General features: G+C 45.4%; 2 protein-coding genes and 1 long non-coding RNA gene across 7 annotated transcripts; 2 read left to right on the top strand and 1 right to left on the bottom strand.

The window, feature by feature from the left end:
* Nucleotides 1-2098: 2098 nt before the first annotated feature.
* RPL31 (ribosomal protein L31) lies at nt 2099-6669 on the top strand. Of its 2 annotated transcripts, none has more exons than XM_010386756.2 (5): nt 2099-2185; nt 2561-2667; nt 4021-4146; nt 5880-5992; nt 6595-6669. In XM_010386756.2, the coding sequence occupies exons 2-5, from the start codon at nt 2561-2563 to the stop codon at nt 6624-6626; spliced, it is 378 nt and encodes a 125-aa protein (XP_010385058.2). In that variant the 5' UTR covers nt 2099-2185; the 3' UTR covers nt 6627-6669. The 2 variants fall into 2 exon arrangements, with proteins under 2 accessions (XP_010385058.2, XP_010385059.2); XM_010386757.2 differs by lacking the exon at nt 2099-2185 and adding an exon at nt 2363-2381.
* Nucleotides 6670-7491: 822 nt separating this feature from the next.
* TBC1D8 (TBC1 domain family member 8) lies at nt 7492-143472 on the bottom strand. 4 transcript variants are annotated; one of them, XM_030920744.1, is made up of 20 exons: nt 143128-143472; nt 81450-81605; nt 56389-56507; nt 51060-51288; nt 47027-47267; nt 36524-36731; nt 34793-34987; nt 33902-34078; nt 32433-32583; nt 29973-30187; nt 28717-28834; nt 25969-26254; nt 24774-24903; nt 24519-24617; nt 23854-23922; nt 18094-18334; nt 17497-17562; nt 10508-10597; nt 9994-10091; nt 7492-8518 (listed from the first exon to the last, which is right to left on the bottom strand). In XM_030920744.1, the coding sequence occupies exons 1-20, from the start codon at nt 143252-143254 to the stop codon at nt 8066-8068; spliced, it is 3468 nt and encodes a 1155-aa protein (XP_030776604.1). In that variant the 5' UTR covers nt 143255-143472; the 3' UTR covers nt 7492-8065. The 4 variants fall into 4 exon arrangements, with proteins under 4 accessions (XP_030776604.1, XP_030776605.1, XP_030776606.1 ...); XM_030920745.1 differs by having other exon boundaries at nt 81495-81605; XM_030920746.1 differs by lacking the exon at nt 33902-34078 and having other exon boundaries at nt 143128-143414.
* A 187-nt stretch (nt 143473-143659) lies between these two features.
* Nucleotides 143660-147391, top strand: LOC104680686. Its single transcript, XR_750490.2, has 3 exons — nt 143660-143756; nt 143946-144741; nt 146013-147391. It is a non-coding gene; the product is annotated as an uncharacterized LOC104680686 (long non-coding RNA).
* The last annotated feature ends 82606 nt before the right edge of the window (nt 147392-229997 follow it).

The following is a 229997-nucleotide window of genomic DNA, read 5'->3' as shown; positions in this document are numbered from 1 at the left end:
CAACAAGAGGTAGGATCTACTCACATTTTATCAGCTATACGGAAACTTGAGTCAGCTGGCACCAGACTTCTGATTTATTACAGTAACACTTTTATTAACTCTAATGGATGGTACCCTAGAAAGCTGCCCCTTAATCCCTCTCTAGGTGCTGGGATAGAAGGGGCAAGATCACATCTTCAGAGAGCAATTGCAGGGAGTCAGGATCAGAACAATGATCTGAAAAGGGCCCTGGGGTATGAAAGGCCTGAGGCAGGCTTTAGGGTGCCTGAGCAAGAGGAAGAGGAGGCGGAAAGGAGATGAGAGCAAGCATCATTGGGTTGAAATAAATTGTGCTAGCCCCTCTTCTTCCTTGTTAACAGAACCCCACTTCCGTGCATTAAAAGCAATGTGTCTAGCCTGTAATCCTAGCACTTTGGGAGGCTGAGGCGGGCAGATCACGAGGTCAGATCGAGACCATCCTGGCTAACATGGTGAAAACCTGTCTCCACTAAAAATACAAAAAATTAGCCAGGCATGGTGGCAGGTGCCTTGTAGTCCCAGCTACTTGGGAGGCTGAGGCAGAAGAATGGTGTGAACCCGGGAGGCGGAGCTTGTAGTGAGCCGAGATCACGCCACAGCACTCTAGCCTGGGTGACAGAGAGAGAGTCCGTCTCAAAAAACACACACACAAAAAAAAACAAACAAAAGCAATGTGTCTAGCCCAGCCCAAAAAATACACAACTCATCATTAGGCCAAGGTAATGATGACAATCCCATTTGCTTTTGGCAGGTATGTGCTCTCCCAGCCTAACTGAAATGGAGTCCCTAGTTCTAGCCAATGACAGGCAGAAAGCTACTGGAGGTTTCTGGAAAGGCCTTCGGAGTCTGATAAGAGGCATGGGGGGTGGGGGGAGGCTTGCTTGTCCAACACCATCTTTTGCCTTTGAGGACTGCTGGGAAACCTACAAGTGCAACATCTATCCTTGATACAGGATGCAAAGGTTCCTCATGAGATCAGAGTCCCTGTTCCAGCCCAGAAATTGCGTGCCTCCAGTCTTGTCTGTGAGGTCCTGAAACATGTCCATTGCTGAAAACTCTGTTAGTAGGTTAGGGGTGACTTGGTCCGGGCATTTTCCCGTTCAACAAAGTGCCAGGCATTAAGTGGACCCTTTCAGGTTGGGACATCAAGCTCTTTCGTCCTGAGAAATTTCCCTTAAATTCAAGGTACCATCATCATGAAGTTTCACAACTTTAAAGAGAAGATCCTAAAATCTTTCAGAGAGAAAAAAATAACGCATCACTTCTCAACCACACCGAAAAATGGAAGACAATGAAACCTGCCTTCAAAATGCTGGGGAGAAATTCTTTTCAATTTAGAATTCCATATAAGCCAGAATTTAAATTTGAGGGTTGAATAAATTCTCAGATATCGGAGGGCTCAGAAACTTTTTAGCTTGTGTACTCATCTTACGAAACCACTAAAAATGGTGCGTTCCTGTGAAAGAAGGGAGTTGGTCAAGAAAAAGGAAGACATGGGTCCACAGATCCAACTGACTGTCTCCGAACCTCTAGGCTGGTGACACGCAGTTCCCCGTTCTCTGGGGACCTCCTCAGATCTCCCTGTCATGTCATCTCACATCTGTCATTTCTCGGGTCATATCCAACCCACTCGGTCACCCATGCACCGGGACGACGCGACAGGCCTGTGGCTCCACCGCCCTTGACAGCAACGACTGGCAATCCCGTGCCGGCCCTGCTCGACGCAAGCACCTCCAAACGCCGGGCTGCGTCTTAGTGACTCTGGGACCGCCAGCCAGGTGCCTTGCTCAGTCAGTGTTGGTCGGATGCATGAATGAATGGGGAAAACAAACGAAAGTCTCTCTCCCTGGCCCTGCTCCCATACATCTGTAGGCCTGGGTTTTGGTTTTATCCGAAGACTTAGACACGGGACGCAAGTTCCTTCGCGGAGCCAGACGGAATCCGTCAGAGAGAAGCGGGATTCGAGCTCGCTGCCCAAAGGCGCGGCCCCGCCCCGACGCCCTTTCGCTGTCCCCACTTCGGCGCGCGCCGCTTACGTCACAGCCTCGTCTCTCCCCTTCCCTAGCCACACCCCCTTGCCTGGTGACCCGGAAGTTGTACTTGCAACTGCGGCTTTCTTTCTCCCACAATACCTCGCGCTCTTCCTTTCTAACTTGGACCCGGCAGAGTGAGTATGGGTGGCGGAGTCTGGGCTCTTGGAATCCGGCCCCATCCTCCTCTGGGATTGTGCTAACTGGGACCGCAAAATCTCTCCCGAGCCAGCCCGGGGCTCCGGTTATGGGAAATGGGAATACACGCTGCGTTTAAGGGCTCCCGAAGCCGGAGGAGGAAAGTGTCCAGGCTTAGGGGAGCCGGGGCGGCAGGTATTTCCAGGTCGGAGGCATCTGAGGGGCGCGGGTGCGTGGGCCACTGGGTGACCGACTCAGCCTGGCCAGACTCAGCACCTGGAAGCGCCCCGAGAGTGACCGCGTGAGGCTGGGAGGGAGCACTTGGCTTGCGCTTGTTCAACTCTGCTCTGAGCCTCCTTGTCGCCTGCATTTAGATGGCTCCCGCAAAGAAGGGTGGCGAGAAGAAAAAGGGCCGTTCTGCCATCAACGAGGTGGTGACCCGAGAATACACCATCAACATTCACAAGCGCATCCATGGAGTGTGAGTATCCCTGTAGCCGCCCTGGGGCTCGAACTCACGCGTCTGGTTGTCACTCTCGGAGATGGGCCGAATCGTCACCCCAATCTCTTTCTCCTGTGGCCTTCCCTATTTCATTCATTGGCAATTTAACAAATCCTGTGGGCTCTGCTTTCCGAATATATTTCACCGTCTGACCAGCTGCGTTGGTCTTGCTGACCGCCCCCATTCTTCCTCACCGGAATGCTGACAGTAGCAGCTCCCTGCTTCTGTTCCCTTCCCTACCCAGACATGCGTAGGGATCTATTCTCAGATCCTGCATCGGTGTATCTTAGGTTAGAAATCAAGAGTTCTTGCCATGATGCCACATTGGCTGACCCGCTTCATCATACCGGGCATGCTTCTGTTTCAAAGTAGCTGCTTTGTTGAATTTTTACTCTTTTTTTTTTTTTCCCCTATGCCTGAATGTTTTTTTCCAAAAATAAATGCTTCGTTGCCTTTAGACCTTGAGTCCAATATCGCCCTGTTCTTTTTTTTTTTTTTTTTTTTTTTTTTTAAAAAAGACGGAGTCTTGCTCCTCCCCAACCTGGAGTGCAGTGGCGCGATCTCGGCTCGCTGCAACCTCCGCCTCCGTGCCTTAGCCACTGGAGTAGCTGGGAGTACAGGAGCCCGCCACCACACCTGGTCCACCTTGGCCGTCTTATAGAAACCCGCAGCCCCTTTCCCTAATGCTTTCTCTTTCTTCTCCCTGGTTGGTTTTTCTCTGTAGTACTAGATACCGTCGGCTGTACCCAATAGGTTGCTTACATAAGCTGTGTGAAGAACAAGGGATTGTCAACTGCTGTTATTTCTACTACCTTTTACTTCTGGATGTTTTAAGTATTTAAGTGAAGTGAACTTGCTTGATGCGTTCATAGAGTTAACTATTACCCTCATCATACTCAAGAAGAAACCTGCCTGACATTTCAGGTCCCTGCTTTTTAAGCATAGATGAAGTTGATAGCATTGAATGATCTGTTCCAAAAACATGTCCTTTCTTAAGACATGACATTTAATCAAATTTAATATTTTGAGGATTTCAGAAAGTGGATTATGCATCTTCTTGTCCTAAGTATTATGCTAGTTGCTGAGTATTACACACTGGTGGGAAAAAAGGATTGTTACTGCCTAGTTGAAGGTTTGGTTTAGGCTGGTTTTAGGAGGACATACCATCTACAGTAAGTCCTCCCTGAGCTTGAAGCACACTGGCCTACTGTATGCTGTGAAAACTTGGTTTTGTTACATGGGACATCCAGGAGCCTATCAACGACATTGAGGACTTCTTACATGTACCTAATTTTGTGCTTTTAATTTGTTCACTTTACGTTTGAATCGTAGGGGCTTCAAGAAGCGTGCCCCTCGGGCACTCAAAGAGATTCGGAAATTTGCCATGAAGGAGATGGGAACTCCAGATGTGCGCATTGATACCAGGCTCAACAAAGCTGTCTGGGCCAAAGGAATAAGGTGCTAAGTTATCTGTATTTGAAGGTGAACTTTTGCAGTGACACCAGCTTCACTTCCACCCTGCAAGAGCCCGTATCAGTTCAGTAATTTGGTTAGTGCACATGGAAGTATAAAAAAAATACTGTGACTTAGGTTGGGTAATATCTGCAGGGAAGCCCTTAATTTAATGGCTTATGAACTGAGACCCAAGTGAAGGAGCCAGCAGTGTAGGGTGGGAAAGAGCATTGCACAGAGAGGAAGCTTGGCGGGATCTGGGAGCAGGGTGGTGAGTGCAGGTAGGGTGGAATAAATGACTGAGCCCAGTGGAGGAGGAGGGAGGGGTGAGGGCTGACCATGTAGGGTAGCTCTCGACAGCAAGGCAAGTCCACTATGAGAGAAGTGGTTCTTGGCCTGGGGCAGTTTTACCTATCCTTCTTGGGGTTGTGGCGGGCGGGGGGCAGTGTTTTTTGTTGTCACTACTGAGGGATACTATGGGCCAGGGACACTAAACACCCTACAATTCATGGGGCTGCTCCCTCAAAGAGTTGCCTAGCCCAGGTGTTAGTACTGGTGTTGGGGCACCCTGCTCTAAAGTGGAACCAGAAAGCAAGGGAGGCTTGTGCTTTAAAGGATGTCATGAGGTGCCAGAACAGAATTGAAGGGCAGTTAGAGGAATGATGACAGTGTGGACTACTTGATTCTGGAAATGAGTGCAGGGCGGACTGTCTGCAGCTGTGTGGTATTTAAAACTTAGGATTCAGTGAGATGAACAAGACATCCACGTGTGGGGAGGACTGTCTGCATCTGCATGGTATTTAAAACTTAGGATTAAGTGAGATGAACAAGACAGGGACCTGAGACCTAGCTCTTCTGTAGGTGGACATTTAAGGGTGCAGCAGGAGAGGTGTCCTCCGATGCCTGCCTTGGGATAAGAGGAATGGGATTACAGGAGCCAAGAGAGGTCCTGAGTTTATAGGAATCCGGGGCCTAGAACAATACCTGGCACATCCTAAGATCAATAGAGGAAAGAGAATCAGCTGTGATGCTAGAGAGAGGATGAGATGAGACAAGGGGATTGCATGCGGAGATAAACTGAGTATATGCCTGTGGCAGTGTTTTTAACAGTGTTTTTTGTTTTGAGATGGAGTTAATGTTGCCCAGGCTGAAGTGCAGTGGTGTAGTCTCAGCTCACTGCAACCTTCACCTCCTGGGTTCAAGCTGTTTTCCTGCCTCAGCCTCCCAAGTGTCTGGGATTTACAGGCAGCCACCACACCTGGCTGTTATTTATTGTATTTTTAGTGGAGATGGGGTTTTACCATGTTGGCCAGAGTGTTCTCGAACTCTTGACCTCAGATGATGCGCCCACCTCAGCCTCCCAAAGTGCTGGGATTACAGGCTTGAGCCTCCATGCCCGGCCTTCACAATTTAATGTAACAGAAAAATCACATAATTTTCTGGTGATAGACAAAAGACTAACACATTTGGACCCAGATATCGGCTTAGGATTAATTGGTTGAATATCAATGGTGGCTACCTTAACATATCTTCAAACAGGCATCCCTCCTGTGGTAACAGCATTTAATGTTCACGTGGGGGTTATGTTTCATTTTCCAGGGAACTGTTAAGTTCAAGGTTGGTCAGAGTAGAGCAAAGGACAGCATTAGAAGCAGGGATATGAGATATGTGAATACAGCTAGTGGCTGCTTGGTTGAAAAGAGGCATTGACTTTAGCAACACAATTATGTTTTTATTAGGAATGTCCCATACCGAATCCGTGTGCGGCTGTCCAGAAAACGTAATGAGGATGAAGATTCACCAAATAAGCTCTACACTTTGGTTACCTATGTACCTGTTACCACTTTCAAAAGTAAGTTCTCCATCCCATAAAGCCATTTAAGCTCATTAGAAAAATGTCCTTACCTCTGTTAAAATGTGAATTCATCTGTTAAGCTAGGGGTGACACACATCATTGTATCCTTTTTAAATTGTGTGTTGGTGTGGGAAGATGCTAAAGAACGCAAAACTGGTCCATATCTGGGATGTAAAAAGGTTGTGGAAAATAGAATGCTACATGCCTAGACCCATCTACAAAAGGTTTTTAGAATTGAAGTATGGGCCGGGCGCAGTGGCTCAAGCCTGTAATCCCAGCACTTTGGGAGGCCGAGACGGGCGGATCACGAGGTCAGGAGATCGAGACCATCCTGGCTAACACGGTGAAACCCCGTCTCTACTAAAAATAAAAAAAAACTAGCCGGGCGAAGTGGCGGGCGCCTGTAGTCCCAGCTACTTGGGAGGCTGAGGCAGGAGAATGGCTTAAACCCGGGAGGCGGAGCTTGCAGTGAGCTGAGATCTGGCCACTGCACTCCAGCCCGGGAGACAGAGCGAGACTCCGCCTCAAAAAAAAAAAAAAAAGAATTGAAGTATGAAATGTGATGTGGGTGTGGAAGTTGACTGTCATTTCCTTTACAGATCTACAGACAGTCAATGTGGATGAGAACTAATTGCTGATCATCAAATACATCAAATAAAGTTATAAAATTGACTTTGTTTTGGTTCTTTTTAGTTGCAATATAATGTGCTTGTATATCCTATTGTAATTATGGGATCATTTGAAGAGCTTTTCCCACATTGATGGCCTGTGTTGCTTTCTCCCCATCTTCTGGGGTTGGATTTGTGAACAGGGTCTAGGCAGGTTTTTAAAGGTGATTTCAAATTGCAACCTAGTTTTAGAACCACTGTTCTGGGTAGTTGGGATACTGAAGGCATATTGTTAATGATTCTACTTGTATGTTTTGCTAAATCAAAGATAAGCATTTTTCCAGAAACCAGGATGTAGAATCCATTTGCCATTGGCATCGTAACATTTTAGGAAACAACTTTAAAATGACGTATTATCTGTAGCATCTTAAATTTAATGAAATTAATGTGGCAGTATGTCTTTTAAGTTTCTGCCTACATCTATATTGAATATAGTTGTCTTCTAAAATAATTGGTTTTTGGTGAGATAACCAGATGCATATTTTAACTCATTTGTAATGGCCCTGTTGTACCTGGAGCCAAGGTTCAGAAGTAAAGTTCCTTAAGGTATCAATAACAAAAATTTGTACTAATAGTTCAGTCCTAAAGCAGTGTTGCTGGGATTATGTTTCACCAGCATTTACAAGCTGTATGTTAAATGCTGCCATAAAGAGGTCTCTGAAGCCCCACTGGTGATGTAGGGCACACCCAAGGCGGGGCTGAGAAGTACCTAGTGTTGCACCACCCAGAAACCATGGATGGGCAGGAGCAACGTCTCCTGCTTACCCATTCACTGCCACAATCTACAGCTTAAGACGCTTAACTACAAGGTAAAAGAAGAGGACCAAGTAAATACAAAAAGTTTCTTATTAAAAAACTTGGAGGCCAACATTGAAAGCATGGTTTGTACACATTTTTGGAAGGACATATAAAGTGAATACAACCAAATATATTAAAATGGTTTCAATTACCAGCATTGAAACAGTGCAAAAAAAAAGCCAAATACAATTGCACAGATAGATCTTGAAGGTGAACTTGATTCCTAACCGCTCCCATTGTCATTCCAAGTGAAAAATGAAAGTATGGGGCTTCTCTTGCTTCTTGGTTAGTATGACACATTGTGTTCATCTGAGCAAAATCACACTAGCATCACAGCAGAAGTGCCCATTTCAGCCAATCTGGTAAAAATTGCAAGTTGGCATCAAGTGAACCAATGGATACCCTAGGGCGCTGACAATTCTCAAAGAATACATAGAAATGCTTGAGGGTTGTGTCGGTTCCCCTGGCCAGTTTGTCAGGTTGTTTATCCAGATGCCCCATTTGTAAAGTAGACTGAAATCTCGGTTGAGGGCTGACCCCAAGAAATAGTCTGGTCCGTGCTTTGGTATGGCAGACTCCAGTGTGCATAGCAGCTGCTATCTTGCTACAAGTTACTCAGCTTAAGTTCAGACTGTGATTGGTGGCTCATTTCAGAAGTTTTCAGATTGTACTGATTGATCTTGGCATTTTCAAGTTTGGATTTCATGTCCAGTGGCTTTTCAAAAAAGTTTACTAATGATTGTTCAGTCAGAAGTGAAGCTAAAATATGTTCAAGGGAGACAGTCCAGTCCGCTTCTGCCTCCTCTGGAAATGCCTGAGGTTCCTGCGGTGTCTTTGCAGTGTCTGCAAAAACCGAGTCCTCAGGAGAAGGAGCTGAGGCCTGCAGCTCCTCCCCACACTCCTGGGAGCAGCTTCCAGAGCTGCTGCTTCGCTGCCCCACCTCTCCGATCTGCAGCAGCAGCGTGGTGACTGTTGCGATGGCTTGGTACAAATCGTTTTCTTCTGGATCTTCATGGAACATACTGTACAGAGTTTTACAGAACTGGATAAATTCTCTCTGAAATTGAAATAAGTCTTATGTAGCAGCAGAACCAGGGTGGAAGTGTCACCTTTTTTTTAACATGATACCTGTGACCTTTGAGAAAACGACACAGTACTTTTGAAGACACACAATATAAGAAAAGGTAGTCTCTGCCCTTCCACTCTGAAAACAAGGTGATGGTTCCTGGGAATTTCAGCACACACTTGGAAATGGGTAGACCTTCCTAGAGGATGTGCACACCCTTTAACAAAGCAATTCAAGAAACCATGGCAGGCCAGGCATGGTGGCTCATGCCTGTAATCCCAGCACTGTGGGAGGCTGAGGTGGGCGGATCACCTGAGATTGGGAGTCTGAGACCAGCCCAACCAACACAGAGAAACCCCATCTCTACTAAAAATACAAAATTAGCCGGGTGTGGTGGCACATGTGCCAGGAGAATCGCTTAAACCCAGGAGGCCGAGGTTGTGGTGAGCCAAGATTGCACCAGTGCACTCCAGCCTGGGCACCAAGAGCGAAACTTCATCTCAAAAAAAAAAAAACCAAACAAAAGAAACCACAGTAATGTAGATTTATCTGTAGGGATTTTTTTTTTTTTTTTTTTTTTTTTTTTTTCCCTCTCTGAGACGGAGTCTCGCTCTGTTGCCCAAACTGGAGTGCAGTGGCCGGATCTCAGCTCACTGCAAGCTCCGCCTTTGGGGTTCACGCCATTCTCCTGCCTCAGCCTCCCAAGTAGCTGGGACTACAGATGCCCGCCACCTCGCCCGGCTAGTTTTTTGTATTTTTTAGTAGAGACAGGGTTTCACCAGGTTAGCCAGGATGGTCTCAATCTCCTGACCTTGTGATCCGCCCGTCTCGGCCTCCCAAAGTGCTGGGATTACAGGCTTGAGTCACTGCGCCCGGCCTATCTGTAGGGATCTTTAAGCTAGGGTTTATAATAGGAAAATGCTGGTAACAGCTGAAACGCTATAGAGTTAGGGCATGTTCCTATGGTGGGAAGGCCATGCAGTATCTAAACGTAAAATGAAATGGAACAGTAATGCCTGTTTTCTCAGTGTAATCTGAGACACTGCTGCTGAAATTGAGAATATGTAATGTGAGGACAGGTGCTTCAGGTGGAATCTAGCTACACAATTACTCCAAGAATAGACAAATGGTTGGGTATGGCCATGCGCAGTGACTCACGCCTGTAACCCCAGCACTTTGGGAGGCCAAGGCAGGTGGATCACGACATCAGGAGATCGAGACTGTCCTGGCTAACACGACTAAACCCCGTCTACTAAAAAATACAAAAAAACTAGCTGGGCGAGGTGGCGGGGGCCTGTAGTCCCAGCCACTCGGGAGGCTGAGGCAGGAGAATGGCATGAACCCAGGAGGTGGAGCTTGCAGTGAGCGGAGATCAGGCCACTGCACTGCAGCCTGGGCGACAGAGCAAGACTCGTCTCAAAAAAATTTTAAAAAAGTTAATTCTCTGCACTGAAGAAAGTCCATACCTGGCTCATTTTGGGCAATTCTTTCTCGGTTTTATCTTTTTCTTTGGCTAAATCCTTAATCATTTGCTTCAGCTGTTTCTGATAATCAACTGCATCACCTTGAAACAAAGGAAAACAACATGTAGTTTAAATAAGTTCAGTGAAAGCAAAAAGGAAAGTATGTAAGAGGGAAGCAAGGGGGTGAGGAATTCCACTAAGCGAATTCCGTACAAAACTGGAAAGCAACAGATTCCCCTGGAGAGCCAGTTGGTGGTAATTGGGAGACTTCTGCTCTAAGAGGACGCGTGACACAGCAAACAGGAGGAAGGAACTTGGTGGTGGGGGCAAGGGGCAGCCACCCAGCAACACCCCCACTCAGAGCGCTTCTGGCCTCTAAAGGCCATGAGTTTGGTGATAATTCATTGGATGACGGGAAAAGACAGGGCTGCTACAAGAGGGGTGAGGGCAACCTCAGTGCCTCCTGCCACTGCAGTGGTATGCCCAGAGGAAAGCAACAATGAAAAGAGGTACGTGCCACTGGGTTTCCCGAAAACCAGGGGTCTCGACGTTGACAACAGAGGATTCTTCAATGGCGACTGGCTGTCTCGGTCATTTTCAGTAAGTGCTTAAAAAAAGATAAGAGGTTAAATTAAACAAATTTTCTCCCTTACCAAAAATGACAGTAAGGTAGCTTTTTAGGCAACTAAACGCTAAGCCAGCAGCTCCCAGCCTGTGGACTCTAGTTTTTGCAGCGTCCATGAACCCAAACTCACACCAAGCACTGTTCTGGATACCCAGAGAAAATAAAATGTCCCCCACACCAAGTGTGCCTTTTCCCAGAGGTATGTGAAGACTGTTGTAATTAACAACATACACATTCATAGGGCACTGCTATTACCAATTTGGTTGGAAAAAATGTATATAGTGAAATCCCATTTTGTAAAACTAAAATATATTCATGCACATATAAAGTACTCTAGAAATACTAAATCTCTGGATGGTGGAATAATTGGTAATGATTTTAAACTTCTCAGGATAGTATTTCTCTATAATGAACACATACTGCTGTATTTACACAATTTCTTTTAAAAGTTGAAGAAAAGCTTCAGTGAATTCAAATCTGCATCTTAGTATTAGGAGTGTTTTTAAGGATGTTAAAAATAAAACTCAGGACCCTCATATTGACGATGGGAATGTAAACTGGCTCAGCCACTTTAGGACAGTTTGGCAGTTTTTTAAAAAGTTAAAGTTAGCATTTGACTCAGAAATCTCACTTCTACATATACACCCAAGAGAACTGAAAGTGTTCACATGCAAACTTGTACACAGATTGTTCATAGTAGTATTGCTCATAGTAGCCAAAAAAAAAAAAAAAAACCAAACCCAAATGTTGAATAAATTGATGAACAAACAAATCGTGGCATACCCATACAATGGAATATTTGGTCATTAAAAGGAATGAAGCACTGACGCATGCTACAGCATAGATGTGTCTTGAAAACATCATGCTAGGTGAGAGAAGTTGAACATAATACAGCAGTTCCATTTATATGAAATGTCCAGGACAGGCAAATCTACAGAAAGCTGCCTAGGGCTGGGGAAAATGGATACACTGAGAGTGAGAGCTAAAGGTATGACATTTATTTTACGGTGATGGAATGGTCTAAAATTGATTGTGGTGATCGTTGCACAACTCTGAATATACCAAAAAAAACCATTGAATTGTACACTTTAAATGGGTGACTCTCATGGTGCATGAATATACCTCAATAAAGCTGCTACAAAATAACAATTATCAGGGGGATGACAGGGAAGGTTCCCCATATTTTAAAAGGTTTGGAACTTATTCGTAAACCATTTAACTGAAAATAAATGACAGAATTCAGCTGTGATTCAACAAGCTTCCACAAGATGGCAGCAAAGCTTTAGAAAGCTACCCTTACTTTTCCCAACTTTGCCCAAAACGAATTCTGTGCAGTGGCACATGTAAGAATCCACTCAAACTGAACAGGGGGAAAAGTGAAAACCCTGAATGGTACCTGGGGCAGTCAGGATGGAAATGGATTTCCCAGGGACCAGTGCTAGGATGCCAAAGAGCCTGGAGTACCACAAAGTAGAAATGTGTATACAAGTCACCAATAAAATGTGATGGGAGCCATAGAAAGGCAGCAATTAATCCAGGGGCTGGGCAAGTGTGTCCAGAAAGGAGGCTAGTAAAGTATTAACAGTGACAAGGAGCTGAGGGGCCAAAAAACTCCCAGAGCGGAGCCTCCCAACCTCTGCCGTCACAGCGTATGCAGAGAACATCACCTGGACATGGAACTCACTGAAAATACTCATTCCATGATCTTTTGATGATCAGAAGGATAGGATACTATGCATTATGGGAAACAGTAAATACTAAGAATACATGCAATCTTTAACGATCCTTTCAGTCTTTTCACATGAGAGATTAGGACTGTTTAAACATGACCTTATTTTTACATTCTTACATATATGTAACCTGTAATTCAAGAGTATAAATGGATTGAGAGGCAGTTTCTATTGTGTCTCACTTCAAGTACTACACCAGTTAAAATCAGATAAAGGGTTTACATTTGGTCCTCCGAAACCCCCATCTCAGACTTCTGTTTGAAGGTAGTAGGTAACTTCACTGCTCCAACAAGATACCACCAGCAGGAAGATCTCTCCTTTATGGCCTTAGGGACCTTCATTACACACTGTACATGTTTTCATTTTCTGTATCATTGTCATTGCCACTGCCATCTTTCCTCGCTTTCTAAATGGGATGCCTGTGGAGGTGACAAGCCAGTTCCACCATAAGCGTCTTCTCTCTAGTAGAAGAGTTCACATACGGCTTTGAACACAGTCTAACCTTCAGATGCAGCTGAGACATTACGGTAATCATCAAAATAATCCCATCTCCACCATGCCTATTTTGCAAAAGCAGTATAGGGCCTTCCTCTCATCCCTCCATAGTGGTTGAAAAGAGCCATCAAATTATAGCAGTGAGGCCTTGCATTTGGATTAATTAGAAATTCCAATACAGCCAAGTCATTGATAGGAAAACCAACTAAGGTACCTAACTTGTTTCTCAATGATCTACTGTAAGAAAAATCACTTGAGATACAACAGCTACTGGAGGCAGGGATCATACATCCAATTTCTTAGTGGCTTCTTGACGATTTGAATACCAGGAATCTTTATCACTTAGTTTTCTTTTGTTGAAAAGGGTCTGGGGCAGTCTTTTAATTTCACAGGTTTTTTTGTTTTTCAAGGAAGTTTATATTCTCTGTTGCCATATTTTTCAAAATCTTCCATGGCATTTTAACTCAGGACCCCAATCCAAAGCCAGAACAGATCTTTCATCTAGCCCAAGCTGCCCATCAAACATGTCTGGGATAATTTCTGATGTAGCTGATATCAGGACTGTCTGTTAAACTGGAATGTAAACTACCATTTTTTGTGCCCTATGAGATGCTGACCTTTGCAAATTTCCTCAACACATCATCCATTTTCGACATCATTATCTCTTCCAGCTAAGTCTTTAGAATGACTGTTTTTTCTCTGAGGGAGGCTCTTAATCCTGGCTGGATTCACCATTTAGCCAATCTGCTTCCATTTCACCTGGTGAGCCTTCTTCCCCTATGCCATTTGGGCTATTCTCATTATTATTTTAGCCCTCAGAACAGTGTAAGCATCCCTCAGTTTCTTGGGTTCCAGCAGATATCTTGACATATTCGCACATTCTTAAAAGCAAGAGCTTACAGAGTTATCTTCAGTATTGTTTCTTAGTGTAGCCATAAGAGAAGCCTGACCAAAAAGTGAAAAATCAAGATAGTGGGAAAGCTTGAGGATTTGAACGGCTCCGGTGTTCGCACCTCTACCTCAAGCACGTGTTCATTCTACGTATCAACCCCTTTTTCGCTGACAAATGTAATGTTGACTATTTTTTTGGCTAATGGGACTAGATCTGGAATCCAATCAACACTTTTTCATATAAAGTATTTCAGAACAACAAAGCTTTCCCTCATTCATACACCGATATTGCTGTACTAATCTATAATTATGTTTGAGAACTCAAATTATAACACTGACTAAACATCACTAAGGAAGCATTTGTGACCTCCTTTTTTTCGAAGTTGAATTTTTGCTTTGAATTCGTTTTGTCAGTATGTGTTAATATAACGTCATGTGCTCTTTCAGTTATCAATTAAGTTCATTCAGGTTTTCAACGTTTTAAGTGCTTTTTTTAAAGTCAGTAATTGCCCTTAACCAACTGCAAATTGGAATTATTCAAAAGATTTCTCCTTTTAACTCAACTTCTTGACAAAACTCATCCTTTAGACAGCAGATGTACTTGGTTATGTATAAGACCTCAGAAGGAAACCTCTATTCCTTCACATAAAGCTGAACACAAAGACTGGAGCAGCCCCAATTTTATTAGTCAACATTTTAAGGACATCCTTTAATGTGGATTCAGGTTTGCCTGCCAGCCTTTCAGCCTATCTGAATAAAAGAGCATATTCCCTGAATCTCAGAGTTCGCAGAAGGAACTCATAGGCCTGCTCAGTATACAAACTTACAGAAGAACCTCCAAATTGTCTCATTTGTGTGTGTCCATTTTGAATGTTAACCTTCTCAGAAGTTTGCTATGATGTTTCTTTCCAAGGAAAATAAAGTTCTCCCAGGAAGTTCTCCTCTGAAAGTCCAATTAGTATAATTAAGCAAAATGACCAATATCCATAGGCTTTTCGATCTGCAGTGAAAACTGTTGGATTTCATCATCTTCTGGAATACTCTTTATCTGTGTATTACCTGACATGGTACCAAATCATCTAATATTTCCTTCCTAGTTCCTGTGCTAAATAGTGTTACAATCGCCAAGAGCCCATAAAGTGAGCCCTCCTGGAAATGGATGAGGCCTTGGGCCTCGGCTCTTCATTGCTTCCTGAGCTGCAGCATTTGCCTTCACAACCAAGCTCACAGAAGACATCCGTCTCATGTTACCCTGGCAGAGGGCCGGGCCTGCTCTACACAGGCAGGTGTTTGAGCAAGGTACTGATGTTTTCTACCCTTGCCTCTTCCACAGGCAAATAATAAGACTTAGGTGAAGAGAATTCTTTAGGCACACAAATTCACATTTGATGTAATCTCATTATGCTTCCTGATCTGTGACTGTAAACTTTCATTTCGTAACTAGCATGTCTGTCCCACCTTTAAAAAGTTTTTCATTATGAAAGTAAGTATTTGTTAGAATTAAGTCTATTTAAATGAAAAGAACTTAGATACGAGTCTGCATGGCCTCAGGAAAATGATGTTTTAAAATAGAGATGTTAGGCTGTCTGCACTCTTAAGGCTTTTTTGTCGTTTTCTTAAGGCTTTTTTAACTGCATCAAAAATTCAGATACGAAACATACACTAAAAAATAATACATCATATCTTAATTTCCATTGAACTTGATTTAAATTCAGAGTCACACAGTATGAATATCACCATGAGATATGTTCAAAAAGGTTTGAACAATTGATTTTCTGAAACCATGAAGGTACAAATGCTTTTAATAAATCAATGTAATTAAAATGTCTTTTAGAAATAAACTTATTTAGAAACAAGTAGTAATTCATTAGAAAGTAAGATGAAGAGGCTGGGTGTGGTGGCTCACGCCTGTAATCCCAGCACTTTGGGAGGCCGAGGTGGGTGGATCACGAGGTCAGGAGACCGAGACCATCCTGGCTAACACGGTGAAACTCCGTCTCTACTAAAAAATACAAAAAATTAGCCGAGCGTAGCGGTGGCCACCTTTTAGTCCCAGCTACTCGGGAGGCTGAGGCAGGAGAATGGCATGAACCCGGGAGGCAGAGCTTGCAGTGAGCCGAGATCACGCCACTGCACTCCAGCCTGGGCAACAGAGTGAGACCCCGTCTCAAAAAAAAAAAAAGAAAAAAGAAAGTTAGATGAAGAATCAAAAATCAATCTTAGATGATAATTCAAAAGCCAATTATAAATTGTAAAACATATCAGGGTGAAATGTTATCTGTACTAATCTATGCAACTTCTCTATAAATCTAAAATTATTCCAAAATAATGTTTATTTCCAAACCAACATAAAATTAATAGAGTAAAATAAAAACAATCATATTCTATTTAAGAATGCCAGATATAGATAATGACAACTATGGAAAGATAATGATGATGATGATATGATGAAAATCAACAATTACGCATGCCTTCTGTGTTACTAGAAAAACATTTGTGAAAAATAAGGATAAATTAAAACTCAATGTATATTGGCATAAAGGGCAGAAAACGTCAGTGATGCCAAACAATTTGCATTTATGATCAGCTGACAGAGAAAGGGAAACAAAAAATAAATAAATAATAAAATAAACAATTTGCACTCAAGTCATAATAGTGCACATTGTCAATGGGGAGGTCAAGGAGGGACGGTGTGGCCAGCACAGAATGCTCACTGGGGACAGCGTGCGTGCCTAAGGTATCAGATGCCAGTTCAGTAAGGGCTGCATCCAGGAAGTAGACCCAGAAAGCCCACAACTAATGTCCAGGTGCATCTTCAGTGTTTGTACCATAGTCCCCCCTCATCCAAAGTGTTAAAGTGCACGCTGCTCTGAGTAACATTTTGAAAACTTGCGCTGTTCCACTCCATCCCAGGTCAGACACAAATCCTCCCTTTGTGCACTATCTCCACGAGGTCTACACTACCTGCCTGTTACTCATTAGTCATCTCGGTGATCAGATTGAAAAAATCTAGTGTATATAGGATTTGGTACTATCCACAGTTCCCGGCATCCACAGGGAGTTGGGGGGTGCTTGGGACATATGTCCAGTGGATAAAGGGGAATGTGTATGTGCATTAATAGCTGAAAAAGCCACCAGGGTATCATGGCCCTAGAAACCCCCTCAGCACCCACCAGCCTCCCCAGGCACCATCCAACACCAGAACCACAACCACAGCACTGCAGGGGCAGAGCCCTCTGGGATTTCTGATTCATCTCTTAGTTTTTAAGATCAAGGAACACCTTTTAGGTTTCTTTGGTCTTGTTCCTGTCAGTGTCAAGTCTGATCTCATAGATATCGAAATGGCTTCCTTTTCCTGGTTACTAGTGCTGAAATTTGTAGAAAACATGGTCTGATGCACTAGAAACATGAAATGTTCTTCAGATTCAGTAGCCTAAAATAACTATTAAGTTAGTAATGAGGGTCTGGCTCTCACACACATTCCACAGGCCAGTGGTTCTGAAGGTGTCCTCAGACCCAGCGCGGGAGCCCAGGAACTTCGTTTAAACAGGCCTTCCAGGGGATTCTGGTGCACACTCAAGTTTGGGAGCTCCTGCTAGAGCTGTGCAGCACAGAACTTCAAACCTGTGGCCTGAAACCCCAAGCTAGAAACACCTGTTGCCTCGAGCATAAGTGAACTTCAAAAAGAGAAGAGCTTCAAAGTCATGCACAAAGATGATACTGTAAGCAGAGCACAGTCTGATTTTGCTACTTGGATTTTCTTACCTGGAGGGATATGAAGCCTGTATAATAGTTTAATTTTCTCATTCATTTCTCCATTATACATAATATCTGCAAAAATTTTAAAGAGAGAGAGTGAGTTGATGCCAATGCTGAAAGTCCATTTGTCAGGACACAAACTCACTGTGGAGAGAACACTCGGGAAAGTCAATACCTGCCACCCCCAACTCCCCTACCCCAGACACACACCATGGTAGCAATGAAAGTGTTAAAGGCAGGGCTGGTGACTGTGTGAGCTCTAAGGAACTTTGTGAATGTTGTCTGGCCTCATACCTTCCAAAACATTTTAATTTTATGGACAAAAGTTAGGAACATGGCTCCCAACAAGCCACCACATCGTGGGTGCCAAGGAAAGCAAGGTAAACAGCCTCGTATGTAGAAAGCGTGGGCCCCTCTCCCATCCCTTCAGAAAGTAGATCCTGAGAGGAGCCTGAAGAGTGGTATTTCAAAATCATAAGTTCGTGTCAGGCCAGTCACAAAAGTGTTACACTGTGCATCTGCCTGCTCCGAAGATCCACTCTGTCTTCTGTTCACAGACCCACACCCCAAAGCACCTCACTGCGAAATCCCACAGAGGCATACCGAGGCAGCTCACAAATGCTTTGAACTCGATGAGCTGGTCCATGTTGTCATCCAAGAGCCTGAACGTCCTTTCAGCAAGGATCTCCGTGTGGGCCCCACAGGTCCAGGGCGAGACTAGCTGAAACAGGTGTGCAAACTGCCGGGCGTCTATGCGGTACTGCTCGGCATAGGGCCGGCTGGGGTCGTGGCGTGAGGCCATGGGCCTGGGCTGTTCCCAGTAACAGTTCATCATGTGTTCTCTCTTCAAACAAGAGGGGGAAAGGGAGCTCTTACCACTTATTGAACAAGCCACATTGTAACACAAACAAACAAAACAATGAATTACTACAATCTCATCACTCTAATTGGGTATGTAAAAGTGTTCCCTTGTTGCCCTGACATCCTTGCCCGCATGAACATGTAATTTTGACGTTGGTTTCTTTATTTTTCTTTTTTCTTTTTTTTTTTTTTTTTGTTTTTCTTTTTTGTTTATTTTTCTTTTTTCTAGTTTCTTTTTCTCATTGTGGTAGAATATACATAATGTAAAATGTACCAATTTAACTATTTTTAAATGTACAGTTCAGCTAACATAGTTTTCATTATAGAAGACACAAAATTTTATTCTGATATTTTCACTTAAAATCGTACTTTTTTGGCCGGGAGCAGTGGCTCACGCCTGTAATTCCAGCACTTTGGGAGGCCAAGGCGGGTGGATTGCCTGAGCTCAGGAGTTCGTGACCAGCCTGGGCAACATGGTAAAACCCTGTCTCTACTAAAAAATACAAAAAATTAGCTGGGTGTAGTGTAGTGGTGTGCACCTGTAATCCCAGCTACTCGGGAGGCTGAGACAGTAGAATTGCTTGAACCTGGGAGGCAGAGGTTGCAGTGAACCAAGATCATGCCACTGCACTCCAGCCTGGGCAACAGAGCACTTTTTTTTTCTTTTTTTGAGATGGAATCTCGCTTGGTCACCCAGGCTGGAGCGCAGTGGCAGTGGCACGATCTCAGCTCACTGCAACCTCCGCCTCCCAGGTTCAAACAATTCAGCCTCCCGAGTAGCTGGGATTACAGGTGCCTGCCACCACACCCAGCTAATTTTTTGTATTTTTAGTAGAGACGGGGTTTCACCGTGTTAGCCGGGCTGGTCTCGAACTCCTGGCCTCAGGTGATCCACTCGCCTTGGCCTCCCAAAGTGCTGGGATTACAGGCGTGAGCCACTGCAACTGGCCCAAAACCATATTATTTGAAAATCAAAAAGGACTAGCCAGATTTGCAGGATACAAAAGGAACTAATAAACCCTGGCTACCTGTGGAGAGGACCCCAAAGGTGGAAATGAGACTTTTTATTGCATATTTTTAATACTTTCTGAATTCTGAACCACATGAATACATTAACAATTTTTTAAAGTTTTTTTTTTTTGAGACGAAGTCTCGCTCTATCGCCCAGGCTAGAGTGCAGTGGCCGGATCTCAGCTCACTGCAACCTCCGCCTCCCGGGTTGACGCCATTCTCCTGCCTCAGCCTCCCAAGTAGCTGGGACTACAGGCGCCCGCCACCTCACCTGGCTAGTTTTTCTGTATTTTTTAGTAAAGACGGGGTTTCACCGTGTTAGCCAGGATGGTCTCGATCTCCTGACCTCATGATCCGCCCGTCTCGGCCTCCCAAAGTGCTGGGATTACAGGCTTAAGCCACCGCGCCCAGCCTAAAGTTTTTTTTTTTTTTTAAGGTGAGCTGAGGTCTTGGGAATAGACTGAAAACTAACAAAACCAGCCCTGTCACTGAGGACCAGGTGAGCCTCTTCAGAATGCATCATTTCCACCCATACTAAATGACTACATCATCTCTTTGGACATCCCAATTCACAAAAGTCTGAAGTAGTTCCCAATAACTGCAGGGTTCTTGACAATTTCAATGGCCTCTGTCCACAGGATGGGACAAAAACAAGGGCAGATGCCACAGTCTGCAAGCTCATATCCTCAAATAGAGACCAAAATGCCATTTATCGTTTTACTGCCATATTCACTGCAGCCATGTTATTTAAACTGTCATTACAGAATCATGAAAATAACCACAAGAACTTTTAAGTGTGAAATAAAGGTCTCATAAATTTCTGTTCCTTAAAACCCAAGGCACACTATGAATTTCTATGTAGAGTCGTGTAGACTGTCACATCAACATCCCATAAAATGCAGAAGAAACGGCTGTAATGCACAGGCCAAGGACAAATACTACTTTACACAGAATCCCACAGAAAAACAAATCACTATAAAAACAGGCAAAGGATATGAACAGGTGATTCAAATGAGTACACAACTAGCCAATAAACATGAACTGGCACTCTACCTCATTAATGAGAAAACAAGTTTAAATTAAAATGAAATGCAATTTTCCACTGGACTAGAAAATTTTTAAAAGATCCATGATATTAAATGCTGGGTGGGTGTGGAGTGTGGCGAAATGAGTCCTCTTAGACACCATCAGTGGGACTATAATTTTTTTTTTTTTTTTTTGAGACAGAGTCTCGCTCTTGTTGCCCAGGCTGGAGTGCAGTGGTGTGATCTTGGCTCACTGCAACCTCTGCCTCTCAGGTTCAAGCAATTCTCCTGCCTCAGCCTCCCAAGTAGCTGGGATTACAGGTGCACGCCACCACGCCTGGTTAATTTTTGTATTTTTAGTAGAGATGGGATTTCACCATGTTAGCCAGGCTGATCTCAAACTCCGGAACTCAAGTGATCCACCTGCGCTGGCCTCCCACAGTGCTGGGATTACAGCCATAAGCCACTGTGCCCAGCCAGAACTGTCATTTGAAAGAATTAAAAATGCTTTAGCAGTATTGACTAAAGTTGGACATATACGTCACCCATGAGCCAACAGTTCCACTTCAAGGAACATATTATACAGAATCAGCAGTACTGGGGTCCAGGAAATGCATAGGTGCTCAATGTCAAGCAGCAACAACCGGAAGCAACACAAATGTCACTCAAGAGATGAATGATTAAATATATCAGAGTTCAGTCCTATGAGGAAACGGCAATCACTAAAAAAGTATGAGAAAAGATCTATAGATTCTCATCTAGAACAAAGTTCATGATATATGGTCAACTGAAACAAACAAACAAAAAAAAAACCTGCAGGTCATTATATATACCATAATTTCACTTCTATGTGGGAAAGAAAAGTGAGTGTGTATATATGTATTGTAGGCATGTGTGTATTTATAGACAGACACAAGAGGGAAAATTCTGGAAAGATATGCAAATTGTTAACCGTAATTACCTGTACAGGGAGGTCCTTTCCTTTTTTTTTTTTTTAATTTTTATTTATTTATTTTGAGACGAAGTTTCACCGTTGTCTCCAGGGCTGGAGTGCAGTGGCTATGATCTTGGCTCACTGCAACCTCCACCTCCCAAGTTCAAGCAATTCTCCTGCCTCAGCTTCCCAAATCAGTGGGATTACAGGCGCGCAGTCACCACGCCCAGCTAATTTTTGTATTTTTAGTAGAGACAGGTTTTCATGATGTTAGCCAAGCTGCTCTTGAACTACTGAGCTCAAGTAATCCGTCCACCTTGGCCTCCCAAAGTGCCGGGACTACAGGTGTGAGCCACTGCACCCAGCCACTTTCTTGCTTAGAAGCTTTTTCTTTTTTCAATGGTAAGAGTAGGTGTAATTTTATTTAGCTTTGTGTCTTTCAAGTAAACTTCGAAAATAAGTCTTATGCAGAACATGAAAGGAAGCAAAATAACATTGAAGAGACCAAATGCTCTCTAGAGCACAATAACCCAGCAACAGTGGGTGAATTTCACTGCTTAGCAGTACGAATGCGTTTGTGGAATACACAAGGCACTGTTTCAGGCCCCATGCTTCCAGGAGTAGCTTATGCACCAAGTCTGTATTTATACTGTTCACATCCTACTTGCAGAGATAAAGTAATGAAGCTGTTCTCAATTTGAGAGAAAAGGAGATATCACAGACCTGAATTTATGTGATTTAAAGAATGGCTTTAAACTAACAATAAAAATAAATTTTCTCAAGTACCAACCAACACTGTTCATCCTTCACAGGAAGGACAGAAACAGGAAACAAGCATGGTTGGCTCTGAAGGCCTTCTTTAATCTTTCCTATGAAACATGAACGATGTGGCTGGTACTTAACAAAATTTGTTTTTATTGTGAATTTAAAGCCATCCTTTAAATTACATAAATTCCGGCGTGCGAAGGTTCCTACTCTCTCAACTTGAGAACAATTAGTCCTAAATAAGTAAAAGTCTTTTTAAGGTAAAAAAAACACACAAGCCAAAACTCACATAATTTGTTTGCCTACTTTTATGTTCCTAATATTCCCTGTTTTCCTTCCTTGACAAAAGCCAAAATAAGGCTGGGGGGTTGGGATACCAAGTAACCTGTGACTTCATATCTTGCCTTCACACAACAAAGGAAACAGTAAAACGTGCAAACATGATGTTTACAGGAGAAAGCGGCCTGCTAATTCTCACCACATATCCTGCTCATTAGGAATGAGGAGCGCAGGAACCTACCAACCAGCCCAACAATCCCGTCAGTGACTGCAGGGAAAGGCCTGCTCCATGGCTTCCGAAGCCCTGAACTGTGCTGACTCATTGCAGTTGTGCCGGGAACCTGAGCTCAGGAAGGAAAGGGGCACGGAGCCCCCACCAGGACGAGCTGGGGCAGCCGCACTCCGTTCCCTGCCAGGCTTGCTTTCTGCAACTGCACTTCCTCCCCTTCTCTGCCAGGGGAGCAAGAGTCCACCAATGTGCCTGCCTCTCTTCCTCACTTCCATTCACTGTTTTGAGCAAGGAAACTCTAGCAAACATGCCTGAAGATGTTCTTTGCAGGATGATTCCAGGTAAATATCCAAATATTAAAAATCTCGCCGGGCGCGGTGGCTCAAGCCTGTAATCCCAGCACTTTGGGAGGCCGAGACGGGCGGATCACAAGGTCAGGAGATCGAGACCATCCTGGCTAACATGGTGAAACCCCGTCTCTAGTAAAAAATACAAAAAAACTAGCCGGGCGAGGTGGCGGGCGCCTGTAGTCCCAGCTACTCGGGAGGCTGAGGCAGGCTGAGGCAGGAGAATGGCATGAAGGAGAATGGCATGAACCCGGGAGGCACGGCTTGCAGTGAGCTGAGATCCGGCCACTGCACTCTAGCCCGGGAGACAGAGCGAGACTCCGTCTCAAAAAAAAAAATCTCGTTAACTATATTAAATATTAGCTGTATGACAGATCATAGTTATTTAAAATGATTAAGACTATACGGCAACATGGAAGAATGTTAAGGAATAACAGAATATTAACTTGCATGCATACCTGCCACACAAATATGAAAATATGCACGCATGTACTGTGGGGTGGGGTCACAAGTAATTAAAAAGTGTATCGGGTGATGATTTCGATAAGGGTCACCATTTCATCTCCTGCGGACTAGGACCCAGAGCCCGCACTCAGAGCAGCGGCGAGCTGAGTAGATCACAGCAACGAAGCCCTCCCAGCAGAGTGCAGCTGCTTCAGTGCGAGGCCAGGCCTGCTGGGCTGTCCAAAGAGCACCCCAGCTCCCTCCTCCCACGTTCCAGGGCGGAGGGTGGGGAGAGAGGTTTCTGGGTAGAAGTGAGTAGGCAGGCTAAGACAGCTTCAAGGGGGGCAGCTCCAGCCTCTGTTCCACAGAGCCCTGCAGGCAGCTGCATGCTGGCCCCTGGGCAGGCTGGACACCACAGCTCGGGCCAGCTCAGGGCCTGGAACCCCTCGTCCTCCCAGAGCTGCATACCTTGAATAAGTCATAGAGCTCCTCCAGGTCTTCAGGAAGAATTGAGACTTCCGGGATAACGACTCGAAGCTTGAGGAAAGAATAAACAGCAATGGCATGACATCTAGGCCTGCACCCCCGGGGGTCAGGGCAGGAGGGGACTCTTCCTCCTGAAAGGGACCCCAGGGGCCCATGCACCAGCTTCCCTCCTGCAAAGGCTCTTTTCTGACATAAAGATCACTTCCAGGTATCTTTCCCAGGTGTTTCATCCTCAGTTTCTTTCCAGTTCACACATGAGTGCCTAAGAACAAACCTACTGAGCTCTAATGGAAGCCAGGAAGCTAGCAGAGAAACAGCACGAGCAGGAGGAGCCTTCTGAGCGCCAGCTAATGCCCCTGCAGGCCCCCTGTGCTAGGCACTATAGACCCCAACCTCATTTAACAGCGCAGCAGGCGCTGTTATCCCCATTTTACATGGAGGAAACAAGCTTACAGTGTTGAGTACACCACCTGGCTCCAAAGCCCACATTGTTTCTACACTACTTCACCCCTACATTGTTAATGTAATGCAAAGAACAAAATTCATTTTTCAAAGCTGGCATTCTTATGACATGACCAAAAAGGACACACACTTCCAGGTTGGCTCCCCAATACCGTGAGCACCAGCGTGAGGCGTCTGCTACCCACCACATTCTGCTTTGTGGTGTCCTCGTGGCCCTGGAGAACCCTGATCCTGTGCTTGTAACGCAGGTGTTCGATCTGCTCCACAGACTGGTCTCCAAATTTCTGCAGGGAAACAAGGGACCACTTGCTCAGTCCCATGCTCATCCAAAGTGTGGAGACAGGAAGTGGCCCAGGAACCTCCCTCCACATCCATCCCCCAGTCACGATTCCCAGGGGGTTGGGGGCTACAACGGGGCATGGGACGGGGTTTCCCGTTACCTCATAGGAATCCCGGATCAGGTCTGAAATGTCAGTCACGGGGTAGGGCTCCTGGTCGTCGGAGAAAAAGGCATGGTGGCTGCCAACTGGGGGCCCTGGGCTGTCCTCATTCTTAATGTGATCTAGAAACCTGAACACACCACCCCGTCAACACCCAAGTCCATCCTCATTCGGGTACCACACAACACGTGCTGCCTTCACGGTGTCAGACATGCCAGGGCACTTCAAACACCAACACCTGGGAGTAGGGCAAGGCTGCAGCTGCTCCCCTCATTTTAGAGAAGCGAGAAGCAGCCATGAAGCCCAGCTTGTGGATTGCGCTCCACAGGTGGCTTTCCAGGCCTGAAACTCTCCAGTGAAGTAAGCCCAACATTCTGTGCATACATGCAAGGTTAAGCTTCCATCATGCTCTGAAAAAGAACCCCCTCTTTCCATGTCATCTGACTTGCCCTCGGCTCCTAGGAAGCCCAGCTCTGGTGCTCATCCTAGTGGGCCTTTTCCCTCACTGCTGCTCACTAGCCTTATGCAGAAAATGTCTGCAACCTCTCGCTGGCTGCCTGACGCCCATGATGCCTGGTGTCCCCCAAGCCCTGTTCAAGGCCACTGTTGAGTCCATGTAAATGCAAGACATTTAATCTTCTTAAAGAAAAGCATTTACGGCCCTGCTCTTCCTGGACATGCTCACTGTGGAAAGGAGTGAGAGACGATGTCACCCTTCACCCCATGCCTGGGACAGTGCCACATGGCAAACTGGCTCGGGGAGGCCACAGAATGTCAGGAGGCAGAGTGGAACAGAAAACCTCCACAGGGGCCAGGCGGTGACTCACGCCTGTAATCCCAATACTCTGAGAGGCCGAGGTGGGTGGATCACTTGAGGCCAGGAGTTCGAGACCAGCCTGGCCAACATGATGAAACCCCATCTCTACCAAAATTACAAAAATTAGCCAAGTGTGGTGGTGGGTTCCTGTAGTCCCAGCTACTCGGGAGACTGAGGCAGGAGAATCATTTGAAGCTGGGAGGCAGAGGTTGTAGTGAGCAGATTGTGCCACTGCACTCCAGCCTGGGCGACAGAGTGAGACTCTGTCTCAATTAAAAAAAAAAAAAAAAAAAACAACTTCCCCATGGATAGCCCTACTGGGCACGTGCTGCTGCCTCCTCCATCTCTGGTTGGCCACAGAGGCGCAGCGGGGCCCACCTGCTGAGGATCATCAAGGCCTGGCCATCGTCCTTGCTGCTGCACAGGTCCTCAGCATTGGCCTCAAGCACAGCCAGTCCCAGTTGGAAGATGGCTTTGATGCCATCATAGAAGAAGCAATCTACCACATTCACCGCACTCTCTAGAGGCATGATGCTGAGGAACAGGGTCAGGAACCACGAGAGAGAGACGGATGCCAGGGCTGAGAGGTCGTTCATGTGCTCCGCCAGCTCCGGGAGGTGACCCTTGATGAGCTCCTCAAAGACAGACTGGTCCACTTGCGCCCCTGGAAAAGGAAGACCACAGGGCTCTAGCTGGGGTGAGACTCACTCTCTAAGATCAGTCTGAAATTAAAATCACTTTGAGGTAACCAAAACAAAGAGATGGAATTTGAGTCCAGAAAAGCACCCATGCTTAGTTCATTGATTCTGACATTGAGACCAAGGTAATTCAATGGGTAAAAGATAGCCTTAAAAAAAAAAAATACTGCTTGATCAGCTGGACACTGGCATGGGGGAAATAAAAAAGGAACACTAGCCCCTACCTCACACCATACAGAAAAACACATCTGAACTAGACCATAGACCTACATATAAAAGTTAATACTGTAAAATTTTTAGAATAAAATTTAAGAAAAATACATTTCTTATGACATAAAAAGTACTAACCATAGAAAAAACTGTAAACTGGACTTCGTCAAAATTAAAACTGCTATTCTACAAAAGACACCATTAATAAAATGAAAATGCAAGCTTCAAACTTGGAGAAAATATTTGCAATCCATATGCCTGACAGAGGTCTTATATTCAAAAGAAAGAACTCTTGCAACTTAGAAGGTAACAACCAACCTTTTTTAAAGAGGCTGAAGATTTGAACACTCAGAAGAGTCAATAAACAAATGGTCAGTAAGCAAAGAGACATCATTAATCATCAGAGAAATGCAAATTAAAACCACCATAATTATACTACTTCTTACCCACTAGATGCCTAAAATTAAAAAGATGGACAATACCAAGTGTTAGCAAGGATGTGGAGCAAGCTGAACTCTCCTACAATGCTGGTATGAGACAAATGAACATGTTACATCCACTCTGGAACACTGAGTTTCTTAGTAAGTCATACATCTAACATATGACCCCTCAATTCTTCTCCTAGGTAAATACCCAAGAAAAATGACAGTATATATTCATAAAAAGACTTATATGACTGCTCACTGCTACTTTATTTATCATAGTCCAAGACTGGAAACAACTAAAATGCACATCAGCATGTGACTGGACAAGCACACCAGTGAAATCCTACTCAGCAACAAAGAGGAGCAAGCTCTACAAACACACCAACAACATGGCAGCCTCTTACAGACACTCTGCTGTGTGATGGAAGCCAGACACAGAAGACCCCATCCTCCATGATTACATTTACACAAGGTTCAAGAGTAGGCCAAATTAATTCATACTGACAGAACTCAGTACCAGCTGTTGCCTATGGTACTGAAGGGGGCAGAAGAGAACTTGCTGGGGTGATGCATGTGTTCCAAAGGTCCCCTCCTGTCTTGGGGCAGTGTCCACACAGGCACGTGCACTCTCACAGCGGTCTAGTTGGCACTGTTGCATATGAGCTGTCACATAGCAACAATCATCAACAGTGGCTTTGACAGCATGTCTCTCAATGACGCCAAGGTTTTAATTACTCCTTGCTGCTTTGTTCCTTATGCTGCTTCCCACAACACAAAGTAAAAAGGGAAGCAAGCCAGCTAGCCACTCAGGCACACGGAGGAGCTGGTGTGCACGGCCGAAGGCTCAGGGAACGGCACACCTGGGCCAGAAGGCACAGAGCCATCACCGCCTTCCCAGCTGACCACACCACCCACCTGCCCCTCCTTATTCCTAGGGTTCACCCTTCAGTCCTGAGGGCAGAGTCTTTAAAGGCGCCTTCCTCCTGCCTTGCTCCTACATCCACTCAGTTGCTAAATTCTGTCTGAAGTTGGTTCTGTTCCCAGGGCTGCCACCCTAATTTTAGGCCAGCTCTATCTCTCATCTGAATTACTAGGAAGGGTCCTTAAGAGTATCACCAGCCCAAAGCCATTTTTGTATTGTTTACTAGGAGGTTGCCAGACCACAGAGACAACACACATTTAAATCTCAACCACATGAAAGTCAGGTACCCAGCGCAGGAGTTTTGCAAGGCCACAGATTACCCCGAGTCCAGACAGCAGCCAACGAGCTTTCTTAGGATGTCCTTATGGAAGTGGGGGACTTTTCCAAGTCTGCCCTTTAACTGACCACAAGGGCCTTGAGGGTCTCTAGTTCCGTCCCACCTACCTCCTGTCTGTAGGGGAACTGAGGGCCTTCTGTCTGAACAAGCTCCCTGGGCTACCGAGAGGCATCCCCCCACAACCCCACCCTCCCTTTCCAGGCCATGGCATCTGTGGAAAACCACCCTGGTTTTCACTTTCTGACTTGTTTCCTGGGCCTTGGATCTTTCTTCCCTTCTTGTAAGTTCAGCTATCCATCTAAAGTCATGTGTTTGTTTTAATCCCGACTCTGTAGGTCTTTATTCCACTACATTGTCAGAACTGTGCAGAGAACCTCCCGAGTTAGTTTTGCAAATTCAGGAGTCAAACTGTGTTTGCAAACAGACTAGCTGAGTGGTACTGACAGATTCTGTAAACAGGACTGATGAGAAACATCCTGCCCAGGCACTGTCACTCTTCCCCAGGTACACAGGAGGAGGAGGGGGTCTGCTTACCGATCACTCGGTGGTTGAAGTAATCGGGTAGCATCCGCTCACACACGGCAACCAGCAGCCAGAAGGCTTCCTCCTCCTTGGCATACAGCAGCAGCACGGAGGTCAGGATGTTCATGGACTGCTCGGGAGTCAAGGAGGGCAGTTACTGACCAGCCCACGTGATGCCACAGAGATGTTACAAGCATCCAAGCCCAAACAACCCACAAAAGTAAAGATTTCATAGGTGAGAGATCCAGTGTACACCAGCCACACTGACACTGTGCAGTGGAATGACCATGATATCAACATTGTCCTCACAGGACACACCCAGCTGAGCGATTAGCCACCACTCAGCTCCAGTCCCCATCTAGCAATGCGGAATCTAGCTGTGGTGCAAGTCTTAGGGTTGGTTTAAATCCAGCTCTTCTCTGTTTGTTCAGACACACACGCATGCACGTGCGCACACACACACAACTTAATTCGCTCATTGACTTTGCTTATTCACAGGAAAACAAAGTTTGAAATCTTAAATTTTTAAATGTCAGGAGCTTCACTAATCCCGGCTTGTGCTGGGTTTGGCTGCTGCTTTAATGGACTGCCTGCTGACCACACCCTCAGCTCGGAAAAGCTCAGCAGACATCTCACCTCCACTCATGTGTCCTAAAGGAAGGGGATCGGCCCTGATCATCTTCTTTCTCCCCAAATAGCGCTGCCATTTTAAATAATTCCTGTAATTTCTGTAGAGGTCTAGAAATTCTATTAATGCCCTCCTATGTCTGAGCTCAAGAGGGGCGTCAAACACTGAATCTGCTCTGCCACCAACAACCACTACACATGCACGCTCCTCTTTTCAGGAACTCGGTACATTTTTTTTTTTTGAGACAGACTCTCGCTCTGTTGCCAGGCTGGAGCGCAGTGGCGCGATCTCGGCTCACCGCAACCTCTGACTCCCTGGTTCAAGCAATTCTCCTGCCTCAGTCTCCTGAGCAGCTGGGATTACAGGCACGCGCCACCATGCCCAGCTAATTTTTGTACTTTTAGTAGACGGGGTTTCACCATGTTGGCCAGGACGGTCTCGATCTCCTGACCTCATGATTCGCTGATTATGAGTCCCTCTGGCCCTCATTTGATACTTTCTTTCCGGAAAGGGACCGAGTACAGTGCCTTCACGTGACAACACTCAGGACCGGATGACTGGGAATGGAAATGAAACCCTGGGAGGTCAATGTGAGACACCAACTAGAGACTCTCGGCGCCCCAGAGCACACCCCTTTCACCTGGCAGTATCCAATCTTGGGGTTCCGGTGGGCATAGGCTGTCAAGACTCTCCTCAAAGCAGCGATCCCCGTTTCGTTCTGGAAGGCGGGGTGCTCTGGCAGGGAGCGGTGCAGGTCTCGTTCTATCTCCTCAGTTACCAGGCAGCATTTCCCCAGGGACTCCTCCACCAGATTCCCGTAGTAACCAGGATGTGAGGCGAGGTCCGTCACAGCATCTGAGTTTTAAAAGCAATGTTTCAAGGGGGAATGATTACTAGGATGGTGTCATGATGAAGAGGACGCTGGTCCCATCAGGGGACCCCAGTGGGATCTCGTTACTTACTGAGGGACAAAATATTGGCTGGGCACAGTGGCTCACACCTGTAATCCCAGCAATCTGGGAGGCCGAGGCGGGTGGATCACTTGAGGTCAGGAGTTCAAGACCAGCCGGGCCAACATGGTGAAATCCCGTCTCTACTAAAAATATAAAAATCAGCCAGGCGTGGTGGCAGGTGCCTATAATCCTAGCTACTCAGGAGGCTGAGGCAGGAGAATCCCTTGAACCCAGGAGGCAGAGGCTGCAGTGAGCTGAGATCACACCACTGCACTCCAGCCTGGGCGACAGGGTAAGGACTTCATTTCTGCCATGTAGCCTAGTCCAAAAAACAAATTTTAAAAAATAGTATGGCTTTTCTAAGAATAACCTTATAGAGGAAAGGGGAGAAAGCTCATAACAGAAATAACTGTATTAATATGCTTTTACACATTGTATTCCCTAGTAACAGGAGTGTGCAAGCATGTGCACGCACACAGAAATTTCGTGCATTAATTCAACAAGAAATGACACTGAGCACCGATGCGAGGCACATGAGGGGGCGCAGCTATGATGGAGTGAAGGGGCCAGCAGCACAGCGCCCACATCAAATTCCGAAGTCAAATCTGAGATGCACAAACTGCAGCAGAACGACTGAGCCCAGAAAACTCCTGCGCCAGCCACCCACAGCCAGAGCTACAGCCCAGGCCTCACCGGGCGGGCAAGATGGAGGGATGAATGCGTCCCTTATGAAAAGTGTGTGCATATGCGTGTGTGCACACGTGTGTCTGTGCATGCATGGGTGTGCGCGCACATACGCGTTAAAGAGACCTAGAGGAGTGCAGGCCTTGGGCAGTGACAGGCCTCACCTTCAGGTGGTGGGATTCTGAGGAAGGAAGCACTGTCTTTGCTCGCTCCTCCATGCCTTTATTTTTCAACTGTGAATGGATGTTGTTATTTTTATATACAAAAATACAGAAGACATTTTTCACTTTTAAAAGGAGGTGTTTCAATGCTGCGCCTCTGGAAGTTAGCTACAGAAGCCCGGAGGCAGCAGGAGGGAGACGAGGGGCGCAGTGGTGCAGGCAGCATCGGTGACCACTGACCCAACACAGTGAGTGTGCCAGTCAGTATGAGGCCTGTGTCCGGGCATCTCAGGCAGGAGGTTGGGGGCTGGGAGGAGACAGGGAAGAGGAAAGTGAGGGACAAAGTTGGGGGGTAGATAAGGAACCAACAAGAGGCTGATGCTGAAGTAGGACAAGGGATGCTTCCAGTCCCAGGAAGAGTGACGGAGCAGGGCACAGGTACCCAGCCCAGCCTCCAGGCACCTCCATGCTGACAAGAGCACCATGAGGTCATCTGGGGAAGGGACCCTCTCACCTGGCCTCCCACAGCACCCTGAGGAGCAGCAAAGGCACACTCCAATGGCAGGGCCTTCCCTTCCTGCCCTCGGGCCCAAGCTCCTTTGCCCCAAGGAGCAAGTGGCTCACAGCTGATATGGAGGGACAGACAAATGCCTACCCAGTATGTCCCTGGGGAAGTTTGGTCCCAGGCTCAGCCCATCTATCATTAAATGTCCTGATGAGGGTTCCCAGGCGTTCTCCAATAGGTGCAGGGAGAGGCCCCAGGGTTCTGAGGCTAAAAGAGGCCCTCCCTGAACAGGTCCAGCAGAACAGAGGAAATGGAACAGAAGGGAAATCTGCACTTTTGCCTCTGGTGCCCGCCACGTGTCTTCACTGGAGGAGGGACCCATGGTAGCCACACTCTGAGGGATGTGCTTCAGCAGCCCAGCCAGTTGACAATGGATGAGGACTTTTTGTTTCATCTACTTCAGAGCTCACACACTACAGACACTTCACTTCCAGGGGGTTCTGAATAGAATTCTCAGCGCTATGTAGAAGGCATTTTTAAAGGAGTGGCCGTCCCTGTGCCCAGACCTCACATTTACCCAGTTGGATGCCACAGCCCAGAGGCCCAGGCAGCCTGACCCAGGTCCCACAGCTGACACAACAGTGGGTGGAAGTCCTCAGCTGGGAAATCACAGGAATGACCCAAGGACAGAACCATGTCATCTGCACATAAACACATGCGCTGCTCCGGGCCGGGTGGGCTGTTCCTGTGTCCATGACAAAAAGAACAAGTAGCTTAGAGACACCAAGAGCGCTTACCTGAGAAGAGAAGCCAAAGTCTCCCACGCAAAGATTCAGGGATGCCCATGGCTACGAGCTTCCGAATCTTCTCTGTGCGAAACATACACACGGTTCTGCCGTATTCCACAAAGTGGTCATTCCACAGGCTTATTTTTATCTGTTCTCTGGACTGGAAATGGGAATATTCCTAATGTACAAAGAAGTCCGTCCTCACCACCCCCCGCCCACCGAGGCACCACTGGTGATAGAGGAAGTACTGCCTCTGCTCACCGAGGGGCCAACAGCAACAGGCAAGGACACTTGTATTTAAGCCACAAATATTTCTGAACCTCTGCCGGAGGCACAGAGGACGGCCCTGCAGGAGCTCAGACCCCAGGGGGAGCATTTATACACATAAAATACAATTTCCTTAGCAAGGCTGATAACAAGGATAGGTAAATCCAAGTATTAAAGTAGCCCAAATCAGATGGGAGGGACAGGTGGGTAAGGGGGATGCAGGGGGAAGCTTTCTCAGGATGTTGCATCTGCCGAAAAGACACTGGTCAGCTCGGAGGGCAAAGGGGAGTGCAGGGGTATCACAACTTCTCCTGAGCTTCCTGACAGCCAGAGGGAAAACCAAAACCTGAAAGAAACTGCATTGTTCTCATTAACAGGAATGAGAAAGATACCATTTCCCTAGGCAACTGAAAATACCTGAAATTACCTCTAGGTGGCAGGAACGTTTAGTGCCTTTTAAACAAGGTATTCATATTTGCTTTTGATTATCTGTATTCTCCAGGAACGGCAGAAATAAATACATATATTTAACATTCTCATACATTTTGTCAACAGAAGTTAATTAAGGATCCAGGTGTAAAGCCTATGAGAAGGCTCAGTTTTGGATAAATAAAACCAACAACAGATTTTACAGGAGCCGTTAAGCGACCAAAAATCAGCTCGGGGTAACAGGTTCATGGCCACTGCAGGGTGCTCATGGTCCAATGCAGCACCCTGCCTGCCATGGCCCCACTTCAAAGCACAACTTGCAGTATCTTTACCAGACTATACGTGACATTTCCCTCAAGTTCTCCCTACAAAGAGGAAATATGTAAGTAAATATAGCAAAAATATTTCCAGTTTAGTAAAACTAGAAGACTGGTGACCCCTTCTCCCAGTAGACAAAAAAAAAGGAAAGCTGGAATGAGGAGCACACAGACAGCACTGGCTGGAAGGAGAAGGACCCCCAAGGGGCAGCGCGGGCAGCTCCCCAGGCCCCACAGCCGAGAGCTGCCCGAGGGTTACCGAAGGGTGGGTGGGAGAGCTGTCCCTCAGTCCTCTGACCACCTCAGTGGACCCCTCTCACTTTTCACCCATGAGAACAAGAGGGAGGAGGAGCGCTAGCTTCCCAAGGTCAGGTGTCGTGTTCCACGGTGACTTAAACAGCTGGGCAACCCCCTAAGCCCACGGCTCAGCTCTGTGGTCCAGCTTGGGCACCAGGCGTCACCCACCATTTGGGAGTCGGGGCTCTGGCTGCCTGACTGCTGGAGGGCAGTGACCAGGGCATCGGGGTGCAGCAGCGGCCTCTTCTCTTTTTCACTCTCCTCGCTACTTTGAGAAGACACCATTTCAAGATCCCCAAACCTGTGATCACCGCACATGCTTCTTGAATGAAACACGGGTGACGCCTGCACAGCAAGAGAGATAGAGAGACAGAGAAAAGAGGAGAAAATCATGGCTTTAGTCGAGGGGACAGTCTTTGTGTTGCCTTTGGAAGCATGAGCATAGCAGACTTCAGTGACTCAGGGGGAAGACAGACTGACGCCAGACCAGACAGGGTTCCTAGGAAGACACAGTCCCACCGCATGCTCCGGGGGAGGCTGTCCCTGTCCCCAGAGCCCAGGTCCGTATCTGGGTCCATATGCAGTTCCTAATGGGCAGCCCAGCCTCCCCGCAGCTTATGGACAGGAGGATGGCCATCCTGAGAAAGGAGCCCTGGGGTAGAGAGAGGCTGCACCTCCTTTTCTCCCCAGAAGATACATGAAGAAAGGAGACCAGGCCCCAGCCACCCCAGGGCCACCTGTGCAGCTACCCAACCTCAGGGCCGACGAAGCTCCTCTTTTAGCAGGTTACATGTGCCTCTAATCAGGCCATCCTTGAACCTCAGAAGCAGGAATAGCAACTCTTCTCACCTGTGAGTGGTGTTCCCGTCACCCCCTCCAAGCTGTGGGGCAATTCCCCACACCCTCTCAGGACACCCAGCACATCAGAAATGACAGCAGACCACACACGGGCCCCACACTCTTCTCGTCCCCACATGGGTCTCCTCATGTGTACTCCCCTTTGGAGACCACGGCCTGAGACATGAAGAAGGGGATCATCAGGGTCCGGAGAGACCATACCATGTCATCATCCGCAGAGGTGTCGTAGTGCACGGGGTGGTTGGCATGGACCTGCTTCAACCTCACAAGCAATGCCTCCACGAGGCTGTCTCGGTCCCGGAGCTCGATGAACTGGAAGGCCACCTTGCTTCTGATGCTGACGATGATGGGGTGCGGCAGCAGGCTCGTGTCCTCCATCTTCTCGATGCTCACCACCTGCGCGAGAGGCAACATGCAGGGACAGCAGGGAGGGAGGAAGGCAGGCATGTTATTACATGTGCAGAAGATGTCCCGAAACACAGGGCAAGGCACAATTACTGCAGAAAGGAGATGATGCAAAGGTGAGAAAGTGGCACTGCTCACCACCGCCACAAGGGGAGGCTGTGCAAGGCTGCATCAAGGGGCGACTGGATAACAAAGTGTGGTCTATCCATACAATGGATGAGCCTTGAAGAGGAGGGGGTTAAAGAGGAGGGGGATTCGGACAGAGGCTGTGGTATGGATGAGCCCCAAGGGCATTATGCTAAGTAAATAAGGCCAGTCACAAATCCTGTATGAATCCACTTGTATGAGGTACCCGGAGGAGTGAAATTCATAGAGATGGGAAGTAGAAGGATGGTTGTTAGGGTCTGAGGGAAGGGGAAGAGGGGAGTTGTTTTATGGGGACAGTGTTTCCATTGTCAGTGATGAAAGAGTTCTGGAGATGGATGGTGCTGATGGTTGCACAACAGTGTGAATGTACTTAATGCCACTGAGCCATACACTTAAAATGGTTAAAATGTCATTTCTGGTTAGGTACACATTACCAAAATAAATTTTTTAAGCATGTAAGTTGGCTTCTAGATTTCTTGCTCCATTAATAAGTAAAAATATTTGTAAAATGAAGACATCTACTACAGAATAATAACATGGAGGTAGGAGACCACAAGGAGTAATTCCAGCATTGTCAGAGGCCAAGTGGGAGGATCGATTGAGCCCAGGAGTTCGAGACCAGCCTGGACAAAACAGTGAGACCCTCCTCTCTAAAAAAGAGAAAAAAATTTAAGAGTTTTGAGTTTTTCCGAAGAATAATGCTCAGAATGTTTGTTATCAGAAAGAAGAATCTGGAGGTCCTGACATGTAAACAAAGTTGTGGGTACCATCTCACCAGAGTTGCTGCCCTGAAGCCAAAGGACTGAGCTGTTCAGTCTGGACATAATCTGAGCCCCCACTTCCGAAAAGAGAACTGCAGTATTTTATAGGAAGAAGGGACCTGATCCCTGTCAAAGGAAGCATTTTAGAATTTTTAACTGAAGTTCCAGGAGCATATGAAAGCCAGTCAATTTACCATTTATTTTTAAAAGGTGATTTTTTTGTAGGTTGCTTTTTTTTTCCTTTCTTTTTTTTTTTGGTGAGTGAAAAAGGGGAGGATTCATTCCTAGGAGCTGCTGGAAAAATCTTTAATTGCTAGGCATGTACTTTTTAATAACAGCTTTATCGATAATGTGGAGGTTAGAGTCCCCTGTACTCAGCAGTCACTTGTTAGCAAATTTCAGGATGCCATAGCAACAGCAGAAAAAGCAATGGCCGAATGGGTAATGGTCCAGTTCAGGCCATGCCTCCCTCAAGAAGCCCAGCCTTGTAGTCATCCATCTGCAGATGGCAAAGCCGTGCCGTCTGAACTTCCCCTCCCACACTCCATCTCACAGCGAGCCACCTTGGGTTCGAACAACAAAAGGCTGCTTCAGGAAGCAGACAGTAGGGCCGGTCTACCTCTCTGAGTGGCAGGACGATCTTACAGCAGCCGTCTTCTCTGCTGGCAAAGCAGATGTAGCTGTCAGAGGTGAACATCCGCCCCGCGGTGTGACAGCGACTGAACGGCGTCCAGAGCGAGCAGTCCACAACTGCGTGCAGCTTCTCCTTCCTCGGCAACCTGAAGAAAGCCCGGAAGAACTCATTCTGTGCTCTGGCTTCCAGGTCCCTAGGGAAGGACAGGGAGAGAAGAAGAAGAAGAGATAGGAAAGGTGAATGGACATCTAAGATTACCAAAGAAAATACTTTTACTTTTTTGTTTCATTTTATTTTTGAGACAGTCTCGCTCTGTCGCCCAGGATGGAGTGCAGTGGCACGATCTCGGCTCACTTCAACCTCTACCTCACTGGTACAAGTGATTGTCCTGCCTCAGCCTCCCAAGTAGCTGGGACTACAGGTGCGTGCCACCATGCCCAGCTAATTTTTGTATTTATAGTAAAGATGGGGTTTGCCATGTTGCTCAGACTGGTCTCAAACTCCTGAGCTCAGGTGATCCGCCCACCTCAGCCTCCCAAAGTGCTGGTATTACAGGCGTGAGCCACCGTGCCCAGCCAAGAAAATACTTCTAAAGCCACTGGCACAATTTGTATTTAAGTGAGTGCAAAAAAGGCACCATGCACGTCCTGTGCTGGTGCACGTGGGCATCCCACATTCTAACTGCACGGCCAACCTTCAGAACAAGGACACAGAGCAGACGTGCTGCCTCTGCACAGAAGTAATTTAATAAACTCACAGGCCAAATAAGCATTCCTTCCTGGTTTGAGTAACACAGAGAATTACCAGAAAAACAATTGCTTAAGAATCCAAGTTTCAAAAAGTTTGATAACAAGTGGTGAGGAGGATGTGGGGAAACTGGAATCCTACTGCACTGCTGATGGGAATTAACATGGTGCAGTCATGTTGGTAAACACTCTGGAAGCTCCTCAAAAGGCTGAAAACAGACTTAACACTTGACCAAGAAATTCCACTCCTAGGCAGATATGCCCAAGAGAATTGAAAATGTATGCCTGGCACACAAATGTTCTTAGCAGCACTGTTTATAACCAAAAGGTAGAAATAATCCAAATGTCCATTAACTGATAAATGGGTAATCACAATGTAGCATATCCATACAATCAAGTATTGTTTAGCCATAAAAAATGAAGTACTAATGTGTGCCACAACAGAGACGAACCTTAAGCATATCATACTGAGTGAAATAAACCAGACACAAAAAGACGACATACTGCCTGATTCCATTTAAATGAAATATCCAGAATAAGCAAATCTCTAGAGACAGAAAATAGATTAGTGATTGCTCAGGGCTTGGGGGAAGAGAGAGAAATGGGAAGTGACTGCTCATGGGTACATGGTTTCTTTTTGGGGTGATGAAATGTTCTAAAATTGATTGTGGTGATGGTTGCACAACTCTATGAATATCGTAAAAAACACTGAATGGTACACTTTCAAAGGATGTATAACAATTACATGGTATGTAAATTAAATCTCAAAAAAACAATTAAAAATTTTAATGCGGCCAGGCACGGTGGCTCATGTCTGTAATCTCAGCACTTTGGGAGGCCGTGGCAGGTGGATCACTTGAGCTTAGGAGTTTGAGACCAGCTGGGACAACATGGCAAAACCCCATCTCTACAAAAAATTACAAACATTAGCTGGGTGTGTTGGTTCACACCTGTAGTCCCAGCTACCCCAGTGGCCGAGATGAAAGGATCACTTGAGCCCAGGGGATAAGAGGTTGCAGTGAGCCGAGATCGCATCACTGCACTCTAGCCTGGGTGAAAGAGTGAGACCCCGACTGAAAAAAAAAAAAAGAAAAAAAGTTTAGATGCGTATCTGACACACAGTAAGTAATCAATAAACATGAGTTATTATATTTTTTAAAAATATATTTTAAGAATCCAGGTCGGGTGCAGTGGCTCATGCATCACATCAGTATTGACAAGAGATAATGCTGAGGAGGAGGAAAGCAGGATCCTAACCCCCAGGCAACTCCACATATCCTGATTTTTGGCTCTATAACCAGTAAAGAAAGCAGCCAAATCACAATGTTTGAAAATACTGATCAATTTATGTCATACTGCAAAATTCTAGTAATTAGGGGGAATTCCAACATACAGAGGGAAAGATTTTTCTCTTGCACTTTATAAAGTTCCTTATAAATATAAGGATGAAATTAGCACTCGCTCGAAGTCAGGAATATGAATTCTTGGCTTGCTTATGTACTCTGTAACCCCAAATGAGACTCTCTGTATCTCATTTTGATTGCTACAAAATGGGAATAATGTCTGAATTCTCTGCTTCAAGGGATCCCTGTGAATCTAAAATGATGCCCACAATATGGTAAAAGAAAAATTAGGCATAGTACCTACAGTATGATCCTAACTTTACATAAATTCCTTAAAATTTCCGGACAGGGATGTGTACAAGGACTTTAAGTGTTAATAGTGACTGTCTTTGCGTAGTGGGACTTCCACTTTCCAATTTTATTTTGCTTACATTTTCTACATGACTACCATATTAGCTTTAAAAAAAAAAAAAGCTTTAGTTATTTTCTTTAGGGAAAAGTACAACTTTTTAAAATGTTACATAAATGCCATAAATGCAAGATAGTAAACTCTCAACTCTGGAATCGGCTGCACACAGCTCAAGTGAGCTTTTCAGGCACGATCTGGTTGTGAGGCCCCAGAGATATGATCTCACCCCAACCATGGCCAGGCTGGGCTCCCGGACACATGCCTTTTCTGCAGCCCCTTCTAGGTCTCATGTCCACCATCACGCATCTAATTTACAAGCAGCAGCTGTCATACAGAGATGGCACAATCCCTGGAATTTACTATCAAGCCCTCAAAAAGAGAAGACACATACATGCCCAGAAAGTCCTCTGGACACACAGAGAAATTAAATTCTACAGACCACAATGGGTCCAGTTCCTGGGGGCCAAAGCTGCAGTTCCTTAAGTGCCTGATACAACATGGACTACTGTTCCCATGGGCGCCTGAGCTGCCTCCAGAGAGGAGCCGGGAGAACACAGGAAAGGCACTATGAACACTCTACCAGTTCACACACTGCAAGAATGGAAGGCAAGGCCCCTCAAGAGCACCCCAAGTTCCCCAAGCTGACTACGTCCGATGCATTTAAATTGGAAAACTTCCACCCTTGTCCTCAGAGCATGCTGGCCATGCTGGCTTTGATGAAAATAAAATCAACCCTTTCTCCCTGCAAGTATCTCACAAACGTGGTTCTAGTTGCCTGTGAGTTCACCTGTCAGCCTTCCTTCCTAGCTGGGCATCTCTTTCCCCTTAGGACATGGTTGAAGCCAAAGTGAACACATGGTGAGTATTCAAATCACAGAAGCTTGCACTGAGCCACCAGAAGTGTGGGAGGACTTATACTTACATTTACGTTGCACCGAATCCCTCAAATTAAGAATAAGGTGTTTCAGGCTGAGCATGGTGGTTCATACCTGTAATCCCAGCACTTCGGGAGGCCGAGCTGGGCAGATCACGAGGTCAGGAGTTTGACACCAGCCTGGCCAACATGGTGAAACCCTGCCTCTACTAAAAATACAAGAATTAGCTGGGCATGGTGGTGGGCGCCTGTAATCCCAGCCACTCGGGAGGCTGAGGCAGGAGAATCGCTTAAACCCAGGAGGCGGAGGTTGCAGTGAGCCAAGAACGCGCCTCTGCACTCCAGCCTGGGCAACAAGAGCGAAACTCTGTCTCAAAAAAAAAAAAAAAAAAGAAGGTGTTCCGGTACCTGAGGCAACTAAACCATTTTGTTCTACCCAGTGCACCTGCTGCCTCAGTTCAATCGGCTTCTCTCTCTGTGGCTTCGGAGTAGCCTGGGCATGCTGCACACAGTCTCCATTCCCCTTTCAGGGCTGTCCTAGCTTTCCCTGTAGACATCTGTCTTTTGCACATTTGGGTAGCCAGAGACCAGAAACCTCAAGTTACGAAAAAGTAAGTAGCAGGGGGGACTTTCCTAAGATCTGAGTTAGTTTCCTTCCTCCCTACTAGAAAGTTGTCTTCCAATTTCACCATTCATTAAATATGTATTATATACAAGATAGTTAAATTTCCAGCATAACTGAGATGAAGATACAGTGACTTTGAAAAGCTGAGAAATCAGGTCTTTATGAAGTTCAGAATAAGACCATCCTATCCTTTAGGTCTGTTTCAAAGCAGATGTTAGTTTTGATGCTAAATATATCAACTCCTTTTACTGAACACCATCAAAAACAAAGCCACTGGTCACAGCGTGCTTCTCAGACTTTCCAGTACTTCCTAAGTGCCTTCACTTTTCCTCCATAGAAAAGAACAGACAATGGTGACGACCTGACATTCGAAAGGTGGCCACACAAGCCTGCAGGTCACTGCAGAAGCACTCCTGTGAGGATGGAGACTATCCCAACTACCCCAGCTACATCTACCCTCCAGTGCCTGCACACACAGGCCACAGCAATCACTCTAAGAGAAAGCTACAGCTGAGACTAGCGGGAAGAAGTGCCACCAATCACCTTTTTCATTTTTGTTTTTGAGACACAGTTGCACTCTGTTGCCCAGGCTGGAGTGCTGTGGTGCAATCTCGGCTCACTGAAACCTCCGCATCCTGTGTTCATGGGATTCTCTTGCTCAGCCTCCAGGGTAGCTGGGATTACAGGTGCCCACCACCATGCCCAGCTAATTTTTGTATTTTTAGTAGAGATGGGGTTTCGCCATGTTGGCCAGGCTGGTCTCGAATTCCTGACCTCGTGATTCACCTGCCTCAGCCTCCCAAAGTGCTGGGATTAGAGGCGTGAGCCACCACGCCCGGCCCAACCACCCTATCTTAACACATGCCATCGATGAGACTGTAAATAAGTAGGGAATAAATAGGGGTCAACCCGACTCTGGAACAACAAACATCAGATTTGTTGTTGAAGCTGAAATTAATATGTGCAATAATGCATGACAACTATGCAGAAGATTCGAGACTAGTTACACCTTCTTTAAAAAATTCAGCTTAATCCCTAAGAGGACCGAAGAAGGTATGTACTTTTATTTCTCTGCAAATCCAGAATTATATTTGTCTCTCCTACTTTCGGTAAAGATGTAGCAAAATAGGTTTCCCCTTCTCTCTCTCTCTCCCCATCCACCCACTAGAATGCTTTGGGAAGAACCCTGTTTGAGTTACATGCCACCTCTCGCTCCCTCTGGTCATTCAGCCCGCATGTGAGAGCCTACTGTGTGTCAGCAGGCTTAATGTTGCTTCCAGACTTAACACTTCCCCAGACTCAGGCTGCGTGACAGGCCGGGGCAGCTTGGCTCTCCCATGCTCAGCATGCAGAGACTTCCCATGTGTGCACTAGACAGAAAGCCGGGAGCCGTGGCTCCTGCTGTCTTGGATAAGGGACGGCAAACTTGTCCTCTATGGTAAGTTTGCCTCATAAAGGAGCACACAAGGATTTCCAGTGGCTCTACGTGATGCACCCTCCCCCTGCCCAGAGACCCATGGCCGGGAGGTGGCTCCCGCCTGTAATCCCAGCACTTTGGGAGGCTGAGGCGAGAGGATCACTTGAAACCAGGAGTTCGAGACCAGCCTGGCCAACATGGCAAAACCCTATTTCTACTAAAAACACAAAAATTAGCCAGCGTGGTGGTGCGCACTTATAATCCCAGCTACAAAGGAGGCTGAGGCAGGAGAATCGCTTGAACCCGGGATGTGGAGGCTACAGTGAGCTGAAATCACGCCACTGTACTCCACATCCTGCCTCTAATTAATTAATTAATTAAATCAAATCAGGGAAATATCAAGCTTTCAAGATTCAAGAATTTCTTGAATCTAAAAATGAGGCCAGATCCATATGCTTTTTCTCAAAGCCCAAGTCACATTCTCAAATGTGTGTTCACTCAGAATATCTTTCTTCTGTGACCCCCTAAGAGTCCTAAGGAAATGTGGATGAAGCTGCCATGTGGCTGCTAAGGCACACGGCAGCCCACGGCCACTAGGCTCACCTGGCTGTCAGGCGCCAGCACAGGCAGATGGTACGAAGGGCCCCTCATTCCTTTGGAAATCTGTCTGCACTGAGTCCCTAGGAGACCAGGACCCTGACAACATAGAGCATCTGTAAGGCTCTGACCCTCAGAAAAAGGCTCCTCCCTCCGTCCTCTTCCTCCCATCCTGTTCTAGAGAGAAGCACCTAAGCCAGCCCACTGACAATCACAGAGCAGCTTGGGGACTGGGGTTGTAGACGGTGAGACGTGGGCCTTCTCTTGTAAGGTGGGGGCTGTCAGGCTGCGGGAGCCCCTGGGAAATGTCTTAAGTGGGCCAAGAGGACTCTGAGGCAGAGGAGGACTTAAGCTAGAATCGGAGGGATGAAAAGTCAAATAAATTACACAGAAGTGGTCCTAGTGGGAGCTGAGGAAGAAGAGCAGGAAAAGGGACAGTGGGGGGAGGGGGGAAAAGGGGAAGGCCAAAGAGGGTCTGCAAATCCAGCCAGACCAAGGAGTTCAGAACCAGACAGGCCACGGGGAACCAGGGTTCCCTGCTGAGGATACCTGCCTCTGGGCAGCCGCTATTCATCTTTATAAACCAGCAGAAAGAGCCCGCCTCGTGGGAAACAGTTTCCATTTACTATACTGCTTTAATTCAGCTCTCCTCCAGCACCTATCAGCCAGTCGAAACAGACTGTAATTCGATTTAATGAAGCCCATCACTCTCCAACCACCCTCCCTGACAAAAAATAGCCGAATACACCTTTTTTCATCCCACCATTTCCAACCTCGGGATGTACCTTTTCTGTTTTGAGATTTCAGGATCTATCACCTTTTTTCCTTTCCGCTTCCCTCCCTCTGTTCCCTCTGTGGGCAGCTCCTCAGTCACTCTGCCCTCTTGGACTCTGCGGCTATGATGTGGGGATCCCTGGCCCAGGGCCTCCCCTGCCCCCTGTGAGGGCTGAGCCGGGTGACTCCCACGCCTGGCAACTCGAACCAGCCCAATCAACCGGGGGCAACAATGCACTGTGACCCTTCCTGCTCCCAGGGGAGCTACGAGCAGCTCCGCACTGTGGTCCTAAGTCCTGCTGGAGTGGCCACACATGGCGATCCTGACTAACTGGCAACCTAAGGCTCACCCAGCTCGTGACCCCAAGGGCACCTTTCTGTAGCCATTATCAGGGGAGGGGGGAGGGGAGGGGAGGGAGGACCAACCAGAGAGAGCCAGGGAGCAAGCGTGAAGAGACTGTTTTCCTCAGCTTCCAAACCTGGGCTCTCCTGGCAGGGCTTCAAGAAGACTGAGTCATTACCTGTTTAAACCCGCAGGTCCACGTCTCCATGACAAACACTACAAACGTGAACTGGCCAGGAGTTGGGAGGCAAGGTACATACCTTTCACTTTTTGAGAAAGCTGCTGAACCTGCAGTCAACAGTTTGGCCCAGAAGCCTGCAGCCCCATCATAGCGCCAGCCCCACCACAGGGCCAGCCCCATGCACCTGCAGGAACCCTGGCAGCTCGGCGCTGGCCAACACCAGGCCCTTTTTAGCCTTTCCTCTCCCCTCTTCTTTCTGATAGTTCCCAGGACAGAAGACAGACGGGGAATGTCTTGGAGAATCTCCCTGAATTCTGGAATGTAAATGAAGGCTGCCAACTGATGGCTTTTCTCCAAAACCAATTCTCATACCACAAGGGATTTGGTGCTACAGACCTTCAATGTATTCTTTTTTTTTTTTTTTTTTTTTTTGAGATGGAGTCTCGCTCTGTTGCCTGGGCTGGAGTGCAGTGGCCGGATCTCAGCTCACTGCAAGCTCCGCCTCCCGGGTTTACGCCATTCTCCTGCCTCAGCCTCCCGAGTGGCTGGGACTACAGGTGCCCACCACCTCGCCCAGCTAGTTTTTTGTATTTTTTAGTCGAGACGGGGTTTCACCATGTTAGCCAGAATGGTTTCGATCTCCTGACCTCGTGATCCGTCCGTCTCGGCCTCCCAAAGTGCTGGGATTACAGGCTTGAGCCACCGCGCCCGGCCTTCAATGTATTCTTGCCTCCCTTCTACCCAAAACCAAAACCACCACACCAGGAAGTGGAGCTGCACTGAGATATCAGTAGATTTGTGAGGGATCACCCGAAATCCCAGCGCCGCGGGGCTGGCCAGAGGAGCTGCTGGCAGGCCTCCGACTCCTGCAACTACAGGGCTGCACTCACACGCCCACGCGCCCCGCACACACAGGGAGACCGGGAGGAGCTTTACCTGGCGCTCCTGTGAGCCCTCTAGCAACTCACGCAACCCAGGCTTGTTGCTTTGGGGCCTCCTGCAACTGTGACTTTTCCATTTTTAAGGTATCTTTGCAAGCTGCACTAAAAGAACTCAGATACCAACGACTGCAGAGGCATTTGAAGAAATACAGGAGGGCATGGCACCTACTGTACTGGACTGTCTTGCTTTTTAAAACAGATGCTCCTAAGATGGAGCCAGAGAGACCATCACGGGGCCTGGGGCTGAGAGGTGCAGAGTCCGAACCCCAAAGGACACTGCCCCAAGCGTGTCCTTTCACAGGGGGCAACGAGCACCCCTCACCCTCCATCTCAGATTATCAGAGGTGACACAAAACCATGTGAAATTCCTTGGAATCTTAACCTAAAAAATCAAGAGCGCTTGCGTTTGATTTTACCTCAACTCATGACTACACGTGATCTGTTTAAAACAAATGGACACGGCAGGAAGGGGCTTTGAATGCTTTCAGAACACATCAAACCCTCAGCATGCCGCCGTGACAGGCCATGAATGAAGGGACACTCTCTCCCCCATACGCTGAGAAAAGACAGAGGACAGTGTATGGATTTAAAGAATAATCAGTCTTTTTAAAAAAAAAACTTTCTTTATATTATTACTGAACACTAACTTTAGAGCTTTGAAGGAACTTAGTGGCATATCATCCAGGCCAAGTATGGAAGACTAAAGCTCAGAAAAATCACGTTTGAATATCAGTATTGGTCTTTTTGCAACTTATTTCACTCAACATAATGTCCTCAAGGTTCATCCATGTGGTAGCGTGTGTCAGGATTTCCTTCCTTTTCAAGGCTGAGTAATATTCCATTGTGCAGCTCACATTTTTCTGATGGCTTTCATCTCTTGCTGGACACTCAGGCTGCTTCTACCGTTTGTTGATTGTGAATAATGCTACTGCAAACATGGGCATACAAATAGCTCTGAGCCCCTGCTTTCAGTTCTTTAGTGCACATACCCAGAAGTGGAATTGCCAGACACTAAGATCATTCTACTTTTAATTACTTTTGCACCAAGATAATAAAAAATAACTAGTGGTTCTTTAAAAATTCAAAATAAAAACTTTGGATACTAAAGTTGAACTTCCTTAAAGCAACAAACAATTCAAACAACTACCTCACAAGTCTCTAGGATTAGTATCAATTTGTGGCAAATAAACCACGTAGCATACTGACTGACACTATTAGAGAGGCGTATTTCTGATGACAAAGTGGCACCAAAAATAGGTCCAGCTGCCCTGAAAATGTTTTCTACAAAGTAATTTCCTGTGAAAACACAAAATGTCAGCTGGGCACAGCGGCTCACACCTGTAATCCCGGCACTTTGGGAGGCCAAGGCAGACGGATCATGAGGTCAGGAGTTCGAGACAAGCCTGGCCAACATGTTTGAAACCCCGTCTCTACTAAAAATACAAAAATTAGCCGGGCGTGGTGATGGGCATCTGTAATCCCAGCTACTCGGGAGGCTGAGGCAGGACAATGATTTGAACCTGGGAGGCGGAGGTTGCAATGAGCCGAGATAAGAGAGAGACTCCATCTCAAAAAAACAAAAAAACAAAGAAAAAGAAAAGACAAAATGTCTTAATGTTTACTAGCAAAGCACAGTGCTCCACAGATTTCTATTAAGCAGTTACCCATACTACTTTTTTTTTTTTTTTTTTCAGACTGAGTCTGGCTCTGTCCCCCAGGCTGGAGTGCAGTGGCGCGATCTCGGCTCACTGCAAGCTCCACCTCCTGGGTTCACGTCATTTTCCTGCCTCAGCCTCCCAAGTAGCCATGACTATAGGCGCCCGCCACCACGCCAGGCCAATTTTTTGTATTTTTAGTAGAGATGGGGTTTCACTGTGTTAGCCAGGATGGTCTTGATCTCCTGACCTCGTGATCTACCATCTTGGCCTCCCAAAGTGCTGGGACTACAGGCGTGAACCGCCATGCCCAGCCCTACCCACACTACATTTCTAAAAGCATTCTTTATGAAAATCAATTTTGAAATAATATCTGAAAACTCAAAGTCCACTGCGTAAATGAGTAATCATCATTTCTGTCATGTCTCTGTCGAGATGAACGACACAGGAAAATCTGGATTAAGCCACAAGAGAAATTTAAATCTAACATAACCAAGGCTAACAAAAGCACGTGCACGTAAGGGCTGGGCACGGCTCGTGGGTCCCCTGGGCGGGTGGGAGACACTACAACGGACGCTCTCACCTCTTGGTGATCTGACTCGGCTCCTGCAGATCCGGGTCGAGGTCAAAGACCTCATTATCGAGCAGCCTTCGCAGCGTCACATCGGCCAGCTGCTCCATGACCTTAAACACCTCATCCAGGTTCAGAAACATGGAGAAGTCACGCTCCTTATTCTGCGTGGTGATTCGGATGGTATCCGTCAGAAAGACATTGGACGTTCTTTCTAGTTTCTGGATATCGACCCACGGAACTACAAGTTTAACTGTAAGAGAAAAGGGTGAAATACATATTATAGCACGAAATTTGAGCCAAACTTGAGTGTGTCAGCAAGCAACTATCCAAAGCTCTCCTTAGGCCAATGTGTAAATGCCTTTTAAAAATTTTTTTTAAGTTCAGGGATACAAGTGAAGGTTTGTAATATAGGTAAACTCACGTCATGGGGATTTGTTGTACAGATTATTTCATCACCCAGGTGTGAAGCCTGGTACCCATTAGTTATTTTTTCTGATCTTCTCCCTCCTCTCACCCTCCACCCTCAAGTAGGTGCCTGTGTCAGTTCTTCCCCTCTACGTGTCCATGGGTTCTCAACATTTAGCTCTTACTTATAAGTGGGAACATGCGATATGTGGTTTTCTGTTCCTGCGTTAGTTTGCTAAGCATAATGGCCTCCAGCTCCATCCCTGTTCCTGCAAAGGATGTGATCTCATTCTTTTTTATGGCTGCATAGTATTCCATGGTGTATATGTACCACATTTTCTTTATCCAGTCTACCAATGATGGGCATTTAGGTTGGTTCCATGTCTTTGCTATTGTGAATAGTGCTGCAATGAACATATGCATGCATGTGTCTTTGTGGTTGAGCAATTTATATTCCTTTGGATATATACCTAGTAACGGTAACGCTGGATTGAATGGTAGTTCTATTTTTAGTTCTTTGAAGAATTGCCACACTGCTTTCCACAATGGTTGAGCTAATTTACACCAGCAAACCATTCTGGACATGGGAACAGGCAAAGATTATATGATGAAGACGCCAAAAAGCAATTGCAACAGAAGCAGAAATTGACAAATGGGATCTAATTACGTGAAAGAGCTTCCGCACAGCAAAAGAAACTATCAACAGAGTAAACAGAGAACCTACAGAATAGGGGAAATATTTTGCAAACTATGCATCTCACAAGGTCTAATATCTAGCAACTATAAGGAACTTAAACAAATTTACAAGAAAAAAACAGACCACCCCGTTAAAAAGTGGGCAAAGGACACAGACACTTTTCAAAAGAAGACATACATGCGGCCAACAAGCATATGGGAAAAAAAGCTCAACGTCACTGATCAGCAGAGAAATGCAAATCAAAACCATAATGAGATGCTACCTCATACCAGCCAGAATAGCTATTATTAAAAAGTCAAAAAATAATAGATGCTGGGGAGGTTGTGGAGAAAAGGAAACACTTATACACTGTTGGTGTAAACACCTTTAAACCAGAGCAGGAAAGAAGAGCACAGACCACCTGCCAGCTGTTGGTCAAAACCCAACTCATGTTCTAATGGTTTTCTTAAAGATCTAAGTAAAACTTCCCAAGCTGCTGGCTGCCGCGTATTTCAAAGGAACACTATTCCGAAATACCAAGTTAACAACATACACCTTTCTCAAGAATATTTAAACTTCAACAGTTATGCAAAAGTTTCTGAATCTACATAAATTCTGGTTTCAAAAACAGCATTCACAGTGTAAGCTATGGGAAAAAGAGGTGTGTAAATGAGGATCATTCATGATCTCGTCGAGAGAAATGGACTTAACATTTTAGCCTGTTGTCAATAACAGTTGTTAGAGTCTTAGAAGACAGAGTATAAGTAGTTTTTATGAAACTTTAAAAAAGTAACATAGTACAAACAGTACATTTTAGAAACACCTGGTCTAGTCTCAGAAATGTTTCTAACAGTCTTAGCCAGGGCTGGCAATACAGTGTCAGCAAAGAGAACAGAAAGTCTAAACATCTGGCGGCCTGCTGTCATCAGAGAGGCATGCAGAACACCTGAAAATCAGAAATGTCTCCACATATTAGGGATCATTTATTTTTCCTAAATCTTTTTGTTTGTTTGTTTGAGGCGGAGTCTTGCTTTGTCACCCACGCTGGCATGCACTGGTGCGATCTCAGCTGACTGCAACCTCCACCTCCGGGGTTCAAGCGATTCTTGTGCCTCAGCCTCCCAAGTAACTGGGACCGTAGGCGTGCACCACCATGGCTGGCTAATTTTTGTATTTTTAGTAGAGGCGGGGTTTTCCACCGTGCCCCATTTTTTCCAAATAGTACCCTCCTAACACAATAAGGTTTAGTGACAATCACTAGTAAGTGTCAGAAAACAATTCATTTTCCTTTTCAAATAAGAGAATGACGTTTTTATTTTTACCATTTCTTTCCATTTATCTTGCAATACCACTTTCAGCGCTTTAACAATTTTAAAGGCCACATTTCTGCATCAGGCTTGACAATAAACTTCTCCAGCTACTTCTAGCTGCTTTCATAAAAACTCTTTTATACACAGGTACATATGCTCCACCTATGCCACCAACTTTCATTCATTAAGTATCTCCTTTGTGAAGAGCCCACCCTGCACTGAAGGAGCTTGTTCACAAAGAGAAAACAGACGTGCATATGAGTAAGCGACCACTGACTTGCTGGGACCGAGCATAAAAATGCAAATACAGTACAAATAATATGGGGACCAGGGAAGGCTTTCTGGAGGTGACAAAACCTGAACTGAATTTTGAAGGATGAAGGATGAATAGGAGTTTCCAACAGGCTAAGTACAGAGAAAGGAAAGAAAGCCAGGTGAACTCTGAAAAGCATTTCAAAAAGAAGGAAGACAGGGTGGCTAAGGTGAGGTCAGGGCACACCCCGAGGGTGCGGAAGGGCTGTGCAGATACGGTGTGTATCCTAGAGCATCAGAACCAAGGCTGGCGAGCTGGGAAAGGAAGGCCACGTGCCAGAAGCCAGCCACAGCTTCTCTTGGGGGTCCCAAGAGAAGCTCCTCTCACTGGTTCAACTTGAAATGTAAAGCAAGCAAGAAACCAAAATTACACACTCACATATGCAGCTTCCATATTACCCGACATGAGCACTTACAACAGTATTTGGTTCTGGAAGAAGTTTCTGTGGGAATGACTTTTTAAACATTCAATATACAACTGACACTTGTGGCTTCGCTTTTTCACCTGCGAATCCCATTGCCTAGGACAGTTCCTGCCACTGGATAAATACGTGAGCAGTCAATCAGTGCATGAATCTCAAGGAGATAGTGAAGAATTCCCCTTCTGCAAGCAACTGCATATCCAGCCAGTCTTCCAAGGGGCAGTCCTGACCTTCAGTGCCAGGAATTTTTTTAATGGCCTGCTTTGTTAAAAAGCAGGAATATGGCCAGGTGCGGTGCCTCACACCTGTAATCCCTGCACTTTGGGAGGCCGAGGCGGGCGGATCACGAGGTCAGGAGATCGAGACCATCCTGGCAAACACGGTGAAACCCCATCTCTACTAAAAATACAAACAATTAGCCGGGCACGGTGGTGGGCGCCTGTAGTCCCAGCTACTCGGGAGGCTGAGGCAGGAGAACGGTGTGAACCCGGGAGGCAGAGCTTGTGGTGAGCCGAGATGGCGCCACTGCACACTCCAGCCTGGGTGACAGAGTGAGACTCCACCTCAAAAACAAAAAAAAAAAGAAAAAAAAGCAGGAATATGTTCTACACTTTGAGAAATATTAAGCCATCAGTGATAACACTATGTTTTCTAAACAACTTACAGAAGTAAAAACCCCTTAGTGGCTATATAAAGTGAACTATACAGAATGTTTCTTAAGGCAGTAGAAAAAGTGCATTCTCCAGTTGTAATCCCCTGTTAGTAGTAGCATATATAAGTAATCAAGTGTCACCCGGTGTCATCTCCACCATTTATTTAAATCTGTCCAACTCTTCCTGTTAACGGCCCTTCCTGGGAGCAGCACTGAGTCCCGAGGGCCAACTTTATCTGGGAAGAGCCTGCCAGGCCTCACTTACGTTCCTTGCCCAGGAAGAAGGAGTAGAAGCAGAGGTGGTTGATGCTGAGGTACAGCCAGCCCTGGCGGGGCACCCTGCCCTTCCAACAGCAGCAGGAGTAGTAGGTGACCAGCTTCTCTGCCTCAGGGAAGTTGAACCTGGCCTCAAACTTCACCAGGGCTTCTCGAAATTTCTCGGGTTCCTCCTCCTGCTCGGCGAGCCTGCTGCTGGTCTCCTCGGCTATCAGAGCCTGACACACAGAGATGATAGTCCCTGCTCAGTGAGCCGGCAATGGGAAGGCAGGGGGTGCAAGGGATCTGAAGCAGGAGGGACTGAGACGCACAGGCCCCCGAGAAGCATGCACTGCTTCAATGACAGACACATCTGACGAGGAGAATGGCTCAGCCGTGTCATCCGTCAGCCACCCAGACACACGGCTGCAGCAGAAAAAAAAAGGAATTGCAGTCGGGGTCAGAAAACCCAAGAACCAGTCTCTCACTCGGCCACTTACCGATCACAAGGCTCTGGGTGAATCATTTGACTTCTAAGCCCAGTTCTCAAACAAATGATCAATTTCTTTTTTTTTTTTTTTTTTTTTTTGGAGATGGAGTTTTGCTCTTGTTGCCCAGGCTGGGGTGCAATGGCGCAATCTCAACTCACCACAACTTCCGCCTCCTGGGTTCAAGCGATTCTCCTGCCTCAGCCTCCCGAGTAGCTGGGATTACAGACATGTGCCACCACGCCTGGCTAATTTTGTATTTTTAGTAGAGACAGAGCTTCTCTCCATGTTGGTCAGGCTGGTCTCGAACTCTCGACCTCAAGTGATCCACCCACCTCAACCTCCCAAAGTGCTGGGATAATAGGTGTAAGCCACTGCACCCTGCCGCAAACATCATTTTCTAAATTTTCTCTACAGGCATGAGGATAAAAGGACTGCCTCAGGCCCGTGAACTGGGCATCAATCCCAAAGAACTACCCAACTTTGAGATAAAAGTCAGTCCTATGAGCATGCAGGTGTGGTGGTTCACACCTGTAATCCCAGCACTTTGGGGAACTGAGGTGAGCATATGACTTTAGGCCAGGAGCTTGAGACCAGCCTGGTCAACATGGTGAAACCCCATCTCTACTAAAAACACAAAACTTAGCCAGGTGTGGTGATGCGCACCTGTAATCCCAGCTACGTGGGAGGCTGAGGCACAAGAATCGCTTGAACCCCAGAGGCAGAGGTTGTAGTGAGCCGAGATTGTGCCATTGCACTCCAATCTGGATGACAGAGCGAGACCTTGCCTCAAAAAAGAAAAGAAAAAAAAAAGTCTTTTGAGAAAAACTCATGAAGATCTTCCTCATTAGGTTCAAAAATGTTGGTATTTAAGGCTACTACCGGCCTGACCGTGTGGCTCACTCTGCAGTCTTAAATGGATATTGGCCAAGGTTCCCAAGGTCATAAATAACCTCCAAGGCACTTGGGTTTATGGGAAAACAAGGCAACTAAATCTATAATTTTTTGCCAAAAATGAGTAACAATTAGTGTCCTTCATAATCTGGGGTGGTCATAGAAGGGCCTAGAATTCACGCTTATGGCCTATTTGTTCCTAATTGACAACTCATTGCTACCATCAGAAATCTGATTTCCCATCCCTGGGAGCTCGCTGCAAAACCCTTCCCTGAGAATATCTTCTTGTTACCTTCACATGAGCAGCTGTTTAGGAACTCCTGGGCCCCAAGCCTCACATATGCTACCTGATTGTAAAAATACATTTATGATTCAAATCCCAGCTACTCAGGAGGCTGAGGCAGGAGAATCATGTAAGCCCAAAAGTTTGAGGCTACAGTGCACTATGGCGGCACCTGTGAGCAGCCACTGCACTCCAGCCTGGGCAACACAGCAAGACCCCATCTCTAAAAATACATACATATACACACACACACACACACACACACACTTCTATCATTTATCTTTATTAACATTCCCCCCCCCCCCCTTTTTTTTTAGGTAGGTAGGTATGTCATGTCTCATGAAAAGCTATGTCCCTCAAGACAAGACCACTTTTTGGGTATTTCTGTCAAACCCTGCACTATTATATAAGCTATTCTCCAACTTAAACCTGAGCATTGACGTTAAAATAACAATGTAATTTAAAATTATTATTTTTATTTATTTATTTATTTGTTTTGAGATGGAGTCTCGCTTTGTCACCCAGGCTGGAGTGCAGTGTTGCAATCTTGGCTCACTGCAAGCTCCGCCTCCTGGGTTCATGCCATTCTCCTGCCTCAGCTTCCCACATAGCTGGGACTACAGGTGCCCGTCAGCACGCCCGGCTAATTGTTTTGTATTTTTAGTAGAGATGGGGTTTCACCGTATTAGCCCAGATGGTCTTGATCTCCTGCCCTCGTTGATCTGCCCCCCTCAGCCTCCCAAAGTGCTGGGATTACAGGCATGAGCCACCATGCCTGGCCTAAAATTATTTTTAAAAGAAATCTGGAGGCTGATGAAATTTCAAGTGATTTTCATTTTCTTCATTATGTTTTTCTCTATTTCCCACATTTTATTTAACAAGACATTATACATTAATGAAGTACTAGTTAAGAGAGATGAATATTTTTGAAAAGCATATCTGATATATAATGAGTGCTGAGCTCTCCCCTTGCCCTGGAAGTGAGGCGTGGAGGGGTCTTTATGAAGGCTCTGGAGCAGACAGGCAGCAGGCACGGCTGCAGGGTGGGACCCAGGGGCTCCCGGTGCAGGCGTCAGGGTGGCCGTGCTGACCCTTGCCTTCCTTGAAGTATGGCTTCTGGTTACAGGCACAGCTTGAAACAGGGATTTTTCAAAGTTTTATAGAGTCATCAAAGGTTCGGGCTATGAGTAGGAAGGCCTCAGTTCCCAGATCCTTAGGATTTGGCCAGAGGAAAGGGAGATCAAATGTCACGCTGTGCTCCCAGGCTCAGGCCGGGCAGGACCCTCACTCCCCAGCCCTGCCTCCTCAGGACTTACTTTTCAAAGCATTTTAGCTTCAAAGTGTCAGGTACTAGAATGTATCACCCCAAAATATGCCACTGTGGCATAAGGATTATTTGGAGCTGAAGAAAACTGAGAAACAGCAAACACCAAAAAGGCTGTCTTCCCCCGACATCTGCCTCAAAACAGGACCTGTTTTTAAAGGTCCATTAGTCAAGGTGTGTCCTGCTCCTGTACCAGAAAGAGGACTTTGACTCTCAGTCACCAGAAACAGCTCTCGACCCTCCGAAGTCCAGAAACAGCCCTGAGAGGAATCTACGTAACCTCACTAAACGAACCCTTAGCTTCCATGCGTTTTCCACACAGTACGCTGCCCCAAAAGCCTAAAGGCCTTTTTTCTAGTCTTGTCACCTTTCTACAAATACACTGTTCTTCGCTGAGATGCTATGTAAGCCCAAGTGCTAACCACCCCTGTGAGTTACTCATCACTGAGCTTCTGTTACACATATGCATGCTTTCGTGTTCAAATAAAGTCTGTTTGGCTGGGCGTGGTGGCTCACATCTATAATCCCAGCACTTTGGGGAGCCAAGGCAGGATTGCTTGAGCCCAGGAGCTCGATACCAGCTTGGGTAACATAATGAGAACTCGTCTCTACAAAAAATAAAAACATTAGCCAGGTGTGGTGGTGTGTGCTTGCAGCCGCAGCTACATAGGAGGCTGAGGCAGGAGGATCACTTGAGCCTGGGAGGTCAAGGCTGATGTGAGCCACGATTGCACCACTGCACTCCAGCCTGAGTGACAGAGCAAGACCCTGTCTCAAAAAAACAACCAACAAAAATAAACTCTGTTTTTCTCTTATTCATCTTTTGTCAGTGTAATTTCCAAGACCCCAGCCATGAAATCTAGGAGAGTCAAGGACAAGTTTTCTTATTCTACAGAAACTGTTTTAAAATCACTGTAGCAAAAGTTAATTTTCTTCCTCCAAATTAAGAAGAGCAATACCTAAATTAAAGAACCACTACAACTTGCATTAGACCAAGACAGGTGGGGGTAAGTGTGAAAAATAGCACTGAATGGGGCCTTTCTGTAGCTACCCAAGTGTGATATGACCCAGGGAAGTGAGCCACAGTTGGCTGGGCCAGGATGAGGGCCGACCCGAGGCCACCATGGCCCAGTCCACCCACTAACCCCACTGGCCAGGTATAACTCCAAGAAGACATTGTCAAGCTGGCTGGACTTGGGATGCCTTCCCTTTCACCAGATCCCATAAGTATCCCCCAGTCCCCGAAGGAAAAGATTTTGTTCCTCCAAAATCAAAAATCTGCTTTGACACCCTTTACGAAAAGCCATGGCACTTGAGGTATTAGAAAGCCAAGCTTTTTGCAGAAAACAAAATCGAAGGGCTAGGAGGTTTTACTCTAAGGAAGGAAAAGTGTATCACACGCTAATGTGTTAAAGTATTTAATGAGAGAGTTAAATTTAGAATGAGAAACTATCTCTCCCAGCCCAATGGGGCTTTGAAAGCACTGATTATCCATCATGTTATTGCAGGGAGGCCAGTTATATAAGACTGTAACTCACAGGAGGCATCACAGATACCTCCCAAAATATTCCTCTCTTGCCAACTCAAAACTTAATTGGCTTTCATTACATTTAATTTACATATTTTAAGAATAAACATCCACTTCTAGCAGGAGGAAAGTGGTAGATCCAACAGAATAGTGTGACAAGATGTCACAACTGCAAAAAAAAAAAAAAAGGTGATTTAAGAAGTCAAATAACGTGTTGCTCTGCAAAAACATAAATCTTAACATTATTTTTTTTTCCGGCGATAATAAAGGGCCTTCACTCCTGTAAAGAATAACAAAAACTAAGCCTGAGAATAAAGTCTTTTTTTTTTTTTTTTTGAGACGGAGTCTCGCTCTGTCGCCCAGGCTGCAGTGCAGTGGCACAATCTTGGCTCACTGCAAGCTCCGCCTCCCGGGTTCACGCCATTCTCTTGCCTCAGCCTCCCGAGTAGCTGGGACTACAGGCGCCTGCCACCACGCCCAGCTAATTTTTTTGGATTTTTTAGTAGAGACAGGGTTTCACCGTGTTAGCCAGGACGGCCTCGATCTCCTGACCTCGTGATCCACCCACCTTGGCCTCCCAAAGTGCTGGGATTACAAGAGTGAGCCACAGCGTCCGGCCAAGTCTTTTTTTAACATGTCAGGTGTATGTTGCTAGACTGACTACAAAGTTAAGACAGGTGATAAATGAAACTTATCTGGCTTTACGTACTAAGCCAAAAAGTTCAGTTAGCAGAAAAAACTGTTAGTATGCTCCAGTGTTCGAAATGTCTTAAGGAAAAAAGATGGAAAGATAGGGAGAAACGTTAAACTCAAGGGACCTACCTTTACCTTCCCTTTGACAAAACTGGCAATGTCATCTTTATTATCAAAGACGGACAAGGTGTGAAGGAGATTTTGTTCCAGCCAGTCCCAGTGCTGGTTGATTTCCTCTAATGTTGCACCTGGATTCGAACAGAAAAAGATACAGAGCTTTAAAAAATGCAATGAAAGTAATTCCTAGAACATGAACTCATTTTCTAAATACTGTGTATCCCCGTGTTGATGTTATTAAAACATCTGGGCTCTCATACCCTGGGCCACGGTTTGCCAGATGAAATGGAAGGCACCCCCATCAGGGCTGTGGTGCCCCTCCCCGCAGCAGTGGGATGTGCAAGCATCACTCCTACTGCCACACGGATGGGCCAGGTGGCCAAGTGAGTGACCGCTGGGACTGTTCTGTGACCATCCGACCCACCCTACTAACGCACAGAACTCCGACCATCTCCACTCAAACGACAGAAACATTTCTAATTATTCAGCTACTCCAGCATGGAACAAGCCCAGAACGGCAGACCAATCCTGAGCAGCCTTGCAAAGTTCTCCCATGAAAAGAAGAGTCCCTTCAAGAGGTGCCGAAGCCCAAGTCCATGGAGCAAAGAGCCTCTTGCCAGGGCTCTGCTGAAGGCCCCAGGGGCTGCCACTTGCACCCAACATTGCTGCAACACAACAAGCAATGGCCTAGGAAATTTACAGCTTACAAATGTATACTTCACAGCATTTACAGCAATGGCCGTTAAAAACATACATAAAAAGAGGTCTTACAGTACATGTTAAAACAGAAACACAAAGGCATTAAATCATAGGCAGTAAATTCATTTCTTTCAATGACAACATTTTTTAATCACCACATTATTAAAGCATTAAGCAAAAAGCTTAGTCATTTTAGTTGTATTTCCTCTCTATTCTCATCATCTCTACTGGACAACGGGCACTTTGACACAGGGACTGTTCCCAGTTCCTCATGAAGGGCCTGGCACGCAGCAGATGCTCAACAAGGTCCACTGACTAGAAGCACACACGGTCCTGGACAACAAAAACATGTGGGCATCAGGTGTTTCTAGTGTAGGCAGGTTTCCAAAATGGGAAGCAGGAGATATTCTAACCTCAAAGAAATGAGACGAACAACAGAGCTGAATCATTTAGCCAGTGTGAGAGGGATATGGTGCCCAGAGCCACCCACCACTTACCCAAAAGCCAGATATGGACCGGGCACAGTGGCTCACGCCTGTAATCCCAGCACTTTGGGAGGCCGAGGTGAGTGGATCACTTGAGGACAGGAGTTTGAGACCAGCCTGGCCAACATGATAAAACTCCATCTCTACTAAAAACACAAAAATTAACCAGGCGTGGTGGTAGGCCCCCCTAACCCCACCTACTTGGGAGGCTAGGTCAGGAGAATCACTCGAACCTGGGAGGAGGAGGCTGCAGTGAGCCGAGACCACGCCATTGCAATCCAGCCTGGGTGACAAGAGCGAGACTCTGTCTCAAAAGAAAAAAAAAAAAGCCACGCATGCATTTTGCTTAGTCATCTTTCTCTCCGCATGTTATATGCAGCCTTCCTCTCCCTTGAATGTAAATATAAACACCCCACACAAGAAGGTGCCAGGGGACTGGCTCTGGACTTGTGGCTGCTTTGGGGTCCATGAGAACGAAAAACATCTATCTGTAGTAGGACTGTTGTTCTGAGCAGACACTTAGGGAAGGAATAAAAAGAAGTATCTAATAGAATACTTCATAAGGAATAACAAAAGTTTAAAACAATGGTGCTTATTTTTGAATTTTCCCCCATTTTGGGGCAAGGCATTGGCCAAAGCAGTATCCTTCAGTCATCACTAAAGCCAGCGTTCCCATTAGAGCTGGGAGGGCCCAGGCTTCTCTCTGCCCGAGGTCTCTATTCACAGGCCATGACTCCCCCGTCCCTGCACCAAGAGCCCTTGGCCAGTGACCTTGCCCTACTGCCCCTCGGTCCCACCTCCTGTGTCCTGCTCTCCAAGGATCACAGAAGCCCAAGGAGCAGCCCACTCAGGTGCAGCAGAAGCTCCCTCTGCGGTGAGGGTCCCGGTCCTCTTGCTCTCCTCTTCCTGCCGTCTGGGAGGGTTCCCGCGGTATCACGAAACCCCTGGCCCTTCAGGCTCGCCATCCCTCTTACAACTGGGAAAGTGTGTTTTAAAACAAAATCAAACCCAGCTACTCCAGGCTTCCCAGCATGACTCTCTTGAAGCTTCTGACTTTCCCCACCTGCACTGAGGCTCAGAGCATCTGCTTCGTTCCTCAGCTGGTTGTAACACACGCCACGCTGACCCGACTTAGGGGTACATCTGGTTTACCTGCCACTGGCTTAAGTCTCCCTGCCCTGTTCAGTGTCCCCAGGTGGCAGGTGTGTAGGTGTCAGCCACAAGAACACCCTTCTCTAAATCCAGTGGGTCAACAATGGTGTCTATCACATCACTAAGTTGGGTTCCACCCAAGCTGCTAATCTTGCACAAACACCTGGGGTAGCCCAGGGCTCTGCTTTTCCTTGGCACTTTAAGACCTTTTCTTTCTAGGTCTTTATCCTTTATTATCCATTACAATAAAACCCATTACTCAGAATACTGAAGAAAAAAAAAAGTGAAGAATAAGCTGAAAAGGGAGCATTTTATGGGACCTCGATTTTTTGCTATTTGTTTTCATGGACCCTCTCACTGATCCAGAAGAAGAGAGAACCAAGAGTTGCAGGAACAAAGACGAACTAAAGCAGGGAGAAAACTCACCTTTGTGGTGCTGGTCTGTTCCAGATGCGATCTCACTGATGTGTGACCAAGACTGAGTGAGGAAATGGAGGCTCAAGTATTTGTCCAAAATCATGTCAAATGAAGGGCAAACCAGGGCATGAAATGACTCTCTACAACCTGGAAGTACTCTGGGGTCCTTCTATAAAAAGCTATATTTGAATTTTTTTTTTTTTTTTTTTTTTTTTTTGGGAGATAGAGTCTCTCTCTGTCGCCCAGGCTGCAGTGCAGTGGTGCAATCTCGGCTCACTGTAACTCTGTCTCCTGGGTTCAAGAGATTCTCCCATCTCAGCCTCCCAAATAGCTGGGACCACAGGTACACACCACCCCAGCCTGGCTAATTTTTGTATTTTTAGTAGAGATACGGTTTCACCATGTTGGTCAAGCTGGTCTTGAACTCCTGACCTCGTGATCTGTCTGCCTTGGCCCCACAGAGTGCTGGGATTACAGGCGTGAGCCACCGCGCCTGGCCCTGCTACATTTGAATTTTTTTTTTTTTTTTTTTTTTGAGACAGAGTCTCATTCTGTCACCCAGGCTGGAGTGCAGTGGTACAATCTTGGCTCACTGCAAGCTCCACCTCCCAGGTTCACGCCATTCTCTTGCCTCAGCCTCCCCAGCAGCTGGGACTACAGGTGCCCGCCACCACGCCCGCTAATTTTTATATTTTTAGTAGAGACGGGGTTTCACCGTGTTAGCCAGGATGGTCTCAGACTCCTGACCTTGTGATTTGCCTGCCTCGGCCTCCCAAAGTGCTGGAATTACAAGCGTGAGCCACCGCGCCCGGCCACATTTGAATTTTGAATTTTTAAGTATCGTTTACATCACCCTCAGACCCAGTTCTTGCTATGGCTGGGCATTAAAAGAGATACTCTGTGCTTCCACTTACAGCAAGCTCTCTCCCTCCACTCCCATCCTCCCAAATGCATCCTTTCGGGCGACCTGATACAGTTTTTCATTTATCCTGCTATTAAGTTCACAGAGGCTAACACCATTAACTGGTAACAGCTAACCCAGCTAACCGCATGCGTCTTCCTCAACTGATAACTTTAGATAACATGAATAAATTATCATCAAGCCCCAACATAACATATCCCTATGGAATTAAGATTTGGGACAACGTCATCAAAAAACTAGACTTTTATTCTTTAAAAAATTCATTCTACCTACTGGGAAGGAGCTAATCATAGAGAAAGATAATTCTAACACAAAAACCAACCCACACCTTAAAAAAGAAAATAAACCACACATAAAAAAAATCTATCACTGAGTCATAGTAAGGTTTTGTTCCAATCTACCCTGCTTCTGAATATAAGACATAATTGTATGCTTCTCCCAGCAAAGACAATCAATATGATGAAACTTTTCCACCCTACTGGCTTCTATTTCCTACAGAAGTTGCCAAATGGCAGGGAAATTTTCCAGACTATAATTTCCTCTACAGGAAAGTCTTACGATGGGTTCCACGAATTCCACAAATCAATGCAAGCCGACCACACATCCATGACCGCAAAAGATTAAAAGGGAAAGTCCTTCAATATATGTCACATACCACAGTTCTGAAACTACACTACAGCAGTGGTTTTCAAACTACATAAAGTAGCACATCTCAAAATACCTTTCTTCAAAAAAAAAAAATCATAATAATACAAAACAGAATATATGCCAACTCCTAAGAAGAGCTACTGATTTGTAAAATAATGTTTGAGTTATGCACACACACGTGAATATATTTCTGTCTGTAGGTCATGGTCAAAAAAAGATTGAAAGCCACTGCATTGTAGACATACAAGCAGTGCAAAGGGTAGAGAAGAGAAAACAAAGTGAGAATGTGTCATCCATTGAAGACGCAGGATGATAAAAAGCCTACAAATAAACCCAGTACCACAGCAATGTTCTCACTGCAGCTTCTGCTGACTTTCCAAAACCAAGACAGAGGAGAGCTGCTATTGTGGCCTGAATTTTGTCTCTCCAAAATTCATGTTGAAGCCCCAGCTCCCAATGGGAGGATGTTTGGAGATAGCACTTTTAAGGAGGTATAAGGTTAAATAAGGTCATTACTAGTTTGGCATGCCTGGTGTCCTTGTAAGGAGAGACACCAGGTTAGTGCATCCACAGAGAAAAGGCCACGTGAGGATACAGAGAGAAGGTTGCTGTCTGCAATCCAAGGAGAGAGGAGACCTCACCAGAGGCCAACCCTGCTGGCACCTTGAGCCCGGACTTCCCAGTCTCCACAACTGTGAGAAATAAATTCTTGTTTTTTAAGCCACTCAGTGTATGTGTGTAGTGGGCGGGAGGTAGAGGTAAGGAGCAGCACTAGCAAGCTAATGCAGCTGTCTAAAACCAAAATGTATAGGAAGATTGTGGACTGTCATGGAAGTCCAATTAGCAAAATTATGCCTGTCTTATTAAGACCTCCAATTTTTCAAAAAAAAATACTTTTTCATTATCTAAGACAATGAAAGTCCAGTGGATCTTAAATTTCACCCACATAAGAAGTCAAAAGTCAGAGTTATAAATACCTCTGCAAAACTAAAATTCAGTATGAGGAACCTCAGGTAAGGCCACAAAACAAACAACACTGATGACTTAGGAGTAACCAAATCCATGTTCTAAGAACAACCAGAGGAGGTCAACAGAGGACATTTTCTGGATGCCTGACGTGTGTCAGGAATTTTGTTCCATATACCATACACATAATGTCACTTATCTCCATAAAATATTACAAGGTAACTGCCAGTATTTTAATGTTCTAGGTGAGAAGAACAAAGTGAAGAAAATAACCAACCCAAAAGCCAGTTCATCTGACTCGGGCCTGGCTCTGCCTGTGACATCGTCATGGATGGAAGCTCCCAGTGGCTGAGTCACACTGAAACGTACACATAATGTTTATTCTCTTAGGTTTTTCCCAGAGGTATTTTCAGGAAATAAAACAAGCATCTCATTGTCTATGCCCACAGCTTCTGCATGCACACTGCCACAAAGAACTTGATCTAAGCTTGTTTTCAAAAGCAGCTGTTTCTCTCTGCACAGTCAATATCCAACTGAATTAAGTGCCTTCTCCAGCCACCTAAGTCTTAATCAACAATAAAACGGGCATTCTGTGTGCTTAGTTCAGATCTGTTCCTCTGAAATGACAGGACATTTCTCTACAGGCCAAACACTAACCATCTACTGTCTAAATGCCTGGGCTAAAAGCCATACAGACTACAAAGGAGCTAGTTAAAAGTCAACTGCCATGGCAGTTTCATTCCCAAATCTCACTCAACACTCACCCTGTGCAGGGTAACTCAGGATCAAAGAATTCAAGCAAAAATTACACTTTAAGGAAGGAAAGGGTTGGAACAAAAAGCCTTTGATTTTCAGAAAGCTGACATTCTTCCAGTGGATACGGTAACATCTAATCTGTAAGTCGAAAGCAGTATCTTTACAAGAACATATAAAAAGTTCAATGATCATCCCATCATCATGATTTACAAGATTTTTAGTCGGTTATATTTTTCACTATACAGTTTAAGAAAATAAGCTTTAAATGTTTCCTTTTACAAAATGTCCTCGGCTTTTTTTTGCCTTCAAGTGAAATTAAAGAGTCCTAAAAGTGAAAAACAGACAAACTTAATCTCTGACAGTAAAAGTAAAATAGCCTTTTAATTTATAACTGAAATGGTCATTAAAATGTCCTTGTATTAGTACCAGTAGACACACTTTCCAGAAATAAAAGCAGGAATAGAAGACACAGGAAAAACATGATCTATGATCAAACGAAAAATCAGTAAGTAGAAACAGAGTCAGAAATGACACAAAAAGTACAGTCAGTGGACCAAGACATAAAACAGCTATTATAATTATACTCTAAGGCCAGGCACAGTGGCTCACGCCTATAATCCCAACACTTTGTGAGGCAGAGGCAGGCAGATCACCTGAGGTCAGGAGTTTGAGACCAGCCTGGCCAACATGGTGAAACCCCATCTCTACTAAAAAATACAAAAATTAGTTAGGTGTGGTGGCGGGCGCTGGTAGACCCAGCTCCTCGGAGGCTGAGGCAAGAGAATTGCTTGAACCCGGGAGGTGGAGGTTGCAGTGAGACGAGATCACGGCACTGCACTCTAGCCTGGGCAAAAGAGCAAGACTACGTCTCAAAAATATAAAATAAAATAAAATAAAAATAAATATATTCCGTATGTTCAAATGGTAGAAGAAGGCACAAGCCTGTTAAGCCAAATCAAATGGAAGACATTTAAGAAGACCCAACTCAAATCTTTAGAAACGAAAAATATGGTATTTAAATTAAATTAAATCAATATGGGGGAAAAATCAATTCTTAAAAAATGTACAAAGTTAACTATTGGGTTATTAAAATAATTGCACAGAAAAAATAACCAATTAAACAGTGTTTTGATTACACATATGTACAGGAATACCTCAAAAATATTGTGGGTTCAGTTCCAGACCCATGAAATGAAGCAAATATCACAATAGACCAAGTCACACAAATTTTTTTGGCTTCCCAGTGCGTATACTGGCCTGGTGCAGTGGCTCATGCCTGTAACCTCAGCACACTGGGAGGCCAAGGTGGGCAGATCACAAGGTCAGGAGTTTGAGACCAGCCTGGCCAACATGGTGCAACCCCGTCTCTACTAAAAATACAAAAATTAGCCAGGTGTAGTGGCATGCACCTGTAATCTCAGCTACTTGGGAGGCTGAGGCAGAGAATTTCTTGAATCCAGGAGGCAGAAGTTGCAGAGAGCGGAGATCGAGTCCCGCTGCACTCCAGCCTGGGCGACAGAGCGAGACTATCTCAAAAAAAAAAAAAAAAACAAAGTTATATTGACACTATACTGTAGTCTATTAAGTGTGCAATCGCATAATTATGAATCCTCCATCTCCTCTCTCCTGCTGTTTCTGGTGGCCTCTGACCATGTATTTGTATGGTGTTGGAGATACAGCCAGTGGCTATGGGAGGAAGGTGCTTTCTGGCTGGCAGAGTGTTTACGACTTCAGTTCTTACACCAAACGCACCTTGCTAAATCTAAACAACCAGTTGGCTATTAAAATAATGAATCCTCCTCTCTTATAAGGTAGACATACAGCCATGACAATGTACTGTGCTGGCCTTTAAGGCATTTTGTTCCAAATACTGCATGGGAAGAGGAAAATGTTCTCTCTTCGAGAACAGTGGTGACAATCACAGAGGAACAAGCTTGAAGAACAGTTTTCACAGATTGTCATGGGGGACATTGAGATTAGGGAGAGGCATACTTTGGAGATATTGTGGGTTTGGTTCTAGACCACCACAATAAAGCAAATAAAAAAGTGAGTCACTCATAGGTTTTTAAATTTCCCAATGCATATAAAAATTATGTTCGCGGCATGCCGTAGTCTATTCAGTGTGCGAAAGCATTATGTCTTTTAAGAAGTACATGCCTTACCTAGAGAATACTTTATGGCTTAAAAAAAATGTTCATGATTATCTGAGCCTTTAGCAAGTCGTAATCTTTGTGCTGGTGGAGGGTCTTGCCTCAATGTTGATGGCTGCTGACTCATCAGTGTGCTGGTTGCTGAAAGTTGGGGTGGCTGTGACAATTTCTCAATATAAGACAACAATGAAGTTTCTTGCATGACTGACTCTCCTGTTCACGAAGATGCTGTTGATAGCATTTTGCCCACAGTAAAACTTCTTTCAAATTTGGAGTTAATTCTCTCAAACTGCTGCTTTATGAACTAAGGTTTATGAAATATTCTAAATCCTTTGTTGTTATTTCAGCAATGTCTGAAGCGTTCAACAATGTTTCAACAGCCTCTTCACCAGGAGAAGTTTCCCTCTCTAGAAGCCACTTTCTTTGCTTATCGATAAGGAGCAACTCCTCATTTATTCAAGTTTAATAAGAGTGCAGCAATTCAGTCCCATCTTCAGGCTCCACTTCTAATTCCAGTTCTCTTGCTGTTTCCATCACATCTGCAGTGACTCCCGCCACTGAAGCCTTGAATCCCTGAAGCCCTCAAAGTCATCCATGAGGATTAGAATCAACTTCTTCCAAACTCCTATTAATGTTGGTATTGGCCGGGCGCGGTGGCTCAAGCCTGTAATCTCAGCACTTTGGGAGGCCGAGACGGGCGGATCACGAGGTCAGGAGATCGAGACCATCCTGGCTAACACGGTGAAACCCTGTCTCTACTAAAAAAATACAAAAACTAGCCGGGCGAGGTGGCGGGCGCCTGTAGTCCCAGCTACTCGGGAGGCTGAGGCAGGAGAATGGCCTAAACTCGGGAGGCGGAGCTTGCAGTGAGCTGAGATCTGGCCACTGCACTCCAGCCTGGGTGACAGAGCAAGACTCCGTCTCAAAAAAAAAAAAAAAAAAAAAAAAAAAAAAGTTGGCATTTTGACCTCCTTCCAAGAATCACAAACGTGCCTCAGGCATCTAAGATGGCAAATCCTGACTATGACCTACAGCAGCAGCTGAGACACCTGCGAAGGGATGCATCTTTTCTCCTGTAGGCTTGAGTCGAGAACTCTCAGTCATCTTGGTAATACCAGTTTGGAAGTCCAAAGTTGCAGAAGAAAGACCAGAACGTTCAGGAAAAAAACTTAACTGTATCTAGCAATTCAGATATGGTGGAAGTGAAGTCAGTGTTCCAGGAAGATCTTTCAAAACAAAGGTAGTCATCTCTGGAAGATGTAACCACAGTGATGGTATGTAAACTCACACTTTTACCCTTAAAATCTCTGACTCTGGTAACACTAGAGAAAATGCACCAAGGCCAGGCGCAGTGGCTCAAGCCTGTAATCCCAGCACTTTGGGAGGCCAAGACGGGCGGATCACGAGGTCAGGAGATCGAGACCATCCTGGCTAACCCGGTGAAACCCCGTCTCTACTAAAAATACAAAAAACTAGCCGGGCGAGATGGCGGGCACCTGTAGTCCCAGCTACATGGGAGGCTGAGGCAGGAGAATGGCGTGAACCCGGGAGGCGGAGCTTGCAGTGAGCTGAGATCCAGCCACTGCACTCCAGCCCGGGCGACAGAGCAAGACTCCATCTCAAAAAAAAAAAAAAAGAAAGAAAGAAAAGAAAATGCACCAAGCAGCACAGGATACAATTTGCCAACAAGAAAAGGCAGAAAGGGAACAATGGCAAATAACCCACTGGATGATAACTTAGCACTTCAGGGAACAATCTACCTTATCTACTATTAAACAATAACTTGGCTGAGCGCGGTGGCTCGCGCCTGTAATCCCAGCACTTTGGGAGGCCAAGGCGGGCAGATCACCTGAGGTCAGGAGTTTGACACCAGCCTGGCCAACATGGTGAAACCCTGTCTCTACTAAAAATACAAAAATTAGTTGAGTGTGGTGATGGGTGCCTGTAATCCCAGCTACTCAGGAGGCTGAGGCAGGAGAATCGCTTGAACCTGGGAGGCAGAGGCTGCAGTAAGTGGAGATCGCACCATTACACTCCAGCCTGGGCGACAAGAGCAAGACTCCGTCCCAAAAAAACAGCAAGACTCCGTCCCCAAAAAAAAAAAAAAACAAATAATAACTAGAAAATAAGGTACATCTGTACACTGAAAGTAGTATTTGTTAATAATATCAATAAAATTGATAATATTCATACAAATAATATTAAAATGCCCAAGACTGATAGAACTTGTATTATGAATTTAAACACTCTGATTTGTATTAAACATAAGCAGTTAAACTTTGAACCAAGTTTTATGGGATTTTTTTCTCAAGTCATGTTTTTAGAATTGCAAATTAAATTATCATTCACTATTCTTATTGCTTTCCGTTTTATAGATAACATTCTTGGACACAAGGAACTAAATACAATATTTATATACAGAACATGTTTACTTTTTTTTTTTTTTTTTTTTTTTTTTTTTTTTTTTTTACAGAGTTTTGCCCGTTGCCCAGGCTGGAGTATAATGGCATGATCTCGGCTCACTGCAACCTCCACCTCCCGGTTCAAGAGATTCTCCTGCCTCAGTCTCCTGAGCAGCTGGGATTACAGGCACCCACCACGACGCCCAGCTAATTTTTAGTATTTTTAGTAGAGATGGGGTTTCACCATGTTGGCCAAGCTGGTCTTGAACTCCTGACCTCAGCTGATCTACCCGCCTCGGCCTCCCAAAGTGCTGGGATTACAGGCATGAGCCACTGCGCCTGGCCTACGATTTTATTAAAAGCCTGAATTTGAAGATATATTCCAATCCTGCATAAAGTTCATGTTGGCTTTTTACATTACCTAATTTTAAAAAACTTTTTTTAACCAATTTTCTATGCTAGGTTATGTTAAATACTATTAAATATCTTTATGACCAACCAATCCTACCAGTAATGAGAAAACTGTGTCTTAAAACAAATCTTTTTTTTTTTTTTTTTGAGATGGGAGTCTCGCTCTGTCACCCAGGCTGGAGTACAGTGGCGCCATCTCAGCTCACTGCAAACTCCGCCTCTCAGGTTCAAGCAATTCTGCCTCAGTCTCCCCAGGAGCTAGGATTACAGGTGCCCACTACCATGCCCTGCTAAGTTTTGCAGTTTTAGTAGAGATGGGGTTTCACAATGTTGGCCAGGCTAGTCTCGAACTCCTGACCTCAGGTGATCTGCCTGCATCAGCCTCCCAAAGTGTTGGGATTACAGGCGTGAGCCACCTCGCCCAGTCAACAAATCTGATTTTTAAGAAACCCTCACCTACTCTGCAGTCAGCTAAGCTTTTAATTACATTAATTTCAAGGACTTGAGAATTACATTTCTGCCTTTATCATCTGGGTATCAAACAATTACAAACCTAAAAATGGTTACCATAATTATCTATATAAGCCTAAATGATATGGACTTGAAAGACCCCAGGAGGTAAATATACATATTAAATTTGGATTTTTAATTATAAAAGACTGCACCTAAGCCTGTAATAGATCCATTGCTAAGAGTATTTTTGTAAATTCTGAATGTAATTCTTCAGGGTTTGTCTCAGTCAATAATAGGAAATTTAAATTATCACAGGCCTTAAGGCCTGGTTAAGTTATTAGGCCCTGTAAAGGAGGCTAGAAATGTGATCATTCTTTAGTTAATTGTTATTGATTGGTAGGTGATATTTTCTCAGATATTAAGTAAATGTAAAGCTTTGGGTACTTGGAGAATAACTTTCTGTAACACTAACCATTATTTGGTAATAGAATTTAAGAATGATGAAAGGTATTACATATTTTAGAAATTTAATTAAGGTCTAGATCAGAGCAGTAAATAATGGAGAAAAGCGTGCATGTGTTTTTCCCCAGTTTAATTTTAAGTACTTTACTATTGTACTCTCATTTTAAAAGTTTGCAGGGAAAAAAAGTTTTCAATGAACACAGATTAAATTCACTAAGTTCAAATATGCTTCCTTATATGATTTAAAATTTGCTGTGTGAAATTTAAAAGTGTTTTTAAAGACCTAAAATAAACGGACTATAAAAGAATCAAAAAATAAAATAAAATGGTGAATTCTTTCCAGAAGGTTTTCAATTTACTTTGTCCAGATGAATCAGAAGAATCACTATCTATGCAACTATAGCCTTATGAAATGTATTTCTTAAATAATAAGACTTGAAAGTCAAAATTACTCTTTGACCCATGGGCTACAGAATGGACGTTGTATTAGCAGGCATGAAAGCAACATTAATCTCCTTGTACCTCTCCATCAAGCTCTTGGGTAACCAGGTGCATTGCCAATGAGCATTAATACTTTGAAAGGAATCTTTTTTTTCTGAGCATTAGGTCTCAACAATACGTGTGTTCGTCTGTTTGCATTGCTATAAAGGAATACCTGAGGCTGGGTAATTTATAAAGGAAAGAGGTTTATTTGGCTCACAGTTCTGCAGGCTGTATGGAAAACAATTGCACCAGCATCTGCTCCTGGTGAGGCCTCAGGAAGCTTACAATCATGGCAGAAGGCAAAGGGGGAGCAGATGTGTCATAAGGAGTAGGGGAGAGAGGGAGAGACGGGGTGGGGGGGGGAGGGAGAGACAGAGAGAGAGAGGAGAGAGCGAGAGAGAGAGAGCGCGCGCACAAGAGAGAGCACAAGAGAGAGAAAGGAGAGGCCCCAAGCTCTCTTAGCCAACCAAATCTCTCGGGAACTGAGCAAGAACTCACTCACCACCAAGGGGATGGCACGAAGCCAGCAGTCCCCAAATTTTTGGCATCAGAGACCGATTTTGTGGAAGACAATGTTTCCACAGACCATGGGGGATGGTTTCGGGATGAAACTGTTCCACCTCAGATCCTCATCAGGCATTGGTCAGAGTCCCATAAGGAGCACTCAACCCAGATGCCTCACATGCACAGTTCACAAAAGGGGGTCACACTCCTATGACAGTCTAATGCCACCATTGATCTGACAGGAGGCAGAGCTCAGGCAGGAATGTGCGCTTGCCTGCCGCTCCCCTCCTCCCTTGCGGCCCAGTTCCTAACAAGCCACAAATTGGTACCAAACTGGTACTGATCTGCGGCCCGTGGGTTGGGGACCTACGCACTAAGCCATTCATGAGGGATCTGCCCCCACGACCCAAACACTTCCCAACTAGGCCCACCACCGACGTTGGAGGTCACATTTCAACATGAGATTCAGAGGGGACAAAGTACCCAAATCTTATCAGTAGGCTTCAGATATTCAGTAAACTATGCTATCAACAGATGTGCTGTCACGCAGGCTTTGTTGTTCCATTTATAAAGCACAGGCAGAATACATTTACCATAGTTCTCAAGGGCCCTAGGATTTTCAGAATGGTCAATGAGCACTGACTTCAACTTGAAGTCACCAGGCACGTTAGCCCCTATCAAGAAGAGCTTTGAAGCCAGGCACTAACTTTTCCTCTCCAGCTATAAAATTCTTAGATAGCATCGTCTTCCAACAGAAGGCTCTTTCATCTACATTGTTTTAAAATTGGTTGTCGGTTGCGTAGCATGGCCCACCTTCATCAATGAGCTCTGCTAGATCTTCTGGATATTATAACTCACTGCAGCTTCTCCATCAGTACTTGCTGCTTCACCTTGTACTTTTGTTATGGAGATGACTGCTTTCCTTAAACCTGATGAACCAACATCTGCTAGCTTCAAACTTTTCTTCTGCAGTTTCCTCACATCTCTCAACCTTCACAGAATGTAAGAAAGTCAGGGCTCTTGCATGGATTAGGCTTTGGCTAAAAGGGATGTTGTGGCTTGTTTGATCGTCTATACAGACCACAAAAACTTTCTCCATAGAAGCACTAACTCTGTTTTGCTTTCTTATCATTCACGTGTTCACTGCAGTAGCAGTTCTGATTTCTTTCAAGAACTTTACCTTTGCATTTACAACTTTAACTGTTTGGCCCAAGAGGCCTAGCTTTCAGCTTGTCTCAATTTTTGATATGCCTTTCTCATTAAGCTTCATCATTTCTAGCTTTTGATATAAAGTGAAAGACGTGCGACATTCTCTTTCACTTGAGCACTAGAGGCCATTGGAGAGTGATTAATTACTCTAATTTCAGTTTTTTTTGTTTTTTTTTGAGAAGGAGTTTCGCTCTTGTTGCCCAAGCTGGAGTGCAATGGCACCATCTCAGTTCACTGCAACGTCCGCCTCCCGGGTTCAAGCGATTCTCCTGCCTCAGCCTCCAGAGTAGCTGGGATTACAGGCGTGTGCCACCAGGCGCGGCTAATTTTGTATTTTTAATAGAGACAATGTTTCTCCATGATGGTCAGGCTGGTCTTGAACTCCTGACCTTAGGTGATCTGCCCACCTCAGCCTCCTGAAGTGCTGAGATTACAGGCGTGAGCCACTGCGCCCAGCTTAATTTCAGTACTTTTGTGTCTCAGGAAATAGGGATGCCCAAGAAGAGGGTGGGCCAGTGGGTGGAGCAGTCAGAACACACATTTATCAATTAAGTTCATCTTATATGGTTCATGGCACCCCAAAACAATTACAATAGTAACAACAAAGATCACTGATAACAGATCACCATTAATGGACGTAATAATAATGAGAAGTCTGAACGACTGAAATTATTACCAAACTGTGACAGAGATACAAAGTGAACACATGCTGTTGGAAAAATGGTGCTAACAGACTTCCTCAGTTTAGGGTTACCACAAACCTTCAATTTGTAAAACATGCAGTATCTTCCAAGTACACTAAAGTGAAACACAATAAAAAGAAGTAACCTATAGTTAAATGTTTTCTAACACCATACAGAGCTGCAAAACCTTAAAATCTCATTCAACCATTCTTAACAGCAGTATTGGTATTATTTAGAAATGGTGTGTGTGTACATATACTAGATACACAGACCAACGATTATGTGAACATTGTTAGAAATCAAGATTTTCAGTATAAGAGAAGAGAGAAACAAATACAAAATCAAAGTTATAGCTATGTAGTTTTACAATTGAACTGGAAAAGCAAATATGATGACAACCCAATAACAATGAAGAAATAACTCAAGAAGTGCAAAACTTCAGTTCTCATGCATGCACACTGAGGTTTCTGCAAGTTTCCTTACACTCTCCTCCCTACCTTGGGACATGTTTGAAAATCTTAACCAAAAAAAAAAAAAGGAAAGAAATGAAAAACAAACCTTTCTAAGAAAAGAAAAAGGAAGAAATATGGATAACTAACTCCTACCGATGAGGAAAATATACTCAGAAGTGAAAATGCGGGGCCAGAAAACAGGGCAGAAGTACTTACTCCCTGAATTTCCTTATTATTTTTTTGATCAGGATCACTCCCAGCCCCAGGCAATTCAGATATACAAGGCTCTAGCCTATGTCACAGAAGTCAGAGAAAGGCAACCCTGAAGTGGGCCCCCAGGGACCTCACAGAATGGGAGAGACCAGAGTAGGCAGGCAGGCACACCCACTGGGGTCAGACCGGCAAAACTGGCCGAGAAGGAGGGCTCCAGGCAGCACAGAGTCATGGTGCCTCCGTGCTCATTTCCTATGTTTTTTTTTTTTTTCATTAAGGAATCATCTAATAAAAAGTCATTTGCCAGAGTCATCTCCTTTTGAAACCCACAGCCTCAGTCAATGTCTTTTCATCTACTAAAAATGAAAGGGATGAAACTAGACGCCTGCTAAGATCCTCTCCAGACGGTTTCCTTGTTAATCAAGTCCTGCTTTATGCAGAAGTTAGCAACCAGTTCTGTAACCTATAAGATACTACAGAAAAGTCTGATTCCAGGCTTAAAAATCAGTTTTTTGTTTTGGGGGGTTTATTCATGTATTTATTTAAAGATACAGTCTCATCTGTCACTCAGGCTGGAGTGCCATCATAGCTCACTGCTGCCTTGAACTCCCAGGCCTCAGCAATCTTCCTGCCTTAGCCTCTTGAGTAGTTAGGACTACAGGTGCACTCCACCATGCCCGGCTACTTTTTTTTTTTTTTTTTTTACCTGTAGAAACAGGGTCTTGCTATGCCACCCAGGCCGGTCTGAAACTCTTGGCCTCAAGTGATCCTCCCACCTCAGCCTCCCAAAGTGCTGGAATTAAAGGACATTTGAGTCACCGGGTCCAGTCTGGTTTTTTTAGTTTTTTTGAGATGGAGTCTTGCTCTGTCGCCCAGGCTGGAGTGCAGTGGCACAATCTCGGCTCACTGCAAGCTCCGCCTCCCAGGTTCACGCCATTCTCCTGCCTCAGTCTCCCGAGTAGCTGGGACTACAGGCGCCCGCCACCATGCCCGGCTAATTTTATTTTTAGTAGAGATGAGGTTTCACTGTGTTAGCCAGGATGGTCTCAATCTCCTGACCTCGTGATCCACCTGCCTCGGCCTCCCAAAGTGCTGGTATTACAGGCGTGAGCCACCATGTCCAGCCCCAACCAGGTCCAGTCTTCAAAATAGTTTTTAACATCATTTTTCATGTCAGCATTTACTAGATCTACAAGTTAGACTCAGTATGTCCCTGCTTTTTAAATAACTATAAAGAACAACCCTCAGGGAAGAATGCCTTGGGTGAGTGCAATTATTTGAGCATAAGCAAAATGACTTCATTTAGAACAGTAAGAGCCTGGTGACAGTAACTCCATAATAGAAAACAAATGTGAGCCGCAGCACCCTGAGCGTGACCGAAAACAAGTGTGACAACTCGCACCGCCGGACCTCAGGGCGGGGACCCAGAGAAAAGCACTGTCTTCCCTCCCACTAGGTTGCTTCCAGGACTTTCCTTGAAGCATCCAGGGAGTTCTGTTCTTGAAAAAAAGATGGGGTTGGCACTTCCTTGGCTACCCTGGTACAAAGTTCACAGAGATGCTAATCTGATCCACCCTGGAACATTTCCTCCCTCAATAAAATTCTCTCTCCAAAGACAAAGCAAACAGTGATGCTGACTGCAAGAAAACCAAGATGCCAGCCATGGTCAAGGGCAGGGATAAGAGAGTGTGCGTCAGAAAGAACGCTCTGAAAGAACGTTCTGTCAGGGCCAGCACCTGACACACCCGTGGTGTCGCCGATGCCTGAAGCAGCCCTGGCAAGTCCCTGAGCTCCCTGCAGCTTGCTCCTTCCCTCTCCCAGAGTCAAAGCACCAATATAATGTTGAGAGGAACAAATGAATAAAGTATGGGAAAGGAAAGGATTGTTTAAACTGGAAAACCCAATTTTTTTTTTTTTTTTGAGACAGGGTCTTGCTCTGTTGCCCAGGCTGAAGTGCAGCAGTGTAATCCCAGTTCACTGCAGTCTCAACTTTCCAGGTCCTGTCCCATCTCAGCCTCCTGGGTAGCTGGGACCACAGGAGCACTAACAGGCCCCGCTAATTTTTTAAATTTGTTTGTAGAAATGGGGTCTCGCTATGTTGTCCAGGCTGGTCTTGAACTCCCGGCCTGAAGCAACCCTCCCACCTCACCTCCCAAAGTACTAGGATTATAGGAGCAAGCCACTGTGTCCAGCTATTCTCCATTTTTTAAAACGTATGCCACATTTTGATTTATGAAAATATCACAAATTGCTTTAATGATGTTCAACATTTCAAAAGGATGTTTTTTCCATTTTCCAAATCTAACCTATTAAGTAAGTTTTTCAAACTACACACATACTCCCTCCCAAGATGTGGCAGTGCCCCTGCCCACCAGGTAAGCTCCTGCTCTGCTGGAACCCTTGCCCCCCACGATGCCCAGGTAAGGTGGTCTCCTGACCCTCTCCTGCTACAATTTGGCACTTTCCTTCTTTTCTGGTTTCCTGCTCCCCATTTCACTCAAGACCATGGGACAGACCTTACTGGCTACGTAAAAACCTTGCACTTAAGCTATCAAAAACAGAGCCAACAAACTACTGGAGCAGCCCAGAGTCCAAACTAAGCCGTGAGTGTTATTAAAAGGCCATCTGTACAAAGGTCTGACGAGTTTTTCATGAAAGGCAACCCTGAAGTGGGCCCCCTGGGACCCGCCCCATGCTCTCAGGAGGACCCCCACCCTGGCTGCCTCAAAGCAAGGCAATCAGGAAGTCCTCTTCCAGTAACCAGAGGAGACAGTCCACCTCATGCCTCAATTAATCTACAGGAAAAGGAGTCCAATTACTGCATAATCAATGCAATTCTTAGAATGATCTAGGCAGATAATTCAAAGTCCTGCAGTTCTTGCCTGTATTTTCTTTTTGCTTCCTGAAAACTGGGCAAGAACAATGCACTCAATGCACAGGGTCATGGTAAAGAATAAAATGTGTGGCCTGCGTGGTGGCTCATGCCTGTAATCCCAGCACTTTGGAAGGGCAGGGCAGGTGGATCACTTGAGGTCAGAAGTCCGCGACCAGTCTGACGAACATGATAAAACCCTGTCTCTAATAAAAATATAAAAATTAGCCAGGTGTGGTGGCAGGTGCCTATAATCCCAGCTACTCAGGAGGCTGAGGCAGGAGAATCGCTCAAGCCCAGGAGGCGGAGGTTGCAGTTAACCAGTATCACACCATTGCACTCCAGCCTGGGGAACAGAGACTCTATCTCAAAAAAAAAAAAAAAAAAAAATGTATGTGTGAATAATGCAGTTGGTAACCTTGGGAACTACCTACCAAAAAGAACACAAGACATCGACATCTCACATAGGAACATGATAGGTAACTTTCAGCCTCCAACAGCCTGGACTTTTCAAGCACAGGACAGAGCCATGACTAAGACCATCAGACACACAGAAATGGCAACGAAGTCTCCTTGTTCATCCAGGGACCCAGAGGGCTCTGCAAAAGACAGGCATCCATTCAGCCAAACACCGGCCCTCCTCCAGGCTGGGCACCCGGGCCCTCCCAGCACTCCTGCTCCCCATGACCTGACTAGGAATTAGCTCCTAGGATTCTGCTCTCCTGGTTCCACACAACACATCCTTGTCGTCCTTGTTTCTACTTACCCCAATCATTTGAGAGAGCTGACTTCTAAAAGAAAGTCGACTTACAATGGAATATTATTCAGCTATAAAAAGGAAGGACTTTCTGACACCTGCTGCAACAGGTGGGACCCGTGAAGGCAGGATGCTGACCGTAATGAGCGGTCACCAAAGGACCAACACTGCTCGAGCCCACTAACAGGAGGTGCCCGAGTAGGCAAATTCCTACAGACAGAATGTGGATCCCACGTGGGTTGGCTGGAACTTGGGGAGAGCAGAGTGAGGAGTGAGTGTTGAACGGGTAGAGTTTCAGTTTGGGAAAATGAAAAAAGTTCTGGAGACGGATGGTGGTGACGGTTGTACCATACCGCGAATGTCCTTCATGCCACCAAACTGTATGCTTAAAAATGGTTAAGATGGTCGATTTCGTTATATATATTTTACAACAACACAAACATTTGTTTTTTAAAGAAATTAAGAAACATCCCTGGTTTTCAGATTCTTCCGTTGCATGTCGGTGGTGAGCAGGCCCATGCCTTGCCTGGAATATCCCTGGCCTGGCTCGGCAGAAAGCGCCCAAGGAGTCTCATCTGTAACTGTGTGCCTTACACCTTCACTCTCTTTATATACAGAAGTCTTAACTGCTGAGACTCCTCTCCTTCTCTCCCATACTTCCCCGCTTATTCACCCACGCAAGGTTTACTGAGCACTGATGACATGTCAAGCTCTGTCCTAGGCATCAGAAGGTCACAAGTATGACTCTCAGAGAACCTTTACTTCCATGAAGGAAAAGGCAGACAAAAATCAAGTCAGAGGAGATTTGGTGATCAGTGCCGGGATGGAGGACACAAGTGACAGGGAGTCAGGGGAGGTGACGTCTCAGCTCTCATCCGAATCACACTGCCCACAACCTCTCAAACAACTCACAACCACTCCCTCCTAGGATGTCTCCACACACTGAAGCCGGTAATCTTTATAAAGCCTTGGGATTCCCTGGTCCATGTTAAGTCAAAAATAAGAGCAATTCATCTCTCCTTCCAACCACAGTCAGTCACAGGTATCTTCTGCCAAATAATAATGTAGTTCACCCATGAAGGTATCTGCCTCTCTCTGCTTAGAAAAAAAGGAAAAAAACTTGTCCCCAAAGGCCCTCCTATGTCTCCCCATCCTGCTGTGCAAGCAGCCAAACTCAAGTGAAGATATAAATCATTCGTGCAGGCCACTCTTCCTGTTCCCACCCGTGTCCTGGGGCCACCCAGGCCCTTCCTACAGTTTTTGTTTGTGCTTTATCTGAGACTTGTAGCCCTGGGCAGGGGCCTATGTTCAATGCTCAAGACACAATAAAATATTAACTATGGTGAGTCAATAACACAGTGCAAGATGCCCAAGGAACTCCCAGAAGAGGCCTAGGATCTAAATTGATACCCCAGGTCCATGACAGAAATACACTCAACAATTCTCTCTTCCTTAACCCCAGAAAAGTGCACTGAAAGAACAAATTCTTACTCAGGAGATGTTCTGTGGGCAAGATGGCAGCAGAAAGTGATGCATCTGCAGACCTGGCCCGGGTCAGGCCTGAGGCAGAAATTGTGCCGGGTGGGAACTAAAGGAAACTGATCTCAGCTCAACAGAAAGAGGTTCTAGGAGTTAACCTGCTCAGGACTCCTGCACTGCTGGAAGGGGAGGACCCAGGAAAGCTGGCGCAAACATCATGGCAGGCAATCTGGCAATAAACACAGAACACATTAGGAACAGACATCTTGCCAGGCACGGTGGCTCACACCTGTAATCCCAGCACTTTGGGAGGCAGACGTGGCAGGATCACCTGAGGTCAGAAGTTCAAGGCCAGCCTAGCCAACATGGTGAAAACCCGTCTCCACTAAAAATTTAAAAATTTGCCAGGCATGGTGGTGCATGCGCCTGTAATCCTAGCTACTCAGGAGGCTGAGGCAGGAGAATCGCTTAAACCCTGGAAGTGGAGGTCACAGTGAGCCGAGATCGCATGACTGCACCCCAGCCTGGGTGACAAAGTGAGACTCTGTCTCAAAAACAAAGAAACACACATCCCTTCCGTGCAGCCACTCCTCAGGATGTGCTCTGCAAGGGTGCTTTCCTCTCAGGCCTCCCTAGCCCTCTGCCCACCTGCACCTGTCATTCATGTTGCTATCTGCCTTCCCCCAGGTCCTGAAAAGCTAGGTGCAGGGAGACTGCCCCTCACACGCTCGGTGCAGAATCCCCGACATCAAGCATGTGTCTGGTACACGGCAGGCAACAAACATTTCAAATAAATGGACTTTAGGGATTGTGAAGTGTCCTGAAAAAAGTTGACGTGAATGGGTATTCACTATTAAACTATAATAGTTTAAACGCTTTTAAACTATTAAAAAATCAGGGCCAATTAAGTATCCAATAAAGGACTGGATGAGTAAATTGAGCTATAGCCAGAGTTGAATGCTGTGTAGCCATTAAGAATGTGGTATGGCTGTGGTTACAAAGGGCATGGATTCAGGAACAGAGCAGAAATGTGGGCAACTCCCCACCCTGACAACTCCCCAGAAGCCAACCTAGCCGGGAGAAAAAAAATACTCATATCAAAAGCTCCACATCTGCAAGAAATGTGAAAAAGAGGACCCTACTCCCTCACCCACCATGTCTCGTCTAGTGAGATGTCAGTCCTCCTTGCCCTGCTCCCGTAACACGAGTTAAAGTCACACTACGTTAGTGCCAATAAAACGTCTGGGATAACAATGCCCAAGCATGAGCAAGACGAGGAGAAATAGCACTGCAAACAAGCAAACACTCAACTGCAAAAGAAAATGAACAGATGAGAAGGTTCCAAAGAAGAGATTCTATGCAAGACGAGAATGGAACACTCAAGGAAGAAAAGAAAATTCTCATGAGTGCTTCATGCTCCCAAACAACTGAAGAACACGGGTTCAATAAAACCAGCACTCACAGATGAGCTAATGGATAACAGGTTAAAAGGATGTTGGGAACCTAACAAAATGAAATGAGGATCAAAACAACTTGACAATAGGCCGGGCGTGGTGGCTCACGCCTGTAATCCCAGCACTTTTGAAGGCCGAGGCAGGCGGATCACAAGGTCAGGAGATCCAGACCATCCTGGCTAACACAGTGAAATCCTGTCTCTACTAAAAATACAAAAAATCAGCTGGGTGTGGTGGCACATGCTTATAATCCCAGCTACTTGGGAGACTGAGGCAGGAGAATCACTTGAACCCAGGAGGTGGAGGTTGTAGTGAGCTGAGATGACAGCATTGCACTCTAGCCTGGGCAACAAGAGCGAGACTCTGTCTCAAAAAAAAAAAAAAAAAAAAAAAAAAAAAAAAGATTCCAGATTGGGAAATCCATACCTGAGTAAAAGCATTAAATCAATGTATAAGTGGGAACTGAGCTAAACAATAAAGTTTACATGACAGAATGGAAAGTACAATGTAAAACTAGTTATAAAACTTCTTTAAATGAGAGATTGGGAAAGCAGGGAGGATAAGAAGAATGCTGGCACCCTTGACTCAGAGGGTGGGGAGCCAGTGAACACTATCAGACTTAAAACATTGTTTTTCAGAAGCCACAATTCTAACCTTTTAATGCTTTCAAAAATCTCTTCCCTTAACCTTACTTGAACCTTTTAGAAAATAATCTCTCTTGTACTAAAGAAACATGTATTTGAAGTTTAACATATCTTTGGTTTCATTTCCGTTTATTTCCTTTTATTGAAATCAAGTAAATGTAATACTTTTGTTATAAAAACACTGACACATGAGTTGCATTTTTATAAAAGTCCTTCTGTCCATCTTCTCAACTAACCCTGTGTGTCTAAATGTCTTAGAAAGTTATCTGGACTGATGTTCACCTCATGAAACTAGAGGTTACTTTGGGTGGCTGGGATTTGAGGAGATAGATACCTTCTTTGTATTTTTCAGTTAGCTGATTTCTTTGACACATTCTCTCTTTTTTTTTTTTTTTTTTTTTTCTTTTGAGACAGACTCTCACTCTGTTGCCCAGGCTGGAGTGCACTGGCATCATCTCGGCTCACTGCAACCTCCGCCTCCTGGGTTCAAGCAATTCTCCTGCCTCGGCCTCCCAAGTAGCTGGGATTATAGGTGCCCATCAACATGCCCGGCTAATTTTTGTATTTTTAGTAGAGATGGGGTTTCACCATCTTGGCCAGGCTGGTCTTGAACTCCTGACCTCATGATCCACCCGCCTGGGCCTCCCAAAGTGTTGGGATTACAGGCGTGAGCCACCGCGCCCAGCCTCTTTTTTTAAGAAACGGGCTCTCCCTCTATCACCCAGGCTGGAGTGCAGTCGCACCATCATAACTCACTGCAGCCTCGAACTCCTGGGTTCAAGCAATCCTCAGCCTTCCTAGTAATTGAGACTACAGGTACGCACCACCAGGCCCAGCTAATTTTTAAATTTTTTGCAGAGATGCATGTCTCACTTTGTCGCCCAGGCTGGTCTTGAACTCCTGGCTTCCAGCGATCCTCCCTCCTTGGCCTCCAAAAGTGCTGTGATTACAGGCATGAGCCACCATTCCCGGCCTGATTTCTTTCTACAGAGCATGCATCATCTTTGTCATTTTATGCAAATATAGAATGATCCGTCTTAATTAAAAAACAAAACGAACTGGGGAAAAAAAAAAAAAACCATGCCAAGATGTTAACAGTAATTATTAGTATTAGATCCATGGGATATGAATGTAAATTCTCTTCACACTTTCTTGTACTTTCGAGGAAAAAGAATTCCAATGTTGGCTCAGCATGGTGGCTTATGCCTGTAATCCCAGCAACTCTGGAAGGCCAAGGCAGGCTGATCACTGAAGGCCAGAAGTTCAAGACCACCATCCTGGCCAACATAGTGAGACTCCATCTCAATAAAATAAAATTTAATTTTTTTTTTAAATTTAAATGTTGCTAGAGAACACGTAGAGGTGATTTTGAAAGTTGAAGTAACTAATAAGGTGCTATAAGATACGAAACTAAAAAACCACCATGTATGTATGCAGAAAGAAGAAGAGTTGTGGATAAAGGGTTGCAGGTGATAATTTTTTCCTTCTTTCTTATCTACTTTTTCACTTTTTCATTTCTGGAAGATGAGCATTTATTACTTAGGTTTTGTTTTGTTTTTAAAAAAAAAAGACATTTTGGTTTTGTTTTTAATAAAAGGGTCTTCTCAAGTGATGACTCCTGGCCCAAGAGGAACCTAAGTGGCTAGATAGAGCACCAGGTAATGCCTGTGATAGGAACAGAAACCCCAGAGGGAGAAGATGGCAGGTGGTTTCCACCTTCTCTCAGCCCCAAGCTGTCCAGTGACTCATTCTCTCAGTGCAAAGGTGGAACATGCAGTCAAGACTGCCCTAGGTCAGACACAGCCCTCAGAATCTGCCCACACCATCACAATAGAAGACTGCCCTGAGTCAGACATAGCCCTCAGAATGTGCCCACACCATCATAATAGGAGAAGACTGCTCTAAGTCAGACACAGCCCTCAGAATCTGCCCACACCATCACAATATGTGTATGCATTCAGGAGCACATTTGTTAAGTCAGAAACAAGATTAAGAAGAAAATGGCTCGATTTGTTATCAACAATATACGAGCACCAAGAAACACACCAATCGAAAGCCTGGCATGCCGAAGCTATGCTGCCCAAGATTACAGCCTTTATGTGCTTTTGATGGTTAAAAAAAAAAAAAAAAGATGGGAGGGCAAAGCAAAGGTTGAGAGGGAGGGGCGGAAAGGAGAGGGGAGGAGAAGAAGGGGAGAGGAAGGAAGAGGAGGGCAAGAGAGAGGAGGGAAGGGGAAGGAAGGGGAGTAGAGGGGAGGGGAGGGGAGGGGAGGGGAGTTAAGTTCCTGAAAGCAGATGAGGGAGTTATCCAAAGGGGTTACCTTCAAGCTTCACCGACATGCAGATACTCAGCATGCTTACACCTTAAGGTTTGGAACATTCCAACTGGAACAAAACTCACCAGTGGCTATGGCCCAGTAAACGTCTGATCCATTCAGTAACTCACCACATGCTATGGGAGAGTAAACCTGGGAGCCGGGAACTTGAAGCAGAATTCGAAATGGAGCGACCCGGGCATTGGAATCCAACACTGCATCCAGAGCGCCGACCAGGCGACCTTCAAAAGAGAAGAGAAGAAAGTGCACCTGTGAGCACGGGGCTGGCCAGCTCCTCGTGTGTGAGGCATGTGGTCGCTGTCTGGACTCCACGCTGGGGTGGCAGAGACAGTTTCACGTCCAGTTCTTCGACTGGCCTCACAAAGCCTGAGCTCCATGGAGCCAAGGGCTCTGTCTGCATCTGCAGCAGGACCTACCCCTGACAGGCACTCAGCACTCCTTTGCTGAATCAATGAAGAAGTGATCAAAGGGCCCCAAAGCAGTCACCCAGCCTAGCGAAGGCGCTGTGACCCAGCACATAAATAAGCAGGGGTTCTGGACTCAGACTGCCTGATGCAAACCCTGGCTCCACCACTTTCCATCTGTGGGGTCTTAGCAAATCGCTTAACTTGTCTGTGCCCCGGATTCCTTATTGGTGAAATAAAATAAGCATAGTCTACCTACTTCGTAAGGTAATTGGGATAATTAAATGAGTTAAAGTATCCAATAGTCAAAGTGCTTAAACTATTACAAGCCCATAAAAAGTACTCTATGTCACCCATTATTATTATTTTATCATCATCATTCTCCTCTCCAATATGGCAGAATAATCCCTGCCTGCTCCAGGGTACTGTGAGATGTAAATAAGAAAACCGGTTGGGAATGGTGGCTCACACCTGTAATCCCAGCACTTTGGGAGGCCAAGGCAAGAGGATCACCTGAGGTCAGGAGTTCTAGACCAGCCTGGCCAACGTGGTGAAATCCCATCTCTACCAAAAATACAAAAAATTAGATGGGCGTGGTGGCAGGCACTTGTAATCCCAGCTACTAAGGAGGCTGAGGCAAGAGAATTGCTTGATCCTAGGAGGTGGAGGTTGCAGCAAGCTGAGATCGCACCATTGCACTCCAGCCTGGGCAACAACAGCGAAACTCCAACTCGAAAAAAAAAGAAAAGAAAAGAAAACGTATCAAAGTCTTTTATAGACCATGAAGCATGAAATGTGAGTGCAGGATTACCATTTTGCTGTAATGAGTGGCATCAGAAATCAATGTCAGGCAAAAAACAACAACAACAACAAAACAAACAAAAAAGGCATCCCAAGCTGGGTGCAGTGGCTCATGGCTGTAATCCCAGCACTTTGAGAGGCCGAGGCAGATGGATCACTGTAGCCCAGGAGCTTGAGACCAGCCTGGGCAATACAGTGAGATCTCATCTCTACAAAAAATTAAAGAATTAGCTGGGCATGGTGGCGAGTGCCCGTATTCCCAGCTACTCAGGAGGCTGAGGTGGGAGGATGGCTTCAGCTCAGGGAGTTCAAGGCTGCAGTGAGCAGTGATGATGCCAATGTGCCCTACCCTGGGATAGAGCAGGACCTCAGTTTCCAAAAAAAAAAAAAAGGGCATCCTGATCCTTAATTGCCTGGGAATCTAGATGGCTAAGATGGCTGAGATTAGGTCCTCAATTTACTTTACACATTACCCCTAACTAATAGGCCCTGAATAAGGGCCACAGCTGCATGAGCAATTACTATGTCTATTTTTATATAGTTTAACAACCTCAAGTGTAAAGAAAAACTGAATCACTGGGGGCAAGTTACTTACCTAACACCCTGTCATGTATTTAGTACAAACACAACATCCTCCTATATAAGCACAGTACAACCATCAAATTCAGAACATTAATATTGATATGGCCCCACCATCTAATCATAAGACCCATTCAAATGTTGCCAAATGTCCCAATAACATCCTTTTGCTACAATGGATTCAGTTCAGAATCACATTCAGTTGTCAAGTCTCTTTGGACTATGTGGGTCTGGAGAAGTCTTTCTTTTTTTTTTTTTTTTTTTTTTTTTTTTTTTTTTTTTGAGACGGAGTCTTGCTCTGTGGCCCAGGCTGGAGTGCAGTGGCCGGATCTCAGCTCACTGCAAGCCCCACCTCCTGGGTTTACGCCATTCTCCTGCCTCAGCCTCCCAAGTAGCTGGGACTACAGGCGCCCGCCACGTTGCCCGGCTAGTTTTTCGTATTTTTTAGTAGAGACGGGGTTTCACCGTGTTAGCCAGGATGGTCTCGATCTCCTGACCTCGTGATCCGCCCGTCTCGGCCTCCCAAAGTGCTGGGATTACAGGCTTGAGCCACCGCGCCCGACCCAGAAGTCTTTCACTGACCCTCACGAACTTGACACTTTTGAAGCTTTATAGGCCAATTTTTCCTGTAGCATGTCCCAAAGTCTGGGTTTGTCTGAGGCCTGGTCATGATTAGATTCAAGTTATATATTTTCGGCAAGAATCAAAGAAGTGATGCTGTGTTTTCACCACATCCTATCAGGCAGCAGATGACCTCTACTTGTCCCATTCTTGGTAATGTTCACTTTGATCACTTGACTCAAATAGGGGCTGCCAGGCTTCTGCACTATAAAATTATTCCTTTTTCCTTTGTAATTAACGAGTATTCTGTGGAGAAGTATTCTGAAGCCACGCAATTTCCTGTTCCTCATCAAATATTTCATTATTCACTTATTTATATCAGTATGGCCTCATGTTTTCCTCCTTTTTTCAATGGGTTATTATCTATTACTATCATATATTCTGATGCTCTGATTGTCCCAGGTTTGGCCAGTGGGAACCCCTTCAAGCAGGCTTTTGTGTCCTTTGGATATGTCCCCATCGTTCTTCATATTTTCTGGAACAACAAAAAATTTCAGCTTCATCTTGTACTTTCACTACTCTCAGCCACCATTTCTCCAAGAAACTCTGGTTTCTTTAGTGAAGAATGATATTTAAAAGCTAGTATGTGGAAGCCAGGTGTGCTTATTGCTAATGGGGTGCCTCCAGGTCCCCTCAGTGTACAGAGCCAGGAAATACACGTCTGTACATGTATATGTGTGTACAGCTGACCCCTGAACAACACGGGTTTGAACTGCATGAGTCCACTAATATGTGGAGTCTCTTCTGCCTCTGCCATCCCGAGCCAGCAAGGCCAACCCCCTCCTCCTCTTCAGACTACTCAACATAAAGATGATGATGAGGACCTTTATGATGATCCCTTCCACTTACTCAAGAGTAAATATATTTTCTGTTCATTATAATTTTCTTAACCTTTTCTCTACTTTATTGTAAGAACACAGCATATAATACACATAGCACACAAAAATGTGTTAACCAACTGTTTTATCAGTGAGGCTTCTAGTTAACAGTAAGTTATTAGCAGTTACATTTTTAGGGATCAAGAGTTATATGTGAGGACTTTTGACTGAGGTAGGTGGATTACCTGAGGTCAGGAGTTCAAGACCAGCTCGACCAACATAGTGAAACCCTGCCTCTATTAAAATTACAAAATCAGCCAGGTGTGGTGGCGGGGGCTACTCAGGAGGCTGAGACAGGAGAATCGCTTGAAACCAAGGGGCGGATGTTGCAATGAGCTGAGATCACGCCATTGCTTTCCAGCCTGGGCAACAAGAGTGAAACTCTGTCTCAAAAAAAAAAAAAAAAAAAAAAAAAAAAGAGAGAGAGAGAGAGAGAGAGAGACTTAGACTCCCAAACAATAGTGGGAGATTACAACACCCCACTGTCAGTATTAGACAGATCAACGAGACAGAAAATTAACAAGGATATTCAGGACTTGAACTCAGCTCTGAATCAAGCGGACCTAGCAGACGTCTCCAGAACTCTCTACCCCAAATCAACAGTGTATACATTCTCCTCAGTGGCACATGGCACTTATTCTAAAATCGACCACATAACTGAAAGTAAAACACTCCTCAGCAAATACAAAAGAACTGAAATCACAACAAACAGTCTCTCAGGCCATAGTGCAATCAAACTAGAACTCAGGATTAAGAAATTCAATTAAGCCAGGCGTGGTGGTTCACGCCTGTAATCCCAGCACTTTGGGAGGTCGAAGTGGGCGGATCACAAGGTCAGGAGAATGATACCATCCTAGCTAACATGGTGAAACTCCGTCTCTACTAAAAATACAAAAAATTAGCCGGAAGTGGTAGCGGGCACCTGTGGTCCCAGCTACTCGGGAGGCTGAGAGGCAGGAGAATGGCGTGAACCTGGGAGGCAGAGGTTTCAGTGAGCCGAGATTGCACCACTGCACTCCAGCCTGGGCGACAGAGTGAGACTCCGTCTCTAATAATAATGATAATAAATAAAATAAAAAATAAAAAGTTAATCAAAACCATACAATTTCATCGAAATTGAACAACCTGTTCCTTAGAGACTCCTGGGTAAATTATGAAACTATGGCAGAAATCAAGAAGTTATTTGAAACCAAATGAGAACAAAAAGACAACGTACCAGAATCTCTGGGACACAGCTAAAGCAGTGTTAAGAGGGAAATTTACAGTACTTAAACCCCACATCAGAAAGCTAGAAAGATCTCAAATCAACACCCTAACATCACAATTAAAAGAGCTAAAGAAGCAAGAGCAAACTAATCCAAAAGCTAGCAGAAGACAAGAAATAACTAAGATCAGAGAAGAATTGAAGGAGACAGAGACACGAAAAACCCTCCAAAAAAAACAAACAAACAAAAAAAATCAATGAATCCAGGAGATGGTTTTTGAAAAAATTAACAAAATAGGTAGACTGCTAGCTAGACTAATAAAGAAGAGAGAGAAGAATCAAATAGACACAATAAAAAATGATAAAGGGGATATCACCACTGACATCACAAAAATACAAACTGCCATCAGAGAATACTATAAATAGTTCTACATAAATAAACTAGAAAATCTAGAAGAAATGGATAAATCCCTGGACGCATACACCCTACCAAGACTAAACCAGGGAGAAGTCGAATCCCTGAATAAACCAATTAACAAGCTCTGAAATTGAGGCAGTAATTAATAGCCTACCAACCAAAAAATGCCCAGGACCAGATGGATTCACAGCTGAATTCTATCAGAAATACAAAGAGTAGCTGGTACCATTCCTTCTGAAACTATTCCAAACAATTGAAAAGGAGGGACTCCTCCCTAACTCATTTTATGAAGCCAGCATCATCCTGATACCAAAACTGGGAAGAGACACACACACACAAAAAGAAAACTTCAGACCAATATCCCTGATGAGCATCGATGTGAAAATCCTCACTGGCAAACCGAATCCAGCGGCACAGCAAAACACATATCCACCATGATTAAGTCAACTTCACCCCTGGGATCCAAGGCTGCTTCAAAATATGCAAATCAATAAACATAATCTATCACATGAACATAACCAAAGACAAAAACCACATGATTATCTCAACAGATGCAGAAAAGGCCTTTGATAAAATTCAACATCCCTTCATGTTAAAAATTCTCAATAAACTAGGTATTGATGGAACATAACTCAAAATAATAAGAGCTACTTATGACAAACCCACAGTCAATATCGCACTGAACGGGCAAAAGCTGGAAGCATTTCCATTGAAAACCAGTATAAGACAAGGATGCCCTCTCTCATCACTCCTATTCAACATAGTATTGGAAGTTCTGGCCAATTCAAATAGGAAGAGAGGAAATCAAGTTGTCTCTGTTTACAGATGATATAATTTTATATTTAGAAAACCCCATCATCTCAGCCCAAAAACTTCTTGAACTGAGAGGTAACATCAGTAAGGTCTCAGGATACAAAACCAATGTGCAAAAATCACAAGCATTCCTATACACCAACAATAGACAAGCAGAGAGCCAAATCATGAATGAACTCCCACTATCACTACGAACAGAATAAAATACCTAGGAATACAGCTAACAAGGCATGTGAAGGATCTCTTCAAAGAGAACTACAAACCACTGCTCAAGGAAATGAGAGAGGACACAAACAAATGGAAAAACATTCCATCCTCGTGGATAGGAAAAATCAATATTGTGAAAATGGCCATACTGCCCAAAGAAAGTCATAGATTCAATGCTATTCCCATCAAACTACCATTGACATTCTTCACAGTATTAGAAAAAAACTATTTTAAATCTCATATGGAATCAAAGAAGACCCCATATAGCCAAGACAATCCTAAACAAAAAGAACAAAGCTGAAAATACTACTAAAAATGTATTTATTTTTAGTATACACTACCTGATTTCAAACTATGCTACAAAGCTACAATAACCAAAATGGCATGGTACTGGTACCAAAGCAGGCATATAGACCAATGGAGCAGAACCTTAGAAATAACACCACACATCTACAACCACCTGATCTTCAACAAACATGACAAAAACAAGCAATAGGGAAAGAATCTCCTACTCAGTACATTGGGCTGGGAAAACTGGCTAGCTATACACAGAAAACTGAAACTGGACCCCTTCCTTACACCTTATACAAAAATTAACTCAAGGTGGATTAAAGACTAAAATGTAAAACCCAAAACCATAAAAACCCTAGAAGAAAACCTAGGCAATACCATCCAGGACATAGGCATGGGCATAGACTTCATGACTAAAATGCCAAAAGCAACTGCAACAAAAGTCAAAATTGACAGATGTTATCTAATTTTAAACTAAAGCTCTTCTGCACAGCAAAAGAAATTAGTATCAGAGTGAAGAGGTAACCTACAGAATGGGAGAAAATTTTTGCAATCTACTCATCTGACAAAGATCTAATATCCAGAATTTACAAGGAACTTAAACATTTACAAGAAAAAACTAAATAACTCCATCAAAAAGTGGCTAAAGGATATGAACAGCTATTTCTCAAAAGAAGACATTTACGCAGCCAACAAACATGAATAAAAGCTCAACATCACTGATCATCAGATAAATGCAAATCAAAACCACAATGAGATACCATCTCATGCCAGTCAGAACGGCAATTACTAAAAAGTCAGGAAACAATAGATGCTGGTGGGGCTGTGAAGAAATAGGAATGCTTTTACATTGTTGGTGGGAATGTAAATTACTTCAACCATTATGGAAGACAGTATGGCAATTCCTCAAGGATCTAGAATCAGAAATACCATTTGACCCAGCAATCCCATTACTGCATATATACCTAAAGGAATATAAATCATTCTCCTATAAAGATACATGCACATGTATGTTTATTGCAGCACTACTTATAACAGCAAAGACATAGAACGAACCCAAATGCCCATCAATGATAGACAGGATAAAGAAAATGTGGTACATACACACTATGGAATACTATGTAGCCATAAAAAGGAATGAGATCATGTCCTTTGCAGGGACAGATGAAGCTGGAAGCCATGATCCTCAGCAAACGAATGCAGGAACAGAAAACCAAACATCTCATGTTCTCACTCAGAAGTGGGAGTTGAACAATGAGAACACATGGACACAGAGAAGGGAACAACACACACCAGAGCCTGTTGGGGGGTGGGGGGTGAGTGGAAGGAATTTAGAGGATGGGTCAATAGGTACAGCAAACCACCATGGCACACGCATACCTATGTAACAAACCCACACATTCTGCACACGCATCCTGGTTGTTTTTTTTTTTTTTTTGGATAAGAGAGAGGGGAGGGGAGGGGAGGGGAGGGAGAGAGAAAGAGAAAGAAAGAAGCAATGAATAGAAAACAGTTACAGAAAAACTCCCTACAGTTAACATCATACCTAATGATAAGAAACTGGGTACTTTCCCACTAAAATCAGGAACAAGACAAGAATGTCTTCTTGCATCACTCCTATTCAACATCATACTGAAAGTTCTAGTTAATGCAGTAAGATAAAAAGTGAAAATAAAAGATATGTATATATAGAGAGAGAGAGAGAGAAGAAAAAAACAAAATTTTGTTCACAGATGATATGCCTGTCTTTGTAGAAAAATCTCAGAGAATCAGCAAGAAAATCTAAAGGAACTAGTAAGTAGAACAAGGCTGCAGGATTCAAGGTTAATATGACAACATCTCTCCTGCATACCAGCAACTAGAACAACTGGAATTGGAACAACTGGAATTTGAACAACTAGAATTTGAAGGAAAAAAAATTACCACTGACAACAGTAAAAGGTATTTTTGTTAGGCATAAGCCTAACTAAATATGCACAGGCTTTATTTGTGTTAAACTACAAAACTCTGATGAAAGAAATCAAAGATCTAAACAGACAGATACTCCATGTTCATGGTTTAGAAGATTTCATACTGTTTTGTTTTGTTTTGTTTTGTTTTTTTGAGGCGGAGTCTCGCTCTGTCGCCCGGACTGGAGTGCAATGGCCAGATCTCAGCTCACTGCAAGCTCCGCCTCCCGGGTTTACGCCATTCTCCTGCCTCAGCCTCTCGAGTAGCTGGGACTACAGGCGCCCGCCACCTCGCCCGGCTAGTTTTTTTTTTTTTTGTATTTTTAGTAGAGACGGGGTTTCACCGTGTTAGCCAGGATGGTCTCGATCTCCTGACCTCATGATCCCGCCCGTCTCGGCCTTCCAAAGTGCTGGGATTACAGGCTTGAGCCACTGCGCCCGGCCGATTTCCTACTGTTAAGATGTAATTCCTCCCAATTTGATCTACAGATTCCACGCAATCCCAATAAAAATCCCACACACTATTTTGTAAATATTGATAACTGATTCTAAAGTTGATACAAAAATGTCAAGATACAGAGAAGCCAACACAATACTGGAGAAGAAGAACAAAGTTGGAGGGCTGACACTTTGCCATTTCAAGACTTGCTACAAAGCTACAGTAATCAAGACAGTGTGGTGGTACTGGCAATAGATTAGATATGTAAGTCAATACTTACTAAATACTTACCCTTGACAAAAAGCAAAGGTAGTTCAGTGGAGAAGGATAATTTTTTCAACAAATAGTGTTAAACCACTAGACATCCATATGCAAAGAAATGAACCCAGACACAGACCTTACATCTTTCACAAAAAGTAATTCGAAATGGCTCATAAACCTACATGGGAAACACAAAACTATAAACTTCTACAAAACTGGCCAGGCGCGGTGGCTCATGCCTGTAATCCCAGCACTTGAGGAGGCCGCGGCAGGCGGATCACCTGAGGTCAGGCATTCAAGACCTGCCTGACCAATATGATGAAACCGTATCTACAAAAAACACAAAAATTAGCCGGGCATGGTGGCATGCACTGAGACTCAGGAGGCTGAGACAGGAGAATCGCTTGAACACGGGAGGTGGAGGTTGCAGTGAGCCGAGATCGCACCATTGCACTCCAGCCTGGGCAACAAGAGCAAAACTCAAAAAAAAAAAAAAATGTATTCTACAACATAACATAGGAGAAGGCCTAGATGACTTTGAATATGGCGATGACTCTGTAGAGATAACACCAAAAGCATGATCTGTGGGGAAAATTTGATGTTGGACTTCATTTTAAAACTTTTGCTCTGCAAAGGACACTTGAGTACCAAAAGACAAGCCACTGACTGAGAGAAAGTACTTGCAAAACACGTCTGATAAAGGACTTAGATCCAAAATATACGAAGAATTCTTAAAACTCAACAATAAGAAAACAAATGACCCAATTAAAAATAGGCAAAAAAGTCTGAATAGATATCTAACCACAGAAGATATACAGATGACAAATAACGTATGAAATGTTTTGCAACCACCCTGGCCAACATGGCGAAACGCTGTCTGTACTAAAAATGCAAAACTCAGCTGGGCGTGGTGGCACGTGCCTGTAATCCCAGTTACTTGGAAGGCTGAAGCAGGAGAATCACTTGAACCAGGAGGCGGAGGTTGCAGTGAGCCTAGATTGTGGCCACTACACTCCAGCCTGGAGGACAGACCAGACTCTGTCTCAAATTAAAAAAAAAAAAAAAACGTCCAACATCTTTTGTCACTAGGAAATTGCAAATTAAAACAAGATACCATTATATACTTAATAGAATGGCTAAAATCCAAGAAACTGATGATACCAGTTGTGAGGATGTATAGCAACAGGGACTCATTCATTGCTGAGGGTAATATAAAATGCACAGCCACCTAGAAGATAATTTCATAGTTTTGTACAAAACTAAACACAGCCTTATCGTATGATCCCTGCAATCACATGCCTAGGTATTTACCCAACTGATGTAAAAACATATGTCTAGAGAAAAACCTGCATATGAATGTTTATGGCAGCTTTATTCATAATTATCTAAAACTGGATGCAACCAAGATGTCCTTCAATAGGTGAATGGATAACCAGACTGTGGTTAGATCCATTCAGTAGAGTTTTATTCTGTGATTTTTAAAAAAATCTATCAAGCCATGACTTTTCACACACAGGAAACTTAAAAGCATATTGTTAAGGGACAGAAGCCCTCCTAAGAAAGCTACATACTGTATGATTCCAATTATTCCAGAAAAAGGAAAAGGTAAAACTATAGCAAGAGTAGAAAGACAGGTGGTTGCTAGAGGGAAAAAGTTAAATTAGTCAAACACCAGGGAATCTTAGGGCAGTGAAAACTATTCTGTATAATATTGTGATTGGGGATGCATGACACTGTGTTTGTCAAAACCCACAGAACTTTACAGGACAAAGAGTAAACCCTAATGTTTGCAAGTTTTAAAAATAAATCCTTTAGGAGGTCAGGGGGACCCCTGGATTTAATGCAGGACGTGACCCAGCAACCTGACTGTACTACACATGTATGCAACAGCCTCAGTGTGAGGAGTGAGGGAAATAGGGGACAGCCCTAAGTAATTGTGGAAATAAGTGGAGTCTGTGGAAAGGAAGGCAAAGAACCATACATAAGTACAGGACTCCATGGGCCACAGGTTAACTACCCTGAAACTACTTCGCATGCACAGATGGTCCCCGCCTAACAATGGTTCCACTTACGGTTTTTTTTGGCTTTACAATGGTATGAAAGCCATACACATTCGGTAGAAACCATCCTTTGAATTTTGAACTTTCACCTTTTCCCAGGCTAGTGGTACAAGGCACGGCACTCTCTCGTGACGCTGGGCAGCAGCTGTGGGCTGCAGGTCCCAGTCAGCCGCGTGATCACAAAGATAAACAACCGGTACTGTGCTCTACAGTGCACTATATTCAATATATTACATGAGATATTCACACTTTGTTATAAAATACGCTTTGTGTTAGAAGACTTTGCCTAACGGTAAGCTAATGTTAAGTGTTCTGAGAACGTTTAAGGTGGGTGAGGCTGAGCTATAATGTTTGGAGGGTCAGGTGTATTCCATGCATTTTTTACTATGATATTTTCAACCTAGGATGAGTTTATTGGGATGTAACCCCATCATAAGCTAAGGAGCATCAGTACATTGTAAATGAACCCTTAAGAAAAAGGATGGCAGAGCGTGAGAGCCAGGTTTCTCACTTGTGCAGTAGGAGCTTACAGACAGGCAAGGGAAAGAGGCAAGAATGATCCAGATGGTAATGAACTAGAGTCAGAGACAGGTGTGAACTCAGGTTCAGCTTACTATAGATACAAAGGGTTACTGTGATGGTTAATTGTAGGTGTCAACTTGACTGGGCTAAGAGATACCCCAACCGCTGGTAAAGCATTACTTCTGGGGATATCTGTGAGGGTGTTTCCAAAAGAGACAAGCATTTGAATCAGTGGACTAAGTATGGAAGACCCAGTCTCCCTGTGGGCAGGCACACTATCCAACTGGCTGAGGGCTGAGACAGGAGAAAAAAGGCAGGGGAAGATATATATCCTAGAGGTTCTGTCTCCCTGGAGAATCCTAATACAGTTGCATGGAGAAATATTTATAGATATGCATATATACAAAAGTAAATTCACACCGACGTATTTCCTTGCTCTGTCAGGAAAAAAATTCCTTGCCCTCTGAGAGGGCCTAGAAGCAATGAGCACATGTAGGGTGCAGATTTGGTTTCTACTCCCATGCTCCAATAAAAGGAACCAGGGCTCCTTGGAGACATGGCTCCTTCTGGAACTGGAGCAGGAAATACACAAGATGAGCCTGGAACCATTTACAGTGTCAAAAAGTAAGGAATGCTAACCACACACAATCCACAGTATGACAAGTGGGGGAAGTAACTTGACACTGAAGAAACCTGACAAATACTACCTCAGCCAGGTGACTGAGGACAGCATCCATAAAGATAAGTCATGTTGACAGAATGTACCCTTGAGCCAGGCATGATAGCAGGCGCCTGTAGTCCCAGCTACACAGGAGGCTGAGGTGGGAGGATCACCTGAGCCAAGGGTTTGACGTTGTAGTGAGCTATGATCATCACTGCATTTCCAGCTTGCGCGAGAGAGCAAGGCTCTGTCTCAAAAAATAAGACGAGAAAAAAAAAAGAGGGGAGGGGAGAATGTCCCCTCCGTAGGAATTGATGAGAATGGCACTTCATCTCTGTGGTCTTCCTCTCCCAAAGCCAATCACCCTAATCGACCACAAGAAAAACATCAGATAAATCCCAACTGAGGGACGTTCTACAAAACACAGGACCAGCATTCTCTCAAAACTGTGAAGGTCATTCAAAACAGGGAAAGTCTGAGAAATTGTCCCCGCCACGTTGACAACTAAATGTTATGTGGTGTCCCGAATGGAATCCTGGAACACAAGACGAGGGAAATCTGAATAAGACACGGACCTCTGGCTAATAATAATTGTATTCATTTTTTACCACTGCCATAACAACCTACCATAACCATAATAGCTTCAAACAAAACAAATGTATGAGTCTGATACAGAACGCACTGAGCTAGGATCGAGGTGGGGACAGGTGCAAGTCTCCACCTGCTTGCCCTTTCTAACTTCTGAGACCCACAACTTTACTTGGCTCAGGGCCCCTTGCTCCATCTCCAAGACCAGCAATATCAGACCAAGTTCTTCCCACACTACCAACTCTCTGGTCCTCTCTTCGGATCCCCTCATCCAGTTATAAGAACCCTTGTGATCACATTGGCGCCCCACCCTGCTGCCCACCATCACTCCAGGATAATCTATTTTAAGGTCAGTTGATTAGCAACCTTAATTCCATCTACTATCTTAATGCTCCCTTGTCACAGGGGGCCTAACATTCACAGGATGGAGACTTTATTCAGCCTACCACAATAATGTAACAGTATCAGTTCATTAATTGTAACAAATATGCCATACCAATACAAGTTGTCAGTATCACGAAGCCAAAACCAGGTATGGGGTATACCAGAACCCTCTGTACTATCCTCACAATTTTTCTGTAAATCTAAAACTGTTCTAAAAAATAAAGTTTATTTCTTTAAAAATTGTCAAGGAAGCCGGGTGCGGTGGCTCAAGCCTGTAATCCCAGCACTTTGGGAGTCCGAGACGGGCGGATCACGAGGTCAGAAGATCGAGACCATCCTGGCTAACACGGTGAAACCCCGTCTCTACTAAAAAATACAAAAAACTAGCCGGGCAAGGTGGCGGGCGCCTGTAGTCCCAGCTACTCGAGAGGCTGAGGCAGGAGAATGGCGTGAACCTGGGAGGCGGAGCTTGCAGTGAGCCGAGATCGCGCCACTGCACTCCAGCCCGGGCGACATAGCGAGACTCCGTCTCAAAAAAAAAAAAAAAAAAAAAAAAAAAATTGTCAAGGAAACTCAAGCCAATCAGTGCCCACCTGCAGAGAAGTGAGGAAGAAGGATCCCCTACATCTGTGCAAATGCAAACCGCCACCATAGGAACCCAAGGCTGGGGCAGTGGAGAGGCATGAAACCAGGGGGTAAACTAGAGCACTAAGGGTGGAACCACCCATGGTACCAAGGACCAGCACCATAGAGGAGATGCAAAGCTGGGAGGCAGGGCAGTGAGAGACCCTGGCACAACTCTGCAGACAAGGGGAAGACGGGTGAGAAAATAAAACTCAGAAAGAAAGGATTACCCGTAAGTTTTTGCTGAATGGGCAAACAAGAAAAGGTTAACATGGCAAAGAATGCCTTCGACATTATCAGAAATTTGGATAACATGTCTGCAAATTTCAAACAGGTCAAAGACAAAAATATATACATATATACACATAGAGAAAGCAACTATATGGCAAAATGTTAATGCATGCTCCCACAACAGGGTGCAGCCCTACCCAGTCTGTCCTTTTCTAAGGAAGCTGAAGGTAACTCACAAGGAGGCCTTCGGGCAATACTTATGAGCAGGGTCATTAAAAAAAAAAAAAAATACTGCTGTCCTTCCTACCCCACGTCCATGTTTTCTCATCTGATCCTCCCACCACCTTTCTGCCGATGGGGTGAGGCAGCTGAGGCCCTGAGCACTGAGAGATGATGCCGGGCCTCCCCTGCCCTGGCTTCAGAGCCCACTGGGTGAGGACTGGTTTGAGAGAGGCACATACTTATTTTTAGAACTACTACATCATCTACAAATCTACAGTTCCATCTACATTCAGACTGACTTTCCCTCCAACAAACCTGAACCGGCAAACTCTCTGCTGCATCTCCAGGAACGAGGCCCCACTCAAGGGCTGTGGGGCCACCGCCTCGTGCATCCTGCTTTCCCTTCCGCAGCCGTTCCATATGGCTTGTCTGGCGCTACAGGAAAATCCTCCTGGCGTCTCAGCGAGCACAACACTCCTATTTTTAGGCTCTTAGAATAACAACTCTGGCTGAGATAGATGTCGAGTGACAAGTTTTATAATTAGGGCCCAAATAGAGGCCTACTAATAATTTGCTTCTAAGCAATAGTACGGCAATTCTTTCATTCTGGCTGGATCTGATGCACAGTGATGGTACTAAGTCTGGGACGAAATGACAGCTACTGATTCAGGGCAAACAGGGGTACTCAGAGAAGCCTTCCCATGGCTTAATGGTTTTTTTTTTTTTTTTTTTTTTTTTTTTTTGAGACGGAGTCTTGCTCTGTCACCCGGGCTGGAGTGCTGTGGCCGGATCTCAGCTCACTGCAAGCTCCGCCTCCCGGGTTCACGCCATTCTCCTGCCTCAGCCTCCCGGGTAGCTGGGACTACAGGCGCCGCTACCTCGCCCGGCTAGTTTTTTGTAGTTTTTTTTAGTAGAGACGGGGTTTCAACGTGTTAGCCAGGATGGTTTTGATCTCCTGACCTCGTGATCCGCCCGTCTCGGCCTCCCAAAGTGCTGGGATTACAGGCTTGAGCCACCGCGCCCGGCCGAACAAGATACCATTATATACTTAATAGAATGGCTAAAATCCAAGAAACTGATGATACCAGTTGTGAGGATGTATAGCAACAGGGACTCATTCATTGCTGAGGGTAATATAAAATGCACAGCCACCTAGAAGATAATTTCATAGTTTTGTACAAAACTAAACACAGCCTTATCGTATGATCCCTGCAATCACATGCCTAGGTATTTACCCAACTGATGTAAAAACATATGTCTAGAGAAAAACCTGCATATGAATGTTTATGGCAGCTTTATTCATAATTATCTAAAACTGGATGCAACCAAGATGTCCTTCAATAGGTGAATGGATAACCAGACTGTGGTTAGATCCATTCAGTAGAGTTTTATTCTGTGATTTTTAAAAAAATCTATCAAGCCATGACTTTTCACACACAGGAAACTTAAAAGCATATTGTTAAGGGACAGAAGCCCTCCTAAGAAAGCTACATACTGTATGATTCCAATTATTCCAGAAAAAGGAAAAGGTAAAACTATAGCAAGAGTAGAAAGACAGGTGGTTGCTAGAGGGAAAAAGTTAAATTAGTCAAACACCAGGGAATCTTAGGGCAGTGAAAACTATTCTGTATAATATTGTGATTGGGGATGCATGACACTGTGTTTGTCAAAACCCACAGAACTTTACAGGACAAAGAGTAAACCCTAATGTTTGCAAGTTTTAAAAATAAATCCTTTAGGAGGTCAGGGGGACCCCTGGATTTAATGCAGGACGTGACCCAGCAACCTGACTGTACTACACATGTATGCAACAGCCTCAGTGTGAGGAGTGAGGGAAATAGGGGACAGCCCTAAGTAATTGTGGAAATAAGTGGAGTCTGTGGAAAGGAAGGCAAAGAACCATACATAAGTACAGGACTCCATGGGCCACAGGTTAACTACCCTGAAACTACTTCGCATGCACAGATGGTCCCCGCCTAACAATGGTTCCACTTACGGTTTTTTTTGGCTTTACAATGGTATGAAAGCCATACACATTCGGTAGAAACCATCCTTTGAATTTTGAACTTTCACCTTTTCCCAGGCTAGTGGTACAAGGCACGGCACTCTCTCGTGACGCTGGGCAGCAGCTGTGGGCTGCAGGTCCCAGTCAGCCGCGTGATCACAAAGATAAACAACCGGTACTGTGCTCTACAGTGCACTATATTCAATATATTACATGAGATATTCACACTTTGTTATAAAATACGCTTTGTGTTAGAAGACTTTGCCTAACGGTAAGCTAATGTTAAGTGTTCTGAGAACGTTTAAGGTGGGTGAGGCTGAGCTATAATGTTTGGAGGGTCAGGTGTATTCCATGCATTTTTTACTATGATATTTTCAACCTAGGATGAGTTTATTGGGATGTAACCCCATCATAAGCTAAGGAGCATCAGTACATTGTAAATGAACCCTTAAGAAAAAGGATGGCAGAGCGTGAGAGCCAGGTTTCTCACTTGTGCAGTAGGAGCTTACAGACAGGCAAGGGAAAGAGGCAAGAATGATCCAGATGGTAATGAACTAGAGTCAGAGACAGGTGTGAACTCAGGTTCAGCTTACTATAGATACAAAGGGTTACTGTGATGGTTAATTGTAGGTGTCAACTTGACTGGGCTAAGAGATACCCCAACCGCTGGTAAAGCATTACTTCTGGGGATATCTGTGAGGGTGTTTCCAAAAGAGACAAGCATTTGAATCAGTGGACTAAGTATGGAAGACCCAGTCTCCCTGTGGGCAGGCACACTATCCAACTGGCTGAGGGCTGAGACAGGAGAAAAAAGGCAGGGGAAGATATATATCCTAGAGGTTCTGTCTCCCTGGAGAATCCTAATACAGTTGCATGGAGAAATATTTATAGATATGCATATATACAAAAGTAAATTCACACCGACGTATTTCCTTGCTCTGTCAGGAAAAAAATTCCTTGCCCTCTGAGAGGGCCTAGAAGCAATGAGCACATGTAGGGTGCAGATTTGGTTTCTACTCCCATGCTCCAATAAAAGGAACCAGGGCTCCTTGGAGACATGGCTCCTTCTGGAACTGGAGCAGGAAATACACAAGATGAGCCTGGAACCATTTACAGTGTCAAAAAGTAAGGAATGCTAACCACACACAATCCACAGTATGACAAGTGGGGGAAGTAACTTGACACTGAAGAAACCTGACAAATACTACCTCAGCCAGGTGACTGAGGACAGCATCCATAAAGATAAGTCATGTTGACAGAATGTACCCTTGAGCCAGGCATGATAGCAGGCGCCTGTAGTCCCAGCTACACAGGAGGCTGAGGTGGGAGGATCACCTGAGCCAAGGGTTTGACGTTGTAGTGAGCTATGATCATCACTGCATTTCCAGCTTGCGCGAGAGAGCAAGGCTCTGTCTCAAAAATAAGACGAGAAAAAAAAAAGAGGGGAGGGGAGAATGTCCCCTCCGTAGGAATTGATGAGAATGGCACTTCATCTCTGTGGTCTTCCTCTCCCAAAGCCAATCACCCTAATCGACCACAAGAAAAACATCAGATAAATCCCAACTGAGGGACGTTCTACAAAACACAGGACCAGCATTCTCTCAAAACTGTGAAGGTCATTCAAAACAGGGAAAGTCTGAGAAATTGTCCCCGCCACGTTGACAACTAAATGTTATGTGGTGTCCCGAATGGAATCCTGGAACACAAGACGAGGGAAATCTGAATAAGACACGGACCTCTGGCTAATAATAATTGTATTCATTTTTTACCACTGCCATAACAACCTACCATAACCATAATAGCTTCAAACAAAACAAATGTATGAGTCTGATACAGAACGCACTGAGCTAGGATCGAGGTGGGGACAGGTGCAAGTCTCCACCTGCTTGCCCTTTCTAACTTCTGAGACCCACAACTTTACTTGGCTCAGGGCCCCTTGCTCCATCTCCAAGACCAGCAATATCAGACCAAGTTCTTCCCACACTACCAACTCTCTGGTCCTCTCTTCGGATCCCCTCATCCAGTTATAAGAACCCTTGTGATCACATTGGCGCCCCACCCTGCTGCCCACCATCACTCCAGGATAATCTATTTTAAGGTCAGTTGATTAGCAACCTTAATTCCATCTACTATCTTAATGCTCCCTTGTCACAGGGGGCCTAACATTCACAGGATGGAGACTTTATTCAGCCTACCACAATAATGTAACAGTATCAGTTCATTAATTGTAACAAATATGCCATACCAATACAAGTTGTCAGTATCACGAAGCCAAAACCAGGTATGGGGTATACCAGAACCCTCTGTACTATCCTCACAATTTTTCTGTAAATCTAAAACTGTTCTAAAAAATAAAGTTTATTTCTTTAAAAATTGTCAAGGAAGCCGGGTGCGGTGGCTCAAGCCTGTAATCCCAGCACTTTGGGAGTCCGAGACGGGCGGATCACGAGGTCAGAAGATCGAGACCATCCTGGCTAACACGGTGAAACCCCGTCTCTACTAAAAAATACAAAAAACTAGCCGGGCAAGGTGGCGGGCGCCTGTAGTCCCAGCTACTCGAGAGGCTGAGGCAGGAGAATGGCGTGAACCTGGGAGGCGGAGCTTGCAGTGAGCCGAGATCGCGCCACTGCACTCCAGCCCGGGCGACATAGCGAGACTCCGTCTCAAAAAAAAAAAAAAAAAAAAAAAAAAATTGTCAAGGAAACTCAAGCCAATCAGTGCCCACCTGCAGAGAAGTGAGGAAGAAGGATCCCCTACATCTGTGCAAATGCAAACCGCCACCATAGGAACCCAAGGCTGGGGCAGTGGAGAGGCATGAAACCAGGGGGTAAACTAGAGCACTAAGGGTGGAACCACCCATGGTACCAAGGACCAGCACCATAGAGGAGATGCAAAGCTGGGAGGCAGGGCAGTGAGAGACCCTGGCACAACTCTGCAGACAAGGGGAAGACGGGTGAGAAAATAAAACTCAGAAAGAAAGGATTACCCGTAAGTTTTTGCTGAATGGGCAAACAAGAAAAGGTTAACATGGCAAAGAATGCCTTCGACATTATCAGAAATTTGGATAACATGTCTGCAAATTTCAAACAGGTCAAAGACAAAAATATATACATATATACACATAGAGAAAGCAACTATATGGCAAAATGTTAATGCATGCTCCCACAACAGGGTGCAGCCCTACCCAGTCTGTCCTTTTCTAAGGAAGCTGAAGGTAACTCACAAGGAGGCCTTCGGGCAATACTTATGAGCAGGGTCATTAAAAAAAAAAAAAAATACTGCTGTCCTTCCTACCCCACGTCCATGTTTTCTCATCTGATCCTCCCACCACCTTTCTGCCGATGGGGTGAGGCAGCTGAGGCCCTGAGCACTGAGAGATGATGCCGGGCCTCCCCTGCCCTGGCTTCAGAGCCCACTGGGTGAGGACTGGTTTGAGAGAGGCACACACTTATTTTTAGAACTACTACATCATCTACAAATCTACAGTTCCATCTACATTCAGACTGACTTTCCCTCCAACAAACCTGAACCGGCAAACTCTCTGCTGCATCTCCAGGAACGAGGCCCCACTCAAGGGCTGTGGGGCCACCGCCTCGTGCATCCTGCTTTCCCTTCCGCAGCCGTTCCATATGGCTTGTCTGGCGCTACAGGAAAATCCTCCTGGCGTCTCAGCGAGCACAACACTCCTATTTTTAGGCTCTTAGAATAACAACTCTGGCTGAGATAGATGTCGAGTGACAAGTTTTATAATTAGGGCCCAAATAGAGGCCTACTAATAATTTGCTTCTAAGCAATAGTACGGCAATTCTTTCATTCTGGCTGGATCTGATGCACAGTGATGGTACTAAGTCTGGGACGAAATGACAGCTACTGATTCAGGGCAAACAGGGGTACTCAGAGAAGCCTTCCCATGGCTTAATGGTTTTTATAACTACCGTGTTGGGCCTTGTGCTAACCACAGGCAGTGGTGGCAGAGTGCTCTGCTCTTACCAATAATAGCACCATAGCATAATAAAACCCATTCTTAAAAAAACAGTAACACCCTTCCCTCTTCCCCGCCCCACTCACACCCACATTAAAGTATGCCTTCCCTAACAGCTTTGGGCCCAGAAGAACATCTGAACAGCTCAATGATGGAAAACGTTATTACTGGAGTAATAGAAGGACTTCTTACTATACACAAGCCATTAAACTGTGACAGCACCTTCACAGTGCACCACAAGCCACTGTGGGGAAACCAGCTGCACTAGATAGCTGTCTTCATGCTAGGGCTGTTTGCTTTGGCTGCTGTCACTGTTTTTGAGGGCTGGAGAGAAAAGCAAATAAAGAACTAGAACAGGCCGGACGCAGTGGATCACGTCTGTAATCCCAGCACTTTGGGAGGCCGAGGCAGGTGGATCACCTGAAGTCAGAAATTCAACACCAGCCTGGCCAATATGGTGAAACCCCATCTCTACTAAAAATACAAAAAAAATTAGCCAGGCGTGGTGGTACACACCTGTAATCCTGGCTACTTGGGAAGCTGAGGTAGAAGAATCACTTGAACCCAGGAGGTGGAGGCTGCAGTGAGTCAAGATTGCACCACTGCACTCCAACCTGGGCAACCAACAAGGGCGAAACTCCATCTCAAAAAAAAAAAAAAAAAAAAAAAAAAAAAAAACAGAACACAGGGAAAACTTTTATTCATGAAAAGTCACAAATAACCAAAAAAGACCATATGAAGTTCTTTCTAACGATTAGTAAAAAGAAAAGAAAAACGTTGGGGAAATTTGCATCGTCGACATGAGAAATCTACCTATTCAAAGTAAAATTCATAATCCAAATTACCCAGCTTTTGAATTTTGTTTTTACAAAGCATTTTATAATTCAGTATCACTCTTAATGAGAACTCTTGTGATCCCCACAAATTCCCACTAAACCAAGAAATGATTGCTATTTTCAGGGAGTGCAGCAGAGCAGCGGGCAAAGCTGCAGGGCGACCGTATCACGCAGGATACTCCAGCGGCGGCAACCTGACAAGCTCATCGTTTATAACTAAACAGACAACATGGGCGGTCCTGTGCCCACCACGGCTGCTGGAACAAGCCTGCCGAATCCACAACACGAATGCCTGAGTGTGTTCGCGAGTGCAGGTCCGGAGGAGCATTTCAAGGGCACCACTAGGGAGGGATGCTGGCCCTCATTCTTAAGAACAGAACAAGCAGTCACCCGCACATGGTGTCCCCAGATACGTGGGAATGACATTGACACAAAGGTTCTTTGCTTTCTCAGGAAATCTTCCTCAGGAAACCAAGAGAGGACAATGGGTGTGGCTGCCAGCCTCAGGTGTCCAGGGCGAGTTACGTTGCCTGGACTGACCGTCCGATTCACACTGAATTAAAGGAGGGAGAAACTGGTTTGAGTCTTCATTCAGAACCTGAAAATTCTTTATTGCATGCAGAGAGTCCGTTTTGCAGGATGAAAAGAATCCCGAAGATGTCTGGTGGTGATGGTGGCACACCAATGCAAATGTACATGATGCCACCAAAGTGTACATTTAACAATCGTTACAATGGTCAAATGTTGTGTACTTGACCACAATTTGTTTTGTTTTGTTTAAAAAAAAAAAAAAAAAAAAAAAAGGCCAGGCGCGGTGGCTCAAGCCTGTAATCCCAGCACTTTGGGAGGCCGAGACGAGCGGATCATGAGGTCAGGAGATCGAGACCATCCTGGCTAACACGGTGAAACCCCGTCTCTACTAAAAATACAAAAAAAAAAAAACTAGCCGGGCGAGGTGGCGGGTGCCTGTAGTCCCAGCTACTCAGGAGGCTGAGGCAGGAGAATGGCGTGAACCCGGGAGGCGGAGCTTGCAGTGAGCTGAGATCCGGCCACTGCACTCCAGCCCCGGCGACAGCAGAGCAAGACTCCGTCTCAAAAAAAAAAAAAAAAACAAAAACAAAAACAACCTGTGAAATTCTAGTGGTCAGAGATTTCTGCAGTTGGGCTTCTAATGTAAATAGAAAAACAACTTTTCCTAACCTCATCCCCGAAGCAATGAATCATAAATCCATCTGAACATATATGTGCTCTGGGTCCTTATTGCTCACCCCTGACACAGTCTTCCAGCTGCTCCACAAATAACGCCTGGATGGGGACCAAGTCATCTGCTTTGCCTCAGACCGAACGTAGGGGTCTCCTGTTGTATTGGGCCTCCAAGCAGGGTGATATCATGCTCAAACACATGACAGCAAGAATCCTTAGCAACACAGCAGCCAGTTCCAAACCCAGTCACTGCTGTGTTTTGCTCACACTTGTTGCTGTGGCTTTAAGGAATACAGTTCTATGAAAACTCCCCAGGCGCATCTATCCACTTGGCCATCCATTGATGTAAGGTGGTCTCCTGCCATGATGGTTATGAAGAGCGATTAGATTTCATTTCTCGTTGTGAACAGATGATTCAAGTCTATAAAATGAAAGGCTAGGGCTATAATGGGAGAAGGAAAATCAAGATGTCACAAAGAGCTTGGCTTTAAGATCTGATACAGTCTTCAAATGAAATGCCAGGTGCCAGGGACATCAGGGTTAGACTGGAACAGCCTGTTCCACCTCCGCGGCCAAACGCAGGACAATCCAGGATTACCCACAGCTCTTCCCTGGACACTGAAGTGCCATTCTCAGTCTCCCAAAGGCCATGAATGGAGGCGTGACTGCTCAGGGTACTGGCTACTCCTGGTCCTGACGGTTCCAACCTTGGGTAACCCACCCTTACCTTTCCGTTGGGCTCTTTGCAGACATGCCCATTTTAATCCCAAACCTTCCTCTCTTAGAGACCAGTGGCCCCTCATGCAAAGAAGACTAGAACAATATGACACTATGTTGTAATCAGATATAACGGCACAGGCAGCACTCTTGCCAGTTTCTGTTATGTCAAGAGAACCCTTGCTGAAACATTTCTGACCACTTCTCCATTTCATTGAGACAGTATGTGCCTTGGGTCAAGTACTTTAACAGACCAGTGCGCTCTGATACCCATGCAGGCTGTAACACAAGACTTCCCATTTGAGTCTGAATAACCTATCACCTTCGACATCCCATTTTAACAAGCCCAACAGGTATTACCTGTACTCCCAAAATCACATCAAGAGAACCAGTTATAAAGAATATTTTTTCCAAAAACCTGCCCTAATAAAGTCTAATCTCAATTTGTCCTCCTGAAAGCAATTTTTCCCAGATTCCAAAATTAATCCATTTTTATTAAAGAATTTTGGAAAACATATAAAACCACAAAGAAGAAAACTAAGCTTAATCGCTCATCTTGCCACTCAGCAATAACCAACTGCTATGTGTCCTTCTAGCCTCTTTCCTTACTAGCCATAAATTTAGACAATTCAGTTCCCACACAGGATACTGAGAATTGGAAGTAAAAAAAAAAAAAAAAAAAAAATCAACAGACCACAAACAAGACTGAACATGAAATACTAAGATTTCTTGTTTCATGCTCAGAGACAGTTGCAGAAAGGCTGTTAAACTCGTTCGGCGAGACTCACAGTCCATGATGCACAAATCAGTTTCCCAGCCAGATTTAATCACAAATACCGCCTGCTGCCTGACAGCCCTGTATGCTGTTCCAGGCACAATTCTGCCTCCACCTTGCAAACCACACTCTTGTTTAATGGCCCTGTACATAATAAAAGGCAGGAAATGGAGCTTGAAGGCACTCATGGATCAGAGAAAAACCTATAAATAAGACAAGGCCAGAGTGCCTCCTTTGCAAAATGGAAATCAATATGAGAGGCAAACGGGTCAGTGAAGGAAGACAACTCCATAAGCTCAAGTTCAAAATAAAAAAAGGTGCTCCGCAGTGGATTCCGGCTCCTCACGTGGAAATGAGCTCCCTAGGGAGCCTGTAAAACTGCAAACAAATCTTGAAAAGGAATGAGTCTGCCTGTTTCATCAGGCTCACCAAGCTACATGCATTTCAAAACAGCAACTCTCATGCAATTCCTAAAACGAACAACTATCTATTGAACACCCACTATGTGCTCAGGACACTCTAGTTGATTAATCCTCCCCTGGGGAAAGCATGAATCATCTGCAAACTGCAGCCAGTGAGGCCACAGTGGGTTCCATTCATCTTGAAAGTGTGCAGGTATACTAAAAGCAGTCAGGCTTGGCACAAAAGTGTTTGGCACGACTGTTTCCAACACCCTTTACAACCTTTGCTGTAAAGCTCATACTTAATTGATTTTTATGTCAACATTTCTATCTTTAATAACAGAGGCATAAAATACCTAATTCGCTACAACTAAATGTCAGATGTTTACAAACTACAGAAGCTTTCATAAGCGCACATATAAGGGGGTACAAGGGTAAGGGCTGGGATCCTTTATCTTTCCCAGCACCTGGCATACCTGGTTCCTGCTGTGCCCTCAATAAATATTTGTTTAATTAGCCCTTTCAGTAAAATAAATTCAAAGAACCCAGTTGTTTAAACTCACTTACAGGAAACTTTTTCCGTATGCTCCAAGTACCTGGAATTTTGTTCACTGTGGATTCTGATCTTGAAATCCGATTCCTCAAAGCCTGCCATACGTCACTCTCTTTCAGTAATTTGCAACACAACAGTTACATGGTTCTGTTACAGTACCCTACTAATCTCATCCGGGACTGGGCAGAAGATACTGTGTCAGTAACTAAATTTACATCAGGGACTAAACAGTTTCTTTTTGTTTTTACTTTGTTCTGGTTTTAAAAAGAAGGACACAGTGCAGACATTTCAGCAGGTACTAAAAGTGCACTCTCAAGACACTGTCTTCTCTTCTGTAGGGTCATACATATGGGAATTTAAACACTAATTCTAAAAGGCAGAGAAAGTAGGAGAGTAAGGCAAGCTAGAGGTAAGGAAGGCAAACACCTAGAACAGGGGTCCCACCCCACGGAAATCAGGAAATGCAGTCGGCCCCATGGTCCCTGGTCTGACTTCCCCATATAGTGACAATACAAAGAGCTAGTCTGTAAAACACTGCCAACTGGGGTGTTTCACAGAACCTGTCGCTTTCTCCAGCTACCAAGAAAGCTTTGGATCGGGGCTCAGCCACGTGTGGATCCCGACAGTATCCAAGGTAGAGACAAGGAAGAAAGGGAGTAAGGATAAAATGACAGCTCACTCTGTCTCTAAGGCTATCACACATTATGACAGACAGCGGTCACCCAATCTATCTTTAGAAGATCTGTCCTTTTGACCCCAAGAGGCATCTCCACCAACATCCACAAATAGATAACCTGTGGGAAAAACAGACGTGGAGCCAGTAATTAGAAAAAAATCAAATGAAATTAAAATTTAATAAGATGGAGTGGAGGAGCCTTAGCGGGAGCCATTTACTTGCTCAGACTCATGGACGTCTCTTTATTAGGAGGAGTCTTCTACTGGGAATTCTGATCTTGAAATCTGATTGTTCAATGCCTTCCATTTAGGGGAAGTTGCAGCCTTCAAGATTCTGAATCTCGGCCAAGAGCAGTGGCTCATGCCTGTAATCCCAGCACTTTGGGAGGCTGAGGCGGGTGGATCTTTGAGGCCAGGAGTTCAAGACCAGCCTGGCCAACACAGTGACACCCCGTCTCTACTAAAAATGTAGAAATTAGCTGGAGGTGGTGGTCCATGCCTATAATTCCAGCTACTTGGGAGGCCGAGGCACAAGAACTGCTTGAACCCAGGAGGCAGAGGGTGCAGTAAGCCGAGATTGTACCACTGCACCCCAGCCCCTGGGTGACAAAGCAAGACCCTGTCTCAGAAAAAAAAAAAAGATTCTGGATCCTTGAGACAAACCACTACACAGTACTTGTTTGCAAAATGCTCTGACGTTTATTCTGCAGGAACAGGAGCAGTGGTGGTGATGGAACTGGGCCATCACCACCAAGACCCCGGATATCCCATGACCTGGATCTCACGCACACACCAGCGAGGCCAGCCACCAGGAGAAACAGGGCAAGTCTTCATCAGGTAAGACTGACAACATAAAAGGATTCCAGGAGACCAGCAGCATTCAGCAGGGTGCTGATTATTACCAAAGCTCTAAAAATCTCCTCTTGATTTCCATTTAAAATATGCTTAAGTTGTTATAGCTATCAGAATGGAAACAAAAATGAATATAAGAAAAATCTCCACAAATCTTACCCCCTTCAACAAATCAGACCAACTTCATGTTTCCAAGTTTCCTTCTGGTAACGGGTGAGGAGGCAGGGAAGCACTATCTTAGTATTTGACTGGTTGCCCTCAGATGCGTAATGTCCACAAGGGCCCTGAGAATGCCCAAAAGACATATGGACTCCAGTCCAAGGAAGTCACAAAAGAACCTATGTTTGGTCTAACCTACAGAAGTTGTACACTGCTCTAGAGTCACAGTCCTCTTTCTGCTCTGTATCAGCTGTGTGGCTTGGGTAAGTAGCCTCACCTCTCTCAGTCTCAGTTTCCTCGTGGGCCCAACGGGGATCATCCCCACCACATTGGTCTGCGTGGAGATTAAACAAGCAGGTGCAAAGTCCTTGGCCCACTTGCCTCTTACAGGCTGAATTTTGGAAGGCGCCAACTCGCCCCTTCCAAAAAAGATAGTTGAAATCCTAATCCCCCATACCTCAGAATGTTACCTTATTTTAAAATAGGGTCACATTGCAGGTGTGATGTCAGCTAATATTAATTAAAAGAAGTGAATTTTTTTTTTTTTTTTTTTTTTTTGAGACAGAGTCTCCCTCTGTACTCCTAGGCTGGAGTACAGTGGTGCAATCTCAGCTCACTGCAGCTTCTGCCTCCTGGGCTCAAGCAATTCTCCCTGCCTCAGCCTCCCCAGCAGCTGGGATTACAGGCGCACACCACCATGCCCAACTAATTTTTGTATTTGTAGTAGAGATGGAGTTTTGCCATGTTGGCTAGGCTGGTCTCAAACTCCTGGTCTCAAGTGATCCACCTGCCTCAGCCTCCCAAAGTGCTGAAATTACAGATGTGCGCCACCACGCCCAGCCAAGAAGTGAAATTTAATGTTATTTAAGATGAGGTCATACTGGAGGAGGCAGGCCTTTAATCCAATGTGACTGGTGTCGTCACAAGCAGCCACTGAAGACACAGACACAACAGAGCACTATGTGATGACCGAGGCAGGCATGGAGCCATGCAGCTGTGAGGAACCCCAAAGCATGCCAGCCAACCCCCAGAGCCCCGGGAAAGTCAAGGAAGAACTCCCCTACAGGTTTCAGAGGGAGCATGGTGGACAGGCTGACTTTGGACTTCTGGACACCAGAACTGTGGTTCTGTTGTTTTAAGCCACCTAGCTGGGGATCAGCCCTCAGAAACTGAGACAATGCCCAACTCAGGGCCTGGCTCTTTTCCACACAGAGAGTGAGAGAGCTTTAAATATACAAAGCGATGGCTCTCCAAAGCTTCCCACAATAGACTGACCATCTCACCCAGCCCATCTTTCTGGACCCAAAGTAGATTTCATAACCAATTTTTATTTACTAGTCATTAACGTTGCTATTTACTTTACCTATTGCCCTGACCTGTCAATAATCTGAGTCCAGTAAAGGGCAGATTCAGCTGGGAGGCACCCATATGTTCAAAGCCTATGACAGTTGGTTAGGTGGTAGAACATTTTTTTTTTTGAGACAGAGTCTCGCTCTGTCGCCCAGACTGGAGTGCAGTGGCGTGATCTCGGCTCACTGCAAGCTCTGCCTCAGCCTCCCGAGTAGCTGGGACTACAGGGGCCCGTCACCATGCTCAGCTAATTTTTTTTGTTATTTTAACAGAGACGGGGTTTCACGGTGTTAGCCAGGATGGTCTTGATCTCCTGACCTCGTGATCCGCCAGCCTCAGCCTCCCAAAGTGCTGGGATTATAGGCGTAAGCCACTGTGCCCGGCCAGTTTTTTTTTTTTTAAACCTTTAAAAAGGGTGACCTTCTTCTAATTTCTCCATACGGAAGGGGGTGGGAAGACAGCCTCTTGCAGGGACACTGGAAAGTCTTCTCTCAGTAACTTCCTTCTCCTTGACATGAATACAATGCTGGTTTGCTGAAGTTCCTGAAATAGCAAATGCCACTCTTATCACATTCATCATCAACCACAAAGTCACGAATGAGTGAGGACTGAGCTCCCTTCAACGTGGGGAGGGGACTGCCTGGCAACACGCCCAGACCACCATGTACCCTAGGCCCTACCTCCAGAGCCCTGGGTTCTAATGGGCCAGGTTGGGGCCTGGATTTCAGCACTTTTTTTTTTTTCATTTGTATAAATGTTGGGGGTCCAAATGCAATTGTATGTAGTGCTAGAAGTCCTAGCCGGAGACACTGGGCAAGAGAAAGGAATAAAAGGCATCCAAATTGGAAAACAGCAAGTCCAATTATCCCTGTTGGCTGACAATATGACCTTCTATCTAGAAAAGCCTAAAGACTCCAGGTAGCCAGGCGCAGTGGCTCACGCCTGTAATCCCAGCACTTTGAGGGGCCAAGGCGGGTAGATCACGAGGTCAGGAGATTGAGACCATCCTGGCTAACACGGTGAAACTGCGGCTCTACTAAAAATACAAAAAAATTAGTTGGGCGTGGTGGCAGGCCCCTGTAGTCCCAGCTACTTGGGAGGCTGAGGCAAGAGAATGGCATGAACCTGGGAGGCAGAGCTTGCAGTGAGCACAGATCACGCCATTGCACTCCAGCCTGGGTGACACAGTGAGACTCAGTCTCAAAAAAAAAAAAAAGACTCCACCAGGCTGGGCACAGTGGCTCACGCCTGTAATCCCAGCACTCTGGGAGGCCGAGGCCATCAGATTGCTTGAGTCTACGAGTTCAAGACCAGCCCAGGCAACATGGTGAAACCCCGTCTCTACCAAGAAAATACAAAAATTAGCTGGGTGTGGTGGCACACGGCCTATGATCCCACCTACCTGGGAGGCTGAGGTGGGAGGGTCACTTAAGCCTGGGGGGCGGAGGTTGAGGCGGAGGTTGCAAAGAGCTGTGACCACACCATTACAATCCAGTCTGGATGACAGACTGAGACCCTGTCTCCGCCACCCCACCCCAAAAAAAGACTCCACCAAAAGACTCTCAGATTTGATAAATGAATTCAGTAAAGTTTCAGGCTACAAAGTTATCATACAAAAATCACAGCATTTCTACACACCAATAACAATCTAGCTGAGAATGAAATCAAGAAGGCCTCAGAATTTTTAGGGCTCCTCAGGCAGTTCCCATATGGAGAACCATGGGTAATGCATGTTTTCCAGTAGCTATTCCACATGAACCTACAACTAAGTCCCCCTGGCCCTCCATGTCTCCCCAACATGAAGCCCCCTCCAGCCAACAGGGGAACAATATGAGATACAAACCACCCTAGTTACGGATGGCTCCACACTTTACCTGGTACCCACCTCCCTGCTGACTGAGGAGGTTGCGCCTCCTCTTCTACCCTAAGTGTCCCATCTCTACTCCTTTACTTCCCCTCCTACCAGGTTCAGAAGAGATGAGAACACCTCTGACTCCTTTCCTTCTAGATGTGGTTGCATTAACTCCCTGGATTTCCTTCTAGAGCAGGGGTTCTCAACCTTTGACTGCAGTGCAGAGTCAGCCTGGGCCCCACTCGAGTCTGATGCCACTGGTTTGGGGTGCTGCCGGGGCACGGGCATTGTCACAGGATCCTCTATGACTCACTGTGCAGCCAAGACCAGGATCACTGTTCTAGGATCTTCTCTTGTTCCCTCTTCCCTAAGGCTCTTGACTCTGCTACTGTGTCTGCCCTTAAGCTGCAATTTCACTTCTCTAGTTACTTTCACCTTGAAAACTACAGAGAAGCAGAAGGCACCTGCTGCCCCTTTCTTCTTTATCCACTGCATCTAGCCCCCATCCAGACAATTCTTCCACAGCAGGTCCTTGAAAGGACACCAATCAAATATTCCAGCCTTAGCTCTCTTATCTGCAACATGAAGATAATAGTCTCTCCTGCTGACAAAAGTGATGAATTTGAAGATGCTCCCTCCACGGAACAGGCAAAATAACCCAAGTGACCTAGGGGCCCAAGAAAGCTAGATCTCCCGCATGCCATCAACCCAGGTCCATTCCCCCACAGTGCAGAGAGGGTCCCTGACTCCACCACCAGCAACACCGAGGTGGGGGTGGTAACAAGGACGCTCCATCATTCAAAACCCAGCTCCTCAGACCAGGACAGAGGGCAGCATGAAGACCCCCTTCATATCTTGCCCACAACACGCTGGAGGGTCATCCTGATCCTTCTGCCTCTTTGGCCGCCACCCCCAACTCACACCATCTCTCATGTGCCCGGCTTTCCTGGTGCCGGCCCTTCCTGGTGTCCAACACATCTTAGGCTGAGCTGTGGGCTGCTCCACTGGTTCTCAATCCTGCCTGAGCTCTGGAATCCCCTGGAGAGTTTCTGAAATCCCAACGTCAGAGGTGCTAGCGGTCTGTGGTCCAGCCTGGGCTACTGACAGTTCTCCAGGCTCTCACCTGTGCGGCCAAGGGTACGAACCACTGTGTCTATCCTATTATTTGTACAACTAAGCAGGGGCCTTTGTTACCTGATACATGTGCCCGCTAAAATCTGCCTAGGAGAACATAAAGTACAGGCAGGAAAAAGCCAGCCTACGTTTAGGAAGAAACTCCCTGTCAGTGTCATTCATCAAATAGCTAAATGCAAAAGGATAGAAGGCCCAGGCAAAGATGTTGATCTCAGCTTCAACCTGGTGGCAGAAACACTGGGGAGGAAACAAAGTCCCAGGAAGTTCTGAACGGAGCCAAGGGCCCCATGGGTAGTGACTCATGTCTGACCTTAACAACAGCTGGCTCACAACCACGGGCTAGGGACATAAGGCCATTCGAGAGAAAGTACTCAGAGGGGACGGCACACGTACACATGCACACTCCCACACCCAGAAGCACGTCTGAGTGGGGCAATGACACCTGAAAGCTGAGAGCCGATCCCTATACTACAGCTGGATGTGCAGCAATCATTACAGGGTGTCTTTATGTTCATTTTTTTGTTTTAAACTCCTTGGCCCTATTAAATTCAGCTGCCTAGAAATACTGAACTCACAAGCAGCAAGATAACATTGAAGAGCCTAACCTAACAGATCCTATGAACGGGCAAACCTCCCTCTTTCCTAAGAAAATATATTACAGTATCTCATATCACTAAAGAGCTCTTTTAAGGAATAGAAAAAAATAAGTCAGAGAAAAAGAATTCCAAAGGACTTTGTTGACAAAACTATAAAGTAATACTCTATTCTACCCTTAATAAGGTTGTTATCAGTTGTGCCTGTTTGAACATGTCATTTCAGTCCCTCCCATCATTAACACGTATCAGACATATGACACGTGCCAGGGACTGCGACAAGCTCCACCCACTCATCACCTGTTTAAAGCCTTGCCACACTAGAGGTGGACACAGTCCTATCCCCAAGGCTCAGGGAGGCTCTGTAGCTGCTACAAGGTCACACAGCAGAGAGTGGGAGAGGAATAGGCACTCATATCCCAGATTCAGTGTCTGGTGACGGCCCGTTTCCTGGTTTAAAGATGGTGCCTTCTAGAGCTGTGTCCCAGGACGGTGAAAGGATCGAGAGAGCTCTCTGAGGTCTCATTTGTAAGGGCACTAATCCCATCTTAAGTGCTCCACCTTCAAGACGTAATCACTTCTCAAAGGCCCCAGCTGCTAATACCATCCTGTCAGTGATTCCGTTTCAACATATGAATGTGGGAGGGACACAAACATTTAGACCATAACACAATATTATTCTGGTAAGTGAAAAGACACAGAACTGATATACAGAGTTCAATTATATAAACAAAATGCAGCCAGGCACAGTGGCTCATGCCTGTAATCCCAGCACTTTGGGAGGCCAAAGCAGGTGGATCACCTGAGGTCAAGAGTTCGAGACCAGCTTGGCCAATATGATGAAACCCCATCTCTACCAAAAACACAAAAATCAGCCAGGTGTGGTGGCAGGCGCTTATAGTCCCAGCTACTTGGAAGGCTGGGGCAAGAGAATCACTTGAACTCGGGAGGCGGAGGTTGCAGTGAGCTGAGATCACGCCACTGCACTCCAGCCTGGGCATCGCAACGAGACTCCATTTCTTTTTTTTCCCCCCCAAGATAGAGTCTTGCTCTGCCGGCAGCCTAGAGTGCAGTGGCACGATCTCGGCTCACTGCAACCTCTGCCTCCTGGGTTCAAGTGATTCTCCTGCCTCAGCCTCCCAAGAAGCTGGTACTACAGTACAGGCGTACACTACCACGCCCAGCTAATTTTTGTATTTTTTAGTAGAGACGGGGTTTCACTATATTGGCCAGGCTGGTCTCGAACTCCTGACCTCGTGATCCACCCGCCCTGGCCTCCCAAAGTGCTGGGATTATAGACAGGAGCCACCATGCCCAGCCAAGACTCCATTTAAAAAAAAAAAATGCATGGATAATGCCAGGAAATCAATACAAAAAGGTTAACTATGGGATTATGAGTTTTTCTTTTTCCTTTATTTTTCCAATTTCCTACAATTGACATTTATTTATAAAATCATGACAGAAAGCATCATTACATTTGTTTTCTCATTGAAATAGCTAGTTCATGACTGAAAACAATCTTTTCAAATAATACTCTATTGACGGTTTTGCTAAGTTTCATTCCCAAGGACAGCCAGTCCTTTTGATAGCTTGGTTGCATAAATGTAATACGGTGCATGAAACCAAAATGAACTCTTCGACTATTTGAGTTTTCAATTAAAGGCTTTAAAATAAATTTTTAAACAGAGCAGTCCCCCAAATTTTGAAGACAGATCCACTTGTGTTTTTCAACAGTGGGCAGTTCAGAGCAGCACCATCACGAGCCCTTCACATTGGTGTCAAACACTGATCAAGGTGTAAAATGTGCTTTGCCACAGCCGGGAACATAGACTTGTACGGGGATATTTGTTGGAGAAAAAAAATCAGGCCCAGCAGGTGGTACAGCAATGTGATGTGGGTATGTAAGCAGCTGCCAATCAAAGGCGAAAGGCATGGCACAGTGTCAAGCCAGCGCCTGTGTTTACCAAAACACACAGGTAAAAGTCTTAGGAATATATACACAAAACAGAGCAGGAAACTGGGCATGGTGGTGCACACCTGTAGTCCAGGCCACTCAGGAGGCTGAAGCAGGAAGGTCACTTGAGCCCAGGAGTTCCAGTCCACAGTGAGCTATGATCACCACTGCACTCCAGCCTGGGCAACAGTCATCGCGACCAGCCTGGTGGAGTCTTTAGGCTTTTCTAGATAGAAGATCACATTGTCAGCCAACAGGGATAATTGGACTTGCTCTTTTCCAATGTGGATGCCTTTTATTTCTTTCTCTTGCCCGGTTGCTCTGGCAAGGACTTTCAGCAGTATTCAGCGGTTGCATATACTGCAAATTAGCACTGTGGCTAATTTGCTTAGCGACAGTTCTAGCAGTATTCAGAGTAGGCCACAACCACAAAAATATTGTGGAGTCACTGCCCCAAGATGCAACTTCTCAAGCACACTCCAAACCAGTCTGCATGGCTAAGTGGTGTACCTGATCTCACCTGCCCCCGCGACAATCTGTGGAAGCTGTGTTCTTGGGCTGTTTCACCCTGTGATTGAGTCTCACCACTACTCCAAAGACAGAAAAGACAGAACGTGCTTCCCACACACTGGAACAAATCACCTTAAGGACCAGTATACTGTCACAGATGTAGGTCTACCTTACAAAAAAAAAAGAGGAATCAGTTGTTTCTTTGTTTTTGGGGGGCTATATATACTTACAGGTATAGTTTTATGATAAAAGATACAACTCAGGAACACTCACATGGAGAAAACACATCAAGGAAGGTCCGCAGAGTCCCCGACAGGGAGCTTCCATGGCCTCTCCCTGTGGGTCAGGGGACATTCCCCTCCTGGCACATCAGCATACTCACCAACCAACCAAGAAGCTACACTAAACCTCACCAGAGTTTTATTATGTAGGCACGAGTGATTATACATCGGCCATGGGCTTGGTGCTTGGACTCAATCTCCACCCCCTGCTGTCCTGTCCCTGGACTTGTTACTTCGATAGACAGCTGGTTGTTTAGATTCGGCAAGAGGATCCTGGAGTAAGAACTGAAGCCATAAACCCTCTGCCAACCAGTGAGTACTTCCCTCCCACTGCCACTGGATCTCCGACACAAAGTCAAGGTCAGAGGCCTCCAGAAACAGCAGAAGAGAGGAGGTGGAGGATTCATTACAATCTCCAACAGAAAAAGAATTCAAACCTTTTCTCTTTCTGTACACACATGTATAAAAAAATTGTCATCATTACATAGAGCATCTGAGCAGTGGGTGACTAAGACACGCTCACTTCCTATTTCAAGGCTCTATAATAACTGCTTCAGATTTCCTAAAAATCACTGCTGGAGAGAGCTATAAGTAGATAGCTCTGTAAGCATTGCTTGCAGGCTAACCAAGATGAAAACTACCACATTTCTAGTCTCCAAATCCAAAAATACTAACACTAAAAAACAACACTTCAAATTTGAGGAAAACACCTGCTGTTAATACAGTACACTCAGCTGGCTGAGAAGATGTGGCAAGGAATCTAAGTAAACCCTCAGCTGAAATGATGAGGTCCGTTAGGGTTATCCCCGAAGAGCAGAGAACATCATCTCTGGAGCCCACCATAAGCCAACCCTGAACTCAGGGACCAGAACAAATGTGACTTTGTTCCCCAACTTTCTTAGGGACGTGGTCCCTGTACTGGTACACAGCCCAGGTCTATCAGCTGCCAGAAGTACTTGCAGTTCATTACTTAGGAAGCTGTCGAAAAAATACTACAATCAGAGAGTGATGAAGAGGCCGGGTGGCCAGGAATCCTCTTTCGAAGCATCTGGAGACGTGATAGGGCTTCCGACAACAACAGGACAGCAGGCCAAGTACCCACCAAGTGAGTCAGAGCCCTTACCTTCCCATGTGCCTTAGAAATAAGCTCTTCAATAACCCAACTATCCCACGGATAAACAATCTAAGATCACCAAGGTTCGTGACATTTGTGTGTGAATCCATTTCCTCTGAGCAAATGATATTTTTATGCCTGTTTGAAAAACAAGCAGCCTCCCATGACAAATGCATTCATCATCCAAACAATCAAGCAGCCTCCGGCCACTCCTCCAGCCAACATCACTTCCAGCCAACAAGAGCAATCTGGCAAAGCAGCACCTACAGAGCCCAGGGGGCACCCGGGGCCAGGGTTCAGATTCTGACAACACAATCCCACATTCCTGAACCTGCTATTCACAGCCACTCCCTTCTAAGAGTACACAAGAAAAATGGTTAAAAAAAAAAAAAAAAAGAAATCACATTTTCCAGGTCTGGTGCAGGCAGATATGAATAAAATACTTACAGATGTATGAAACACTTGTAAAGTCAGGAATCTGAGAAAATGATACACACAGACCTTCACTCACACACAGACACACACAGGCCTCCTTCCAGAAATTTTATTTCCACAAAGCACAGTATCATGTAATCTATTAGAATGTCACTTATTTTAAAAATCCTTATTTCTGTTCCAAAGAAAGTCCTGGGTCAGCCCTGTGCCCTTACTATCAATGATCCTCTGAAAAACCAAGCCACAAACCATAAGCATTCAAGATCAGAAATAATGCATGTTAGGCAATGTTTCCTGTTTTTTTTTTTACACCTAACAATAGTGTGAAATAGCTAGCAGAGATGAGGTACAGACGCACCTTTATGGTGCAGCAATACAACATAGAGCCCAGAGGCTTAGGGATATCTACATGCATTGTTTAAAAACCATTACCTTTCCTTAATGCCAGAGTGAGGCAGGGTAACCAACATCCACACATTAAATTCAGAAACATTCCCAAACTTCATTTGAGTTCTCAGCTCTTCCTCCATCCACCAGATATTTTAAAATTAGCATTACCGAGAGTAACACACTTGAACTCCATTCTCCTTCCCCTTGAGTCCCTATTAGCTTATAATGCTGTCTTAGTCCATTTGTGTTGCTATAAAGGAATACCTGAGGCTGAGTCATTTATAAGGAAAAAGAGCTTTATTTGGCTCACAGGTCTGCAGGCTGTACAAGAAGCATGGCACCAGTATCTGCATCTGATGAAGCCTCAAGAAGCTTCACTCATGGTGGAAGATGAAGGGAGTTGGCATATACAAAGAGCACACGGCAGGAGAGAAAGGCAAGAGAGAGGAGATGGTGCCAGGCTCTTGTCAACAACCAGTTCTTGCAGGAATTCACTCTCATGAGTACGGCACCAAGACATTCATAAGGGATCCACTCCCACAACCCAAACACTTCCCACCAGGCCCCACCTCCAATACTGGGTGGGCATCAAATTCCATCATGAAACTTGGTGAGGCCACACAAACCATATCCGAACCATAGCAAATGCCTTGAGGGTAAAGAATTCTCTACCACAAGCGTCTCTGCTGGGTACATATGTCCTTGCCATAAATACTTCTTGAGCGAGCACTGGTGACTAACCAGCATCACAGAAAGGAAAGACAGATACCAGGGCCCTGCTACCAACAGCCTGGCAAATCAGATGACCACACTGGATCTCAATTTGCAAAATGGGGGTAACCAGGTGGCCTAGATAAATCTTGATTATATAGAACGAGAGGTAAAGTAGGTGAAAGCCCTATGAAAAATGTAATGCAATATGAAAACATATGGTATTATTACCGCAATGCTAATAAGCAATAAATGTTTCTCAAAAATAGGAAGACTGGAAGAAGGAGACATTACAAGCTAACCTGGCTGTTCTTCCTTGGAGAAAATGAAGATTGGCAACTAAGTAACAAAGACAGACAAGGTCAACTGTAGAAAACGGCCAGGTCTTGGAGTGGAGCAAGAGAGTTTCTCTGTCCAATTCTTTGAAGACAGTTTAATTCTATTTCCGAGCAATCAAAAATCACATCCAATGTCCCTTCCACCTTCTCATCTCCTTGGCAGATGTGGATGGCGCCAGGTCACGAGGGCTTGGGGGTTGACTCCTCACAGGTATTGGAATTCTGGGCTAGAGCCAGAGAACAACCAGGCGCAGTGGCTCATGCCTATAATCCCAGCACTCTGGGAGGCTGAAGCGGGTGGATCACGAGGTCAGGCATTCAAGACCAGCCTGGCCAACATAGTGAAACCCCATCTCTACTAAAAATTCAAAAAATTAGCCAGGTGTGGTGGCGGGCACCTGTAATCCCAGCCACTCGGGAGGCTGAGGCAGGAGAATGGCTTGAACCTGGAAGGCGGAGGTTGCCGTAAGCCAAGATCCCGACACTGCATTCCAGCCCAGGTGACAGTGCAAGACTCCATCTCAAAAAAAAAAGAAAGAAAGTCAGGCATCATGTGGCCCTAAAGCAGCAGATCTTAGAATGACAAAAACTCTGTATCTGGGCTTTTCCATCTCTCAACTCACTTCATACACTGCTGAGGAGATGGGTCTACCATATGTAGAGAACAGACATCAGTATGTAGAAAAGAAAGCACTCTGCAATCAAAAGAAGGCTACACACAAATCTAACACTTTTTTGAGACAGGGTATCATTCTGTTGCCCAGGATGGAGTGCAGCAGCACAATCACAGCTCACTACAGCCTCAAACTCTTGGGCTCAAGGGATCCTCCCACCTTGGACTCCCAAAGTGCTGGGATTACAAGCTTAGCAACCACACCCAGCCTTTTTGGCCTTTTAGCGCCATGAGAAATCAGAGAGAGGAGTCCAACCTCCTCATTGGATAGGTGAGGAACCTGAGCCTGGAGGAAGTTGGTGGAGGATGTGAGGGTTGCAGCTCCTGAGTCCTGCTCCAAGCTCTTCCCATTGTTGCTGCTCCACCCTTCGGGAGCCTAGGACCACACACACAGCTTACATAATGATTCCAGAACCACCAACAGGTAAGGATAGACTGTTGTTAACTAAGCACACTGGCTATTCAGCACTGTCCCAGGTACTTCAGATCCATTTTTCCCCAGTTACTCATAACATTCTTATTAGTTACATATTATTAACTCTCTTTCACAAAATAAGAAACCAAGGCCCAAGGTCATTCAGGTAATAAGGACAAGATTTCTTTTCCACCTCCTAATGGTCCTATTCTTCCCCCCAATAACCCTTAGGTATAGATGTAACTGAGAGCATGTTAGAAAAATCTACCAAACACAGATTAAGCATTCCACTCCATATCTTAGTTATGGAAAACAAAACTACATGAAATCCAAAACAAATGACTGAACAGTAAACCTGAAAATGCCCCAAATCAAATTCTAATTCTTATTCTTGGTTTTTAAGTCAATTGCAATGCACCTCTAAACAAGCTTCAGCTCTCCTTCAGTTCTCCACTCAAGCTCCCTGGGAAAGGAATGAGGGTCTCAGAGCTAGGCTTAGGGTACTCAGGAAGCCAGGGGCCCCTGACAAGGGCCTCAGCCCCAGCAAATTCAGTACAATGCTAGCTGGGCAATCAAGTCCTCATGAGGCCAGGAGAGACAAAGAATCAAGTGCAAAAGTCTAGGATTGTCTCAAAAAAGAACAGAATCACCAGGTGATCCAGCAATTCCACTTTTGGGTCTATACCCAAAAGTGAGAGCAGGGTCTCAAACAAATATTTGTACACCTGTTTCCACAGCAGCATTATTTGCAATAACAAAAAGGCAGAAGTAGCCCAGGGGTCCCTCCATGAATCAATGAATTCTTTAAATGTGGCATACATATACAATAGAGTATCATTAGCCTCAAATAATATTTTCAGAGAACCTTGATAACATTATGCGAAGTGAAATAAGCCTGACACAGAAAGACAAATACTGTATGATTCTAACTATATGAGGAACTTGGGATAGTCAAATTCATCGAGACAGAAAGTAGAATGGTGGTTACCATAGGGGGAGGGAGCAGGGGGAGTTACTTATTTAATGGGCTCTGAGTTTCATTTGGAGAAGATAAAAAGTTCTGGAAATTAGACGGTGGTGATGGGTGCACAACACTGTGAATGTATGCAATGCCATTTAAAAATGGTTAAGATGGTAAATTTTATATTATGTATAATTACCACAGTTTTTGTGTGTTTTTCTGATTTTGCTTTGGTTGTTTTTTTTTTTTTTTTTTTTTTTTTGAGAGAGAGTTTTGCTCTATCGCCCAGGTTGGAGTACAGTGGCGCGATCTTGGCTCACTGCCAATGGTTGCCGCCCAGATAAAAGCAATTCTCATGTCTCAGCCTCCAGAGTAGCTGGGACTCCAGGCACATGCCACCCACACCCAGCTAATTTTTTTGTGTTTTTAGTAGAGACGGAGTTTCGCCGTGTTGGCCAGGCTGTTCTTGAACTCCTGACGTCAGAATCTGCTGGCCTCGGCCTCCCAAAGCATTGAGATTACAGACATGGGCCATGTTGTCTGGCCCTGACCACAGTTTTTTAAAGGATCTGTTACTTAAACCATTAAACAAACAAAGGTTTCAACAGTCTCCTGCCCAGAACAAAAGTAGCTGGAGAGGTCTGGAGGAGCCAAGGTGGGCTGGAAGAAGGCAGCCAGGGGCACCCACGTTTCAGGGGTTTCTAGTTTTGCTAGAAAGGGCTAGCCCAAGTCAAATAAGTGAAATCAAGCAAGAGCATCCTCCCTCAGATCGGTCACTGGACCTTTTCCTGGGCCCCAGCTTGTTCATCTGTAAAAAGGGGTACGAGCTGGTGGGCTCTAAGATCCCAGCAACGACGTTCATCCAGCCATGACCCTCAGAGCCATGATGACCAGAGTCCCAACAATGAGTCGAGGGCCAGTCTTGCCATTGGGGTACTTGAACCCACAGCTGCTGGGGTTATTTTTAACTAAGAAAATGAGTCCACTTCATTCCAGTCGCCTCCGGAAGGTTGCTGAGCTGCCTCCCAAAAGGGAGTGAGAGCCGGGGAGGCCTGAAAGCATTCGCCGGGCCAGCTGTGCTGACACTTCGGTGGCTTAGCAGGGCTGGCCTGCAAGACAGGTGCCCGCACCCTGAGGCCCACTGCAGGATCCCAGAGGGCTAAGCCAAGCTGTGCTTCCCCTCACTAAGTCGGACTGTGGTGAGAAGGGGCCAGAAAGATTTCCCGGGCAGAAGTTCCTCGTCCCAATGCTTTTGGCCCTGTCACAGAGCTTGCAGATGACACAGCTAAAGAAGCCAGGAAACTAAAAGACAGGGCTCAAAGGCCCTAACCCCCTTGACTAGATATTTCCATTTTCAAGGGCAAGAGCTACAAAAGTCAATCTTTTGTGGTTCAGTGAAAACAGCACTAACTGTTTTAATGACGTAAGTTTAAAATGATGCCCAGGCTGACATATTTAGGAGGACTGGTGGTGCATATTTGAGAATTCCAACCCTAGATTAATCACTAGAGTAATCTCCAAGCTCCGTGAGGGTAGGATCTAGTTTCGTTCACTGCTACATCCAGATGCCTGGGAAAGAGCCAGGTGCCCAGCAGCACACAGTAAACACCTGTTGAATGGCCTTCTTTTCCAAGATCTTCATTCTCTTAACATCTGTTACTGACCACAATCAAGCCCCAACCTAACACTGCAATAATACATAAACATCGTATCAAAAACTCCTGTGTTAAAGTCACTTAATTTTAGGAAGGGGTTAGATAAGATACCTACATACACACGAAATAATACACAATCTGCCCTGCTGGGTGTGGCACCCAGGACCTCTGGGGAAACCTCACCTCTTTATTTTTTTTTAGAAAGATGGGGTCTTGCTATGTTGTCCAGGCTGGTCTTGAACTCCTGGGCTTAAGGGATCCTCCCACCTCAGCCTCTCAAGTAGCTGAGACTATGGGCACGAGTCACTGAGCCTGGTTCCCTTACCTCTTTAAAAACAAGGTTCCAGGCCAGGCACGGTGGCTCACGCCTGTAATCCCAGCACTTTGGGAGTCCACGGTGTAATTCCAGCTACTCGGGAGGCTGAGACAGGAGAATTGCTTGAACCTGGGAGGCAAGGCGGAGGTTGTGGTGAGCCCAGTGCGCTATCGCAGTCCAGCCTGGGCAACAAGAGTGAGACTCCATCTCAAAAAAAAACAAGGTTCTGGCCAGGTGTGGTGGCTCACGCCTGTAATCCCAGCACTTTGGGAGGCCAAGGCAGGCGGATCACAAGGTCAGGATATCTAGACCATTCTGGCTAACACGGTGAAACAGTGTCTCTAATAAAAATACAAAAAAATTAGCCAGGTGTGGTGGTGGGCACCTGTAGTCCCAGCTACTCAGGAGGCTGAGGCAGGAGAATGACGTGAACCGGGAGGCAGAGCTTGCAGTGAGCTGATATCCTGCCAAGGCACTCCAGCCTGGGCGACAGAGCAAGACTCTTCTCAAAAAAAAAAAAAAGGTTCCAAATATAATTGTTCAACAAGATAAAGCTGGGAGTGGTTAGTTTCAGACTTACAATAAAGTTATTTTTCTGCAGAAATTTCCTAAATAAAGGGTTTTTTAAAAATTGTCAGAAGTATATTTTACATTTTGTTAATACAGACTAAAAATACTTCAATCAAAGTGGATGGGTGCTTCCCAATTCACACTTAAACTGGATTTGCATGTTCATTTCCCTTTTTATTTGCAAATAAAGTCAAACTTAAAGGAAAACTAGAAGAACTAAAGTAAGACAGAGAACACTCATCCCTTCTCTGCCAAGACTCAGATTCATTTTACTGTGAGCAGTTTACCCCATTCACTGTATTATTTGCTCTATTTTTTCTTTTTCTATTTCTTCCTCTCAAAATAACGATACAATATGATATATAATATAATTACACACACACACATCTTCTCTAAATCATTTGAGGGGAAGCCTATTCCTATGAATGGGGACACTGTCCTACACAAAAGAGCAGTCATCAACTCCAGTGGCTCTTACACGTGTATACATGTATGTGCCCTTCATATCTCCATGCTGCCGGGTGACTCCATGATGTATTTTATAGCACCTGCTCCTTCCAGGACAGTATGTATTCTGTGGTTGCGTATTACATTGAGCTACCAGGTCTCTTTAGTCTCCTTTAATAAAGAACTCTTCCAAACACAACCTGTCTTTCTCTTTTATGACTTTGACATTTTTGAAGACATGAATCCCCATCCCCTCCCTGTTTTGTGTTCGACAATTTTGATCAAGTTGTTTTGTTTGAGATAGGGTCTCACTCTGCAGCCCAGGCTGGAGTGCAGTGGCATAAACATAGTTCACTGCAGCCACCACCTCTTGGGCTCAAGTGATCTTTCCGCCTTGGCCTCCCAAGTAATTAGGACTACGGGGATATGCCACCACGCCCAGCTAATTTATTTTTTGTTTTTCAATTTTTTGTAGATGGAGTCTCCCTATGTTGCCCAGGCTGGTCTTGGAACTCCTGGGCCCAAGTGATCCTCCTGCCTCAGCCTCCCAAAGTACTGGGATTACAAGCATGTGCCACTATCTCTGTTTTTACTTTGCAATAAAAATATTCTTATATCTGCAATACTATTATCTTATTCAAATTTATAGATGTTTCTATAAATTTTTAACAGTTTGTTTTTACTTAAAACGTACATCTCAAATTAGCTGGGTGTGTGGCAGGCACGTGTAATCCCAGCTACTCAGGAGAGTGAGGAAGGAGAATCGCTTGAAGCCAGGAGGTGGAGGCTGCAGTGAGCTGAGATTGAACCACTGCAGTTCCGCCTGCGTGACAGTGCAAGATTCCATCTCAAAAAAAAAAAGTACCTCTCTCTGAAAATGTAAGCAATAAGAAAATTATCTAACTTAGACAATTGTGATTCTAAATAAAACTTTTCAGAAATGCATATAGAAATATATTAATCATATAGCATATTAGAATAAGCACTGCCAAACGCTTCTGGGATCATGATCTCTTTTTGTGTGAGTCCATGTGCCATTCAAGTCTCTAAGATATTCGCTCCCTTCCCCTCTCCCCTCTTTCCCTCTCTCTCCCTATCTTAGTCCATTTGGGATGCTGTAACAAAATCGCCACCGCCTGATAGCTTTTAAGTAACATGAATTTACTTCCCACAGTTCTGGAAGCTGGGAAATCCAAGATCAAGGCACCAGCAGACTTGGTGTCTGGGGAGGGGGTTCACACTGTGTCTCCACAAGGCGGATGGGGAGAGGGAGCTCTCTGGTGTCTCTTTCTAAGGGCACAAATCACAATCAGGAAGGCTCCACCCTCATAATCTATTCACCTCCAGGGAATCCACCTCCAGTAATATCACCTTAGGGGGTTGTATTAGTCCATTTTCACTCTGCCATTAATATAAAGAACTTCCCTGAGACTGGGCAATTAATAAAGGATAGAGATTTATCTGACTCATGGCTCTGCATGGCTGGGGAGGCTGCAGGAAACTTACAATCATGGTGGAAGGCTAAGGGGAAACAGGCACCTTCCTCACAAGACAGCAGGACAGACAGAGTGTGTGAAAGAGGAACTATCTAACACTTATAAAACCATAAGATCTCGTGAGAACTCACTCACTATCATGAGAACAGCATGGAGGAAAACCAACCCCATGATCCAATCACCTCCCTCCCTCGACACGTGGGGATTACGATTTGAGATGAGATTTGTGTGGGGACACAGGGCCAAACCATATCAGGGTTAGAATTTCAACAATGAATTTGGCGAGGGAACATAAGTATTCACACCATAGCACTCCCTCTCTCTATTCTCTTTCTCTGTCTCTGTCTCTCTGTCTCTCTCCCTCTCTCTCTCTCTCTCACACACACACACACACACACACACACACACACAGACTTTCTAATGATCTTTCTGGTATAAATGGATGCTAACCTCTGGGGCCTCTGTCTGGTCTTGGGTCTGAGTAGTATGATTTCGGGCACCATCAATACTAATCTGATCTCTGGCTTTGCCTAAGTTAGAGTCTTCATAAATTTTAATTCAAAGAAAGTAAACAAATTTACATTCTTTCTACCTTGTCTTAGCTCAGGCTGCTATAACAAAATACCACAGACTGAGTGCCTTAACCTATAGAAGTTCTTCTCATGGCTCTGGAGGCTGGAAGTCCAAAATCAAGGGGCTAGTAAATGTGATATCTAGTGAGGGTTCTCTTCTTGGCTTGCAGACATGGCAGAGAGGATAAGCTATCTGGTGACTGTCCCTCTCCTTATAAAGGGAACAGCCCTATAGGATCAGGGCCCTGCCCTTATGGCTTCACTTAACCTTAGTTACCTCCCTGCAGGCACTATCTTCAAATATAGTCACACTGGAGGTCACAGCTTCAACACAATAAGTTAGGGGACAGGGGGACACATTCTGTCCACAACATAACTTAACTTCTGCTATTAATACAGAATGCTGAAATCTGGCTTTCCAGGTTGCACATGAAGTTAAAACCAAACAGAAAAAGTCGTTTGGCCAGGCACGGTGGCTCACGCCTGTAATCTCGCCACTTTGGGAGGCCAAGGCAGTTGGATCACGAGGTCAGGAGTTCAAGACCAGCCTAGCCAACACAGTGAAACTCCGTCTCTACTAAAAACACAAAAATTAGCCGGGCGTAGTGGTGTGCGCCTGTAGTGCCAGCTACTCTGGAGGCTGAGGCAGGAGAATAGCTTGAACCCGGGAGGCAGAGCTTGCAGTGAGCTAAGATAGCACCACTGCACTCGAGCCTGGGCAAGAGAGCAAGACTCCGACTCAAAAAAAAACAAGAAAAAAGAAAAAGCCGTTATTACAGTGAGATACACATCTCGTCAAAGAGAACCTTCCAGTTCTACAAGAGGTTCTCCAACCCCTTTTCTCCTCAAATCTAAATGTTTTATTTGGCTAAACAAAGACAACCAAAAGGCTGAAAGACAAAACAACATCTCCTTAATACAGACCTTTTTGTTATAAGCCATCTGAATAGCAGAAAACAGAATTGTAGCTCAATTAAAAAAAAAAAAAAAAAAGCCACCACCAACCTCACCTAACAGTAATCCCCTGTGTAATATACCAAATGTAGGCGTGATCACTGTTGGCCTCACCTGGCTGTGAAGCTACCTCAGATGTTCTACGTGGAGGCGCAGGTGGCAGTAAGGAGCAGGTCACATGAATTCATCACATTCAGCCACATGCACTGGCCAAATACAGAGCGGGGAACAATTCAAACCAACTACCCGCCATCTGGGAGCACAGGCCCTGGCCCGAGTTCAGGGAAGGGCTGGAATTCCCCAGCTCTCTAGGGATCCTCACTTCCCAGGCCCTCCTGATAACATGAGCAGATTGCAAAAAGACGGGCAGCTTGCGGATTTCTGCTGTCATTTTTCCCTCAAGCAATGTTTGTTCTTCATGTAGATTTTGGAACTTGATTTTGTTTGGACGTTTGTCTCATACAGGTCTCCTGTTGAGATTTGGTTTTTTGGTTTTTGTTTTTTTGAGAAGGGTCTCACTGTCACCCTGGCTTGGTTCACTGCAACCTCTGCCTCCAGGGCTCAAGGGATCCTCCAACCTCAGCCTCCCAAGTAGCTGGGACTACAGGCAGGCACCACCACACCTGGCTAATTTTTGTATTTTTTCGTAGAGAGAGGGTTTCACCATGTTGCCTTGGCTGGTCTGCAACTCCTGGACTCAAGTGATTGGGCAGCCTCTGCCTTCCAAAGTGCTGAGATTACAGCGTGAGCCACTGGCCTGGACTCATGTTGAAATTTGATCTCCAGTGTTGGAGATGGAGCCTGGTGGGAGGTGTTTGGGCCACGGGGGCGGATCCCTCATAAGAGGTTTGATGCTGTCTTGGTGGTAATGAGTGAGTTTTCACTCTATTAGTTCCTACAAGAACTGATTGTTAAAAACAGCCTAGCACCTCCCCCCATCCTCACCATGTGATCTGTGTACACAGGGGCTCCCCTTCACCTTCCATCATGAGTGGAAGCTTCCTGAGGCCTCACCAGAAGCAGATGCCAGAACCATGATTCCTGTACAGCCTGTAGACCTGCAAACCAAGTAAAATTCTTTTCTTTATAAATTACCCCGCCTCAAGTGTTCTAAAGGACTGAGAGAGAACCAAATCCCCATATTAACAGGCAGCTACATTATACTGGGATTAAACATGGTCCAATTTGGAACCTTAGTGAGCATCAAAGCCTTTCTTTACCTCAAAAGTCTAAGGGAAGCGGCTGGGCACGGTGGCTCACGCCTATAATCCCAGCACTTTGGGAGGCCGAGGCAGACGGATCATGAAGTCAGGAGATCGAGATCATCCTGGCTAACACAGTGAAACCCCGTCTCTACTAAAAATACAAAAAAAATTAGCCAGGTGTGGTGGCGGGCACCTGTAATCCCAGCTACTTGGGAGGCTGAGGCAGGAGAATGGTGTGAACCCGGAAGGCAGAGCTTGCAGTGAGCCGAGATCGCACCACTGCGCTCCAGCTTGGGCGACAGAGCAAGACTGTCTAAAGGAAAAAAAAAAAAATCTAAGGGAAGCTACAGGTTAAAATAAAAACACACAAGTATGCACACTTGTGCACACATACAGTTTTGGGACACTGGATTTACCAAGATCTAGTCTGACCCTTCACTCCAGCCAAACCCTTGCCATGGCTGAATCCTTGATGATGGACGGTCACAAACTACATATTTTGTAAGCAATCTTAATGCCTTGCTTACATTTCACATTTATTTTTAATTATAATAACGAAACAGCAATATAACAGATACTCAGAACCCATTTAACTCTCTATGCTCCCGTGGTGGGTAAAATACCTACATCTCCATCTGAGGCTGTGCAATGCTGTTTATGTCTTTTTAAAGTGTTTCTGTCATGCAAACACTGTTTTTGAAGTGAGAAAGCCCAGAAGCTGCTTCTAAACCATTCATCAATAGGCAAATCCCTTTTTTCTTTATCTTTTTTTTTTTGAAACCATTTGGCTTTTGTCGCCCAGGTTGGAGTGCAATGGCACGATCTCGGCTTATCACAACCTCCGCCTCCCAGGTTCAAGCGATTCTCCTACCTCAGCCTCCCAAGCAGCTGGGATTACAGGCGTGCGCCACCACGCCCAGCTAATTTTTGTATTTTTAGTAGAGATGGGGTTTCACCATGTTGGTCAGGCTGGTGTCGAACTCCTGACCTCCAGGGATCCACCCACCTGAGCCTCCCAAAGTGCTGGGATTACAGGAGTGAGCCACAACACCAGATGGAAAATCCCATTTTAAGAATGCCACTACATTTCTTTATTAAAACTTCCCAACATCCCAACCAATGAGCCACAAATTTATCTCAAATCCTGTGAAAGTTATCCAATAATTCAGGATAGCCCAACTTCCTGGTCAGCCTACATAATTCACTGAAATGACTTTTTTTTTTTGAGACAGAGTCTCGCTCTGTTGCCCAGGCTGTAGTGCAGTGGCGCCATCTTGGCTCACTGCAAGCTCCGCCTCCTGGGTTCACACCATTCTCCTGCCTCAGCCTCCCGAGTAGCTGGGACTACAGGTACCCACCACCATGCCCGGCTAATTTTTTGTATTTTTAGTAGAGATGGGGTTTCACTGTGTTAGCCAGGATGGTCTCCATCTCCTGACTTCATGATCCGCCCACCTCTGCCTCCCAAAGTGCTAAGATTTGAAATGACCTTTAATCTGTATTGTCCTTCTGGAAACATTTTTTGAATCCTGAGAGTATTATTTCTAACAAAATACAAAACACATCTAAGGTGAAAAACATACTGAGTGGAGCCACATCAGATTCCTACCAGCATTTACCCCAGACAAGACAGTTCAGGGGCATCCTACATGCAGGCTCCATGTGACATGAAATGCCAAACAAGTAATATTACATATTTAAGCTGCCACAGTCTCCTCAAAGAACTCTTTTTGCCAGGTGAAAACATCACTGTCTAGTGCTAAGCCAACAGGCTTGGGTTCTGTATGAGTTCATTCTCTTCCTGCTATAAAGAAATACCTGAGACTGGGTAATTTATAAATAAAAAGTTTAATTGGCTTACGGTTCCACAGGCTGTACAGGAAGCATGGCTGGAGAGGCCTCAGGGAGTGTTTACTCCTGGCAGAAGGCAAAGTGAGAGCAGGCATCTTCACATGACCGGAGCAGGAGGAAGAGGGAGAGGGGGAAGGTGCCACACACCTTTAAAGAACCAGACCTTGGAAGAACTCTTACCATGAGAACAGCACCAACGGGGAAACCCACCCTCATGATCCCATCACCTCCCACTAGGCCCCACTTCCAATACTGGGGATTACAATTCGACATGAGAATTGGGTAGGGACACAGATCCAAACCATATCAGGTTCCACTTAGTTAACTGTTTTGGTGGTAAAAGAAAAAACATTATCCTTTACTACTCCCATTTGTGACACCAAATAGATGGGGGATTTTCCCATACCAACCAATTCTCCAGTTCTCCAGACGCCACCTGGGTGTTGTACAATTCCATTCAATTCTGACACTCACTACCTGGGATGAGTGCAGGTTAAAGGCTTGGTCCCACAAGACTGGCCCCATTTCAGACGCCAGTCACAAGCCCAAGGGTGTCACCTGCACTTCTGAACAACCAGCTACAAGTCAGGGGTTCCCATAACCCCCTCCTCAGGTTTGATAATCTGCTGGGATGACTCACAGAAACACATTTCCCAGCTTATTATGTAATCAAGAATATGATCAAGGACACAGAGGACAGCCAGATGAAGAGATACACAGGGCGAGGTGTATTAGAGGGGACGTGGCACTTCTGTGCCCTCTCTGGGTGGCACAGAACACCACCCAGGTGGTGAACACCCTCCATGTGTTCAGCAGCCCTGGAGCTCCCCAAATCCTGGAGTCCAGGGATTCTTAAGGAGGTGTCACCACCACCACCTGAGCATGACTCATCATTAATCTCCAGCCCCTGCCCCTTCCCAGAGGATGGAGGTGGGTCTGAAATCCCCAAATTTCAAATCCATTCTTGCTGGTGACCAGTCTCCACCCAGGAGCCCACCAAGAGTCACCTCATTAGAACAAAAGATGCTCCCATCACCCAAGAAATTCCAGAGGATTAGGAGCTCTGTGCCAGGAGCAAGCAGCAGAGGCCAAATGAGAAACACATTTCTTAATATGTCACAAGTAGCCAGAGAAATTCTTTCATGCTTTTTTTTTTTTCCCCCAAATAGTGAGTACTAACCTCATTTCTCATTTCTAAAACTACATTCCTCAGGAACTGGCTCCTGAGGTTCCCTCACCTAGACGCCTGATCTACTCCCTCGGCCTATTCAAATCTCTCCCCGGCCCATCTCAAGACCCAGCAGCTCGGCCCCAAATCTACACTTGTGGATCCAGCATTGAACAGAGACTCCATTGACAAATAACAAATACGTATCAAAAAAAAAAAAAAAAAAAAAAACACCACCACATCCCACACCTTGAGAGAGCTGCCTTCATCCGCCATCCCTACTTCCAATCCACCCTCCGGTCTCCAGCCCGCTCCCATGCCTCATCTCCCTGCACCCAAGCTGCTGTGGCTGAGGTCTCCAAGGTCTTCCTAGCCTTTTCCGTACTGCAACGCAGAGCGGACCCCTCCCTCCTTCTCACATACACTTCCTCCTGGCTTTAGGGAAAATACACTGCTGAGGCCCTCCTGCCCCTTGTCCATGCCTCAGTCCCCTCTGCCCTTTCCTCCTCTATAAGCCTTTCTAGACAACTCCCAGGTATTCCAGACTTAACTCGTCCAAAACAGACTCGCAGAGGCCTCGGGACCTTTGCACATGCCATTTCCTCTGCTCAGAGGGCTCTTTTCCCAACTTCTCACCAGCTCTACCCTCCTGCACACCATGCAGGTCTCAGTGGAGATCATGGCTCCTCAGAGACAGCTCCCCTGGTGTTCCCACGCAAATTCATTTCCCTCTTATTCTCTCTCGCATCCGCTGGCACTCACCACCATTGGTTACTCAGTGTTTCGTGGCTTACTATCACCCCACGCCCACGACTACAAAGTCCACCTCTCCAGACTATAAGCTGCCTGACAGCACAGGGCCTGGCACTGCGGAATAAAATGCTCTTTGGGTTTCTTTCTGCTGCTTTATCTATGAGTAATTTCATTGATTTAACCAACATATCTAGAAAACATAACAGTCTGAAGCATAAAACCTCCCCCACAGCAAAAACTTTTATTATTTTTATTGCAATCATTGCTATTGTTAATAAACTGAGGTTAATAAACTGAGACTCTATAAAGAGTAGGTTATGGTCACAGAACCCCTCTTTAAAGTTGAGAAAGAAAACAGATCAGGAGCTTACAACTCTAAATCTATTTTCTCTATTGAGAGAGGGAATAAAATCCAGAATAGATACCTTTAATTTCAAATAAATGTACCTGACTAAATTAGATGCGTTTCTGATAACAGTTTTAAAAGCTTCTGTGAAATGACACACCCCACGCATGCTAGACATTTTGAAGGCTAAATATAGCACACGGAGAGGACAAATAGCTGACACACAGGCATCCGGGGAAAATCACAGCCCCTAGGTAACGAAGGGATACAGCTTCAATGCCTTCATGATCGCCACTACCAAATAGAGTTGCCAACCAGAAAAAAATGCCAAGCTCTCCGTAAGTTTACATTCTGTCTGCATTACATCAACGTTACAGGTGCATGTCAATTAGGATATAATTCTGCTAGGCTCATGAAAAACGTAAACAGCTCCCTTATCCCTTGCTGCTCGCTCCCACTTACCAACTCCCCAAAGGCAACCTCTTCCATCTCTTAATGGATTATTTTTGTATCCACCTTCACATCTCCAAATAACACATCTATAGTACGACTTTTTTTTTTTTTTTTTTTTGGAGACAGTTTCACTCTTGTCCCCCAGGCTGCAGTACAATGGCACAATCTCGGCTCACTGCAACCTCCGTCTCCCAGGTTCAAGCGATTCTCCTGCCTCAGCCTCCCAAGTAGCTGGGATTACAGGGACGCGCCACCATGTCCAGCTAATTTTTTTATTTTTAGTAAAGACGAGATTTCACCACGTTGGCCAGGCTGGTCTCAAACCTTCGACCTCAGATGATCCACTCACCTCAGTCTCCCAAAGTGTTAGGATTACAGGCGTGAACCACCGCGCCTGGCCTACTTCTTGGATATTTAGTGCAGGCATTAGCTGTCAACTTTCAGAAGTAGAGGCTTTAGCTCCCTTTCATTGACTACCACCCACCACCCAACACTCACACCCCAGTTATGCAATAATTTTGGTTACATCATGAGTCAATATTTACATTATTATAACTACAAAAACACTAGCAAGAGCTGAGTTTTGCAGTAAAACTACAATACTTTTTCCACCCTATACAACTTTTTATTTTCCCCGGATTTAACAACTATCCCAGAATTTCTGGCTTACTCAGCTTTCCATCTATGGATAATCTATCCACAAATTCTCCCCTGATGTACGGATCTTCATTCAGTATATGCAAACACACTGCACAGTCTATCACTTTCTTTTCTCCTAGAAGTTGTCCTGCAGCCTCCTGCCAGGCTCCAATCTAGACTGAATGCTGGGCTGGGGGAGGGAAGGAGGGAGGTTCTCACTGACATCTCAGGATTTCCCTTCACCATCATCTTAGAGATTCCCCTCCAAGCAGCTCTTCTTAAACAAGTAACAAAAAGAACTCTGAAGGAAAAGGATCTTGCCAGAAAAGGTCTAGGTAAATTAATTAATTAAAACAAAAGGGAAAAGACTGATACATCTGACTGCATGAAAATTAACAAATGTGAGTTCTTCAAAAAACCTACAAGGAAAATAAAAGCCTGACTTAAAAAAAAAAATACATATGGCCGGGCGCGGTGGCTCAAGCCTGTAATCCCAGCACTTTGGGAGGCCAAGACGGGCGGATCACGAGGTCAGGAGATGGAGACCATCCTGGCTAACACGGTGAAACCCCGTCTCTACTAAAAAATACAAAAAACTAGCGGGCGAGGTGGCGGCGCCTGTAGTCCCAGCTACTCAGGAGGCTGAGGCAGGAGAATGGCGTGAACCCGAGAGGAGGAGCTTGCAGTGAGCTGAGATCCGGCCACTGCACTCTAGCCTGGGTGACAGAGCAAGACTCCATCTCAAAAAAAAAATAAAAAAATAAAAAAAAATACATACAATTGAAAAAGAATACAGAAAAACCACACATGAAGGCACACACACACACGGCTCATTAAAAAACTAAAGAAAAAGATAACCCAACACATAAAAAATTCTCATCCCTATTAGTAATAATGAGAAATAGTATCTTAGTGGTTCTAAAATACTATGTAAATACCTACCAGATTGGCAAAAAGTTATATCTCTGACAATAGCAAGCATTAGCAAGGATGTACCACCGTGGGAAGTTTTTTCTTAGAGACAGTGGTCTCACTATGTTGCCCAGGCTGAACTTAAACTCCTGGGTTCAAGCAATCCACCTGCCTCAGCCTCCCAAGTAGATAGGATTATAAGTGTGCACCACCATGCTCTGCTTGGAAACCATTTGGAATTATCTAGAAAGGTTGAAAATGCACATTGCTATGACCCAGTATTAGGGCTGTTCACAAATGTCCCAGTTCTCCCTCAGAAGAGACCCATGCTGACCCACATTGAACATACAGCATGATGGAGAAATAAATTTATGTGTCGAGGTATTTGTTACTGCAGCATAACCTAACTCATCCTGATAGATACACCCAACAAGGTCACTCATAGAAATATTCTCTACAGAAATGTATACCTGTGTGAACACAATAGAAAAATGTTCACAGCAGCTTTCTCTACTAAAACAACTAGATCTATAAGCCTTTCCAGACAACTCCCAAGTATCCCACCAAATATCCACGGACAGGAGAATGAATAAATAATAATATATTCACTCAGTGGATTACTACACACCCATGAAAATGAACGAACTATGGTGGCTACCGTGGTTCAAAGGGAGAGAAACATAATGCAGGGGGCAGGGTGATCAAGTGACAGAAAAATACATAAAGTATGAATAAAAGTATATTTTGTAATAAAGTTACAAAAATACACAAAACTAAACTATGTATTGATTAGGGATACATATAAATGTGTTAAAACTACAAAGAAAAGCAAGTCAGTATTAACACATAATTCAGGGTAGTGGTGCCGGCAAGGAAGGGAGGGAAATGTAATCAGGAAAACACAGAAGGGGTCTTCCCAGGCATAGGATATACTCTTATTTTTTTAGTTACAGGTGGTATATATATAGTGTTTGCTCCATTACCTACAACTTACCTTAAATACACTTACGCACACTGAAAAGCTCGCAACTAAAAAACAAACCACAAAATGCAGTACCTTTTCATAAGGATAAGGATATCTTATTAACACACTATTTTATTGTTGATCTTTCTTTCCTCTTTTTTTTTTTTTTTCTTGAGATAGAGTCTTGCCCTGTTACCCTGAGTGGAGTGCAACGGCGAGATCTCGGCTCACTGCAACGTCCGCCTCCCAGGTTCAAATGGTTCTCCTGCCTCAGCCTCCCAAGTGGCTGGGACTACAGGCACCTGCCACTACACCCAGCTCAGTTTTGTATTTTTAGTAGAGATGGGGTTTCACCATGTTGGCCAGGCTGGTCTCGAACTCCTGACCTTGTGATCGCCCACCTTGGCCTCCCAAAGTGCTGGGATTACAGACATGAGCCACCACGCCCAGCCACCTTTCCTTTTTTTTTTAAGTAAAAAGCAGGAAGCAGGAAAATAACAAAATCCAGTAGAATGCAAGACTCACCAAATGTTATATGGATGACTCAAATTCATACATTATGTGTTTGCTGGCTGGTGATACACTAGAGGAATAAATCTGGTTCTGCATGGAATCATTTACATCAAGGTTACTACTAGGTAGTTATTTCATCCCTCCCTTCCCCCCCACCGAGAGAGAGTCTCATTTCAATGCCGAGGCTGGAGTACAGTGGTGTGATCACAGCTCACTGCAGCCTCAACCTCCAGGGCTCAGGTGATTCTCTCACCTCAGCCTCCCAAGTAGCTGGGACTACAGGCACGTGCCACCATGCTCGGCTAATTTTCTGTATTTTTTTGTAGAGATAGGATTTCGCTATGTTGCCCAAGCTGGTCTTAAACTCCTGGGCTCAAGCAATCCACCCACCTTGGCTCCCAAAGTGCTGGGATTACAGGCATGAGCCCCCTCACCCGGCATCAATAGGTAGTCCTAATAGCTGGGCTGGTTCAGCCACAAACTACTGCTAGTCCTTAGAGCACACAGCGCTGGCGTTAAGACAGTTAAGAACAACATTCTATTATTTATTCCTGCATTCTACATAATTTCCATTTTCAGGATGATACATACAAAACACTTCTCAACTGCATAGGCTCACATCTATCCATTTTACTTGGTATGTACAACTTGATATCTCCCACATGACATCTACATGAAGTCTGTACTTGATCTACTTAAGATTGTACTACTTGACGTCTACATCCATGTATTCAACAAATATTTATCAAGAGTGCTCTGGTGACAAGAACCATCAGCACTAAAGGCACAGCAGAGAGGGGCACAGACCTGTGACCTCCCTCCTGGAGCTCAGGATCTGGTTCACCCTAAACAGATAGAGCCTCAAAGAGCCTCTTCATGACTACAGTGGTGGGAGTAGGGGAAGGGTCAGGTACATCTCCAGGAAGTGGAGCTCAGACTGAGCCCCAAAGGTTCACAAGATTTAGCCAGATGCTTGGGGGTGGGGGAGGAGACCGGCATGAGGGGCCTTGGAGAGACAAGTGCCAACATGCTGCGGGGTCTGTGCTTAAGAGAAGGTGGAAGACAAGCAAACCAAGAGGTGGTTCAGGGGCAGCTCCTGCAACCCCTGGCAGTGATTAAAATATGCTCACTGCTGCTTTTTAATACCATGGATGCAAGTTTTTAAAAATAGGGGAAAAAAATCCATGCTGAAAAAATTACCAGATTTACTTTCATTTTAAATAAATTCCTCTTGGCCGGGCGCAGTGGCTCATGCCTGTAATCCTAGCACTTTGGGAGGCCTAGGCGGGTGCGTTGCCTGAGCTCAGGAGTTCGAGACCAGCCTGGGCAACAATGGTGAAACCCTGTCTCTACTAAAATACAAAAAATTAGCCGGGTGTGGTGGCGCATACCTGTAGTCCTACTCGGGAGGCTGAGGCAGGAGAATCCCTTGAACTCAGGAGGCAGAGGTTGCAGTGAGCCAAGATCACACCAATGCACTCCTGCCTGGGCAACAGAGCAAGACTCCCATCTCCAAAAATAAAAATAAAAATAAATAAATAAATAAATTCCTCCTTTATCCAATGCCACCTAGAATGTGGAGTCCAGATCAGAAAATCCTTCTGCCTTCCCTGCTAGTAAATGAATTCTTTACAAGCTACCAGCCTCTCAATAATTGTCAGCTCTTCCTAAGGAGTTCCAATTACGCGGAAAAGGCCACCCTCCAGTATCCCACCGCCTGCACAGTTTGTACCTTATATTATTTCCTGGATTGACACAATCTGTGCCTTGTTTGATTATCTAATTACAAATACATTGCCCTTATTATGCTCTCACTAAATGCAAGTCTTGGAAACCTCAAGGCTTTTATTAATAGATTATCAGCCCCTAAAGATATATCAGTTATTTAACTTAATTTTTCAGATTTATGCTTCTAAAAATCAACCTACTTCCTTTCTTTGTGGTTTCTTCCCTATTGTGCTTTTAAGAAAAAAAGACCACCACACGTAAGACTCTAGAGCCAACATCTAAGACTGCTATAGAATATAACAGGCTGCCCTGTTGAGTCAAAGACTTTCACTGTTGGAGGAGACAAAATTCGCCAACAAATTCAGCTACATGAGCAGGACTCCAGCCAACCTCAGACAGACTAGCCAAGAAATGCAACATCCATGCTGGGCTTCATCAGTTTCCAACCTTCTGATAAGAGTCCTTCTGAGCAAGCCTTGTAACCCCACATGAATCCTTAGCCTGTCAGTTTCTCCTCCCCCAGTCATTAGGACACTCTTCCAAAGGCAGTAGGTGACTTACTGGAGGCACAGCATGAGCATTCACATCAACATTTGAAACAAGTGAAGCTCCCTTTACTTACTAAGATTTGATTTAATGTGGGCAGAGTAGCCGTGTGCCCAAATCCTACAAAAACACCTTTCTCTTGAGCAATACTTAGCCCAAGCTGTTATTTAAATATTTCATCTTTTAATTACATATATTAAATACTGCACTAACAGATAAGTGAAGGTTTCTTATGTCCTTTACTACAATGCAAATGTGTTTACACTTTTATTCTCAGAAGCCTTCATTCTTCAGTTTTTTAAAATTGTACCTTGCTTTTCTTCTTTCGAACCTACTAGGTGCCAAGCACAATTAAGCCCTTGAAGTATACTGATTATTTTCATTCTAAGCCTTATTTTAATCATAACCATTGTGCATTGCTGGTGGGAATGAAAAATGGTACAGCTGCTGTGGAAACCAGTTTCTAACCCTCCAAAGTAAGATTCATTATTGTCCCTTTCTTAAGGCTAAGTTATAAGTAAGGCTTAAAGAAACTGGATAAACTAAAAAGCCTCTCAGTCCAGATTCTTAATCAACAGACTTACTTACCCTGACTCCAAAGGTTGCATTTTACACTATTTTCCACTATACCATACTTCCTCCCTTCACCCTAACTGTTTAGGGAATTAGCCTATCACTACTACAAATGCAATGACAGGAACGGGGGCTTAAGGTAACCACGTTGCAAAGCAGAAAACATCAATATTTTTTCAAATTACAACTTTTAAATTGTAAGTCAATTTAGGAAAACAATTGCAAGATTATACAGGAATACATGCAATAAAACACTGAAAAATCAAATCCTTCAGAGGACACAGCTGGGTGGTGATATTTGGTCTTTTTCTTCTTTTATTTTGTATTGTACTTTAAGTTCTAGGGTACATGTGCTTAACGTGCAGGTTTGTTACATATATATACATGTGCCATGTTGGTGTGCTGCACCCATTAACTCGTCGTTTACATTAGGTATATCTCTTAATGGTATTTGGTCTTTAGAGTAAGATTTATCCCACTCACTATTTTTCAATTGTCACACTGTAACTGTACATATTTATGGGGTACAATTTGATGTTTCAATACTCATATGTTATATAATTATCCAGTTCGGGTAGTTAGCATATCCATCACCTCATACAGTTATCATTTCTTTGTGGTGAGAACATTCAAAAGTTTCTCATTCTCGTAGCTATTCTGTAATATACAATACCACCACAGTCACCCTACTGTGCAAAAAAACAGCAGAACTTACTTCTCTTATCTAACTGTAACTCTGTACCTGTTGACCAACCTCTCCCCATCCATCTTCTCCCATCCTGGTAACCACTGTTCTACTCTCTGCTTTTATAACACCAACTTTTTTTTAAGATTACACATATAAGTGGGATCATGCAGTATTTGTCTTTCTGTGCCTGGCTTATTTCACTTAACACGATGTCCTTCTCCAGGTTCACCTATGTTGTTGCAAATATGCCAGGCACGGTGGCTCACACCTGTAATCCCAGTGCTTTGAGAGGCCGAGGCCAAGGAGGGAGGACTGCTTAAGGTCAAGAGTTTGAGACCATGTTGTCACAAATGATAGGATTTCATTCTTTTGTATAGTTGAATAGTGTTCTGTTGTATATATCTCACATTTTCGTTATTTATGTCGTTGGACACTTAGGTCGATTCCGTATCTTGGGTATTGTAAATAGTGATGCAGTAAACACAGGAATGCAGGTATCTCTTCAACATACTGATTCCATTTTCTTTGAATATATACCCAGTAGCGGGACTGCAGGATCATGCGGCAGTTCCATTTTCAGTTTTTTGAAGATCCTCCATACTGTTCGCCATAGTGGCTATATTAACTTACAATCCTACCAAGTGTGCGAGCGTTCCCTTTTCTCCATATCCTCATCGATACCTCTTTCCTTTGTCTTTTCAATAATAGCCATTCTAAGAAAAACATTAATTAAATAAACAAGTAATAGCCATTCTAACGGGAGTGCGGTATTTCCTTATGGTTTTGGTGTGCCTTTCCCTGATGATTAGTGATGCCGGGCATGTTTGATGTACCTGTTAGCCATTTGTATGTCTTCTTCTGAAAAAATGTCTATTAACGTCTTTTGCTCATTTTTCAATCCAGTTATTAGGTTTTTTGCTCTTGAGCTATTTAAGTTCCTTATTATCCCACTTACTTGAAGTGCTTCAGAGACCCTGGGAGAGGGGGCAGCGATGTTGTGTGTTCTTTCTCTGCAGTCTCTTTCCCACATGCTAACATCTCAGGCTCTTTGTTTTCCCAGAGCTGGCTGAACTTGTTACAAGTGGCTGGAGACTGTATCAAAGTGAACACTGTATAACTTTACTTCCTTTCCAGAGTAGCAAAATCTCTTCTGCAAGCAGAAGTTCGGAAACATCTCATAATCCTGAATTCCGCCATGCTATGCTCTAACCTGAGGAAAAGATGGGCACCTCCCTAGCAGTGCTCAGAGCCCAAGAGGTTAACAATGACAGCCACATCTGCACCCGCCCTTTCTGGCCACCAGAGAAGTTAGTGTGACGATCCGTCCCCCTCAAAAGAGGGAGCTACAAAAAAAAAAGACTGGAGGAAACTACTGTGTTTCCCACCCACACCCCTCCAGCTTTCCATAATGGTCAGATTGCCAGGTAAACAGGAAGCTGAGAAGAGACAGGGGATGTTCCTGTTCCAGGCAATCAGTCCAAAACGCTGGGCCTCTACTCCCACCCAACTTTTAGAAAAAAAGTGGGATCCATCATCCATGCATATAGTCACCCATCCATTGGTCCTACAAATGTTTCCTGAGCAAATATGCTGGGCACTACCACAGGTAAATACCTGCCCTCATAGAACAGGAAATTTAGCATTGAAACAAATAAACTGGTATATTGTATGAGAAAGTGAGAAGGAACTACGGAGAAAAATAAACCTGGAGATGTGAAGAGAGGGAGAGAGAAAGAGAGAGAGCATGTATATGCATGTATATAAGCAGGAGGGTCGATTTTAATCCTCAAGGAAACAAAAGCGGATAGTATTTCTGAAGCTAGGCAATTCAGATTACTTCAACCACCAGCTCTCCTCTGTCTAGACTGCTATTAATACAAATTCAGCATCACAATAAAGGAAAAGAGACGTTTATTGATCACTGCTCTCTTACATTTTACTTCCAATCCCCCTTAGGCCACCACTGCTTGCTTCCCTCCAAACAAAAGTCTACAACCTGCCAGAATGTGTATCACTGTAGCCCCCATTCCTTTCATAAACTTAATCTAGGTTTTAAACTCTTAAATTGCTAAAAATCTGCCACATCAGAATTCCACATTTTCCAAACCCCGCCACCACCACAGAGCTGCCCTGTTTTCCATAGGTCTTGACTTTACAATTCTAAGTGGCCCCATGAAGACCAGCCCCCCACAGTACACGGGGCAGGTCAGCACCGCTTCCTCCGCACTGGCTTCCCAGCTAAATGCTCAAAGGTCAAGTGTCTGGCTGCAGATGTCATCCCTTCCCAATCAGCAGGGTCTCCAAGAAATACATCAAGTGTCCTCTGTCTTTCTGTAGACTTTTCCTCCTTTATGGTTGATCTTGTTGCCCTTAAGCATAAGAAAATTCTGCACATTCACAGTAAGTCCAAACCAAAGTAAATACCAAAGAATGCCAAAGCCACAGGTATAGTAACAAACATGGGACCTGCTTGATCTGGGAATGAAACAGGGAGGGAATTCACTGAGTTCATCACAGAGAGACTCTGGACAACAGAGTCAGAAACCCTCTGGACAGGAAGCGGGCTTGAAGCCAGACCAGGCATCCTAAGGGCCAGCTCTGCCCTCCGTATCTGGACCCATCTCACCCACGAACTAGATGGTGAATCGGGAAGGTAGCCGGCCCTCACCGCCTGCTCTCCGGCCTCTTTCCACAGCAGCGAACAGAGTATCCTACATATGTGCACAGAACTAAGTGAATGAATGAGTGTTTACGGGATAAACTGTCCTTATGCTTCTCACTTCACAAATCCTCAGGCCTTGTCCTCACTCTCCACTAAATGAAACATTTATAGACCAGGAACACTGCTAAATGCACCACAAATAAAGATACACTGCCCTCAAAGAAAAGGAGGGACGACAAATTCCTGCCCCTTCGCCTCCGATGCCTCTTCCCAGGGCACCACCCACCTCCATTTCCTGACAGCCTGGGCACTAAGCACCACGGTGCCTCATGGGGCCCAACAAGGCCACTGTGGCCCCTGTCTCCTGCACAACTCCCTCCCCCAAAGCTCAAAACAGCTCCTGGAGCAGGCCCACGTGCCACCCAAGTTGCCCAAGTTGAGTCCCTGTTGCCACTCAACAGTACCGCTGGTTACCAAAGCACCCTACACCCATCTGCCTCCATTCAGAATCCTAACTACCCTCTGCCCCTTCCATGGGGAACCCTCAGCTGCCTACAGCTCCCTCCATGCAGCGTCCTGCCAACTCCCACCCACTCACCCGATCTCCGTGTAAGTCGGCCCTCCTCTAACAAAGCCAACCGCCAGCTTTCTCAGAAGCTAAAGTCCAGCAAAAACCAGTCCCTTTGCACTTGGTTCTGTGGTCTCCAGGCGTGTTAGTACGTACATCTCCTACCAGACTCAACCTCAGAAGCGCCTTCCCTAGACTGGTCTGAGAGCAGAAAAATCTGCCAACCACTACCCCCGGGACCTAACCTAGGTCCTTTGACTTCTCTGGTCTCTGTCTTCTTCTCAGTAGAACAGGAACGAGACAGGAGATCTAAGGTCCCTTTTATTCAGATTCCAAAATCGTAAAGAAAAATCATGTAAGTCCCCTAGATACAAATGAAAGTCTAATTGTTCCTTCACTGACCTGTTTAAACAGGTGTCCTAGCTACTGTAAGCTAGCGTCAAGATTTCAAAGAGCTTTGGATTGTAACTTTTAGAAAACAAATGCTTTGTCTTTTTCATCAACTCTACGAGCCTGAGGTTTTTTTCCGACCATTCCTTGTAAGACACTGAAAGACAGGAAAAAACTGACCTGTTCAATTTTTCTACTAAGATCACGAGCTTGCGACTCGCCCACCCTCGGTTTCCCCTCTGTCGCGGAGACAGTTCCCGCTCACCGCGGCCTCCAGAGCTGCGCCCGGCGCGCATCACCGCGCGCCCCCAGCCGCGACACCACCTGGAGCCTCCGGCGCCTCCAGATGGCCGAGTCCGGGCCGGCCCCGCGCACCCCCCTATCACCTGGCCCCGCACAGCAGCCGCGCTGCTCCAGGGCGGCCCCGCTCCCTCCGGCCCCGCTCCAGCCGGCGTTTCTCGTTGGATTCCCAAGCCGAGTCTGGCCTCCGGCTCACCGGGCCAGGCGGCGAAGACACCTGCCTCGCCCGGAAAACGCACGCGCCCGGGAGCCCCTCTAACACCACCTCGACGGGAACCCGCGGGAGAAATGCAGAAAAAAGGAAAACAAGCCCGCTGCAGGGCCGTCCGGGCCCCGCGCCTCCCAAGAAATCACCTCTGGCGACGCAGCCCGGGACTGGGGGCCGCGGGCCCGGAGGGGTGCGAGGCCCCGGGCCCGGCCGCCGCGCCCGCCCCGGCGCGCCACTTACCGGTGAGGCGGCCGCCCCCCTCGCCGTGCCCGCGGCGCCGCTGCAGGATGAAGTAGCAGCTGCTCTTCTGGGTCACCCAGAGCTTCAGCGCGTTCTTCAGCAGCACCTCCTCGGGCTTGAGCCACATCGCGGCGGTCCGGCCGCGCCCGCCGGCCCCGGCTCACATCTCCCCGGCCGACGGTCGCTGTGAGCCGAGCCCGCTCGAGAGGCGGCAGCGGCGGCGGCGGCAGCAGCGGCGGCGGCGCGCGAGGACCACAGCCCGGCCGGTGCCCAGCGCTCTGAGAACCCGCCGAGCGCAGCCGGCGCAGCTCGCCCCGCGCACCCAGCGCAGCCCTCACGTGGCCCCGCCCCACACCCGCCCCGCGCCCGCACCCGGCCCCGCCCCAGCCTCCGGCCCCGCCCCCGAGCACCCCCCACCCCACGGCTCCCGCGGCGCCTCCCGGGTTTCCGCGTCCCAGGCGCTCGGGCGCGCAGTTCCGGAGTGGAGGGAGGAAGTCCAATCCTGCGCCAGGCTCCCTCCCTCCCACCCCGCCGCGCTCCCAAGGCGAACTCGAGAGAGCCGCGGTCCATGACCTCGACCTGAGACGTGGAGGAGGAACAGGGAAAAAGCCTTCTTCTCGCAGCTGCAGGTTGCCCCACCGAGGGCATTTCTCATAGGGGGCGGGGGGCAGAATGCATGCCAGAAAACCTGAGTGCGCTGGGTTTAAAATAGCAACAGCAACAAAAATTACAAATAACCAAAAAATAGCATAAGAATTAAAAACAGTTATGTTCCAATGTTTTTAATACTTGGTTCACATTTTGGATGCTCTCCCCAGGGATCCGACGGCGCTGCGGAGGCGGCAGCGATGTTTGGGATCCTAAAGAAAGCATCAGACCGGACTCAGCTCTGGACGTCCCTCGAGGGACCTGGTGGTACCGATAGTAGGGCCACCACGGTCGGTGCCCTGCCTAGAAATAAAACCTTTGTTCTGAGAGAAATTGAAAAGCTGGAAAACATGGAGTAGGCGATGTGAAGAGAAGCTACAGGGAATGTAGAGGTCGGGTTTTAAATGCGTATTTCCTCAAGGATGTTGTGGAAGCAGACACAAGGTGGCTGGCCTGGAGCAGGCTGGGGGACCTCCAAAGATCTCCACAGGGAGGCAGTTACATTCAACACCCTACCTAGCAAAAGACGACAAGAACAACCCCATCAAAACATCCCTGACAAAACGTGACTGGAAGTAAAGTCAATCCTGACCCCCCCCCCCCCCTCCCCAGGACGCCTGGGAACTGAGGGAAGCGCCCCCAGAAGGGAGCAGCTCAGAAACCCTGACCAGAGCTAGCAAACAAGAACCCTGTGGGCGGGGGACAGGAACGCCCACCCAGAGGCCGGGAGAGAGAGCATGGTCCAGGACTGGCAGCCACTAACAGATAGCCTCTGAATGAAACTGAGGAAGGACGTCAGTGGCCAGCGGGACCATTAGGGTGCGCCAGGGCGTGTAGAACAGTCAGGGACGGTAAGAAAACATTCCTTCCAGAGACATTTACTGGCACCTCCAGCGCAGACACACTGCCAGGCCCGGGAATCGCAGAGATGAACTGGGAGACCTGTCTGCCCTGAAGAACTGACAGGTAGGAAAATGAGTCAGAAAAGAGCGGTAGGTTTCCTAACAGGAGCCAACGAAGGGAGGGCAGGGAGCAGAGAGCAGTATGCAGACCGCGTGGTCAGTTCTTGGGGGAGGGAACTGAGAAAGTCCCACAGAACAGCTGTTGCTAGACCAGAACTTGAAAATGAATATGAGTTTGACAGGAGGTCAAGTAGGGGAGGTCATGTCTGGTAAATGGATCAGCCCAGATGGCCCTGTGGTTTAGAGCAGCCTCTGGTGGCTGACAGCCCCAAATCCAATCCTGCAACTGCTGCTAATTTAGCTGTGTGATCTTGACCTTGGGCAAGGCACCAATCTCAATGGGCCTCAGTTTACTCAAATCTAAAATTAGGATAATCAGTGCCTCCCTTTTAGGAACTATCAAGAGCATACTGTAGTAAGTACTTACAACACAAAGTAAGTACTCAACATCAGCCACTATTATTAAATGTTCAAAAACTTCTGAAACGGTGTACACACACTCATGTTTTAAACATTATTCAGCTCTCATCTGCCAAATATTAAATATGACAGAAGCACAGAGAGGAATATGAAAGTCATTGGGAAGGCATGGTAGGGTACTATGAGGGACTGTGTTTCCATTATCTCTCTCCCACCTCGGAAACCCCTGCCTGTGCCATTACCCAAGTCAAACAGAGGCCAATAGGAGGCAAGGGAGTGCAGGCTACCATCTGTGGCAGTCAGCCTCCCAGGCACACAACAAGGTGGAGGAGGGTGAAGAGGGGATCGGGAGAAGCGGGTGGAGAAATCCAGGAGAGCCCTAACCACTTCCCGCGGTTGCTCATCTCTATGTGCTCATCACCCTTGACGGGGTTACAGGTTGACTTATGTCTCCCCAGATTCATATGTTGAGGTCCTAACTCCCAGCAACTCAGAATGTGACCTTATCTGAAAAAAGGATGATTACGGATGTAATTAGTTAAGATCAGGTTATTAGGGTGGCCCCTAATCCATAATGACCGGTGTCCTTATAAGAAGAGGAAATTTGGGAAGATAAATCCACAAGGAGAACACCATGAGAAGATTAGAGTTGTGCTGCTATGAGCCAAGGAACTGCCAGAAGCCGGAAGAGAGGCCTGAAACAGATCGTTCCCTGCCGACAACCTTGATCTCAGATGTCTAGCTCCCAGAACTGGGAGATAATACATTTCTGTTGTTTAAGCTACCTCACTTCTCATACTTTGTTAAAGCCGTCCTAGCATATTAATCCAGTTGCCTCTATAATTCTGCCCACAGCTGTTGAGCAGCAAGTCTCTTCAACCTTTCGGAGATGGACTGCATTTCCTACCAAGACCCTGGCTGATAGCAGAGTGACCCCAGGAAACACAGGTTCTCAACTGGGATTCTGGCTGGGTTACACACAGATTCGTGAGTGCATAGGGAACAAAAGGGATGCTAGTAACCCATGGCATACAGGGGCAGCAGGATTATTCCAGTTAGCACTGGCAGTAGTGTGAGGGGCAGATGGACCACAAAACTTTGGGGGCTTTTGCTGCTGTTGCACTTGATTGCTATGGCAACAGTAATAATTATAAAGATTGTAGAGTGAAATGGATGTTTCTGACTGCCCTGGAGAGTTGTTAAACAATGGAAAAGATAAGCATGAAGTATTAAATTCTCATTTTAAGATACAGATATGCTGAAATTCAAAGAACCATTTATCTGGGATTGGCACGGGACAGACTAAGTTCCTCTTCAGATACTAAATATAATTGTACAGATTACAGAATTGTGACAAAGGTTAAGTGCTCAACCTCAGCAAGTTCTCTTGCTAAGATTAGGACACCGATTGGGAAGGAGTAGGACCGTAGACTTGTGATAGGAACATTTGGACAGACACAGACAAAGCGGAATTCCCAAATCCCAAGGCTCCCTTGTGTACAGAAGTAGCCCCGCCTCCCCTGTGAAAGGAAATTAGCCTTCACTTACATTAAGACCTTTCAAGACTTCACTGGGGCCTTTGCCTCCCACATGGATGCCTCTTCTCCAAACTTGCCCCTGATGTACCTCATTGACTCCAGGACCATAACAAGAATAAACTCTCTACAAAGCCCAGAAAGATAAATGCAAGGTCAGCCAGAAAAGGGGAGGATGGAAATAGATTATATACCACAAAAGCTGGAAAAAAATCTTGCCCATATGTGTTGCAAAGAAGCTGTGTATGGGAATGGATTCTAAAGTGTTAGACTAAGGAGGATGAAATATTAGGTTAGGTCAGGCATGGTGGCTCACGCCTGTATTCCCAGCACTTTGGAAGGCAGAGACAGGAGGATTGCTTGAGGCCAGGAGTTCAAGACCAGCCTCGGTAACACCGAGATGGTGTAGAGACACCATCTCTACAAAAAATTTAAAAATTAGCCACGTGTGGTGGTGCATGCATGCCTCTGGTCCCAGTTGCTCAAAGGCTGAGGTAGGAGAATCATTTGAACCTAGGAGGTCAAGCTGCAGAGAGCTGTCATGGCACCATTGCACTCCAGCCTGGTGACAGAGCAAGACCCTGTCTTGAATAAAGAAAAATATAAAGTAAGATTCAGCAAAATTTATGAATATGCATACACTCACTTGGGATTCATGATTTAGTGTGTTATATATTGGAGTGATTAAAATGTTTCAGAAAATGTGGTGATGTTTCTTTCTTTTTCTTTTTATTTTTTTAATTGAGATGGAGTCTGGTTCTGTTGCCCAGGCTGGAGTGCAGTGGTGTGATCTCTGCTCGCTGCAACTTCCACCTCCCAGGTTCAAGCAATTCTCGTGCCTCAGCCTCCTGAGTAGCTGAGACTACAGACACACGCCACCACGCCTGGCTAATTTTTTTTTTTTTTTTTTTTTTTTTTTTAGTAGAGACGGGGTTTTGCCATGTTGGTGAGGCTGGTCTCAAACTCCTAACCTCAGGTGATCCACCTGCCTCAGCCTCCCAAAGTTCTGGGATTACAGGTGTGAGCCACTGCACCCAGCCGATGTTTCTTAATATACTATGAATATACAGAAAACACTGAATACCTTAAAAGGTAACTTGTAGAAAACAGATCATAATGCACATGACTCTTGTCCAAAGCAATGCAAATAAACTTTGGTCCATAAAGATATCCTATAGAATATTAATTAGCTTTGCGTCTACTCGCAAATTCACTCGGCATTCCTGATTAATATCCATGTCTATACCTATATATCTGTTCTTCGAATTCTCCTTTGAACTAATCTTAACATTGTACTGATTCCCTCATTAATGAATGAATTGAATAAAATCTTTGATCCATGTTCATTTTATATTTACAATGAGAATCATGCTTTTAACTTTTTGGAAATTATTCTTTAGCAGTAAGAAGACAGGGAAAAGGATTAGTAGGGTGTTGAAAATATTTTGTTGTAGTTGAAAGATGGAAAAAGGAGAAGCCAAGGACAATGGCTCACACCTGTAACCCCAGCATTTTGGGAGGTTGAGGCAGGAGGATCACTTGAGGCCAGGAGTTTGAGACCAGCCTGGGCAACATAGCGAGACCCCATCTCTACCAAAAAAAAGGAGAGATAAGAGAAAAGGACCCTCAAGGCGGGGTGTGGTGACTCACACCTGTAATTCCAGCACTTTGGGAGGACAAGGCAGGCGAATCACGAGGCCAGGAGTTTGAGACCCGCCTGGCCAACATAGTGAAACCTCGTCTCTACAAAAATACAAAAATTAGCTGGGCGTGGTGGCACACATCTATAGTCCCATCTAGTCGGGAGGCTGAGGCAGGAGAATCACTTGAACCCAGGAGGCAGAGGTTGCAGTGAGCTGAGATCACACCACTGCACTCCAGCCTGGCAACAGAGTGAGATTCCATCTCAAAAAATAAATAAAATAAAGAGAAAATGACCCTCAAAGTTACTTTTGCTCTCCTATCCAGGATACAAACACCCCACTAAACATACTCACTGGCCCCAAGAAAAGATACTAGTCCCTTCGACCTTGGCAAAACCTTGAGAAGTAGACCCAACCTCTAGGACACCTCCCTCCTCTGAGAGCACCCAAACCGCAGTGACCTCTGCCTGCTATGGTCCCCCTCATGGGGTGACTCGCAGACTGAGAAAGGTCATAGAAAGACGAGCACGCTGCACATCCTGCCGTGGGATGGCAAGCATTCAGAGATGAAAGCGCACCACTCATTCCACACTTCACTGTCAGCACTTGCTTGTAGTTAACATGAACTCAACTGGCAGGTGACTGGCCCAACTCATCACTGGTTTGGCGAGAAATACCAAAAATCCCTTGTTGTGCAGGGGAAGGAAACGGCACACACAAAGCCTATCCGTGTGATGATGACTTCCACTTGGGGGTGAGGGGTGGTGCTGGGCCAGGACCTCTTTTCCTAGATCCAGGACCTGGCTCCTAGGTCTCTGTCCTAGCAGCCCAGCCTGCCCGTGTCAGCTGTTCCAGACAGCATCACCAACCCCTTATCCTTCCCTTCATACATGCAGAGGAGGAAGAAGGAAAAGGAGAAAGAAATGGAGAAGAAAAGCTAAATATTCTGAAAATATTAGACCCAATACAAAAAAGCAATGATAAGGCATTTCTGGTTTTCCTTCACAACTAATACTCTTTTTATTTTATTTTAATTATTGTTATTTTTAGGACTCTGTTTCTCTGTCGCCCAGGCTGTACTACAGTGGTATGATCTCAGCTCACTGCAACCTCTGCCTCCCAGGTTCAAGCGATTCTCCCCGCTCAGTCTCCCAAGTAGCTGGGACCACAGGCGTGCACCACCACACCCAGCTAATCTTTGTATTTTTAGTAGAGATGGGGTTTCACCATGTTGGCCAGGCTGGTCTCAAACTCCTGACCTCAGGTGATCTCCTGCCTCGACCTTCCAAAGTGCTGGAATTACAGGCATGAGCCACCACATCCGGCCCGTAATTAATACTCTTTAGTTCTTAATAGAATTGTCACTTATGTTACCTACAAGCTTTTATTAGTGTCCAGATAGCTACTAAATGTAGTTTGTTTTTGGTTTTTCATTGATTTAATTTTTTTAATCTTTAAAATAACTTTTTAAATGTATGCTTTTGATATTATTGATTTCCTTTTGAAAACTGCTATCACATTTTCCTCGTTGACTTTTGGCTCACATTTCTAGCTTGACTGCTTGTCTATCTCATGATTTTGTATTTCCTCTTATAACATGAATGCTGTGAAGGGCAGATCATTGGCCCAGGCTACAGGTTCTCTCCCACTTCTGACAGCTCAGTTGTAAGGTAACAGGCAGTGAAGGAGCCCTGGGTGTGTATTCACACCTTCTGCTACAGTGCCTTCCATCCAATGGGTACAAAACACACTCAAAATCAGTCACAAGAAGCCCAGGAATAAGCTAACAAGTTTCAAGGGATTTGCAAAGTCAAGAAACAGCCATTGAATATGTTCAACAGACCAGCACTGTGAGAGATTCCTGGGATTCAAAAAAAATTGTAGGCCCGGTGCAGTGGCTCACGCCTGTAAACCCAGCACTTTGGAAGGCCAAGTGGGGCGGATCAGCTGAGGTCATGAATTTGAGACCAGCCTGGACAACACAGTGAAACCCTGTCTCTACTGAAAATACAAAAATTAGCCGGGCATGGTGGCGGGCACCTGTAATCCCAGCTACTCAAGAAGCTGAGGCATGAGAATTGCTTGACCTCAGGAGGTGGAGGTTGTAGTGAGCTGAGATTGTGTGATTGCTCTCCAGCCTGGGCGACAGAACGAGACTCAGAATAAATAAATAAATGCTGGTTCCTGGTTTTATGTCGTAGTAGGGTGAGTTTCCCCCAAGGGAAAAGAACACTGATGGAGGACTACTATATACTAAGCTCTGTGCTTGTACTTTCAACAGGTTTCTCACTTATTTCTCACAATAAATCTAAAAGGAAAGTAAAATTAGTCCCATTTTACAGATGAGAACACTCAGCCCACAGAAAAGTTTAGAAGCTTGCCAATATCACATATCCCCTACATGGCAGAACCAGGATTTGCTGCTAGTCTTTTCCGAATCTCAGCCCAATGCTTTTCCCATTAATGAACAGTTTAAATTGGTTTCAGTCTTATTAATGGAAGCAGAGTGGCATCTATATTTTTCCTTAGCATTACTTTCAATAAAGATTAGAGCCATCATCCAAATAACATGGGCTTCAAAGGACGCCGATATGGATTCAATAATCTCCTTTTCCTAGCTCCTAGCTATGCAACCACAGGTAAGTTCCTTAATCTCTTAAAATTTCATTTTCTTCACAGGGATACCTATGTCTCACTAAGATATTATAAGGCTTAAGTAAAGTAACCTAAGTCATACACCTACCTCAGGCTTGCCCTGTGCATGTCTTCTAAATAGCAACTGTTATAATCACCTCTGGGTTATTCCAACCCTAGCCCTGGGTATACCTGTGACATATCTCACCTCTGTCTGCAATTCTGAAATCGCTTTTGTATCCTGCAGACTGAAGGACCTTCCCCAGCATTCTCGCAAGCACAGTGAGAGTCAAGCACCCCAGGAAAGGATATAGCAACTCAGAAATAACGACCTCTCCACGTTCAGTCTCTATTGCAAACAAACATTAGTTCGTTTGGTTATGTGTAACCACTAGGTTCTTTTTGCTAAATGTCAGTAGCCACTACTAGTTTGAAATAAGCAAGGGTGCAGATATCCCCTTCATCACCACCGTATACTCAAGAGAGGTCATTTGTTAAAATGGAAGCAAGTCTCTTAAATTTTGCAGCACACTCAAACATGTATTAAACATGTATTAGAGGCCGGGCATGGTGGCTCACACCTGTAATCCCAGCACTTTGGGAGGTCGAGGCGGAAGGATTACTTGAGCCCAAGAGTTTGAGGCCAGCCTGGACAACATGGCAAGATGGCAAGACCCTTTCTCCACACACACACACAAAAAGTTTTTTAATTAGCTGGGCATGGTGGTGTGTGCCTGTAGTCCCAGCTACTCCGGAGGCTGAGGCCAGAGGGTCACTTGAGCACAGGAGGTCAAGGCTTCAGTGAGCCATGTTCATTCCACTGCCTTCTAGCCAGGGTGACAGAGCGAGACCCTGTCCCAAAAAAAGGTACCCTGTAAATATATACGCCTACTATGTACCTCTAAAAATAAAATAAAAAATTTAAACTCGTGTATTAGAAAAAGAGCCCAAGATAACCCTACATCCTGTTCTGTAAGCTCCTAAAGTCTCAGGTCTTTGACCACAACTTGCATTAAATGTTTAGCCAAAGTAAAAATGTGACTGTATCCTAGAAGTAAGTTCATGGTTGGCACCAAGCAACCAGAAGGCTTTGAGTCAGAAGCTGGACATGGGCCCATTTAGGTCAAACCTCAAATGCCATTCCAGGAGGGGGAGGGACAAAGGCCTTGCTACCAACCAGTGTTTTGGGTTTTTGTTTTGTTTTGTTTTTTGAGACAGAGTCTCGCTCTGTTGCCCAGGCTGGAATGCAGTGGTGTAATCTCGGCTCACTGCAACCTCCGCCTCCCGAGTTCAAACAATGCTCTGCCTCAGCCTCCCGAGTAGCTGGAATTACAGGCGCCCATCACCATGCCCAGCTAATTTTTGTATTTTTAATAGAGATGGGGTTTCACCATCTTGGCCAGGCTGGTCTTGAACTCCTGACCTTGTGATCCACCCACCTCAGCATCCTAAAGTACTGGGATTACAGGAGTGACCCACTGTACTTGACCAGTTTTTTTTTTTTTTTTTTTCTGAGACAGAGTCTTACTCTGTTGCCCAGGATGGAGTACAGTAGCACGATCTCAGCTCACTACAACCCCCCCCACCTCCTAAGTTTAAGTGATTCTCCTGCCTCAGCCTCCCAAGTGGCTGGGATTACAGGCACCTGCCACCACACCCAGCTAATTTTTGTATTTTTAGGAGAGAATACATGTTGGCCAGGCTGATCTCAAACTCCTGACCTCAGGTGATCCACCCATCTCGGACTCCCACAGTGCTGGGATTGCAGCTGTGAGCCACCATGCCCGGCCTACCAACCAATTTTAGCCAACCTATCTTCTCGAATGCAATGAATTTCACCAATAAAATTACTCTTCTAACATCCCTTGGGATAATTAACAAAATCCTTGTCGTCGATTGGAGAGAAAGACAGCTGGAGTATAGGCATTTTTGCTTTTTTTGAGATAGGGTCTGCTCTGTCACCCAGGCTGGAGTGCAGTGGCGCAATCTTGGGTCACTGCAACCTCTGCCTCCAGGGTTCAAGTGATTCTCCTGCCTCAGCCTCCTGAGTGGTTGGGATTACAGGTGCCTACCACCACCCCCTGCTAAAAGTGTAGGCATTTGGCCGGGCGCGGTTTCTCAAGCCTGTAATCCCAGCACTTTGGGAGGCCGAGACGGGCGGATCACGAGGTCAGGAGATCGAGACCATCCTGGCTAACACAGTGAAACCCCGTCTCTACTAAAAATACAAAAAATGAGCCGGGCGAGGTGGCGGGCGCCTGTAGTCCCGGCTACTCGGGAGGCTGAGGCAGGAGCATGGCGTGAACCCGGGAGGCGGAGCTTGCAGTGAGCTGAGATCCGGCCACTGCACTCCAGCCTGGGCGACAGCGCGAGACTCCGTCCGCCCCCAAAAAAAAGTGTAGGCATTTAATTGCATGTGCTCTAACGGCTCCTGGAGTGTGCATTCGTTATTGGGATTAGGGTGTCTGATGCTGTCTCTAGAATGTAGGTTGAAACCAGTGAACATGCACATATATGTCATTTGATAGCTGGCGCTAACGTATTTTAAAGTAAATTACAGCCAACACTACCACCGCCCTCTTCCCTACCCAAGTCATGGAGCCCTCCTGGTCTGTGGTGTAGTTAGAATTCAGCCTTCGAAAGCACTTGCTTCAGGGGTTGGTAAGGAGGAGGGTCCCCTGGCATCCCCTTTCGTAGGGACAGTACACTCATCCGTCTGTCGTCTAGGGCAGTTCACCCAACCTCTGCTTGTATTTCCCTGTCTCCGTACTTATATTATGTCAACATATTTGAAAGGCTCCAACAAAAGTCTAGCTCGGATCCAGCTCCTCAGAATACCCTCCCCAAGACTTTCCAGCCTGCACCCAGGCCAGGCACTCCTCTCTGGAGAAACAAGGACAAGGAGAGGCCAAAAGAGATGAGGGGCCAGAACTAGGCAGAGAAAAGCAAATCTTAGGTTTCCTTTTTAGCTCTTTTTGTATCTCAAAACACATACACACATCAGAATCTGAAAAATCATAACAAATGGCAATGACTGTGAGTCTGCACATGTGCCAAGGAAAATTACATAGGGGATGTACAAATGGCCCTGTCCTATTCCAAATTCTTTCCCTATTTTACAACCAGTTTGTTTCATTTCTTTCTAAGTCGGAGAATCTATACTAAGAACCCCTACACCATAATAGTATTAAATCAAAGGACAAAACCTTGGAATGTTCTCTAATTAGCTCTGAAAGGTTACTAATCTTCAGCTGATACAGAATCTGCATTCTATTTCAATCATAAGCTCCTTAAGCAGAAAGAAAAGAATTTTGATCGATTAAAAGGACCTTCATAAACTGGAATCTTCCTAAGGTACAAATTACACTGTTCTTTCTGAGAACCCAGGATTTGACCTGAAAATGTTTTCTTTTCATGTTCAGCCACCACTGAACCAGTAAGAGCAGGACATCCTCTTATCCTGTCTGATTTCTGATTGTTATTCACCAGACTATATTGTGTCCTTTCCTCTTTCACTTCATCACACCTATTGATGTTAACATATTTTTTCTTCTAGATTTTAAGTATGTGTTGATTATCGTATTATTTAATCTACCCCCTAATTACTGAAATCTGTGTAAAACTATTCATGTCCCAATTATGTTATAACATGTGTGGTCTATGGACATGATATAGTTGGGATACTGGTCTCCTCCAAATCTCAGGTTGAAATTTTGTAACCACATCACAGCAGTCTGGTTCAACTATCATGTATAAAGTTGTGAGTTATTTATTGGTTGCCATGACACCCAGGTTGAAGGACAGGTAACCTGAGCACGCCCAAAGGAACCAAGCTTTGCAACCCCAGGAGGAACCTAAATGCTCAAAGGAACAGGGACTAAATTAAGAAGCCACACTGCCTGGCAGAATCCAGGATCCAATCAGACTGAGCTCTGCCATCACCCCATAGCAGGATTCAGTCAGATCATGCCTCCTGGCATCATCTTGTTGCAAGATCTAATCAGATCACACTTCATTACCCTATACTTATAGAACCCAACCCAGACCAGGCACAGTGGCTCAAACCTGTAATCCCAGCACTTTGAGAGGCTGAGGCAGGCAGATCACAAGGTCAGGAATTCAAGACCAGCCTGACCAACATGGTGAAACCCCATCTCTACTAAAAATACAAAAATTAGCTGAGCGTGGCGGTGTGCCCCTGTAATCCCAGCTACTCAGGAAGCTGAAGCAGGAGAATTGCTTGAACATGGGAGGCAGAGGTTGCAGTGAGCTGAGATGGTGCCACTGCCCTCCAGCCTAGGTGACAGAGCGAGACTCCATCTCAAAAATAAATAAATAAATAAATAAATAATAAAAATAAAACCCAACCCAAACCCTGCTTGGCAAGACAGATTTGAGCATTTCTCCTGTCTCCTTGCCAGTTGATTTGCAATAAAGCTTCCCCCCCCCCCATACAGAGTCTTGCTCTATTGCTCAGGCTGGAGTGCAGTGGCACAATCTCAGCTCACTGCAACGTCAGCCTCCCGGGTTCAAGCAATTCTCCTGCCTCAGCCTCCCAAGTTGCTGGGATTACAGGCGTGTGTCACCACGCCCAGCTGATTTTTTTTTTTTTTTTGTATTTTTAGTAGAAATGGTGTTTCACCACATTGTCCAGGTTGGTCTCAAACTCCTGAACTCAGGCAATCCACCCACCTCAGCCTCCCAAAGTGCTGGGATTACAGGCATGAACTGCTGCACCCAGCCAAAGCTTTTCTTTTCTCAAAAGCTAGTGCCATGGTATTGGCCCCAATGCATATTGGGCAGTCAGCCTATTGATTTCTCAGTAACAATATGATCCCTAGTGTTGGAGGCAGGGCCAAGTGGGAGGTGTTTGGGTCATGAGGGCTGATCTCTCATGAATGTCTTGGTGCTATCCTCCTGGTAATGAGTGAATTCTTACTCTAGTAGTTTCCATAAGATCTGATTGTAAAAAAGAGCCTGGCACTTCCTCTGTCTCTTTCCCCCTCACCATGTGACACGCCAGCTCCCTCTTTGCCTTCTGCCTTGAGTGGAAGCTTCCTGAGGCCTCACCAGAAGCAGATACTGGTGCCATGCTTCCTGTACAACCTGCAGTACTGTGAGCCAAATAAAACTCTTTTCCTTATAAATTACCCTGCATCAAGTTTTGTTTGTTTGTTTTTTTTTTTTGAGACAGAGTCTCGCTCTGTTATCCAGGCTGGAGTGCAGTGGCATGATCTCAGCTCACTGCAACCTCCACCTCCTGGGTTCAAGTGATTTTCCCCTGCCTCAGCCTCCCCAGTAGCTGGGATTACAGGCCCTTGCCACCACACCGAGCTAATTTTCTTTTCTTTTCTTTTCTTTTTTTTTTTTTTTGAGACGGAGTCTCACTCAGTCACCCAGGCTGGAGTGCAGTGGTGCAATCTTGGCTCACTGCAAGCTCCACCTCCCAGGTTCATGCCATTCTCCTGCCTCAGCCTCCCGAGTAGCTGGGACTACAGGCACCCACCACCATGCCTGGCTAATTTTTTGTATATTTAGTAGAGACAGGGTTTCACCATGTTAGCCAGAATGGTCTTGATCTCCTGACCTCGTGATCCGCCCACCGTGGCCTCCCAAAGTGCTGGGATTACAGGTATGAGCCCTTGTGCCCGGCCTACGCCCAGCTAATTTTCTGTATTTTTAGTAGAGATGCGATTTTGCCATGTTGCCCAGGCTGGTTTTGAACTACCAAGCTCAGGCGGTCCGCCTGCCTTGGCCCCCCAAAGTGCTGGGATTATAGGTATGAGCCACCGCACTCAGTCTACCCTGCCTCAAGTATTTCTTTATAGCAACACTAGTGGACTAAGATGACACATTAGTGTATAGCGTCAGTGAAAGCAAGCTCAAATGGTTAATTCCCCTCATGTTACAGAAAATGCTATGAAATGAAAAGGAAAATTTCTGTGAGATTCTAGAACTTTGCTGTCCAACATGGTAGCCACTAGCCATGTGTGGCTATTTAGATTTAAATTCATTTATTTATCTATTATTTTTATTTATTTATTTTTTTGAGACAGAGTCTTGCTCTGTCACCCAGGCTGGAGTACAGTGGTGCCATTTTGGCTCACTGCAGCCTCTGCCTCCCGAGTTCAAGCAATTCTCATGCCTCAGCCTCCTGAGTAGCTGGGATTACAGGCACACACCACCACTCCCAGATGATTTTTGTATTTTTAGTAGAGATGGGGTTAACCATGTTGCTAGGCTAGTCTTGAACTCCCGACCTCAGGTGATCTGCCCACCTCAGCCTCCCAAAGTGCTGGGATTACAGGTGTGAGCCACTGTGCATGTCTCTAGATTTAAATGTAAAGTAATGAAGTATTTTTTAAACTAAAATTTCATTTTTCATTCACACTGGACACATTTTAATTGCTTAATCACCACTTGCGGCTGGCTGCAACCCTAGAGTATAAAAGTTGGAACTAACCAATTATAACTCTGTGATAAATACAATTATGTCTGTTAAATATTTATTTTTCCTCTTAAGTTTCCTTTGACAAACGAACACCTCACTGAATTATATTGCTCTCCTTAGTGTGAACATCTATAAAGAAGATACAGGCTGGGCACGGCGGCTCATGCCTGTAATCCCAGCACTTTGGAAGGCTGAGGTGGGTGGATTACCGGAGGTCAGGAGTTCAAGACCATCCTGGCCAACATGGAGAAACCCCATCTCTACTAAAATTATAAAATTAGCTGGGCGTGGTGTTGTATGCCTCTAATCCAAGCTACTTAGGAGGCTGAGGCAGAAGAATCACTTGAACCTGGGAGGCAGAGGTTTTGGTGAGCGGAGATCGTGCCACTGCACTCCAGCCTGGTGACAGAGTGAGACTCCATCTCAAAAAAAACAAAAAACAAAAAAAAAACAACAACAAAACAAAAAAAAAAACCGAAAGTTTATTAGTGGTACTTAGTGGTACTCAATGTGGTCCCAGCTACTTAGGGGGCTGAGGTGAGAGGATCTCCTGAGCAGGGAGGTCAAGGCTGCAGTGAGCCCTGATTGCACCACTGCACTCCTGCCTGGGTGACAGAGAGACCCTGTCAAAAAAAAAAAAAAAAAAAAACCCTTGCCAGGGTTATTTCAGAGCATCCAGGATAAAAAGATCCTAAACCCTTCCAAAAAGAAGAAAAAGATCACAAACAGATGATTAGAAATCAAATCAATACTGCAATTCTCAGTAAAACACTGAAGCTAGTAGACAGTGGAATAAAACTTTCAAAAATCTGAGTGTGGCCAAGCTCAGTGGCTCACGCCTGTAATCCCAGTGTTTTGGGAGGCTGAGGTGAGAGGATCACTTAAATCCAGAACTTCAAGATGAGTCTGGGCAACTTAGCAAGACCCCATCTCTAAAAAATAATTTTAAAATTAGCTGAACATGGTGGCACACACCTGCAATCCCAACTACTTGAGGGGCTAAAGGGGGAGGATCTTTTGAGCCCAAGAGTTTGAGGCTGCAATGAGCTTTGATTGTGCCTCTGCACTTCATCCTAGGCAACAGAGCAAGACTGTCTCAAAAAAGAAAAAAAAGAAAAGTCTGAGGGACAGTGATTTTAAACTAGGAATTCTATACCCAACTAAACTATTAATCAAATATGAGTGTAAAATAAAGACAATTCCAGACACCTTAAAAACTTTACTTGCCAAATGTACTTTCTCAGGAAATACTGAAGAAAATAAAACAAGTCAGAGACACAACAAAAAAAGAGAATTTTAGACCAATATCCCTGATGAACATCAATGCAAAAATCCTCAATAAAATACTGGCAAACCGAATCCAGCAGCACATCAAAAAGCTTATCCACCATGATCAAGTGGGCTTCATCCCTGGGATGCAAGCCTGGTTCGACATATGCAAATTAGTAAACGTAATCCAGCATATAAACAGAACCAAAGACAAAACCACATGATTATCTCAATAGGTGCAGAAAAGGCCTCCAACAATATTCAACCCTTCATGCTAAAAACTCTCAATAAATTCTGTATTGATGGAATGTATCTCAAAATAATAAGAGTATTTATGACAAACACACAGCCAATATCATACTGAATGGGTAAAAACTGGAAGCATTCCCTTTGAAAACTGGCACAAAACAGGGATGCCCTCTCTCTCCACTCGTATTCAACATAGTGTTGGAAGTTCTGGCCAGGACAATCAGGCAGGAGAAAGAAATACAGGGTATTCAATTAGGAAAAGAGGAAGTCAAATTGTCCCTGTTTGCAGATGACATGATCGTATATTTAGAAAACTCCATCGTCTCAGCCCAAAATCTCCTTAAGCCGATAAGCAACTTCAGCAAAATCTCAGGATACAAAATCAATGTGCAAAAATCACAAGCATTCTTATACACCAACAACAGACAAACAGGGAGCCAAATCATGAGTGAACTCCCACTCACAATTGCTTCAAATAGAATAAAATACCTAGGAATCCTACTTACAAGGGATGTGAAGGACCTCTTCAAGGAGAACTACAAACTGCTGCTCAATGAAATAAAAGAGGACACAAACAAATGGAAGAACATTCCATGCTCAGGGATAGGAAGAATCAATATTGTGGAAATGGCCATACTGCCCAAGATAATTTATAGATTCAGTGTCATCCCCATTAAGCTACCAACGACTTTCTTCACAGAATAGGAAAAAACTACATTAAAGTTCATATGGAACCAAAAAAGAGCCCTCATTGCCAAGACAACCCTAAGCCAAAAGGACAAAGCTGGAGGCCTCATACTACCTGACTTCAAACTATACTACAAGGCTACAGTAACCAAAACAGCAAGGTACTGGTACCAAAACAGAGAGATAGACCAATGGAACAGAACAGAGCCCTCAGAAAGAATGCCAGACATCTACAACCATCTGATCTTTGACAAACTTGACAAAAACAAGCAATGGGGAAAGGATTCCCTATTTAATAAATGGTACTGGGAAAACTGGCTAGCCATACGTAGAAAGTTGAAACTGGGCCGGGCGCGGTGGCTCAAGCCTGTAATCCCAGCACTTTGGGAGGCCGAGACGGGTGGATCGCGAGGTCAGGAGATCGAGACCAACCTAGCTAACACGGCGAAACCCCGTCTCTACTAAAAAATACAAAAAACTAGCCGGGCGAGTTGGCGGGCGCCTGTAGTCCCAGCTACTCGGGAGGCTGAGGCAGGAGAATGGCGTAAACCCGGGAGGCGGAGCTTGCAGTGAGCTGAGATCCGGCCACTGCACTCCAGCCTGGGCGACAGAGCAAGACTCCGTCTCAAAACAAAACAAAACAAAAAAAAAACAAAAAAACAACAAAAAAAAGAAAGTTGAAACTGGATCCCTTCCTTACAACTTATACAAGAATTAATTCAAGATGGATTAGAGACTTAAATGTTAGACCTAAAACCATAAAAACCCTAGAAGAAAACCTAGGCAATACCATTCAGGACATAGGCATGGGCAAGGACTTCATGACTAAAACACCAAAAGCAATGGCAATAAAAGCCAAAATTGACAAATGGGATCTAATTAAACTAAAAAGCTTCTGCACAGCAAAAGAAACTACCATCAGAGTGAACAGGCAACCTACAGAATGGGAGAAAATTTTTGCAATCTACTCATCTGACAAAGGGTTAATATGCAGAACCTACAAAGAACTCAAATTTACAAGAAAAAAACAAACAACCCATCAAAAAGTGGGCAAAGGATATGAACCGACACTTCTCAAAAGAAGACATTTATGCAGCCAACAGACACATGAAAAAATGCTCATCATCACTAGCCATCCGAGAAATAGAAATCAAAACCACAACGAAATACCATCTCACACCAGTTAGAATGGTGATCATTAAAATGTCAGGAAAAAAACAGATGCTGGAGAGGATGTGGAGAAAGAGTAACATTTTTATTCTGTTGGTGGGACTGTAAACTAGTTCAACCATTGTGGAAGACAGTGTGGTGATTCCTCAAGGATCTAGAACTAGAAATACCATTTGACCCAGCCATCCCATTACTGGATATATACCCAAAGGATTATAAATCATGCTGCTATAAAGACACATGCACACGTATGTTTATTGCGACACTATTCACAATAGCAAAGACTTGGAACCAACCTAAATGTCCATCAATGACAGACTGGATTAAGAAAATGTGGCACGGCCGGGCGCGGTGGCTCAAGCCTGTAATCCCAGCACTTTGGGAGGCCGAGACGGGCGGATCACGAGGTCAGGAGATCGAGACCATCCTGGCTAACACGGCGAAACCCCGTCTCTACTAAAAAATACAAAAAACTAGCCGGGCGAGTTGGCGGGTGCCTATAGTCCCAGCTACTTGGGAGGCTGAGGCAGGAGAATGGCGTAAACCCGGGAGGCGGAGCTTGCAGTGAGCTGAGATCCGGCCACTGCACTCCAGCCTGGGCGACAGAGCGAGACTCCGTCTCAAAAAAAAAAAAAAAAAAACTAGCCGGGCGACGTGGCGGCGCCTGTAGTCCCAGCTACTCGGGAGGCTGAGACAGGAGAATGGCGTGAAGCCGGGAGGCGGAGCTTGCAGTGAGCTGAGATCCGGCCACAGCACTCCAGCCTGGGTGACAGAGCCAGACTCCGTCTCAAAAAAAAAAAAAAAATGTGGCACATATACACCATGGAATACTATGCAGCCATAAAAAAGGATGAGTTCATGTCCTTTGTAGGGGCATGGATGCAGCTGGAAAGCATCATTCTCAGCAAACTATCACAAAAACAGAAAACCAAACACCACATGTTCTCACTCATAGGTGGGAATCCGACAATGAGAACACTTGGACACAGGAAGGGGAACATCACACAACGGGGTCTGTCGTGGGGTAGGCGGAAGTGGAGGGATAGCATTAGGAGATATACCTAATGTAAATGACGAGTGAATGGGTACAGCAGACCAACATGGCACATGTATACATACATAACAAACTTGCACGTTGTGCACATGTTCCCTAGAACTTAAAAGTATAATAATAAATAAATAAATAAAAGAAAAGAAAACAAGAGAGTAAATCAAGAAAAAAGGAAGGAAATGGGAGCCAGAAAGTAAAGGACTCAACACAGTACAGAGTCAAAGGCAATTCAACCAACAAAGGTCAAGGCGAGTGAATCTCTGCACAACAGCCTTGCAAAAGGCCAGAAAGCTCCAGATCTGGTGTGAAGCAGGAAGTCCCAGGGCACCAGGGGAGCTAGTAACTTGAGATGGAGAGGAACTGGGTTCAGAAGAACTTGAAGTTCTGACAGAGAGTTTGAGAAAAAAGTTGAAAGAGGTTGGCTGTAGGGCACAGGCATGAGGTGGGAGGGAACGAAGCAGAAGGCTGTTGTTTTTCATTATACATTTAAAGAACAATATGTCATAAAATTATGTACTGTAAGAAATACAAAATTTTTTTGAGACAGGGTCTGACTCTGACCGAGGCTGGAGTGCAGTGGCATCATCACAGCTCACCACAGCCTCAAACTCCCAGGCTCAAGGAATCCTCCCACCTCAGCCTCCAGAGTAGCTGGGACTATAGGCACATACCACCACGCCTGGTTAATTTTTGTATCTTTTTGTAGAGATAGGGTTTCACCATGTTGCCTAGGCCAGTCTCAAACTCCCGGGGCTCAAGTGAGCCACTCATCTCGGCCTCCCAAATTTCTGGGATTACAGGCAGGAGCCCCATGCCGGGCCAAGAAAAGTAAGATTTTTAAAGAATTTTAAATCATGAAAAGGAACTTTAGAAATGGATAAGTTTAGGGAAAAAATAATGTTTAGAGGTAGGAATGCTTAATTTTATTTCAGAGGAACTGCCGAGACTAGCTCAGTCAGGGAGACTAACCCAGCGGTGCTAGAAGAATTAAAGACACACACACAGAAATATAGAGATGTGAAGTGGAAATCAAGGGTCTCACAGCCTTCAGAACTAAGAGCCCGAACAGAGATTTATGTACGTATTTATTAACAGCAAGCCAGTCATTAGCATTGTTTCTACAGATATTCGATTCACTAAAAGTATCCCTTATGGGAAACAAAGGGATGGGCCGAAATAAAGGGGTGGGTCTGGCTAGTTATCTGCAGCTGGAACATGCTCTTAAGGCACAGATTGCACCTGCTATTGTTTGTGGTTTAAGAACGCCTTTAAGCAGTTTTCCGCCCTGGGTGGGCCAGGTGTTCCTTGCCCTCATTCCGGTAAACCCACAACCTTCCAGCGTGGATGTTATGGCCATCATGAACATGTCACAGTGCTGCAGAGATTTTGTTTATGGCCAGTTGTGGGGCCAGTTTATGGCCAGATTTTGGAGGGCCTGTTCCCAACAAGGACCATGGCCTATAATTTCCTCACTTTACTCCTAAGAAGACCGATGGCCAACACTGAATTTTCTATTTCAGTTACTGGTGGCAAGGGAAAATGAGTCATCAACATTCACAGGTTCCTCCTCATTGCCTAATAACTACAATGAATGTTTGGGTTTCTGGTGACACCAGCTCCTATTTCTCAGTTTGGCACACCCTTAAACCTCTGTCCTAACGGATTGAGCATTATTTTAGATACTCAGGAATAGGCAAAAGAGATCACAATTTTAGTGTGTGTGACCCCCCGAAATTCATATGCTGAAACCTAATCCCCAATGAGTTGGTATTTGAAGGTGGGGCCTTTGGGAGGTAATTAGGTCGTGAAAGTAGCCCCCTTGGGAATGGGAGTAGTGCCCTTTTATTTAATTATTATTTTATTTTGTTTATTTATTTTTCTTGAGATGGAGTCTCACTCTGTTGCTCACTGCTGGAGTGAAGTGGTGCAATCTCCACTCTAACCTCCACTTCCCAGGTTCAAGCGATTCTCCTGTCTCTGCCTCCCGAGTAGCTGAGATTACAGGTGCCCACCCCCACACCTAGCTAATTTTTGTATTTTAGGTAAAGATGGGGTTTCACTGTGTTGGCCAGGCTGGTCTCGAATTCCTGACCTCAAGTGATCCTCCTGCCTCAACCTCCCAAAGTGCTGGGATTACAGGCATGAGCCACCATGCCCTGCCTTAGTGCCCTTTTAAAAGGGGCCTCAGAGAGATCCCTGGGCCCTTCCATGCTGTGAGGACAGAGGAAGAAGATGGGCATCCATGAATCAGGAAGCAGGACCTCAGCAAACGTGGACTCTGCTGGCACCTTGACCATTGGCTTTCCAGCCTCCAGAACTGTGAGAAATAAATATCAGTTGCTTTTAAGATACCTGGTCTAAGCTATGTTGTTATAGTAGTCTGAACAGACTAAAATGCCAGACATTCACTCATTGCAGCAGGTTGGGCTTAACATTTCGTTGTCAGAGCTATTTTGCAAGTCTGTAGGGACAATGATTAACTTGTAGAATTTTGTCTCATGGGAATGCAAACTAGTTTCTGTCCAGTGGAACAGATAATCCCACAGGTTATAGTTTATGGCCCTGTTGGACATTAATCAGTTCCACACCTGTACCAGCAATGTATAAAATTGCCAATCTAGAACTAGTTTCTCATATGCTTATCTTATTAATTACCACATTTTACGTGTGCCAGTTTATGTTTGCATAAGAGTCATGAGTTTACCTTTCTGAAAATTATACCTTAACAATGACGAAGATGAAATCGATATAAACATTTCTAAAATTCTAATTATTGGAACCAGCCTTTCAAACACACAATTACAGAAATTGACTTTCTTTTTCTAACCAAACCAACTAAGTAGAAGAAACAGATTGGGTTTTATCTTCTTTCCTGTTCTGGTTGGAGATGCTAATTATGTTACAGGAAACGGGTCCCAATCCAGACCCCAAGAGAGGGTTCTTGGATCGTGCACAAGAAAGAATTTTGAGGATAATCCATAAAGTGAAAGCGAGTTTATCAGGGAAGTAAACAAAAGAATGGCTACTCCATGAGCAGAGCAGCAGCATGAGCTGCTTGATTAAGTATACTTATAGTTATTTCTTGATTATATGCTAAGTAAGGGTTGGGTTATTTCAGCAAAAAGGTGGACAATTCCGAGAACTGTGGTTTCCTCCCTTTCAGACCAGATACAATAGCTTCTTGACGTTGTCATGGCATCTGCTGGTGGCAGTGTCTTTTAGCATGTTAATGTATTGTAATTCACATATAATGAGCAGTGAGGCCGACCAGAGGTCGCTGTAGTCACTATCTTGGTTTTGGCAGACTTCTTTACCAACACCTGTTATATCAGCAAGGTCTTTGTGACCCGTATCTTGTGCCGACCTCCTATCTCATCCTGTGACTAAGAATGCCTAAACCTCCTGGGAATGCAGCCTAGTAGGTCTCAGCCTTATTTTACTCAGCCCCTATTCAAAATGGGGCTGCTCTGGTTCAAACGCCTCTGACAATTAGACTCAATCAGTCAACAAAAATAACAACAAAAAGATTTCCTGGGAGAGCTCTCTATGTTCATGAGATGGGCCCAATCTTCACAAACTTTACAAAACAAATGAGAAAAAGGAAAGACCCAGTGTTAAAGTTCGTCTTGGAAGCAGTGATTTCTCTAAGATTCTGGAGGAAGACAAGACCACCTTCCAGGTGGGTGGTGTAACTGTAAGAGGTTTGTCACCCAGTGCACACAGCAAATCAAAATGCTGAGATACCAGATTGCAGCAGAGAAAGAGGTTTGATCACAGGGTCACCAAATGAGGAGATGGGAGGGAACCTCAAATTCATCTCCCCGAGGAGTTTGGGGCTAGAGTTTTGAAGGGTTTTGGAGTGGCCCAAAGCGTGGAGATTGTTGATTGGTTGAAGAGTACAGGGTGAAGTCATGAGGCAGGGAGAGGAAGAAGCTGTATTCTCAGGCTGATCCTGCTCCTTTCGGGGGGCGGTGGAGTTCTTCAAACTGGTTACGAGATTTGCTGTCTGAAAAACATCTTAAATGATCCTTTTTTTTTTTTTTTTTTTTGAGACGGAGTCTCGCTGTGTCGCCCAGGCTGGAGTGCAGTGACGCGATCTCGGCTCACTGCAAGCTCCGCCTCCCGGGTTCCCGCCATTCTCCCGCCTCAGCCTCCGAGTAGCTGGGACTACAGGCGCCCGCCACCACGCCCGGCTAGTTGTTTTTTTTTTGTATTTTTAGTAGAGACGGGGTTTCACCATGTTAGCCAGGAGGGTCTCGATCTCCTGACCTCGTGATCCACCCGCCTCGGCCTCCCAAAGTGCTGGGATTACAGGCTTAAGCCACCGCGCCCGGCCTTAAATGATCCTTAAACAAAAGCCTTATGATTCTGGCCAGGCTAAGTGGCTCATGCCTATAATCTCAGCACTTTGGGAGGCTGAGGTGGGAGGAATGGTTGAGGCCAGGAGTGCCAGACCAGCCTGTTCAACATAGCAAGCCCTCATCTCTACAAAAAATTAAAAATTAGCCTGGTATGGTAGTGCACACTGTCACATGCATCCGAGTGAAGCGACCACCAAACAGGCTTTGTGTGAGCAATAAAGCTTTTTAATCACCTGGGTGCAGGCGGGCTGAGTCCGAAAAGAGAGTCAGCAAAGGGTGGTGGGATTATCATCAGTTCTTATAGGGTTTGGGGATAGGCAGTGGAGTTAGGAGCAATGTTTTGCAGGTAGAGGGTGGATCTCACAAAGCACATTCTCAAGGGTGGGGAGAATTACAAAGAACCTTCTTAAGGGTGGGGGAGGTTACAAAGTACATTGATCAGTTAGGGTGGGACAGAAACAAATCACAATGGTGGAGTGTCATCCGTGAAGGCTAGTTTCACTCCTTTTGTGGTTCTTCAGTTGCTTCAGGCCATCTGGATGTATAAATGAAGGTCACAGGGGATAGGATGGCTCAGCTTGGGCTCAGAGGCCTCACATACTCCTATAGTCCCAGCTGACCAGGAGGCTGAGGTGGGAGGATAGCTTGAGCCTGGGGGGTTAAGGCTGCGGCAAGCTATGATTGTGCCATTGCGCTCCAGCCTGGCAACAGAGCAGACCCTATCTCAAAAGAAAAAAGCCTATGATTGTAATGTCAGAGATCCTATCTATAGGAACAATAGAAATGCAAATCAATTCTGTTTTTTGTTTTTTTGTTTGTTTGTTTTTTTTTTTGAGATGGAGTCTCTCTCTGTTGCCCAGGCTGAAGTGCAGTGGTGCGATCTCAGCTCACTGCAAGCTCTGCCTCCCGGGTTCGTACCATTCTCCTGCCTCAGCGTCCCAAATAGCTGGGACTACAGGCACCCGCCACCATGCCCAGCTAAATTTTTGTATTTTTAGTAGAGACAGGTTTTCACTGTGTTAGCCAGGATGGTCTCAATCTCCTGACCTCGTGATCCACCTGCCTTGGCCTCCCAAAGTACTGGGATTACGGGCATGAACCACTGCACCTCGCTTTTTTTTTTTTTTTTTTTTTTAAGACCGAGTCTCACTCTGTTGCCAGGCTGGAGTGCAGTGGCGTGATCTCAGCTCACTGAAACCTCTACCTCCAGGGTTCAAGCGATTGTCCTGCCCCAGTCTCCTGAGTAGCTGGGAATACAGGTGTGCACCACCATGCCCAGCTAATTTTTGTATTTTTGGTAGAGACAGGATTTCACCATATTGGCCAAGATGGTCTCGATCTCTTGACCTGGTGATCTACCCACCTTGGCCTCCCAAAGTGCTGGGATTACAGGCATGAGCCACCGCACCTGTACTTTTTTTTTTTTTTAAAGACAGGCTCTCACTCTGTAGCCCAGGCTGGAGTACAGTATAGCGCAATTTTGGCTCACCGCAACCTTGACCTCTGGGGCTCACCTGATCCTCCCACCTCAGCTTCCAGAGTAGCTAGGACTACAGATGTGCACCACCACCCCCTGCTAATTTTTTGTATATTTTGTAACAAGGCCGTTTTGCCATGTTGCTCAGGCTGGTCTCAAACTCCTTGGGCTCAAGCTATCCACCCACCTCAGCCTCCTAAAGTGCTAGGATTATAGACATGAGCCTCTCTGCCTGGCTGCAAATCAATTCCTCAATAGTCTTGTAGCCCTGATGTCAGAAATTCTACCTGTAAGTACAATGGAGATGCAAATTACCAAGGCATGGTGGCTCACATGCTAATCCTAACTACAATGAAAATGCAAATTGGTCAGTATCTAGTGCTGCATGACTTTCAGCAACAGGAAAGTGGGCCAGAAACCAGAACGCAATTCTCATCAACCTGGTGGGGACGGTTTCAGTGGGAAAGGCGTCCTCCCCAAGCTGAGGTGTCAAAGGTGGGACAAGGGAAGGGGGAGGTACAGAACGAGCAATACCAAGGGGGCCAAAAAAGAGAAAGGGCCCCTGGAGGGGGAGTGCTTGAGAGCAGGAATAAGAAGACTGCATGCTATTACATCCATTTGATGATCAACAATCTATTACCTCATCTCATTCATTCATTGTCTTTCCATGTTTTAAAATTAGATTGCCAAATTCTTTTGTATCACTGTAATCTTACTGGGGGAAAACCAAAGCCAAAACATGTTCACATGGTGTGTTAATTCTGCTGGGGATCACCATAACAAAATATCACAGACTAGGTGGTTTAAACAACAGACATGTATTTTCTCATTATTCTGGAGTCCTGAAGTAAGGGAGGAGACCACCCGTCATATCGTCTTATGCCCAATTTCTGCCTCCGAAGAAAGAAGAAGTAAAAACTAAAAGGCAGAAATGAAATCCACAGGCAGACAGCCCGGCACCACACCCTGGGCCTAGTAGTTCAAGATCAACCCCTGACCTAATTGGTTCTGTTATCTATAGATCACAGACATTGTATAGTAAAGTACTGTGAAAATCCCTGTCCTGTTTTGTTCCGATCTAATTACTGGTGCATGCAGCCCCCAGTCACGTACCCCCTGCTTGCTCAATCAATCACGACCCTCTCACATGCGCCCCCTGAGAGTTGTGAGCCCTTAAAAGGGACAGGAATTGCTCACTCGGGGAGCTCGGCTCTTGAGACAGCAGTCTTGCCAATGCCCCGGCCGAATAAACCCCTGCCTTCTTTGACTCGGTGTCTGAGGAGTTTTGTCTGCAGCTTGTCCTGCTACATTTCTTGGTTCCCTGACCAGGAAGCGAGGTAATTGGCAAATGGTCGAGGCATCTCCTTAGGCATGCCTGCCCTGTGGAACATCCCTGCGGGAGACTCTGACCAGCCTGAGCGACACGGATCCTGAGAGCGCTCCCGGGTAGGCATTTGACCCCGTGGGACACCCCACCAGAGCAGTGTGTGGCAGGCCCTCGTGGAGGATCAACACAGTGGTTGAACACCGGGAAGGAACTGGTACTTGGAGTCCAGACATCTGAAACTTGGTAAGACTAGTCTTGAGAACTTGCCCACTCCATTTGAGTGGAAGTGTGGCCTGATCACCCATGGTGTGCCTGTACTGGCACTTTGGTTTTTGTTTTTGACTTGACTTGGATTGCTTGATACTTTGGTTTTGACCTGGCTTAGATTTCCTGATACTCTGATTTTGGTTTTGATTCTGGTTTGGCATAAACTGTAAAAGTGTGTGTGCACCCTTTTTACCCATTCTTTGTTTTGTGGTGTGCGTGTGGTGTGAGCGTGGTGTTTTGTCTCGAGGAGATATGGGTCAGGCACAAAGTAAGCCCACCCTACTAGGAACTATGTTGAAAAAAATTCAAAAAGGGATTTAAGGGAGACTATGGAGTCACCATGACACCAAGAAAACTTAGACCTTTGTGTGAGATAGACTGGCCAGCAGTAGAGGTGGGTTGGCCATCAGAAGGAAGCCTGGACAGGTCCCTTGTCTCGAAGGTATGGCACAGGGTAACCTGTAAGTCAGGGTACCCAGATCAGTTTCCATATATAGATTCTTGGTTACAGCTAGTTTTGGACCCCCCAAGGTGGTTAAGAGGACAGGCAGCAGCAGTACTAGCAGCAAAGGGACCATTAGTTAAGGAAGGTCCTCACTCCACCCACCGAAGGGAAGTCAGCACCAAAAGTCCTGTCCGACCCAACACCAGAAGAATCATGGCAGGAATTGGTACCAGCAATACCCCGTCCTTATCGGGAGGAAGGGTCCCCACCCCTGAGCCCAGAGTACCTATGCCTCCACCAGATGACCACACCCCTAGACCACCCAGAGTAGACAAGAGAGGAAGTGAAGCCGCGGGAGAAACTCCTCCCTTGGCAGCTTGCTTAGGACCCAAGACTGGAATCCAAATGCCCCGGAGAGAGCAGTGATGTACCGGGGTAGACAAGAACAGACACATGGTGGAAAGGTGTGCCTTTGTGTATCAACTTTTCACCTCTGCTGACCTCCTCAATTGGAAAAAGAATACTCCGTCTTACACTGAAAAGCCTCAAGCTTTAATTGACTTGCTCCAAATTATTATACAGACTCATAATCCTACTTGGGCTGATTGCCACCAGCTGCTCATGTACGTCTTTAATACAGATGAAAGGCGAAGGGTGCTCCAGGTGTCAGCTAAGAAGCTAGAGGAGCACATCCCAGTCGATTACCAAAACTCCCAAGAATATATAAGAATTCAACTGCCAGGAACAGACCCCCAGTGGGACCCGAACAAGGGACCAGACATGGAGAGGCTAAGACTGTACCGTGAAGCATTAATAGAAGGTCTAAAGAAAGGGGCTCAAAAGACCACAAATGTAAATAAGGTCTCTGAGGTCATCCAAGGAAAAGAGGCGAGTCCAGCACAATCCTATGAAAAACGATGTGAGGCTTATCATATGTACACTCCTTTTGATCCAGATAGCCATGAAAATCAGTGCATGATTAACATAGCCTTAGTTAGTCAAAGCGCAGAAGATACCAGGAGAAAATTACAGAAACAGGCTGGGTTTGCAGGTATAAATACCTCATAGTTCCTGGAAATAGCCAATCAAGTGTTTGTGAATAGAGATGCAACAAGCCACAGAGAAAGCCGTAAGGAAGGCGAATGCCAGGCTAGGTGAAATGCCAACTTACTGGCCATGGCCATTAAGGGAATTCCCCCAAAGGGAGAGGGAAAGGGGGGTTCAGGGAAGAATACCCAGTCTAATCGCCCATGCTTGCAACGTAACCAACGCGCCTATTGTAAGGAAATAGGACATTGGAAAGATAAGTGTCCCCAACTGAAGGAAGAGCAGGGTGGTTTGGAACAAAAGACCTCAGATAAAGATGAGGGAGCTTTGTTCAATCTGGCTGAAGGGCTACTGGACTGAAGGGGACCGGGCTCAAGTGCCCCCAAGGAGCCCACGGTCAGGATTACAATTGGGGGCAAGGATATTATGTTTTTGGTCATTACTGGTGCTGAACATTCAGTAGTAACCACCCCGGGCACCCCCTTATCCAACAAAACCATTGATATAATCGGAGCAACAGGAGTTTCCACTAAGAAGGCTTTCTGTCTACCACGGACCTGCTCGGTGGGGGGACATGAGATAGTTCACCAGTTCTTGTACATGCCTGGCTGTCCCTTGCCGTTGCTGGGAAGAGATTTGCTTAGCAAGCTGAGAGCCACCATCTCCTTTACAAAACAGGGATCTTTACAGCTAAAGTTATCAGGAACAGGAGCTATCATGGCCCTTACAGTCCCCCAGGAAGAAGAATGGAGACTTTTTCTAACCGAACCAGGCCAAGAGATAAAACCAGCTCTAGCTAAGTGATGGCCCCGAGTATGGGCAGAGGATAATCCTCCAGGACTGGCGGTCAACCAAGTTCCCGTACTCATAGAAGTTAAGCCTGGGGCCTAACCTATCAGACAAAAGCAGCATCTGGTTCCCAGAGAAGCTCTCGAAGGAATCCAGGTTCATCTCAGATGCTTGAAAGCCTATGGAATTAGAGTTCCTCACCAGTTTCCATGGAACACCCCCCTCCTGCCTGTCCCTAAGCCAGGGACCAAGGATTACCGACTAGTACAAGACTTGCACTTGGTCAACCAAGCTACAGTGACTCTGCACCCAACAGTTGCTAACCCTTACACATTGTTAGGGCTGCTGCCAGCTGAGGACAGCTGGTTTACCTGTCTGGACTTAAAAGATGCCTTCTTTAGCATCAGAATAGCTCCTGAGAACCAGAAGCTGTTTGCCTTTCAGTGGGAAGATCCAGAGTCAGGTGTCACTACTCAGTACACTTGGACCCGGCTTCCACAAGGGTTCAAGAACTCCCCTACTATCTTTGGGGAGGCCCTGGCTTGAGACCTGCAAAAGTTTCCTGCTAAAGACCTAGGCTGCATCTTGCTTCTGTATGTGGACGACCTTCTGCTAGGACACTCCACGGCAGCCGGGTGTGCAAAAGGGACCGATGCCCTGCTTTGGCACCTGGAGGACTGTGAGTATAAGGTGTCCAAGAAGAAAGCTCAGATCTGCAGACAGCAGGTACGCTATCTGGGATTCACTATTCGGAAAGGGGAGCGCAGCCTGGGGTCAGAAAGAAAGTTGGTCATCTGCAGCCTACCGGAACTTAAAACCAGAAGGCAAGTAAGGGAATTCCTAGGAGGTGTGGGGTTTTGCAGATTATGGATTCCAAACTTTGCAGTACTAGCCAAACCTTTGTACGGGGTTACAAAGGGGGCTGACTGGGAGCCTTTTGATTGGGGGTCTCTACAACAGCAAGCCTTTTGTAAGTTAAAGGAAAAACTTACATTGGCCCCAGCCCTAAGACTACCAGATTTGACAAAGCCCTTTATACTCTATGTGTCAGAAAGAGAAAAAACGGCAGTTGAAGTTTTAACCCAGACTGTGGGGCCCTGGCCAAGCCAGTGGCCTATCTCTCAAAACAACTAGATAGGGTTTCCAAAGGCTGGCCACCATGTCTAATGGTCCTGGCAGCAATAGCCAAGTTAGCACAAGAAGCAGATAAACTAACCCTTGGGCAAAACCTGAATGTAAAGGACCCCTGTGCTGTGGTAACTTTGATGCATACCAAAGGACATCATTGGCTAACAAATGCTAGATTAACCAAGTACCAAAGCTTGCTATGTGAAAATGCCCGCATAATTATTGAGGTCTGTAATACCCTAAATCCCGCTACCCTGCTCCCAGTATCAGAGAGCCCGGTCAAGCATAACTGCATAGAGGTGTTGAACTCTGTCTATTCTAGCAGACCTGACCTTCGGGACCAGCCATGGACATCAGTAGACTGGGAGTTATACGTGGATGGGAGCAGCTTCGTTAACCTACAAGGAGAAGGATGTGCAGGATATGCGGTGGTAACTTTGGATGCTGTCATTGAAGCCAAACCGTTGCCACAGGGCACTTCAGCCCAGAAGACTGAGCTCATTGCTTTGACTCGGGCTCTAGAACTCAGTAAAGGTAAGATTGTAAACATCTACACTGACTCTCCATATGCCTTTCTAACCCTCCAAGTGCATGGAGCATTATATAAGGAAAAGGGTCTCTAAAACTCTGGGAGAAAGGACATAAAATATTAACAAGAAATTCTACAATTATTAGAGGCAATGTGGGAACCTCAGAGGGTGGCAGTCATGCACTGCAGGAGACACCAGCGAGCCTCCACCTCAGTGGCCTTAGGAAACTCTCAAGCTGATTCAGAAACTCGAAAAGCAGCATCTACCCCTTACCAGGCATCGGCAGCAGCCCCCTTACTCCCTCAAACACCTCACCCGGTACCGACCTATTCTAAGGAAGAAAAAGACTTCTTCTACGCAGAAGGGGGGCAAGTAATCAAAGGAGGATGGATCAGACTGCCACATGGGAGGGTAGCTGTGCCGCAGTTGCTGGGAACCACAATCGTATTGACCGTGCACGAAACCACTCATCTAAGTCAAGAGTCACTTGAAAAATTGTTAGGCTGGTACTTCTATGCCTCACATTTGCCAGCCCTTGCCAAAGCAGTAGCACAACGGTGGGTTACCTGCACATTTACTTGTATCATTTATGAGTCCCCACCAGTCTTCAGTCCTTAATCTTATTTCAAAAACTGTGGACATGGGAGGCTCAGAGGGATCATAACACACATCTGGTCGGTTGTTTCCTGGGCTACATACCTTGTACTGAGTGTCATTACATAAACATGTTCCTTTAAAGTTTCCTGCTCAAGACCTAGGCTGTGCCTTGCTCCTGTACGTGGACAACCTTCTGCTAGGACACTCCACGGCAGTCAGGTGTGCAAAAGGGACAGATGCCCTGCTTCGGCACCTGGAGGACTGTGAGTATAAGGTGTCCAAGAAGAAAGCTCAGATCTGCAGACAGCAGGTATGCTACCTGGGATTCACTATTCAGAAAGGGGAGCGCAGCACAATGCGAGGCAAGGCCCCACTGTTCCACCCGGCATACAAGCTTATGGAGTGGCTTATTTTGAGGATCTTCAGGTGGATTGCACAGAAATGCCAAAATGTGGAGATAACAAGTACTTGCTGGTTCTTGTGCATACTTACTCTGGGTGTGTGGAGGCTTATCCAACACGAACTGAAAAGGCCTATGAGGTAACCCGTGTGCTTCTCCGAGATCTTATTCCTAGGTTTGGACTGCCCTTACGAATCGGCTCTGATAATGGGCCGGCGTTTGTGGCTGACTCAGTACAGAAGACAGCAAAGGCAGTAGGAATCACCTGGAAGCTACATGCAGCCTACCGACCACAGAGTTCCAGAAAGGTGGAGCGAATGAATCAGACTGTCAAAAATAGTTCAGGGAAAGTATGTCAGGAAACAGGATTAAAGTGGATACAGGCTCTTCCTATGGTATTGTTTAAAATTAGATGCACTCCTTCTAAGAAAACAGGATACTCCCCTTATGAAATATTGTATCCTAGGCCTCCTGTTATACTACAGGAGCTTCCAGGCACTTCCTGAGAGTTAGGTGAAATTGAATTACAGGGACAACTACAGGCTTTAGGAAAAATAACACAAACAATCTCAACTTGGGTAAATGAAAGGTGTCCCATCAACTTATTCTCCCCAGTTCACCCCTTCTCTCCAGGTGATTGCGTGTGGATCAAGGACTGGAACATAGCCCCTTTGCGGCCATGGTGGAAAGGACCTCAGACCGTCATCCTGACCACCCCCATGGCTGTAAAGGTAGAAGGAATCCCAGCCTGGATCCACCACAGCGTGTGAAACCTGCAGCCGATGAAACCTGGGAGGCAAAATCGAGCCCGGACAACCCCTGCAAGTGACTCTGAGGAGGACGACAAGCCCTGCTCCAGTCACACCCGGAACCTGACTGGTCTATGCATGGCCGAAGCATGAGGAGAATCATCATGGGACTCATTTTCCTCATAATTTGGACTTGTAAACACTTCCACTGATTTTCCCCGCATGGAAGACTGCTCTCAGTGTATACATCAGGTTACCAAGGTAGGGCAACAAGTTAAAACAATCTTTCTGTTCTATAGTTGCTATGAATGCCAAGGAACTTTAAAAGGAACATGTTTATGTAAGGACACTCAGTACAAGGTATATAGCCCAGGAAATGACCGACCAGATGTGTGTTATGACCTCTCTGAGCCTCCCATGTCCACAGTTTTTGAAATAAGATTAGGGACTGAAGACTGGTGGGAACTCATGAATGATACAAGTAAAGTATTTGCCAGAACAGAAGAAAAAGGGGCGCCCAAATGCATAATCTTGAAATCTGATGCCTATACTGTCATTAATAGCAATAAGTTAGGAAGGGGATGTGGCTCTTTTAGTTGGAAAAAAGGCCATATGACCGAAAATAAGTACATTTGTCATGAATTAGGACTGTGTGGAAATGAACGTGGATACTGGTCTTATGTCATTTGGGCCACTTGGATAAAAAATGAAGAGGATCCAGTCCACCTTCGGAAAGGAAAAAATGGCCCTTCCTGCACTAAGGGACAATGTAACCCCTTAAAGCTAGTAATAACCAATCCCCTTGATCCTCGCTGGAAAAAAGGGGAGCATGTGACCTTAGGAATCGATGGGGCCAGATTGGATCCTCGGGTAAATATCTTGGTTCGAGGAGAAGTTTACAAACACTCTCCTGAGCCAGTGTTTCAAACTTTCTATGATGAACTGAATGTACCAGTACCAGAAATTCCAGGAAAAACAAGAAACTTGTTTTTGCGATTAGCCAAGCATACTGTAGCCCCATCTCTCAATGTCACTTCATGTTATGTATGCAGAGGAACTATAATGGGAGATCAATGGCCATGGGAAGCCTGAGAATTAGTACCTACAGACCCAGTTCCTGATGAATTCCCGGCTCAAAAGAGTTACCCTGATAATTTCTGGGTCCTAAAAGCCTCAATTATTGGACAATATTGCATAGTTAGAGAAGGAAAAGAACTCACTCACCCTGTAGGATGACTTAGTTGTCTGGGACAGAAACTGTATAATGGTACCACAAAAACAGTCACTTAGTGGAGTTCAAATCAAACAGAGGAATCCATTTAGCTAATTCCCAAAGTTGCAAACCGTGTGGACCCACCCGGAGTCCCCCCAGGACTGGACAGCCCCCACTGGATTATATTACATATGTGGGCAGAGAGCTTATGCCAAATTACCTGACCGGTGGGCAGGTAGTTGTGTTATTGGCACTATTAAACCATCTTTCTTCTTACTGCCCGTAAAAACAGGTGAACTCCTGGGTTTCCTTGTCTACACTTCCCGTGGAAAGAGAAGCATAGCTATAGGAAATTGGAAAGATGAATGACCCCCTGAGAGAATCATACAATATTATGGGCCTGCTACTTGGGCACAAGACGGCTCGTGGGGATACCAGACCCCCTTTTACATGATCAATATTCTGTTTACATGATCAACAGAATCATATGGTTACAAGTTGTCTTAGAAATAATCACTAATAAAACCGGCAGAGCGTTGACTATTCTGGCCCGGCAAGAAACTCAGATGAGAAATGCTATCTATCAAAATAGATTGGATCTCGACTACTTGCTAACAGCTGAAGGAGGGGTCTGTGGGAAATTTAACCTTACCAATTTGCTGTCTACAAACAGATGATCAAGGGCAAGTAGTTGAAGACATAGAGATATGACAAAACTGGCCCATGTGCCCATGCAAGTGTGGCATGGATTTGATCCTAGGGCCATGTTTGGAAAATGGTTCCCAGTGCTAGGAGAATTTAAAACTCTTATAATAGGAGTTATAATAATAATAATAGGAACCTGCTTACTGCTCCCTTGTTTGCTACCTGTACTTCTTCAAATGATAAAAAGCTTCATCACTACCTTAGTTCACCAAAATGCCTCAGCACAAGTGTACTATATGAATCACTATCGATCTGTCTTGCAAGAAGACATGGGTAGTGAAAATGAAAGTGAGAACTCCCACTAATAAAATGAGTGAGAGTCTCAAAAGCAGGGAATAAGGGAGGAGACCACCCCGTCTTATCATCTTATGCCCAGTTTCTGCCTCCGAAGAAAGAAGAAGTAAAAACTAAAAGGCAGAAATGAAATCCACAGGCAGACAGCCCGGCACCACACCCTGGGCCTGGTAGTTAAAGATCGACCCCTGACCTAATCGGTTCTGTTATCTATAGATTACAGACATTGTATAGAAAAGTACTGTGAAAACCCCTATGCTGTTTTGTTCCAGTCTAATTACTGGTGCCTGCGGCCCCCAGTCACGGACCCCCTGCTTGCTCAATCACTCACGACCCTCTCACATGCAGCCCCTGAGAGTTGTGAGCCCTTAAAAGGGACAGGAATTGCTCATTCAGGGGGTTCAGCTCTTGAGACAGGAGTCTTGCCGATGCCCCCGGCCGAATAAACCCCTTCCTTCTTTAACTTGGTGTCTGAGGAGTTTGATCTGCGGCTCATCCTGCTACAGAAGTAGAGGATCAAAGCAGCCACAGGTTTGGTTTCTCGTGAGGCCTCTCTCCTCGGCTTGCAGATGACTGCCCGCTCATCATGTCCTCACTTGGGCATTCCTCTGTATATACCATCCCTGGTGTCTCTGTCTCTTTTCTTATAAGGATGCCAGTGTCAGGCCTCTGAGCCCAAGCTAAGCCATCGTATCCCGTGACCTGCACATACATGCCCAGATGACCTGAAGTCACTGAAGAATCACAAAAGAAGTGAAAATGGCCCGTCCTCGCCTTAAGTGATGACATTACCTTGTGAAAGTCCTTTTCCTGGCTCATCCTGGCTCAAAAACTCCCCCACTGAGCACCTTGTGACCCCCCACTCCTGCCCACCAGAGAACAACCCCCCCTTTGACTGTAATTTTCCTTTACCTACCCAAATCTTATAAAATGGCCCCACCCTTATCTCCCTTCGCTGACTCTTTTTGGACTCAGCCCACCTGCACCCAGGTGAAATAAACAGCCTTGTTGCTCACACAAAACCTGTTTGGTGGTGTCTTCACATGGACGTGAGTGAAATTTTGGTGCCGTGACTCGTATCGGGGGACCTTCCTTGGGAGATCAATCCCCTGTCCTCCTGCTCTTTGCTCTGTGAGAAAGATCCATCTAGGACACTGGGTCCTCAGACCGACCAGCTCAAGGAACATCTCACCAATTTTAAATCCGGTAAGCGGCCTCTCTTTACTCTCTTCTCCAACCTCTCTCACTATCCCTCAACCTATTTCTCCTTTCAATCTTGGCGCCACTCTTTAATCTCTCCCTTCTCTTAATTTCAGTTCCTTTCATTTTCTGGTAGAGACAAAGGAGACACATTTTATCCATGGACCCAAAACTCCGGCACCGGTCACGGACTCAGGAAGGCAGCCTTCCCTCTGTGTTTAATCATTGTGGGGACGCCTCTCTGATTATTCACCCATGTCCCACTGTTGTCTGATCTCTGCGGGGATGCCTGCGTTGGTCTTTCAACCACATTCCCTTGGTGGCAAGTCCATTGCGGGGACACCTGCTTTGGCTGCTCACCCACATTGCAGCCCAGGGCTGCTTCCCACCCCTCTTCTGTGTCTCTACCCTTCTCTTTCAACTTGCCTCCTTCACTGTGGGCAACCTTCTACCCTCCATTCCTCCTCCTTCTCCCTTAGCCTGTGTTCTCAAGAACTTAAAACCTCTTCAACTCTTGCCTGACCTAAAATCTAAGCATCTTATTTTCTTCTGCAATACCGCTTGGCCCCAATACAAACTCGACAATGGTTCTAAATTACCAGAAAATGGCACTTTTGATTTCTCCATCCTACAAGACCAAGACAATTTTTGTCCAAAAACAGGCAAATGGTCTGAGGTGCCTTACATCCAGGCATTTTTCACACTTCCTTCCCTCCCTAGTCTCTCTTCCCAATGCGATTCCTCCCAAATCCTCCTTCTTTCCCTCCCGCCTGTCCCCTCAGTCCCAACCCCAAGCATCTCTGAGTCTTTCCAGTCTTCCTTTTCTACAGACCCATCTGACCTCTCCCCTCCTCCCCAGGCTGCTTGTCGCCAGGCCGAGCTAAGTCCCAATTCTTCCTCAGCCTCTGCTCCTCCACCCTATAATCCCTTCTATCACCTCCCCTCTTCACACCCAGTCCGTCTTACACTTTAGTTCCGTGACTAGCTCTTCCCCACCTGCCCAACAATTTCCTCTTAGAGAAGTGGCTGGAGCTGAAGGCATAGTCAGGGTACATGTACCTTTTTCTCTATCAGACCTCTCTCAGATCAGTCAGCGTTTAGGCTCTTTGTCATCAGACCCCACTAAATATATACAGGAATTCCAGTATCTAACTCCATTCTACAATTTAACCTGGAGTGACTTCAATGTCATCCTGACTTCTACCCTCTCCCCAGATGAATAGGAAAGAGTTTTTTCTCTAGCCCAGTCTCACACTGACAACCGCCAGCTCCATGATCCAGACCTCCAAGAAGGCATTAGAGCAGTTCCCCAAGAAGATGACCAATGGAACTATTAGGCAGATTCCCCAGGTATAGCTAGGCAAAATTACATGGTTTCCTGCCTAATTGAAGGGGTTAAAAAGGCAGCTTACAAAGCTGTTAATTATGACAAACTTAAATAAACTACCCAAGGTAAAGATGAAAACCCAGCCCAGTTCATGACCTGCTAAGCAACCCTTAGACGCTTTACTGCCCTAGACCCAGAGGGGCTAGAAGGCCGCCTTATTCTTTTTTTTTTTTTTTTTTTTTGAGACGGAGTCTCGCTCTGTCGCCCAGGCTGGAGTGCAGTGGCCAGATCTCGGCTCACTGCAAGCTCCGCCTCCCGGGTTCCTGCCATTCTCCTGCCTCAGCCTCCCGAGTAGCTGGGACTACAGGCACCCGCCACCTCGCCCAGCTAGTTTTTTTGTATTTTTTAGTAGAGACGGGGTTTCACCATGTTAGCCAGGATGGTCTCGATCTCCTGACCTCGTGATCTGCCCGTCTCGGCCTCCCAAAGTGCTGGGATTACAGGCTTGAGCCACTGCGCCCGGCCTGATGACGTTCTTTGTAGCCCCTCCTTTGAATCTTCTCAACAAGACACCCTCCTGCTCCTTCAACATTTATTCTCCAAAGGATATTGGGTCTCCCCCTCCAAAGCTCAAATTTCTTCTTCCTCCGTTACCCACCTCGGCATAATTCTTCATAAAAACACACGTGCTCTCCCTGCCGATTGTGTCCGACTGATCTCTCAAACCCCAACACCTTCTACAAAACAACAACTCCTTTCCTTCCTAGGCATGGTTGGATACTTTTGCCTTTAGATACCTGGTTTTGCCATCCTAACAAAACCATTATATAAACTCACAAAAGGAAACCTAGCTGACCACATAGATCCTAAATCCTTTCCCCACTCCTCTTTCCATTCCTTGAAGACAGCTTTAGAGACTGCCCCCACCCTAGCGCTCCCTGACTCATCCCAACTCTTTTCGCTACAAACAGCCAAAGTGCAGAGCTGTGTAGTCGGAATTCTTACACAAGGGCCAGGACCGCATCCTGTAAACTTTTTGTCTAAACAATTTGACCTTACTGTTTTAGGCTGGCCATGATGTCTCCATGCAGCGGCTGCCACCGCCCTAATACTTTTAGAGGTGCTCAAAATCACAAACTATGCTCAACTCACTCTCTACAGCTCTTATAACTTCCAAAATCTATTTTCTTCCTCACACTTGACACATATACTTTCTGCTCCCCGGCTCCTTCAGCTATACTCACTCTTTGTTGAGTCTCCCACAATTACCATTGTTCCTGGCCTGGACTTCAATCTGGCCTCCCACATTATTCCAGATACCACAGCTGACCCCCATGAGTGTATGTCTCTGATCCACCTGATATTCACCCCATTTCCCCATATTTCTTTCTTTTCTGTTCCTCACTCTGATCACATTTGGTTTATTGATGGCAGTTCCACCAGGCCTAATCGCCACTCACCAGCAAAGGCAGGCTATGCTGTAGTACCTTCCACATCTATCATTGAGGCTACCACTCTGCCCCACTTCACTACCTCTCAGCAAGTCAAACTAGTTGCCTTAACTCAGGCCCTCACTCTTGCAAAGGGACTATGTGTCAATATTTATACTGACTCTAAATATGCCTTCCATATTCTGCACCACCATGCTGTTACATGGCTGAAAGAGGTTTCCTCACTATGCAAGGGTCTTCCATCATTAATGCCTCTTTAATAAAAACTCTGCTCAAGGCCGCTTTACTTCCAAAGGAAGCTGGAGTCATTCACTGCAAGGGCCAGCAGAAGGCATCAGATCCCATTGCTCTAGGCAATGCTTATGCTGATAAAGTGGCTAGACAAGCAGCTAGTGGCCAGTTTTTCTCCTTCACATTGGTCACTCCCACCTACTCCCCCACTGAACTTTCCATCTATCAATCTCTTCCCAAACAAGCAAATGGTTCTTAGACCAAGGAAAATATCTCCTTCCAGTCTCACAGGCCCATTCTATTCTGTCGTCATTTCATGACCTCTTCCATGTAGGTTACAAGCCGCTAGCCCGTCTCTTAGAACCTCTCATTTCCTTTCCATCGTGGAAATATATCCTCAAGGAAATCACTTCTCAGTATTCCATCTGCTATTCTACTACCCCTCAAGGATTGTTCAGACCCCCTGCCTTTCCTACACATCAAGCTCAAGGATTTGCCCCTGCCCAGGACTGGCAAATTGACTTTACTCACATGCCCCAAGTCAGAAAACTAAGATACCTCTTGGTCTGGGTAGACACTTTCACTGGATGGGTAGAGGGTCTGAGAAGGCCACTGCGGTCATTTCTTCCCCTCTGTCAGACATAATTCCTCGGTTTGGCCTTCCCACCTCTATGCAGTCTGATAACACACCGGCCTTTACTAGTCACATCGCCCAAGCAGTTTCTCAGGCTCTTGGTATTCGGTGGAACCTTCATATCCCTTACCATCCTCAATCTTCAGGAAAGGTAGAATGGACTAATGGTCTTTTAAAGACACACATCACCAAGCTCAGCCTCCAACTTAAAAAGGACTGGACAGTACTTTTACCTCTTGCCCTTCTCAGAATTAGAGCCTGTCCTCCAGATGCTACAGGGTACAGTCCATTTGAACTTTTATATGGACACACTTTCTTGCTCGACCCCAACCTCATCCCAGACACCAGCCCTCTAGGCAACTATCTGCCAGTCCTCCAGCAGGCTAGACAGGGAATTTGCCAGGCTGCTAATCTTCTCTTGTCCACTCCAGATTCTCAGCCATATAAAGACACCCTAGCAGGACAATCAGTTCTTGTTAAGAATCTGACCCCTTAAACTCTACAACCTCGATGGAGCAGACCCTACTTAGTCATCTATAGTACCCCGACTGCCACCCGCCTGCAGGATCCTCCCCACTGGGTTCACTGTTCCAGAATAAAGCTGTGTCCGTCGGACAGCCAGCCTAATCCTTCCTCTTCCTCCTGGAAGTCACAAGTACTCTCCTCTACTTCCCTTAAATTCACTCCCATTTCTGAAGAATAGTAATAACCCTCATAAGCCTAATATATCCCTTCATTCTATTAGGTCTGTTCATCCTTTCCCTACTTTTTGAAACAGGGCTTTACAAAGTCACCACCACTACTTGGATTGAGCCCCCAAAACTAATCATCCCTACTATCTTCTGTCTAGTCATACTCCTATTCACCGTTCTCAACTACTTATAAATGCCCTTCTCTTATTTACACTGCTGGTTTACAGTGTTTCTCCAAGCCATCACAGCTGATATCTCTTGGTGCTATCCCCAAACCGCCACTCTTAACTCCCTCTTAGACCAGACAGATGACCATTGCTGGCAGGGGACCCTCCCATACTTTCCCCCTGAAGAAGTTCTATTCTTTACTTTATACTCACTCTTATTCTCATTCCCATTCTTATGCCACCCTCTACCTCTCCCCAGCTATCTCCACCACACTGTCAACCTTACCCATTCTCTCCTAGCCATTTCTAATCCCTCCTCAGTGAACAACTGCTGTCTTTGCATTTCTCTTTCTTCCAGCGCCTACACAGCTGTCCTCACCTTACTTGCAGACTGGGCAACATCTCCTGTCTCCCTACACCTCCAAACTTCCTTTAACAGCCCTCCCCTTTACCCTCCTGAAGAACTCATTTACTTTCTAGACAGGTCCAGCAGGACCTCCCCAGACATTGCACATCAGCAAGCTGCCGCCCTCCTGTACACTTACTTAAAAACCTTTCTCCTTATATCAACTCTACTCCCCCCATATTTGGACCTCTCACAACACAAACTACTATTCCTGTAGCCGCTCCTTCATGTATCTCTCAGCAAAGATCCACTGGAATTCCCCTAGGTAACCTTTCACCTTCTCGATGTTCATTTACTCTTCATCTCCAAAGCCCAACTACACACATCACTGAAACAACTGGAACCTTCCAGCTTCATATTACAGATAAGCCCTCTATCAATGTTGGCAAACTTGAAAACATTAGCAGTAATTATTGCTTAGGAAGACACTTACCCTGTATTTCAGTCCATCCTTGGCTACCTTCCCCTTGCTCATCAGACTCTCCTCCCAGGCCCTCTTTTTGTTTACTTATACCCAGCCTCGTAAATAACAGTGAAAGGTTGCTTGTAGATACTCAACGTTTTCTCATGCACCATGAAAATCGAACCTCCCCCTCTACGCAGTTACCTCATCCGTCCCCATTACAACCTCTGATGGCTGCCTCCCTAGCTGGATGACTAGGAGTCTGGGTACAAGACACCCCTTTCAGCACTCCCTCTCATCTTTTTACTTTGCATCTCCAGTTTTTCCTCGCACAAGGCCTCTTCTTCCTCTGTGGATCCTCTACATGTGTCTACCTGCTAATTGGACGGGCACATGCACACTAGTTTTCTTTAGTCCCAAAATTCAATTTGCAAATGGGACCGAAGAGTTCCCTGTTCCCCCTCATGACACCGACATGACAAAGAAGAGTTATTCCACTAATTCCCTTGCTTGTCGGTTTAGGACTTTCTGCCTCTACTATTGCTCTCGGTACTGGAATAGCAAGCATTTCAACCTCTGTCACGACCTTCCGTAGCCTCTCTAATGACTTCTCTGCTAGCATCACAGACATATCACAAACTTTATCAGTCCTCCATGTCATGTGTGTCCATGTGAAGAGACCACCAAACAGGCTTTGCGTGAGCAACATGGCTGTTTATTTCACCTGGGTGCAGGCGGGCTGAGTCCGAAAAGAGAGTCAGCGAAGGGAGATAAGGGTGGGGCCGTTTTATAGGATTTGGGTAGGTCAAGGAAAATTACAGTCAAAGGGGGCTTATTCTCTGGCAAGCAGGAGTGGGAGTCACAAGGTGCTCAGTGGGGGAGCTTTTTGAGCCAGGATGAGCCTGGAAAAGGACTTTCACAAGTTAATGTCATCACTTAAGGCAAGGACGGGCCATTTTCACTTCTTTTGTGGTGGAATGTCATCAGTTAAGGTGGGGCAGGGCATTTCACTTCTTTTGTGGTTCTTCAGTTACTTCAGGCCATCTGGGCGTATACATGCAAGTCACGGGATACGATGGCTTGGCTTGGGCTCAGAGGCCTGTCACTCCAGGCCCAAGTTGACTCTTTAGCTGCAGTTGTCCTCCAAAACCGCCGAGGCCCTGACTTACTCACTGCTGAAAAAGGAGGACTCTGTACGTTCTTAAATGAAGAGTGTTGTTTTTACCTAAATCAATCTGGCCTGGTGTATGACAACATAAAAAACTCAAGGATAGAGCCGCAAAACTTGCCAACCAAGCAAGTAATTATGCTGAACCCACTTGGGCACTCTCTAATTGGATGTCCTGGGTCCTCCCAATTCTTAGTCCTTTAATACCTATTTTTCTCCTTCTTTTATTCGGATCTTGTATCTTCCATTTAGTTTCTCAATTCATCCAAAACCATATCCAGGCCATCACCCATCATTCTATATGACAAATGCTCCTTCTAACAACCCCACAATATCACCCCTTATCACAAAATCCTCCTTCAACTTCACCTTTCCCACTCTAGGTTCCCACACAGCCCCTAATCCCACTTGAAGCAGCCCTGAGAAACGTGGTCCATTCTCTCTCCATGCCACACCACCCCCCCCCCCACAATTTTTTTGCTGCCCCAATACTTCAATACTATTTTGTGTTATTTTTCTTATTAACATAAGAAGGCAGGAATGTCAGGCCTCTGAGCCCAAACTAAGCCATCGTATTCCCTGTGACCTGCAAGTATACGCCCAAATGGCCTGAAGTAACTGAAGAATCACAGAAGTGAAAATGGCCTGTTCTTTGCCTTAACTGATGACATTACCTTGTGAATTTCCTTCTTCTGGCTCATCCTGGCTCAGAAAGCTCCCCCACTGAGCACCTTGTAACCCCCACTCCTGCCCGCCAGAGAACAACACCCTTTGACTGTCATTTTCCTTTATCTACCCAAATCTTATAAAACGGACCCACCTCTATCTCCCTTCGCTGACTCTCTTTTCGGACTCAGCCCGCCTGCACCCAGGTGAAATAAATAGTCTTGTTGTTCACACAAAGCCTGTTTGGTGGTCTCTTCAATGGATGCGAGTGAAAGCCAGTCCTGTTGGATCAAGGCCCACCCATATTTAACCTTAATCACCTCCTCAAAGGCCCTATCTCCAAATATTTGGAATGGTGCCAGTGATTATGACTTAAATGAATTTGGTGGCCAGGTATGATGGCTCGCACCTATAATCTCAGCATTTTGGGAGGCTGAGGCAGGCAGATTGCTGGAGCTCAGGAGTTCAAGACCAACCTGGGCAACAGAGTGAGACCCCTATCTCTACAAAATAAAAAAATTAGCTGGGTATGGTGGTGCCACCTATAATGCCACCTACTCAGAGAAGGCTGAGGCAGGAGGATCACTTGAGTCCAGGAGGTAGAGGCTGCAGTGAACAGTGATTGTGCCAGTGCACTCCAGCCTGGGTGACAGCGTGAGACCCTGTCTCAAACAAACCCCAAAAATATGAATGTGGGGCAGTGGGTGAGGTTGGTGGGGGGAACAGCACCATTCTATCCACAACACATGGTAAAAATGCAAACAGTACACAATGATGCACATTGAAAAATCTATTTTCCACCTACTGCTCCTCCAGTCCTACCTCCTGAAATACACATTATCATTCACATTTTACATGCCTGGGAATGTAAGTACTTTAAGGCTGAGACCATGTGGTATAATCGTCGGGGGAAAAAAAGCAGTGTGTCTTGTTCAGGCTGCAGAGGGAAGTGAGCCCTGGACCTTACAGACCAATATTCCCCTTGACTTCTGCCATCCTCAGAACAGAATGAGGGAGTAGTAAGGGGAGAGTCTGCTGTTTGCTGAGAACACACTTCCTGGGTACAGCTCTAGGCAGAGGAGAAAAATGGAAAGGAACCATCATCATGCATAATTCATCACTTTTTAAAGCGGAAAAGACCAGGGAAGAAAATCTAACAAACAAATTAAGTGGCCTGGAGACTTTCCAAAGTCTTTTAACCTAGTGGGCAAAATAATATGTCGGTTACTGTATCTACATTTTGAAAATACTATTGACCAGGTGCAGTGGCTCCAGCCTATAATCCCAGGACTTTGGGAGGCCAAGGCACATGGCTCACGAGGCCAGGAGTTCAAGACCAGCCTGGCCAACATGGTGAAACCCCGTCTCTATTAAAAATACAAAAATTAGCCAGGCTTGGTGACATGTTCCTGTAATCCCAGCTACTTAGGGGGCTGAGGCAGGAGAATTGCTTGAACTTGGGAGGTGGAGGTTGCAGGGAGCTGAGATCACGCCACTGCACTCCAGCCTGGGTGACAGAGCAAGACTGTCTCTCAAAAAAAAAAAAAAAAAAAAAGAAAGAGCTTTACTGAAAAACAACTCACAATCATAAAATTCACCCTTTTAAACTATACAACCCAGTGGTTTTTAGTATATTCACAAAGTTGTACAACCATCACCCCTATCTAATTCCAGAACATTTTCATCAAATATTCTAAAAGAAACTCTATCCATTCATAGTCACTCCTATTCCCCATCGACCTCAGCCTCTGGCAACCTCCATTCTGCTTTCTATAGATTCGTCCATTCTGGACATTTCATATAAATGAAATCATACACTATGTTGCCTTTTCTGTCTGCCTTTCACCTAGTTTAAAGTTTTCAAGGTTTATCCATGTTGTAGCACGTAGTACTCTATTCTTTTCTGTGGCTGAATAATATTCCATCGTATGCATATATCATATTTTGTCCATTCATCAGTTGATGGGCATTTGGATGGTGTCGTAGGCCATTCTTGCATTGCTATAAAGAGACACCTGAGACTACGTAATTTATAAAGAGAAGAGGTTTAATTGGCTCACAGTTCTGCAAGCTGTACAAGCATGATACTGGCATCTTCTTGGCTTCAGAGGAGGCCTAAGGAAGGTTTTACTCATGGTGGAAGGCACAGAGGGAGCAGGTGTATCACATTGTGAAAACAGGAGCAAGAAAGAGTGTTGGGGGAGATGCCGCAAACTTTTAAATGACCAGATCTCTCAAGAACTCACTCACTGTCATGAGAGCAGCACCAAGAGGATGGTGCTAAACTGTTCATGAGAATTCCACTCCCATGATCCAATCACCTCCTACCAGGTTGTATCTTCAACATGAGGGATTACAATGCAACGTGAGAGTTGGCAGGGACATATATTCGAACTCTATCAGATTGTTCCCATTTTGTGGCTATTATGCATAATACTGCTATGAACATTCATGTACAAGATTTTTGGGGAACATACGTTTTCACTACCTACGAGTGGAATTGTTTAGTCAAATGGAAACTCTGTTTAACTTTTGAAGAACTACCTACCACAGTGTTCTCCATAGTGTTTGCATTATTCTACATCTCTACCAGCAATGTATGAAGCTTCCAATTTCTCCATATCCTTACTAAAATTAGTTATTGCCTTTTTTTTTTTTGGGTCACCCAGGCTGGAGTGCAGTGGCGTGATCATGGCTCACTGTAGCCTCGACCTCCTGAGCTTGCATGATCCTCCTGCCTCAGCCTCTCAAGTAGCTAGGACTATAGACACACATCATCACACCCATCTAATTTTTAAATTTTTTGTAGAGGCCAAGTGTGGTGGCTCACGCCTGTAATCCCAGCACTTTGGGAGACCAAGGCATGCAGGATCACTTGAGATCAGGTGTTCGAGACCAGCCTGGCCAATATGGTGAAACCTTATCTCTGCTAAAAGTACAAAAATTAGCCAGGTGTGGTGGCGCACACCTGTAGTCCCAGCTACTTAGGAGGCTGAGGCAGGAGATTCCCTTGAGCCCAGGAGGCGGAGGTTGCAATGAGCTGAGATGGTGCCACTGCACTCCAGCCTGGGCAAAAGAGATAGACTTTGTCTATAAATAAATAAGTAAATAAATAACTTTTTTGTAGAGACAAGGTCTCCATATGTTGTCCAGGCTGGTCTTAAACTCCTGGGCTCAAGCAATCCTCCTGCCTCAGCCCCCCAAAATGCTGGGATTACAGGCGTGAGCCACTGTGCCTGGTCATTTTCTTTTTGATTATAGCCATTATAGTCAATGTGAAGTGGTACCCCATTATGGTTTTCTTAACAGTTAATGTTGAGCATCTTTTCAAGTGTTTATTAGTCATTGGTAGATCTTCTTTGGAGCACCATCTATTCAGATCCTTTACCCATTTTTAAATTGGGTTTTCAGTTTATTATTGAGCTGTAATAGTTCTTTACACATTCTAGATACAAGTCTGGACTCATTTGCTCAGGCTGCCAAAACAAAATACCACAGCTCAAACATAAATTTATTTTCTCACAGCATAGCTTTGGAGTCTGGAAGTCCAAGATCAAGGTACCAGCAGGGTTTGTTTCTGGTGAGGCTTTTCTCTTTGGTTTGTAGACAATTACCTCCTTTTTTTCTCTGTGCTTGAGCACCCCGGTGTCTCTTCCTCTTCTTTTTTTTTTTTTTTTTTTTTTCTTGAGACAGAGTTTAACTCTTGTTGCCCAGGCTAGAGTGCAATGGCACGATCTCAGCTCACTGCAACCTCTACCTCCCGGGTTCAAGCAATTCTCCTGCCTCAGCCTCCCAAGTAGCTGGGATTACAGGGATGCACCACCACGCCCAGCTCATTTTGCATTTTTAGTAGAGATGGGGTTTCACCATGTTGGTCAGGTTGATCTTGAACTCCTGACCTTAAGTGATCCACCCCCACCCCTCCCCGCCTTGCCTCCGAAAGTGCTGGGATTATTGGCTTGAGCCACTGAGCCCGGCCTCTTCCTCTTCTCATAAGCACACCAGTCCTATTAAATTAGGACCCAACATTTATCATGTCATTCAACCTCAATTACCTTGTTAAAGGCCCTAACTCCAAATATCATCACCTTAGGGGTGAGGGCTTCAATTTATGAATTTGTGGAGTTACATTAATAACAAAATTCCTTATCAGACATATTATTTCAAAAAATTGCTTCCCATGTGGATTGTCTTTCTGCTTTCTTGATGGTGTCCTTTGAAGAGCAAAATGTTTTTAATTTTTATAATGTTCAGTTTACCTATTTGTTCGTTGTTTGTACTTTTGATGCCATATGTAAGAAGCCTAAAGTCATGAAGATGTACACTTATGTATGCTTCTAAGAATTTATAGTTTTAACTTATAAATTTATGGGTTTTTTCCCCCCATTTTAATTTTTCATGTGGTTGAGGTAGGGGTTCAACTTCATTCTTTTACATGGAAATATCCAATTGTGCCACAACCAATGGGATATGTTCAAAAGATTATTTCCCCATTAAATTGTCTTGGGACATTTGCTGAAAATCAATTGACTATAATGTAAACATTTATTTCTGGACTTTCAAGTCTCTCCCATTGATCTACATGTCTATGCTTATGTTGGTATTACATAGTCTTGATTATTGTAGCTATGCTTGTTTGGAAATTAGAAAGTGTGAGTCCTGGCCAGGTGCAGTGGTTCATGCCTGTAATCCCAGCACTTTGGGAGGCTGAGGCAGGTGGATCACAAGGTCAGAAGATTGAGACCATCCTGGCTAACACGGTAAAACCTTGTCTGTAATAAAAATACAAAACATTGGCCAGGTGTGGCGGCAGGTGCCTGTAGTCCTAACTACTCAGGAGGCCGAGGCAGGAGAATGGCGTGAACCTGGGAGGCAGAGTTTGCAGTGAGCCGAGATAGTGCTACTGCACTGCAGCCTGGGCGACAGAGCGAGACTCCATCTCAAAAAAAAAAAAAAAAAAAAAAAAAGTGTGAATCCTCCAACTTTGTTCTTTTTCAAGATTGTTTTCACTACTCTGAGTTTCTTGCATTTCCACAGGAATTTGAGATCAGCTTGTCAATTTCCATTAAAAAAAAAAAAAGGCAGGTAGGATTTTGATAGGAATTGCACTCAATCTGTAGATCACTTTGAATAGTATTGCCATTTTAATAATATTAACTCTTATAATCTGTGATCATATGTATGCCTTTCACTTATTTATGCCTACTTTAATTTCTTTCAACATTTTGTCATTTTTAGCATACAAATCTTATACTTCTTTTGTTAAGCTTACTCCAAAGTATTTTATTATTTTTTACGCTATCCTAAGTGGAATTTGCCTAAACATTGTTAAATGAAGTTAACTTTGTTTTTGTAAAAGTTTTTGTAGAGACGAGGTTTCATATGTTGCCCAGGCTGGTCTCAAACTCCTGGGCTCAAAGGATCTCCCACCTTGGCCTCCTAAAGTGCTGGGATTACAGGCACAAGCCACCACACCCAGCCAAAATGGAGTTAACATTTAGTTAACGGTTTATGGGAAACAGAGTTACAGTTTTAAAAGTTAGAGATTTACAGGTGATTTTCTTGTAGTGGCAACCATTAAAACTTCCCCACAAAATTTTTCTATTGGTTTTTCATCACTTTGCTCACGTTTTCCTTTTCTTTCTACCCATACCTTTGCCTTAATACACTCGCTTAAGACATGTATAGACAAGCTCTAAGCGGCCTAAGGTGAACAAAAGAAAAGGGAAGGAGAATAAAGAAGACCAACTGTTTGTTTGCTTAACAGTTGAGGCATTTTTCATCTAGCCTTGTGCATGCAAACTGCACCATGTAAGATGTTATATCCCAAGCTTCTTCCTCGAAAAACATTGCCTGAATAGAGAAACATGCCTACAGAAGTCAAGAGCTTTCTGCAATTTGCATTTATGCTGGATTAATTGTGGCTGAGGCCCACCTCAGGCATAGGCGAAAAAGCTGCCAACTATGAGACCCATTTTCATGCATTTAAGGAACAACCTACTCATGAATCAGTCCCTGACCTGAAGGAGTTTGGTACTTACAGACACCAGCTTCCAGAACAGAGGGTGATTCCTTCTGCTTGAGGCATTAGGGATCAAAAGCAGTTGGCTCTGAGAAGGCTTATATTTAGTAAACCTTAGAAATCTTTTACACCTGAGTGTTTTTACCTCTCCCATGAGGTCTCCAACGCGTTTTTCAACAGATAAAAGGGCAGGAGAGTATCTGACCAGGCAGAGCAAACTCACTCCTTTACCTAAAACAGCTGCTCTGACCACAGCTGCAACGCGCAAGTTAGAGCATGCTGCAGGTGCAGAGGATAGTGCAAGGATGTGATTTAAGCATTAGATCCAGCTGCCTTCTCCTCATGTTTCACCACTGATGAGCAACACCTCTAGTTGGAACTGATTTTCCATAATCTTACCTTTCCTGGTCTCCATGTGTGTGAAGTACACCAAAAAAAAAAAAAAAAAAAAAAAAAAAAAAAAAAAAACACACACACACAAAATGGCCTCACGGAAAAAATAAAGTGTCGACAAAAAGAGTCAAAGTCTGTAAAATATTTGCTGATTTATTCTGAGCCAAATATGAGTGGTCAATAGCCTGCGACACAGCCCTTAGGAGATCCTGAGGACATATGCCCAAGGTGGTCGGGCTACAGCTTGGTTTCAAACATTTTAGGAAAACATATGACATCAATCAATACATGTAGGATGTACACTGATTTGGTCTGGAAAGACAGGACAACTCGAAGCAAGGTGGGGCTTTCAGGTCACAGGTGGATTCAAAGACTTTCTGATTGGCAATTGGTAGAAAGAGGTTATTATCTAAAAATCTAGAATCAATAGAAGGGAATGTCTGGGTTAAGATAAGGGGTTGTGGAGACCCCTTAATGGTTCCCCTTAAATGTGAACCAAGGTTCCCATTACACAAAAGCAACCTCCAGGTAGCAGGCTTCAGAGAGAATAGATTGTAGATGTTTCTCATCAGAGTTGATTCTCTCCTGGATCAAGAAAGAGGCCTGGAAAAGAAAGGGGATTCTCTTCAGAATGTAGATTTTCCCCACAAGAGACAGCTTTGCAGGATTATTTCAAGATATGGCAAAGAAACATAATTTGGGGGTAAAATACTTCAATTTCTTTCAGGGCCTCTTATCTGTCTTGTGATGCTATACTAGAGTTAGGCTGGAATTTGATATCTCTTATTGCTACAAAAAGTCTGTTTTGTCAGTCTTAGGATCTGTTTTCATGTTAATGCTGGTCAGCTGTGCCTGAACTCCATAAGGGAGGAGGGTATAATGAGGTATATCTGACCCCTCCTTTCCATCATGGCCTGAACTAGTTTTTCAGGTTAACTCCATAATGCCCTTCGCCGAGAGGAAGGATCCATTCAGATGGCTGGGGACTTAGAATTTTATTTTTAGTTTTCAAAAGTCAGACAACCCACAACCTGGGCGATCCATCCCCTGATATATGGAGGCTGACTAGTTGAAAATCGTCAAGACTGTGGTTTTAATGGAGTTTTATGATAGAAGCCAGGTGCATAGTACTATAAATTGAGCCACTTCTTAACCGTATCTTAAGCCAAAATATTAGGGGTCACAAGTCCCCGAAATAATGTGCAATTTGGAAATAACATCTAGATGTAACCCCAGACTTGTCCAAAGATGTCATTCTTCTGCTATGTCACCAAAATTCCAACACTCAAAATTGATCTCTGATGTGGTCTGGCTGTGTCCCCACCCAAATCTCATCTTGAATTGTAATCCCATAATCCCTGCATGTCACGGGAGGGACATGGTGGAGGTAATTGAATCATGGGGGTGGTTTCCCCATGCTGTTCTTGTGATACTGAGTTTGTTCTCATGAGATCTGATGGTTTTATAAGGGGCTTTTTCCTCCTTCACTCCGCACTTCTCCTTCCTGCTGCCATGTGAAGAAGGATGTGTTTGCTTCCCCTTCCACCATGATTGTAAGTTTCCTGAGGCCTCCGCAGCCATGCAGAACTGTGAGCCAATTAAACCTCTTTCCTTTATAAGTTACCCAGTCTTGGGTATGTCCTTATAGCAGCATGAGAAGGGACTAATACAATTTCTAGTCACTGATAGAACATCAGGAAAAAGCCAAACTTGTAAATAAGGGAAAAGCAGAAACCCTCTAAAAAATACTCTGAGCTTGAATATTCAAGATTTTTTTCTAGCATTATGTAGGTGTGATACACGTGAGGGTTTTTGTCTACCTGAATTGTCTGAGGTCTGGTGCCATATACAGGATATTCCTGAGAACTTCCTTTGAAAGAGGATATGCCAGGCTGGGCTTTATCTTCCACAACAACTGTAAAAAAAAAATTTAACATTATTAATGGAAAAAAAAATTTTTTTTCTGCCGGCATGCTGTGGTGCAATCCTAGCTCACTGCAGCCCCAAATTTCTGGGCTCAAGGGATCATCCTGCTTCAGCTTCCTTAGTAGCTGGGACTATAGGTGTGTGCCACCATGCCTGACTAATATTTTTATTTCTTGTAAAGATGAGGTCTTACTATGTTGCCCAGGCAGGTCACAAACCGCAGCTTCAAGCTATCCTCCCATCTCAGTCTCCCAAAGTGCTTGGATTACAGGCGCAAGCCACCACGCCTGGCTGGAAATCTATTTCTTGAGTGTACTTTCTTTAACTGCGTATCTAGCACAATTTACCCCAATACCCATCCAGAAAAAGAAGTACTTGTCTTTAAAAATAGAGCCACAGATGCTCATACTTGATCCGAAGAATAAACCTCGAATGTGGTCCTAGGGCTTCTGATTCCCTGCTCCAGAATCCATGGAAGCTGGGAGAAGGGACAGTCCTCAGAGTGGAAGCCTGGCCCTCTACTGGCACCTTTGGGAAGTCTGAGAGGTCCTGAACATGTGAGAGTTAAACTGAACTCTGAGATCTAGTTTTCCTTTCAAATGTTTCCATTTTGATAAAGCCATCAGGGCAGAGACTGCTGGCTGTCCAACAAAAGCTGGCCCTCCTTTCTACCTGGACTCAAGGCTGGAGTCCCTTTTCCAGCCTCCCTTGTAGTCTGGAGTGGCCATGAGATCAAATGCTTGCCAGTGGAAGCAGAAATGAAAGATAGGGTCCCTATTCCAGGCCTGGTGTGTAAAGCCCCTCATGTGTGTAAAGCCTCTCCATGCCCTTTGCCTCCTTCCTTCTGGCACGGATGGTACTAATCAGAGCCCCTCTAGATGCCAAGTAGGAGAGATGGCAGGGCTACCAGGAGCCTGGGCCCCTGAGTGACTGTGTGGAGCAAAGTCCTGCTGACCTAGAACTCCTGAATTGGACTATTAGTGAGAGAAACAAAGTGTCTGCCTTGAACTATCACATGTTAAGGCTTGTTGGTTGCAGCAGTTTAGCTTTTGACCCGAGTCACTGACATCACATGAATCACTTTAACTGTTTACCCTCTGTGATATTGTGAAATATATATTTGGCCTTCATCCCATTTTCTGGCATACAGCTCCTAAAATCCTTGAAATCTCCTGAGTGCTATCTTTTTGTGTGTTAATGATGACTGACAGCTCAATATTAGGGATGGGGCTGGTCACTGGAAAGACCAAGGCAGGATTAGAGGGTTAGGACTTTCAGCCCTACCCCTAACCTCCAGGAAGGGGAGAGGGGCTGAAGGTTAAGTTGATCATCAATGGCTAATGGTTTAATCAATCACGCCTATGTAATGAAGCCTCCATAAAAGCCCAGGAGGACAGGGTTCAGAGGGTTTCCAGAAAGTTGAACACATGAAGGTTCCTGGAGGGTGGTGCCCTGGGGAGGGCATGGAAGCCCCTTGCCCCTTCCCTTATACCTTGTACTATGCATCTCTTCATCTATAGCCTTTGTAATATCCTTTATAATAAACCAGTAAACATAAGTGTTTTCCTGAGTTCTGTGAGCCACTCTATTAAATTAATTGAACTCAAAGACAGGGTTGCAGGAACCCCAGCTTGAAGCCAGTTGGTCAGAAGTTCCAGATGCTTAGACTTGCAACTGGTGTCTGAAGGTGAGGGGGCAGTTTTGGGGACTGAGCCCTCAACCTGTGGGATCTGATGCTATCTCCTGTGTTAAGAGAAAAACCGAATCCTGTAAAATATTTTAAAGAGGTTTATTCCGAGCCAATATGAATGACTGCAGTCTGGAGGAACAATGAACCCAAGAAGCCTTGAATAAGTGGTTCTGAGGCAATCGGGTTACAGTTTAGTTTTACGCATTTTAGGGAGACAGGAGTTACAGCTTTCAAGTCATTGAAGTTCTATTATCCCTTTTCCCTCTAGTCTCAGTCCCCTCAGCTTCTCCTATACTCGGAGAAATAGGAGGAGGGGGCTGAGCACGGTGGTTCACGCCTGTAATCCTGGCACTTTGGGAGGCCGAAGTGGGTGGATCACTTGAGGTCAGGAGTTCGAGACCAGTCTGGCCTACATGGCAAAACTCCATTTCTATTAAAAATACAAAAATTGGCCGGGCGCGGTGGCTCAAGCCTGTAATCCCAGCACTTTGGGAGGCCGAGACGGGCGGATCACGAGGTCAGGAGATCGAGACCATCCTGGCTAATATGGTGAAACCCCGTCTCTACTAAAAAATACAAAAAACTAGCCGGGCGACGAGGCGGGCGCCTGTAGTCCCAGCTACTCGGGAGGCTGAGACAGGAGAATGGCTTGAACCCGGGAGGCGGAGCTTGCAGTGAGCTGAGACTGTACCACTGCAGTCCAGCCTGGGCGACGGAGCAACACTCTTGTCTTAAAAAAAAAAAAATAGGAGGGAGGAAAGGGCTGTCAGACTTCACGGAAGGGTTGGAACACAGGTGTTTTCCAGTGTGGTAGATTCCTGTCAGGGGTGGTGGTTCCCACAGTGGGAAGCTATCAAACCCCAGGTTTTCCCTCCTACTCCCACTCCCGCCCCCGCCCCAGCCCCTGCCCCCACGGAGCCGGCTGGCATGTGAAATAGGAACCTCTTCAGCTTCACTTCCAACTTCTGCAGAGTTAACAGTAATGCAAGCTAAGGGGGTTGACAAGGTGACCTGGTGGGTCTGTGGCGAACAGAGAGTGGAATCGAAGCCTCCTATTCCCAAGGTGTCCTTGTCACCACACACGCAGCCCTTTTACTCCATGAAAGAGAGGAGGGCATGCTGCCACATGCTCAGGGCACAGGGAAGGACAAGAAGAGCCTTATTCTGACACCTCCCATGTCAAGCTGAGACATTCCTGACCCCTAGAGCTTCTCCTCTCGGGGGAGGACAATTAGCATGGCTCACCTAGGAGGAGAGGCACACACAGTCAGAAGTGCCCAGGGAAAGAGCTGAAGAGAAACGGAGGAAGCAAACATTTCATATGGCTATGACCCACCCATTGCAAAATGCCTCCAACCTCATGAACAGCACTCTCCTTCTTTGAGCTCATGGGCGTTTTTTTCTGTTTAATAATAGCAAGAAGATTTTATGACATGAAACTACCCATAAGCCATTTTCCCAGATCCGGTGGTGACGTTAATCAACTGTGGGTCTGTGACAAATAACCAGAGAGAAATAGGTCAACAGGCAAAACCCACTGAGCATAAACTGTACCTTGGTGGAAAAGAAAAACAGCCAACTTTAAGTACTATGTTTCTAAACTAGCATTTGTGTTAGCAAATTAATTAATTGTAGAAATATTATTCAGAATTTAGAAATCACTTCTAGGTTGGGCGAGGTGGCTCGTCCTGTAGTTCCAGCACTTTGGGGAGGCCAAGGAAGGAGGATTGTTTGAGATTAGGAGTTCAAGACCAGCCTGGACAACATAGTGAGACCCCCATCTCTGAAAAAAAAAAAAGTTAGCTGGGCATGGTGGCGCATACCTGTGGTCCCAGCTACTCAGGGAGACCAAGGCAGGAGGATGGCTTGAACCCAGGTGTTCAAGGGTGCGATACTGTGATTGCATCACTGCACTCCAGCCTGGGAGACAGAGCATGACCCCATCAAAAAAAGAAAGAAAGAAAGAGAAGAAGGAAAGAAAGAAAGAAAAGAAGGAAAGAAAGAAAGGACTTATGGTTTTTCTTTTCTTTTTCTTTGAGACAAGGTCTTGCTCTGTCACCCAGGCTGGAGTGCTGTGGTACAAACATGGCTCACTGCAGCCTCCACCTCCTGGGCTCAAGCAATTCTTCCTCAGCCTCCTGAATAGCTGAGACCATAGGTGCCTGCCATTGTACCCGGCTAATTTCTTAAACTTTTTTGTAGAGACGGGTCTCACCATGTTGCCCAGGCTGGTCTTGAGAGATCCTCCCAGCTCAGCCTTCCAAAGTGCTGGGGTTACAGGCATGAGACACCATGCCCAGCATCTAGTTTTCCCAAATGAATCAACTTACATGTATGTTTTGGGTGGTCAGTGCAAAGCTCAGGTGGGGATCAGGAAACAGGAGCTCCACCTCAGCTTAAGCACAAATTCTGACTACAAGGGGCATGCAGCCCCTCAGTCGTGTTGCTCACTTATCTGTGTATCCAGGGCCCTTTGCAGTTCTGCAGCTTGTAGTTCTCCCCAGGTGGGGCTGAGGGCCTCCTGAGAGGAGACGCTGTACCCCAGCCCAGCCAGGGCTGGATGAGGAGGATGCCCTCACACATGATGATGTTGTTCAATGTCTCAAAGCAACTCTCAAAGCCTAAGCAGTGAGACTGGTTCAATTCTTGAGGAAAAAAATAATAATAACAATGCTAAGCCCTGGTCTTCTGCACTCCGATTTTATTTATTTATTTATTTATTTATTTATTTATTTATTTATTGAGATGGAGTCTTGCTCTGTCGCCAGGCTGGAGTGCAGTGGCACGACCTCGGCTCACTGCAACCTCCAGCTCCCCAGTTCAAGCAAGCCTCCTGCCTCAGTCTCCCAAGTAGCTGAGATTACAGGCACTCGCCACCACGCCCAGCTAATTTTTGTATTTTTTTTTAGTAAAGACGGGGTTTCACCATGTTGGCCAGGATGGTCTCGATCTCTCGACCTCCTGATCCGCCCGCCTCGTCCTCCCAAAGTGCTGGGATTACAGGCACGAGCTGCCACGCCCAGCCTTCTGATTTAATTTGAATGCAGTCCTTGATGTTTTTTTTCCCCAGCTCTTGATCTTTAAGTCTTTCAGTGGTGACTCGAGCTCTCCTCTCCTCCTGAATCTCTCTTAAAAGTCTTCAGTGTTGAATTTCATGGTCACTCTAAGGTTAACTATGGAATTGTCTTACTGCCTTTCTTTGCCTAGGGCTTCATCATTTCAGAGGAAAAAAACTACACTTCCCTGCTTCTGCCACCCCACAGCAGACAAAAAGACATTTGCAGAATCATCAACTTTTAATGATTCTGCTGAAATTGGGCTCCTTGGAGGGCCGCTAATGGAGAATGTGTGTCTGCTTTGAGATTCACAACCATCCCCCAGGTGGCTCAGGTTCCTACGTGGCCCCTTTATCAAATCTGACCATCGGAGACCACGGTGAGATGGATTTCAGCTGAGGCCCTTCGGTGCAGGAAGCAATTGGAATGGGTTAGCTGAAGGTTTCAGGTGTGCTGAGCTCCAGGCTCTGGGAGAGAGGCAGGTTCAGAGCAGCCAGCCACACCGGGCCCGGAGCCTGTATGAGTTCCAGGGCTCTCAAAAATGGTTGAGGCTGGGCACAGTGGCTCAGGCCTGTAATCCCAGCGCTCTGCGAAGCTGAGGCAGGAGGAAGGCTTGAGCCCAGGAGTTCAAGACCAGCCTGGGCAATGTAGTGAGACCCCCCCCCCATCTCTACAAACAAATTTAAAATAAGCCAGGCATGGTGGCATGTACCTATGGTCCCAGCTTCTTGGGTGGCTGAGGAGGGAGGATTGCTTGAACCCAGGAAATTGAGGCTGCAGTGAGCATGGTCATGCCACTGCATTTCAGCCTAAGTGACAGAGTGAGATCATATTTTAAAAAAAAAGAAACCATGTTTGAATCCTGGAAATAAAATTTTTTGACCCCCAAATACAAAGAGAAAAATGGCAAAGTCAAATTAATATTCATTTATAAAACCAAATAGTAACGGCTCTAACTTTTTTAAAATAGTGAAATGGCTGGGTTTGGTGGCTCACGCCTGTAATCCCAGCACTTTGGGAGGCCAATGTGGGTGGATCACTTGAGGTCAGGAGTTCGAGACCAGCCTGACCAATATGGTGAAACCCCGTCTCTACTAAAAACACAAAAAATTAGCCAGGCATCGTGGCACATGTAATCTCAGCTACTTGGGAGGCCGAGACAGAAGAACTGCTTGAACCTGGGAGGTGTAGGTTGCAGTGAGCGGAGATTGTGCCACTACACTCCAGCCTGGGTGATAGAGTGAGACTGTGTCTCAAAAATAATAATAATAAATAGTGAAATATACTTAATGTGGAATATCAGCTGTTTGAATGTCCCTGGTATGATGTGGTGGAAGGACTCCTGGCCTGGGGAGAAGAAAGACACCAGACCGCTGGAGGTGTCCAGGGCTGTTTCAGCCCCTGTGGAGGGCCCACCAGGCTGGTGGAGCCCCTAAACACTGAACTGATGTCTTCCCCTTGGGTGTCGGCCTGCCCTTGTACAAACCTGTTGTGCCTTCTACAAGTGTGCACCCCTGATATCCTAGTCTCTGTCCCGAGTCCAGCTTGCAGTCTTGGATTCTTAGCATAAATTCCCCCTTTTTGCTTAACCCAGCTTGATTTGGTTATTTACTTACAAACTAACTCTTTTTTTTTTTTCTTTTTTTTTTTTTTTTTTTGAGTCGGAGTCTCGCTGTGTCGCCCGGGCTGGAGTGCAGTGGCCGGATCTCAGCTCACTGCAAGCTCCACCTCCTGGGTTTACGCCATTCTCCTGCCTCAGCCTCCCGAGTAGCTGGGACTACAGGCGCCAGCCACCTCGCCCGGCTAGCTTTTTGTATTTTTTTAGTAGAGACGGGGTTTCACCGTGTTAGCCAGGATGGTCTCGAACTCCTGACCTCGTGATCCGCCCATCTCGGCCTCCCAAAGTGCTGGGATTACAGGCTTGAGCCACTGCGCCCGGCCTTAAACTCTTAATTAAGGCAAGAATCCAAGCTTCTTGGCCAGCCCCATCCTCTTCCCACAGCTGGGCAATCTGGTTAGTTGGTTAAAGAAAGCAATGAAAATATTCAAAGCATTCAAATCAATTTCCATAGTAGACTGGTTTGGGGTTTCCACTTGGCTAGGCACTTTTGCTGAAATTATCCAAATTATCTGTTGCCTATTATATAAGCTTGTTTTTATGGTGTTTATTGTTTAGCGTCTGCATTTTTCTGCTAGAATGTAAGTTCCATGTGGGGTAGGAATCTTTATTTTCCTCATTGTTTTATCAAGTGCCTAGTAGATGCTCAATATATATGTTGTGGAAAAATGATAAACAGCTTCACTAGAAACATCCAGGCCCAATATTAAGCCTAATATCAGAAAGAACTCTGTTACCTGTAGTCTCAGCTACTCAGAAGGCTGAGGCAGGAGTATGGCTTGAGCTCAGGAGTTGGAGGCCAGCCTGTACAAATAGCCAGACGGACCCTGTCTGTGAAAAAAGAAAAGACAGAATGCTGTTAGTTCACTATCAACTAAACTTTTTGCATCATTTTCAGAAAGATGGATGAGCAAAAGCTAGATTTAGCCTGGGTGGTGTGGTGGCTCACGCCTGTGATCCCAGAACTTTGGGAGGCCGAGGCAGGTGGGTCACCTGAGGTCAGGAGTTCAAGCCAGCCTGACCAACATGGTGAAACGCCATCTCTACTAAAAATACAAACATTAGCCAGGCGTGGTGGTGCGTGCCTATAGTCCCAGGTACTCAGGAGGCTGAGGCAGGAGAATCGCTTGAACCCAGGAGGTGGAGGTTGGCAGTGAGCCGAGATCCCGCCATTGCACTCCAGCCCGGACGACAGAGTGAGCCTCTGTCAAAAAAAAAAAAAAAAAAAAAAAAAAAAAAGAGCTAAGTTTAGAAGGAGCTTCCTAGCTCATTTGATCCAGTTCCTTTATTTTATAGATGAAGAAACAGGTGGAAGGAAAGGGATGACTTGTCCAAAGTCTCCCAATCTGATACGGTCTGGCTGTGTCCCCATCCAAACCTCATCTTGAATTCCCACGTGTTGTGAAAGGAACCTCGTGGGAAGTAATTGAATCATGGGGGCAAGTCTTTTCTGAGAGTGGGGACAAGATGGGGATGAGATAGATGGGGGCAAGCTGTTCTCCTGACAGTGAATAAGTCTCATGAGATGAATCACACTTTTATTCTTGGCCCCGATTTTCCAGATTCAGCTGTTTCTTTGATAGTTAATAAGTCTCACAAGATCTGATGGTTTTTAAAAAGTGGCATTTCCCTGTACAAGCTCTCTGATTTTTTGCCTGCACATAAGATGTGACTTGTTCCTCCTTTCCTTTTGCCATGATTGTGAGGTTTCCCCAGCCATGTGAAACTGTAAGTCCAATTAAACCTCTTTCTTTTGTAAGTAGCTCAGTCTCGGGTATGTCTTTACCAGCAGCATGAAAACAGAATACACAACCCCAAACTGACAGCTGAAGACCAGAGCTGAACTCTCTCAGCTCAGATATCTCCCTGCTACAGAAAGCAACATCTCATTCATAGCACTCATAGGTGAGACACTGGGCAAAGTTTGCTTTTTCCCTTGGCAACAGCACAAACATTCCACGGTAAGCATGCGGTAGCTTGATGCTAAGGGAGTTGGCTCTCCTGCCCCAAAGTACCAGCAAAATGGAAACTTCAGACCGCAGGACTGTGGCAGTCAGTGTGCTGTCTACTCTGACCACTGGAACAGGTGTTGTTAGACAAGCCTGAAGCTGTATCCTGTACCCGCTAAGAGGGAGGACCCCAGGCAGTTTCCAGGATGAATCATACTTTTATTCTTGGCCCTGATTTTCCAGATTCAGCCGCTTCTTTGATAAAGTTCAACCTCCAAATCCCTTTGCCCCAGCCCAGGGTGCAATTGGATCCCCTTTGGACAGGTAACAGAAGAATTTACCATGCATGTACAATATTGTAGCATTTTGTACTCCCCAAACCCCAGTGGTTCAGTATGGGGGAAATAAAAATGATTCTGGGGGCCGGGCGCAGTGGCTCAAGCCTGTAATCCCAGCACTTTGGGAGGCCGAGACGGGCGGATCACGAGGTCAGGAGATCAAGACCATCCTGGCTAACACGGTGAAACCCCGTCTCTACTGAAAAATACAAAAAAGTAGCCGGGCGAGATGGTGGGCGCCTATAGTCCCAGCTACTTGGGAGGCTGAGGCAGGAGAATGGCGTGAATCCGGGAGGCGGAGCTTGCAGTGAGCTGAGATCCGGCCACTGCACTCCAGCCTGGGCAACAGAGCAAGACTCCGTCTCAAAAAAAAAAAAAAAAGATTCTGGGAAATCCTGAGGTTGAGCTCCTGAGGCTGTCCAGCAGATTATGGAAGAATCCCGGAATGGAACAGCTACATGAAAGTATCAGACAATTCAGTGATGTACCCCATTGACAGACTGAAGCATGCATTATCCACAGTGTTTCTGCTGAGAAAGTTCAATGTGCTATTCAATTGTGATCATCTCAGAGTATTTTTACCATCCATGATTTATTATAATGGCTTGAAGTGACACGCATAGAGTGGTCACTGTATTAAAATAAATCAGAAATCAGATGTATTAATGATATGACAGAGCTGATCACCTGGCATAAAACCAGTTCTACACATGCACACTTCCACTTAATATCCAAAAACACTGAACAAAGCTAGATGTTTGGTATTTGAGGAGCTCTGGGAGAGAAGAACCAGCCTTGCGCATTGGATTAATGACGGTTTCTCTGGAAACGTAAAACTGTCATGCACTTGGAGAGGTTTTGCTTTGAAAAATAAAAGAAAAACTCCCTTGATTGGTCACCACAAGGGGGTGAATTTTCATTCAAAGAAGGCTGTGGCGCAGTTCTTATCTGAGAGAGCTGGTCAGGGCAACTCCAGCTGTGGGTACCCTCAGCAGTGAATATTTGGCATCCCTCCAAATGGACATTTTTAAAATATTTTTTCAATATTTTCTTTGTGGGGACAGAAAGAACAGATTGTCTAGGAAGAAAAACTGTACACCTCTTTCTTTATGTTCAAAATAAAGGATGTATTGTATTACATGGTTGTGAAAGACAAAGTGCACTGGACAATTAAGAAGATTTTATTTAGGCTGTTGCAACATGGAGTCACTCACTAATGAGGAGTGCCTCAATGTGGACAAGGGGTCTGGGTTTTATAAAGGCAGGTAGCCCTGAGAGTAAGCCACGAGGCCCACAGCATTATGAGACAGAGTAGACAGCAAGTCTTATCTAAGCATATGGGGAAGGACTGTTCTTGGTGATTAGGGCTGGCACTTTACTGGAACACAAAAGCGTGGGGGGATTTCAGAAAACAAACGGGTGGGGGACTTGTCACCGTTGCTCTTTTCCATGAGCATGGGTCTCAGATAATGGTCAACATTGTCCGGCTCTAAATGACAACGTTTGCATTTTTCAGAATTGTCTTTCATGTCACCATTTTTCTGCAATTTATTACTGAACAGTATAGGGTGCACACGCTCCCAAAGATCTGCTCGAAATAATTGACATGTTTTTTCTCCTGGTTTGCATAGAGGAAACACTTCCCTACTTTTCTGTAGCTCTCCTTCTCCAGTTTTCTTTACTAACTTTCTGAATCTAGCAATTTCACAGCAAAAATATTAAAGAGTTTAGATAAAAGTTTAAATTAGGCCGGGCACGGTGGCTCACACCTGTAATCCCAACACTTTGGGAGGCCAAGGCAGGTGGATCACCTGAGGTCAAGAGTTCAAGACCAGCCTGACCAATATGGTGAAACCCCATCTCTACTAAAAATACAAAAATTAGCCAGGCGTGGTGGCGGGCACCTGTGGTCCCAGTTACTTGGGAGGCTGAGACAGGAGAATGGCGTGAACCCGGGAGGTGGAGCTTGCAGTGAGCTGAAATCGTGCCACTGCACTCCAGCCTGGGTGACAGAGCGAGACTCCCTCTCAAAAAAAAAAAAAAAAAAAAAAAAAAATTGGTGCAGTGGAGCAATGGTGCTTTTTTTTTTTTTTTTTTTTTTTTGAGACGGAGTCTGGCTCCGTCGCCCGGGCTGGAGTGCAGTGGCCAGATCTCAGCTCACTGCAAGCTCCGCCTCCCGGGTTCACGCCATTCTCCTGGCTCAGCCTCCCGAGTAGCTGGGACTACAGGCGCCCGCCACCTCGCCCGGCTATTTTTTTGTATTTTTTTTTTAGTAGAGACGGGGTTTCACCGTGTTAGCCAGGATGGTCTCGATCTCCTGACCTCGTGATCTGCCCGTCTTGGCCTCCCAAAGTGCTGGAATTACAGGCTTGAGCCACCGCGCCCGGCCAATGGTGCTTTGATTTTTCATCTCGAAGCCATTTTATATTTTGCCAGTTACATGAAGAGTCCTGTGTGCAAGCAAGTGTTAAGGGCCATCCTACTTGCCATTTATTTTATGTTTGTTTGTTTTTTTTTTTTGAGACGGAGTCTGGCTCTGTCGCCCAGGCTGGAGTGCAGTGGCCGGATCTCAGCTCACTGCAATCTCCACCTCCCAGGTTTACGCCATTCTCCTGCCTCAGCCTCCTGAGTAGCTGGGACTACAGGCGCCCGCCACCTCGCCCGGCTAGTTTTTTGTATTTTTTAGTAGAGACGGGGTTTCACCGTGTTAGCCAGGATGGTCTCGATCTCCTGACCTTGTGATCTGCCCGTCTCGGCCTCCCAAAGTGCTGGGATTACAGGCTTGAGCCACCGCACCCGGCCTATTTTATTAATTTTTTAAAAAATCTCTTGCCTCTGGCTAAAATTTTATTATTTATTTCTTTTTTCCTTCCTTCCTTCCTTCTTTTCTTTTTTTTGACAAGGTCTCGCTCTGTCGCCCAGGGTGGAGTGCAGTGGAACACTCAAGGCTCACTGAAGCCTCCTAGACTCAAGTGATCCGCCTCCTGCTGCAGCCAGTCTCCTGAGTAGCTGGGATCACAGGAGTGCATCGCCATACCTAGCTAATTTTTAAACTTTTTTGTAGAGATGGGGTCTTGCCATTGCTCAGGCTGGCCTCCAATCCCTGGGCTCAAGCAATCCTCCCACCTCAGCCTCCCGAAGTGCTGGAATTCTAGGCATGAGCTGCCTTATCCAGCCTGAAATTTTAATTTTATTTTTAGAGACGTAGTCCTGCTATGTTGCCAGGCTGGTCTTGAACTCTTGGCCTCAAGCAATCCTCCCAACTTGGCCTCCCAAAATGCTGGGATTACAGGGCATAAATCATTAAAGTCATTAGAATAAATGGGCAGTGGTTCTGGTGCCCCCATTTATTCTAATGATTTTAAAAATTATTATCATTGAGATGTGATTCACGTACCATTAAGTTCACCCTTTTACAATTACAACCATGAATGCAATTCAGTGGTTTTTAGTGTGTTCACGAAGTTGTACAACCATCACTACTATCTAATTCCAGAATATATTTGTCCCCCCGAAAAGAAACCAAGTACCCATTAGCAGCCACTCCCCATTCACCTCTTTCCCCAGCTCCTAGCAATCATTAATCTACTTTACGTTTCTGCAGATTTGTTGTTCTGGACATTTCACACAAATGAGACCACACGATATGTGTCTTCCTTTTGTATGCGTCTGGTTTCTTTCACTTAGCGGATTGTTCTGAGGTTCACATGTTGTAGCCTGTGTCAGCACTTCATTCCTTTTTATTGCCAAATCATTGGTCATGGTTAGACTGTTCCACATTTTGTTTATCCATTCATCGATTGATGGATATTTGGGCTGTCTCCACATTTTGGCTATGACGAGCAATACTGTTATGGACATTTCTATACACGTTTTCGCATAGACATATGTTTTCATTTCTCTTGGTTATATACCTAGGAGGAGAATTGCTGAGTCATAGGATAGTTCTATGTTGAACTTTTGGAGAAACCGACAAACTATCTTCCAAAGCAGCTGCATCATTTTACATTCCAAATAGCAATTTATGAGGGTTCCAATTTCTTCACATCTTTGCTGGCACGTATTATAGTCCATTTTTTTCAGTGCAGCAATCCTAGCGGGTATGAAGTAGTATCTCATTGTGGGCTTGATTAGCATTTCCCTAATGACTAATGACTTGAATATCTTTTCCTGTTCTTCTTGGTCATTTGTATATGCTCTTTGGACAATGAAGATTTTATTTTCTTTCCTCTTTTTTTTTTTGAGATGGAGTCTTGCTCCGTCGCCCAGGCTGGAGTGGAGAGGCATGATCTCGGGTCACTGCAACCTCCAGCTCCCAGGTTCAACTGATTCTCCTGCCTCAACCTCCTATAATCTCCTGCCTCAACCTCCTATAATCTCAGCTGGGATTACAGGCACCCACAACCATGCCCAGTTAATTTTGGTAATTTTAGTAGATATGGGGTTTCACTATGTTGGCCAGGCTGATCTTGAACTCCTGACCTCAAGTGATTCACCCACCTCGGCCTCCCAAAGTGCTGGGATTACAGGCATGAGCCACTGCACCCAGCCAGATTTTATTTCTTAATTGGGTTATTTGTCTTTTTATTTCTGATCTGTCAGAGTCTTCTATATATTCTGGATACTAGTCCCTTATCAGAGATATGGTTTGCAAATATTTTCTCCCATGCTGTGGGTTGTCTTTTTATTGTCCTAATAGTGTTCTTTGACGTATAAACATTTTAAATTTTGATGAAGTCCAGTTTATCTATTTTTTTCTTTTTTTTTTTTTTCTTTTTTTTTTGAGGTGGAGTCTTGCTCTGTCGCCCAGGCTGTAATGCAGTGGCACGATCTTGGCTCACTGCAACCTCTGCTTCCTGGGTTCAAGTGATTCTCCTGCCTCAGCCTCTCGAGTAGCTGGGATTACAGGTGCCCGCCACCACACCTGGCTAATTTTTGTATTTTTAGTAGAGACGGGGTTTCACCATGTTGGCCAGGCTGGTCTGGAACTCCTGACTTTGTGATCCATGCACCTCGGCCTCCCAGAGTGCTGGGATTACAGGCGTGAGCCACCGTGCCCGGCCTATTTTTTTTTTTTTTCTTTGATTGCTTGTTTTAGTGCCACTTGGAGCTTAGTGCCACAGTGTCAGCTGCCCAACACTTGTCTTGTGCTGGTTCAGTCTAGGGCCTTGAAGCCTTTGGAAAATACTAATATGTAATGTGTCAAAAGAAAAACTTCAGACAAAATAAATTTAACAGTTGATTTGAACAATTAACAATTAATGAGTCAGGCAGTACTCATAAGCAGAAGAGGTTCCAAGGGCTCCACCTGTAAGTGTGAGCAGTGAACTTTTATAGACTAAACACAGACGCAAAGCAGAGAAATCACCTGATTGGCTACTGCTAGGCATTTGCCTTATTTGAGCATGATGTGATCAGTTGACTGCCTTGATTAGCCAAAGTTCGGCTGTTTGTGATGGGCTAAGACCTGGCTATTTGTTACAAAAATATGCCCCTGCTGGGCACAGTGGCTCACATCTGTAATCCCAGCACTCTTGGAGCCTGAGGCAGGCAGATCATTTGAGGTCAGGAGTTCAAGACCAGCCGGGCCAACGTGGTGAAACCCCATCTCTCCTAAAAATACAAAAATTAGCTAGGCATGGTCTCAGCTACTTGGAAAGCTGAGGCAGGAGAATTGTTTGAACCCGGGATGCAGAAGCTGCAGTCAATCAATATCATCCCACTGTACTTCAGCCTGGGTGACAGAGTGAGATCCATCTCAAAAAATCAATCAATCAATAAAAATATAAATAAATAAAGTCTCTGAGAAGTTCTGCAATAAATAAACAAGTTTAAACCAATGTTTCTCAAATTATTGAGCAAGACACTATTACAAACAAGGAACTTAACACTTTTTGAATGAGTACACAACTGACTGGTCAGAAAAGAGTGAAACTCCTTGTTCTTTTCGCTTACACGAGAGGTTTTGGGGGGCCGGCCCTAATCATCACCCACACTCTTCTGTCCACATTTCCTTGGCCAGAACTTATCTCTTATTTCTCTCTCTCTCTTTTTTTTTTTTTTTTTTTTTTGAGATGGAGTTTTGCTCTTGTCACCCAGGTTGGAGTGCAATGGCATGATCACGGCTCACTGCAACCTCTGTCTCCCAGGTTCAAGCTATTCTCCTGCCTCAGCCTCCCAAGTAGCTGGGACTACAGGTGTGTGCCACCACGCCTGGCTAATTTTTGTATGTTTAGTAGACACGGGGTTTAACCATGTTGGCCAGGCTGGTCTCGAACTCCCGACCTCAAGTGATTCACCCGCCTTTGCTTCCCAAAGTGCTGGGATTACAGGCGTGAGCCACTGCGCTCGACCACATCTCTTATTTCTCTAGATGCAATGTGGTCTCTCTGTGTGCTTAGAGGAAAAGATTTGGTGACACATAGAGTGGTCTCAGCTATACATGCTTTTGGGCACAATCTTGGGTCCCAGCTATACATGCTTTGTGCTGCCTTGTGTGGCTTCAGAGTAGGCATGCATGCTGATTGACATCACATAGAGAAGCTCCCAAGAGCACGGTGACCTTTTCTCCTGGATGCCTCCTGGTGGGAGTGCTGGAAGCCAGGGAGAATACTGCTTATTCTGACCTTGCACTTATCAATAACATGTATTTCTGCAAAAAAAAGAGAGAAACACTTGGAAAATGACACACCAAAACATTTTACATTTCTATTTCATCAAAGACAAAATTGGACAGGAGCAATTGAGTGTATGGTTTTAGATTGTACCACTGACAATCATGCCAGTGGAATACTAATGTGAGAATACAGCTCTGTATTTGTGCGGACCAGAAAAAACTCTGAAAAAATGGAAACAGTTGATGCATTAACAGGACCAACCTATATCAGTTATTATCGAGTGTCTGGACATGCAATAAAAATAAAAAGGGGGAAGAAAAGTAATGCTAGTGGTAATACTGAATGTTTTCCCAGAAAGAAAAATAGGTCTTGGTGTGGTTGGTACATCAGGAAACACTGTGTGAACTGCGTTCTAATGACATACAGAAATAGCCCTGAAAGACACATTAGTATTTTACACCCCAAATCAATAACTCCCTACTGAGCACCTAGGATTACTATTATGCTTCATTAACGTGGATTTAAAGCTTTTCAACATCAAGTGGGGTTGCGAAGGACAGTAAGAACCACTGGGAATGTAATGCTGAAAAAGGAAGTGAGAAATAGGTGACAAAAATGGTTAGAAAGGGTCCTGTGTATGCATGGATGTGAGGTGCTTGGGAGGGTCTCCAGGTGGGGAACAGGCCACAGGCAGGCAGGACTCCAGCTGGCCTGGCGTCCTCTCTGACGTTTTCTCTCCGGCATTCTCCTGCCTTCTGGCCTGGGCTGCAACCTGTCAAAGGTGGCTGCCCACGGAGGCGCCCCAAATGACAGCTGCTCTCAACACCCAGACGTGAGGGAAAGCTTGTATGGCACGCTTAAGAACACTCACATTGCAGCAGAAACTTGCTCTGCCGCTCTGTGACTTGGAACAAGTCACTTTCCCTTCCAGCAGGACCTGCCTCCTCCCCGGGAACTTTGGGCTGCCTCTGCGCCCTCCCAGGGTTATAGCCAGTGCTGGGCATGATTGCATGGAGGGGGCTTCCATTATCAGTGAAGGCAGAAAGGAAAATTTGGGAAACTCAAGACCTAAGACACGGGGTCTGGCCAGGTGCGGTAGCTCACGCCTATAATTCCACAGCACTTTGTGAGGCTGAGGTGGGAGCATCTCTTGAGCCTTGGGGGCCTGAGGCTGTAGTGAGCTGTGATCACGACACTGCACTCCAGCCTGGGTGACAGAACGAGACCCTGTCTCAAAGAAAATAAATAAATAAAAATAAGAATAAGAGACAGGGCTTGCCCTCCAGGAAGCATGGGTGCTCCACTTTCCTCCGACTCTTCCTGGTATTTTTCATATACGCAGATTAGAACTGACAAATGCTGGGAAGAGATAAGACTTCAAATATATTTTTTAATTAAAATAGGAGACATGCTACTTGTAGAATTTTCAAACAGTACAGAAGCTTATCAAGTATAACACCTGAGTTCCTCACAGCACCCCTAGGTTTGCTGAATCTTTCTGGTTTTTTTTTTTTTTTTTTTTTTTGAGATGGTGTCTCACTGTCCTCACTGCAACCTCCGCCTCCGGGTTGCAGGCGATTCTCCTGCCTCAGCCTCCCGAGTAGCTGGGATGATAGGCACATACCATCACCCCCAGCTAATTTTTTGTATATTTAGTAGACACGGGGTTTCCCCATCTTGGCCAGGCTGGTCTCAAACTCCTGAGCTCAAGCGATCTGGCCACCTTCGCCTCCCAAAGTGCTGGGATTACAGGCCTGAGCCACCGCACCTGGTGGTTTGCTGAATATTTCATCAGACCTTTCTCTCTGCATAGCAGGGGAGGGGAACAGTGTGCATGTGAGGGAGAGGATAGAGGGCTCAAAAGGAAGACCATGGAAGCAGGGAAGCAGGTGGAGGCTTCACACTTGTCCTGCCTAGGGGGCCAGAGTGCCTTTGTGGAGGAGAATAACCCAGAATCCCTTAGGGTTCATAGTAAATAAGCCCTAATAGAGAGTAATTTTACACTAAAACCCATTGACTCGTACATTTTAAATAGGCGAATTGTATGGTGTCTGAATTTTGTCTCAATAAAGCTGGTTTTTTGTTTGTTTGTTTTAAGAAAAAGGATTTTAAACCAAGTGAGGTTTCAGATGGTAAAAAAGAGAAGAAACACTCTTTTTTTTTTTTTTTTTTTTGAGGCGGAGTCTCGCTCTGTCGCTGGGACTGGAGTGCAGTCGCCAGATCTCAGCTCACCGCAAGCTCCGCCTCCCGGGTTTACGCCATTCTCCTGCCTCAGCCTCTGGAGTAGCTGGGACTACAGGCGCCCGCCACCTCGCCCGGCTAGTTTTTGTATTTTTAGTAGAGACGGGGTTTCACCGTGTTAGCCAGGATGGTCTCGATCTCCTGACCTCGTGATCCGCCCGTCTCGGCCTCCCAAAGTGCTGGGATTACAGGCTTGAGCCACCACGCCCGGCCAGAAACACTCTTTTATTTATTTATAATTTATTTTCAGAGATAGAGTCTTGCTGTGTTGCCCAGGCTGGAGTGCACTGGCACCATCATAGTTCACTGTAACCTGGAACTCCTGTGCTCAAGCTATCCTGCCTCAGCCTCCCATTCCTGTGCACCTCCCAAGTGCACAGGCTTGCACCACCACACCCGGCTAAGTTTTAAACTTTTTGTAGACACACAGTCTTACTATGTTGCCCAGGCTGGTCTCAAATTTCTGGCCTCAAGAAATCCTCCCACCTTGGTCTCCCAAAGTGATGAGATTATTGGTGTGAGCCACTGTGCCTGGTTTAAGAAATCCCCCTTTAAAATCCAGATACAGGTTGGCAATTTTCAAAGCTTATGTATTTACTATTTTGAATAGGATATTACTTTTTTAATGAAAAAGATTTAAATAGTACTGAGAGAATGCATTGAAAAGAGAGGCTCCCCTGACGTCTGCCCCCCAGGGGAGAGGCAATGGCAGTACAGTGGATTTCTGGTGTATCTGTGGTATTTATTCAGGGATCCTATAAATGGACATGTACACAGAGTTAGTCTTTTCAGAGTAGGAAATGTGGAACAGGGAGAGAGAGAAATTTGAGAGGAAAAACATACCCGGGGGATGACTACTGTATTTATATTCTTGATTTCTTTTTCTTTTCTTTCTTTTTTTTTTTTTGAGACAGAGTCTTGCTCTGTTGCCCAGGCTGGAGTGCAGTGGCACGATCAGTGGTTGAGCTCACTGCAACCTTCACCTCCTGGGTTCAAGCGATTCTCCTGCCTCAGCCTCCCGAGTAGCTGGGATTACAGGCGCACACCACCTTGCCAAGCTAATTTTTGTATTTTTAGTAGAGATAGAGTTTCACCATGTTGGCCATGCTGGTTTTGAACTCCTGACCTCAGGTGATCCACCCACCACAGCCTCCCAAAATGCTGGGATTACAGGCATGAGCCACCGCACCCGGCCTGTATTCTTGATTTCTTAGCCTGGGGGACGGGCATGTAGGTGCTTATTATAGTAATGTTTATACTTTTTCATATGCCTAAAAATATTTTTTAAGAGAAAAAGATTAGAAATAGCTAAAATTCATTCAAAAAGATAACTTCACATACCATAGATTTCCTTCATCAGATTAACTCCAAGGAGTATTTTATATATTGGAAGAGGTTACATAGCTGTTACTTAGCTTTGATACTCTGTTTTTGCTTAATTTTAAAATAAAAGTAAGTGAAATGATGGTTTCTGGGCCTGATGAGCTCCGGACCTGGAGTTTAAGGCTTGGCTGGTGCATCGGATCAGTTTCTGACGCCATCTAGTGTTAATGACATACAATCTTTGGGAGCAGCCTCCACGACTCAGCCTTGAAAACTCCTCAGTGATCAGGAAAGTCCTGATGGGCCGAGTGCGGTGGCTCACGCCTGTAATCCCAGCACTTTAGGAGGCCGAGCGGGCAGATGACCTGAGGTCAGGAGTTCGAGACCAGCCTGGTCAAAATGGCAAAACCCCATCTCCACTAAAAATACAAAAATTGGCTGGGTGCGGTGGCTCACGCCTGTAATCCTCGGTGGCTCACGCCTGTAATCCTCGCACTCTGGGAGACTCAGACGGGTGGATTGCCTGAGTTCAAGAGTTTGAGACCAGCCATGGGCAACATGGTGAAACCCTGTCTCTACCAAAATACAAAAAATTAGCTGGCCATGGAGGCATGTGCCATGTTATAGAGACTGTTGGGATGGCTGTTTTTCTCAAGGCCAGAAACTTCCTGGGAGAAGCTGGGCGTGAAAGGACCACATGGCCGGGCGCGGTGGCTCAAGCCTGTAATCCCAGCACTTTGGGAGGCCGAGACAGGCAGATCACAAGGTCAGGAGATCGAGACCATCCTGGCTAACCCGGTGAAACCCCATCTCTACTAAAAAATACAAAAAACTAGCCGGGCGAGGTGGTGGGCGCCTGTAGTCCCAGCTACTCGGGAGGCTGAGGCAGGAGAATGGCGTAAACCCGGGAGGCGGAGCTTGCAGTGAGCTGAGATCCGGCCACTGCACTCCAGCCTGGGCGACAGAGCAAGACTCCGTCTCAAAAAAAAAAAAAAAAAAAAAAAAAAACCACACGGAGCCAGCTCTCCTTGCACAGGAAACAGCATGCACAAAGGCCCCAAGGCTAGAGGAAATTTGGCCTGTTTACAGAACCACAGAAAGGCCAAGGTGGGCAGAGCATGGAGGAAAGGAGCAAGTGATCCCACAGAGGGTCAGAAAGTTGGGCAGGGGCAGGGTCATTCGGACTTTGTAAACTACAAAAAGGAGGTAGGATTTTATACCAGCTGTACCAAGAAGCCGCTGGGCTTTTAAACAGGGTAGTAAACGATCTGTAAGTCTAAAATAGGGGGCACGCCAGGACTCACTAAAGCAAAGCACTTTCACATATCTTAAAATGGAAGTTTTTCATCAGATTTTTCTAAAGGATATCTTACTCAAGGTTGTCTCAACAGGTAGACATTAGGTGCATGTTGGTTGTTTATTAAGGGTGAGTACTCTGTCTTTGTTAGATTTTTAACTTAAAAAAAGTTTTGCGGCCGGGAGCGGTGGCTCAAGTCCTGTTAATCCCAGCACTTTGGGAGGCCGAGACGGACGGATCCCAAGGTCAGGAGATCGAGACCACCCTGGCTAATACGGTGAAACCCCGTCTCTACTAAAGAATACAAAAAACTAGCCAGGCGACGAGGTGGGCGCCTGTAGTCCCAGCTACTTGGGAGGCGGAGGCAGGAGAATGGCGTAAACCCGGGAGGCGGAGCTTGCAGTGAGCTGAGATCCGGCCACCGCACTCCAGCCTGGGCGACAGAGCCAGACTCCGTCTCAAAAAAAAAAAAAAAAGTTTTGCAAGGCCAGGCGTGGTGGCTCACGACTGTAATCTCAGCACTTTGGGAGGCTAAAGTGGGCGGATCACCTGAGGTCAGGAGTCCAAGATCAGCCTGACCAACGTGGAGAAACCCCATCTCTAATAAAGAGACAAAATTAGCCGGGTGTGGTGGCGCATGCCTGTAATCCCAGCTACTCAGGAGACTGAAGCAGGAGAATCGCTTGAACCCGGGAGGCAGAGGTTGCGGTGAGCCGAGATCACGCTATTGCACTCCAACCTGGGCAACAAGAGCGAAACTCCATCTCAAAAATTAAAAAAAAAATTTAAAAAGCACTGCAATTTAGGGGTCCCCATGGCCACTTGTAGGTTCAATGATTTGTTAGAAGGGCTCGCAGAACTCAGAAGTGATTATATTCATGGCTTTTTTTTTTTTTTTTTTTTGAGATGGAGTCACTCTGTCGCCCAGACTGCAGTGTAGTGGCGTGACCTCAGCTCCCTGCAACTGCTGCCTCCCAGGTTCAAGCAATTCTCCTACCTCAGCCTCCCGAGTAACTGGGATTACAGGTGCCTGCCACCATGCCTGGCAAATTTTTTTGCATTTTTAGTAGAGATGGGGCTTCACCATGTTGTCCAGGCTGGTCTGAAATTCCTGACCTCAAATGATCTGCCTGCCTTGGCCTCCCAAAGTGCTGGGGGTTATGGTTTGTTGCAGGGAAAGAATACAGAATGACGCAGAGGGAAGAGGCACAGAGGCCCAAGGGACAGCAGGCACAAGCTTCCAGGAGTCTCTGCCATTGGAATTCCATGGACAGTGCTTAACTCTTCCAGCACAATGCATGACAACACACACGGAGTGCTGCCAAATAGGGAAGCTCATGTGAGCCTTGGTGTCTGGGGTTTTGCTTGGGAGTCAGTCGTGTGGGTGTGGTTGACTGACCATGTAGCTGACCTTAGTCTCCAGGCCCTCCAAAAGTCGAGCTGCTACTGTGTGGCCCATCGTCCCCCAAGCCACATATCAATTGGCATACATGATCTTGGTGGCCCAAGGCCCCCAGATAAACAAAGGCACCTTATCTCATCAGGCAGGACATTCCAGGCTTAGAGGTTACCACCCAGGAGCTGAGCAACCACCAAACACTTCTTTGGGCAAAGTTATTATTATTATTATTGTTTTGAGACAAAGTCTCACTGTGTCGCCCAGGCTAGAGTGTAGTGGCACGATTAGAGCTCACTGCAACCTCTGCCTCCCAGGTTCAAGCAATTCTTCTGCCTTGGCCTCCCAAGTAGCTGGGACTACAGGTGCCCGCCACCATGCCCAGCTAACTTTTTGTATTTTTAGTAGAGATGAGGTTTTTGCCATGCTGGCCAGGCTGGTCTTGAACTCCTGACCTCAAGTGATCCACCTGCCTCAGCCTCCCAAAGTACTGGGATTTCAGGCGTGAGCCAGAGTGCTCAGCCAAGATCTAATGGTTTCATAAAGGCCTTTTCCTCCTTTTGCTCAGCACTTCTCTTTGCCTGTACCCTAGTCCAGTGGAGGACAACTCATTTAGTAGAAAAGGGGAAATTGCAGCTAAGCAGCCACAGAAGAAGATATATGTGAAGTAAACAAATTTGTTGAGAAAAACAGCTGGGAGTCTGAACACTTAGAGGCCCCAGGAAGATACTGGAGGAAGTGTTTTAGCAAAATGAGGAGGCAAGTTGAGGTTGAAGAGCACATGAGATTAGGAAATGGGGTTCAGAACAGGAGAACAGCAAAGGAGGTCCCAGGAAAGTAGCTAACTACCAGGTCTAAAGGTCCTAAAATACATATCGGAACTCTGCAGGGGGGGCAATAATGAATACAATTGTCAGTCATTGACATGCTTGGGCCATGGGGAAATTAGATAGATCTGAGTATTTGGATAAATATTAGTGGTAAGTACGTAGGAAGAAGCACATAAAAATAAAGGCACTTATGAACTTCAGGAAAAACACAAGGCTATTGGAGGGGGAAAAACCCATAATTCTGGCATATCATCTGGCTTGGCAGTAAGCCATATCACATTATCTAAATGCTGGTGATTGATTTAACTAAATGTTGTGACAGAACCTCACTGGGAAAATAGGGAGGGAAGGTTAAGAGAAAGGGGCATATAAAGATACTAAAATCCCAACTACCAAAAATAAGTCGATAGATAATACCTAAAAGTTATAAATCAAGAAAGGGCAGTATAAACATAGTATTTATTTGTTTACTTTGTGCATCAAAGCCAAGAATCTGTTTTAAAAAGCTTCTAGGTGATTTTGATAACATTCAAGAAATTTTCACCCTTCTGGTGTGATTCCTGCCAGATCAAGTGCCTACATTTCTTGGGATTAACAGGAATTCTGTATCTATTACTTTTGTTTTTTTTTTGTTTTTTTTTTTTTTTTTTTGAGACAGAGTCTTGCTCTGTCGCCCGGGCTGGAGTGCAGTGGCCGGATCTCAGCTCACGGCAAGCTCCGCCTCCCGGGTTTACGCCATTCTCCTGCCTCAGCCTTGCGAGTAGCTGGGACTACAGGCGCCGCCACCACGCCCGGCTAGCTTTTTTTGTATTTTTTTTTTTAGTAGAGACGGGGTTTCATCGTGTTAGCCAGGATGGTCTCGATCTCCTGACCTCGTGATCCGCCCGTCTCGGCCTCCCAAAGTGCTGGGATTACAGGCTTGAGCCACCGCGCCCGGCCACTTTTGTTTTTTTTTTCATATACAATGCTATGTTTACAGTACACTTGTGCGCTGCGGAGTGTTGAGAAAAGAAGCAGGGAAAGTAGACAGTGGTTTCTCTAGCAAGTATGAGGGACACCTCAAGATTGGAATGACCAGAACTTTTCATAGGCAAGCAGATGGAGCTGTGAGGGTCTAATCAGGTGTGATAAATAGAGCTAAATAGAGTGAGAAAATCTAAACAAAGACTATATAGGGCAGGCTAGGTGCGGTGGCTCACACCTGCAGGGAAGCCACGGCAGAAGGATTGCTTGAGGCCAGGAGTACAAGAACAGCCTAGGCAACATAGCAAGACCCAACTGACCCTGTCTCTAAAAGACAATTCAAAAATTAGTTGGGGCTGGGCATGGTGTGGCTCATGCCTATAATCTCAGCAGTCTGGGAGGCCAAGGTGGGCAGATCGCTTGAGGTCAGGAGTTCAGAGACCAGCCAACATGGTGAAACCTTGCCTCTACTAAAAATACAAAAATTAGCCAGGTGTGGTGGTGCACGCCTGTAGTCCCAGCTCCCCAGGGGCTGAAGCAGGAAGATCACTTGAATCTGGGAGGTGAAGGTTGCAGTGAGCCGAGATGGCACCACTGCACTGCAGCCTGGGTGACAGAGCGAGATTCCATCTCAAAAAAAGAGAAACTACTACTTGTTAAGTTTTGGTGTTGTGTCAAAGAATAGCCACAATTATATAAAAAGGCTGTCTCAAATAATAATGATAATACAAAAATAAATATTAGTTGGGCACAGTGGTGCATACCTGTAGTCCCAAATAGTTGAGAGGCTGAGGCGGGAGGATCACCTGAGCTCAGGAGTTTGAGGCTGCAGTGAGCCATGATTATGCATTCCATTGCATACCAGCCTGGGTGGTATGCAATGAGTGGGGGAAAAAAGAAGACAACACAGGGGAAAAAATCTGGGAGGGAATATTCAAGTAAGGAGAGAATTCAAGCTAGAAGGATTTTTAAATAACATTGAACAGCCAGGGCTGGGTGCGGTGGCTCGTGCCTGTAATCCCAGCACTTTGGGAGGCCAAGGCAGGTGGATCACCTGAGGTCAGGAGTTTGAGACCAGCCTGGCCAACATGGTGAAACCCCGTCCTTACTAAAATTACAAAAAGTTAGCTGAGTGTGGTAGCAAACGCCTGTAATCCCAGCTTACTCGGGAGGCTGAGGCAGGAGAATCATGTGAATCAGGGAGTCGGAGGTTGCAGTGAGCTGAGACCGCACCATTGCACTCCAGCCTGGGCAACAGATTGAGACTCCATCTCAAAAAAAGAAAAGAAAAAAAAAAAAAAGAAAACCACTTAGGTAGAAGAGATGCATAGGACAGGTCATGGGGGACAGGGGATGGAGTTTCCATGCTCTCCCTGGGCACCTCCATGTGTCCAGCTATCTGGAAGCTGTTAAATATATTATTTAGATAACATGGAGGTTATCAATACCAGAAGAAACAGCTAAAGAGTTCAAAATGCTTACCTTTTGGAAGAGAAACACGTAGGGAAGAGTAAGTCAGGAGAGAGCAGTTTCTTCATTATAAGTCTGTTAGAACTATTTGCTCTCTTTTGCAAGTACCAGTTTGGTAAAATAAAATTAAAGTCTTAATAAATTAAAAAGAGGATGATAAAAACTTACTAATTTTTGAAAAATTATAAAGAACAGTAAAAATAAAAATCAATTAAGAATTTAAGGCGGGGCGCGGTGGCTCACGTTTGTAATCCCAGCACTTTGGGAGGCCGAGGTGGGCAGGTCACCTGAGGTCAGGAGTTGGAGACCAGCCTGGCCAACATGGTGAAACACTGTCTCTACTAAAAATACAAAAAATTAGTCGGGTGTGTGGCGTGGCGCCTGTAGGTCCCAGCTACTAGGGAGGCTGAGGCAGGAGAATCGCTGGAACCCGGGAGGCAGAAGTTGCAGTTAGCTGAGATCATGCCACTGCAATCCATCCTGGGAAACAGAGTGGGACTCCATTTCAAAAAAAAAAAGAAAAGAAAAGTGTTAAGAAGAGATGGAAGATAGGTATCCAAAACATGTTTCTAGGATGTCAAGATGACACATGAAAACTAGTGGGACTTATTTGTGATATAAAATATCTTGAATTATTCTGAGTGCTGTTATTTCTTTTTTATTTTTTACTTTTATGGGCTTGAAAAAATCCATAAGGGTTTTCCTAGGTTCATTTACAACATCAGTCCACTTTTTGCAAAAGGCAGTGGGTTTCAGCTCGTATTCGTCAGAGCTGTGGGATGATGGAGACATCTCCAAGCCACCTGAAGGATTCGTCCAGGGGAGGCAAAGCAAGTAAGGTCCTGGGCACCTCCTCTTCCACCAGGATAGCTCTCCTTCTATCTGGTTTACATGCTTTTTTCCAAGCTGGGGTCTTACTATGTTGCCAGGGTGGGTCTCAGATTCCTGAGCTCAAGGGATCTTCCTACTTCAGCCTCTTGAGAAGCTGGGACAACAGGTGTGTGCCACTGTGCCCAGCTCATATTCCTGTTCTTTACAGGATTTCTCATGAATGGGGACCTCTGCTGGTAAAGAAAATCTGGAAACCACTGCCAGAGTCTTAAGTCCTGCCATGGCTTCTGTTTGAGGAAGGTTTCTACGCTTAAATTCAGAAAGAATCGCAGTTCGCACCATCTCTAGTCACTGAGCTCTTTTTTTTTTTTTTTTTTGAGACAGAGTCTCGCTCTGTCACCCAGGCTGGAGTGCAGTGGTGTGATTTCCGCTCACTGCAAGCTCCGCCTCCCAGGTTAGCCAGGATGGTCTCGATCTCCTGACCTCCTGATCCGCCTGCCTCGGCCTCCCAAAGTGCTGGGATTACAGGCATGAGCCACCGCGCCCAGCCTAGTCACCAAGCTCTTTATTTGGACAAGTTGTGCTAGGTGTGGAGGAAGGGCTGGAGACTGATCCACTCAACACTGGCTCAGCAGCAGCCATAGCAGGTCAGGTGCCTGGAGTTTTGGTGCTGTGATCTCCTTTGCAGGCAGGCTCAAGGGATCCCATGATGGATAAATGAGTGGCTGAGAGTTCCTTGGCTCTGTGGCCCACCCTCTAGTCACATCATTAGGACTCTCCTGCATCCTTTGTCAGTGAAACTTTATTGACCCCACAGTGGGCCAGGCACTGGGAAAGAGGTGCAGATCCCACAGTAAGGAGGGGCATGCGCCGGACTTCACATTGGGCCAGCTAGCTGAGGACACAGGCTGGTCCACGGGCACTCATAGGACATGGCCAAGCCACAGATCTTTCATCTGCCCCACGCCTAGCCCCCCTCCACCTTTCTTTTTTTTTTTTGAGACGAAATCTCGCTCTGTCGCCCAGGCTGGAGTGCAGTGGCCGGATCTCAGCTCACTGCAAACTCCGCCTCCCGGGTTCACGCCATTCTCCTGCCTCAGCCTCCAGAGTAGCTGGGACTACAGGTGCTCGCCACCTCGCCCGGCTAGTTTTTTGTATTTTTTTAGTAGAGACGGGGTTTCACCGTGTTAGCTAGGATGGTCTCGATCTCCTGACCTCGTGATCCGCCCGTCTCGGCCCTCCCAAAGTGCTGGATTACAGGCTTGAGCCACCGCGCCTGGCCCCCCCTCCACCTTTCTATGCCCTGCCCTCTGCCATGGGAGGCTGACCTTCATGGTCAGCATAAGCATGCTTCATGGGAGGCATAAGCAGGCTCCCCAGGCCCCTGGCTTCCGCGTGGGTTTTGCCAGCAGATCTGAGCAGGCAAGACAGTCAGTTAGGATATTTATTTCCTTAGCTTAAATGGAGGTCACTGATCCTGTGTGACTCCTTCCAGATTCTGACACCCCTCCTTCCCTCCCTTTGTTTCTCTGGGCCCAGAGGTGGTGACCGACCAGGGGTTATCACATCATTCCCTGTAATCCCCCGACCACACTCCCATAGAGTCATCCAATTTGAACGTGCCATCTATTTCCTGTTGGGTCCTTGACGCCAACAACTCTGACAAGTGCAATGTCAGGACAGGCACAGACCATAGCATTGCATAGGGTAGGTCTTGTAATGAGGGTGTGCGCAGGAAGTTGTGTGAGACAAGAATGATGGATAGATTTGTTGTGCCCTCATTTGATTGGCCAAGGTCACATTAATAGTCAACTTGTGGCTGAAAAGTTCACGAGCAAGGCCGGGTGCAGTGACTCACGCCTGTAATTCTAGCACTTTGGGAGGCCAAGGCAAGCAGATCACTTGAGACCAGGAGTTCGGAGACCGGCCTGGCCAATGTGGTGAAACCCTGTCTCTACCAAAAACAGAAAAATTAGCTGGGTGTGGTGGCGGGCGCCTATAGTCCCAGCTACTCGGGGAGACTGAGGCACGAGAATTGCTTGAACCCGGGAGGTGGAGGTTGCAGTGAACCAGGATCACGACACTGCACTCCAGCCTGGGCAATAGAGCGAGACTCAGTCTCAAGAAAAAAAAAAAAAAAAAAGGCCATGAGCAATTGGGATTGTCTAAAGCAGGGGTAGGTAAACTAATGCCTGGGCCAAATCAGGCTGTTTTTGTAAATAAAGTTGTTTTTTTGTTTGTTTGTTTTGTTGTTTTTTGAGACAGAGTTTCGCTCCTGTTGCCCAGGTTGGAGTTCAATGGCACAGTCTTGGTTCACTGCAACCTCCACCTCCCGGGTTCAAGCAATTCTCCTGCCTCAGCCTCCTGAGTAGCTGGGATTACAGGCATGTGCCACCACGCCCGGCTAATTTTATATTTTTAGTAGAGACGGGGTTTCACCCTATTGGTCAGGCTGGTCTTGAACTCCTGACCTCAGGTGATCCACCCACCTTGGCCTCCCAAAGTGTTGGGATTATAGGTGTGAGCCACTGTGTCCCTCTGTAAATAAAGTTTTATTGGAACACAGTCACACCCCTCCATTTACACATTATCCAGGGCTGCTGTTGTATGAAACCTACAGAGCTGAGTAGCTGTGACAGACTGGCCTCCAAAGCTGAAAATATTCACCATCTGGTTCTCTACAGAAGAGGGTGGCTGATCTCAGGTCTAAGGCAGCAGTTCTCAAATGTGGCCCATGGGAGTTTGGGGGGGTACCCAAGACCCTTTCAGGAGGCCTATAAGGTTGAAATTATTTTTCTAACAAAAGTAAGACATTATTTGCCTTTTTTGACTGTGTCGTCATTTGATAGTGCAATGGCCATGGTAGGTAAAACTACTGCTACTTTAGCATAAATCAAGGCAGCACGATCAAGTTGTTCTGGCAATTATATTCTTCACACACTCCCAGTAAAAAAAAAGGAAAAAGGCTGATTTCACTGAAGAATGTTCTTGATGAAGCAGTACAAATTATTAATTTTATTAAATCTCATCCCTTGAAATGAGACCATGTCCTTTGCAAGGACATAGATGGAGCTGGAAGTCATTATCCTCAGGAAACTCAGGCAGGAACAGAAAACCAAACACGGTGTGTTCTCACTTATAAATGGGAGCTGAACAATGAGAACACAGAGACACAGGGAGGGGAACAACACACACTGGGGCCTGTCGGAGGGGGAGGGCAGGGGGAGGGAGAGCATCAGAATAGCCGATGCATGCTGGGCTTAACACCTCGATGATGGGTTGATGGTTGCAGCAAACCACCATGGCACACGTTTACCTATGTAACAAACCTGTACATCCTGCACATGTATCCCAGAATTTAAAATAAAACGAAATTAAATTTTCTAAAAACTCATCCCTTCAACACATGATTTTTTTATTTTTTTTTCTATTTATTTATTTATATATTTTTTTTGAGATGAAGTCTCAGTCTTGTCACCCAGGCTGGAGTGCAATGGCACGATCTCATGCTCACTGCAACCCTCCGCCTCCCAGGTTCAAGTGATTCTTCTTGCCTTAGCCTCCCGAGTAGCTGGCATTACAGGCTGCCTGCCACCATGCCTGGCTAATTTTGTATTTTTAGTAGAGACGGGATTTCGCCATGTTGGCCAGGCTGGTCTTGAACCCCTGACCTCAGGTGGTCCGCCCACCTCAGCCTCGCAAAGTGCTGAGATTATAGTCATGAGCCACCGTGCCTGGCTGAACACATGCTTTCTTAATATTCTGTGTGACAAAATGAGAAATATGTATAAAGCACTCCTTCTGCATCCACAGTTGTCTCAAAGAAAGGCACTTCGACAACTATTTGAATTTTGAGCTAAATAGCCACTTTTCATGGGAACATCATTTTTATTTGCAAGGTGGGTTGGCAGATAAACTATGGCTATTTAGATCACCGGTACTTGAAACAAACATTTTCTTGAAATGAATAAAGTGAGCTTGACAGTTCAAGGAAAACGACTGACAGTATTTTGATGCCAATGACAACATTTAGGCATTCATGTGAAAATTAGAATTTTGGAAAATTTGCCCGTGAACTTGACAGTTTATCAATACTTAAAATATGCTTCCGATCATATCAGTGATGATATTAATAAATGTGAAGTTTTGATTATTGTATAATGAAATGTGTCAACATTTGGAAGATCTGCCTATCACAGTCAATATTTTCCCAATACTAATGTATGATAATCCCAAAACATGCATGATAAATATCTCTACAATGTGCAAGATAGACCAATGGATTTTAATGTAATTAAACTATGAACATTCATTGATATGGTTTCAGATTCCTCATTATAAAGATCTTTAAGAAACTACTACTTGGAACAGCAGCGGTGGCTCACATCTGTAATCCCAGCACTTTGGTCTGTAATCCCAGCAAGTAGTTTCTTAAAGAATCTTAAGAAACTACTACTTGGAACAGCAGTGGTGGCTAACATCTGTAATCCCAGCACTTTGTCTGTAATCCCAGCCAAGACAGGCAGATCACTTGAGGCCAGGAGTTTGAGACCAGCCTGGCCAACGTGAGAAACTCCATTTCTACTAAAAATACAAAATTAGCTGGGTGTGGTGGTGGCAGCCTGTAATTCCAGCTACTCAGGAGGCTGAGGCATGAGAATCACTTGCACCTGGGAAAGCAGAGGTTGCAGTGAGCTGAGATCATGCCACTGCACTCCAGCCTGGGCGACAGAGCAAGACCCCATCTCAAAAAAATAAAAAGGAAACTACTACTTGTTGAGTTTTGGTGTTTGTGTCAAAGAATATGCCACAATTATATAAAAAGACTGATTAAAATACTCCCTTTTAAACTTCATTATCTTAAGTGAGGCTAGATTTTTCTTGAAGATCATCAGCCAAAACATACATATTCCAAAAGATTAAATACAGAAATGGATGTGATGAAGCCAGACAGGAAAGACAATTGCAAAAATGTAAAGCAATGCTACCATTCCTATCAAGTATGTTTTTTTTTTTTTTTTTCCCTGAGACCAAGTCTTACTCTGTTGCCCAGACTGGAGTGCAGTGGCATGATCTCAGCTCACAGAACTTCCACCACCCAAGTTCAAAGCGATTCTCATGCCTCGGCCTCCCAAGTAGCTAGAACTACAGGCAATGAGCCACCAGGCTCGGGTAATTTTTGTATTTTTAGTAAAGATGGGGTTTCACCCTGTTGGCCAGGCTGTTCTCGAACTCCTGACCTCAAGTGATCTGCCATGCTTCGGCCTCCAAAGTGCTGGGATTATAGGTATAGGCACTGTGCCTGGCCCCAAGTGTATTTGTTCGGGGAAAAATATTACTATTTTCATTGTGTGTTAGTTTTTGAGACAGGATCTCACTGTTTCCCAGGCTGGAGTGGCAGTGGATCACATAACTCACTATAGCCTTGACTTCCTGGGCTCAAGCAATTCTCCCATCACTGTAATTTTTAAGTGAATAAATACTTTAACATTTTATCATGTTTAATTTGAATATGGTAAGTCTTGATCGATATAACCCACATAGAAGAAAAGCTCTTGGGGGCCTCAGTAATTTTTAAGGGTGCAAAGCGTTCCTGAGACCAATTCAGTTGAGAGCTTCCAATCTGAGACAGGGGAATGCGGAAGTCTTTGTTACTGAGCAATGGGCTCACTTTCTGACATGCGTAGAAGCCAATCCTATGACACTGGCTTTTGAGGAAAGTAAAAACTTTATTATGAGTTGGCTGGCAAGGAAGGAGACAGGAGACAACACTCAAATCTGTCTCCCCTGCTCTGGGGAGTGGGGTCAAGTTTTTATGACATTTCTAACTAGGTCCAAGTGATGCCACTGCAGCCAGTATGCCAGGGTGGTGGTGCTAACAATCAGGAGGTTAAAGCGTTTTTTTCCCATTGCACATGCCTGGGCTACATGACTCTGTAGGAGGTTGGCAGAGCCAGCAGATTTTGGCTCTGCACGATAGTGGCAGCTTAAGCAATGGTTAATTGGTTTGACCTGGTTCTATGGTTACAACTTTAGACATTCAGAAGGCACTTGGGACATGGAGGACACTGGACAGACCACAAACCTTCGGGCAGGAAATGATTTGGCACATCACTAGAGCTGGAGTTTTGTGTACTACTAGGGATGGCGCCAAGCTTTGATAGTGCTTATCTAGTTTTCAGTGACCCTCTGACATTGGTACTATTTAACTTGCCACTCTCAAAATAAGGAAAGTGAGACACAGATGTCAGTTCACTGCAGCTAGTAACTGGAGCGGGAAACTCAAAAGACCTGCCAGCAGCCTTAGATCCTGTGTTCTCACACCGTCTCAGCCTGCCCTGGACACACCCACCCATTCCCCAATACACTGCCGATGGCTCATGAAGATCCCGGCCTCCCGTTTATCACCCTACCAATGCTGAGAAGTGACCTGCACTGAGCTTTCCTCATTCATTTCCTTGGGTCCATACTGAAGGACGTTTCCCACACAAGTGAAGACAAAGGGATGGTCAAAGAGTTCACAATTCCCTCCAACCACAGGAAAATAGGAATGTAACTGCTTAGAGATTCCTTATTGAGTTCCACTTAAGAGTTCAATAAACTCACAAGTTACAGCGACAGCTGCCTTCATTCTGGTATTCGCCATTTAGTGCCCTGGATGGCACTCCAGGTTCTTCGTCAGCAAGGTCTTTCCCCACTGCATGAATAAGACGAGACGAGCTATTTACAGATATCTAGATCATAGGTTTTGGTCTTTTTCACGGGAAAGATTTAGGAGTGCTAGGAAAACTAATTTTATGTCAGATGTATCCTGTGGAAGTAATCTAAAGGCTAGAATGAGAGTTTTATTGAAGAAGGTGAAAGGTAGAACCAGTTTTATGCCTAAAACTCCACAAAGAAGATTCATCCTTTTAAAAAGAAATCCTTTATTGACTGGGCACAGTGCCTCATGCCTGTAATCCCAGCACTTTGGAGGCCAAGGGCAGGCGGATCACTTGAGGTCAGGAGTTTGAGGCCAGCCTGGCCAACCAGAACTCCTTTTCTACTAAAAATACAAAATTAGCTGGGCGTGGTGGTGCCTATAATTCCAAGCTACTCGGGAGGCTGAGGCAGGAGAATTGCTTGAACCCAGAAGGTGGTGGTTGCAGTAAGCCAAGATGGCGCCCATCCACACTCAATGCTGGACAACAGAGTGAGACTCCATCTCAGAAAACAACAGAACAAACCAAAAAAAAAAAAAAAACCCTTTCTCCCCATATGAACATATTTAAGAAGAGGCAAGGGTTCCCAAGCAAGGCCCCCCTTTCCTTGTGCTATCAATCTCCTGCCCACAGAGAGGTTTTCTCAGTAACCCAGGTGAGGACACCAAGCTGAGAAGGGTCAATGTATTAGTCCATTTTCATGTTACTGATAAAGACACACCTGACACTCAGCAATTTACCAAAAGAAAGAGGTTAATAGACACAGTTCACGGGCTGGGGAGGCCTCATAATCATTGCAGAAAGTGAAAAGGCAGGTCTCACATGGCGGCAGGCAAGAGAAGAGGACTTGTGCAAGAAAACTCCCTTTTATAAAACCATCAGATCTTGTGGATCTTGTGAGGCTTATTCACTATCATGAGAATGGCATGGGAAAGACCCACCCCCATGATTTCCATTGCCTCCCACCGGGTCCCTCCCACAACACGTGGGAATTGTATTGTGGGAGCTACAACAGAGAGTTGGGTGGGACAAGCCAAACCGTATCAGTCAACAACTGTTAAAGCAAACTAAATACGGCCTGAGAAGGACTCCATATTTGAGTCTTGTGGATGAACTGTAACCTAGATTAATAGGCAGACACAAGTGAAAACCTAACTTAGTAGTAGGCACCTGTAACAGTAGCTAAGTCTGGCCAGTCCCAATGGCCATACTTCAACCATTCACACACTGCAGAGTGTTCAAACTGTGTTCAAATAAGGCATATCCCAAGCTGTAACCAATCCAGCCATTCTGTACCTCACTTCCAATTTCTTTCTTTTCTTTTTTTTTTTTTTGTTTTGAGATGGAATTTCGCTCGTGTTGCCCAGGCTGGAGTGGAATGGCATGATCTCAGCTCACTAACCTTTGCCTCCTGGGCTTCATGGGATTCTCCTGCCTCAGCCTTCTGAGTAGCTGGGATTACAGGTGCGTGCCTCCATGCCCGGCTCATTTTTTTGTAGTTTTAGTAGAGACAGGGTTTCACTATGTTGGCCAGCTGGTTTCTAACTTCTGAACTCAGGTGATCCACCCGTCTTGGCCTCCCAAAATGCTGGGATTACAGGTGTGAGCCACTGCGTCTGGCCCTCACTTCCAGTTTCTGTATGTCACTTCCCCTTTTTTGGTCTACAAATCTTCTTCCACCTCATGGCTGCACTGGGATCTCTGTGAATCTGCTGTGATTCTGGGGGTTGCCCGATTCGTGAATTGTTCCTTGCTCAGTTAAACTCCTTTAAATATAATTCGGCTAAACTTTTTCTTTTATCACAACTTGCCCACATTTACAAAGCAGGCTCCTCCTCATGCAGTCTGAACCCTCCTGGAGGGCAGAGACAAAGTCTCTTTCCCTTTGCATCCACAGGGCCAGCACAGGCCCAGCACGCAAGAGACTTGGCAGGTGTCTGCTCAGCTGCACCTAACTCTCAGGCCAGGGATACTAACCAGCTGAGTCTGATTCTGAAGCCTGTGCTTACCTCCCTGGCTTCCTCATACTCTGACAGGGTTGGACAAGTCTTCTGAATGCCTTGAATGGGGAAGTTAAAGAAATCCCAGGCCAGCACGGTGGCTCATGCCTGTAATCCTGACACTTTGGGAGGCTGAGACGGGCAGATCACCTGAGTTTAGGAGTTCAAGACCAGCCTGGCCAACATGGTGAAACCCCGTCTCTACTAAAAATAAAAAATTAGCCAGGCATAGTGGCAGGTGCCTGTAATCCCTGCTAATTGGGAGGCTGAGGCAAGAGAATCTCTTGAACCTGGGGAATGGAAGTTGCAGTGAGCTGAGATTGCGCCACTGCCCTCCAGCCTGGGAAACAGAGTGAGACTCTGTCTCAAAAAAAAAAAAAAAGAAAGAAAGAAAAAAGAAAGAAAGAAATCCCAGACAATTGATAATTGTGTGAGGAATATGGGAGGGCCTTGGGAGAAATAGAGAGCTTTGGGATGCTAACATCTGCACAGGAAGGTGTGCCATTCCTCCAGTGGGCAGAAAACCAAATGTTTCCACTGAAGCTGCCTCATTCTTCTTTGCCTCTCCCAGTTTTCCTGAAAGAACCACTTGGGAGGGGGATGAGAAACAGACCAACCTCAAGAACCATCAGACAGCACCACGGGGAGCGTGAGAATGTTGGGCCTTGTGTTTCGTGGTGTTCCACACATGGAAAGCGGATTGGAGCTGCTGTCAACTTGTGTTAATGAGCTAGAAGGGAGGGAGCTCGAATCTCAGAAGGGAGAATGCTGCGGCACATCTGGCATTTCTTTCAGTTTGGGAAATGGGGGAAATTTCGGAAAAGAACACATAGGCAGATGTCTGAGTTACAAAGAACAAATTCCAGTCATAAACTTACATGGATGCTTTACCTCTTTTAATAATTTTTCTCATTCTAAAAATAATTATGCGCATTTGGAAATCACATAAACATAAAAAGAAAAAAGTACCTAAAGACAACGATTATTAACAATTTTAAGTATGTATGTGTGCATACATATTTATACAATGCATATATAAAGTGTGTATATACATACGGTATACACACATATAATATTACATATTTTATTTACTTATTATTATTTTTGAGACAGGGTCTTTTTCTGTCACCCAAGTTGGAGTGTAGTGATGCCATCATGGCTCACTGCAACCTTGACCTTCTGGGTTCAAACGATCCTCTCACCTCGGGTTCCTGAGTAGTTGGGACTACAGGCACGCATCACCATGCCTAGCTTTTTTTTTTCTTTTGGTAGACACATAGTCTCGCTATGTTGCCCAGGTTGGTCTTGAACTCCTGAGCTCAAGCGATCCTCCCACCTTGGCCTCCCAAAATGCTGGGATTACAGGTGTGAGTCACTGCACCTGGTCTATTTTACTTTTTGCATGTAGCATTATGCCATAGGAATGTTGCTATGTATGTTAAAAAAAAAGTTAATTTTTTAAACTTTTTATCTTGAAGTCATCACAGATTCACAGGAAGTTAATTTTAAAATGTATGGCAAGTCCCCATGTACTCTGCACCCAGCTCCCTCAATGGTAAGATCTTGTGGAACTACAGTTTAGTCTTAACTAGGAAGCAGGCAGGGTTACAATGTATGCATACCATTCTCAGTAGCACATGTGTACATCCCTGTAGCCACCATTACAATCAAGATACAGGACTGCTCCCTCACCCCAAGGCTCCCTCATGCCACCTACTTCCTCTCGGCCCCCTACCATCCCTAACCTCTGCCAACCATGAATCTGTTTTCTATTTCCAAACTTTTGTTATTTCAAGAATATTAAGTGATGGAATAA

The sequence above is a fragment of the Rhinopithecus roxellana genome, chromosome 17 (genome assembly GCF_007565055.1).
Source record: "Rhinopithecus roxellana isolate Shanxi Qingling chromosome 17, ASM756505v1, whole genome shotgun sequence".
NCBI classification, from domain to species: domain Eukaryota; kingdom Metazoa; phylum Chordata; class Mammalia; order Primates; family Cercopithecidae; genus Rhinopithecus; species Rhinopithecus roxellana.
Note: the sequence above shows the minus strand (reverse complement) of the source record. Positions and strands in the feature narration are given on the sequence as shown.

What these genes read in the sequence shown, in the direction of transcription:
- TBC1D8 (XM_030920744.1), bottom strand. Translation starts at nt 143,254, where the DNA reads ATGTGGCTCAAGCCCGAGGAGGTGCTGCTGAAGAACGCGCTGAAGCTC. An exon ending in ACTTTGGCTTCTCTTCTCAG is followed by an intron (nt 30,188 to 32,432) that starts GTAAGCGCTCTT and finishes TTTAAAACTCAG; the next exon opens with ATGCTGTGACGGACCTCGCC. An exon ending in ACACCACAAAGCAGAATGTG is followed by an intron (nt 23,923 to 24,518) that starts GTGGGTAGCAGA and finishes TCTTTCCTCAAG; the next exon opens with CTTCGAGTCGTTATCCCGGA.
- RPL31 (XM_010386756.2), top strand. Translation starts at nt 2,561, where the DNA reads ATGGCTCCCGCAAAGAAGGGTGGCGAGAAGAAAAAGGGCCGTTCTGCC. An exon ending in GTCTGGGCCAAAGGAATAAG is followed by an intron (nt 4,147 to 5,879) that starts GTGCTAAGTTAT and finishes TGTTTTTATTAG; the next exon opens with GAATGTCCCATACCGAATCC. An exon ending in ACCTGTTACCACTTTCAAAA is followed by an intron (nt 5,993 to 6,594) that starts GTAAGTTCTCCA and finishes TTTCCTTTACAG; the next exon opens with ATCTACAGACAGTCAATGTG.